General features: G+C 34.7%; 1 protein-coding gene across 4 annotated transcripts; it reads left to right on the forward strand.

Moving 5' to 3' along the window:
• The first annotated feature begins 6,013 nt into the window (after window positions 1-6,013).
• Window positions 6,014-242,960, forward strand: NPAS2 (neuronal PAS domain protein 2). 4 transcript variants are annotated; one of them, XM_051984736.1, is made up of 22 exons: window positions 79,973-80,694; window positions 121,553-121,620; window positions 136,180-136,233; window positions 157,193-157,341; window positions 162,763-162,854; window positions 169,321-169,410; window positions 187,824-187,944; window positions 189,369-189,482; window positions 201,347-201,465; window positions 202,894-202,976; window positions 203,885-203,991; window positions 207,204-207,351; window positions 212,816-212,915; window positions 219,999-220,140; window positions 221,070-221,179; window positions 222,770-222,862; window positions 228,219-228,365; window positions 236,315-236,518; window positions 237,432-237,619; window positions 238,302-238,394; window positions 240,462-240,633; window positions 241,528-242,960. In XM_051984736.1, the coding sequence occupies exons 2-22, from the start codon at window positions 121,607-121,609 to the stop codon at window positions 241,735-241,737; spliced, it is 2,550 nt and encodes an 849-aa protein (XP_051840696.1). In that variant the 5' UTR covers window positions 79,973-80,694; window positions 121,553-121,606; the 3' UTR covers window positions 241,738-242,960. The 4 variants fall into 4 exon arrangements, with proteins under 4 accessions (XP_051840699.1, XP_051840696.1, XP_051840697.1 ...); XM_051984737.1 differs by having other exon boundaries at window positions 79,974-80,694; window positions 212,816-212,900; XM_051984739.1 differs by lacking the exons at window positions 79,973-80,694; window positions 121,553-121,620 and adding an exon at window positions 6,014-6,106.
• The last annotated feature ends 7,113 nt before the right edge of the window (window positions 242,961-250,073 follow it).

Below are 250,073 nucleotides of genomic sequence, written 5' to 3' on the forward strand. Positions count from 1 at the left end.
AAAAAATTGAAATTCATCATTAGAATAAAAATTATGTAGGAACTTCCTAAACCAGTGTAACTATAAACCCAAGGTAAGGTTAATCCCATATTTAACTACTGTCATCTTCAATTCAACTTGACAAGTAACTATTAAGTTTTTACTGTGGAACAGGCATTGTGTTAAGTTGTCGATATACAAAGACAGTAATAGTATTTATATAGCAGAGATAGTATAGCAGATATATAGATACATATATGTAATATGTGTGTAATATATATTATATATAATATGGAAAGGAAGGAGAAAGGGAGAAAAGAAGAAAAGGAAAAAGAAAAGGGTGAGAGAGAAGAGAAGAGGGGAGAGGGAAGGAAAGGGAGAAGGGAGAGAGAGAAGAAGAAAAGTAAGGGGAAGAGGAGAGGGAAGGGAGGGGGAGAGAAAAAGGGGGAGAAGGAGAGAAAAAGAAAAGGGTGGAGGAGGGGTAGGGAGTGAGAGGGACAGGGAAAGAGAAAGAGACAGACAGACAGACAGACAGACACCCATTGTCAGATGAGAAAATTGAGGTTATATAGAAAAAATGATTTGCCTGGATCAGAAAACTAGTTCCAAGTCTAGATTTGAACTCAGACCTTTCTTATTTCAAGTCCATCATTTTCTACAAGGTGCCTCCTCAAGGAACTTACATAGTACTAGAGGAAAACATATCTAGGTAAATAAACATGAAATGAATACAAAATAATGTTTTTAGAGAGGACATGCATACAACTTTATTTGCTGAGAATTTTGTGTATGAGAGAGACAGAAAGACAGAGATATCCTTGTAAAAGCACTTGCTAAGCACTGGAATCAGAAATCTAAGATTAACTAAGATTTTGTCACAGATCAACTTCTTCGCTATAACCTCTAATTTAACATAGTCTTTCTTTCAGGTCAGGTTTCAGTCTCTTAGTTATCCATACTTAGTTTATAAGGAAATCTGACTTCATTCTTCTGCTTGCCAATCACATGATCTACTCTGCACAAAGGAAAAATCATGTCTTGACTTTCCCAGGCAGGCTGCAAAAGGCCTTTACCACAATTATATCCTCATTGTTGCAAGGGCGTTAAAGAATCATTTTACTCTATTTTCATGTGCTCAGAAGTTTCCACAATATGGAAATTTTAAAATTCTACTTACCTTGATCTTTCAGAGGCAAGTTTTCAATTCTCAAATCTTTTTCTCACAGAAGCTCTGGTTTATGAGTCATTTAATTATCTATTACTTGGTCCTGAGACCTCTGCTTTACCTTCATGTTAACTGGGCTTTCACTCTACAGTTGTGGCATTTTGCTCTACTGGTATTGTGTTAAACTATTCAATAATGAATGACATGGTGGTGGTGGTGGTAGTGGTGGTGGTGGTGGTGTGTGTGTGTTTGTTTTAAATTTTCTCAATATAATCAGAAGCTTAGTCTATAAAGAAATTAATATGAAAAGGGGAGAAGCATTCACCATATAACTAGTCATCATATAATCATAGAATTTTTGAACTAGAAAAAAAATCTAGTCATAGGGTTTTTAACGTGTGTGTGTGTGTGTGTGTGTGTGTGTGTGTGTGTGTGTTTTATGGACCTTTCTTCAGAATGATGTTTTTCAATAATTGAAGGAAATGAGAAGTTAGTAAAAATAGATATAACTTTCCCCATCCAGTCTTGGACACCAACCCCTCCTCTAATCTATCAAATTTCCATCCCAGTTTTACAAATGAAGAAACTGAGACTCATAGGAATTAAGTGGTTTGCTCATCCAGTTAGATAGTTGCAATGTTGATACTAGGACTCAGGTTTCCTGCCTGACTCCTAGTATAAAGCCTTTTCCAAAAAAACAATAAGCCTTGAAAAAAAGACAATACTTCCATATAGCACAAATCTCCCAGGATTCTCTCTTCATTCAATATCATCACTGTTTATGCTTAAACTTTGATATGTCAGGTACTGTGATATACACAGGAAATTTTGGACTAGCCAAAAAGTAAATAACTATTCTGTATGTCAATGTCTGTCTGCATATTCTATAATTAATAGCATATTTATTTATTTCATTTAGTTCTCCAGTAGAGGTTCTAAACCTCTTTCCATATTTTTTTTAAAAACCAGACTGGTGATTTTATTGGTATAGAAAGCTCCTAGGGAGAAAACCCTCTATATCAATTCAAAACAATACCTGAACTGTAATTTATAGTCGTCTATAGTTGATTGGAGGCACTGAGAGGTTAAATGATTTGCCTAGAGTTCCTCAGCTAGTAGGTTTTGGAGGTAGAACTGGAACATATGTGCTCCTGATAATGAATTCTGCTGCATTCAAATCATTTCTGTCTATAACAGACTAGTGGTTTTTAGAGGACAAGCACTATATCCCTACTATTTCTTCCTTCCCATCTATACAATAGGCCCTGAATAAGTTTGTTTGATAAATATCAGTTTACAATCTGCTTCTATGGGAAAATAATATATCAAATGATATCTGAAAAAGCACTGAATTCCTTCATTAATAGCTATAAAATAATTTAAATAGTTGGCTATATTTTAATTTTTTTCTAAGCTACCCCCATACAATGCTCTGAGAGTAAGAAAAATTCTCATTCATGAAAAACTACAGTAAAACTTACTTTTACTATTTAGCTGACTTACATAGAAGATTCTCCCCTCCCCCACTAGTTATGAGTTCTGTAATAATTTACAGAACTGAAAATAGTATGGCTGCTATAATTATGGTTTATCTTTGTATATCATATATGCTATATGATTTGTGTTATATAGTGCTAAACTGACTCTGTGTGCCCACATTAGAATAGGAATAAACCAATATCTTAAACATTCACTTCTTTTGTTCGAGGAGAAAATATTCTACTGAGGGCCCTGTTCTAGTCTAGCATGAGTCTCTTCTTGCATTCTCTAGACCAAGGTGTGAGCTCTCTGCAAACAGGAGGCAAATCAGATGGATTCAGAAGTAAGTACCATCCCCCCCCCAAAAAAAAAAAAAAAAACAACCCAAAGTATGTTTATGTATTTGCCCTGATCAAAGTATTGTCTCTTGTGGCCTTGAAAGAAGAAATAAGACCACTGAAAAGTTCTATCAGAAAAAAAAAAAAAAGCCTTTCATTGCATTAATACTGTATCTGATGTTTTATTTTACCTCAGGACATTGTATTTTTCCAAGGGATCATTTAAGTATTGTCTAGTAATTTCCAAAAAAAGGGGATGGGATGGGGGAGAGGTGGTTTGGGATCGATTCCAAAGGAAGGGAGGAGCTTTTAAAATTCTGAATTAAATCCGGTTAAAAGTACACAACTTTATCCTTTGGACATTAGTCATGGCTGCAGTTTAAAGTAGGGTGAAATATAGTTATCTAAAGAAGGGAAGAGAAGGGGGAAGAGGGAAAACTTCCTTCTTTTTGGAATCCCAAAGAGTTCAAAACAGTTACATTTTCTAAGTTTCACCAATCTCCTTGAAAAGCACCTATAAGTTAGAAGCAATCCTAAGAATAACAGTTTCTTTTAGAATGATCAAGTCTCCTTACATCTGGTTATTTTTCAGAAGAAGAATTAGACAAAAATAATACAAGTGGGAAATAAAGAGAGTGACCTACTTTACACGGGGGGTGGAGGGGGTGTGTGTAGAGAGCTCTCGTTGAACGTTTTGATCTAATTGACGGTGTGGAGTTGCATGACCAAATAAGGCGGTGCTAGTTATGTCGGGGCTGCTGAGACACAAGCCTTGAACTTGGAGTGGGGGTGGGTGGAGAGGAAAGAAAGAGATTGGAAAACAGAGTAGGCAACCCCCAAACCCCTCAGCCTAGTGGAACACCTAGGGGAAGCCCCTTTCTAACAGTTAGCTGAACTCAAGGAAAGGGTTTGACAAAAGAACAGGTGGGGGCGCATTTTTTCTCCGACAGCCTTTACATACATCTCTTCCTCTCCACTTTATCCTGGTTTAATAGAACTATACTAAGAAATTTAGGTTTGTTGATCTCCACGTTAGAAACTCTAGAGCTTGACTTGAGGGAGGGGGAAGAGAAGTGGTGTGGAGCTGAGGGAGGGGAAGGAGGAATGGGAGGATTTGGGTTTGGCTATTCTTTGAAGCTGTAATTTTCTCACTCCCTGCCTGTTATTCAGGGTGATGGGTCTTTCTATGAGAAGAAAAATCTTCCCCTCTCCTCCTATTTTGTACGGAAGGTGTTTGTCTCCAAGTAGGGGGTGATGGGAAGCAGTGGCATTTGGCTAGTTTAAAGCTGAGCCTGTCACAGTGGCATCTAAATGCTGTGGGGAGGAGTCCGCCTGGGAAGGTCCTGAAAAAAATCCAGCCGTTTTTCAAGGTACCGCCTGAGTTGTTAGAGCCACCCTTCTCTGCTCGACTTAAGTTTTGGAGCCATGCGGAATTATCAAACAGCAGCTACTGGTTTATTTTAAGACTATTTATATACATCTGTCTCCTGACTGATATTTGCTGTAGGCTTTGTGAAACCCTCCCTGTTTTTGCTCTACTTATTTTTCCTCTCTCTCCCTCTCCAGCTTCTCCTTTTCTTGGATCCTCGCCTGTCTCCTCCCACAAAGCGAAAAAAAAAAAAAAAAAGGTCACGTATGTTTGGAAAAATATGTAGGTCAGTGGAACATTTCCTGCACTTGTGCAAAAGGAGAGGAGGGTGGCGGGGGGAAGGGAAGTCAGGAGGAAGAATGGGGGGGGGGAGTTAGTATGTGCTTCTCTGGACAATCTCCTTTCCCCCCTCAAAATCTACCTCAGACTTTAGATGGGGTGGGGTGGGGAAGGGGCAATTAGCATGTTCCTTTTCATTCCTGACCCATTTTCCAGACCAGTTACATTCTCCTTGAGATACCGATTATTTTGAACAAGCAGCGGCAGCTAACGCCGCCACCACCATCCCCAACACACCTCAGCCCTACTCCACACCAACCACTACCCTCCCCATCCTTCCCCACTCTCTTCCTCTACCCCACCCCTCCACTAATTAGGAAACCACATTTGTGATCTATTATTCCCTAAAGAGAATTGTCTCCAATTTACAAGGACACCAAAGCCCAGACCTATGCCCCCAAGGCAGTGGTGGGGGGAACTGAAAGGGCGGACCTACACTCAACATCCACGCACGCACACACACGCAGGTGAGAGTGGGAGGGGGTTGCCAAACGCAGGCTTTTCAAAAAACGGGGGGAGGGTGAAATCTTTCTGCCCCCCGGGTGCCAACTTTGATAGGAACTCTTGCACTATCCCTCTTTGGCCCATTCACCTCAAAACCACAGCTTACCTCCACTCCCGCCAGCCCTAATACCCTAGCCACCGCTTTCCTACCCCCCACCTCCCAGTTATTAGCCAGCAGCGAGGCTGCCAGGCTGCAGCGGGACCCCTGACGCCGTCAGGGAGTCGGTCCCCTCCAGCAGCAGTCGCAGCCAGTGTCCGCTGGCTGCAAGGGTCGGAGACCGCAGATCGAGAGAAGACTGTGAGTCAGTCTGTGGGTCCCGGAACCCCAGTGTCCTGCTTGTGTGGTGTGTATGCGTGTGAGTCCGCAAGGCGCAGACGAAGCCGGAGCCCCCGGGATGCGGTGGCTGCTCTCACCATGAAATACCGCGGCGGCGGCAGTAGGAGCAGCGGGAAGGAGGAGGAGAAGGAGGAGGAGGAGGAGGAAGAGGAGGAGGAGGAGGAGGACGAGGAGGAGGAGGAAGAAGAAGAGGAGGAGGAAGAGGAGAAGGAGGCGGCGGCAGTGGCGACTGCTAACGAGGGAAATCTCCCTGGCTGGCTCTGTGTGCGGAAGAGTTTGCCTCCGGAGCAGCCCGGCCTCCTGCAGGACTGGAGCAGCGGCAGGAGCGGGAGACACCAGGAAAGCGGTAACATCCACCCCAAGAGTCGGAGCAGCGGCGCTGGCGGGGACAGTGGGAGCAGGAGCAGGAGCAGGAGCAGGAGCAGCCGCCGCCAGCAGCCGGGTCCGAGCAGTCCTAGCTCTCGGGTCGCCTCGGCCGATAGCAGCAGCAGCAGCTGGAAGAGTGCAGTCCCCGCCAGGCTCGAGGGCTTCCCCCAGCAGCGGCAGCGGCAGCTGGAGCCCCCAGAGCCCCGCAGCCGCCGCCGCCAACAGTCCAGGTAGTGCCCCCCCGGGGGTGGAGTGGGGGCAGGGAGGTGGGGACCCGGAGGATTGGAGGGGAGACAAGAAAGGTTTCTCGGGCTTCTGCTGGGTGACACGCGACTACATGCCTCGTTCTGCGTGTTTGTGTGTGTTGTGTGAGCATGGGAGCGCGTGGGTGTGGGTATATGTGGTGTGTGTGTGTGTGTGTGTGTGTGTGTGTGTGTGTTCATTCACCTGCTCCCCTAGGCGGTGGGAGATGCTGTCCTCCAGCCAAGTGCAGGGACCCCACGCGCGAAGTGGGCAATGCGGAGGGGAACCGGGAGAAAGCTCTGTATCTTGTAAAGGCTGCTCACTGCATGAGGTGGGAGATTATTTGTACATGCATATTCACACGCCCATGGCCCTGGGTTACCCATTTCTGCAGGAAAGCAGGAGGAGGAGAAAGAGGTGCCGATTGCAACTCTGGCCATTTCAGTGTTTGCCTGAGAGTCGGGAGGGAGTAAATAGGGCACCTCAGAGACTTTGGGATGTTTTAGACACTTTGGGGCAGCGTCTAAGGGAGCAATCCAGACAACTTCGTTTGGGAATTTATAAGCTATCCCCACCCAAGCCCACGATCGCAGATCCTGCGGATCCCACGGTACGTTTTGAACTCCGGACTGATTGCTTGTAAGCGCTTGCACTTTGGTGGAGCCGCCACGAGTGGGGACGAAAGGGTCGAGAGCCTTCTGACATTTGGAAAGAAGGAGAGGGTGGCATGGGTGCCACTGAACACATCTCTTTGGTTACTAGATTGTAATTTGGCCCAGACGGGTACTAAGCCTGCTGTCAGTTACTTGGGAAACTATGAAGAGTTCAGCTTCTTAAATAGCCTGGTCAGTTGTCCTGTAGTTCCATGCTTTGTTTATCCACGAAAGACCAGGGGCATTCGAGGTTTTATTGGAAAATGGGTTTTTCAGCTCCCTGAGTTGAAGTAGGCTTTCGCTTTCATAAACTAAGCTCTTGCTAGGTAATCAGAAAAGGATTAACAGGTAATAAGGTACCCCACGCAAACAAACACACAAAAATCTCATTACATTGTTGTCCACTTCTTAAATGCTCAGGATAGGAAACTTTATTTTCAGTTTTGTGATTCTAAATAATTTGTAGCGAAATATGTTGATTAAAGCAATGGAAAAATCTACATCTCCACATCTCCAAAAAAACGATAAAATTCTCTGGATTTATAACAGGTATGCATTATTACACTAAGCTTTAAGCTCTCAAATCCAACAGGTGTTCTCATTCTGAATAGGGGTCTCTGAAGTGGAAAATTACACTTTCCTTTACATTATTAAACTCTGCTTTCAGTATCCAGTATATGACAGGAAAGATGCTTTTTTTTTTTTTCTAATTCATTATTTAAATTGTATGTCTTTACAGGCAAAATGAAGTAGAGTTGACATGATTATTGTAGGCAGTATAAACTAGCTTATCTGGATAATTTAGGGCCCAAACTTTCTCTTCTTCCTTAGTAGGAGTTCACTTTTACTTTTGACTCTCTAGATTGGCTCAGAAGTATACTTCACATGGCTTGCATAGACTTAGGCAGGCAGATTACCTCTGATATGTTTTTATAGCAGTTAGCTGTTACAAAGCCTAATGGTTGACTAACGACTTATTTTTGACATTCAAAATATGGCTACCCTTCTTAATCTAGAAGATGTTTCAAAATCCAAGGACAAATGCTTCCTTCATCTTTTGCAACCTGATTTCCCAAAAGGAAAACCAGTTTCCACAATTTTGCTAATAATAGCTAAAAACAAATATAAACAGAAGGGTTTGAGAGATTCATTCTGAAATAGGCCTTTATTTCACAAAAATGCAGTGTTTCATTATAAAACCAAACTAGGTGTAATAGAAGTATTGGCATGTCTCAGCAGTTCTCATTAAGGCTTTAGTTAAAAATAAAGTAAGTGAACATAAACTCAATCAACTACGTTTCCATCTTAAAGAGAAATCTTGGTCTAAGGCTTAAGAAGAATTATTAGTGAAAGCTTTTAGCCATTTTCTTTTGTGAAGAAGATTTCTTTATTTATTCTACTATCTGCCCCCACTGAGTAAACATAAAATAGGTTTTGTTCTCACCTCTCCCCTTGGTGACATTTATAATGAAAAAGGAAAATAAATTCTAGAGGAAAGATAATTAATAAGAGTTGAAAATAAAAAGAAAGGCGCCTCATCTTTAAAAATCAAAATGAGCTTTAGAAATGAGTATAATGAAAAATCATAATAAATAAATGGCATATCACTACTATTCAAACTAAAAAAAGTATTAATACATTTGTTAAAATGTTTAAAAGTTTATTTTGTTTTAAGGAGGGGGTTTATCTGATTAATAAAATTTGAACTATACATACATACATATAGTATAGATATTTGCTTGCTCTCACTTATTTGAATCAGTCCTATTTTTTTCATGAATAGTTTTCCCCTTTTCCTACCCCTTGTAATACCTGGTTACTAATATTTGTCACTGTTGAAAAAAGGTTTGAGAGTTGAAGCAGGTTTGTGGGGATTTTTCCAGTACTGAAATAATAGTTTTTTCTTTGTGTATATGTTTATCCATATGTATATGCACAGTCATATTTATACATTGCAGTTCTGTAGAGTAACATTTTCAAGGACACGTTACTTGAACACTGGATGGAAAGGACTAAGTTTTTTTGATCTCTTTAATATTTTTATTTTTTTTCGTATTTAGTATTTTTAAATGATTTGTCAGATCTTCCTTGGGGACCATGACATCACTAACTGTTATACACTGATTATACTGCACAGGATGACTTCTCTTTTCCCAAGAGAGGTCAAATTGTTGAGTCATTTGAAATGTCTGTGTGATTAAATATTCTTGGCTACATTGTATCGAGTGTTTAATTGGTCACTTTATAGCAAGTATTTAATTTAGTTGAATTTTCAAATATAAATTATATCTGATCTGTTATCTGCTTACAAAAATATAGTGTTGGTACAACCATCAACTTTCTTTTTATTTGTCATAATGGTTCAAAAGAAAGATTTTAGCTAGAAAGTAACATTAACTCAAAAGTTACATTGAAAAAATCATATTTCTTTATAGTTTATGTTCTAGTAGATTACTTAACTGTCAATAATTCTATTTTGAATGGTATTTCTGATGATGTACTTCTTTTTACATCCCCCACTTTTAGCATAGTAGGTAATTAATAAATGTGTATTGACTGAGGAGTAATGATGGGGTGGTGTGCTAAATAACTATTCACTAAATAAGAACATATTCTAAGGAAGGAAATAGTTTTTAAGAAAACATTTAGGTAAATTTATCCAATTTTCCTACTTTAATTCACTAAATGGAGGTGAAATTTATCTGAGAAGCTGGGGGCTGACTTGTATACTCCAAATTATCCCACTAGCAAAGTCTCCCCAGACTTCTGGGAGAGGGCATTGATGTTGAAGTTACTATGCAACTATATTATATGTCACTGTGTTAGTCTCATGATTTCTTGACTTGAAGTGCAAAAAAGGTTATTTTATCTTATTTATATTTGAAAATGTGGGAATTCAAAGCAGTCCTAGTCCACATACATTGGTATACCTTTAAATTCCATCAATATGGGAACACCCTCAACCTTCATCTATCACAAGCAATCGCTGACTTCCAGGCTTAGTGAATGGGCTGAGGCTTAGAAAATTGTAACATGCTCAGTGTCACATAGCTAGTAAGTTTTGGAGACCATATTTGAATTTGAATTCTTAACTGATTCTACCTTAATATCCTTGTACAATGAATTACAGGACTAAATTTGGAGTTAGGAAGGCTGGAATTCAAATAGTTCTTTTGACACTTTACTAGTCATGTCATATTGGATAAGTCACATTACTTATCTGACCCTCAATTTCCTTATTTGAAAAAATGAAAGAATTGGGATTCCAAGAATTCTAGGGTCACCCCTCCCCCACAGCTCTAAATCTATTATATTTAAAAGCCTATATGTTGCCATATGTAGGAAAATAAATCAAACAGTTAAAAATGTTCTGGTACACATTTGATCAATGAGAAAAAAATTCTTCCTCAAATTATAATTTGTCCAAGGTCATAGAGTTAATTAATGGAAGAGTTGGGATTTGAACCCAGATCAATTTACACTGGGCAATAAGGTGGTATAGTGGAATACTTGGCCTGGATTCTTGGACATGGGTTCAAATTCAACTTCAGACATTCCCTGGGTGAGTCACTTAATCCTGTTTGCCTCAGTTTCCTCATCTGTAAAATGAGCTGTAGAAGAAAATGGTACACCACTTTGCCAAGTTAAACCCCCAAATGGGGTCATGAAAAGTTTGAGGTGATTGAAAAGACTGAAAAACAAACCCCTTACATTAACTCTGATTGTCCTTCCAGTATACCAAGATGGAGAAAGTTGTCTCCTTCCTCACAATTCTGTAAACTAGTAATTATCTACCTTTTAAGAAATTGTGTGCCGAGTTGTTTACCTCATCCATGCAATTATAAACATAACTCAGATCAAGTGCAACAAGCAGAGGAAGGGTAAATATAGTAGGAGGGCAAATATATTAGGAGGGCATATCCAGGGACATTATTATTACTTAAAAAAAACCCACAAAACCTATTACTCAAGACATGTACATGTTTTATTATATCAGAAGTTTTGTATATGAACCTCTTGTTAGAATAATGGTTTTATTTAAATGAATAAAATAAAATAATAGAATTACAAAGAAAACCATTTATATGAAATACTGTTAATTACTAGAAAACATCCAAGAACCCTTGCTAAAAGTCAGGGTTCCTATGAAAGTGGACAGAAACATATGGTACATTTTTCAGATTTTACACTTATGGATACCTTTCCCAGATCTGCTTTAGTGGCTATGTTCTTAGTGTCTTTTTAGGATAGAAGAAAGTGGATCAAACTGAACAAACAGATGCTTGTAATATTAAATCTTAATAATAGGAATGCCTCCGTGCATTTTTACTTGTTCAACTTCTAAAAGATACTTTGTAATTTCATTTTTTTAAAAAGTATGATAGTTTTAAGATGCTCCAGTCTAGAACCTTGATTGCTTTTCTCTTTCTATCAGATTACCATTTTTTTGTATCTTTACCACAGAAACAATATTCTTTTTTCATTGGCTGTATAGCATAGGGAGAGCAAGGGGTACTGAACTTCTTCTTATCCTCTTTGTTATCAAGGTTAGATTTTGTTGCTCTAGTATACATCATAAGATTGCAGAAGTTTGGCTTTAAGAGATTACAAAAACCATTTGATCCAACCCCCTCTCTTTTCAGATGATAAAATGAGATCCAGAAAGCTTAGATGATTCTTTCCCCAAGATCATGCAAGTAGGAAGTAGCAGAACTAAGATTTGAATACAGGCTTCTTGACTCCAGTTCTTGGTATCTTTCCTACATCTCTTTGAATGTGACCGGGGGGTGGATGAGATTACAGATACTAGCCGTAGCATATGATGGTTGTGTTTTACTGCTTCTCACTCAAATTGGCCAAATTTGGTCTCTTTATTCCATAGTCCATTACCAAATAGAGCAAGAACAACAGCACTTCTTTTTTTTTTTTTTAGATAAGTTTAAGTCCCAAATCATCTATGAATCTTTCCCTTATCACCTTAACCCACAATGACCTTTTACTCTTCTTAACTTCTGAAACACTTAGGTTCTACCCAAGCTCATTGAACTCATTTCATAGAAGAAAAAATTAAGAACGAGGTAGGTCTTCCCCATCTAGATTATAAAATTCCTTAGGCATCAAGTCTATAATTACTATAGCTTCTTCCTTGCAATGCCTTATATTTAGTAGGTGCTTGGTAATATTTCTTAGATTAATTAATTTTGCTATCACATGGAGAAGAAAATTTGGATATCATTAACATGCTGTGATCCATGAGGTCATAAAAAGTCAAATACAAGTGAATTATAACAATGCCTGTTATACTAGTATAGACTCCCAAGCTGGATCTTTCTAGCCTGAATGGTAGGAGGAGAGAAGAGAAAAGAGGGAGGAGGAATGACCTGAATTAACTAATTTGATGGTCTATGTTGCTCAAAAAAGAAGGCACCTTCTGGTATACCCTCCATTACTCTATGGGCATATGTTATCCTTAATTATCCAAGAAGAATTTCATCTTCCTCATAGCCTCTCCTGTTCTTTCCCCGTCTGTTGCAGTTGTCAGTAAGTAGTACATTCACTGCCGTTTCATGTGGCAACTTTGCAGTGGCTAGTTTGTTTCATACAGACTTGAAACAAGGAAAACAAGTGATATTTCTTACAGCATGTATCCCTTGAGTAATCCAATTTTCTTGGGTATATATGGAATTCCAGGACCCTTTAATTTGCGATTAGAGCAACAGTGGTAGGATGAAAAGAATACTGGTTTTGAAGTCAGAAGATGTTGTTTCTTCTACTTAATGTGTGTGACTTAAAAAAGACACAATTCAAAAATGTCACTTAACTTTTCTAATTTTTCATCTTTAAAATTAGAGGGAGAGAATCTTCATTACCCACCTCATATGGTTGCTATGAGGATCAAGTCAGATAGTCTATTCAAGATGCTTTATAAACTATAAAAAAAAAATAATCATCATCTGTCATTATTGTGGTGGTTTGGCTCAGAGTTGTTGATTTCATGTTCTCTCTGTCAATGCAGGTCAGTAGCTAGTCTATAACTTAAAGTCTTATCTTCTTGGAGGTAGAAGAGGCTGTGTTGACTAACCCAATGGCCATACAACCAATTGGAAGTAGAATATGCACCCAAGTTTTCTTGTCTTCAAGATCCATTCACATCATCTCCCTCTATCCACCATGCAGCATTACTTCTCTGGCTGACATCATTACCTATTTCTGAAATGGCCTCTGCCCAGCTTTCTCTAGTACTTTTCACGGCCACTCTTTCTATCCCTTCATTATGTCTATTCTTCATTGTCCCCTTTCATCTTCTTATCACTATAGACAGATACTGGTAATAGTGGAATTAGCCTAGAGTAATGCTTAGAATCTTGCCCGATATCTTTGTTATTATTATTATTGTTGCTGTTATTTAGTGGTTTTCCAGCCCAGTCCAACTCTTTGTGACCTCATCTGGGATTTTCTTGGCTGAGATACCAGAGTAGTTTGCCATTTCCTTCTCCAGTTCATTTTACAGACAAAGACTGAGGCAGACAGGGGCAAGTGACTTGCCCAGGATCACACAGTTAGTGTCTGAAGCTATATGTGAACTAAGAATGTTGAATCTTCCTTACTCCAAACCTGGTACTCTATCCCCTGAACTCCCCAGTGGCCCAGTGTCCATTAGGCATATCTAAAAGGCAGTTGCTATTCTTTTGCTCCATTGACATCAACACTTAACACACAAAAATTGGATATTTCCCATCCACCCTCAAATATGTATCTATCAATAATACTTCCTGCACTCCAGAATTCCCAATATGTACCCATGATTGTGGAAATATCAAATCCTGTGTTTGCCATTTGCTATGTTTCCAAGTAATCTGCAACTTCTTCCTCATCTAAAATATATTAATAATAATACTCATATTAAGAAAATATTTTATAAATGTAAAGCATTCTAAAAATGTGATTATTCTTTACCATTCTCCTGTTCTCAATGTCACTACTAACTCAATACAATATGTCAAGGTTGCAGATGTTTTACATACTTTTAACTTCTTTCAATTTACTCCTTGACTCCAGCAAAGGAGTTATAAATCAGATTATTCCTTCACAATTATTTTTTGATCTATCCCTCTTCTTCCTTCTTACACAAATTGCTGCAATAGCCCTGTAACTGGCTCCCATCTTCCAAGTTTTTTTCATTTACTTGACCTAGCTGCCAGAATAATTTTCCTCAGTTTTTATTGTATCACTACCATTGATTTCTAGAAGGGTATAGTGGTTGCTGTAGCTTAAGTCAGATCCAATATTCTTATTTTGGTACTTAAAATTCTTCAAAACAACTCATTAACATAATTTCTCATTAATTTTGTACAATGATGCACAAATTTCCACAATTAAATGATTTCAGTTTCTCTGGTAGTAGCTTCCAGGCCTCCCAAATTGTTTGGATTTGTGAAGGAAGCAAGAGGGCACCAATTTAAAAAAAGGAAGGTAGCAAAGAATTATAGTCTCCTGGGCATCAGGAATTTATATTCAACAGTTCCTGATTTTTAATTCTCTACATTTGGATAACCCAAGATATTGCTCTGCCTTAGCATATGAGAAAGTAGACCAGTTATATCTTAAGTATTCTGAATTGGGAAACTAAAGGATACTTGGCCTTATGGAGAAAAGGATGGGAGTTCCAGATTTTTACTTTTCTTCTTCTCTTCTATCTTTGGTTCATTTATAAGTTGAATATGCTAGGGACTAGTTATGTAATTTTTTTAAAAAAAGTTGGCTTTTAGTCTATACTTTCTACTAGGGTTAAACATTGCAACTCTTATACTACTTCAAAGCATATAAAAATTAAGCAATGACTGATCAATATCTTTATAGTATGAAAATCTTATACTTTCACCTCTGACTCATTCACAAAATGGACTCCTAAGACTAATTTTAACTTTTTAAATATCTTAAAATAGAGATGAAAATTAGTAGGAGTAAATACAAAGGCCCACATTTAGGATATTTTAGGATACATTAAGTATAAGGCTGAGTGAACTGTGCCTAGATAAGTGTGCCTGAAGATAGAAGGGTTTTAGTTGACTGCATGTTTAATATTAAGACTTCAGTAAGGTAAACAAGCAAGTTAAAAAATGTAATCTTGGGTTTCTATTGAGAGTGACACATTGTTCAGAATAAAGAATCTGACAGTCTAATGTATGTTTTGGTATGAACAGAGAATCCTCTCTGGTCAAGCTAGGTCAAGTACTATCTCTGGAGTATTGTGTTGGTTTCTGAGCATCAAATTTTAGAAAGTCATGCAATAATTAGAAGGCTGAGAGGCTTCAAAATTATGACATATGAGGACCACTTGAACTGGGGGTATTTATCATGAAGCAGAACAGATTTGGTTCAGAGGAATAGCACAAGATAGCACTCTTCAAATATTTGAAAGATTCTCCTTGTGTAGAAGAGGGATGAAACTTGGTCTGTTTGTGACTAGAGGGCAAAACTAAGAATAGTATCAGAAGTTGCAGAGAGGCAGATTTCATACTCATCGTAAGAAGATGCTTAATTTAAAAAAAAATAGAGCAGTCTCAAAGTGGAAAGGACATTAAGGATCATATAGTTTTACACCCCTCATGCCAAAAAAGTTTTAACTAATTTTTAACTGATTACATGTGTGAGGATATGTCAGTCTATTGGGAAAACCCTCCTTAGATATGCTTAGGACTAGAAGAATTAGTCTTTTCTTCTTGCTATAGGAGGGAGAGAAATAAAGGTTTTTTCCTAGATAGTTCTGGGCAGCAGCTCATTTCATACCAATAAAACATACTGTGTGTTCAATAATCATGCATGATTTAACAATAGCTAGTATTTATATTTCTTTCAGGATTTATAAAATGATTTACATATGTTATTTCATTTCATCCTTAAAGTAACCCCATGATGTAGGTCCTGTTATTATCAACTATTTTTTTCAGTTATGTCCAACTCATTATGATCCCATTTGGAGTTTTCTTGGCAAAGATATTGGAGTGGTTTCCATTTTCCTTTCCAGCTCATCTTACAGATGGAGAAACTGAGGCAAACAAGGTTAAGTGTAGATATTTGAAGTTGGATTTGAACTCAGAATGATGAGTCTTCCTGGCTTCAATTCCAGTACTCTATCCACTGTGCCACCTGGCCCCTCTTTTACAGATGAGGAATTTAATGCTGAAAAAACTTAAATGATTTCCTTGAGATCATATAGCTAGAAAGTGTCTGAGGAGGGATTTCAGCTTAGCTTCTTGATTCCAAGTCTAATATTATATCCATTATGTCATCTAGTTGCCTAATTTAATGATAGAACAAGAAATTTTGATGTTACCAGTAGAAAAGAGCTGGGCTCCCAAATAGGGGCATCACACTCAGAGATTTAATCCTTTTTGGGACATGATTGATTTTTAAAAAAATATTTTCCTTATTATTAAGCATTTATTTTGTCTTCTATCCTTCCATTAGAAAGAAAGAAAATTAAAAAGAAAGCAAAAGCCTTATAATAAAAATGTAGTCAAGCAATTATCACAGTGGTTGTGCAAATATGTTTGCTTTATTTTTCATCTCCAGTCTATTACCTCTCTGTCAGGAGGTGGGTGGCATTCTTTAGCATCATTCCTCTGAAGTTGTGGAGGGTCATTGCATTGATTAGAGTTCTTAAGGTTTTCAAAGTTGTTTGTCAACAAAAATCATCTAGTTTGAAAGGGATTTTCAAGGGTATGCAGCTGCATGAGATCCTAGCTGATATATCAGCTGTCTTTCTGCAGGATTTGTTGAATTAAAGGCCAATAAAGCCTTCTCTCAAGTCTTTTTCTTGATCTGCAGAAAAATAATCTTCACTCTTGTGATCATTCTCGCTTGACATGTCAGTGCTGTACAAGCATCATCCATTATTTCTGTATCACTAGTACAGTTAACCACAGGTACCTTCTTTCTAGGTTGTAGCAACTCTTCTTTTCTTAAAAAATCACTTTTACAAAGCTTCCATTGTGGTGTAGCAGGAAGAGTATTAGAATGGAAACCAAAAGCATTGATATTAAGTTTGGAGTTTGTCACAAATTGGTTGTTACTTTGAGAAAGCTTTTTGATCTCTCTGCTCCTCCATAGCATAGTCTAAAATAATAGTTGATCAGAGAGAGCTCTGCATTTCTAAAAAATTTCATGTATATCTTCTTTCATGGCCTTTTGCATGACTATTGCTTCTTTTATCAGATCCTCTATACTTGATTCCCACAAAATCATTCTTCTCTCCTATTGTTTTGTGCTGGTTAAGTCATTTCAGTCATGTCCTACTCTTTGTGACCCCATCTGGAATTTTCTTGGCAAAGATACTGGAGTAGTTTTCCATTTCTTTCTTCAGCTCATTTTACATATGAGAAAACTGAGGCAAACAGGGTGAATCGATTTGCCCAGAGTCATACAGCTAGTAAGTATCTGAGGCTGGGTTTTTCCAGACTTCATGTCTGTTACACCATCCATTGTGCCACATAGCTACTCTTACCAATTTTTCAGTTTGTACTACATTAATATGTAATTATGGTGTTCAGTAAATATGTTTCTATCAGAAAATAAGCATGGTTTTCTAGCTGGAATGTTGAAGTAGAAATCAGAAACTGTGTTCAAACACTTCCTCTGATAATTACTAGCTGCATAATCATAGACAAGTGACATAGCTGCTTCAGCCTCAGTTTCCTTATCTTTAAAATGAAAATACTACTAATAATTATAGTACCTTTTAGGGTTATTGTAAAACCAAAAGAAGACAATGTATACAGAGCATTATAAATATTAATTTTAGCATAATAAACTATATTTATTAGAATGCTTTCTGTCTCTTCAATTATCAAGTATTTATTAAGTGCCTATTCTATGCTAGACATGGTACTAGGTGCTGAAGTTACAAAAAAAACCCTGAAATAATCTCTGATATCTGGGACTATAAATTTTATCAAGAATACAATGTGTGTGTGTGTGTGTGTGTGTGTGTGTGTATGTATATATGTATGCATGTATATAGGTATATATATACATATATGCAAAATAACAAGTAAATAAAAGGTAATTAAATACAAAGTACAGCTAAGTCTCAATTAGTGAGAATAATGAATTCTGTGAAATGGTCATGCTATTTGAATTTGCATAGCATATTTTCTTTGGTTTAGAACCAATTACCATATTTTACATAATTTTGACTTCAAATATTACTAATTCAAATAGATATTCAGGGCATTAATCATTTGCAGTAATCAAGACCTACTTGTAGTTAGGGAGGTGAGTATCAGGAAAAAAGACTTCATAAGGAAGATGATGCTTTGATACGACTAGAAAAAGTAAAGGTTTCTGTGGAGAAAGCAGGGGATTCTATCTGGAGGAACAAAGAAGGAAGTGCATTCCAGACATAGAGGTTAACCTCTTCGAAAGTATAGAAATGGGAGCTAGAGTATGTGATTGAGGAACAGAAAAAAGGTTAGTTAGTATGGGAATTTTCTAAATGCAAATAAATTGGAAATGTTAGCTGGGGCCAGGTTGTGAAGGACTTTAAAAGGCAAAGAGAAGCTTATATTTTTTATTAGGAGCATTTGGGAGTCTCTATTGTTCATCGAAAAAGATAGCAACATCAGATCAGACTTATATAACATCACTTTGGTAGTTGTGTGGAAGAAGAGAAGGGAGAATTAAGGTAGGAAGACCATTGTACTGGAGAAGACTATTGCAATAGTCCAGGTAAGAGATAATAATTGTATTCCTTGAAATTGTTCTTTGTCTCCTTTTATTCAAGTATTCACTAATATGTACACTTAACAAACATTTCTTGAACATTTGAAATATATGTATATGTGTGTTTATATGTGTATATGTGTCTGTGAGTTGTGTGTGTCTGTGTGTGTATAATATTCTGGGAGATACAAAGATGACTGAGATAATCTCTGCAATCATATAGAATATGACATAACCTAGAAGGTATCACATTGTCTCTCTTATTCCATATCATAGCAAACTAGAGCATCACATATAGAATGATCAGTGCATAAGAGAGGATCAGAATTCTATGGGAGTTCAGAGGAAGAAGTGAAGGAATCAGATAAGTTGGAAAAGATGGCATTTAAACAGGACCTTGAAGGACAGGATGAATTTCTCTCTGAGCAAAAGGATGTTTAGTGAAATGATAAATGATCTACTTTGCCTGAGGGGAGGTTATATGAAAAGAATGAAAGGTGAATTAAGACTGACAAGGTAGAATGGAGCCAGAACCTTGAATGCCAGGCTAAGAATTTCGGCAATGTCACTTACTAATTGTGTGATCTCAAGCAAGCCAATTAACTTTTTACTTCATTTTCCTCACTGGTAAAATGTATGGTTATACTAGATTAGGAGTTCTTTTTATTTTCAAAACATATGCATAGATAATTTTCAACATTCACCCTTGTAAAACTTGGTGTTCCAAATTTTTCCCCTCCCTTCCCCCTTCTTCTCCCCACATACTTCCACAATTATCAGATCAAAGAAAAATCAAATCAAAAAGAAAAAAAAAATGAGAAAGAAAACACAATGCAAACAAACAACAACAAAAAGAGTGAAAATACTTTGTTGTGATCCACACTCAGTCCCCAGGAGTCCTCTCTCTGGGTACAGATGACTCACTTTATCATAAGGCCATTGGAACTCGTCTGAATCATCTCATTGTTGAAAAGAACCACTTCCATCAGAATTGATCATTGTATAATCTTGCTGTTGCTATGTACAATGTTCTCTCAGTTGTACTCACTTCACTTAGCATCAGTTTATGTAAATCTCTCCAAGCCTTTCCAAAATAATCCTGCTGATCATTTCTTATAGAACAATAATATTCATATTCATATCATTTCATCAATTCATATACTATAACTTATTCAGCCATTCCCCAACTGATGGGAATCCATTCAGTTTCCAGTTTTGTGCTACTACAAAAAGAGCTGCCAGAAACAATTTTGCAAATGTGGGTCCCTTTTCTTCTTTTATGATCTCTTGGGATACAAGTACAATAGAGGCACTGTTGTATCAAAGGATATACACAATTTGATAGCCCTTTGGGCTGGATCCATTCACAATTCCACCAACAATGTAGCAGTGTCACAGTTTTCCCATATCTTCTCCAAAATTCATCATTTTCTTTTCCTGTCATCTTAGCCAATCTGAGAAGTATATAGTGGTACTTCAGAATTGTCTTAATTTGCATTTTTCTGATTAATAATGATTTAGAACACTTTTAGATTAGGAGTTCTTAACCTGAACTTTTTTTGGTAATAACTTTTTTTTGTTAATAACTTACTTCAATATATTTGGTTTCCTTTTTAATTGAATGAGGAAGGTGTGAGAGCTCTCTCAAACTTTCAAAAGTTTCTCAAACTTAACACAAAAGAAGACAAAGAATCCCTGAACTAACTGATTCTTCTGTTTCCTTCCATATCTAACCGGCTTTGATTTGAAGAAGTCATTTTAATGATTGATGCAGGGATTTTTATTTTCAAAACATATGCATAGATAATTTTCAACATTCATCCAAATTTTGGAACTATGTTCCAAATTGTTTCCAAATTCCCAAATTTGGAAATACTATGTATAAGAAAAATTCATATAGAAATAGGATAGATAGAAGAAATGAGGGAATAGAATTGGAAAGACCTATCAGGTAGCTATTGCAATAAACTAGATGAGAGTCAGTCAGAACTAGAACCAGGGTGATAGGAAAGGGGATGAATATGAGAAAGATTTCAGAGGCTGAATAGATGGGACAGAGTGATTAGATATGGATGCAAAGGAGAATGCAAGAGGAATCAATATGACATAACTGGTTTGATCCTCGGTGATTAGGTTATTAGGTTCTTAGGAGAGTGAATAAATCATAGTGCATTGCCACCTCTCAAAAAAAAGTATTGAATGTATAATAGGAAACTCAGAAAATTTTGTTGACCCAGAGAAAAAAGATTTTATAATCACCCTATTCCCTTTCCAAATTTCCTTCTCTAGCTCTTGGCCTGTGGTGCTCAGAATTTGTCAAACATCTTATTTTTATTTCACTTATATTATTTCCTCAAAATTTTAGTTACTCCGGGTGTCTTCACACAGATGTGAAGATGAAAATAGGTTTGTTTTCTATAGTTCTTTTGAATGGTGTAATTGTTGTACACATTAGTAACCCAAATCTTAGTTGCAACACAACAAAGGCTGGTAATTCTTAGTTTTCAGTTCACCTTACTAAATACACATTGAGTGCCTGCTCTATGCAAAATACAATGCTTTCTTCGTCTTCTTCACCCACTTCCTCACTAGAACATAAGCTCAATTTGAAGGCAGAGTATTTTTTATTTTATTTTATTTTTGTAGTTGTTAGGTATAAAGTGTATGGCATCCTCTGTATGGCCACTTAAAATAAGTGTTTATTGATTTGAATTTAATTGGGAATATACAAATTTTAGGTAGGATAAATATCTCTATTGTTCTGAACTCCTGTATGGTTTTAGTTTGTTTAGAATTAGGGTAATCACAAACTATACCTTTTTTATGAATTCACTTGAATTCACTGCCAGAGTTGGTTTTTCATGTGGATGATTGAGTCATGAATTTTTAAAATGATTACTGTTGTAGGCCCATTATTTAAGCTAGGCAAAGGACGCAACTACATTGCAATAACCTAACTAGAGTTCCTCAGTCTGCTGCATAAGGGATTCCTGAAAAATTTCAAAATTCTTGAGTCACCTAATCAGAGAAGGCCCAGCATTAGTAGATTAAAGCCCCTTTCCTACATGTAGGAAGTCCGAATATCAACTAACCTCCTATTCCTCAGGTGTTTTCCCTCCCAGGTAGCATGAATCGGCATCATGGCCTAAGTCTACTTGTCTCATTCCTTTCTCCCTAAAACCTACTAAACCCTAAAAACTACTATATTTGACTGATTTGAGGCTGCCCTATTTTCTCCAAATCCAGCAAAGCTGACTTGTTTCTGTCATCCTTCCCAAATGCAGTTTATATTTATCATAAATATGGTTCTCATTAATGCTGCTTTGCTTTACTGTCTTATGTGCGCACCACCTAAAAATGATAGATTCGAAGACAGGAAACTTGGATTCAAATCCTGACGTGAACAAATGCTATTTATGTGACCTTAAGCAAACTATTTAATCTCTTAGGCCCTATGGACTCACTTAGACTAGATAACCTCTAAGGTTTCTTCCAAATCAAAATTTATGATCTTAGCATGTATATTTGACAACATCCTTCATTGAGAGTCTGTATTTTTCCTAATGGACCCAGAAATGTCTTCCTAAAATGGACAAAGTTATTTGTAAACTACTGATAAATTAGTTCACATGTTCTTCTGGAAATCAGCTTTATTTATACTTACTAATGATGACAGATGACCATAATCAAGGGAGAATGTCAAATTTTAAGTAGTTTCAGAAGAGAAATGGGAAGAGACACAAAGTTAATTATTTAACTGATTTATACGTCTCATCAGAAAACATAAGGACATTGATAATATAAATAAAAGGGATTTTCTGAAGCCTCAGTAGTAAATTCACAAATACAGATAAACCCACAAAATTCACTTTAAAATTTTTTGAAATTTTAAAATTATTAATTGAAATGTCAACTTTGCATGAAACATGCAATCCTGCATTTTTTTCCCATTTCTTTTTACAAATTTCTTCAGCAGTTTATTCTTCTCCCAGGAATACATGTTATAAAAAGAGAGAGAGAGAGAGAATAATTGAGAACCTAGCATCAGAAACTATAAACACAATGGTGGCTATAATTGAGCCACTTCATGCTTTTATTTTTACAAAAATAATTCATCACTTTGAGTTTTCTGGATTTATTTTTCTGTAGATTAACTGAGATTGTATCATTTATATTTGTCAATATCTTTATGTTTGTTGTAGGGAAGCATAATTAATAAACTGATTAATGGTGCTTCTGTTCAAATTTCTATTCTCAAAATTCATTTATGTTTGTGGTTTGTAAGGAAATATTGATTTATTTTAAATAGGCCTTCTAATTCCTAAGGAAGACTTTAGTAGCAATCAGATTCATCAGCTCCAAACTAATTTTTATTTCTATCACTTGAACATTCTTGAACACTTTGTATCATCATTCCTATAGAAGTGTGCATGGTAATAAGGACAAAGAATGAACACTGTCATCTTAACCCTGCACACAAAATAGCACATAATTTGGGTTAAATATTGTCACTAATCACCAAAAATGTACTAATCTATACTTGTTGGATAGTTTTTTGGTTTGAGTTAGTTTGTAGGTTTTTATTTATTTTTTCTTTAATTCATTTAGTGCTACTTGTCTTCTAAAGAGACAAACAGATTGCAGTGGAAAATAAAGCATGAATAGGTGCCCTTTACTATTCCCCTGGATTATTATCTTGCCTTGGGTGAGTGACTCTGGGCAAGATTGCTTAAATTTGCATGCTGTGTACAAAATCACTTTACTCCTATTTTGAATTTACTTTAAAATTATTTTTTAGGCGAGAAGTTGGGCCCAAGTAAGCACAAAAAAAGAAAGCTGGCAGCAGTAACTTTATAGGGCACAACTGTTATTCTGTTCCTTTGATGAGATGCTTCCTTTTAGTAGTGAGCCTGCTTTTCAAATCATCCATTTGCCCTAGTAAGAACTGTTAAGTCAGCATGCTGGTGGGTCGCCTACTTCCTCATTATCCTTAAGTCTGAGTTGGTCTCTTTCTCCTGCTGATTAAAGCAATGAATGACAAGCTAGGAAATCAGCATGAAGAGAGGAGCCACTACATAGTTACTATATGTTACAATATGTATAAGTGTGTATGTGTATATATATATATATATAATGTATACTATATGTATAATTTTCCATTATTGCAAAATGCTTTGGTTCCTGTGATCCAGAAAATGAAGTATATTATTTGAGAAAATTGAAAATCATTCCTATTTTCAACTGCTTTATGTCATATGCTTTTAACATTTTAATTTTAAAGTTGAAAATATAAAAATAGACTAATAGAATAATATTCCTTCACTTATTCCTTCATTTTGATAGATGAAGAAAGTGAGATGCAGAAAGTACAAATGCCTTCCAATGCCATACAGTTAATAAATGGCAGATCAGAGCCAGGGCTTAAAAGACAGGACTTTCTAAGAATATTCCCATTTTAAGATTTACAAAGTATCTCTGGATACTCAGAGGGGAGCTATGTATAGGACAGCTGTGATTTCTTCGACACAAGGAGCTCCCAAAGAGGAAATTCCCTCTGACAATGCAGCTCTGTACTTGTTGCAAAATTTACAGTTTTGGGGAGTTGCCTAGAACACTGAGAAGTTAAGTGATATGTTATGGTTTACACAGTCTGTATGTATCAAAGGTGGACTTGTCAGAAGCCAGACCTACCTGATTCTGAGGCCAGTTTTATCCATTTTGTCATACTGGCTTTCTGAAAGCAGGTGAGATAAGGAGGTAAATGTCCCCTGAATTCCCATTTCTTCATGATTAGGGAGGGGAAATGAGAGAATTCTTCTACATATTTCTGGCACTGACTTTTTTTTTCCCTAAGCAAAGTGTCTATGTCGGGGCATATTTCTACCTATACCTTTCATAGGAGAAGGAAGGAAGGAAGGAAGGAAGGAAGGAAGGAAGGAAGGAAGGAAGGAAGGAAGGAAGGAAGGAAGGAAGGAAGGAAGGAAGGAAAAGAGGGAGGGAGAGAGAGAGGGAGGGAGAGAGAGAGGGAGGGAGAGAGAGAGAGAAGAAGAAGAAGGAAGGAAGGAAGGAAGGAAGGAAGGAAGGAAGGAAGGAAGGAAGGAAGGAAGGAAGGAAGGAAGGGGGGAGAGAAAAAGAGGGAGAGAGGAAGGGAGGGGGAGAGAGAAAGAGAGAGAGAGAAAGGAAGGAAGGAAAGAAGGAAGGAAGAAAGAAAGGAAAAGAGGGAGGGAGGGAGAGAGAGAAAGAGGGAGGAAGGAATGAAGGAAAGAAGGAAGGAAGGAAGGGGAGGAGAGAGAGAGAGAAGAAGAAGAAGAAGAAGAAGAAGAAGAAGAAGAAGAAGAAGAAGAAGAAGAAGAAGAAGAAGAAGAAGAAGAAGAAGAAGAAGAAGAAGAAGAAGAAGGAAGGAAGGAAAAGAGGGAGGGAGGAATGAAGGAAGGAAGGAAGGAAGGAAAGAAGGGAGAGAGGAAGGGAGGGAGGAAGAGAGAGAGGGAGGGAGGGAGGGCCAAGACCTGATTTCAGATACTACCAGGCAGTTGGAGGAACCTCAGACAAGATTTAGTTTCCTTCTCTATAAAATGGGAGAAATGATGCCTACAATATTAACCTAACAAGCTTCTTATGAGAAAACAGTTTTATAAAACTTTTTAAAGTACTAGGGAAATGTGGGGTATGATTATTCTCATTATTTGGTTTTTACCTGTGGTTGACACCTAAATCAAATTGGTTCTAATAACCATCTTGGTCAAATTTGCACTACATCCACATCAAAGAGCCATGGTTAGCTTTTAGGATACTTTCTGAATATGACTAGAAATGTTACTTGCATCTCTGAAGTTACAGCTCAGCAATCTTGTCTTTTGACAGTAACTAAGGAAAATGCCTTCTCCTATTCCTCTGCTATCAAAATTAATCTGGTATCTATATTTTTGTGAAAAGATCTTACAAATAAACTATCAGTGCTTCTTCTGGTTTGCCCAATTGATGATCTAGTAAAAATAGGCAAGAGATTTGATGTCAGAGGGCTTTGGTTTAAAATCCTGCTCCGTTTTTATTGTTTGCAAAGGGATTTCCACTTTCGAGGAAAGATAGAACAAGTTGTTTTGTTGTTGTTATTGTTACTGCTGCTGCTATTATTTTATGCTCATTTTACTTAATAGGAAACTGAGATTCAGGGGTTAAGTAACTAATCTATTGTCACACAGCTACCTCAATGCTAGCTATCCTTTGTTATCAGTCTATAAGAACTGTGCTATTCTGCAATGCTTCTGGTCAATTTAAGGTCAGACTACCAGCCAACTGCGAAACTACAGTTTACAGTTTGGTCTACAGAGTCTAATTAGTTGCAAATTTCTATTTTCTTTCTTTTCTTCTTTCTTTAACGATGAAGCTATGAATGGAAATAGGTGTGGAAGAAGAAAAAATTGTATATAGATCTGATTCTGATGAATAATTCATTTCTCTTAACATATTCGAAATGCCTACCATCTGTAAGCCACTATGCTAGGCTCTGGGGATATGAAGACAAAATCTAAGCAATCCCTGTTTTCTAAGAGCTTACATTCTACTAGGGAAAGATAGCATATGTATTGTTGTTGTTCAGTAGTTTTGTTTATGCTCAATTCTTCCTTACCCCATTTGGGGTTTTCAGGAGTGGTTTGCCATTTCCTTTTCCAGTTCATTTTATAGATAAGGAAATTGAGGTAAATCGGGCAAACAGAATTGCCCGGGATCACACAGCTAGCAAGTGTCTAAAGCCAGATTTGAACTCAGGAAAATGAGTCTTCAGGCCTAATAATTCATCCACTGTGCCACTTTGCTGCCCTAGAGCAAGTAATACAAGTAGTAATGAGAGGGAGAGCACTAAGACATGATCAGGGAAAGCTTCATGGAGGAAGTGGCATTTGAATTGAGTGCTGAAGGAAAACAAGGTTTCTAAGAGATAAAGTTAGAAAGAGACTACATTCCAGAAATAGGAAGGTGACCTGTGACAAGGCAGACAAGCAGAAGAAGGAAATGGCTAGGGATCCCGTTTGGCCAGAATGTAGAATCCTTACAGGGTAATAGTATGAAATGAGGCTGGAAAGATAGTTGGGAGCCAGAGAATAGAGCTTTAAATGCTAGCCCAACGAGTTTATCTTTTATCCTCTAGTACATGGGGATCCACTTAAGATTTTCTTAATAGCTCTCTACTACTAGCCCGTTCCTTTGACTGCCAGAGAGTGGGGGGGGGGGGGGAGGTGAGGGGGTAAGAATAAAGAAAACTATTTCAATCATTTGTCAGTGAAGTTGTTTTTAATCCGAACTTAGTGGTTACTCTATCATTTATATTGTTTATAGTCCTGGTTCAGGATTTATGAAATTCAACATATCTGTATAAAAATGCTATTACATAAGGGGAAAATTTTTATTGGGTATATTTTACATAGCACTGTGCTAGATTTATTCAAGCTATATTGGAAATGATATCTAATATATCTGTGAATCTGGAGCTAGCAATACTGTCTTCCTCCTCTGCCTCACTTCCCATTAGAGTCTTTAAAAACAATCAGTTTTCCAGATCATTATCTGTCTCCCTAATTTGGAGTCAGAAAAAATTTAACTGGAGACAATGATAGAGAGTTCTCTCATTGTAAAATGGGGATCAATAATTATATCTGCCAAAAAAAGTTTGTCATAAGGAAAGTACTTTATAAACTGTAAAACCACCTTACAAATAAATGTCCATTACACAAAATTAATTATTATTTTATGGACACAAGCATTTACTAAGCATTTTACTGAATATTTGAGTTACCTCAAGGAGTTCACAGTCTAATTGGAAAGACTTATATAAAAATAACTATATACATATAGAACGATTGAACATCATTATTATTGAAGTAATAAGTTAGGATGTTACCAGGTGATAAACATTCCAAGAAGGGAGATATTCAGGGAAAAGGCATCTAGTTGGGAGATTGAGTGTGGTGTGTTGCTGGATCATGCAGGATGTGGAGGGAAGTAAAGTGTATGAAGATAGGAAAGGTAGGAAGGCCCCAAGTTGTGAAGATTTTTAAATACCAGATAATGTTGTATTTGAGCCATGGGGTTTATTGAGTCAGACATAGTAATGAAGGGGAACAATCAAGATAAAAAACCAATACAGTATCCAAAACCTATGTATGGTATATTTGATTTCGGGCATATGTAATTGCATGATAGCTTTTGTGGAGTTTGTTTTCTTTTGTAGCAGATGTAGTTTTCTAATTATGTGTTTTTCTTAGATGATTATTAAAATCAATTTATATTCCCTGAGGCAGGAGTAGGAGTAAGAGAATGAGAGGTTTTCACCAGCTTGGGATAAAAAAAATTCAGCTGATAATTGACAATGTGAATGAGAGCCCACATTTAGATGATCATATAATATTGCATCAGCTTGTCTTAGTGTTGGTTCTCTTTCTAGATTAGAATAAACTTTAGTGTAGACTTTTATTATACAGTGTTCCAGAAAGTTTTAGTGAAATTTTAAACCTTAATGGCACTAAAGTCTTTTGGGGCATCCTATATTTCACCTTTGTGTTACAGTGCTGTGTTGGGGGGGTTTAGTTTTGCTACTAATCATAGCTACCATTTAAAAAGCACTTTAAGGTTTACAATGTGCTTCATGTATGTTTGCTTATTTGAGTTTTACAGCATTCCCATGAAGTGGAGCCTGTGATTATATCCATTTTTTACATGAGAACTTGAAGCCAAGTGACTTATCCAGAATCATATTGCCTTTACATAGCTGGTGCAGGATGTGGGATCTCTGATCTTCCTGACTATAGGTCCAACATTCTATCTGCTTCGCTACCTGGCTGCCTTGTTCATTTTCCTTGCTTATTATTATCATTTATTCTTGATCATCCTGAGGCAGCATCCGTGAAATACTGATTTTCCTTGCCACTCCTTAATCCTTCTTTCAAATCCCCAGACCAGAGACAAGAATTGCCAGATTATCACCATTGCAGAGGGATGCTGAACAACATTAGTTAAAAGATATGGAAGTCAGCAAATCTTGGATTCTAGCCTATGTTCCATTCCTCAATATCCATATGACCACAAGAAAGTGACTTGATTTTCTTGGGATTCTGCTTCTTCAATTGTAAGATACAGGAAGTTGGATTTGGTTATCTAAGGTCCCTTCCCACTCTCACATTCTAAATATATTCACTTTGCACTATATTTTTGAAAATATAGTTAGAAAATTAAACTTTATAAAACTTTATAGTTAGAAGATTAAACATTAAAACTATAGTTAGAAGGTACAAAATAAGGGATTTTTCCCCCATATATTCTCAGCATATTTAAATACTGACATTTAACACAAGGAAAAATTCTTTGTGGCAGTTTTTTTTTTTTTTTTATGATGGAATTACTTAGCCTAGAGAAAAATAACCTAAAGTCAACTTAGAATTTATCTGTAACCTAACTAAAAGAAAATATTGTATCATCTACCACTATCTGAGGGCTTTTTAGTTGATTACTTCTTCTTGGTCAAAGAATATAAGTCTGGTGGACTTCTCCCTTCAAGCAGCTCAAGGATAATTTCCTAGGGGAAATTGAATAGTTCATATTTGAAGAGAGATCCCTCTATTTCTTCTGATTGTCTTGACCACTTTTTCTTAGATATTCTCAATTATTTAACATTTACAATTTATTGTAAACTCAGTGACCTTAGAACATATTAAAATATGAATGATAGACATTCATCATCTATTTGATGTTTTTCTTTTTTCTTTTTTCTTTTTTTTTTTTTGATGATCTTTCTGGCATGAATGGCCAAGCCAGTAAAAGGAAGGAAGGAAAGAAGGAAAAAAGGAAAGAAGAAAGGCAGGAAGGAAGATAGGAAGGAAGGAAGACAAGTAGGAAGAAAGGAAGGAGGGAAGGAAGGAAGGAACGAAAGCAGGTAGGAAGGAAGGGAGGCAGATAGGAAGGAAGGAAGGCAGGTAGGAAGAAGGCTATGATTGCAGAATTTCCTCTCCATCCTCACTACTTCCAATACAAAGAATTAAGCAAAGGTTTCCTTCTTCTCCCTAACCTCTTTTGGCTCCTTTCTCTTAATGTTGCTGGATCTTTTGGGTAATGAGAACAGGAAAGTTTCCCCAAAAGAAGATGCCCACCTGACTTCTCTGTGGATTCTCTCTCAAATCTGCCTCTGGCTTATTCTGTTCAAATAGCCTGAGTGGCCATATTAACATGTGTAATTGCTTTTTTGAACAAATTAGGAGAACCTATAGAGATGAACATTATAATAACTACCCACAAAAATTATGTTTCAGTATAAAAGCCAGCATCATTTCTTTTGGTAATGAAGTCAAAATATTCTTGCAAACAGATTCTAATTCTGACAACTTGTAATTGTTATGTTTTGAGTTTTTTCCCCTCAGAAAAATATAATTCTATTAAAAGTATTTATGTCCTAAAAACCCTTCTGAATGGAATTATATTGTTGGAATCTCCTGATGTCTCCACTTTGATAAGCCTCACTTGGGAATTGTGTATCTTTCCTGATCAAAGTGCAAAGTCTCTAGTTTGATCAAAGCTTCAGTCACCCTGCACAAACTCCAACTTTCTTTTCTATTTCATACACATTTAAAATAGAGTTAAGACCAAACACTTTTATTGGTTGTCAAATATTTCAATAAATGGATAAACACAGTCTTCTTTAAAGAAAGTTTTTTCTTGACTCTTAAATAACCCTTTCTTAAACTTTCTACATGACTTTTTTTTAAAATTATGTTTGAGATATTTTATAATCTGTAATAATACTTGACAATTCACTTGTTTATGACCTCTTTAACTATTATGTTTTCCAATATTTTATTCAAGTTAAAAAATGTGTGTGTGTGTGTGTGTGTGTGTGTGTGTGTGTGTATCAAGATCTACTCTCTGATCTCTTATGTTAATTTTATTTGGAATGGAATTTTCTTTACTTTTTACATCTTCCCTTAGTGAAGTGGGTGGGATTTTTAAAGGATTCCTATTTCATATCTTTCTCAACGTTTCCTTCCATTATTTTATCAAGTAACTAATTGTCCAGATATGTTCAAAGATAAGAAGATCTGTAAGGATACCATATGGCAGAGGGAAGGAATTCTGGCCCCAGTGACCCATAAACATACAAATGGATCAATTGTAGCTATAGAAAGAAACCCGAGAAAAGGGCTGAGGAAGTTTCTATTAGTAAGCCAGAAGGGGAAAAAAAATGGAAAAAAAAATTTGCCATTGAATTGTTTATTGGGTCTCTTTTAGCAGCCTGAATTAAACAAGTGAATTGAGAACAGTTTTCTTCATTTTAAGTACAAAAAGAAACCTTGATCTTTCTGAATACAAATGCAAATCAGAACTAATATGTGTTCAGTATATTGAGTGCCACATTATAGTATATTGAGTGCCTGTTCATCCAAAATGTTTAGGAAATGAGGTATTCAGAATGGCAGCTAGATGGTGCAAAAAATTGAGTGTTGGATTTAGAATAAAAAAAGACCTGAGTTCAAATTCTGAACTTACTAGCTTTGTGATTCTACATAAGTCATTTAACCTCTCTCAGATCAATTTCCTTCTTTGTGAAGAGGGCATAATCTGACAATTCTGAAAATTACTGTACATACCATATAAGTATTAGGCAGTGTCCTGGCTGATCCTATCTTGACAGTTCATGAATTACTCTCCTCTGTAGCCACTCTTTCCCCTGCTTGCCCAATATCATCCATTGGGTTTTTCCCATTACCAGTTCCCTTAACATTCATATCCCCAAGAATATTTCCTCTGTGCCCACTTCAGTCACGAATCTGAGTTCAAATCTCTTCTCCAAAATTTACTAAACATAAGTCACTTATGAATTCAGATCCTATTTTTCTCATTGAAATAATAATTTCATATAAATTAAATATATATAATATTTATATATTATAAATATAAATTTCATATAAAATAAATAATAATTTATTTTGTAAGTTATTGTAAAGAAAGTGTTTTATAATCCTTAAAAAGTATACATAAATTTAAATATTATTGTTATTCATTGTTCATAGGCTTATGGAACCATAGACCTAGAACTGGGAGGGACCACAGAGGCCATCTCATCAGATGAGGAAATTGTGGCCCAGGGAAGCCAGTAACTTAGCCAAAGTGACACAAGTTAAGTATCAGAAGAAAAAATTGAGCGCATGTCCTCTGCCTACAGAACCACTGTTCTTTATTCTATGCCATGCTAGTCTTCTCCTAAAGAGCACACAGTCCTTTTTGGTATTTTCTTTTTTTTATTATATATTTTAATGCTATACTTTATTTTTATTATATGTATATATATATGTGTGTATATATATATGCATATATATATATATATATTTTTTTTTTTTTTTGCTGAGGCAATTGGGTATAAGTGACTTGCCCAGGGTCACACAACTAGAAAGTGTTAAGTGTCTGAGAGCAGATTTGAACTCAGGTCCTCCTGACTTCAGGGTTGGGTGCTCTATCCACTGCACCACCTAGCTGCCCCAATTTGTCTATATTTCCTCCTATGTTTTTGCCACACTGCCCAGAGAGCAGTCTTTACTTTTAAGAAATATGAAGAAAAGAAAAAAGAAAACAAAATATTTCAAAAGAAACAAATATTAAAAAATCTTAAATTATTACAGAATCTCAAACCAATTTTTCCTAACTTCTTCAAAAGAGTAGGGTAGAGGTGGCATTTTTTTTTCTTTAGAGTTAAGCATGGTCATTATAGTTTTTACTACATTTAGTTTTGATAGTTTTGTTGCTATTTGTCTTTTCATTTACATTATTGTAGTCTTGTGTAGCTTTCCTGTCTCTTGCCCTTACTTCTCTAAGTGTTTCCATGCTTCTTGTATATTTATCAAAGATATCATTTCTTGCAAAACAATAATATTTCATTACATTAATGAATCATGATATATTTAGCATTTCCCAATAAATAGATGTCTAAATTTGTTTCCAGTTATTTGTGCTCTCCCCTCTTTTGTATTTTTTTTTCCTTTTCTTTTCCCAATCCTCTCTGTTTTTGACATGGATGAGATGAGGACTGGATTTGTGATTCCCTGATATAGGGAATCCCCAGGTGAGGAAACTTCCTTTTTTTCTGGTATAGTTCATCATCTTCTCTGCAACTTATATTCTTAGAATTGAGGACACACAGCTGGTGTGTATCCGAGGTGAAATCTTGAACCTATGTCTTTCTAGTTTCAAGACCAGCTCTCTATCTAGCATACAATGGTCTTTAATTAAAACCAACCTTTGAGAGGGAGAAGATCCAAAGCCTAAAGTAAAGAAATGGTTAGATCCCTAAAAAGGTAACTAACAGCTATGAGAATTACTTCTATTATCTCATCAAGTAATTAATTGTTCAGATATGTTAGAAAATAGGATATTCCTTTCCTTTGCTATGAATTTGTTGGCTGCAGAATATTCCTATTAACGTTGTTGGTCAATGAGTGGAATAATAGAGCAGGACCACAAAAAGTACAGGGTTAGAAAGCTAGAATAAGAAAGGCTATATTTTATGAAGAGTAAGTAGGGTGGACTTTCTCTTCTTCTGGTTTTCAAAGGACATTTCCTGCAAGTGTCTAATGGGAAAGGAATAGGGGAACAACACATATATAATTTAGAATGGCAGCTAGATGGTGCAATGGATAATGTTGGATTTAGAATCACAAAAGACCTGAGTTCAAATTCTGCATCCTACACTTACTAGCATTGTGATCCTACACAAATCACTTGACCTCCCTCAGCTCAATTTCCTCCTCTGTTAAATGGGCATAATAATAGTACAGGGTTCTTTTGAGGATCAAATGAAATTACATGAAAAAAGTTTTGCAGGTCTTGAAGAACTCCATAAATGCTAGCCATTATTATAAGAAATAAAAAGGAATTAAAGTTTTTTTTTTGTTTTGTTTTGTTTTTTTTTTAGTAAAGGTTCTTAGAGTTTAACCATGTTCCAAACCACCAACTACAAAATATTTGGCTTCCTCTTTTTAGTTCCATTTTTCTTAACTTTGATGTTACTTTCATTCAGCTTCTGTCTTAAATTTGATAGCCAAGCAACCTATCTCAGCCTTCTGGAATCTGCTTTTCCAGCCTTTAATTATAGGTATATGAATGCAGAGCTTGGGAAGTTACTTACTACATCACTCCAGCTCTGTAAATCTCAGGGTATTGTACCTTCATCCACTGACTGGTTTGGTCTCTTCTACCAATCTGGAGGTTCCTAGCCAAAAATGAATTGGTTCTCTCATTCCTCTCCAGGCTTGAGGTTCTGCCACCTTATCCTTCTATATGGTTAGTGGGTTAAGGTTAAGTTGGTTAGGTTTTCCATATCCTAATTCTTGAAAGCTATTCTTGGTTTCTCACTTCAGCCTATCCTATTCTGAATGCTTTATTTGAAACAAATTTTACTAGCCAGGCTTTGATGTTCCTTTTCCATCTAAGGCAGCCTCAGGCTCTAGTCCTGATTCTGACCTTTATGATTCCACTCCACCCTACTTACTCTTCATAAAATATAGCTTTCTTATTCTATCTTTCTAACCCTGTACTTTTTGTGGTCCTGCTCTATTATCCTATTCATTGACCAACAATGCTAATAGAAATATTCTGCAGCCAACAGATTCATAGAAAAGGAAAGGAATATCCTATTTTCTAACATATCTGAACAATTAATTACTTGATGAGATAATAGAAGTAATTCTCATAGCTGTTAGTCACCTTTTTAGGGATCCAACCATTTCTTTATTTTAGACTTTGGATCCTCTCCCTCTCAGAAGTTGATTTTAATTAAAGACCATATATTATGTGTGTGTGTGTGTGTGTGTGTGTGTGTATGTATATCTGTATATGTATAGTAAGATAAACTAACACTAATTGGGTAAGGTCAATCTTTCAAACATGTTACCCATTTTAAAAGAATTAGAAAAACAAGATACACTTGAAACTAAAACTATCCTGAATACAATTTAATCTTTAAATCCAACAATTATATAATAAGTACTTCCTTCTTGGAACTCAAGGACAGAAACAAAAACATAGCAGTCTCTATCCTCAAGAAATTTACCTTCAGTTGCAGGCTACAACATCTTATTTCACAAAGGAAAGACTTGGGGATCTGAGCGAGGAAGTGGTACCTGAACAGTATCTTGAAGAAAAGTAGAATCTACTAGTCACTTCGCCTCAAGGTCATTATCATTCATCACTGACTGCACAGCATCTTAAATATAGAAGATAAAAGATTTAAGGCTGGAATCCAAACTGACATCCTAACAAAAGCTGGAAGTTATGTTTTTAAAATAAATTCTTGATATGCTCTATTTAATTATTTATCACTTTCTTATGAAAATAGAGAGCAGGGGGGAAAATCTGCCTATTTGAGCTTTCTGACTATTTGAATGCCAGATAAATTAGAGCACATGACAGTAATGATAATACATTAGATTGATCAATCCTTAACTCCAAAGTAATGAGTTCATCAATCTTTTAACTCTGAAGTAATGTAATGTTCCTACTGACAATTTTGCTAGATCTTTGTTTGGCCATAAAGACTGTGGAACTGTCTTTCACTTTTGCTGCCTGATATTTTTTTTCTCTTGATCTTGGGAAGTTAGATTAAAAGTTGCTTAAAGGATCACTGATCTAGAATTGGAAAGAACCTCAGAGGCCATTTAGTCCATTCCCCTCATTTTATAATTAAGTTAAACTGCATCCCAGGAGGTTAAGTCCCAAATCTCAAGCCCAAGGTCACAAAGCAGTCAAAATAAAAGGCAAACTTGAATCCTCTGATTCTAGATGCAGTACTCTTTTTGCTGTTTCTCACTGGTATTTTGGATTATCCTGTTTTATTGGACTGTGAAAGCATATACAGTTTTTTTTAATTGTATAATATGAAGGGAGCTGCTATTAGATTCATCAGAAAAATCTCCTGATGATGTAGAATCTCTAAGGAGAGCCTTCATTTCTTTCCCCTTAGTGAGATCATTGTTGGATAAGCTATTGGGTGGATTACCTTGGCAAGAGTCTCATAGAATTGCTAGATATAGATGCATTGTGATCTGCTTCTAAAAAGAGAATATCCAGATTAAAGAAATCATAGCTCCATCTGAATGTTTGAATACTTGAGTTAGAATAGCTGATTTTCTGAAATGGGTTTATCAAATGTTCTAGTCAAGGTTAGAATGTTCAGAAAATGGCCACTGAGAGTTTATAATCATTTTCCCTAGAATTCCTGGTCACCTGACACCTGTGATTTAATTTCCATGTCCTGGCCTCATTGGAAGGTATTGAGCTTCTTTAGCCTGTATTACAGATTATTTTACTTTGATTGCAAATGTACAACATAGTAGAAATATACTGTATCTATCAGCTTTGCAATGTCCCTTTCAGCAAAAAAGTATCCAGGACATGTTTGCCTTTTTTAGAGAGCTTGGGGTCAAATTGGGTCTCAGTCCTCAGAAGCTGAGAAAAGAAAATTAAGATGTCTTATAGTCTAATTTCCTTATTTTTCAGATGAGAGTCTGAGGTCCAGGGACATTGAATGGTACATCACAAGGTTAGAGAGACAGTAATGTTAAAATCAAAACTTTTGGATTTAGGGATTCTAATACCACTTCCCTATTCAACAGAGATATAGGAACTGGATATCTACCAATACCCATATTTGTGTGCATATGTGTATGTATATTTATATATATACATATACATATATGTATATATATATATACATACACATATTTGGTTTTCTGTTTTTTCAATTTTAAGACAGAAGAAGAGAGAGAAATGATTTGGCTCAATTCCTACAGACACTAAGCATAAGACATGAACTTTGATCCCAGATCTTCTGACTCTGGAAGCAGTATCTCTTTTTTCTGTATCAAGCTACTGTGATGTTTTATTTTAATAGAATTCAAGAAAAGCAATTATCATAAGTTAAAGAATGTCAGTGAAAGTTTAATTTTTGAAATATGTACTATGAATATTATGCAAGTCTTCAGAATGTGCAGCTTTAAAAAAAAAAGGACCTCTTTAAAAAGACATTTGTTCTCTTGTCTTTGTGTGTGTTTGTAATTTTCAGTTGAATGACATCCAGGTAAGTGTGGGAGTAAAGTCAAAACTGTCAAAAAATTTTCTTTCCAATAACAAAAGTCTTGTGCCATTGACTACCATGAGCAATGTTAAATTTAAAAAGAATATTTCCATCTGAAACAACAATAAGCTGTCCTCTCAAGCTATTTAAAATTTAAAATGCATTTTTAGTATAAGTTTCATGGGATGCAGTGGACAGAGGAAAGGACCATGGTAGGTGTGAGAAGATTACAGTACATTACAAAAAATTGTAAAGAAGTATAAATTAGGAGGCAATATAAGAAATTTATGGATCAAGAAAATGGGTGACAAAGAGATCTTAAAGAAGGGAAAGGGACCCATATACAAAAATGTTTGTGGCAGCCCTTTTTGTAGTGGCTAGAAACTGGAAGCTGAATGGATACCCATCAATTGGAGAATAGCTGAATAAATTGTAGTATATGAATGTTATGGAATAGTATTGTTCTATAAGAAATGACCAGTGGGATGATTTCAGAGAGGCTTGGAGAGACTTACATGAATTGATGCTAAGTGAAATGAGCAGAACTAGGAGATCATTATACACAGCAACAAGAAGATTATACAATGATCAACTCTAATGGATGTGTCTGTCTTCCACAATGAGATGATTCAAACCAGTTCCAACTGTTCAGTAATGAAGAGAATCAGCTATACCCAGAGAGAGAACTATGGAAATAAGTATGGACTACAACATAGCATTTCTACTCTTTCTGTTATTCTTTGCTTGCATTTTTGTTTCCCTTCTCAGGTTTTTTTTCTTTCTTTCTAGATCTGATTTTTCTTGTGCAGCAAGATAACTGTAAAAATATGTGTATATATATGTATGTGTGTGTGTACATATATATATATATTATATATATATATGTATATATATATATACATACACATATTTGGTTTTCTGTTTTTTTCAATTTTAAGACAGAAGAAGAGAGAGAAATGATTTGGCTCAATTCCTACAGACACTAAGCATAAGACATGAACTTTGATCCCAGATCTTCTGACTCTGGAAGCAGTATCTCTTTTTTCTGTATCAAGCTACTGTGATGTTTTATTTTAATAGAATTCAAGAAAAGCAATTATCATAAGTTAAAGAATGTCAGTGAAAGTTTAATTTTTGAAATATGTACTATGAATATTATGCAAGTCTTCAGAATGTGCAGCTTTAAAAAAAAAAGGACCTCTTTAAAAAGACATTTGTTCTCTTGTCTTTGTGTGTGTTTGTAATTTTCAGTTGAATGACATCCAGGTAAGTGTGGGAGTAAAGTCAAAACTGTCAAAAAATTTTCTTTCCAATAACAAAAGTCTTGTGCCATTGACTACCATGAGCAATGTTAAATTTAAAAAGAATATTTCCATCTGAAACAACAATAAGCTGTCCTCTCAAGCTATTTAAAATTTAAAATGCATTTTTAGTATAAGTTTCATGGGATGCAGTGGACAGAGGAAAGGACCATGGTAGGTGTGAGAAGATTACAGTACATTACAAAAAATTGTAAAGAAGTATAAATTAGGAGGCAATATAAGAAATTTATGGATCAAGAAAATGGGTGACAAAGAGATCTTAAAGAAGGGAAAGGGACCCATATACAAAAATGTTTGTGGCAGCCCTTTTTGTAGTGGCTAGAAACTGGAAGCTGAATGGATACCCATCAATTGGAGAATAGCTGAATAAATTGTAGTATATGAATGTTATGGAATAGTATTGTTCTATAAGAAATGACCAGTGGGATGATTTCAGAGAGGCTTGGAGAGACTTACATGAATTGATGCTAAGTGAAATGAGCAGAACTAGGAGATCATTATACACAGCAACAAGAAGATTATACAATGATCAACTCTAATGGATGTGTCTGTCTTCCACAATGAGATGATTCAAACCAGTTCCAACTGTTCAGTAATGAAGAGAATCAGCTATACCCAGAGAGAGAACTATGGAAATAAGTATGGACTACAACATAGCATTTCTACTCTTTCTGTTATTCTTTGCTTGCATTTTTGTTTCCCTTCTCAGGTTTTTTTTCTTTCTTTCTAGATCTGATTTTTCTTGTGCAGCAAGATAACTGTAAAAATATGTGTATATATATGTATGTGTGTGTGTACATATATATATATGATTTAACATATATTTTAACATATTTAACATGTATTGGACTACCTGCCATCTAGGTGAGGGGAAGGGAAAAGTTGGAACACAAGGTTTTGCAAGGGTCAGTGTTGAAAAATTACCCATGTATATGTTTTATAAATAAAAAGCTATAATAAAAAAGATTATATATAAACATAAAAAAGAAAATGGGTGAGAATAAGGGATAATTGATGTACAGCCCAAGTATTCCATTAGTATCTTGAAGATGTAAAGATCAGTAGAGAAAATCTTCTACCACATTAAGTGACTCCCCTATGGTAAACTTTTAGTATCCACAGAGTGGGCAGGAATGGATAGGTTATAAGAGGTATCATTGGAGGAAATAGTCCCATCAATAAGACTGCAGATTCTTTGGGTATCTGAGAGTTTGTAAAAGCTATTTTGAGGTTTAACTATTAAAATAAATCTGCTTAGGGAGAAGGGTTGTTGACTGAAAACTTTAAATTAGTGTTTTTCAAATTGCTTTAAAGCATACCAAGGAAGATATAGCTAATGATTATCTCCTTATTTTGTTTCTCCTTGAAACACTGGGAGGATAAGTATGCTACACTATATAAGTTAGTGTTATGTATAGCTCACCACACACCACATGTTTGGAATAGATGAAATAATGTTGATAATCATTTTATCACTGTGAGAATCTTTTACTGGAATTTGTTACATAATTTTCTTTGTCTATACATTTTAATTTCAAGCATAGAAAAGACAAGCAAAGGACAAAGAGGGAAGAATTATTAGTTATTTTCTCATCTTTTGACATCTAAAGTTTTTTTTTAAAAGAAACTATTATTATTTTGCATGCTAATAGAAATAGTTTGTATATTTGGAGCTCTATCAGAGCAAGGCATTTTCCTTTTCTGTGTACAATTTGATTAGATACATCTTGTCAGGTTTGAGGCAGCAAAGAATCTTCAAATTTGAAATATAGAAAGAGCTTTAGTGGCTATAGAGGCTAATCCGGAATCAAAAAGAAATCTCCATTGTAATATAACCTCAAAGTGGTCATCTTCCAGGCCATTTCCAAACAACATTTGTTTGGAAACAAGGTGCTTGTCCTTCCACCAACACTCAAACTCTGTCCTTGGGTTCTGATATGTGGACATTCATCTTGTTCAGTATTAGATTTTGATATTACCTTCTGACCAGTTCCAAAACTCCTAGGTTTTCTTCACCTTTTTCCAATTTTATGTGTGGATTGTAAATGCATACTTCTTGAGGGCAAGGATTGGCTTGCATGTATTTATATTTTCTATTTTTAGCACAGTACATATTAAGCATTGAATAATTTTATAGTATCTGGTACATATTAAGCATTTAATAACTTTCTTCATTTTATTTATTCCCAGTTAAGTGTTATTCCTTGCCCCAAAATATCTCTTCTATTTGAAATTCAAGATACCTGAAATGTAGAGTCATTCCTTGAGATTAAGGTATTATTTCTGGAAGCTTTTGTTTAATATCAAATATTGGCAAGGGGAGAGGTTTCATATACCAAGGAGGGAAGGACAGTATTAAAGAAATAATTCTTCTTTGCTATACTAAGATTTCTCATTAATGGAAATGAGGGATGGAGAATTTAAAAGGAGAACTTAAAAGCAGAAAATGTGGGGAGGATATTGTGAAAAATTTGGAGGGCTTCAAAGTCTGTTTTCACAATTTTTGTCTAAAGCCAACCTTGACCACTAAATGAGAATTACATTCTTCCAAATTTGGAAATATTTTATACAATTTCTTAAAACCAGACTGAAACACTCTAGATATTATCACCTTTTCCTTTACTAATAATAGCTAAGAACTAATATTTATATAGCACTTTAAGGCTTACAAAACACTTTACATATTTTAAATCATTTGATCATCATTAGTATGATTGCTATTTAATAGCTAAGGAAATTGAAGCTAAAAAAGGTTAAGTAATTTGCCCGAGTTACACAGCTAGTAATTATCTGAATTAGGATTTGAACTCATGTCTTCCTAACTCAAGTATACATACACACTAGTAGTCATATTCATGTTCATCTTCCATCAGGATTTAGGAAAACAATCAATAGGTAAGCCAAATGAAGTAGGTAACTAGCTAATGATAAAATCTGGGAATTGCAGATTTGCCTTCATTTATAAATTACTTTATTGGGAAAAGTAGGAAAGTGGAATCATAGGAGGTGATGGTTATGACTGCTTTCTTTTTTTATGGCTCACTTCTGTACATAATAAAAGTTCTCATTAAAGAAAAAAAAAGCTATCTCATAGAAAGTCATACAAAATCCTTCCTCAAGAAAGTTACTTTTGTGTATATAGACCATTCTCAAAAAATCACAGAAAGATGGAAAACATGAGTCAGAGAATTACACATTTGTTTCCAGGCGGATAAAAAACTCAAGACTCAAATTGATAACCTGTCTTAGTGTTTATTTATAGTTAAAGTCAACTTTTCTTCCATGTAATAGACTACTTGTTGATTTTTTTTCTTTTTTTTTTTTATCATGGTGACCTTGAAATAGATAAAAAATGTAAAATGACTCTCAGAACTATGCAAACATCTTCTACTTTAGCTCTAATGGTAGCAGAGTAGTGGAAAACCGGACAGAAGTTGTCAAAAGTAATGGATTTTAGTCCATTTGTAAATGTTGATTTAATCATTGGTACTCTTACTTGTGGCTTTCATCCATTGACTAGTGAGTGAACTGACATATTTAGTAGAAGAACTGAGTATACAATATCCACATTGATCTTTTGCCCATGTCTGATCTCTATTTTGTCCCTGGACCCAAATGGTTCTGAAGGCAAAAATGAGGCTGGTGACTTTGTATAGCCCTCCCTTACTTAAATTCAATTCACTTGCATTTCATGGCATTATTTTCCTGATGTTATGGTTTTCTTTAAAAATGAAGAACAACCAAAAACAAAAACCTCTGTGAGTCTTTGATACGTATTGATTATGTAGCCATGGGAAAGCCATGTTACCTCTTAGCTCCCTAGGCAAATCTTTAAAACTCTGAGTTGCTGAGAAGGATTTGACTTGTTATTAATAGAATTCCTCACTTAAGACTTCCTGATGCCAAGTAAATCACAGTTCCAATCCCTGTTCCCATTCCTATCCCATGAAAACAAAACATATAAAGATATTATAGTTAATGAAAGCACAAGTAGCTTCTCCTTGGAGAAAACAGGTTGGTAGAGTTTGCATTATTGTCTGCCCAAAGGCAACAGATACTTGGTTGTATAGATCACAAAGAGCAAAACAAACTACTTTGACAGCTACAGTAAGTCATATGCCAGAACCCTTTGTAAAGGATAACTAAGGAAATTCTATTTGAAAACGTTGATAATCTTCCAAATTGGTAAAAAAAAATTTTGATACTGAACAACTTAAATGTGAAAGTGGGCTTGGGGAAAGTATGGTTAAAAAAACTGCGTTGAAAATTTTGATTCAGAAACAGAAGGAAAGATTCCTTCTTTATTTTGTTTAGTGATCTCGTTTAATTATTGTTTCTGTTCAGATAGTTTTTAGAACCATTTGTTCAGCCCTAAATCTGCATGGATTCCCACTCTCAGAACTCCAACTTTATTGGAGGAACAAAAAGTTCAAGAATCTCAAAAGTAATAATTAAAAAAAGTAAAAAAAGAAAGAAGATATCAAATTGTGTACACTCTTTGATCCAGCTATAGCACTAATAGTCTCATGTCTCTCCTACCCAAAGTGGCAGCGGGGTGGCACATTGACCTGGAAAAAAAACCTGAGTTGAAATCTGGGCTTAGACACTTACTAGCTTTCTGACCTCTGCTGCCTGAGTTTCTTCCACTGTAAAATGGGGATAGATAATAACACTTACCTCCCAGATTTAATTTTAGAGGAAGGCTGCTATGAACTTGTGTAAATTGAAGTGAGCAGAGCTAGAACAATTTATCTAATTAAGTAATAAGTCAATGGTAACCACATTATGGAGGGAAAAAAAAACTTTGAAAGATTTTTAGAATTCTCATTGGTGCAAAGATAAAACCACGAGTAAAGAAGATTAAAAATGAAATATGCTACTCACCTTCTAGAGAAGAAGTGATGAACTTGAAATGCCAAGAGAGAAAAATATTTTGGGGTATGGTGAATGTGGAAATTTGTTTGGCTATATTTAGAATATTTATAATGAAGGTTTTATGTTTTGGGTTATTTTGATTTTTTTCTTGTTCAATTGGGAAGGTAAGAAAAATAGGGTAGATTATCAATGAATATAAAATAAATTAACATATTTAGTTTTTAAAAATAATTAATATTATGGACCAAAACATTGGAAGACTACAAGTAATATCACCTCATAGAATAGTTTTTTTTTTTTTTTTTAAAAGCTGAGGACAAAAGCCGGAAGAGAATTAGAAATAGACCAGAAAAATCACTGGTACACTGGTAGCTCATTCTGATAGGAAGACAACAAATACATGAGAAATGAAACAGAGCTTCTGCTGTTTTGATAATTATCTCTTTTCATGGGGGAAAACAGAACTACAATATTTGCTTGATTTTTCTTCAGTGTCTCAAATTTATTTTATTTTTAATTTATGGAATAAGATAAGCATCTCTTTAAGTAACTGGAGAAATATTAATTATTCATGGGTAGGCAGAATCACTATATTTGTACTCTAACTACCCCAGTATATAATGTAGTGTGTGAGCAAGTAGCAATAGATCTTAAAAAATTATACCTAACCAGTATATTAGAAAGAAATTTGTTCTAGAGGTCATTGAAAGCATTCAATGATCAATTTTCAAGCTCCTTCAATTATTCCTGCTAATGATCAATCATGGTACACTTTTGACCTCTTAAATACAGTAGATAGTTATAGGCTATTATCTCCATTATGAAGATAAGCTGCAGGGGTTGTTAGCTGTCACTATTAGTGATATTTTTCAGGCTTTAAAAGCAAAGCAACATAGCACAATTGAGTCAGTTGGACTGAAAGCCAGGAAGTTTTGGTTCAAATCTGACTTCAAACATCTCTGGTCTATTTTTGTCCTTGACCAGATCACTTAATAAATAATATTGGACTCAACAGTCACTAAGGTCCATTTCAACTTTAAAAAGATAAATCAACAATGTTTATGTTGTCTTTGACAAATCATTTGTTCTCTTTGGTTTCTTAGCAGAAAAATAAGGCACTTGTGCACCTTCCCTGCAAAGGTATAAGCTAGATCTGCCCTTGCAGGGATTATTGCCCACATTCAAATAATTGAACTAAAGAGTTTGGTAGAGCAACTGTTTTAATCTCAAAGGCCTTAGAGTAGCTAAGTCTAACCCCAATTTCTTCATATGAGTTGGTCTTTCTTTCCTTACTTTCTTCATCTTTCTTTCCTTACTTGCTAGGTTCCTAGAGTTCTAGTTATGATCCGTATATCTCATTAGCTGTGTTTACCATAACCAGTGCCAGAGCCCTTGACTTTCAAAGACATCTAAAGGCCTAGTATCTCCTTGCCTACTTTAGTAAATATTGGCTGCCTTCCCAATAATTGCAATAATTGCTGGTGTTTTCATACCTTAACCAGTTATGTGAATAATTCATAAAAGTAAGAGTAATTGTAGAACCTATATATATTGGGGTTGTGTGGCTCAGCATTATTCCTTTACAGAAAAAAAAGACACCTCTAGTTTACATGCTTTGGATTATCCTTTCTTCCATGACTAGGACCAGGTGATCTCTTGAGTTACGAATGGCTCTTTAGATTCAAGTCTAGTACTCTCTGACTAACTCCACTCTTCCTGCCAGACTCTTTATTTAATGTGCCTTAAATTATGCCAATAGCTTACTACTATTAAAAAAACTTCTAGCTGTGAATAAAGGTGTTTTTAAAAGATAAAAATATTAAAAATTAACAAAAAATGAAAACGATCACAGTGCTTTTATCAAAAATAACAAAAATAATGGAAACTTAAAAAACACAAAAACTAATGACCTATATGTTGTTTTTTTCACAGTTTTTATAATAACGATCCATACAGAGATAACTTTGATAAGAGAAAATTTCATATATGATATGATATTTATAGCAAATTATATCTTTTATTAAAATGTGAAACATTTATTTGCTTTAGAAATGAATAGCAAAGCAAGAGAAAGCAATCATAACCCACATCTCTTGTGAGTACAGTTCCTTCCCTTTCCCAAAAAAGTTACTAGACCTTATGCAATATATTTTATCTTTAAGGTCACATAACTTAAAAGGACATTGAAATCATATAATTTCACTTTCATTTCATTTGTTTAGTGATTTAAAAAAATCTTTCTGTTACTACAACAAAATGCATCCTTGAAGTTCTCCACAAAGAAGGTATCTTTTGAACTTGCATTAAAATTGATATCATTAAAATTTATAGTAGATTAATCTAGGAAGAAAACATTGTTCAGTGTAAATTATTGATATCAATTAGGAAAATTCCTGAGAGTACAAATAAGAAAAGAATTCTGTGTGGTTAGCAAAGTTCTCCAGACACTCCTTTTTCTAGACTGCATTCTGCTAACTATATTTAGGTGCAAAATACTACAAAGCCTCCTTATCAATTAGAGGCTCATCAGGGATGTTGTAGTGGGGATCCAGTTTGTATATGTACTGGACTAAATGGTCCATGGCATCCTTTCCAACTTTAAATCTATGATGCTATAATCTTATGATCTTGAAAGAATTAAAATTACAAATCACTTGTAGGACTGTGGAGAGATGAATTGTGGGTATAATTAGGTTTCTTATTAGGATACCAGTGATGATGTATATGAGAAAATACTATAAATGATAATATGGAAGATATATTGTTGGAAAAAGAAGTGGATCAGTGTGATAAAAGGCGGCAGATGAGAAGCCTGACTGGTACACTGATAAAGAACAAATACATTAAATACATAATATATGTTAATAGTCAATAGACATCAAATGCCTACTATATGCTAGACACTGTGCTAAGCTAAGCTAAGAGAGTGACCACATTAATGAAATTAAGACTCTACCAAAGTACCTAAATTAGACTGAATTTCAATCTCTAACTAATTTTTCATGAAAATACAATGTAAAAGTCATATGTAATATATAACTTCAAATATATTGGAATAATCTCAAACTTACATACAAACAGATCCCACATTTCCTGATTATAGTTTAATTTGGTTCTGGTGCATTTGGAAGTTTTGTTAGTTGTTTGCAATCAATTGAGTATGACACCTTGGATGTTTCTCTTATTGGTACTGAGGCAACTGAGTGTTTAGGATGCTGGATCTTGAATAGGAAGACTAGAGTTCAAATGAACCTCCAGCACTTAACAACTGGTTGACTCCCAGCAAATTACTTAAGTTCTATCTGTCTCAGTTCATCTGTCCTTCAGGTACTTGAAGACCATTTTTCATGTTCTCCTAAATCTTCTCTTTTCTGAATAAATATTCCCAGTCTTGTTGATTGAATTCCTTATATGGTATGGTCAACTCATCATCTTGACTGCTTTTTTCTGGACCTGTTCTAGTTTATCAACATGTAACAACAATGGGATTCTCATTTTCCTTATTCTTGATGCCATCCCTCATGTCATACTCATGACAGCATTATCTTTCTCACTGCTAAAAGGTTAGCAGAAGCTGCCCCTGGTTGACAATCTCCTTGGACAAGAGACACATACATCTTTTATGTGCTGAGCAGTTCAAACTCTGTAGAATAGCACAGAAAACATTGACATGGAGATAGAGAATTTTGAACTGGGAAGAATCCTTGAGGCTTCTTTATGTCTTAGAGGAACCTGACACCACTTGAATCTGTACTATTTTACTCCAGAATGACTTAAGAGAATCATGATGAGGGGTAGTAATTGGACTGACAAGAAAAGACTAATTTTTCACACCATTGGATAGTAATAGCATCCATTGGCCAGATCTTTCTTTTTCTACAAGTACATTTGTGACTCCTTAGGCTTCCATACCATTTATGCTTCCTTGACCCATTAGCTCACATAATATTGCTGACATAATACAATGAAAAAGACAAGAAAAAGACCTTGGTTCAGATCTCATTTCTACTTATTACCTGTGTGACCTTGAGAAGTTATTTACGCTTTCTGAGGATCCATTTCTTCATTTCTAAAATGAAGAGGTGGGACTGATCTAATAAAATCACAAGTGGAACTGTTTGTTCATCTGGAGGTGGTTAGATAAAAATATCTTTAAGGTCTCTGTGGCTCTAAGTCCTATGATTCAGACACACACACACACACACACACACACACACACACACATCACCTTTCCTGGTACAACTTGTTACTCCTATGATAGCACATTTCTTTGGTTAAAAAAATAATTTACTAAATTTTTAATCAGTTCATTTGTCATTGGAAAAGAAACTCTAGTGAATATAGAAGGGATTTTCAGCAAGCTTGAGATGAGTGATATGAATGACCCCTGAGAAATGTATTTATTGCTCTGGATTTTCCTCTGTATGGTTCTACTTGCCAGGATGTTTCTACCCCTTGAGAGTGTTTTTATAGATGTTTTCATAATCCAGAGTTAGATAGCATTTAGTGACTTTTCCAGAGCCATAAATATGTCTTTTTCAGACTAAATAATGTATGAAAATTTTACAGGGAGACATCAGTGATTGAATAATGTTAACAGGTAATGTAGATAAACCAGAGCCAATTGCAATTAGTCAGGCACTGAAATGAGAAATGTGTATGGACAGAACCCTGTATCTTTCTGTTGATGTCATTGTTCAAGGCTTGGGAGTGCTAAAAGAGAATAATGAGGAAAACATAAAGAGTAAAAGCTTTGTTGTGTGCATTCTTCAAAGGCTGTCAGACTGTTGGGTAGAAAAAAATCTCCAAATTGTTCAATACGACTTTCACTCATTATTTTTCCATGTCATTTAAAAACACATTGAAAAATTAATTAAAGCCATGAACTTTGTTAGAACAGCAGGGATATTTTGAAAGGTGAATTTAAATTACCTCCTCTAAACAATCATTCAATGAAATTCTTTCCTGTGAAGTACAATGTGGACACTAAGCTCTCCCATGGACATTTAGGAAGACTATTTAACATTTTCACAAGGCTAAGTGTTATAGTTATAACACTATAATAAATAATTGTTGTCATGGGAATATATGGATTAAGAGTATAAAGAAAAAATAACCCTGAGACTTCTTTCTTGAATCATGCTGGGGAAAAGAAGAAATCTTAAAAGGAAGTAGATTTCATAACTACTTAGTGGAAGTGGTTTAATTTTATCCAAAAATGTGCTATTAAAGCTCAATTTAAAAATTGAAAATTTAATAACAACTATATTATTTCAAAATTATATTTGTTGAAATTTTCATGGAAAAATAACCTTTTTTTTCTGGGGGATAAACACCTTCCTATTAGAAATTCTACATTGACTTTATTAGTTTTTCCAGAGTAAAAACTCTTAGTAACTCTTGTTTGGGGAGGGGGTGGAATGACAAGTGCTTGAGGAATGACAATTGACTATGTTGAAGTTCTTATGTATTCACTTTAATGCCACAAATATTAGTGGAACTCCAGTGTGTGGATATGGAGGATACAATTGTTATCTTTGTGTTTATAAACTTGGGGCTAGAACAGTCTCCTTTTATTTTCAGGGGATTCTAAAAGGTCAGAGTTTCAGAATGGGCCTTTCATACAGTTCACAAGGAAGCTAGTCAGAGCCTATAGTGGAAAGACAAACTACCCCCACCGCTATGTTTCTAAAGGCAGGATGCTAGAAAGGGAAAGTAGAATAGGACGTTAGGTTTGTGAATGGAGAACAAAGGAGCGTTCCATAACCTCAAGATCAAGGTTGAATAGCTCAGTTTTCTGACCAAATCCACAATCAGACAGATGTAAGGATAAGGATATGAAAAACTATGTGGCTTGTATGTATATGAGAGTGAAGAGGGAGGATGATATGGGAAAAGAAGATTATACAAAGGAACAGTAAGCAAAAAAAAAAAAAACCCATAAACAAACAGGTAGAACCAAATAGCAGATGAAAACTAAAAAATAGATATGCAGATTCAAGCTGTAGAATGAGACATTTTAAAACATGGCCAATGTGGAAACTTTTTTTTTACTTGACCACATATTTGTCACAAGGATTGTTTTTCTTTCTTTTTTTTTTTCTATTGGTGGTAATGGAAGAGAAGATAAATGTTTGACAATTGAAAAAAAAAATGTTTTAGAGAATAGACCTCAAAAGTCAGACCAGTATTCATTCTAATCGAGTGTTCTGTCTCTGACAGTGACATTGAAACACAGTGGAGACCAACACAATGGCTAACTATGATATTAACTTAAATTTTAGGAATATATCTTTCTTTTAGTGACATACTGTGAGCTCATCATTGATAAATTTATGCAGACCTCTCCTGGTCTAACATTCAGTGGATTTATGGCTTTAAGATTTCAATAGTGAAATAGCATAAGTTTATGGGGCTTCTCTGTATTCTCCATGTACAGCTAATGACCTAGTTTCTTTCTCCCTTCTATCATCCTGTCTTTAGGAACACATTCCCAGTTAACACTTGCTTTTATTTTTCTTAAAATGAATTCCAGGCTTCAAGAAATATTTACCAGTAGGGGGATTCCAAGATTTTAAGGCACAAATCAGCATTCTAGATCCAAACTGTCAAATGTTCTGAGTTTGAGAAGTTAGCACAAACTGTTTATGTGACTTGGGCACATCTCTCCTTTTACCTCAGTGCTCTCATCTATAAAAATGAGGTGGTTGGACTAAATCAGAGGTATCAAGCACATAGCTCACTCACTGGCCACAAAACTGCCAAGAAAAAACAGAACCAGATTAAAATGTAATTGGGAAATATTAACACAATAAATAATAATACAGTAAAATATAAATAACATTACATTTTTAAATTGTCAATTTGAAGCCCACAGGGATGCTTATATATCATTTACTGCCCCCATTTCTATATGAGTTTGACATAACTGGACTAGGTGGTCACAAAATCTTTTGCATTCTAAATTTATCGTCCTATCCAGATCCTTCATGTTTTCCAGACTTTCCATATGTCAGACCTTGGTAAGACAAAAATAAAGCAAACCTTTCCTTCTCTGTTCCTTAGGAAAAAACTCAGGGAATCTAGCACAAAAAGATAGAAAGTCTGGTAAGCCCTACCACTGGAAAGGCTTTGAATATGGGTCTGGTGATATAGCAATATTATGTCTCTCCCCCAAGTGACTTCTAAGAGAGATAGAGCAACTGGTCCCAGCTGGTTAGTGGCCCCTTTCCCTCAAGCTCAGTGAAACACCACACAAGCTAGCTTTGTGCCTCAGTTTCTTTTGTTCCTCTCTTCTCTTGCTAAGCTCAGTTGTTGCAAAGTGCTACATAATACAGGCAAACATAATACAGGGAGGTAGAACAGTGAAGAGAGGAAGGAGAAGAGTTGAATTCTCTTACAAGCTCTGCTGTCAATTTGTGTCCATATGTGTTATCTGGTGGAGGAGGCAGTATTGCTTGAGTTTGTTATGGCTTAGGAGTTAGGCTTTTCTATTATCAGTTCACTGGTTGTTATTTCAGAAGGGTTCTTGATTTCTTAGCCTGTGATGATAGCTGAAATTGTTATAGCTTTGTGATTTAATTTCTGTTTTGGAGAAGTTAAAAGGAGGTGAGCACCAGAGACATTATCTAGTCCACCATCTTGTTGGCAAAGTTGATATTTCTTTTCTCAAGCATAAATGAGAATCTACTCATCTCTCTACCCTAAATATATTGAAGGAAACATAACCTTGAAAAAGATAACAAAGAGTGATGTCAATTTATCTTGCCTCTTAGACATGTTTTCTCATGTGTCATGTGTTTTGCAATTTTCCCTATAACGAGTAGTTGCTTAGTTTAAAAAATAAGCAAAATAATCAGACAAAATTAATTTTAGTAAGTTTTGCATATTTTCTTTGCTGTCTACTTATTGATGAGTGTTCTACTTCTAGTAGAGGACAATTAACAATACAGTTAGTTTAATTGAAGTTTTTAGAATCATTCTTAAACTTTTGCCCAGTTTCAATAGCAAATGGATTTGCTTGTAAGATGAATTTTTAAAGAGTCCAATAAATAGATATGATTCTATTTACTGAGCCTTAATTTTGCCCATCAGTGAAATTTGGCATTGAAATTTTTTAATAAGGGTTTAACTCATTCCACTTATATCTTAATATAACTCATTATGACCAAGCAAAATTAGGGAAGATTATGGATATGGAGAATATGAAATAATTTTTTATGGTGAGTTGCCTGAAATAGCTTTTTAAAAAAAGACATTCAAAATAATCCTACACAAACAGTATTCCTAGAATTAAAGAACCCTTAACTGTGTTCTATTTGAATACAAAAGTTTATGTTTATTTTTAACAACAAGGAAAATAAGAAGCAACATTTAAAGAATTCAATTAAGTAAACTTATTAAGCATTGACATTATTCAAGGACTTGTGGATACAAAGATGAAAAAATACAGCTCCTGCTATCAACAGTTTTAGAGTCTGATTGTGGGAAAGGGGAACAGGAAGTCAAATACAAAACTAAGTAGGATTTAAGGTACAATTTGATAAGGGTGATGTAGAGTGCCAGACATCATAAGTACATATAAAGGGAAATGTAACTTTCAGAGAATGGGCTCATGCAAGACTTCAAGGAGGAGATAGGACCTGAGCTGAGCCATGATGAAAGAAAAGGAATTTTTGTCAAATAGATATCATGAGAGAATTCCTAATATAAAAAGTGCTTGGATTGATGTTTGGAGGCAAAAGAAGCCAGGAAAAAATTAGTGGTTATTAAATAGTCTAGTTTATCTAGATTATAAAGTATGTATGAAGGAAATAGTGTGACATAAAGTTGGAAGGTAATTTGAAATGAAATTTTGGACAGCCTCAAATATCAGGCTAAGACATTATATTTGATTTATTATCATTATTATTATTATTATTATATTATTATTATTATTATTATTACGGGGCAATTGGGTTTAAGTGACTTGCCCAAGGTCCCACAGCTAGTAAGTATTAAGTGTTAGAGTACAGATTTGAACTCAGGATCTTCTTGACTTCAGGGGTAGTCCTCTTTACATTGTGCCATCTAGCTGCTCCATTATATTTGCTCTTGTAAACAAGTGGGAATCACTCAGAATATTTGAGCAAAGGACAATGAATCAGGGGAATCATTTTGGCAATTGTGTAAAACTTACATGGACCAGAAGAATGATGATTAATGTTATGGATAATAAAAAGTATTATTATGGCCAGGAGCAATGGAAGATAAGAAGCAGACTTTATTGTGTATTTATTGTGTTTGATTGTTCAGTTCCAGTGATCTTCAGTTTGTTTTTTTTTTCCTTTTTGGCAGTGAGTCACTAAAATTTCCAAGTGGGTGATGAGAACACATAAAGATTTGGTACTGGTAGTAGGGGCACTTGAAAAAAAAAGAAGTGACACAGTTTTGCAGGAATTAATTAGAAGTAAGTTTAGTGGGCCATATGTCAGCATTTTGCAGCATCTATGATTTTTCTTATCATGGGTATTTCTTCCAACACTACAGATAGCAACCCCTATATAATTTTAAGAATTTATAGACTTAAACAAAATGCAACACTGGTGATGAGCCTTTTAAAACATAGGTTGGCTGGTCCATGAATAACAGACACACTCATTCCATCACCAAACTCATAAATAAAGCTTTTCCAATTGTAGAGCCTGTCAGATCTTTAAGTCTGTCATGGAAACAGCCGTTGAGAACCCAGGATCACTCTTTAACTATTTTGAAGCATCAGTAATAATTCTAAAGATGGGCTAGATCCTTAAGAAACAGAAAGGGAAAGGTTTTTATTTTTTACTTTAAATGCCTAGAACTTAGCATAGTGCCTGTCACAAAGTAGGCACTTAATGACAACAGCAAGCAAATATTTATTAAGTATCTACTATGCACCAGGCACCAATTGTATTGGGTGCTAGAGGTAAAAAAAAAAAAAAAATGAAAGAGTCTCAGCCCTTAAGGAGTTTACATTCTGTTTGGGGATGTAATAGGTGTATATGTAACATGATGCAAAATACAGACAAGGTAATTTTTTTTTTTTTTTGGTAGAGTGGACCCTACTAGCCTTTGGGGAGATCAAGAAAGATTTCATGTAGAGTCAGTGGGCAATGAATAGACAGGACCTAGAGAAAGAAAGAAATGTATCTGCCTCAAACATTAACTTTATGATCCTGGGAAAGTCACATATTTTCTGCCTGCCAATTTTTATCTCCATTTAACAACATTATCAACAACAATTACTACTACGATTAATATATTACTACAAATATGGAAAAATGGGGAGAGGCTTAAGGATTTTTCTAGCTATTAAATGCCTGACATAGAATTCAAACTCTAGATTTTCGGTCTATATTCTATGCACTATGTCACTTAGTAGCTTTCCCTCCCCACTCTCCACTCCCTCCCCCTCCCACCAGAGAAAAACAAAAGGTACAAATGGTCTGATAAGACATCAGCATGACTTCCTCCTTCCAACTGGAGGAGTCATCTCTTTTTATGAAATAGTACACTATTACTGCCAGTTGTGAGACCACTGTTCATGCCTTTTTCCTCAGATCTACCTGTGCTGGTATATTTTAGTGCTGGCTCCTGGCAGAACAGCTTTTATTTTTAAATTCTGCTTTCTCTTTCATGCTTAACCAGATAAATCTGAGTGCTCTTTCTGAAATATCTCTGTGTATATGTATATATACATATATATGTATTTATATATTGCTGTCTTTATACTTCTCTTCCTTATGTTTCTTCTGGGAATGTACAATGTTGCAGAACTGAGGGGAATGTGTATTGCTTATGTCTCATTACCTTCCAGAGAAGGGCATGGCTGGCTGAAACATTTTTCTCTTCAGGGATCTGGGTAAATGGTGCCGTTTGGGTTTGTGTGACTTAAGCTTTTGATCACCTTGACAGTTTTATCTCTTGGTCATTGATAGATTTGGTAGGCCAGAAGACTAGTTCAGATTAATAAAGCAACTTGAGATATCTACATGAGGTGGTGGGAAAAATCGAGAAAACTTGAATTCAAATCTGAGATCAAATACTTAGTAGCAATATGACATTGGCAAGTCCCTTAACCTCTTTGTCTTAGTTTCCTCAACTGTAAAGGATAATAATAGCACCAACCTCTTTCTAAGGATCAAGTAAACAAATATCTGTAAAGCATTTAGCATAGCGCCTGATACATAGTAGACACTATATAAACGTCAGCTATTATTATTAACAAGGTATAAAAGTCTGGTTATCTTTTTTCTCTTAACATTAGAAACATCTGAATTTAAGAATACTGTAAAAAGACCAAGCAGCATTTTTAAAAAATTTGTAAGGCAAAGAAAATAGAAAGAGGAGAATGAATATTTTTAAAAGTAAAATTGTAGTATTTTTGTGTCATTTGACACGCCTGACCCTTCCAGTGTCTCAAAGTCTTTCCAACTTGGTAGGACCAGGCGCAGCTTAACTTCTGTTGACATAATCTTGAAAACTCCAGGACACTTCCACACTGCAGTTTGACATGACAGTAGTAAGTTAGTATATGTCATCATATGTAGAGAATGAAGTGATGAGACGTAACTTTAAATGCAATATGATACAATTTAATAGTTTACAATATAATAAACATTGAAATATATGTGCCAGCCATGCTATTAAGTGCTAGAACTAAAAATAAGAAAAAATAGTGCCCTCGGGGATCTTACAATCTAATGGGGGCATATTCAAAAAAATTGCTGACAAGGAAAAGTTGGTAGTGGAGGAACCTGGTACATAATGAAAGCGGAGTCAAAACCAAGCAGAGCAGATAGAAAGGAATGAGGAGTTGGCTGAAGTTTCCTTTTCTCTTTAAAGGGAGGGGTTTTTTTTCCTTTACTTTTTCTTTGCCCTTCAGCCCTCCAATCAGAGGGGACAGGGCAACTGAGAATACTGTATGATAATGTGTGAGTACCAAAGCTGTGGAAATCTCAATGATGAGTTTCTTAGAAATGGGGAACATGGTGGAGTCATACCAAGAAAATCAGCTGGAGGGAAATAAAATGAGCTGAGTTTCTAAGCTCTCTTAAAGGGACTCTTTAGGAGGAAGGTTTTTTTTTTAAATATTCTTTCCATTTTGTGACTCAGCGTGTGCTCTAATTTGCTGAAATCTGCTGTCATTGTTTTTTTAAAGGAATGGAAAGGTTTTTTTTTAAGTGTTTACAAGATGCTAGCCTCTGTCAAAAGCAGTGGGGAAATGAAAAAAGCAAGATGCTGCCCTCAAAGAGCTTGCATTCTTTTTTAAATTAAACTTTATTTTTTGTAACATAAATATGGTTTTTTCTCTTTTCTCCTCTCCTTCTTGAGAAAAAGAGGGGAAAAGCCTTATAACAAATATTTATAGATAAACAAAACACATTTTTTGCATAGGCTACATCTGTTGGCAAGCAAATTAGTGAGTTTGACTATCCAAAAGCTAATTCTGCCCCACACAAGAAACAGTTTCTTAGTTATCTGCTTTCTTCCCTGAAAAAAGAGCATTTTCAGTATGAATTTCTGCTGCTTAGACATTTGTTGCCAGCCCTTTAAGCTTTTTGTCTTTTTATACTATTGGAAGTTGCGTTAGCATTGAAATGGCCAGATGTTGGGATAGCTTAGCATCTGAGGTGGAGTTGCTTGCAATGAGGGTATATTAGTAAAATAGCAGTTCAAAGATAGTAGTGAACAGTCTCTGAGGAACTGAACATGAAAATTAATTAAGGGAAAGAAATATATCATTAACATTAGCTCTCCCAGTAGGTCCCAGTGTGATTATGATGTGAAATTAATTACTCCCTATTTAACTTTTTAAAAAATCACTTCCTCTCGAAAAGTACTTACAATACTGATATCTTCAAATACTGTTTCAGTCATTAAGTAGGAAATTGTTTTGAAATAACAATGTAGTCAAATTACTCCTTCAGTTATATTTACTTTTTTAAAAATATTCCTTTAAAAATAGTTCATCATTATAAAATACAGATAGATATTGTATCTGAAGTCACATCATGGTGTGATGGAAAGAACAACGAATTTGAAATCCAGAAACCTGGATTCAAATTCCATTTACTATGTGACCTTGAAGAAATCATCTAAACAGAACCACAATCTCTTCAATTGTAAAATGGGGGTGATGACTCCAGTCTCCTTTTTTCACCTTAATGAATAGTGCCCACTTCAGGTGACTGAGGCATCTTCCTGTTTTGAGTGTGGTCCATAGGAAGAGTATTAACTTTGAAGTGGGACAACCTGGGTCCAAATCCTTATTTTAATGCAAATTTGATTAAGTCACTTAAACTCTATAGAATGAGAAGGTAGAGCTAGATGATCTCTGAAGTTGCTTTCAACTTTAAATGTTAAGATCTTACCTTAAGAATTTGTTAATAGAGTCAAATTGAATGAGATAAGGTCTATGAAAGTATTCTGCAAATAGATTAAAAAGTGCTATACAGATAAAAATGATATTATTAAAATTAATATTCTTTAAAACCTTGGAGGAAAAGGAAGTGGTTTAGGAAAAGTGGGGGGAAAAGAAACAAGTATTTGTTAAATATCTATGCCCTTTGCATTATGCTTCATTGTTTATAAATATCAAATTTGGTTCTCACAACAACTATTAATGTCCTTATTTTACAGGTGAGGAAACTGTAGAGAATAGGTAATTTATCTAGAGACTCACAGCTAACATTACACACACACACACACACACACACACACACACACACACAGCCAGATTTAAACTGAAAGTGTTTCTCTGGGTCCAGTGTTCTTCTACCCACTTTGCCATGTAGCTGCCCTTCAGCCAGCTGCCTTACCAGTATCAACAAAGACCCTATCTATAGCTAGAATATTGGGGTCCCTTGTTACTAAAGAAAAACCCACAAAGTGTTTACATCATAAACACAAGTTGTTTTATTGCAGAGCATTTTATTTATTAGACCCAGCCAAATTGAGTCTTGCTGGAATAAAGCCATATCAATGGTCTCAGCTGATGAGGACACCTTATTTTGTCATTTGAGGTAACATTTACTGGCTTATTTCTGAAGCCAGAAACAACTGGTTTTGCTGATGCTTGAGAGACTTTTTAACTTTAACTTTTATATTTTCTTCTCTTTAAAAAGGCTACTTTGAGCTTATTCTTTGCCTTTTATTTTAATTTTTATTTAAAATTTAAGAAAGTTGGAAGTAGCCTGGCAACAAGGAAAGTTATTTTGAAAACGACTGCCATTCTCTAACAACTAGCTCTGCTTCTACACTTGTACTCTTCAGAGGTAACACACTGATGATGTTCCAAAGCATTTGGTTTTAAAAATCCTAAAAAATCTTTCAGTATCATAGCATTCTTAAACATTTTATTTGCTGGGGAGGAAGGGAGAGAAAGCATTTATTAAGTGCCTATCATTTGCCAGGCACCATACTCAACATTTTTAAAGTATCTCATTTGATCTTCCCAATTTCCCTGTGATTATCTCCATTTTATAGCTGAGGAAACTGAGGCAAACAGTGCTTAAAAGCTAGTCACACCCAGAGTCATGCAGCTAGTAAGTATCTGAGTTTGGATTTGAACTCAGATCCTCCTGAACTCCAGGTCTAGCACTCTATTCACTATATCACTTAGCTACTTTGATAGTATAGAAAAAGATTTTTTCAGGCCATCCTTTCACATGTAGTTTTTAGTTCCTCTTCCTATATGCACAAATAGATTTAGAGGAAAGACTGTGCACAGCATAGCCTCATAAAATTTTAAGAATGATGCCAAATTTACCTATTCTTTTCACAACAGCAAAAGTATGTATTTCATCCATTTCTTTCTTACTGTGGCAGAAGGCCTGCAGAGAAGGTGCACACCAGTGTCCTACTTAACTATACTTAAGTAAGACTGGGTTTGAAATGGGTCACAGAGGAGGGAATAGACAGTTTTCCTATTTGTGTCCTTTCACTATTTGAAAATGGACAGCAATTTTAAATTGATGTACCTTTGTCTTCAGATTTCCTCCTGAACAATGGCATGAATAATCAGTGATTTTATAGTTAATGATGCCAATGATAGCAATAACTGAGATTTATGAGCACTTTAAAGTTTAGAAAGCACTTTGCATACATTATCTAATTTATTTGTCAGGACAGCCCTACAAGGATGGCACTACAGCTATCATCATCTCCATTTTACAAATGGGGAAGCTAAGGGCTCCGAAAGGTTAATGGCTCACCATAACTTGTAAGTATTGGAGGCAGGATTTGAACCTGAGTTTTTTGGACTATGTTGCACTATGGCACATTGCAGTTACTATATAAATGCCAGCTATTGTTCTTATTATTCTCACTCATAGGTGTTGGGAACCAGTTGTAAGAAGTTCAGGAGAACTCATTTTGTGTATACTAGGTACTTGACTACAGAAAAAAATCTTTTTGCTAAGAACTGGGGAAGTGTACCAAAATGACATTTTTGGTCATTTCTGGCATTTATTCATTGTTTTATCTTGGGCAAGTTAGCTAACATCTCACTGCCTCAGTGAGATGTACGAAGTAGCAGCAAATGAAATATTCTGTATTACTTTCCATTTCTAACATTGAAATCCATGTCTTGTGCACTTTGAAAATTTATCTGTTATGGACCACATTTAGATAGGTGATCATAGGGTGCTAGATAGAGAACTGGAACAGTTAGTTTTCTTCCTTATTTCTTCTTCTTCTTTCATAAAACTTTTGCAACAAGCACTTTGTATGTGTCTTCCCCCTCCCCCGCCAAGAGGTGGAGAGTATAAAAGGAAGTGAAAAGGATATGCTTGATAATTGAAAAAAAATTTAAAAGGTCAATGAAGATAGAACTTTGAGTTTTCTAATAACTAATTTGAATATATAGAGAAGAAGTGAGAGATATAGTAGGAGAGAGTTGAGGGAGAAGGGTCAAAGATCCAGAGCTGATTAAAACCTTATAGGTTATCAACTTTTAACTCCTTCAATTTATAGATGAAGAAGAATTTGAGGCCCTTCAGGGGTTAAATGACTTACCTAATGTTAGACTTAGAAGAAATTGCAGGGGCAGCATTTGATCTTTTCATTGTATAATGTACTGCTGAAAGCAAGAGTTTTAAGGTAGAGAGAACACCCATAAATAAATGATTTTTTTGCATTTATTTGAAGTATAGCACACCACTTTCTTTTAGATGAATTTGAAAGTTTCCTTAATTTTTTTCTATCTTTCACCAATCCAAGCACTGGAATATGAAATAATATAAATCAAAAGGCCAAAAAAACTAATATCATCTTTAAATGGCAATAAAGAAAAAAAAACCTATTTCCTTATGATTTTGACCAGTCTGGTTTTAAAATTTTGTTTGGACTGAACTCCCACAATACCTACAGATTATACCATTTAACCCTTATCATATTGTTCCTTGTATTCCATTAGATATGTGTTTTATCCTCATAAATAAATTGTAAGCTATTGGAAAGCAAACTCTATGCATTTTGTTTTTATTTTGTTTTGTTTTTTTAATTTTTTATTAAAGTTTTTTTCAAAACAAATGTATAGATAATTTTCAACATTCAACCTTGTAAAACCTTGTGTTTCAAATTTTTCTCCTTCCCTTCGCCCTATCTTCTTCCCAGATGGCAAGTAAACCAGTATGTTAAACATGGACAGTTCTTCTGTACATATTTCCACAATTATATGCTGCATAGGAACAATAAGATCAAAAAGAAAAAAAATGAGAAAGAAAACAAAATGCAAGCAAAAAACAACAAAAAAGTGAAAATCCTATGTTGTGGTTCCACCCTCAGTCCCCACAGTCCTCTCTGTGGGTGCAGATGGCTCTCTCCATACCAAGACTTTTGGAACTGACCTGAATCATCTCATTTTTGAAAAGAGCCACATCCATCAGAGTTGATCACTGTATAATCTTGTTGCTGTGTATAATTTCTCTTAGTTCTTCCCATTTCACTCAGCATCAGTTCATGTAAGTCTCTTCAAGCTTTTCTGAAATCATCCTGCTGATCGTTTCTTACAGAACAATAATATTCCATAATATTCATATGCTGTGTTATTCAGTCATTCCCCATCTGAAGGACATCCACTCAGTTTCCAGTTCCTTGCCACTAGAAAAAGGGCTGCCACAAACATTCTTGCATACATAGGTTCTTTTTCCTTTTTTGTGATTTTTTTGGGGATACAGGCCCAATAGAGACACTATTGGATCAAAGGGTATGCACAGTTTGATAGCTCTTTGGGCATAGTTCAGAATTCCAGAATTGTTGGATCAGTTCACAACTTCACAGACAATGTATTAGTGTCCCAGTTTTCCCACATCTCCAGCGTTCTTCAGTATCTTTTCCTGTCAAAAACCATTTTGTGAACCCTATCTTGGCATATCATTGTGTTTCAATTAGTGTTAAATACATAGTTTAAACACATAAAAACCACATTAAAATGAAATGGGGAAAGGCAATGGAAATCAATTCTACCATCTCTAGGCTTTTCTAGTATAACAGGACTGCATTCTCATGAAAATACCCTACAGAGGGTTTATTATGGTTTGTATGCATACAATGTTTGAAATATTGCTATCTGGAGATTCAGTAGGAGATTGGTTTAAATAGATAATTATGATTTAACATCAGATTTCTATGGCAGTTATAAATAATTCATAGCATTTATGGAATACCTTTTATCTTTTTTTGAAGGGGGAGGGGGATGTTGTTGATTTATGTCCAGCAATTGTGCTGAGTAAAATGTTAAGAGAAAAGAGAGCTCATCCACACACCACCATAACATGTCATGATTACTGATTCAGTTACTTTAAGATCTTTTAAATTTTATATTGGGTCATCCATCCAAATAAAATGCTAGGACAAGTAGAAGTCTCTCCAGATTCTTCATAAATTTCCTTTATATTTAAAAATAAATTATAATATAATGTTATTTTATGCTTTGCAAGGGATAAAGAGATAGTCTATAACCCATGTTATGGTTGTGTTCACCATTGTTACTCTTCGGTCATCCAGTCTTCCTCAATAAACATATTACTCCATTTTAACCCTACTTCAGAGTTCCACTCTGGTGTTCCATGATGTTTTAGTGGGTATTAAAATATAATAACAACCACATTGATAGATGGCAAATGAGCTTTTAAAAAATTGCATCTTTACCACAAACAAGAAAAAAGGGATGTAGGAGAAAATACAGGACTTTTTAAAAAATTAAGATATTTCATGTAAAAATGTGGAATTGGTAGCTTAAGATTTTGTATGATTTGATTAGAATATTCATGCACAGTAATGCAAAGACCTGTGAGCACACTGAACAAAATTCACAATCTGTTCTCAGTACCATGATATTAGACACCTTACATATGCCTTTAAAATCTCTATCAGCAACAGACTGCTCTTTCCCTCCTACTCCCAGCATTAGTCCATCTGACTCTAGGACAGCCTTCTTCAGATCACTCACAGATTCTTGTCAATTGAGGAGAGGAATGCATAGTCCTTCTTTAGCTCTGACCCTTTAATTTCTGGATGGCCTCTCTGGTCTCTTGTCCCCTGAAAGACAGCCTTGGCTTCCTTTCTATCTGCCAATCAACTACTTGCCCTCCTATCCATTTGGGCATATCCTTTGTCTCCTCTTCAGTTTATAGAAACCATCATATGTTTCTCCACCTTAATACAATACATATCACGTAATATAATCTTATTAAAAAACACTTGTTAACTGGTTGATTTGGGACAGAATCCTACCCTGCCTTTTTATTTAATAGGAGACCCAGCTCATTGACAGATTGATATTTTTTTCATCAGTTCATGTGATCTATTTGATTCCTCTTTTAACAATTTCTCTTCTGATAATCAATACATATGTACACATGACATCTGGACCCAAATACCTTTTTAACTAATAAATCAAAAACATTAGCATAGCAACATTAACAGAAGTAAAAAGGAGAGGTGATACATAGAGTTAGAGTGTGTATGTAGAAGCTTAGTGCCTAGTGAGTGAGAGGCAAAAGGGAAAAAAAGCCTGCATTCCTGTTCATCCCTTCCTTTTATCCCCCTGTGGAATGTTTTCAAATATGATAGTCAATAGAGGCAGTATTCCACTGGTTTCTTGTTCACTATATGACTGCCTAAAGTATTCAGATTTGATGTTCTTTCCTTCTTCCTATTAGAACAGTTCTTCCTTATCTATTTCTGTACTAATAACTTCATTAAACTTCACCCCCAACCAACAGTTCCAAATCCTCCCTTCTAGGTTTTTCTCTCTGTGTCCAACAGAGCCCCCACGTATCCTCTCCATAAATACACACAGTGGAAATGATTTTCTGCACTGTAGCTGCTTCTATGTGGAATGCCATTCTTGTGCATTAATGAAGGTAATTACATTAGTTACTAAATAGAATTTGCTTTGTGTAGAGTATTTTATATTATCTCAAGACTGCAGGAGAGGCCAAGAAAATCCCTAACAGAAGTATGCCACTCAAGAAAAGAATGCCATCACATTTTACAAAGATGATACCTAGTTATGTGCTGTATAACTTCTCTGGATCCTCTGCTGTTGCTGTAGTACCAAATTCCAGCTTCTACGCTATTTCAGACAAAGAAGCCAGTTTCTATGGAAGGAGCTGTCCAGGGATCTGAGTATGCATGTAGAATATAGTTCTATTTTTTCTTGAATGGTGAGAAAGTAGGTCATTACCAAGGTCAACTATTTTCAGAACCAATTTAGAAGTGTGTGTGTGTTGTGTATGAATAGAATACTTAGAATATTCAACAAATAGAATACTTACTCAACAGAACACCCACAAATCTGCAGAAATTAAAGACAAGAGTATGTTGATAAATATTTAACAATCAGATCTTCAGGATAGAAAAATGTACACATGACACATTTTTAAGCTTAATCTGTATTTTAACATTTTCTCATCAATTTATTAAGTCTACACAACCACTAAAACAAGAAATTAAGTCCAACTGATTTCAAAAGTATAAATGCTAGCTGACAATTTAACAATCAAGTCTCACAAAATGGTCCAAGTTGACTCCAGCCTGATTATAATTCAGTAATCCAATATTTTTAGGATAGTTAAAATTGTTCTAATTTAATCAAAGTCTAATACAATTACATTCTGGATAATAAGGTCCATTGTAGCCAACCAAAGGGGATAAATATCTCTAGTAAAAACAAAACAAAACAAAAACTTCATTGCTTCCTCCTTCCATGCTATATTTCTTCTGCCTGGGAAGGCCTTCTCCATCCATAGCACAGAGGAGCATCTTTGTTATTTGTCCTTTGTTCTCAAAGAGGATCATGACATCAGGAAGGTGATGCTATGATATGCAAGTGAATTGGATTTAAGGGAGGTTTCCTTAAAGGCAGAAAGGAAGGAAGGAAGGAAGGAAGGAAGGAAGGAAGGAAGGAAGGAAGGAAGGAAGGAAGGAAGGAAGGAAGGAAGGAAAAAAGGAAAGAAGGAAGGAAGGAAGGAAGGAAGGAAAGAAGGAAGGAAGGAAGGAGGAAGGAAGGAAGGAAGGAGGAAGGAAGGAAGGAAGGAAGGAAGGAAGGAAAGAAGGAAGGAAGGAAGGAAAGAAGGAAGGAAGGAAGGAAGATAGGCAAGGAGGGAGGGAGGGAGAGAAGGAGGAAGGAAGGAAGGAAGGAAGGAAGGAAGGAAGGAAGGAAGGAAGGAAGGAAGGAAGGAAGGAAGATAGGCAAGGGAGTTTTCCAAATGACCAATTTCAGTTTGCAGACCAGCTTTACTCACAGAAGTTGTTTGCTAGAGAAAAAGCAAAGGGACATCATTAGAGATGTTCTGTCCATTAAAAACAAAAAGGGTTGATTCTTCTTTTCTTCTAGATATTGTTCGCAATTCTCCTTCTTTATAAATTTGACCTGCCTCCCATGACTACTATCACAGTAATGTGGAATTTAGAGTAAGATCTAAGAGTTCATCTAATAAAACCCACTTTCTTTTTATTTTACAGATAAAGAAATTAAAGCCTAGAATGAAGTTTTGGCTAAGGTCAAAAGGTTGTATATTGCAAAAGCATGATACAACTTAAGTCCCTTGATTCCTAATTGAGGGTTCTTACTAATATTCCATATTATCTTATCATTGTCATCCCCCCCACCAACCCCAAATTTATATTTCTGTGAAATTAGTTTATATGCCATGCCAAATACAGCTTAATTTTATAATTCCCATCCTGTTGTACCTTGCAATCATTTTTTGTTATCATATTGAAGAGAATGAGGGGTAAGTGTTCACTAACAAAGATTCTATGCCACCAAGATTCAATCTTTACTCTTAGACTTTGGGAGAACCACTTTCTCCCACCATGTCCATCATAGTCAAGCAAACACAGTTCATTTAAATGTGTAAAAAGAAATTATGGGATGTTGATTACAGTTTTGTTTTGTTCAATCCTATGATTTCATCGGTGTGTGGAATTACTTGTTTGGATACTTCTTCCATTAATATTGATTAGCAACTCTACTGTAACTTATCTGTGTATGTGTACATGTATGTTTAAATTTTATTTATTGATTTATTTTTAGGCTTCATCGTTTAATTTATCATTTTGTAAAATTTTGATTTCCAATTTTTCTCCCTTCCTCCTTCCCTCCTCCCTCCACAAGATGGCAAGCAACCCAATATAGGTATATATATATATAAAACATATGTGTGTGTGTGTATATATACATATATATATATTAAGCATATTTCTACTTTAGTCATGTTGTGAAAGAAGAATCAGAACAAAAGAGAAAAGAGAAAGAAAAAACAAAGATAAAGTGAAAACAGTATGTGTCACTCTGCAGTTAGCCTCCAGCATCTTTTTCTGGATGTGGATAGCATTTTCCATCATGAGTCTTTTGGAGTTGTCTTAGATTATTGTATTGCTAAGAAGAGCTAGGTAGCTTGTAGTCTTTAAAGAGATGCTTGAGGTAATAAGAAATTAAGTGAATTGTCTGAAGTCACATAACTAGTATATATTAGAGACAGAAATGGACTAACTCTAAGACCAGTTTTCTCTTCACTAAACCACATTGTCTCTTCCAAACAACATTTAGCAGAAGTACATAATAACAGTCTCACATTACTCCAGCTAGTTTTATTAAAGTATGATGCATTCACTTACAGGTGCCCTGTCTACATCTTTTTCTTAGTCCATGAATCCTTTGTCCTTTAGATTCTATTCCTTGAAGTTGTATTTCTCTCCATCCTATCCATTTCTAAGGTTGAATACTCTTAATTACTCTTTGGTTTATGAAGAAGTCAGTTTAATTCCTATTTGGGCCTAAAGACAACCCTTCTAGTAGGCATCTAGTTTGATTGCTTTTTTAACAGTCCCCTTTCTCACCTTCTCTATGATGTTTCTTTGTTTTCTCTCTAGTTCTTTTGTACACTTTGGCATTGCCCCCAGGTCTACATATCCATCCTTACACTTCATAGTAAGATACCTTGCATCTCAGTTTCTTTTCTTCTTGCCTACCTAGTTTTCATTAAAACTGTCCTTTAGAGATTTCTACAACTATAACCTTCCTCTTTCCCCCCATCTAAATCTACTCAAGGATTTCATTACCTCAGCTTGGGATATAGCTGCTGGGAACTCTGAAAGGGTGTACTCGAATCTAAGACAGCAGGGTGCTTGTAGTTAAGTAATGTTCACTTCTCCAGCCTAAGACCAAAGACTTTGCCTGATCCCGAGGTCCTCTAGAAAACTAGCCCAGATATTACATTGGTCTATTATTTCCTATGTTTATTTTAGAAGCATTCACATGTTCTCTTAATTGCTTAAAATAAACCTCATATTTATATTTTAATCTCAGAAACTTCCATTTTGATCTAAAGTATTTTCGGTAACTTTAGGGAAGACATATTTTGCTAGATGACCACAGCCCTGAAAACTTAGAGTTCAATCCAAATCATATATGTATGTGTGTGTGTGTGTATATATATATATATACGTATACGTATATGAGTGTATATTTCTAGTATATATGGTTTCTATATTTTCCTTTAATACTGTACAATATAGTCTGTTTTAGTACAATAATGTCTGAATTTCTTCTTTCATTCTTAAGCTATAAAAACACCTTCTTTTTAATCTGCCTTCAAGTACATAGTATGTTCTAGCACAGAGTAAGTCTTCAACAAATTCTATTAACTGATAATCATGATGATTTTGCTATAATAGTATAGTGAGAAGATGGGAATGGGAGCAGTGCTTGGGAATCTATACATTGCTACTATGGAACATTTGCTTTGACAATATTTGATAGGTAGATCTATCAATTTAAAAACACACACACATATGTGGGTGTGTGCATATATACATATAGACAAAGAGGTTATTGTTTCTTTGCTTGAGACAGAATTTTGCTACATGATCCATTTTCCCAAGTTTGAAAATATTGAATGTTGCAAAATTGTTATATAAAGCCACGAATATCCCTGCCAGCCTTTAAATAGCACAATTAACAGAAATATTCATGCAAAACAGTGCACATAAAATATACTAACTCAGCAGGACTACACTTGAAAATACCATTTCCAATTACACATTCCAATTTCACCTATTTTTTTTCACAAAACTGTAAAAGTAGTTCATCATTATAATTGATGACCAAAAATGTCCAGTGACCAAAATGCTTCATAAATTAAACTGTTTTTAAATCTGGAGAATTTGAATTGTGCCTGATGAGGTAACTGGCTTTACAAAATAAGCCATATTATTGGAGCTATTTAATAGTTGGGAGACTCAAGTTTAGTACCCTAACTGCATTGATTAGCATAATTAATATGCCATCAATACACATCTGAAGTATAGGGGAAAAATGAATTCTTTTTTCTTTTTAAAAAATATCTTATTGAGCCTTAATTGATCAAAGATGGACAGAAGCAGCTACACCCAGAGAAAGAACACTGGAAATGAATATAAACTGCTTCCATTTATGTTTTTCCTCCCGGGTTATTTATACCTTCTGAATTCAATTCTCCCTGTGCAACAAGAAAACTGTTCAGTTCTGCACACATATATTGTATCTAGGATATACTGCAACCCATTCAACATGTAAAGGACTCTTGCCATCTGGGGGAAGGGGTGGAGGGAGGGAGGGGAAAAATCGGAACAGAAATGAATGCAAGGGATAATGCTGTAAAAAAATTACCCTGGCATGCGTTCTATCAATAAAAAATTATTTAAAAAATCTTATTGAATAACTGGAGGTATCATAGCATAGTAGAAAGAATTATGATTTAAGTTCTGGCTCTGCTAGTTATAATCTATGTGACTTCAAAGAAGTCAGTTTCCGTCTCAGTTTTCCTCTCTGTAAAATGAGTGCATTCCATTTATGAATTCCATTAGAAATTCCATTTATAAAATTCATTGCATTTATAAATCTATGAGGCCAGGAAAAACTCTCTCTATTATAGCTCTTAAGAAAAGCCCAGGGCAAGGAATAATTTTTTTAAAAAATTTCTTTGAATCTAACAAAGGGGAATATAATATGGAAAACAAAGAGATGGCCATAAAGTGATGAAGATCTGGGTTCAAAGCTTAATTTTCTATGACCTACTTCTCAGTGCTTTAGGCCAGAGATGTCAAAGAAGCTGCTGTGGGAGCCATGCCATTTACAACACTCCCAAGTCTAGCAGAACCAGATTAATACAACAAAACATGTTGTTAACATGTGGTTTTCTAAGATGATTTGTACCTGCATGGATCCTTATGTAGCATTTAATGGCTCTGAATTACTTTCTGAGTTTGACACCATTGCTCCAAGCAGCGCCTTGACTATAAGTTGCAGAGAAGGTGCTAGATTGCTTTAATGGAATGAATTCTCTCATCCAAAACTGGTGATAATAATGAAGTCACAATTCCAGTCCCTTGTGGGATGAAAGCCCTGGAAAGTTTCCCCTTTATGAACTTTAAGTTGGACCTCAGTATAGAATCAATTTTTAACTGTAACATAATAGAAGATATTTATATATAGTTTTCTAAATCATTATTCACTTGCAGAGATCCTTAATATCTGGGTTAGTGATTCCCAGTTTCTATTTGAGTCTGACTGGTGAAAAAAAACCAGTTGAATGTATTATATAACAATAAAATTCTTTATAGTTGGATTTTGCAAAAATCATGGGTCTTTTCATTACGCATAGAGTCTAGTACAATGGTATGACTGCATCTCAGTGGCACAGTAGATAGATTTCTTGTCTGAAATCAGGAAGATCTGAGTTCAAAATACCTACTTGTTTGATTTCCACTTTTTTTTTTTGTTTCTATTGAGGATTGAATTTTGGAGTATACATGAGGATCTTTATTTCTGTCTCTTTTTGTCTTTTTTGGTCCATCACCACTAGTTCCTTAGTCCAACACTAAAGATTGTAAACGAGTAGTTAGCATACACTTGCTGCCTCTATCATCTCATGCTGCCCACAAACTTCTCCACTCATTTGCAAGTACCTACACTATCAAAACTGCTCTCCAAAATCACTAGTAATTCCTTACACTGAATATAATGGTCTTTTTCAATTCTCATAACTCCTCGGTAGCATTTAATGCTAAGCATTTATTGTCTTGTAGGGCCTCTGCTAAGAGAAGGGATGTAAGACAAACTTCCTTTCCCCCAATTAGAGGGGTATACAGCATGTAAACAATTGTACACAATAATTTGAGAAAGGAAAGAACTTTCACAGGTTGGAGATTCAGCCAAAGTTTCTCTTAGGAGATGGGACATTGATTGAGACTTGAAGGCTGGGATTCTGAGAGGTAGGGCTAAGGAGGTGACATATCCCAAGTGTGAGAGATGGTATATACTAAGACACTGAGACAGGAGATAGAATGACAAATTTAGGGAACGAGTGAAATAGGCTAGAGTATCGAGTGACTAAAGGGAATTAAGTTCAGAAAGATAGGTGGAACTCAGGAAGGCACTTTAAATGCAAATCTGAGTGGTTTGTATTTTAGGAAGCCACCAAATATTTCCGAACAGAAAAGTAATATGGTCAGACTTGGGCTTTCAGAAAAATTATTTTTCTAGCTATGCAGAATATAGATTAGAGAGAGAAAGACTGGAAGTTAAGAATTCAATTATGAACTCATTGAAATAGTCTAGGAAATAGGTGTCTCAACTATAAAGATGCCTGTGTGAATATAATAAAGGGATGGGAATGAGATATTGTAGAAGTCAAATTGAAAAGACCTGGCAACTAATTGGATATGGAGAGAGAACCAAAGTGTTGATGGTATATCCCTTTTCAAAAACTCAAGCAAGGCCCTTACCTCTAGGAACAAATGTAAATTATTGTATTTGATATTAACCTCATTCATAATTTGGCCTCATCCTACATTTCCAGTTCTACTGCACGGTTCTCCTTTCATAAATATTATGGTCCAACCAAAATGGTCTTCTTCATATATAATTCTCCACCCCCATCTCTATGTCTTTGCATTGGAGGGGCCACCATGTCTGAAAAGTACTCCTCCTTCACCTGTACCTCCTAGAATCTTTAGCTCCCTTCAAGACTCTTCTTGGTTGCCATTTTCTATGTAAGCTCTTTCTTGATTTCCACTACCTCCATGTCTTCTCCCCTTCCCCTTACCATACATCTATATATCTATATATCTATATCTACATCTCCATATTGGCTCTCCCAATTTGAGTGTAAGTTTTTCGAAGACTTTTACTTTGTCTTTGTAACCCATTTGTAGCATATTACCAGTTAGTAAAAATTTATTAAGCACCTATTATGTGCCAAGCACTGTGCTGAGTAAGCACTAGGTATACCAAAAGAGATAAAAGGAGTCCCTCCCCAAGGAGTTCAAATTTTAATGGGCTAAAGAGGAGACTACAAATAAACAAATATATATGTTACACAGACTACACTATCCCTCATTGCCTGAGAGCCAGAGATTAGATTTCACCATTTTACCGCTCCCCTAGAGTTCTCTAGTACCCTAACTCCAGTTAGTGGAGATTGTGTTTAAATTCTCTACAAATGTCCCCAATCCTCATTAATGGTGTGCTCTTAAATGTTGAAAACAGCCCCTTGCATCCCAATTCCATTTAGTCACATCAGCTTTTTTCACAAAAAATATTTACTTCAAAAAATCTAATCACTACACATGTATTACCTATTATCAAATTACTTTTCATCTCAGGGAGGGAGGGAGAAAATTTGAAATTCAATTTAAAAGAAAAAAAAAGAACATTTAAAATTGTCCTTACCTGAATTGGGGAAAAAATAGAATATTATTTTTAAAAAAAAGGCATAATTGCAAACAAGTTTACTTCCTTATCATAATCCATCCTTTTGTACTATCTATCATAGACTCTAAGAGAGGGGAAATGGATTAGGTTCATAGTTTAGCTCTGTTCTTATAGAGCACAGTCCCAGTTCCAAGAGCAAAATTTGTCTCAGGCTTGAGTCCTCGGCACCCTGTCTTCTTAGGGCTTCCATGCCAGACTGTCAGTCTGTACCATCCTGCCTGCAGTCTTAGTTCCAAAAGCTTACTAGCTCAAATTCCGAGGTCTTGTGGAGATCACGGACAGCACATATTGAATGAGATTTATTTGAGACTTTTCTGAGGTAGCGTCAACATAATATACTTCTAGCTTTCATAAGGGTAGGGGATTTTTAAGATCATACCTTTATGATTCTCTCAAGTTTAACTCAGCAAATTCAATCTAGCAAACAAGTAATAAGAGACTACTGTGCGAAAAGAATCATGCTGTACAGTGAGATAAAAGATTTAGATAAGTCACAGTCTTGACTCCTATGGAACATACAGTTCCATATCAGGGGTTTTATTGCTTATTCTTGTTGTCATTAATTGACTTTAGCAGTGCTGTGAATGGACAAGATTTAAATTATTTTTTACAATATTTATTTTATTGGACATTGCAATTGTACAGTTTTCTCAGCCAACTGAGAATTTAGCCCAAGAAAAAAATTTCCTTTAAAAAAAAAAAGGAACTAGACTTGAGGGCATTTTCTATTCTGACCAGATTATGTCCCTAGGCAGGGTGAACCCATAATGTGGTCGTGCTTGCAAGACTGAATGCTAATTTTAGCATAAATGAGAGGACTGGGATTCTGAGTTGTATAACTTGAGGAATCCTGATTTCATGGCATTTAGGAGAGTTCTACACCATCTGTGACCTCAAGGAAATGATTGGTGATAACTGATAATGTTTCACATAAAATAATAGATAGGAACCCTATCTATTATTATCTATATTGGTGCACCAAGTTTGGTACCCACATTAATTTTCTTTCAATGTATATTTATGAAGCATGAACCCAGAACTTTGTTTAATACTGTGGAGAAATAAATAAGAAATAAATGATAGCATCATAGGCCTTAAGTAGTTTATAATCCTGAGGTTGTAAAAAAGAGGAAAACATGTGGAACTGAGGTGGTTGGTGTATCTTCTAGGGAGGATATAGCAATAACCCTAAAATAAAACCAGGTAGCCTTAGGGTTATTGCCATAATCTCCCTAGGAGCTACACCATATCAGAACTATTTACTTTTTAAAGTAAAATTTAAATTAAAAAATTAAATTTAAAATTCATTTTTAAATAAAATTTAATTCTTTCAGATAAATAAAGTTTAAATAAAAAAATAAAGTAAATCAAATGGAATTTCTCCTACTTTTGGCATTTAGAAGTTGCAGAAAATATATTGATCTGCCTTTCTATAGGAAGTTCCTCACAAGAACATAGTCTACTATAAACATATACATATTGATGGGCAGTTAGGTGGCACCGGGGATAGAGTCCTGGTCCTGGACTCTGGAAAATCAAGCCTTAGATCTAGACTCAGACACTTGATGCTTACTAGCTGTGTGGCCCTAGGTAAATTACTTAACCCCAATTGCTCCCCCCAAAAATAAATAAAAAACCAAAAATCATATAATTACCTCCCCCCAAAACAACTCCAAACATTTACTTTTGGAACAGGCTGAAAGAGGAAAGAGAGAGAGAGAGAGAGATCTTTGAGAACCTCTTTTCATTGTTTCAGTTTCTTTTTGAATACTCAGTGCCTAGCATTGTGCTTGACTCTTAGCAGATAAATATATATTCCTTAATTGACTTTATCAGAGAGAAATCATTATGGACCTAAGATAGTCAGAGAAAACTGTGGAGAAGGCAAGACTTGAATTGAACTTTGAAGAAGAAAGTCTAGGATTTGGATTGGGTGTGGTAGAGGAAACGAGGAGATTATTTCAGGTGCGGCACAACCAGAGCAAAGGTTGGGTTTGATCTTGTGATGAAATTGCTGATTGTCCCTGACCTCAAGGTAATACAGGCTTCAGGGGAGAAATATTTCATTCTAGTACAGTTCTTTTAAAAAAAAATTTAGATATCTTTGATATAAAAATATTTTTCAAAATCACCATTAAACTATCTAGAAACACTGGCTTACCTTTAATAGGCCATAGCCTTTTCATAGCCATAGCAAGTTTAAAAAAAAAAAAAAATTCGTGGTCAAGTTGGAATTAGGCTGCCACAGTTTCCTAAAAGTTGTTGTGGGCTCTAAGTCACCTTAGAGTTTATAGTGAGCTTACTTTGGTCCAGAAACCAAAACTTTCAGCATCTAAGAAGCATGAATGGGCTATTTATGACCCTGTGGTGTGTTGTTTGAGCTTATAAAATGGTAATAATCTCTGGCTCAAAAGTACTGGTCCAGCCAGATGTTTGCAATGCAGTTTTCTGTTGATGGAGTAGGAATACAGAATCACAGGATTTGGCATTTTTTTTAAAAATCATTTTTTATTGATAGAACGCATGCCAGGGTAATTTTTTACAGCATTATCCCTTGCATTCACTTCTGTTCCGATTTTTCCCCTCCCTCCCTCCACCCCTTCCCCCAGATGGCAAGAGTCCTTTACATGTTGAATGGGTTGCAGTATATCCTAGATACAATATATCTGTGCAGAACCAAACAGTTTTCTTGTTGCACAGGGAGAATTGAATTCAGAAAGTATAAATAACCCGGGAAGAAAAACATAAATGCAAGCAGTTTATATTCATTTCCAGTGTTCTTTCTCTGGGTGTAGCTGCTTCTGTCCATCTTTGATCAATTAAGTCTCTCTTTATCAAAGAGGTCCACTTCCATCAGAATACATCCTCAAACAGTATCGTTGTTGAGGTATATAATGATCTCCTGGTTCTGCTCATTTCACTCAGCATCAGTTCATGTAAGTCTCGCCAGTCCTCTCTGTATTCATCCTGCTGGTCATTCCTTACAGAACAATAATATTCCATAACATTCATATACCACAATTTACTCAACCATTCTCCAATTGATGGACATCCTTTCATTTTCCAGCTTCTAGCCACTACAAACAGGGCTGCCACAAACATTTTGGCACATACAGGTCCCTTTCCTTTCTTTAGTATCTCTTTGGAGCATAAGCCCAGTAGAAACACTGCTGGATCAAAGGGTATGCACAGCTTGATAACTTTTTGAGCATAATTCCAAATTGCTCTCCAGAATGGCTGGATGTGTTCACAATTCCACCAACAATGTATCAGTGTCCCTGTTTTCCCACATCCCCTCCAACATTCCCCATTATCTTTCCCTGTCATTCTAGCCAATCTGACAGGTGTGTAGTGGTATCTCAGAGTTGTCTTAATTTGCATTTCTCTATGGCTGGGTAAATTGTGGTATATGAATGTTATGGAATATTATTGTTCTGTAAGAAATGACCAGCAGGATGAATACAGAGAGGACTGGCGAGACTTACATGAACTGATGCTGAGTGAAATGAGCAGAACCAGGAGATTATTATACACTTCGACAACGATATTGCATGAGGACATATTTTGATGGAAGTGGATTTCTTTGACAAAGAGACCTAACTGAGTTTCAATTGATAAATGACAGACAAAAGCAGCTACACCCAAAGAAAAAACACTGGGAAACGAATGTGAACTATCTGCATTTTTGTTTTTCTTCCTGGGTTATTTATACCTTCTGAATCCAATTCTCCCTATGCAACAAGAAAACTGTTCAGTTCTGCAAACATATATTGTATCTCTAGGATATACTGCAACATATCCAACACATAAAGGACTGCTTGCCATCTAGGGGAGGGGGTGGAGGGAGGGAGGGAGGGGAAAAAATCGGAAAAGAAACGAGTGCAAGGGATAATGTTGTCAATATAAAGTAATTTAAATAAAAATTTAAAAAAATTGCATTTCTCTGATTAATAATGATTTGGAGCATATTTTCATATGTCTATAAATAGTTTCAGGATTTGGCATTTTAAGAGAGAGTAATCATGGTCATACCAACCTTCAGATACTAGAAACATGTTAAAAAAAAAAACAGCCTACAACTTAAGGGAACATGTAGAAATTACTATGTTTCATTACTTGGCATCTCAGAGTGTTGAGAATGGGATTACTTGATACTCCACTTCTTGAGATTTCATAGACAATTTAGCCTTTGTACATACCGGAGGTATAGCTTGTTCAGACTCATAAAGGGAGGGCCTGACTTCTTTCTGTCAATTTTCTAGACCTCAGGTACTTCATTTTGTTGTTGAACCTTTTATTTTTTTTAGGTCCTAGAGTATGTAAGTTCACAGGATCTTAGTATTCAGGTTAAACAGCATGTACATTTCCCCTTAAGTACAGAACAATAGCAGATAACATAAAAGCTTTCCCAGAGAATTTTTTTCCCTTTGAAGTAACTAAAAGGAAGAAGATAAGGAAAAAACATCCACATGGAATCAAATATTGGAAAAAAAAAAACAAACCCCCCAACATTTTATACCACATGATGTTTGAGCAGAAGGAGAAACTAGCATGAGGGGGAATATGTTAAAAAACGTTTCAAAGGAGGAGTTCCAAGGTTAGTGTTTTTAGGCTATTTTTACTATCTAAAATGCTATAAATCTCACTATTTCATTATACCCAGATGGACCAAATTGTTTTTCTCTCAGTGTGTTTATCCCTAATAATTTTATTCTAATTAATTGCGAGAGATAAGCTTCTATAATACAACTAATGTTTAACATTATTAGCAGATACTTTGTTCTTTAGACATGTTCTAGCTAGTTCTGTTTACACCTTTGAAATACCTGGCATGTATAATGGCAAATTGGATTGACATAGTCACTTCTCAGCATTTCTTCATGAAGAGAGATAAATGTCATATCTTGAACCAAAGTATAGGGCCTTTTTATGATATAAATGTCTATAACACCAGAGGAGAAGGAAAAGATAGCTTTAGGGATAGATGAAAACATAGTTTCATTATTTCATTATCATATTCAGATGCAATTCTCTCTTCATAATTTTTAAAATTTCCACTTCCACAGAGTTCTGAAAAGACAAGAAAATGTGGGAAATGGGGATCTAACTAAACTTTTCTGTAGCCTTCCAAAGGATAAGTAAGTATGGAAGAACTTAATTGACTTTGGAATAATCCAAACCTTGCAATATACAAATGAGTATAAGGGATAGGAAGCTGGAAGAATGAGGGGATTATTAAAACTCAATTGTTATTTCATTGGCATTGATTCTTACCATAAACAGCAAGTTAGAAGTTTGAGTTTAATGGCAATAATAATCACCTTTTCTATTCAGAAGATAGTTGTCTGGCAGAAGAGCCAGGAAGGAAGCAAAAATGATCCCTGAATAATCAAAATAAATGCCATAAAATGCACATATGTTTCTCATACAGTATTTCAATCCATCAGTTCCTGACTTGAAAGGTTCTAACAATCACTTGTTCTAACTTGAAAGAGTTCTAACAATGTAATTAAGGATTAGAAATGGAGAAAGGGGCTAAGGGGATGCTGAAAATAGGCAGGCTAGTTTATACAACAATGACAATAAGGGAAGAGACAGAAAAATTATAAAAGTCAAACACAAGAGTTGAAAAAAAAGTTTTCTAGGACTATTTAGTATAAAGGAAAATAATACAAATAGGTTCTGAAGGTATCTCTGTATTATAGTATAATACAATAATTGATGCTCATAATTATGACCCTGTGAATAGATTAAAGTATATACTGTATATTTTTTATGAAGGATAAGAAACATATAATACTTTATGGAAATATTTTTATGCAAAATAGCTAAAAGTAAGTTTTGTCTTTTGTTTCTAGATACACTTTTTGCTATAAAATTTAACACCAAAAAGGTTGGTAAACTGGCTATCTATAGTGATAAAAATAATTTTTAAAAAAATCACTCTTCTTCCAAAGAGGTGATGAGCCTGTTTAAAATTAGATTGCTGTTTGTCCTTCATTTTCAAAAAGGACCAAAACAGTGATGTTTTGATTTGTGTGCAAGTTGGATTTAAGTGAAATAGAGTTGCACAAAATCATCAGTCTTACTCTCTCTTCCTGAGTTACCAAAGTCCGATGGCAGGGCAGAAGTCTTAAGATGGGGATGCAGTGGATGATCTGGATGTCTTTGATATCCTAGAACTAGAACTATCCTAAGCACTCCATAGCCCTTGTTTCAGTTGCCTTCATTGTTGGTTTAGCCTGGGTTAGCCCTGAGTTAGTGTGGCTGCTATACATGGTACAGCTTCTTTTATTTATTTTTATTTTTTAATTTAAAACAAATAAAAAATAGAAAAACAAAGTAGAAAAAGAAGAAAACAAGAAAAAATGTATTCACAACTGTCCATCTTTTCTTTGGTTCCTTGAGGTTTTCTTTTGTTCTTTGTTGTTTACTTTTGATCCTTATTCTTTTTCCCCCTTTGCGGGAATTTTATATCCTTCTAGGCATATACATATATGTGTGTGTGTATTATTCCTTCTTTAATCCATTCACCATATGAGTAGGATTTCAGAACTACCAAGCCTCCTTCCTTATCTAATTCCTCTGTTTTGATTTTTGCTCTCATACTTCATTTGTATAGCATAATTTCTGGGTTTTTTTTTGCCTTTTCCTACATGGTTTTGCTTTTTTAGAATCCAATCATAGTCAGCTTTTCTCCAATCTTTCTTTTGGACTACTCAATTACTAATGACAACCTTAGACATATGATTTACATTTCCATATATAAAACATAAACAATTTATCCTTATTGAGTGCCTTGAAATTAGTCTTTGATATTGGCTCTTATATGTCAGATTTTCTATTGAGTTCAGATTTGTTTGCAACAAAATACTAAAAATCTGGAAGTTCACTGAATTTCTATTTTTTTCATTCAATTTTATACTTAATTTTATTGGACATAATATTTTTGGCCACAACCCTAATTCTTTTGATTATTAATATTCCAGGAACTGTTGTCTTTTATTGGAGTGCTGATAGGTCTTGTGTGACTCTAATTGTAGTTTTAGCATATTTTTAATATTTTTTCAATTTCAAATATTTCAAAATATTTTAATATTTCAGCATATTTTATTTTGTCATCATTGCTTATAAAATTTTCTCTTTGATTCAAAGGTTTCTAAATTTAGCAGAGATGTTTCTGTATTTTTTCCTTATATGATTTCTTTCAGATAGTGATCAGTGAATTTTTTTTTCTACTTTCCTGCTCTTGTGCTATCACTTCAGGACAACTTTCTTTGATTATTTCTTGTATTATTGTTCCAAGGTTCTTTTTTTTTTTATCATAGCTTTCAGATAGTCTAATTATTCTTATGTTTTTTCTTCTTGATCTATTCTCAAGATATGTTATTTTTCTTATCAAATGCCTCACATTCTCTTCTATTTTTCCATTTTTTATATTTTGTTTTGTTATTTCCTGGTCTCCTAATTTCTCTGGCTTCCCCTTGCCTAATTCTAATTTTTAAAGAATAATTTTCTTTTGTGAGATGCTGGCTCTCTTTGACTTTCTTTTAGTAATCTTTTTGAAGTTTTTTTGGATTGCTGTTTGTTTTTTAGTTTTGTCTCAATCTCTCTCATTTGATTCCTTTCTTTCTTTTTTTTCGTTTAGACAATTGGGGTTAAGTGACTTGCCCAGGGTCACACAGCTAGGAAGTGTTAAGTGTCTGAGACCAGATTTGAACTCAGGTTCTGGTGTTCTATTCATGGTATCACCTAGATGCCCCTCTCATTTGATTTCTAAAGTATTTTTTGAGCTCTTGTATAAATTGTTTTGGGGCAGGTAACCATTTAACATCATTCTTTGGAGTAGGAGAGGCTTTTTTTTAATTTCAGTATCCTCCTCTGAAGATGAATCCTGAGCTTCCCCATTCCCATTGTAGCAATATAGTTGGATTCTTTCTTGTTTGCTTGCTCTTTTTTTAAAAAATAAGTTTGTCAAATGTAATCACCTCTCATCCTGGGGTGTGGGGAATGGTGCCTCTGGCTTCACTTCAGTTCTCCTCTCTATCCTGAACCCCAAACCAAGAATTCCACCCTCCAGCAGCCAGCAACATCCCTGCTCCACTCTTCTGCACTCATCCGGTGTGCTGGTTCTTTCTCAGCACAGCTGAGCCTGGTTTCTAATCAGTCCCTCAATCTTCCAGGACTCAAACTCCTCACTCCCTACTCTGTCTGGGAGGTGAAAATAGTTGTGATTGGGCTTAGACTAATAAATCCAGTTAGCTCTGAGGCTCCCTGCTTGCTTTTTCAGAGGAGCAAGACTGGAGAAATTTACATTATTCACCAGCCAACTCTCCATTCTGGGATCTTTCTGGGGTCTTTCCTTATTTTCTTTGCTTCTCCAGTTGTCCCAGGAGCATCATTGTTCTGCCCAAAGTTTTATGTTTCTCACTGGTCTAGTTCCCCATGAGGAGCGATTTTGTTTTGTTTGTGGGGGAAAATCTGGAGAGCTTGGAATTTTCTGACCTACTCCACCATCTTCCCAGAATCTTCTCTCCCCCAAGTTACAGCTTCTTGGAACCACAAGTGACAGTTGGGTGAATCAGGTAGACACCAAAGGTAGATGAGCAGCCCTGAAAAGAGCTGGATAACCCCTTCACCAGTAGTACTACTCTTCTTGAATACCTTGAATTTACATCTCTAAAATAAGATAGCTTGGTCATAAAATTATGAGTTTAGGATAGAAAGTATGTTCAAGTTCAACTAATCACTTTATCTTACAGATGAGGGCCCAATGAAGTCAAAGAGTTTACTTTTTAGATCCAGAATTTGAACCCTGATCCTCTAATCCCCAATCCATGGATCTTTCTATGTCACTTCATACCTCACAGAATTATTTTTGCTAAAGCTATGAAACTTTTATGTCCTGTGTCATTTAATATTAAAGGCATTTAGGCGGTATAGTAGACAGGGTGATAGATGTAACCTCAGACACATATTAGTTATCACTTAATCTCCCTCTATTCCAGTTTCTTCAACTGTAACATAGTGATAATAATAGTATTTACCTCCTAGGATTGTTATCAGGATGAAATGAGATGATATTTGTAAAATGTTTTATAAGCCTTGAAGTACATAAGTTTTTTCCATCTATGTTCTCAGGATGATATAAAATTCACTATTAAATCTCAGTAACTGAAGACTTTTCAGCTTGGCAGAATCAATGACCATAATAGCAATAAAAAATTTTTTATTAAGAACTTACTATATATTAGGAATATAAAGAAAGAAATAACCTAGATGCTCTCAAGAAGCTTACATTCTAATGAATCAATCTTTCATGAAGCATTTATTAAACACCTATTATATACCAGAGGCTGACTCATCCAGGTCTTGTATTCTTTTGACATAGCTTTAGAGTACCCATAGTTACTGCTATATAATGACAATAATAGTAATAATAATAACTATTATATCTTGCATTTATGTAGTTCTACAACTTTTAAAGATATTTTGCATGCAATATAATATTTGATCTTAATAACAACTTTGGATGGTAGGGTAAGTTTATCTTTTCTTTTACTCAGATGTACTGACTGGCTTGCTGAATTTTACCTTTGTAAATATTTTCAAAATTTCATCAGCAAAACAAATATAGAATGAATATAAATTCACATATTTTTATTTGGGTTATATTATTGCAGTTTTGCTAAAATGCAGTACCATGTTCATTTAGAATCCAGATAGTTTTGGAAATTTTTTTTTGTTTTTTTTAAAAGAAGCTATTGTGTCTTATAAGAGTCACACGGAAATTGGACTAAGGATTTAAAACCTTTCATTCTAAGGTCATAGAAATGGAAATGAAAACAATAAATATTTTGATAAAAATGATAAATCTGAACTTTGAGCTTCACAGAATTGCTTTTGCCTAGTGCCAAGCCCAGAATGTTGTGCATTTATGGACCTTTAGGCCCATGTTATCTCATGGGAAAGGCATTTGACTTTTAGTGATAGATTGTAAAAGGGATGTTGACATCAGTGAAGAGATCATCTGGTCACTGCAGAGACAGCATGGGTTCGGCAGAGGGCAGGCTTCAGGATGTAGGCTAATGAATGAATAATGACTAAGGAAAGATTAGCTGCCTGACTTGGCCTCTAGACAGCCAGAAGTTAGGGAGAGGTTAAACAGCAGGAGAGAGAATCTGGGTGAGTTTCACAGGAGCCTAAGGGGAAAGAACAGATTGATATAGGAACAATTTGTTATGGTTGTTTATTCATATGAAAATGAGAAGCCTATGTATCACATAGACAACAGTATTTATAAGCAGCTAAAATATAGAATGAGCTATAGAACCGGCAATCAAGGCTTGTTAATGTCATTCAGTCTAATAGGGAAGTGAAAGACGTTTGAAGAAAAAAAACTGGAAGTGAGTTTTCCTTTCGGTAAAGTTGGGGGAGGGGAGTGTAGAAAAAAAAGAAAAGAAAAGGAAATCTTTAGATTTATTTGTTTTTCTTTTAAACCTATCACCTGGCTTTTAGTTATCATCTGAAATGTTTCTTTGTGGCATGTTAAAATCAATAAGAAGATACGGGATTTTAGCACCCTTAATCCCCTGCTACAGGAACCAAGGTAACTTGTTTGTTTTCATTTGTTTGGGAAAGGGAGGGAATATATATATATAAAATTATAATATATTAGTTTGTCTTATGTGTCTTCAAATATTTCCATTGCTATCCAGCTGTAACCAGATATTTACTTATTTGAAATTTATCTTAGTTCAAAGTACATTACTGAGGGTTTTTTCCTCCCTATTCAGCATACTGAATATATTTCAGCACTTAAAATTTCTGGGAACTTTGTTTATATGTGTGTGGTGATTTCTTCAGGAGTTAATACCTTCCAAATCCTTGTCATTAAATTTAGGAGAAAAATATTTCGAAGGGCATTTCCTGGTGGGATTGTATAATTGTGTTTATTCATAACAGATTTAAATGTTTGTGATTTGTCATTTCTTTCTTCTTTTGAAAAATATCCATGGTCAGAATCTTAGTTTGGGGAAAATAAATTGCATCTTAACTACTTTAGGTAGCATAAATTAAACATAATGAATTAAATATGAATTAATTGAATGCAGTTTGTATGTTGAGGTGGTGCTAAGTACAAGACAAAATATACACAGTTATATATTACTCATTTCCCCCCTAAAACTTTGGGGTTACAATCCAGTGGAAATCCTTTTCTATCCAAGTAAAAACTCAGTGCTATAATTATGGATTAAAATCAGCATCTGATTCTCATCATGTCTTTCCTGTGACTCTATCCACATCCATAATATGCTAGAGTGTTTTCATCTTAGTAGACAAATAATAAATGTGTCTTGAATGTTGAGTGTATAAACCTTCTTGCAACTTTTCTCTCACCATGATTTCTGTCATTCTTTCTTTAGCCTTCTCAAGAACTTCCTGCCATTCAATTGGCAAATGCCTGAGCAAATCATCATTTATTCATTCATTAAAAACATATTTATTGAGTACCAGAATATGCAAAGCACTAAAATAGGTGCTGTATGGAATTTAAAGATTAATAAGATATAGTCCCTAACTCACTGAATTTATAGACAAAACAGAATAACCACAAATATGTCTTCTTATTATATTTGATTTTTTTTTCTAGAGAGTTTTCACATATAGTGTTTTGTTCAGTTTTCACAGGAACACAAATAGGAAGAGAAAGCAAATGTTCCATTTGATATCCGATGAAAATGAAGCACAATTAGAGAAATTAAATGATATGCCTAAAAGCAAGTTGGCGGCTGAGCTAGGAATGGCTCCCAGATCAAGATTCCGTCTACCACAAGGAGGCAGATTAGAGTTCTTTCTGACACTTGCAATTTTCTGCCAAACAAAATACTCCAGAAGTCTAGTAGAACTAATTTGTTCTTTCAGGTTATCAGATATCCAGTTATCTGGTAACTAGGCTATCTCATGACAGAAGGTGGCTTATTTGTGTCTATAAACTTTGGATATAGCATTCCATGTCTAAAGGTTTCAATGAGCACAAAAATGAAGATCAAGTTCTTAAGAGACCATAGGAAGCTAGAATCCCACCTCAGAGTTGAAAGAGATCTCAGAAACTGTCCAACCTGCCCTTGAACAACAGTCCCCTCGAAATCCTACCTCACAAATGATTATTGAACTTTAAAAACTTTTGATGAAGAGGAACTAGTGCTTTCCAGGGCAACATGTGCATTTTAGATTCATTCTGAGCGTCAGTAAAAAGATATCTTTACCCAGTACACTGATTTTTAAACTATTGTCCCAATTGCTCTTCTTAGACTTTACCTTAATATTAACAGTCCCTAAAGAGGAGGAAGGGGAAGAAAGCAACCTTTTGGTAATTATCCTTTTATGGTGGCAGTCTTGCTACTCCAATCACTGAAAAAGATGGAGGATAAATTCAATATGGCCAAAACAAAACTCTTTATCTTCCTCTCCAATTTTATCTCTCTCCTAAATTTACCTGTTTCTACTGAAAGTACAACCATCCTTCCACTCACTGAGGATTACAGTTTCAGAAGCATCCTTGACTTTCACCTCTCCCTCAATTTCTAGTTAGTTGCCAGTTCTTATCCATTTTAACTCAGCATATCTCCCATCCATCCTCTTCTCCTTACTCACATAGACATATTCTTCTAATTGGTCTCTCTGCTTCCAGATACTCTCTTTTCTAATCTTTCCCCCACACAGCTGAATCAGGAGCTGAACATAGCACTGTACTACTTAAAAATCTTCATTGGCTCCTAGAATAAAACCAAAGTCTTCAGCCTAGCATTTAAGACCTTTTTAAATCTTGACTCTATCCTAACTTTTAGAATTCCATATTATTCTCCTTCATGAATTCTGTGTTCCAGCCAAACAGGCCTTCCAACTGTCCCCAAATTCTACATCTTCCATCTCTGCCCAGGCTATTCTCAGTATCTAGAATATATTAACTTCTTATTCCCACATGTATTTCTCTGACTCCCAATGATTAAAGCTCTCTCCTTACTTATACTAACTTTTCTTCTCTATACCTGTTATCTCTCTCATGCACCTACTCTGTAGAAAATAAACTAAGGCAGGGGATGTTGTATTTCCCCAGTATTTCCCCTACCGCACCTTAATGTGCATTTTTTTCAGATTTAATTAATGGATAAACACCATTCAGGGAATTGAACCAGTAGCTCTTATTGGTCACTAGGCTATTGAAGAGTAATTAGTAAGTTGTTGTGTGTGTGTTTTTTTTTCCGGAAAGGATTTGTAAAAACAAGAATTGGGTCCATTTTCTAAACAATCCTTTTTAAGATGATCTGGATTTAAATTTTGGCACTAGTATTTATTATCTATGTGACATGGACAAAAAGTTTCTGGCTTCAGTTTTTTGGAGGTTTTTGTTTTATTTTGTTTTGTTTTTTAATCTGCAAAACCAATGGGTTGGATTGGTTGATATTTTAGGCCTTTTCTTGATCCCTGTGATCTTTGATCTTAATAAATGTGAGTTTGCTGCCTTCTTTTAAAAGTGAAAGTAATGTCTCCTTAAAGATTATTGTTTGTCCCCTCTGCATGGTGAGCAGTAAGAAGCTTGGATTTTTTGTTTTGTTTTGTTGTTGTTGTTTTCCAGGCAGAGGATATTCCTGTTCAGACATGTAAACATCCTTATGCAATGGTAGGGAGAATGCACTTAATATTGTGTTGCTGAGACAGAATAGAAATGATTGATCATTCTGTCATTCCAGCAGGGATTATAATGATGCTTACCTCAGATTGGCAATATCTGTTCTTTTGTCACAGCTGCCAGCTTATTTCTCCTCTGGCCAAGCTTAGGAAGGCAAAGGCCTGGGTATATTATATTGGGGAGGGGGAAAAGAAGACAGAAGTAGGAGGTGTTGAGGAAAAGGGATGTGTGGAGAAATGAAAGGGAGTGGTGAAGGGAGACTCATCATTTCTCCACACCCAGAAGGGCCTAACTAGCACCCTCCTGAGCCTGAAGGGAAGGATCAGGCTGAACATGCCATTTTCTTGGCATTGGGAAGTAGGTGGGATGGGAAAAATTATGATCCAATATACCATACTATTGTAGTTCTATAATATTCAAGTGCTGGGGTTTTTTCATCCCGTAAGGCTGGCTAATAATTGTGGCAACTGCACTGACTAAACTTATGAAATATAAGCCAGCTGAACTTTGTGGACAAAAAGGGGTTTTCTCCTTGTTTGAGAGGAAGATTAAGATTTCTTAATTTGAGGCCTTAGATTGATGGGTAGATGATATTTATGTGGAAGGACTATGAGTATTTTGATTTATCTTCAGTAATAGCTATGCCCTTCTGGGCACAGAGAGAAAATGAACCTCTACCTTTTATCTTAAGTCTTTTTTTTCCCTTTGGAGAGAGAAAGATTGGAACATATTACTGGAAACAATTCTGATGCTATTTCTATGTGATATAGTTCTGGGATATATGAAAGAATTTTAAGTACTGAAGATGGTCATTATGAGAAATTGAAGGAGAAACGTATTTCCTCAGTGAAGGGAGAGGACAGAATGAGCATTTTTTAATCATCTACTTTGTGCTAGGAACTCAACTCAGTGTTTTACAAATAGTATCCCATTTTATCCTCACAACCATCCTGGAAGGTAGGTTTACAGTTGAAGAAAATGAGAAAGATAGAGGTTAGGGATTTTGCCAAAAAAGTGTCTAAGGCCATATTTAAATTTAAGTCTTCTTTTCTCCAGACCCAGCAATCCTCTTCAGAGAGAAATAAGGGCTGATTTAAATTATAGCCAATTATCCAGAATTACTAAGTTTGCTACAGTGCTTGAAAATATGATACTCACTATCAGTTCCTGGCATAGCAGAAGCCAAATCCAAGGTGCAGTTGGGTGATATGGGCATGACGTCTGTATTCCAGATAGCATGGTAAAGAGATGCTTTATTGATCTACTGATCTTGCTCCTCCATGTCTTTACATAAAGAAAAGTAGGAAGCTTTCTGTTCTAACCTCTGAGTCTTGGAATCCCTAGCTTTCTTCAGGACTCAAGTCAAATACAACAGCCTTCAAGGAATCTTTCCTGATGTCCTTAAAACTCACAAAAGCTTACATTGCATTTATTTTAAATCTACCTAATATTTGTATCCATGTTTTATCTTTCCAGTAGAATGCAAGTTCCTTCATTTCAGGACTGTCCCTTTTTTGAAGGGCAAGGAGAAGGTATCACTAGTATCCAGTACAATGCCAAGTACATTTTTAGGCATTAAATAAATACTTGTTTGTTTGGGCAAAAGATAAAACTAGTTTGGAGCCAATTGATAGAGAAGGAAGGCTTAAATCAGGTATTTCAGCAAGCACTTATCAAGTACCAACTTTAACAAGGCATTATGGTAGGTGTTAGAAATATACAAAGACAAAAACAAAACATCTTCTGCCTTCATCCCATTTTTCATTCCATTGTGCTAGTCACAGTTAAAGTTTGTAAAAGTACTAGTACCAAGAGGTCCAGGTGCCCTACAAAAATTCTGGCTGCTTACTGAATCTATTTAAATTGGAAGCTTCAGAAAGAGTATAGGTTTAATCACTACAACAACAAATAGGTTGAGCTCATTCTAGAGAGCAATTTGGAACTATGTCCAAAGGGATCAGTATCCCAAAGAGATCATAAAAGAGGGAAAAGTTTCTACATGTGCAAAAGTGTTTGTAATAGTCCTTTTTGTAGTGACAAGAACTGGAAACTGAATGGATGACCATCAGTTAGAAAATGACTGAATAAGTTATGGTCTATGAATATTATGGAATATTGTTGTTTTATAAGAAATGATGAGCTGATTTCAGAAAAGCCTAGAAAGACTTATATAAACCGATGCTGAGTGAAGTGAACAAAACCAAGAAAACATTGTACACAATAACAGCTAGATTATGTGATGATCAACTATGATGATCGTGGCTCTACTTGACAATGCAATAATTCAAGGCAATTCCAATAAACTTGGGATGAAAAATACCATCTGCGTCCAGAGAAAGCAATCAAGATTGAATGTAGATCGAAGTATAGTTTCACCTTTTCAGTTTGTTTTTTTCTTTCTCATGGTTTTTTACTTTTTGATTTGATTTTTTTGCAAAATATGGCAAACATGGAAATATGTTTAAAATTATTTCATATATTTAACCTATATCAGATTGTTTGCTGTCTTGGGCAGTGAGAGGGTAAGGGAAATCTTAGAAATCTTAGAAAAATAAATGTTAAAAATTATCTTTACATGTGTTTGGAAAAATAAAATTCTATTGAAAATTTAAAAAAAACAAATCTATATCTGAATTTATACAAAGATCCATAAGGAAAGTCAAACCTAGAAACTTCCCAAAATGTTCCTGGAGCAAAATTGGGTTCTTTCCCAGGCTATTACTGCCAGTCAAAAATATCAGCAATAGGACAGAGTTTTATCCATGTCCTTAGCTTACATCTGACTCATTTTTACATAGATTTGCCAGAGACACATTGTTAGTAGTAAAAACTTGAACATCAGGTAGTCACACACCCCAGTATACTAAGATTTTACATATACATTGTCTGCGTGAGAGCAGTCTGACGTACCTGCCACTGAGATTTGTCATCATGGATTGAAGACCCAGAGGGAGAATATTATGTTGCAATCAGGCCTCTTAGCCTAAATTGAGCTTTGGCATTCTTATTCATATTCCCTCACCAGCCACATACAGCAGTCTATATAAATACTGCCTTAATTAGGGCAACATGGGCTGAGTGACCATCAGCAAATGCATACACATACACATACAGAGAGAGTACACATACTCTGTATGTGTACTACTGTATGTATTGTATTGTATGACTACTACAAGTATTCTAGTATCTCTACTACCAGGCACCTGGGATATGCCCTCACATTGATTCACTAAAACTATCTCCTATGGGTAAGTTTCATAGGTCTTGAGCATGAGTAGAGGCAAATATTACATGGTTTCCTAGGTTTTTGTTTTTTTAGAAATCACTTTTTTTTTCATATTCACTAAGGATTCTTTTCCTTTTTTTTTCATTCAAAAATCACATTCATCTTGATTCCATGAGTGGTGCCTTTGTTCTCAAGTCCATTTAAGAATTACAGTTTCTAGTACAAGATAACTCCATTTCATGAAACTACATTTTTACTAGTTGTATCCCATGTCTGGAGTATATTCTCTCTTTGTCTCCTTCTTTTGGTGTTCCTGGATTCCTTCAAGGCTTAAATTAAATCCCACCTTCCACAAAAAACCTTTCCTGGTATCTTCCACTATTGATGCTTTCTCTTAGATATTACCTTCTATTTATCCTGTATTATATAATTGTTTGAATGTTGTTTCCTGCAATGGATTATAAGCTCCTTGAAAACAGAGATAGTGTTTTTACCTATTCTTTTCTCTAGGCAGGACTTAGTATAGAGCCTGGCACATAGTATACACTTAATAAATGCTTGTTGACTGAATGAAGACATTTAATTTACTACTGTTGTACTAGTCCGCCTTTACTATTCCCACTCCTTCCACATTTAACTTGGGAAGTAAATGTAAGTGAGAGACATATTAATTAGTTTATGTCTAGTTTCCCTTTCTATCTGAAAGGAAAGTGGCTGGAAAGATAGATTATAGTACTCTCCTGAAAAATTCAAGGAACCTGAAGGGGTTTTCCAGAATTTTAGAAAGACATTTATTTTCCTTTCTCACTCATGTTGGTACTTGTTAAAGCTAAACACAAAGAGGAAACTGTAACCTCATGGTAGATTTTTTAAAGGTTCTTAACAGGTAAAATTATTTTTTAAAGTGAAGACAGGGTCCTTGCAGAATAGTATAAGAGCTAGCTAGCATATTAAACTTGGATTTAGAAAACCTGCATTAAAATCCCTGCTTCCAGTACTTACTAAGTGTGTGATGAGGGGCATGCCAGTTAACTTTGTAAAACTTCAGTTTTACTGAAAACTGGAAAACTTCAGATAAGTCAGGCGCCTGAGACTTCCTAAGAGCTTATCATGGTTTCTCTTTCCAATCACGCTTTTTGGCTGGAAATGTAAAGAATATATGTAGAGTTTCTCAGTGTAAATATGAGTTATGAAACCAGGATGTATACACCACAAAAATGGGATTGTTAAAAATTCTAAATCCTGATTATTAAAAAAAAATTTTTAAAGGGTTTTGGTCTGAAACTGACTTCATTAGGAAGAGAATTTCCAGTGTAAAAATTCCCTCTTTCAATACAAGTTCAATACAATAATATTTACATTAATATTTACCTTAATTATATCACTATTTCCTTTGAGGATTATGTAAAGAAAGTGTTTTTTTAAACTTTGACACACTATACAAACATGAGACATTGTTTTTGTTATTATTATTAATCAATATTTTCTCCAAAAGCAAAAGGAAGAGAAATACTTGTTTCACTATTTATTTACAAATATGTAGTGTGATAATAAAATAATGGGAACAGTTTTCAGAAAAGTCTCATTGCTTTGCTATGGAACACTTTGTGTATAAACCAGAGTTGAATGAATATTAGCAGGAAGAGGAAAACAGGAAGACACAACTGATTATATTGAGTGTTTAGTGAGACAGGAATATTAATAGCTTAGATTTAAAGAGTGCTTGATTAAAATTTAGAAATTATCTAGGGAAATAAATAGCTAACTAAAGGTATGGTCTTTGAGAATAAGATTTAGTTTTATGGATCACCACACCTTAAATATAGAAATAATAGACCCTTGGCCAGGAATAAAGTTCACCTAACAAGGACCTAGCATAAAGTTTTTCCTGTCTGATCAAAGATCACTGATTTAGAACTTAGAGATTGTAGAATCATTTTGGATGGGGTTTGGGGGTAGAAGTAGCACAGCATATTAAGAAAATGTACTGGTTAGAGAATCCAGGAATCAATAACATCAAACTCAAATAGAAGTGGATCCCTGAAGGCCATTTTTGACTGATGGTAAACACAATCTATCTTTTATTGCATTTTTATTTATTTTGTTAAACATTACCTAGTTACATTTTAATCTGGTGTGTGCTGCCCTTGAATTTGACATGTTGGGTGTAAGGAGCTAGAGTGAAAAGCAAAAACCAAAAGTGATATTTTTAACAAAGTATACTACAGGCCACCAATGCAATTCAGGGAATGGACCACAAAACTAGTACAGCAGCCTGCATGCAATGGTAATGAAATAGTTAGATGACCTGGTAGATAGAATTCAGAATTTGAAGTCAAGAAGTCCTCAATCCAACTTCAGGCTCAGACACTAACTCAGTTACCCTGGGCAATTCATGTAAATTCTGTGACTCAATTTCCTCATTTGTAAAATGAAGATAATAATGTCTTCCATCTTCCAGGTTGTTGTAAGGATAAAAATGAGGTAATGTATGTAAATCACTTGGCAAATATTCAGGCACTATAGAAGTGCTATCACTATCAATCATTATTATTGTTTTAATACATTTTATTACTCCAGTGAATTTGAAATCTCATTGATGTAATGACTACATCCCTCTATAAGGATCACACTCTCCATGACTTCTTAACTTCACTAATCTTATCTATTCTTTCATAAATTCTCTAGAGACTATCCAGCCAATATGTTGGAAGTCTTCCTCTAGTTCTTTCCATATTTCAAAAATGGAATATGTATAATATATGTGTAGTATTATGATTGTCTTCTCTTTTATCTCTGCTTTTCACCATATAACCAATTCACTTTCTCTTCTGATTATATGTTTGTTAATGTTATGATTGGAATATTAACTATTTGAAGATCTAAACTATTAGAATATAAGAACTATTAAATGGGAGAAAATAATTTTACCTATGTGATCCCATGATTGAGATCCTAATATTTATTTTTAAATTACCTACCTCTCTAATCTTTTTTGTTTGCATGGTCATAAAGTTTTCAGCCATAGTTAGGGTAGATTGATTTATTAAAATGTTTATTTGTTAAAATAAGTTTATTTAAATTTTAAAATATATTTATTTATTAATATAAAAATGAACAATGATTTTATATATATATATATATATATATATTTGGTGGGGCAGTTGACATTAAGTGATTTGCCCAGAGTCACACAGCTAGGAAGTATTAAATGTCTGAGGTCACATTTGAAGGAGCTCCTTCCTCCTGTTTCCAAGGCTGGTTCTCTATCCATTGGACCATCTAGCTACCCCTAATGATGATTATATTAAACAGGTTAAATGTAACTTGGGTCTATGTTAAGGATAAATATTAAATTAATTGGGGAAAAAATTAGAGGGAATTGATTTCAGTATTTTCCTTATCCTAAGATAAACTATTTTGGAAGTGAAAGATAAATAACTTCTGAGTCCTCTAATATGAGATTTTTCTGTTATATGTTTGACCAGTAAAGCTGATCATTTTAGAATTTTTTTATGATAATACCTGTATCAGTTTTTTTAATGGATTAGAGATATACATATATAAATGAAAATAGTCATATGTGGTCAGAAAACTCTTATATGGTCTTTAGCTCCTAAGATAAAATAATGGTTTAGTTGAGAAAGTCGTGGTATTAAGTAGTTTCAATATGTGTATATATACATAGGCTTATTTTCTTTTATCTGCTTTTAAAGCCCTTAATATAGACTATGTTTAAACTCAGGGAATCCTGGGTTCATATCCTACCTCTAAAACTTAGCAGCTGTGTAACCATAAATAGGATATGACATAGTGAAAGACATAGTGTGTAGCCAATTTTATTTATGCATGAAGGTACCTGAAAGTTATTTTATATACTTAAACCATGATTGTTGTGAAAAGCTGAGAGATTGACAGAGAGAAACTTGTTAAGAAATGAAAAAATATCAGAATCATATAATTTCAGCACTGGAAGGAATCTTAGAAAATTATCTAGTTCTTTTTCAAGCTGGAATTTATAACATCTGTGATTTATGGCTCTTTAGCCTCTGCCTGGACTTTTCTAGTGATGGAAAATTCACCAGAAGATAAGGGGAAAATCATTTATAGGCTGTCTATCCTGTGCCAGGCATTGTTAATAAGTACTTTGAAAAATATTATCTCATTTGATCCTCACAACAACCTTGTGAAGTAGAAACTATTATGATTCCTATTTACAGTTAAGAAAACTGAGGCAAAGAAAGAATAAGTGAATTGACCAGAGTCACACAGCTGGCTCAGAGCTCTTTCCAATGCATGTTCAGCCATTCCATTTCTAGGTAATTCTAATTGCTAAAAGTTTCTTCCTTATGATGATCTGAAATCTTCTCTCAACCTCTACTTATTAATCCTGTCCTATGAAATTATATTAAATAAATATTGATATTTTACTAAATGATACATTGTTTAGACTCATGGATTTTAGAATTGGAAAGTAACTAGAGGGCATCCAATACAACATCTGCCTGAAGAATGTATCAGTTGGATCACATTCCCTACAAGTAGTCCTCTACCCTATTAAAGACTTTCAGCTCCTGAGGAGCTTATTTTATTTTAATTCATCAATTTTAAGTGTTACAAAGTTTTTCTTTACACTAGATCCAAGTCTGTTCGAAGACATTTATTGTATCCTCCCTTCCTAACATTTTCTCTTCTGCAGGATTAGATGTTTTCAGTTCCTTTAAATGGTCCCTTAGGTCCTGAAGTAGGACTTTTCTGAATTTGTTCCTGTTTATCAATGTCTCTCATACAATATGGTACCCAGACTTGAACAGAATACTCCAGATATGATCTGATCAACACAACATATAATGGGATTATTAACTCTGGCCCTAGATAGCATACTTCTATGTGTGTATGCATGTATATGTATAGGTCTGTCTGTCTATCTATCTGTATATATGTGTGTATGTATGCATATGTGTGTATGTGTGTGTATGTATGTGTGTGCAAGATAATTGGAGTCAAGTGACTTGTCCAGGATCACACAGCTAATAAATGTTAAGTGTCTGAAGCTATAATTGAACTCAGGTCCTTCTTACTCTAGGGTTAGTGCTCTAGCCACTGTATCACCTAGCAGCCCCATTGTACTTCTATGTAAATATCTAAGGGAGTCAATTTGATATAAAAGATAGGGAATTTACCTCTAAGGTGGGAAAATTTCTCTTGCCTCTGATATTAGCTAAATTATCAAGGGGAAGCTTTAAATTCTTAATGCTCTAGCCAACACTATAAGATTCTAAGTTATAGTGAATAGCTGCATTAATGTTTATAAAATGGTTTGTAAACTTTAAAGTCTTATATCAGGAAGACACATCTTTGTGAGTTCAAATCCAGTCTCAGACACATCATAGCTACGTGACCATGGGTAAGTTTCTTAACTTAACTTGCCTCAGTTTCCTTATCTGTAAAATGAGCTAGAGAAAGAAATGGCAAACCAAGCCAGTATCTTTCAAGAAAACTCCAATGGGTCATGAAGACTAGGACACAATAAAAATGACTCAATAGCAAATATCAATGAAATCTCCGTTTCAGTCCCTTATTAAACCAGGTGTAAATTCACTTATCTGTAATGTTATCTAGATAGTATTTCTTCATCTTGTCATTGAAGACAACATGAGATAGACTTCCACTTGCCATTCTGAAATCTAGATGTATTATATCTGTGACATTTCCATAATCTACCAATCTTGTAGCCTTATAAAAAATAAAGTTCATTAGATATCATATGTTCAAGCATGCCAACTCTTCATCATCTCCTTTACCCTTGCTAAGGCCTCACAAGCCATTTATTTAATAACATAGTCAAACATTTTTCAAGGAGTTATGATCCAGTAGGCAAGTCTAGCTTCTAATCCTAGCTCTGCTATTTATTCTCTGTATGATTTTAAACACTTAGCCAATTAATTTATCTGGGTAGGCCTCAGTTTCCCCATCTGTAAAATAGGGGGTTTGATTAATTTCAATATTCTTTTCAGCTCTAAATATACGAACCTCTAAACAAATTATATTTTCCAGAATCTGACTTATTTCCATTTTGAAAAGTGGAATATTTGGCTTCTCCCATTCTTTGCTACTTTTCATTTGCAAAAAATTTTCATGGACTAGAATACAGAAATTGTTAACCTTTGATAATATGATGAAGCTTAGTACCCCCTCTTGGAATAATTTTTAAATGTGTAAAATAAAAGAATAGTTTTCCATCTGCTGCTTTGTTTGGTCTGAACTAAATGGAATAAGATAATCCCTTGAATTCTTCCCTCCTCCCCTTTCCAGCTTTCTTTTGTATATTTTCTTCCTTTATTAGATTCAGGGGTCCTCAAACTTTTTAAATAGGGGGCCAGTTCACTGTCCCTCAGACTGTTAGAGGGCTGGACTATAGTAAAAACAAAAACTTTGTTTTGTGGGCCTTTAAATAAAGAAACTTCATAGCCTTGGGTGAGGGGGATAAACTTCCTCAGCTGCTGCATCTGGCCATGGGCAGTAGTTTGAGGACCCCTGGAAGATTGTAAGCTCTTTGAGGTCAGAGACTACCTTTCTTTTTCTTATTTTATACACAGAGCTTAGAGTAATGCCTTGCACACAGTAGTTACTTAATAAATCTTTATTGAATTTTAAACAATTACAAAGGAAACCAATTATAATGAAAGATGTATATATTTTTCCTATCCAAGTTCACAGATCTCCTGAAACTTTTATTTGTCTCTTTGGAGGTCTGTGGATCCTAAGTTATGAATCTTTATTATAAGATCTTAGATTTAGAGTTACAAATCCTTTCACATTACATTACAGATAAGGAAATTGAGGCACAGATCTTAGGTGACTTGCCCAGTGTCACCCACCTAGTAAATGTCTGAGGTAGGATTTGAATCCAAGTCTTCCTCACTGTAAGTCTAGTATACTCTCCATTATAGTGTGCTATTGCTGTCTGATAAATGTGATCAATGCATATAGTTAGTCTAAAAGATTAAAGCTGAGCGTTTTCTTATCCCCATGTTCTTAACACCTAACAACATTTTTTAATAGTAGCAGGTAACTGAGGGGAGGAGAATGTAGGGAAAAGAAATAAATGAATTTGTCCAGTTTTTCCAAGAAAATTATTCCCTCTAATTTTCCTCAGAGTGATTTTAAGTTTAAAAAATAAATGAATCATAATATGATTTTTTCAAGAGTCTCTTCCAGGGTACAGCAATATGTTTTTTAGTCACATGACATTTATGCTTTTAAAAAAGATTCAATTTTAAGAGTTTTTTTTTAAAAAAACAGGATGCACTTTTTAAAATGGATGCCAGCCTAAACCTGTGATGGCATGCTTATGCTGTCCTCTGTGAGAACAGCTCTTTACTAATCCCAAAAGTTAAAAATAAAGTAATTGCATGAATAAATAAATGGGAACTGCCAAGCATTTTGCAAATATCATTTACTCTTCCAACTGGAACATAAACAGAATTAAAATTGTGTTTTGTTTTGTTTTGTTTTTAAAGCCGACGCAGGTAATGCCCTACTACAGTACCTGAGAAAATTTTTAAAAAATAAAAATAAAAAGACAAGAAGGTTTCCTGCAAATCAAAGATTAATGACACTGATGGACCTGTACTTCTTAGTCTTGAAAATAGCCTTAATGAAGCAAGGTATAGGGATTTTATAGCTTGGTACAAATAGGTGACTTCACTACTGCTCTTGTCAATGGTACAAGTAACCATTTTTAGAGTGGGGACATAAGTGTCTAATACCCATTCACTGGAAGTATAAGAGGCAGACAACCATGTAAAGTCACTCAATCTTTTACATTCAGTGAATATCAACTATTTGACCAACAGCAATAATTTATTAAATGTCTGTGATGCTGTTAGGGATGCAGAGATAGCAGTCCTAAGCCATCATGTGTTTATGGACAATAGATGATAGAAACCTTCTGTTCGATCTCCAAAAAAAAAAAAATGAGAAAGCAAGGTGGTACAGATGCTATAACACTGGTCCTGGAGTCAGGAAGAGCTAAGTTCCAATCTAGCTTCAGTTATTTGCCAGCTATGTAATCCTGGGCAAGTCACTTAATCTCTTCCCATCTCAATTTCCTCATCTTTAAAATGTATACAATGTATAAAATGTGTAAAAATAGCACCTAGCAAGGATGTTGTTGGGATCCAGTGACATAAACATTTGTAATGTATATATAAATTCTAACTATTATTAAAACCTCTACCTTGACTTTGTCAGACCTTATGATTACCAATGGAACTTAGCTAACAGGGCAAGATCATAACAGCCACAATCCTCACTGCTCAGTCCCACCACCTCTGATATGAATCACTGATTAATTTTTATTGATTTGGAAAAATAGACAGAGACTTGAATGGAAATGGGATGTCATCAGGGCAGACGTTCCTTCCAAGGATAAAGATTCACTGATCTATACCTGTTTATCATATGCAGATCTGTTCATATCTTTTCACAAATCTACCACTGGTACTTCACCAAATACACTGAGGCACTCCTTTATTTTCTCCTAACTTTGTATTATAGTGGAAAAGATAGACTATACACTGATTATGCTTTTATTTTATCACATGGCCAATGCAATAATTCATATCTTTCTCTGATGACACTCTTTTCACTGACATTTGTGGTAGTTCCTTATTTGTCATCTCTTATTGCCTGCTCCCATCCAACATGAGATTCTCCATTGCTGGCTGAGTAATACTCATTTTAAATTCTTCAGAAATTATAGCATTCCATAACTTTTAGCCTTTTAAAAACACCAGAACACTATTTGTATCAAAAAAAAAAACAGGTCTTTCTTTCTGGAAAATAATTGGGGTGAATTTTAAACCTTTGAAGTTTTAAAAAATATACATTTATATTTTTATATTTATTCCTGCACTTGACAGATGCCAAATAAAATGAGCAGTTCCATATGTAAAGCAGAATACAAAAAAATATTATATATGAAACTCTGAATGTCTATTATTTACAACTTCCTTGTCCTCTTAAAGAACATGCAACTTTCAAAGCTTTTCCTGCTTGTCTGTGTTTTCTTTTAGCTTTTGCTTAATTCAAAAAAATGTCAGTTTCCCAGAGAAAATCATCTGCCTCTTCTTTTTCGGTTATGTGATCAAATAATTTTCCATTGGTATCACCTGCTTTTTCCACGTTGGAGTATAGAGGTGGAAAGGCAGCTAGGTGATACAATCAATGGAATGTTGGGTCTGGAATCAGAAAAACTCATTTTCCTGAATTCAAATCTGGCCTTAGACACTAGCTGTGTGACCCTGAGCAAGTAACTTAACCATATTTGCCTCCTTGTCCTCATCTTTAAAATGACTTGAAGAAGGAAATAGCAAACCACTCCAGTATCTTTGCGGAGAAAACCCCAAAAGACATGACTGAAACATGACTGAACAACATCAATAAATAAATTTATCTCTATTGTTATCTCTTTCAAGAAATCATGAATAATTTTAGATGAGTGGGACATCCTTATTGAAAGAGAGCTTTAAGACAATGTTTTCCTCTACCAAAACAAATATTTTTTTAAAAAAATAAACAAAACCCTAAACATAATAAAATCTTTTATTTTCTATATCTTTTAGCCAACTGTGTAATGATAAAGATACTAAGAAAACCTGTCCTCAATCTGATATAGGTTATACATATAGGTATATAGATATACATACATGTTACATATATATGTACATATACAATAAATTTAAACACATTTCCATATTAGTCAGGTTATGAAAGGAAAATGAGAATAAAAGGGAAAACCATGAGAAAGAAAAATCAAACAAAAAATAAGGTAAAAATAGTATGTTTGATCCACATTCAGTCTCCATAGTTCTCTTTCTGGATGTAGATGGCATTTTCTATCCAAAGTCTATTGGAATTGTCATATAATCTTGCTGTTTCTGTATACAATGTTCTCTTTGTTCTCTCATTTCACTCAGCATCAGTTCACATAAGTCTTTTCAGCTTTTTCTGATATCAATCTGTTCATCTTTTCTAATAGAACAATAGTATTATATTACATTCATATACCATAATTTATTCAATTATTCCCCAATTTATTGGCATACATTAAATTTCTAATTCCTTGTCATCACAACAAGAACTGCTACAAACATTTTTTGTCCATGTGGTTCTTACCCTTCGTTTATAATCTCTTTGGGATATAGAGCCAGTAGTGACACTGCTGGATCAAAGGATATAAAATTTGGTAGTTCTTTAGTCACAGTTCCATATTGCTCTCCAGAATGACTGGATCACTTCACAATGTCATCAGCAATGCATTAGTGTTCCAGTTTTCCCACATCCCTGGATATAATATTGTTCTTATAAAAATCATTCTTGGATAGGAAAGTAATCAGGTGCAGAAATAAATGATTGTTGATGTTCTATTGATCATCTTTTTATAGTATTAATAACATTGGAGATTTTTTCCATGCCTTCAGTATCTTTGTCTTCCTCTATTACTTTAGAATCAGTCTTTCAGCATCTTTAGGATCCTAGGGTCATAAATGTCTAGTTGAAAGGTTATCTTATAGGTTGTTTAGTGCAGTCCCTCATTTTATAGATATTATAAAAGGTTATGTAAGTATCACCTCATGAAATAGAAGTCATAAACTATTTGAAGCAAACTTTGCAGGATATTCAATTAAGCAAAGTCATCCCAAGGTCATTTTAAAAAGAAAATGGAAGGAGGAAAATGAACAATTTTAAAAATGAAAAGATATGCAAAGATTTTTATGCAAACTTTTTTTAGGAGTACCACTACACTTAGATTCTAACTTCATTGTCTTAGATGTATTAATAGAAGAAGCAGAAATAGCATCAAAATGAACAAAGAGTGAAATCCACTAGATTTGCTCAAGCACACATAGAAATCTTTAATGAAAGAAAAGAAGATCAGAAAGGAAAAGCAAAAAAGAATGAGAAATGAAGGGCAGGAAAAGTTGAGAGAGGTTGTAGGATTAATTTATACTTGCTCACAAGTGATGAAGTAGAAATTGTAAAGGGAACTTGTTCTCTTACCAGAATCATTGCACATAATCATTTTATCATATTAAAGATACTATCAAAGTAATATATCTGTAGCCATAAAGTTACATGTTCATATACATGGTTCCATGGAAGGAGCCAACAGATTGGAGATAAGTGAATAAATCAATTGAAAAAAAAAACTTCATAGAGGAACTAGATTTTTAAACAGTTAAAAATAATGTATTCCCTCTATTTTAGAGGGAATTGATTCAGTGATCTCTAAGGTTCCTATCAGGTCTTAACTATAGGTTGATCATCTTGGCAAATGTAAAATCATGAAGGTAGAAGTCAATAAGATGCCTTGAGAGAGAGTATAATAGATTAATATTTGGTCACTAATGTAGAATAGTTTAATCTTTAGAATGTTTCTAGTATAATAAGATTTTACATTCTTTCCTTAGAATTCATTCCCCTGAGATATAACTGTGTCCTTAAAGTGAGCTAGAACCTAGTGTGAGCAGTAGGATTTGAGGTTTCTGTTGTGGATATAAGGAAATAAAAATAAGTAGATGGTTACAGCAAACCTTTCTCCCCTAGAGCTGTTTTATAAATCAATGAAACTAAAAAAAAAAAAAAAAAATCTCATACTAGCTCTTGAACCAATAACTGCCTTTGGCTTTCAGAGCCAGTGCTTTTCCACTGTGCAGGGGGAGGGGTTTGTTTTAGCTTGGGGTAGATTGGCTTCTTAAATTTTCCACATGGTAGAAAGGAATGTTTTTAAGGCAAGGGATGAGGCCCTTAGGAGGTAGAAAGACTACTAAGGCACTTGTTAATAATGACAAAGTCATTACTTGGGAGAAGTTAAAGTCAAACAAGCACTTTTAACTACAGGCTGTAGAGATTTATAACTAACTATTCAAGTGGTGATCACATTTTCTTCAACTAAAAGAAAGAGAAAACAAAATGAAAAATGTTCCCAATGTGTTTTGCTTTCTTCTTCTTAATAGAAAAAATAAAAAAAAAAAAAGAAATGAATCATTGTGCTATTTTTTATTCAGAAGACTAACATATTTTTACAATTAAAAAATTTTAAACTATAACCTTTTCATTTCATTTGTTAATCAAACATGTTTACAGAAATGTAAAACTCTATTACAGTAGAGTTGATACCAGCCAGGATGTGTGTTTACCTTTCTCAGATTATTAAATATTCAGATCTTTTATTAAACGTGGTATTGACATTTTAGCATATCTTGTGATAAAGTGGCAATTTTCCTGAAGCAAAATTAAGAATATATTATCAGAATAAATATGCTTTTGAGTTTATTTAAGAAAATTAGACATTTTGATAGTATAGTTTAATAAATGTCTATAATAGTAAAGTATGTTGATGCATAGTAACACAGATGGATCTTTAATTTCACAAAGATGGTTATTTCCTTCCATTTCCTCTAATGATATAGATTGCAACCCATTGACCATACTAAGAAGCCATTGTTCAGGTCCCCTCACTAGGATCTATACAATGTATTATATTTGAGACTTCCCTTACTTTCTTTTGACATTAAAAGGATACCAGTGTCTTTCCACTGATTATTTCTCATTTTTTCCTCTCCTTTTGGGGAGCTTATACATTTCTTTGATGACAGCGTTACCATAATTGTCCTTTGCAAATTTTTATAGATAATGTGTTGCAACCTATTCATGTTAATCATGCATCTGTCAATTATCCTTTGGGAACATCCTTAATTTTAATTCTTTGTGGTCATATATCGTAACAACGTCATTTAGTCATTTTAATTGTTTTTTACTCTTTGTGATCTCATTTGGGATTTTCTTGACAAAAATAATGGAGTATTTTCTTATTTTCTTCTCCAGTTCATTTTACAGATGAGGAAACAAGGCAAAGAAGGTTAAGTAACTTGCCCAGAATTACACAAATAGTTAAGTGTCTGAGGCTGGATTTGAACTTAGGTCTTCCTGACTCCATGCTCAGTGCTCAATTCACTACATCACCTAATTGCCTTCAGTAACAATATCAGAACAACATTGAGTGTTTAAGTATGTGAGTAAAGTGTGCCAAACCATACACAGTTTCACTTAGTGTTTAAGTAGTTTAAGTATGAGAATGGTTTGCCAATCCATACATAGTTAATAAAATGATATCCAAATTTAAATGCTGGTAATTAATCTTGTGGAGATAAAATATTTTTTAAAACATACATAATTTTATCATCTAAACTTTCAAAATAGTACAACTATGAAAACTCCCATTTTATTAAAGTATTTGAGTGTGATATGTTGGAAAGAATATTGAATTTGAAATTAGTACAAGTCTTGTGTTCTGACTTTTCCACTGGTTAATCATTGTGACTTTGGACAAGTCCATTATTGTTATTCTTTATGATTTAATTTCCTTTGTAAAATAGAGATCATAATAACATTTACTATACCTACTTCCCAGGGTTATGCTAAGAAAAGTGATTTGCAAACTGTATTATGTTCTTTTGATTGAGTTGTTTGGTTCAGTCATGCCTTACTCTTTGTGACCCCATTAGGGTTTTCTCTGCAAAGGTACTGGAAGCAGTTTGCCATATTCTTCTCTAGCTCTTGATGAGGAAACTGAGGCAAACAGGGTTAAATGATTTGCCCAGGGTCACATAGCTATTAAGTATCTGAAGCCACATTTGAACTCATGAAGATGATTCTTCTTCATTCCAAGCCTAGTGTTCTATCCATTACTCCACTTAGCTACCCAAATGTGAGATTTGTAATTGTTATTATTACCATAATTGTGTCATATTTTATTTTGTTTCTGGTCCATGAGTTCCAGTTTAAGCAACCCTGGTCTATCACAATCTAATTTACAAAACAGACAATTTAAAAGTTAATTATTTTTGCCTTTTAAAAAAAGCTTTCTCATTTATCCTGATTCATTGCTCAACTACTCATGCATTTAAAGTAAGCTTCCTCACTTCTTCCTGTCCCTTTGCAGAAGCAAGAGTATGAATGTGGGCCTCTCCATAGTAATAATTTGTTGTTTAGTTTTGTGTGACTTAGTTCTATTTCATATTTTATTTTAAAGAATGGCTTCCTGGAAGAGAAATGGGAGGAAACAGTGAAAAATATAGTTTATATTAAACAAAAGGCATCGACAAAAACAAAACAAAAAAATAAAATGTTTCACTTTTCCCAAAAAATCTCTTTATGCCTAACTTTTCAAATATATATATCTATAAAGTATATATTTTTTGACCTGTAAAGAGCTGCTGTATAGGATCCCTAATACCATATACATTTCTTAGAAAATTAAAAATATTATATTTGTTGTTCATAGTTTTGTTAGTTTAATCTTACTGAGTAGGAAACAAGTAACCAAAAACTGGTCAGGCAACTCATGAATGTCACACCAAAAGCCCATACTCTCTCGATTTCAACTGAATTATTTGTGGAATATATAAAATTGTATCTTCCTTACAGAATTTTTTAAATCAAATATGCATCTTAAAGCTAAATTTTAAGATTTTATGATTTTATTTATTTAATTTATGATTTTATGATCCATGATGTCATATAAGACTGTGACCTTCTTGAAGACAGGGACTTTTGCCTCTTTTTGTATCTCCAGCACTTAGTACAGTGCCTGACACATAATAAGCACTTTATAATGACTGACCAACTGTTAGCTGGGAATGGAAGGGAAGTATGTGATTTTGAAGAAAATGATTTCATATCTTTTGGCAAATTAGCATATATTTTGAAGTTATAATCTACCTGCCCCCCTTTTTAGGCAGAGGGACTGAAAGAAAATCCTGAATGATAAAGTAAGCAATAACAGTGTAGGAATAGTTTTATGGTTGGGGTATATAGAAACATAGGAATGATTGAGATAACCTCTCTGAAATTTTTTTTTATTTTGTTAATACTGAAACTAAGATTTTTGAGAATGAAGTTAACTCATATTTAGAGTGCTTTAAAGTGTCAAGATAATTGTTTGAAATAACAGCAGGTTAGTTGGCAGATTTTGTTTTTAGTTAAAGAATTTGACAATATTCTTTGACTTATCCAAGGGTGATAGATTTTGGAGAAAGATTATTGGCTAATTAGTTCATAAAGGAAAACATTCTTCACATTCATCTGTGAAAATGACATAAACAGCCTTGGGAGGAAAGTATATTAAAGTTGTGACAGGTAGGCCCTGTAGTTATAACACTGGAATTAAAGTCAGGAAGCTCTGAATTAAAATCTAGTTTTAGACACTATTAGTTGTGGGACTCTTGGTCACTTAGTTATGTTTGCCTACTTTGTAAAATGTGAATAATAATAATAACTGCATACTTGTTATGAAATCAAATGAGATAAAATGTGTAAAGCATTTTGCAAGCTTTCAAACTGGTTTGTGTTTATATATTTGTATCTACACATATAGATACATATATTTTATATAGTATAAATGCTAGCCAGTATTGTTAAAAAAAAAAAAAAAACTGAAAAATCTGTTTAAATTTATTGATGGCAGAGCCTAGACTAACCTGGGTATTTCTTATTCTTTTCTCTAGTAGTACACTTAAAATTTTTTTTTAAATTGTATTACAGAGATATGCAACACAGGCTATACAGACTTCACATTGATCACTTAACTTTAAAGAACTTCTTTAAATTAGAGGTCAGATTCTGGGCAAAGTTAGAATTTCCTCACAGCAAGCTGGGAAATCCCAATTATTTTGGGTTTTCAGGGGTTAGTGACATTCTTTTAATGACCAACCACATAAACTATACTATTACCTTTGATTGCTGACCTCCAGACAATTGCAGGTCTGTAGAAGCACTGAGAAAATACTTGAACAATCTCTGAGTAGTTCTTTTGAAAGATAAGGAGCAGATAAGGGAGGAAAATGAGATATTGACTTCCCTATGAGAAAATAAGGTTAAAAGTGTCCATTTAAAAGTGAAGTAATTTAAATGTTTTAGTATTCCCTTAGGATTTAGTTCTGGAAAGGACCTTTGAAATCACTTGGTCCTGGGCTTTTAAATGTTTTTAGTGTCATGGACCCTTTGGCAACCTCTTAAAAACTATGGACCTCTTATCAGATAATATTTTTAAGTGCATGAAATACATGGGATGCAGTAGATGGAGCACTGGCCCTGAAATCAGGAGAACCAGAGTTCAAATTTGGCCTCAGACTCAACACTTTTTAATTGTATGAATCTGAGCAGGTCACTTAACCCCAATTGCCTTGCAATATGTGTGTGTGTGTGTGTGTGTGTGTGTGTGTATTTATATAAAATTTAAAAATGAATTCATGGAGCCCATATTAAAAACCCCTAATTTATTCAACCTCTCTCCATTTGCCAGATAAGAAAACTGAGAAGTGAGGAGATGAACTTAATTGATCAAATTTTCAGAAGCATGATAACAAGACCAGTATATGAAATGTGATTCTTCTGAATTAAAATTATAGAACTTTCACTGTAATAAGCTAACTCAGCTGGTCTGCTTCTTCATTTGTAAGATTAAAAGGTTTTCTAAATGATTCTAAGTGATGTAGTTGTCAAGGATTTTAATGTCCAAAGTAAATTTTTATTATTTTGATTATAAAAATGAGAGGAAGAGTTGTAGTGTAAAGTAGTAGTTGCAATAGTAATTAATAATAGAAATAATATTAGTAACAATATCTAGCATTTATATAGTACATCAGGATTTACAAAGCACTTTACATATGATAACTCATTTGAGTTTTACAACAACCTTGTGAGACAAGTGCTATTATTACTCCCACTTTACAGATGAGAAAACTGAGCAGATAGCAATTAAGTACCTTGACCATGATTTCAGAGCTAATAAATGTCTGAGACAGAAGTCATACCTCAATTCTTCTGACACAAAATCCTACACTCTACCCATTATAACACCTAGCTGCCTTTTGGTAAATAAAAAATTCCTAATGAGTTGTGTTGGTAACAAAACTAATGCAACAAGATTAGAAGGGAAGCAAAAACTGGAAAAACATTTTTGCATTCAAAGGTTCTGATAAAGGCCTCATTTCCAAAATATATAGAGATTGACTCAAATTTATAAGAATCCAAGCCTTTCTCCAATTGATAAATGATCAAAGGATATTAACAGACAATTTTCAGATGAAGAAATTGAAACTATTTCTAGTCATATGATCAGGTGCTCTAAATCACTATTGATCAGAGAAATGCAAATTAAGACAACTCTGAAGTACCACTACACACCTCTCAGATTGACAGGAAAAGAGAATAGCAAGTGTTGGAGGGAAAACTAGGATACTAATACATTGTTGGTGAAATTGTGAAGTAATCCAACCATCCTGGAGAGCAAATTTGGAACTATGCCCAAAGAGCTATCAAACTGTGCATATCCTTTGATCCAGCAGTGTCTCTACTAGTCTTATATCCCAAAGAGATCCTAAAGGAGGAAAGAGATCCATGTGCAAAAATGTTTATGGCAGTTCTTTTTGTAGTGGCAAGAAACTGGAAACTGAGTCAATGCCCATCATTTGGAGAATGGCTGAAAAAATTATGGTATATGAATGTTATAGGATGTTATTGTTCTTTAAGAAACGATCAGCAGGATGATTTCAGAAAGCCCTGGAGAGACTTACATGACCTGATGCTAAGTGAACTAAGCAGAACCAGGAGATCATTGTACGTGGCAACAAGAAGATTGAATGATGTTCAATTCTGATGGATGTGGCACTTTTCAACAATGAGATGATTCAAACTGGTTCCAATGATTTTGTGATGAAGAGAGCCATCTGCACCCAGAGAGAGGATTGTGAGAACTAAATATGGATCACAACATAACATTTTCACTCTTTTTGTTGTTGTTTGCTTGCATTTTATTTTCTTTCTCAGTTTTTTTTTCCTTTTTGATTTGATTTTTCTTGTGCAGCAAGATAATTGTAGAAATATGTATGCATGTGTTAGATTTAGTATGTATTTTTACCATGTTTAACATATATTGGATTACTTGCTATCTAGGGGAGAGGGAGTAGGGAAGAACGGGGGGGGGGGAATTGGAAGACAAGGTTTGTAAGAATTAATGTTGAAAAATCATCCATGCATATCTTTTGAAAATTAAAAAGCTTTAATAAAAAATAAGTATTGGGATAAAGATTGTCTAGCTACCACTAGAAACCAAGAAAGGATTCTAGTCTAACCTTGATGGGACAACAAGAAAGATCCTTATTTGTTTGTTTATTTCATTTGTCTAATTATTGGGGGGGAAAGAAGAAGATTTGAGTTAAACTATATTTAGAAGAGTAGTCTCCAAGATGGGACCAGTTTGTTCCATAGGAAGGCTAGATATGACAATTGAAAGAAAGCAAAATTACCCACTTCTTAATTTACATTTTTTTTTACTTAAGAGAATGAACTTCCGACTGAAAGACTTGAATAAAAATGGATAATAAAAAATAGAAATCAAAGATAAGTGAAGAGATAATGACAGAGAACTAAACTAAACTCAAAGTGTCCAGGTCACCAGGACTATATGACTTAGTTGGCAGATGAGCTAATGACAATAATCTCTGAACAATTGTGGAGACTAGGAAAGGGGCCTCAGGAATCAATAAGCATTTATTAAAAATTATAATAGCTAGCATTGATATAGCATTTTTAAATTTGCATATCATTTTACAGATATTATTTTACTTGATTCTTACAACAAACCCAGAAAGTTAGTGTTATTATTAGCCCCATTTTACAGATGAGTAAACTCAGCCACACAGAGATTATGTATCTTGCCCAGGGTTACACAACTAGCAACTGTCTAAGCCATATTTGAGTTCAGATCTTCCAGTGCTTTATTTACTATATCACCTAACTGCTTTAAGTGTTAGCATGTGCTATAATATGCCAGGTACTGTGTTAAGTATTCAGTTTACAGAGAAAACGAAAATAGTGACCCTATTCCTAAGGAAGGGGCATGTAGTTGGCACAGTGTATAGAGGCTGAGCCTGGACTCAGAAAGACCTGAGTTTATCTTGTTGAGTTTAAATCTGGTCTCAGCCACTTACTAGCTGTATGACCCTGGGCAAGTCACTTAATTCTATTTGCCTCAGTTTTCTCATCTGTAAAATGAATCAGAAAAGAAAAAAAACAAATCATTCTAAGGACCTTTGCCAAGAAAATCACAAATGGGGTCACAAAGAGTTGGACATAACTGAAATAGCTCCAGCAACAATAACAATCACAAAAATCCTTACAGAATTCACATTTTGATAGGGCACACAACATCCAAATAACAATGTATAATTGTGCATGAACAAAATTCGTAAAGACTAGACAAAAGATTATTTCAGAGAGAAGGCATTAGGGCAGAAGGCAATGAGGAAATGTTCTTTTTCTTTAAACTCAGATGTTCTTTGTTTAGAGTATATAATACATCATTTTTAAATTTTAAAATTATAAAATCATTAAATGACAAATAATATAAAGTTTCTTTTCATAAACAATGTTGCAACAAAAAGTCTTAAATTGTAAAAAGTTATAAAATATGTAGGTACATTTGAACTTAACATTTCACTTTGTTTTACAACATTGTTTAAAGATATTGTTTAAAGAAAAATAATTGTGTCACCTATGTTGCAATTTCTATGATTTTTTTATTCTGTACATAAAACATTTTGCTCAAAATATGAAGTCCACATTTTTATTACATATCACCATAACCACAGTACAATGTATGTATAAAGTACAATGAAAAATGAAGCCATCCTAAAATCACATTAAAAAAAAACACTTGTAATATTCTTGATATTCCTAATACATAGGTATGTTGGAAAATGTAAAGATATTAAACATAGAACTTTATGAAGAAAAACAATCACCAAAATTCTAACTTACTTTTGATGCAGCAATTTTAAAATCAGCCCAGTTTATTTTTATTTACTTTCTTAAATATCTTCCAATTACATTTTAATCAGATTCAGCCTACACTTAAGAGTTTTGTGGGGGCTGCATATGATCAGTGTGTATGACACCTGTGGTCTAGTCAAAGCTTCTTAAACTGTGGATTGTGACCCCATGAAGAGTTGCATAATGTGTGGGTTGGGAAAAATTTGGCAAGTATAAAAACTATCAAATATTCAAGATTTAATTGTTTATGTAAGAATAAACAAGTACATCCATCTCATTAATATGCAAATTTGCTTTAATAAATAATGAAATTATATGTATACCAAAGAATTGTTTAAAAATAGATTTCTTTATGATTTATTATCAGTAAATATTTGATTGTATACACAATTTATATACCTATATCAGGGATGCATAAAAATTTGGGGGGAAAAGGTCGTGAGTGGGAAAAGTTTAAGAAACCTTAATCTAGATGAAAAATAATGAAGACTCTTCATTTGGGTGATGGCTCTGTGAGTAAGGGAAAGGGACATATATGAGAGATATTGTGAAGGTAGAAGGAAATTTGAATCATATTATATCTGCAGTGGTGCTGTGTATAGAGTCAGGAAGACCTAAATTCAAATGTGGACTCAGATAGTTACTAGCTGCACGATCCTAGACAAATCATATAAGCTCTAATTTGCTCCAGTTTTCTCAACTGTAAAATGGGGATAACAATAGCACCTATTTCCCAGGATTGGAAGGAACAAATGAAATAATATTTGTAAAGTGCTTACATAGTGCTTTACATATAGCAAGCACTCTATAAATGTTAATCCTTTTTTCTACTTTTATTTTTCTACTCCTGGGTGTCACATTGTAAAAAACATATTGGTTAGCTATATGAAGTGTCCAGGGGAAGGTAACCAAGTACAATAAAGGCCTTTATCATTTATATTAAATATCAGTTGAAGGACTTGAGAATATTTATCCTGAAGAAGAGAAGACTGTGGGCATAGGGAAGGAAGGGGAGCAGGGAATAAGAAAATCTTCAAATACATGCAGGTCTATCATCTGGAAAGAGGGTTCGTTTTTTTTACATGGTCCTAGAGGACAAAATTAAAATCAGTATTGCAAAGAGAAAACTTCAGCTCCAATATAAGGAGAAACCATCTAAAAATTAAAGCTATTAAAAAAGCACAAGGAGATATCTTGAAAAGTAGGTTCCTCCCCCTTGGACATTGTTTAACAAATTGACTACTTGTTGGAAACATTATAATAGGGTTCTCAGGCAGATAAAAATCTAGATGAGATGATCACAATTATTGTTGTTTCAGTTGTCTCTGGCTCTTCCTGACTTGATCTATGTTTTCTTGGCAAAGATATTTTAAAGAGTTTTGCCATTTCCTCTTCCAGCTCATTTTACAGATGAGGAAACTGAAACAAACAGGGTTAAGTGACTTATCCAAGGTCATACAGCTGGTGCATATCCAAGGCCAGATTTGAACTCACAGTCTTCTTGATTCTAGACATGACACTCTATCTATTCCTCAGAGTTCCTTCTAATTCTGAGATTCAGAGATTCCATGAGATCCTTACTAAGCCAGGTCCAGAAGGTCTACTCTGTTCTAAAGCAGGGTAAGAACATAGGTTAATTTTTTTTAATAGCTGAAAGGAACCTAAGAGATTCCCTAATATAGTGGTTCTTAACTTATGGTCCATGGTTTCTCAAAGGAAGCCATGAATAAATTCCATCATCCTGAATGGAGGGAAAATTGCATCTTTCTCATTAAATTCTAAAATTTGGCATTTCATTCAATTTTTAAAAGCATTATTTTGAAAAGAGGTTCATAGGCTTCACTAGACTGCTAAAGGGTCATCATAAAAGAATTCCTGAACTAATACAACTCCATCATTAACTGTTGAGGCACCTGAGATCCACAGAAATAGATTTGCCTGAAGTCATACAAATAGCTATTGACAGAACTCATCTCAGAGTTCAGAAAACTTTGGAAAAGTTATTGACTACTTTGGGGATATCAACTAAGGGTTCTCTTACTCTTAAGATTAGACCTAGGAAATGACTTCCTATTAAGGCTATAAGATTGGTGTGTGGTATAGACCCTTTCCCTTTTCCCATAGACCCTGAGATCTCTCTCAGGATTTTCTCCAGAATTCTCAGGACCATCTTGGTTCAGTCAAGCACTTCTCCAAGTGAGGTCAAATCAGACCAGCCTGTGGATTTGAGAAGCTAAAATACCCTTGGTCCCAAGGGAATTTTCCTCAAAGTATGTGCTGGTTTGTCAAATAGCAAAGCCAAGGAATCTCTAAGGGCAGTCGTTTTAATCTGACTAACAGCAGCCTAGGACAAATACATAAATGGTGCAGGGGCCCTCTCCTATTTCCTTGCATCAGGATACATGCCAACTGGACTATATTACTGTTAGGACAAGGTAGTTAAAAAATTATTAGATGCAAGTCAGTGCCTTGTATCACTGTAGGCATACTGTTATTACTCAAGATCTATTTACTCTACTGGAGTTGGGGTGGGAGTAGAGGGGCATTCCAGACAATTAGTAGAAGTCTGAAACCCAAAAAGAAGCAACAAACTTTGTGTTGAAATGGAAAAAGAAAGAAAAAAAAAGAGAAGGAAGGAAAGAAGGAAGGAAGGGAGGGAGGGAGGGAGGAAAGGAGAGAGAGAGAGAAAGAGAAAGAGAGAGAGAGAGAAACAGAGGGGGGGAGAGAGAGAGAGAGAGAGAAAGATGACATCAATACACCTGAGTGAGCATAATCTGATTATCTCAGCAGTATAGGACAGTTTTTTTTTTTTAAATTAATTACAAGGAAGTTGCTTTGTGTTTTTTCTTCAAAGTTTTTTTTTTTTTTTGACTTCTCCCTCTCCCCCGCCACGTTGCTTCTAAAAGTCTCCTTTTTGCTCTTCTCAAGCATCCTCTCCCTCCATGCTATAGAGCAGGATCCCAGGCGTCCTTCCACTTGCTATGACAAGCCCAAATGCCTCAGCATTGCAAGCATTCCCACCCCCTCTCCCATGTGAGGTGACTCCAAGCAGACCATTGCGATCACATCATTAGTTCATCACTACAGAGCAGTGTAGCTGAACTGACCTACTTTTCATATTTGCCTACAGCAGGCTAATCCTGTTTAGCATTGCCGAAAGGGGATGGGGCAGAGCCAGGAGCTTTCTGACTGGTACAGATGGCAGTCTTCTGCAGTGATCGTTGGTTTAATCTGTTTGTTCTTCTGTTTTCTATTAGTCTGGAGGGTTGGGAGAAGAGCAGCAGAGGTGAGGTAAGGATAGAGGGTTTAAGCTCAGGGATATTTTGTGTCTCCTCTTCAGCCTTTTTCAACGGAAATGAAGCATTATGATTAATTATTTTGTGATTCAGATGCCCCAAGTATTGTACAAACTTTATAAGAAAACAGAATAGAAACTCAGATACATACAAACATACACATTTTTAGAATTTTTATTCTTTCCTGAAATGCAGGTACTTGTAAGAGGTATCACCTGTTAATCTTTTTTTTTTTCTGAAATAGTTATTTATGATTTCACACAGGCACACTTACCCTGTGGTTAGAAAAGTGCCTTAGTGGTGATCCATTGAATAAAAATATTAAGCTATGAATCATCAGGACTGAGAAGTTTTTTGTGTACCCCTTATTTTCTGAAATCATAAAATCTTAAATCATCTAACCTTCTTAGGCATCAGTTTCCCCATCTGTAAAACAATATAATAATACCTTCATCTCTCTCACAGCAGTATTCTGAGGAAAGTATTATATAAATGCAAGCTTTATTTATTATGATTTAAAGATCATTTCTGGGTAATAATGCTGGTGGTTTAGCTTCCAATCCACTATTGAGTTTTGCATTTTTAAAGATAACTTTTTTAGATTTTTGAAGCATAAAAACTCCTGCAAAAATCGATCTCTCCTCTAATGGAGAGGTCACTCTCTAGTTATAAAAGAATCTTCTAGGTATTAGATCCAACTTTCTCATTTTATAGATGAGGAAACTGAGAAAAACGATGGAATAAAAAAAATCAAACCCAGGCTTTCTGCTCTATATATGGTGGTCTCACCCCAATATCTAGTCTCCCATTTTAGGGGAACAAACCTGAAAGCTACAGCATATCAGTCTTTTGTATCACATTCACATATCCAGGAATAATAACCGTTGATGACATCATCTTTTAAATATAAAAGGTCATGATGATCATGAACTTCTCTGGCACTTACCTCTCATTTGGCACACTGATAATATCTGGTCTTGTATCATTATTTATCTTTTATTCTAGTACATATCTCCTCAACTAGATCATAAGATCATAGAAGACACCTTAGAGCTCCTCTAGTCTTATTCCTTTTATTTTATAGGGGAAGAAAGAGGATCAGAGGAGTTAAATGACCCCACAAAAGTAGTCATTGGCAGAGCTGGGATTTGAATGACAAGAAACCCAACATTTTTTGACCTGTATCATGCTGTTTTGAGAATAGAGCAGAGCTGAGACAAGGCCTTTGTGTAACTCAGGCAATATTCAAATATTACTCCTTTTCCATCCTGCCTGCCTCTGACTATTGGAAGTTTTGAACCTATGCTATGATACATTCAACTTGATTTTAATCCATTTTCATTCAATTCAACAAACATTTATTAACCACAGATTCTGGGCAATGGCATCAGAAAATAAATACCTCTTGCTATGAAGAACTGAATTTTGTTACATGAAAAAAATTTACCCACCTACATTAATAAAGGACAAATTTACATATATATATATGTATATGTACATCCTGAGGGTGATATGGAAAGAGATACATGCCATGCTGCTTTTAGACAGCTTTTAGACTTTACTTACCTTTGATCTTAATTCTAGGACCTGGCCTCTGTTTTATATCTCTCTACTTGTCCTCTTTGTTTTGTCTTCTGTCACTTGAATATAAGCTCCTTGAGGGCAAGACCTGTCTTTCTTGCTTGTATTTGCATCGCTAACATTCAGTGTAGTGTCTGGTATAGAAAACACTTGTATAAATGATCTATCTATATTTTCATTCCACACAATGCCTTGTGTGTGTGTAAAACTTATTTATTTATTTTAAATATATTTTCACATCAATCATGTTGTGAAAAAAGAATCAGAACAAAAAGGAAAAACTATGAGAAAGAAAAAAACAACAACAACAAGTAAAAAATAGTATGCTTCAATCTGTATTCAGAATTCAGTTCTTTTTCTGGATATGGATCACATTTTTTATCATGAGTCTTTTGGAACTGTCTTGAGTCACAATGCAATTTATATTATAGAGATTCAGTTAATGTTTGTTGATAATGGTATATGATATTTGACATAAAATTGTTTATGGTACATGAGTGTTAACAGTTTTTTTTTTTTTAAATCTTGACTGTTTTATTTGGAATTCTTGTGAATAAATTATTCTGACTAGCTAATCCTATTAACACCCAAACTTGTTTCATTTTAATTATTTTAAATGTTTTTCTAAAATCTATTACTTGACTTGCCTGAATATACAGAATGTAATTTAACCTCTTTTTGAAATCTTCCATCTCATTTTAAATATCAGTCATTGTACTATGATGGTAATTCAGGGTCAATTGGGGTTTGCAGTGTTTATATACTAAATGTTCCCAAGTTACTGTGCTTTTTTTTTTTTTTTTTGTTTCGTTATCTTTAGAAAAATTGTTTTATGTCCTTCTTTGCTTTCAGCCTGTTGCTTCTTGCTGTTGTCAGTGTGCCTGGCTCTGGCAAACATTTTCTCCTTTTCTTTTTGCTATTTGTAATCTGCTATGAGCTTGGAAGTTAGATAATCAGAGAAACCAAAGCTTCTTTATGAAGAAGCTTTCATTGTGGGGAAAAATACAATTTTCTAGTCAAGTATGAAAAGGAATATGTCTATACTTCAAAGCTGACAATTTATTAGTTGTTTTTTAAGTCATCTTACTCTTCATAGCTCCATTTGTGTTTTTCTTAATAAAAATATTGAAGTGTTTTGTTACTTCCTTCTCCTGTTCATTTTACAGATGAGGAAACTGAGGTAAACAGATTAAAGTGACTTGCCCAGGATCACATAGCCATTAAATATCTGAGGTGGAATTTAAACTCAGGATGATAAAAATCCTTGACTCCAGACTGGGTGCTCTATTCATTTCAGCATCTAGATGCTCATTTGTTAGTAATCCCTTTAGTAGGTTCCTTTGCCACTAATCTATATGTAACTTGGAGACAAATTTCATTTATGAATCATTTTTTAAATCAATAATTACTTATGGAGTGCCTATTTTGTACCTCAGTTTTCTATCATTAAATCAGTTTGATGAAACCAATTAGCTCCCTCTTATTTGGAGGAGTACAAGCCAGATGATTGTAACGAGGTATCATTTTGGTGCTAAAATCAGAGCAACCATTGCTGCTTTTCATAACAGTTCCTATTTCTATTGCTTCAAGTCTTACAAAATGCTTACCTCATGACAACTTGTGAGGCAGGTTGTGCAAATATTATCATCCCCATTTTACAGCTGAGGAAATATAATCTAAAAAATTAAATGACTTGCCCAGGGTCATGAAACTATTATGTTTTTGGAGCTAGCATTAGAACCCTGGTCTTTTAACTCTAGGCCAATATATTTTTTTTCTGTTGCCTTGTAAAAAAGTTGCACTTGAATATGTTCAGCCTTAGCTTAGACTTAGTGACTATTAATACAAATACAGCTTGTGTCTCTATGATGTCAGACAAGTGCTTGAGGCATACATTTCCATTAAAAAGTCTTTCACTTGTGATGAGGAAAAAAATCAAACAAAATTAGGTGGCTTTTTGCTTCAATGATTTACTAAAAACCTGTAGGGAAAAAGATGCAGTGAATTTCACTTTTCTTGTTATCCTCTCTCTAGCTTCTCCAACCAGTCTACCCACCCACCAAAACCCCAACCTTCTCTTTTGAAGGCAGAACTTTATTGACAATTGCAAGCTGCTGGATACTTGTTTCATGGGTAACATGTTTTAAGGAGATCAGTGTCTTGTAGTTTCGGCAGAAGAATTTTTTTAAAGGAGAATACATGTTCTCATTTCTGGGTGTCAACTGTTATACTTGTTATAAACCACAAATATTGAGGCTGAGTTGCTGCCCTTTTTTTAGGACCTGTGCCAGGGAAGAAAGATGGACTGGGAGAGTTTCACCCTGGGTGTGCTGCTACTGTGCCACCAAATAAAATCAATTTTTTAAATTTTTCCCCCTTATAAGGAATTTGGGGCATTCAGCATTGGACTTTTGGTGGTTGGTCTGGAATGAATTCAGGATAATAAGGTGTTATATGATTCTAGACAGTTCTGGTGGGTTGAGTTGGTAGCATTTGCCAAATGCAAAAGTTGTAGCTTGGATGACCTCAAGCAAGTTCACAGAGACTTGATTTGAAATGGTAAGAAAAGTCCAATATTCCTTTCCTGGAAACCTTTAAAAATAGGAACTACAGCCACTGCTTTTGGAGTTTTTCCCAGATACGTTTTGGACATCTTTAACCATATGCCTCCCCCTTTCCATCTCTCATTTATGTTTCTGTCATTTGAATAAAAGCTCCTTGAGGGCAAGACCTGTCTTTCTTGCTTGTATTTGCATCTCTAACATTCAGCATAGTGTCTGGCATAGATAAATGATCCATCTATCTATCATCTGTGGCTTGCAGGATGAGGTTTCTAAATAATCTTGAAGTCTGTTATAACTCTTGTTCTTTGGCTTAACAGAGGAGCAAAATGAGAATACAATTAGTAAAATACGGACATGTTAGTCTCTTCCCTTCTCCTCTTTCTCTTTTTCTCCAACTATTCTACCATTTTTACTTGAAAGATGGGCTCTGCCAGAGGAGTGTGATAAGCCCAGCCCTTATTGAGTACTAATGCCCTTTTGGAGGGTATTATGTTATGACTCCTGTACAATCAACCCCAGCATTCCATTCACTCTTGTGACTGCCTCTGGCTTTGCCTTTGTCATTTCTGACCTGTACTTTTTAATGCTGGTACAAATTGCAAATTCCATGAAATTTTTGCTGTTGATTTTGGCCTGCTAAAGAGGGAGGAAAAAAAAGATAGTAAAATTGTGCCATCTCTTCAGAGACCAGAAGTTTCTTTTGCCCCATGCTTCTTAAAGAGACTTAAATTTTTTTCCAGGTTTATGTGCATTCCTTCACCTCCACCCCACCCCATCCCAGAAGAAGGCTATCATGCATAAAGCAGGATGCTGCCATCACTTCTTCCTCCCTCCTCACTTCTCCAGGTTTGATGGTGGCTTTAGTACTCATTTACATAATGCACCCATTTACTCTTCCCATTTCCCCTAAAGGGGTAATGTTCCAGGGGCTACACATTGAACATATACAGAGACCATATAACAGCAGGTTAACCAAACTAGTCAATCAGAGCATAGTGGAGATGGCAGGAGAAGCCAATGAATAATGCTGTTCCCCAGGCACAACTTTGAACAGAATGATAAAGAAGAAGCCAGTAATTTTGGGGAACAACCAAAAGAACACTTTGGCTCTTTTAGAATAACCAGTGAAACTAAGTAGCAGAATCAGAAAGAGCAACATATTTTTAAGCTGTGGCAACAGCCTCATATCAAAAGAGACCGATGTATTTGTGTAGTGTGTGTGTGTGCTCATTATGTTTCATGGATCAGTCTTTACAATCACCATAAATAGACACAGATAAATCTTCCAGTGGTGTAATAAACCCTGTTTGTGAGAACTATTTCATCAACATTGGTTGATTGGTGAATAAATGAATGAGTAAGTGAGTGAATGAATGAAAAAGCATTTAATAAGCACTTACTGTGTGTTAAGAGCACCGTGTTAAGTGCTCAATAGTACAAAAATTGGAGCAAAACAGAATGTTCTCAAGGAGCTTATATTCTAATAAGGGAGACACCTCAGAGCTCTTTTAATCTAATTGGAGGAATGGTGGCTAAGGAAGGGGGATTTTGTTCTGGAAAGTAGGGAGCTGGTCAACTGGTATGTCCTTTCCAAAAACTATGGTAGTGTCTGCTTGATTTGATTAAAATTAAGAGCAAAAGGTGGAAATAGATGGGGAGAGAAAGAAAAGATGAGTAGTTCAGCTACTGACTGAAGTAGCTGGTTCTAGGGAGGTCTGCACTGAGTGGCTTAGCTTCTTAGGGCCTGTTCTCTGAAGGTCCAATTTGGAATGTAGAAAAGTAACAGTGATACAGTGGAAACCATGATAGAACTTTAATTGGAGTATGCTTTTTAAAAAATAACCAGAAAAGAAGACACTAAAAAATACAGTTCAGTGAATAAAAATCCAAGGAAAATAAAAACATTTTGTGGAGTATAGACAAAATCTATGATTCCTTTAGAAGAACATTCCAGGACAAGTAGGTGTCACAGTGGCGAAAGCAGCAAGCCTGGACTCAGGAAGACTCATCATCACACGTTCAAATCCTACCTTAGACACTTAATAATTGTGTGACCTTAGGTAAGTCACTTAATTCTGTTTGCCTCCATTCCTCATTTGTAAAATGAACTAGAGAAGGAAATCACTCCAGTATTTTTGCCAAGAAAATCCCAAATGGGGTCATAAAGAAGTGAATACAATTGAAATGACTAAAGAACAATAAGAGAATTCCAAATATGGAATAAATATGTATTGATTCCATATATAAAATATAATATAAAACTCCATATAAAATATAAACAACATATAAATCTATAAACATATACATATAAATTTATATGTATATAAATATATATGATATAAAATAAAATATAAAAATTATAACATTTATTGAGGCTCCAAATTCCGCTCTATAGACGAAGACTGGGAATTTGTTGTAACTTAGGCTATAATTGTATATCAAAGGCAGCACTTGAACTCACACCTTTATGATTCTATGGCCAGTAGTCAATCCAATACTAAAGAATTCTTGAAAATAAAATTATCAAAGAAACCCACTACTTCCTAGAGACCATTAGAATAATAATCTAATTAGTAAAATAACTATTAAAATAATAGTATGAACTGAGGGATAAATTAAGTTAACCACATAGAGGGTTACTAGGTGGCAAACAAAAGGAGTCAGAAAGACCTGCTTTTGAATCCAGTCTCTTGTTCTTATTGGCTGTGTGACTCTGAACAATCACTTCACTTCTGAATGCCTCTATTTTCATATTTGCAAAGTGAATATCATGGTGAGGATCAAATGAGAGGATATTTGTAAAATACTTTGTCAGTCTTAAAGAAAATCATAATTGAAAATTCATATTCATATTATTTAATTCTGTTCTTAAAGTAAAGCATACAATATGTTCTCTTTTGTACTGACGTTATATGTGCCAGTACAGCATGCCTCTATTAGATTAGAAGCTATAGGAGGACAGGATCTTTTATCATTATATCTCAAGTGCCTAGAATATTGCTTTGTATGCAGAGATTGGGGAAGGGCTTGGACCTATACTTTCCTGGGTGCAAGGAGCTCCGACTGAGGAGTTTCCTTTACTCATATAAGACTTTTCTTTGGGTCACTTAGAGATTAAGAGACTTGTATAGATTAACATAACCAATATGTGTCAGTCTGTTCTTGAAACCAGTTCTTCCTGGCTCCAAAGCCATTTTTCTCACTCCTATTTTCTCACTTTACTTCCTTCTCTGCTCTAAATAGTTACAGGATTAAATTGAGTTGAAGTGGAATAACACATGCTGAAGTCAGCTTCCATGTCCTTGGTTAGTATAAGAAATATGATCAATGTTGGAGTTGTAGGTTTTGAGCTTTATTTTTTTTTTATTTTTAAAATTTATTTATTTAATTTTTAATTAAAGCTTTTTATTTTTCAAAACATGTGTGTGGACAATTCTTTAGCATTAGCCCTTGCAAAACCCTATGTTCCAATTTTCCTCCCTTTTCCCCACACCCTCCCCTAGATGGCAAGTAGTCCAATATATGTTAAACATGGTAGAAATATATGATAAATCCAATATATGCATATATATTTATACAATTATTGTGCGGGCATAAGAGAAAAAGCGAAGCAAAATAAAATGCAAACAAACAACAACAAAAAGAGTGAAAATGCTATGTTGTAAATCACACTCAGTTCCCACAGCCCTCTCTTTGGATGTAGAGACTCTCTTCATCACTGAACAAATGAATCTGGTTTGAATCATCTCATTGTTGAAGAGAGCCATGTCCATCAGAATTGATCGCCATATAATCTTGTTGTTGCTATGTATAATAATGTCCTGGTTCTGTTGAGCTTTATTCTTAAGCTATGAAGCACAGAGAGAGGATGGAAGGGAAAAAATATGGTTTCAGTTGCTGCAAATAAAAAAGCAAAAATGTTATCTACCAGAAGGGTGTGTAAAGTTAGACATGTTTAGACCTCAACATACACACCAGTCTCAAGTTTTTAGCTTGCTCTTCCTTAACTAGAGCAATTACCAGCAGAAGGGCATGCTGTGACTTCCACAGGAAAAAAAAAATAAAGCCAAAAACCCTAATGTTTCTTGAAACTCTTGATAGAGTCCCCAAAGTTCCATTGCCTAAACATTTAAAATCTAATTTGTCACTTTGGTACCAGGCCATGTTTTCTTCACTTTGCTCCCTGTGACTGAAAGCTTCAGCATTGTTTTGATGAGAGTTCCCAGAGCTGCACGTTGCATTTGGATGAGTGGTTAAATGGAGTAGAGATGCTGGAATGGCACTGCATTTTATAGGTTCATTTCTGTTTTTCTATGGCAGCAAAACAGCTCTTATGAACAAAGGACTCTCCGTGACTCAGCTCTGAGCATGATTCATAAATCTACTTTTCCCCTCTTGCTGATTTTTATAGGCATCTATTGTCCACACCCTGACCCACACACTGTTACCCATTTGATTCTCCAGTTGACTCAAGTTTGTACCATGCAGTCTGATGCCTTTAGGAAAACTACCTTTTAAAGATTTCTTAAATTAAAACAGTCTTAAAAATCGGGAAGGGGGGAAAGGTAACGACAGGATTATGCTCAAATCCAGATGTCTCTCTATTTTCTATTTTGGAAATTTCTTGTTAACAAAGCTATGTGATTGTGAATTTATTTTAATAATGAATTTTCCATCTTCTCCCTTCATTCTATTATTTTAGTGTGTCACAGTTCCCCTGAATAATGAATCATCAAAAGGGAAAAGGGAGAGAGTGGTGTGGGAGGCATTATCCTATTTCATGCTTAATGGATAAAGCAGTTAACTTTTCCCTTTTACAAATCTGTTTCATATTCCTTTTTACAGTCATAGAGCTAGATGAGTTCGATAGTCTCAGTTTAGTTTCTTTTGGCAATCAAATAAACATAATCAATAAACTAATGAGTTCTCCTTTGGAGACTTTGGAGATGGAGGATAGAGAGAGGGAGTATTATGGTTAATTTCTCTCTCCCAAAATCAAAGGCTATATAAAGAATTTTTGAATTAAAGTTATATATCAAAGGGGAGGAGCTCAGCCAGCAAGTCTCTGCCTGATAACTGGCTTCTGAATGTAGAAATGCTAGTCTTAGCTCTTCTTCCAAGCTATGCTCCAACACCACTTATCCCCTTCACTAAGTAATTGAACAATATTATCCCCCCAGAAGTGGTTAGGGTCATTATTTAATGTATATATGATCTCATCAATTATCTCTATTCATGCATGCCTTCTCATCCTGCTCCATTATTTCTATGACTTTCTATAACTCCTCCATAGAAGATCTCTCTAGTATACCAGATGTTTTTCTTTAGAGCCAAGAGTCTTCCTTTTTTATATTATGGAACCTTTTGACACTGAAGAATCCTATGAACCCTTTCTCAGAATAAATTTTACATGCATAAAATTTATATTGAAAGATAATGTTCAAATACCATAGTTCATAGACTTCAAATTAAGAATCTCTGCTCCAGATCACTTAATATTTCATGGGTACCAGCACAATACTCAGGCAGCCCATCTGTTGGCATTATTTGACCCACATACCTTCTTTCCCATTTATGCATCTTTTTGATGATGCTTCTTCTGCTACTTCTTGCATAACGCTTATTAACTGAGTGATTCTACTGTACTATGTTACAATGGAAAGTAAAAGATATGGTATCAGAGATCTTGGGCTTGAATCCCAGCTCTTCTGTCTACTACATGTGTGATGCTTAACTTCTCTGGATCTTAATTTCTCATCTATAAAATGGAGTTGGATGAGACAGCCTTTTGAGATCCTATCCATATTTTAATCTATGATCACATGATCTTTCAACTATAGCCTAATAACTCTACCATTTGTCTTTCCATAGCCCTTTGTGTCATTTTCAAATGTCAGTCTCTAAAATCAAGGTTTTCTATGATTTGCAGGATTTCTATGATTTCTATAATTCTATAACATCACTATTGAAAAAAACTGGTTTTTGTAACAGATACAAGTTTTACTTTTCATTGTATCTTTTAAGATATATTGTATGGAAGATATTTTTTGGAGGAGAAGGTTTAAGGCTGAATTTCACTCTCTCTAATATAATGTTATGTGAGGAAGTTATTTTCCTATATTCTATTATTGGCTTATATTTTCACAGAATGATAACTCTCAGAGCAAAGCCTTAATTAGGAATTTTAAGTACCTGAGGCAAATCAGTTGAGCTAGAATGGGGTGTAAGACCAAATAAAGGTATAAAATATGACCTCTCATATATATATGAGAGGTTTTATATATATATATATATATATATATTATATATATATATATATATATATATATATATATATATAATTGAAATAGAGACAGAGTTCATGAGCAATGAAGAGGTTGAAGAATTAGGAAAGTAATCATGAAAATGAGGGTGAAACTGGAAACTGAGAGAAATTGGACAACAGTAATTGAACTCACTTGGCTTGTAAGTCCACAGATCATGGAATCATAAAATCATAGATTTTAATAGACCAATAGTCTTCTAATATAACTCCCTTAATTTTATAAACCAGAAGGCAGAGGCTAAAAAATGGCAAATGATTTACCTTCCTTAGTATACCATATAGATGGTATGATAATAGAGCCAAGATTAGACCCCAATTCCTCTAAATCCAATGTTTTTTGTTTGTTATACCATCATAATAATAATAATAATCTCTACCAACTGAAGTGCATTTCAGAGTAGTAGAGTTAGTTGCTGAGTGATAAGTGTCAGAGAAGCATCTGAAAGTGGCAATGGGAAGCAAAGACTTCAACAAGTCTTCCTTCTGACCTCCTGCCAGGGTTGTGAGAAAAGATGTCCAAAAAATAAGGTATCTTCAGGAGAAAGCAAAGGCTTCAAACTGAGCACCAGAAGATGGTAGGACTATGAGAGCTGTCATAGCTCCAGAACTAGAATGGATCTCAAAGGGCCCCTAGTACAATCCCTTCATTTTGCAGATAAGAAAACTGAGGGCCCAAAAAATTAAATACTTTGCCCACAGTCATATTGGTAGTATTAGAATCTAGATCTGAACCCAGGTCCTATAAATTCAGACATATTTTCACTCAATCAGAATAGAGGAATATTTTTCATAAAAGTGGAGGACCATAATTGGAGGAGGGCTTGGACTAAATTTACAATTGGGAGATGGTTTGCATTGATACCAATATTGTGTCTTCCAGATGACTCCACATTGTTTTCCTAACATTCCTAAAGTGAAGTGAGTCCCCAGGCTCATGGAGGAAAGGAGGTAGGGAAACATAGTTCTCCTTATCTGACTAGGCAAGTGCTATTTGCAAGCCATGGCAGTCACTGAGTTCCAGGCCTTTGGTAGTTATGGTTTTTAGAAGGGATTGTTTTGATCTGGGGCTGGTGCTTGGAAGAAGAGGATGAGGGTCAGAAATTTCTGGTGGGTGGGTGGGTAGTGAAAAAGGTGATTTGGAAGGGGTGTTAGTGGCCATCTAATTCTCCACAGAAACAAGAAATAAGGACCTATGTCACATGTGAGAAGGAATCATACAGCCTTTGCTTAAGAATGTCCAGTGAGGGAAAAACTCATTAAGTTTAAATTTTCCTTCTGGCAACTTTCACCCATTTCTCCAAGTGAAAAAAAGTAATATTTCTTTCATATAAAAACCCTCTAATATACTTCTGCCCTCATATACTCGAAGATAGATTGTTCCCTCCCCCAATTCTTCTTCAGGTTAAATATCCCTATTTCTTTTAGCCATTCTTATGTAGCATGAAGACAAGGCTTTTCACTATCTTGGCCATTATTCTCTGGACATTTTATCAGTGTCCTTCCAAAAATGTGGTGCCCATTTGATCAGGGTAGGGTACAGTGGGAATATTACCTCCTTAGTCCTGGACATCATGTTTCTCTTAATGCAGTAAGATTGCATTAACATTCTTAATTGCCATGTCATACTTTTGACTCATATTGAGTTTGCAACACACTAAAACCCCAGACTATTTGTAAACTTCTGTCTAGCCATACTTTACCAATTTTTTAGTTTTAAAGATTTTTTTTGCACCTAAATATACATCTTTGTATTTATTCTTAATAAATTTAATCTTATTTCAGCCAAATATTGTAATTTGCTCAAAATCTTTTTGGTTCTTGATTTTCTCATCCATTGTATTAACAACTAACTTTCTCTACTTTGTACTATCTGAAATTTTGATGAAGACATTCTCTATGTTTTTATACAAGTCACTGAAAAAATGGTGACTAGCACAGAGCTATGCACAGATCCCTGAAGCACACTAATTTCTACCCTCTTTCAAATTGGCTTCAAACTATTAATGACTCTCTTTAGAACCAGTATATTCCACATGGTTCCAACTCTTCTATGAGGATAGTATGATAGATTTTTATAAAATACTTTGATAATTTAGGTTAGCTGTATACCAGTTTCCTTAGGCTAGCTATCTCTTCATTTCCTCCCTGGCATTTCCTACATACCCTAAAATACTCTTACTTCTTCACTACTAGGTACCTTTGGGACCTTCTGATTGGAGACCCTCCTCCCAGAGCCTCCATTCAAATAAGGGCAAACATCTCTTTATTTTCTACCTGACTAAGCTCCTTTGGACTCTTCCTTATGCTCCTTAATCTGATACCTCCCCTCTTCCTCAACTCCTTTTAATTTCCTCTTGTAAATTGCCTGCCTCATTAGATTATAAGCTTCTTGAGGGCAGGAATTGTCTTTTGTCTTTCTTTATATCTTCAGAATTTAGTGAGGTGACTGCACATAGTAGGCACAATAAAGGTTTATTGATTGATAATAACTGAAAAGGCAATGAGGTATGGCATGAGCTCTTTGTGATTGCTGTTCACTTTTCTAGACGTTCATTAGCCCCCACTCCTAGAATTTTCCCTGTAATCAAAGTCAAACTCACTGGCTTTTAGTTAGAAGTCTTCATTCTTACTTCTTTTGGAAACTGGACAGCATTTGGTTTTTTCCAGTTTGTGATATCACAGTGCTTTCTCAAGGGCTGAGAGTGTCTGTTCCTTATATTTATCTGGTCTGATTTGGTGCTGATTTTGACTCCTGGTCTAACTCAGGGATTCTTTACCTTTTTGTGTTATGGACTCTTTTGGCAGTCTGGCAAAGACGGTGGACTCCTCAAAATGTTTTTAATGCATAAAAATAAATAGCATCAGAAAAGAAACCAATTGCATTGAAATATAGTTACCAATTTTTTTTTTTAAAAAAAGTACATGGACTCTGAGTTAAGAATCCTTGATCTAACAAGGCGATGATACGACTTCAACTGTTTCCAGGCAACGAAGAAATAAAATAATAGAGTTACCTTTAGGTACACCTAATAATAAAGAGAGAAAGAGGTGATTTTAGTTCACATTAGTGAACAGTTTTCAAAGCATATTTCATTTTAAAAATATAATCAGTGAAATAACATTTACAGGCTCCCACACATGCAATATAAAATTAATCTGAAGTGACACATTGCCTACTCACTGTAGCTGATGCTAAGGACATAAGGCAAAAGTTCCATTGACAATAAATAAACCACTAAGCCAACCAATGGCAGACTAAGAAAATGTGTCTTCATTTTCTTTTATGATGATTTCAACTAGTTCTTGATATAGTGAAATAGATTAAAAAGTTTTGTGTTTATTTGATTGAGAGAAATTTATCAGCTAAGTTAGACCTTGTAATTTGAGCAATTTGTCAGTCTTCTTTATTGAGATTTTCACATTTTTATTTTCCAAAACATTAATAATAATCCTAGCATGACAATCAAGTAACAAAAGAAATTTTAATCATTTCTGAAAGCTTTGTGGTAATGCAATAGGAATTAGCAGACCTACCAAAAGAATTAACTCAAGATCGTGATATGCTGAATTAAGGGTTATGGAGCTAGTTTTTTAATAGTAGAGATACCTGCTCAGGTGAATTTTCATTTTAGATGATCTAGATGACTGGGTCAGCTTCATGCTTCTATGTTCTACTTATACTGTTAGACATTTGGTGAATAACAGCGGCATCATTTAATAAAGTTCACATTATGATGACATTATAACATTAGGCAAATGAAAGTAATTGCTACACCCCCAGCTACTTCCAAGGTCTAGTGAGAATTTTGAATGCAATTAGATACTACTAGTGTCAGGGAGGTAAAGTGTTTTTGCTTCTTTACAGGCTTCACCTGATAAACTGAAAATAGACTTCCCTTTTTCTTCCCTTCAGATTCAGTGACCTTGATCTGTTATTGTCACTGTTTCAACTACTCATCCTTTTTATATATTTTTGGGACCATACTAGATTCCACAAGTTTTAGAGATCCTCCCATAGGGAAGTAAAATCCTGTAGAGTTTTAGAAAATATTTCTATATGGAACCCATTAGTCTGCTGCCTCTCCACTCCTTTCAAACACATACAACTTCACAGATTGGATGATACTCTGAGGTATTTTATTTCCCATTAGTCCTTTCCAAGCAATCTGTGTTTGTCTAAAAAGAGTTCAGATGTCACATCCTCTAGAAATTCTTCCTGGATCTAATCCAGTTAGTAATGACTTTTCTGGGAAGATTTCAAGTAACAATAATAATAATAGCTAGCATTTATATAGCACCTATTATTTGCCATGTACCATGCTAAGCACTTAACAAATATCATATAATCTTGACAATAACCCTAGAAAATAGATGCTGTTATTACCTCCATATTATAACTGAGAAAACTCAGGCAAAAATTGCCCAAGATTACATAGCTAGTAAGTATCTGAGGCTGAATTTGAACTCAAATAATCCTGGCTCTAGGCTAGCACTCTTTCCACTGTACCAAGTACCTGCCCCATAATCCTTTTTTGTCACCTCTCTGCATATGCACTTCCCTTATCTCCCACAGCCACTGCCCCTCCTACACCCTCATCCCCATACCCTTCTCCTCCCATCAGAACATAAGCCCTTTGAGAGCGAGGGTTTTGTATTAACTAATTTTTGTATATCCTTCCACCATCCTCCACCTTCCCCTTCCTCCCCAGGGCTTAGCATAGTACTCTATACTCCAGAATCCTTCCCTGACTAAGCCAAAGAGATTTTGTAAATAACTCTAAAATGTCACTGTCTAAAAATGCTATGAGTAGTTGTACTTTATGCCAGAATGTACCATTATAAAGGTGAAGAGAAATGTGGAATGTGGTTTTGAAGACTGAATGAATTGTGAAGAAAACTGGTTGAGTCCACTGACTCATTATAACAGATTTGAAAGTATTCAAAGTTTCCACTCTATTGTGTCCTTGTGGGTCTAACAGCAGTAATCACAGACTCCCTTTGTCTTTCTCTCTTCTCAGATATGTCTTCTTGTCCCACTGTCCAGGAATCTTAGGGATCAGCTCTGATGGTAGGAAAGAAAGAGCTTTCATTTTAGTATCAATCACTAACCAGGATATCATGAAGCCCTTATTATGTATCAGGTACCAAGTTAGTAGTTGAAAATTTAGATTAAAAAAATGAAACAGTCCCTATGCTTTAGAAATTTAGCCCAGAACTATTGAGATCAGGAGACCTAAGTTCCTAGGGTTGCCATTGTAATGAGAATGCTCTGCAATTTGATTGTGTTTCTTAACCTCTCCATGCCACAGTTTTCTTTGTTGTAAAATGAAGATAATAGTGTCTTACCAATTCAGCTCCAAATATACTTTCATGAACATCAAATGAAAGGATGAGCATTAAGAAATTTTGAAAAGTTGAAGCACTATATAAAATTATTATTAATGAAATATACTGCTCTACTTAACAGGATGTTTGCTTCCCCTCCCCCCCAACGAATTCATTCATTGTCATTAATAAATAAACTTTGCTTTTTCCTTTAGTCAGCTAGTCTCTACACAAACTAAATTGTTTATTTTCTTCTAATCATCAAAGATAGAATTTTGTTTGTTAAATATACACTAATAGGCTTGCTTGATTAGTTGGCTTAACAAAAATACTTTATAGAGATTTGTGTGAATGAATACTGTACAGTCTATAATTAGAAGTTTGGGGTTATTTAATTAATTTCTTCAACAGATATTTATAAAGTATCCCCAACTACAGATAAGCTCAGATAACAAATGTAAAGTGCTTTGCACACTTTAAAGAGCCACATAAATGCTATTTTTAGAAGATGAGTTGAGGAGAAGATGGTTATTTTGGTTGAGTTTGAAAAAAATGCGAAATCTACGGGGAAATGGCCCTGCAGGCAATTTGAAATGAAGGTTTAAAGTTTTTTTAGAGATAAAAAATCTACATCTAGCAATATGCATAAGTATGATTGTTTGGGCATGAAAACGGATAAGATTGTAGAAGAGAAAACAGCAAAACAAGAGGGCCAAGAACAGTATTTTGGAAACATCTGAAAAAGAAGGATGTGGCAGGAAAGGGGAAATAAATAGGGTGAAGTACAGAGGAGGAATGATCAGAGAGGTAGAAGAAGAACTAAAACAAAAAAGGAAATCAATCAGAATATTGCAGAGAAGTCAGAGAGAATGAAGACTAAGAAAAGACAATGGAATTTAAAAGTTAAGATGGCACAAGTGACTTGTGAGAGACAAGGAATGAGACAAGGATGAGGAAGTGAACAAAAAGAAATTGGGTGATGTTTAAGACAATTAAAGAATTGAAGAAGGATTTTCCCCCCCTTTGGATGGAGAGAGATTAGCATGTTTACAGGTTGTGGGAAAAGGAGACAACAAAGAATGAGAAAATGAAGAAGAAAGAGGAGATAATTGTTAATTATCCTACAAAAGGAGTTAGCTTTGCAAAGGAGGAATACTTCTTCCTCTTCTTCTGAGGGGGAGAAAATAATAAGGGAAGATACATGGGGAATTTCTTTTGGATAACTTCTGTTTTCTTAATAAAATAGGAAAAAAACACTGCTGAGAATAAATTGAGGAAGAAGAATGGTTGAGGACCTAGAATCATAGATTTAAAGCTAGAAGGGGGTCTTAGAAGTCATCTCTTCCACTCTACCAATACCACTCCCTTTTTTCCAGATAAAATGAGGTTCAGAGAGAATAACTGACTTGCCACAGGTCACACAAACATTAAATGGAAGTAGATTTTAAATCCTGATAGTCTTACTCCAAATTCACTCTATTCCTATTATATCAGCCTGCCTGTCTGAATCGTGGGAAAGTTTTTGAAAAGCTACTTTAGTAAATGCAGGATTAACAAGAAATGGAAAAACAAAAAGCCCAACATAAATGGGACCCAGCTGATGTGAAAAATATGAATACACGGTGGACCAAATCAACATTGTTTCATGATTCTTTCAGGTAATATTTAACACCAAGTGAGTAGGACCAGATTATGAGTTACCCTGGGTTAGGAATTAGAATATTGAAAGGGTTGTAAGAGGTAAGATTTGGGAGTTTGGAGAGGAGGAGGAAATCCAGGTTAATCATTAAAATAGGATACAGGCTTGGGCAGAGAGGCACATGAGGTTCAAATTATCTCTTGAACTAAGAAAGATGGAAGAACTATATGTTATAGTGTGAATAATCTATAGGTTTCCATATAGAGATCAAGATAGACAAAGGTCACATCAGCTAACCAAGTTAGTTGTACAAAACAAAATATTGAGTCAATAAACTGATAAAAAATCCCCCCAAAACAAGAAGTAGGTGAAAGGTAACTGCAAGCATTAGGTGTGCATGCTTAATGAGCTAAATATAATTAATATTAACTTCTATCCAAAGGAGGAGTTTTCTGCAATTTTTGAACTTGGGTTGTATGAGGGAGGGGGAACATGACAAGGAGGAACATGCAATAGGAGGACCAAGAAGTCTGTTAATTTCATCATCCCCAGATAATTGGGGGGACAAGGAAAGCACCTTGCACTTCAGGATAAGAAAAAAAGACTCATTTCTGCATCTATAATCTTCTCTCGTGTCTTGCAAGAATTATAAATAAACCAATTTACTTCACTTCTGAGTCCTTTTTATCTTTATAGAATATTTCTAACATATAGTAAGAGTAAAGAATAGATTCTTAGGTTTAACATATAGTAAAAGTAAAGAGTAGATTCTTAGGAACTTGTGGGAAAGAAGTGATTGGTAAAAAGATTGTGGTCAGCAGAAGTTCAAAGTTAAAGTTTTTAGAGGCAGAAAAGTCTGGAATGATGACAAGGTCAAAGACACCATCATACTTTGTTGTATGTATAATTTCAGTTATATTTGACTGACTCTGTTTGGATTTATTGATTTTTTGTTTTTTTGGTAAAGATATTAAAGTTATTTGCCATTTCCTTTTCCAGCTTATTTTACAGATGAGGAAACTGAGGCAAACAGGATTGGGGTGATTAAAGCTATACAGAGAAATATTTTGTAGCAAATAATATGTTCGGGGTACAGCACCAAAGTTGGGGTTTGGTCATGTGAAGAATAGTAAATATAGAATAGATTTGGGAGAGCAATAGGGTTGCCAAAGAAAGGATTTGGGAAGAATCCATTAGAGGAATATGACATGAGGTAGGAGTACCCAATTGACTGTCAGGCTAAATCCATAGAGGGATTAGCACTCTAAAAGAATTAGCTATAAGAAGGAGAAAGACACCATGGGGCATGAGTAACCTTGGGGGTTTGTCATAACTTGGATTTCTGACTGGACACAGCAAGATGGGATGCCCCCAAGCTCTATAGAGTGTGGGACAATCTCATCCAGGCAAGGGTAGATTCAAAACCAGATTTGTTTTATTTCAAATTCAGACTTCTTTGACTATACCATGCCTCTTCCACATCAAAGTATAGAGAATATATATAAACACATTTAAGATTTCCATTTCATTGATTATTGAATTTTAATGAATATGTAATTGCAAGTATTTAGAATGCATCCCTACACTTTTCCAGACAAACTGTAAATTCTGAAACCTTCATTATGTAGTTATATCTCATTTGTTCCTAATTGCATTAAGCTACAAATGCTAAATTTATAGGAAGTGGAAAGAGATGGCTCATTTTGCTTTTTTATTTAAGAGCTTCCTCTTATTCTGCCTTTGAAGTAGTGTTGCTGACATCACACATCCCACCAAACCATTAACTATATAATTCCTGTCTCTGGGAGCCTCTTCACCTTCATCCTTTGTCCTTATTATTGTTTGTATTTCTTGAGTGATTATTGGGTACAGTCATTACATTTAATATGAAAAGATAATAAAGGTTTTTCAAGCTACCAACTGGTTTACACACCAAACAAACAACAGAAATGTAGAACTGAAAGAGCATCCTAGAATGTTAGAATTGGAAGGGACTTTAAAGATCATCTAGTCCCCTAAACCCTCTATTTACAGATGAGGAAACTGAGCACCAGTGAAGTGACTTGTCCAAAGTCACCTAGGTGGTAAGTAGAAAAACAAGAACCCAAACACATGCTCTTTGATCCCAAATCTAGTGCTCTTTCCACTCATTATTATTAATAATGATATGTAATCATTAATTATGATAGTTAATATTTTAGTAGTGGTTTAAGGTTTATAAAATGCTTTACATAATTTCATATTATATTCATAACAATCCTATATATAACTTATACCTGTGATGTAGGTGATATTGTCCCCATTTTACAGATGAGGAAACAGAAGCTCAAAGAGATCAAGATACTTATTAGAATTAGTAAGTTATATGATTCAGGATTTGATTTCAAGTCTTCCTAACTTCAGGTCCAGCACTCTATCCACTATTAGACCATCCACCTAAGACATTGAACAGTCATTTTAAATAGGTAAACAAGGTATTTCAGATAAATGATTGGTTCACTAGTCTCTTTTAAAGATCTCCAAATATGAAAACTCAATACTCTATGCCAGAGGTTAGTGGTTCTGCCAATAAAGACCTTCCTTATGTCTACCAGAATCTCTCCTGTTTTCATTTAAGCCCATTTCCTCTTGTGGAGTACTCAACAGACATCAAACACAATTGCTCTAAGTCTTCCTCATTAAAAAAATAAAAATATTTTCACATAATTAAAAACAGTAATTTTCACCCTTTGACATGCAAACAAATCCTTTTCCTTTAACCTTTTGGTCTAAGACCTATTTTCCATCCCTTTGATCACAAGAATTGCTCTTCTCTAGAACTTTGTCTATTTCTTCACTTATTTTTTAAAAGCAATGATTGAATTTAGACACTCATTTCTGAACTGGCACACAAAATAAAATTTACATTTCTATATGTATGGTAGAACAGAAAGAGGATTTATCATATGTAAAATGTTACAAACACTCATAAAAACCAGTAATAGATATGACAATATATTGAAGAATTACTAAGCATAAAATATTTATCTAATTGGTGACTAGGGGTTCACAGAACTCCAGAGTTGAGAAAGATATAGTACATGAGCTGTTTCTTCAAATATATGTGTGCCCCAAGAGTCCAGCAAAACCCAAATTATTTAGTAGGTAACTCTGGTGCTGCTGTACATTTTTTTATGAGTTGGAACCTGTAGACTTGTCTTATACTTCATCTCTGAGCTTCAGTAGGGTTACAGAGAATCTTAAATCATCACATTTTCTTGAATAGTAAAGAAGATAATTCAAAGTGACTTAGACATTAGAGAATAGGTCTATCAAAAGCAGGTTGAAGTTTAATAAAGACAAATGTAAGGAAATATGTCTAGCACCCAAAAATAAACTACAGAGATAGAGTCGGGAGTAGTACATAAGTGATTTGATCAAAGTCCCTAAAGTCAACATGATAGAATTGGTCTTCAAAGATCTCAAAACCTCAAGCTATTAATTTGAAAAAAGAATTTAAACATTGTTTTGCTTTGCTCTAAATTGTCCAGTGTCAGAGGTGCATTATACCTTATGCACCTGATACTTTTTGATTTGGGGATAGTCTATTCACCAAGTGCGTTGAAATCCCAGGCCTGTGTACTGCTGCATCATTAAATGAACATAACACCACATTTTTCATTTTATAAAGTTCTGAACAATCTCCATCTGGAAGGCATTAAACATATGCCTATTTGCAGATGTGTTAACCCCCATTTTAATTACTGTACAACACTCAATTGCTGAGCAAGATCTTCTCGTGAATCTATCCCAGAGTAGGCTTAGCCATTTCCTGAATGAAGAATTTACTTAATTGGGGGTTATATCTGCATAACTCTTTTCCCTCCTACTCTGAATCAAAATCAAAGATCTGTGTCTCTCTATTATGTGATACTAGAAATAAAAATGAAGTGCAAAGGAGAAAGATTTGTTTTTTTGAAGTAAAGTTTCCATTTTAGACTTTTTCAAAACAAATATTTTTAGAGCAATTACAAATAGGATCATAGATTTTAGTGATGGAATATATCTTAATGATTCCAACTTCCAACATTTTACAGGTGAGGAAATCAAGGCCCACAGACAGTAAATAGATGTTGAATGGAGTTTTTATCTGTAAATCCTTTTTCCTTCTATTTGAATCAAAGTTGCATCTATATCATGTGGTGTTTGAAGAATAAAAATAAAATAGTTGGAAGATTTGTTTTTCTTTTAATTTTTCATTCAAGGATCTCTACATACATCTCAAAAATGAACTTATTCACTGAACCCCACATTCCAATATAAAATGATATTTGAAAAGAGTCCTATACAAAACCATAGCTATAGCTTTTTTGCACTTTAAACACAATCTTTTTCAACAAATAAAATCTATTTTGTCTTCATCCCACTTTTCCCCACTGTTTCAAAAAAAAGAAAAACAGAATCCTTATAACAAATATGCATCGTCAAGCAAAACAATTTCTTGGATTGGCCATGTCCAAAAACATGTCTCAATTTGCATTCTGAATTTTTCTGCTTCTCTGTCAGAAGATAAATAGCATGTTTGTCATCAGTCCTGTGAAATCATAGATAGTAATTGTGTAGTCTAGAGTTCTTACATCTTTCAAAGTTTTTTTTTTTTAATTTTCACAAGGTTGCTATATAAATTATTTTCCTGCTTCTTCCTTCATTCTATTTCAATTTGAACAAATCTTCCCAGATTTCTTTGAAGCTGAAATATAAAATTACATCAATACCATAATTTATTCAGCCATTTTCCATTTAATAGATACTACCCTATTTCTCAGTTCTTTACCATCACAATAAGAGATGCTATAATATTTTTGATTATATAGGTCATTTTCCTCTTTCTTTGATGTTTCTGAGGGTATAAACTTAGCAGTTGCAGAAATTTGTTTTCTTTTGACTTTTAATTTTCAAAGTAAATGTTTTCAGGGCTTTGGTCATTGGATTATAGGATCATTGAGATGGAGTGGGTCTTTATCATCAGTTTCAACTCTGATTTTACAAATGAGAAAATTGAGGCCCAAATTTGTTGTTGAATTTCTCACAGATAGTAAGTGGCAGAACAGAGATTTAAACACATGTTCTGATCTAAAACATCCAAAACCAGTATTCTTTCCATTTTGCAATGCTTCCATCTCCTCTTCTAATCCTACCCCCATCCCATGTTATTTTTCTGTAGTAGAAACAATAAGAAAAATAGTGATTTATTCTTGCTATTAATTATATTTCAACTATTGTCTTCCCTCCAAGCATTGGAGGAGGATTTGCAATCCTACTAAATCCTGCCTAGTGCTATACTGGGCCCTTGGTAGACAATTAATAAATGCTGTTGACTAAGTGACTGACTTCCTAACTAGGGAAGACTCCCTAGAGAATGAAACTTTAGGAGCTGCTCATAAGAAAAGACAGGAAAGAGAATTGTAGAATAACTGAAGCTGATAAATGGGAGAATAGGAGGAGTCCAAAAAAAAAAAATAAACTTGGTCCAGGTAATTGTATTTTTATTGTGACAAAGGACATCATTCCAGTAATACTTGTACAGTAAGGGGAGGATCAAAATCTCTGCTGCTTAGTGCATCAGCCACTGAAAGCATTGCAGATATTAATCTCAGGCAGTATTCTTTAGTCCATCTTCCTGGAAGTAGAAAGTCACAGATGAAATAGTATGTCCTCCCCTTTCCTCAACTATTAGCATATACTCAGCATAGCATGCCTATAGGCCATATGCCACTCTTCTGACAACATACCTTCCAGACCCCCATAATACATTTCCTTCTTCCATTGTCACTGTCTCCCCTCATGGTCCTCTAGAATCTACTCTCATGAGTAGAATTGTTATACATACCATGATGTCTTAGGTACAATAAAAGAGTCTCCTTTTTACCAATTCTCAGAATTATAGGAATAATATAAATAATATAATAATAAGTAAAATTTCTGTAGCTTTTTAAGTTTTTTCTTTCTTTGTAAAAATAACAGCTTTTTATTTTTTCCAAATACATGCAAAGATATTTTTCAACATTCACCCTTGCAAAACCTTGTGTTCCAATTTTTTTTTCCTTCCCTCCCCTAGACAGTAAGTAATCCAAATAGAGGTTAAACATATGCAATTCTTCTAAACATTTCCACATTTGTGAAATTCCACGTTTCACACATTTATGCAAGAAAAAATTGGAAAGGGAAAAAAAAGGCAAGCAAGCAAACAGCAAAAAAGGTGAAAATTCTATGCTTTGATTCACATTCAGTGTCCATAGTTCTCTCTGAATGCGAGGCTCTTTCTATCACAAATCTTTTGGAATTGTTTTGAATCACCTCATTGTGGAAAAGAACCAAGTCCATCACAATTGATCATCACATAATCTTGTTGCTGTGTGCAATGTTCTCTTAGTTCTACTCACTTCACTTAGCATCAGTTCATGTAAGTTTCTCCAGGCCTCTCTGAAATCATCCTGCTGATTGTTTCTTATAGAACAATAAGATCCCATAACATTCATTTACCATAACTTACTCAGTCATTCCCCAACTGATGAACATCCCCTCAGTTTCCAGTTCCTTGCCACTATAAAAAGGACTGCCACAAACATTTTTGCACATGTGGGTCCTTTTCCCTTTTTTATGATCTTTTTGGGATACAGACTCAGTTGAAACATTGCTGGATCAAAGGATATGCAGTTTTATAGCCCTTTTCAGCAAGTTCTATAAAGTGCTTTACAAACATTATCCCATTTCAGCCCTACTAAAGATGGTAGGGAGGAGGATGCTATTACTATCTTCATTTTACAAATTTGTAAAGTGAGACAAATATTAAGTAACTTGTGCAGAGCCATATGGCTAGTATTTTGAGTTCTAATATGAATCCAGATATTCCTGACTCCCAGTCCAGTGCTCTTATCTCCTATCCCACCTAGCTATAAATGTGGTCAGAAAATTTTTCTTCTCTACCTCTTCTTCAGAGTTCACTATTTTTATTGAAGCTACCACTATCCTTACAATACACCAAGTTCATGACTTTAAATCACCTTGAACATTCCCTTTTTCCCCTAGCCAATCACTTGCCAAGTTGAGTCCTCCTTCATCATATCTTAAATCTGTCCCCACTTACACAATCACACTCTAGTGCTGGTTTACATGAATTCTCATCTGGACTATTGCCACAGCCTCCTAATTGGAATTTCTACTTGTAGTTCCTATTATCTTTAGTCTTCCCACTATAGTTGCTCAAAGAATATTCCTAGTGTACAAGGTTGGCTCTGTTAATCAAGGATCTTCAGCTATTCTCCATTACATCTAAGATAAAATATAAACTCCTCAACCTGGCATAGAAAAAAAAAACCTTTGCAAGAGGATTTCCAACTTACTTTTCCAGACTAATTTTATCTTAGCCTGCCTTGATGTACTTTACATTCCAGCCAAATGGAACCACTTGCTATTCTCTGAATATACAGTTCCATTTTTTTATTCCCATGCCCCAAAACTTCACATTTGGAATGAACCACTTCTCTCCCTCCTTCTTCATCCGCTCTGCACATTAAACTCTCTATCTCCTTTCAGGGGTCAACTTATATGTCACCTCCTATATGAGATATTTCCTACTTTTCTCTTCCCATTTGTCAATGTTAGGGTTATTTTTCCACCACAAATTATCTTTTATTCACTTGTACTTGTTGTATCCTCCTGATAGAATGTGAAGTCCCTTAGGAAGAGAGACTGTTTTTCATTTTTTTTAATCCATAGGCAGCTAGGTGGCTCAGTGAATAGAGCACTGGACCTGGAGTCAGAAAAACCTAAATTCAGATCCAACCTCAGATACTTATTACCTGTGTGATCCTGAGCAACACATTTAACCTTTCTTTATCTTAATTCATGGGAAAAGAAAATGAAAAAATTACTTCAATATTGTTGTCAAGAAAATCCATGGAAATTATGGTCTGAGATATAAAAACAAATGTCAGTACTTAAAATTGGATTTTGTAACAGTACAATTGATTGAATAATGCTTATTGAATTGCTTTACATTTTCTAATTAGATGGAAAGCATCATGAAAGATACTTCTTTGTATTTTCCAAAATGCCTTGCTAAGTGCTGTGTATGGTATAAGGGTCTTAGTACGTACACAGTGGGTGAATTCTAGAAAATTTTGGAGTTTCATGTGAAAAACAAAAACACTCTTGTGATAGGTAAATTCTGATTTTAAAAATGTTATGAACAGAAAGAATGAAGCATTGAGTTATCCTTTAAAGCAAGGTTTATTAGCCTGTGGTCTATGAGTTTGTTTTTGATGACTATATTTCAATATAATTGATTTCCTTGGTAATCCTTTGTATTTAGTTTTATTCATTTTAAAACACTAATGAAAAAGGGGTCCACTACATCACCAGATTGTTGAAGGTATCAAGGTTAAAACCATTGTTCTAAAAGTATGGGATTAGATAGCGTTAAAGCAACTTAAACTAAGACCAGAAGTATATATTTAAAAAATTTTTAAAGCAGTTTGTTAACTTTGTATTCTTTTCTTTAGGAAAAACTGTGTAGGAAATCTAATGGATGAAGATGAGAAGGACAGAGCAAAGAGGTAAGAATTGTTCTTATGTATATATCATGTAAATTTATATTCTTATTCCCAGAATTTTGCTTTTCTTTACTATTATTTTTTCTCTTAAGATTCTCTAGGATATTGGTTCATCATCTGATACTCTAACTCTTATTTTCTTCTTTGAAAAATATTTTATTTTTTCCCAGTTAAATTTAAAATGCCCTGAGAAGAGAGCTGCTATAAATATTTTTTGTATATATAGGTCCTTTTCATTTTGTAAAATATTTTGGGGATTCATGCCAAATAGTGGTATTGTTAAGTCAAAGGATATGCATGAATGTAAAGTCCTTTGGGTGTAGTTCATGAATTTTGATCATTTATCAATTGGGGCATGGTTCTTGTTTTTTATAAATTTTACTATATGTTTGAAAAATGAGGCCTTATAAGAGGAACTTGCTTCAAAAATCTTTTTGCAATTATTATTACTAACTATATTTCCCTCCATTTATTCTATTCTCTCTTTCCTTTCACTCTATGCCTCCTCAAAAGTGTTTTGCTAAAGACCACTCTCTCCCCCATCTATGCCCTCTTTTTTAATCACTCTCTCTGCTTCCAATATCCATTTCCCCTTCTACTTTCCTGCAGGGTAAGATAGATTTCTATACCCATAGTGAGTGTTATGTTATTTCCTCTTTGAGACAATTCTGATGAGAATAAAGTTCACTCATTAATTCCTTCCTCCCTATCTTTCCCTCCACTGTAAAACTTTTTCTTGCCTATTTTATAACAGATAATTTATACCATTCCACTTTTCTTTTTCTGTTTCTCCACAAGTGTATTCCTCTACCACCTACTAATTTTATTTCTTTAAATATTATCCCTTCATATTCAACTCACACCTGTGCCCTCTGTCTATATATACTCCATCTAATTGCTATAATGAGAAAGTTCTAATGAATTACAAGTATCATCCTCCCATGTAGGAATGTAAACAGATAAACCTTATTAAGTCCCTTATGATATCACTTTCTTGATTACCTCCTTATGCTCTCCTGAGTCCTAAATTTGAAAAATCTAATTTTCTATTCAGTTATAGTCTTTAAATCATTATACTTGAAAATTCTACATTTCATTGAATTTCTACCCTTTCCCCTGGAGGATTATACTCTTGGTATATATGCGTGTGTGTGTGTGTGTGTGTGTGTGTGTGTGTGTGTGTGTATGTATATATATATTCTTGGTTGTAATCTTAGCTCCATTGCTCTTCAGAATATCATATTTGAAGTCCTCTGAACTTTGATGTAGAAGCTGCTAAATCTTGTGTTATCCTGACTGTGGCTCTACTTTCTGGATGCTTGCAATATTTTCTCCTTGACTTGAGAATTCTGGAATTTGAATATTATATTCCTGTGAGTTTTCATTTTGGCATTTCTTTCAGGAGGTGATCCAGAAATTCTTTTGATTTCTATTTTATCTTTGGATGCAAGCTCTTTTTTTGATCATGACTTTCAGAGACCAATAATTTTGAAATCATCTCTCCTGGATCTTTTCTGGGTCAGCTGTTTTTTCAAAAAAATATTTCACATTTTTTTTATTCTTTAAATCTTGATTTCTCATAAAGTCATTAAGTTCCATTTGCTCAGTTCTAATTTTTAAGGAATCATTTTCCTCCATGAGCTTTTATATATCCTTTCCTATTTGGCCAACTTTGCTTTTTGAGACATTCTTTTCATTAGCTTTTTGTATTTGCTTTTGTACCACTTACAATTCTCTTCCTAATTTTTCCTCTCTTTCTCTTAATTTTCAAAATTCCTTTTGAGCTTTTTCATAGCCTGAGCTCAATTCTTATTTTTCTTGGAGGCTTTAGATGTAGGAGCTTTGATTTTGTTATCTTCTTTTGAGTGTGTGTTTTGATCTTCTTTGTCATCATAGTAACTGTCTATGGTCAGAATCTTTTTCTGCTGTTTGTTCATTTTCCTATTACTCAGCCTATTTCCTATTACTCAGGCCTATTAGCCTATTACTCAGCTTTTAACTTTTTATTAAAGTAGGACTCTATTTCTAGGATGGAGGATGCACTGTCCCAAACTTCAAGGGTTTTGTTCAGGTGTTTTCAGAGATCTTTCTAGGGACCTGACCACGAGCACTCTTTTCTGCCCTGGAATTGTTAGGAATATCCCCTGTCCCTCTGTAACTGTAGGTTCTAATCTAATCTAATCAGAGTCTTTCCTCAAAGCAAATAAAGAGAGCTTCTGTGAACTGAAGCCTTTGGAAGCTGCCACATAATCATTGTACATACTCAGTCCTGGTATGCTAGTTTCTCAAGGGTCTGTCACCCTACTGACAAATCATCCTAAACTAAATATTATCTTTGATTGATTTGATTTGAGGCCTTTAAAATGGTTATAATAAATAGGTTTTAATGATGTGGACACTTACTCCCAAATGACATTAAGCAAGCTTCTTAATCTATTTAGGACTCAGTGAAGGAGAGAGTGAATAGTGAGGAAGCAGAAATACCAAGTACAGACAACAGCTTTTGGAAGAAATTTAGCAATAAGTGAAAGAAAAGAGATAAGAAATTAGCTGAATAGTGTAGAAAGGTCAAAAAAAGGCAAATTTAAGATTTGGAGAAGCCTGAGCATGTTTGAGAAGGAGCCAGTGGAAAAGGAAATGATTGATGATGATGATGATGATGATGATGATGATGAATAGCTATTATTTCTATAGCACTTACTGTGGGCCAGGATTTTGCTAAGCACTTTACAATTATTATCTCATCTGATTCTTATGACAAGGAAGACTGGAATGGAATACAATCTCAGCATCAGCCTTAGTGAAGAATAGGAGTAGCTCTTCTGGGGTCAGAAAAAGGAAGAGTGAGGCTGAAAAGATCTGAAAAATGGAGAAGGCAAGGAGTAGAGAGTGGTAGGCAAAGCTTTGTAACAGCCACAATAGGGAATATGATTAGGAGTCAACTAAAAGAATTGGTGAGGATCATTGAGCGCTCTAGCTGAACCTTATGCAAGAGAGTAAAATATGCTTGGTTTTGTGATTTGTTTCCATTTATGCTCTGCAGCCTGAATTTTTTTTTTGAAAAACCATGTGAGGACAAATTAGAATGAACATTACCAAATAAAGAATAATGGAAGGTCAGGGGAGCAAAAAATTCCAGAGTACTGATTTGTGAAACATAAAAAGTGGCAGATTATGGGCTAAGCAAATGAAGATGAAGAGATAGGATGGGATGGATAGGGCTAGATCAAAGTCCTAGAGGTCATGTTGAAAGTTAAAACGTGATTGAGGGACTGAGGATTGAAGGTTATGATTGGAGAATGGAATATCAGTGTTTGGGATCCTAGAAATAGTGCTCCAGAAGAGAGTGAGGTCTCTGGTACAATCCTTCTGGTGTGTGGGTGAAGTGGAAAGGAGATCATTGCAGAGTATATTTTGTATTTATTGAGGCAGTAGGGTGGGAGGATCGGGAGATTACAAAAGAAATATGAGATATGATCACTCTCAAGGAGCTGCCAGTTTAGATAGGGAAATAATTAATGCATATATGAAGTACTTAGATTAGATATCCTTATGAGAAAGTTTAAGATTTAAAGATAAAATGAATGACATACAAGTCAATGCTTTCAGGAATTCTTTCTGACCAAAAAAATCAAACTTATCTGTGAAAACACATCAGATTGTAAAACAAATTGATCACTTATCTCCAACTGATGAAAAAAAAATTTATCTTCACTCACTAGCAGAGATGATTGGCATTAGTTAAAAATTAGTTGATATTCTTTTTTCATATCAATTGAGGAAATGTAATTCTACAAACCCCTCAGGTGATAATCTATAGCAAGCTTTGTAACTTCATAATTTGTGCTTCATTTCTCTAGAAAGCATCCTTGAGAGCCCCGGATGATTCCTGTACTCCCTAATTGAGTGGATGCCAGTTCTTACACATAATGTAGTTGTTAGCTTTCACTGTCTATAAAAAGACTCAGGTGGGAAGAAGGAATGGAAACAATTCAGACAAGAAATCCTTCAAGGCAACTGGCAGATGAACATACCCAACAAGAGTAGAAATAGGAATTTAGGAGAGAAAACTCTCAGTTATCAGCAGTCTTAGGCATTGACTTTGTTTCTGAATTTTGCCTTTTTTATAAGTGACACAAACTGTGATTGTTTGCAGAGGTACCATAGTAAACTAGTGATACATCATAGTATCATGGATTTATAATTGGAGGGTACCCAGGAGCCCAAATTTCTTATTTCTGGAAGCCAATTTCCTCATTTTATAGATAAAGAAATTGAGGCCCAAAGAGGCTTAGAGATTTTTTAAATGTTTCTCAGGTATTAAGCATTGGCAATGGGATTTGAATCAAAATCTTCAACCAACATTGCTCTTTTTCACACTATTTATTGCAACACAAAGGATTCTGAATGGATAGAGTGATTGACTTGGAGTCAGAAAGACCAGAGATAATTTGATTTTTAGATATTTACTAGCTCTGTGACCTTGGCAATTCATTTAAATTCAACTTCATTTCCTCATCTGTAAAATAAAAATAAAAAGCATCCACCCTCCCAACGTTGTTTTGATGATAAAATGAAATAATACATGCAAAATACTTTGCAAAATTAAAAATTTACCTAAACATTAGCTGTTTTTATTAGATGTTTAGAACATCTACCAAATGGTCTGCACTATGGACAATGTAGAAGAAATATGACTAGGAAATGAACCCTGCCTTCAAATGGCATCCCCAGAACCAAAACTTAAATCAATTAGAGAATTACAGAAGCACCAATATAATTAAGTATAAAAATATTAAGACCTAAATGAATTTGATAACTACATAAGCACCAATACAATTTAAGTGTAAAATTTTTTACCAAAAGCTCAGTGTGGGGAAGTGATATTAGTATTTACAACTTGGGCATGGCTAGCCCCAGAAAGTCATATGACTCCTATGTAGACAGATTTCTCTCACTTCATTGTTTCATTTCTTTTTCTGTGAGCTCAATAGCTTAGAAATGAAAAGTTATTACAGTCATTCATGAAAATCATAGTCCAATTTATCAGTTTGTGTTTTACTTTATAATACTGTATATTTTCTGGTTTGATGGTGATTTATCTTCCATGACTGAATATTGTTTTTCACATATGCTTTGAAATCATGAAAAGTCTCACAAAGGAAAAATATAACAAATGAAAATCTTTGTGCTGAGCTGAGTTTTGAGGTGGATATTTGTTGTTTACTGTGGTTTTGATGGGCTAAATTGAGTATATTAGCAGGCATCCAATGAACATGAGGTAATGTTAACAACGTTTTATTTATCTTCTACTATGATTTCCTGATGTGCAGTTTGGTACCTAAACCAAGTGAAATTCTATATACATCAGACAGAATGCTAATTTTTTCTTCAGCCCAATAAAGAGTTTAATAGAAAGAACTTGTCTGTTTAATGCATTGTTTTTTTTTTTCCCTTGACTAGTAAAAAAAATTAGTTTAATAGAGAAATAAATGATCAGTAGACTGGGAAAGTTGAAAATCATTAAGCCTTTCCCAACACCTCTTAATTCTAGTACCTTTTCCCTATTATTTGCTATTAATCCTGTTTTTGACTTGCTTTGTACATATTTGTGTTGTCTATCCCATTAGTTTATAAGCCCTTTCAGGACAGAAACTCTTATAAATGTTTATTGGTCAATTGTTTTGTTAATACCAGAGCAGAAAGGGCAACTTGGTAGCACATTTCTAAACAATTTTCGAGTAGAAGAATTCAGTCTGAGGTTATAGATTTATTATTGCTGTTATTTGTCCTTCATTCTTGAATGACATCAAGAGGGTGATGTCTTGCAAATAAATTGGATTTAAATGAAGCAGAGTTGAACAAAATCATCAGCCTCAGTCCCTTCTCTAGTCATCTGAGTCCAATGTGCAAGACATGTCAGGATAACAGGGGATGGCCCCAGATGCAGGGGGAAACCTTGGCCTTCTCAAGCTAAGATCTTTCTCAGGTCTCAATTTGTTCTAAGGTATCACCCATTCAAAGAATAAAAATTGGGTAAGAAATGAGGCAAAGAATGGCCTCCTTTATTTAGTCAAAAAAAATTCATCTGGAAGGGGAAGACCCTCAGAGTTTCTGACTAGAATGGAAACAATTGCTATTTACTCTGAACCATCAAAACCCAAAGAATGAGCAAGTGAGGCTTGGGCTGAGACCTAATATTGACCAATCCATTTTTGCATTGGCCCATGGTGCTAGAAGTGAAAGGAATCTCAAGGTTCATCTTGTTTAGTACCTTCATTTTATAGATGAGAAAAATAAAACCCAGTAAAAGGTAAAACTGCTTGAACCCTTGGAGAACTCTGGAAATAAAATACTGACTTTCTTCAAAAAAAACAAAACATGTCTGTTAGGACTTTGGTTTAAAAAAAAAGTTCTTAAGCAATGTTTTAAATTCCTCTTTTGTATAATTTCAGTAAAATCCTTATCAGTCCAAACTAGATTTAGGTTGGTCCCAAACATTCTCTGATAGCTGTGTAGTTAAGATTCAGATATTATTCTTAGATATTGGAAAGGAAGCATTGACTTAACTGATACTTAGTTCCCAAGCTATTATGCCAACTTTCAACTAATTTACAGTTATGGAATTGAAAGTTGAAAATGGTAGTATCAGCATCTAGTAAGAACAAGACAGCCCTATGATGTGACAAACCACCCCCAATTAAGTAGAAATCTACGAACAGTATTAAAAAAGAAAAACAAACTACTCAAATGATGTCTCTTTAGAAACCCAAGTGGAAGAAATGAGTATAAAAGAGAAAAGAGAATTTTAGAACAGGTACATCAGGGTTGCTGGTTCCTAGAACAGGTTATTGTGGGAGGTTATGAAATTTTCATCCTATGAGATCTCTTAAAATAGGATAAAAATCCATCTACCTGCTGTGATTCAGATGTATATAAATTGGTGGTTGAATTATATGACCTCTTAACTTCTCTGAAGTATATCTCTTAGGACTTAATGTTCCCTAAATTCTTCTTCCCACCCCCAGTCAAAGCAGGGCCTGGAGACTTGCCTTATGTCTGGCAGAAACAGCCTGATATTCTCAACCATGAATACCAGAGCTGTTGGCTTTAAGAATAGTTTTATTTTCCTTTATTAGAGATTATGTAATAGCTCTGTTCTGGATGCATCCTAGACAATGGCTTTTTCTCATTCAACAAAGCTCATGGAACCCCTGGGCATAGCATGACCATGGAGCTCAGTTGTATTTGGGCAGGAAGGTCTGAACTTCATTATTCATCATATCCCCTTGTGCAAGGAATTGTGAGACTTGAACCTGACTACAGATGTGTCTTCCCCCAAAATCTTGCATAAATTGAATTTTTGTTTATTAAAATTGTTTAATGTTTCCAAAGAGCTCCTTCTCTAAAGGTTCAATGCAGTAAATTCTGTTTTGTAGTTCAAGGAAAGCACCCTGTAATTTATCGATTTTGAAAATTCAGATTGTCAAATGTAGTGTTTTCTTAGGGTAGAGAACATCTATAATCCATTGATTCTGTAATAACAACTTTTGTACCTTGTGAGACTTTTTTGAGGTTGCCTGTAGGGGGTGCCAAGTAAAAGGAGACTACAAACTACAAGTTTGACTAGGAATACCACTTCAGTTGAATTGCTACTATTATTCATGATAATTATTAGCCCACATTTATATAGTATTTTAAAGCATTTTCCTAGCAATCACCCTATGAAATAGGCAATATAAATAGTATTATCATCATTTCACAGACGTCCATGGTCATAGAGCAAGTAAGTGGCAAAACCAAGATTTAAATGCAAATTTTCAGACTTTAAATTCAGTTAATTCATTTTCTACTGAGCCATAGTACTTCCCTAGGCTATGTACCTCATTCATAGTAGGCACTCTGGGTGATACAAGAGAGGCATATAGTATCAGTTACAATTTTGTTAGAGGCTTAGTTTGTGAATAGAGAAGGAATCCTGCCAAGTTTGGTCCCCAAAACATGAGAAAGCACCTCCTTTCATTCTTTGTAGAGGTAAGGGACAAGACTTAAGGAATATTTCATCATCATCATAATAGAGTTTATGTTATGCTTTAAGTTTTGAAAATCATTTCATAAAAATTATCTCATTTGAATCTCACAACCACTTTTAAAGTAGATGCTATTATTATTATCCTTCTTTTACACATGGGTAAACTGAGGCTGAAAAGGTCTAAATAACTTGCCCAGAGTGGAAGATTTGACCTCAGATCTTATTGACTGCTAATCTGGCACTCTTGTTTATTGGGGCTACCTGCTTGCCTATGATGTTGACCTTTATTGATGTATAGTTTTGTAGAGTTGTATTTTCCTCCTCATTTTTCCTCTTTCTTAGAATGGATGGGTCTGAGGAGAGAAATGAATTCTTTTGTGAAATGAAGATCATGTAAAAATAAATATTAATAAAATTCTTTTTAAAAGGAGTCCTGCATCTTACCCTGACCTTTTCTATGAGCTTGGTAAAGTCAACTAGAAATTAAATGTACTCCTGCTGACCTTGACTACTCATCAATTTCCTATAATTATTAATATATTAAGCCTCACCCTAAAGGAGACCCTGCTTGATTTGACACTCTAGTTCAAGTGTCTAAACCCTTATATTCAACCTTTACCCCAAAGTTATTGATATGGTTTAATGACCTCCCTTACTTTTATTGTTAACAGCATGCCAAAGGTTTTTCACATTATCAGTGAATACATACATGGCACAAATACTAAAATAACTATCCATGAAAGTACTAACTAACCAGTCATAAAATTGGATTCACCTTGGCTGCCAGTGAATTGTGAAAGGGACTCAATCCAGCTAAGCACATCACTAACTCTGATAATAGCTTTCAATTTTATCAGAAGGCTTTCATTTTCATAAGCTTTTTCTTACCCCAGATGATAATCAGTGCTTTATGTAGACAGTATCTTGCATTTTCCCCATCAGGATTCCCTATTTTATTTAGTAAATTGAGGTAGAAGAGATGTTATGAAATAAATCAGAAAGAAAATTTGACTTCAAATAAGAGGGACCTCATAATTTAGGAGATTAGTTGAATATTAAAGATTATTTTATTAATAAAAATAGTAGAAATGCAATTTTAAGATATTGACAGTTGGAAGAAAGAACAGGAAAACATTTAGAGAAAGCTCTCCATTATTGGTGAATTGTACATTTTTCCTCTATAAGTTAATTTTAATGTGAACTCTAATTATGTTTTATTGACAGAAATACTTTTAATATATTGGGTTTTTGCCTTCTTCCCATCCCCCAGAAATAGGAACTAGGTTCATAAAATGAATTTTAAAAACCCAATGACAATAACAAAAATTTTAGTAATATTTAATGAGCCCAAAATAAAACCCTTATTTTATTTATGTGTATATGACAAAAGGGAAGAATATATTCACAAATAAGCACATGCAAAATGGTACAGTAGATAGCATTAGATCTAATGTCAAAAAGTTTATTGTTGTTCAGCTGTGTCACTCTTCATGATCCTGTGTACCATACTATAAGTGATGTTTCCTTGGCAAAGATAGTAGATTTAGGACACCAAAAGATCCAAGGGACTCAAATTTTACATTTGACCCTTATCCCAAATTATTACTCCTTATCTATATTGTTACAGAATGAATGAAGGTTTTCATTCTAGATAGCTACTGCAGAGAAAGGGTCATTTTGATCAGAACATAACTTTTGCCTCTTGTACCAACTTCTGAATCTAAATCCTGAACAAGATACAATTCCACTTTATACGTGGGGAGGGAGGGAAAGAATCGGTTTGCCCCAGCAAGTTCCTCATTGTAGGAAATTCCATCCATCAAAGTTCCTCTATCATTTGTCAGTAGCAAGTTTGAGAGTTGTTAGAAAGAAGTTAAGTGATTTTTCCATTGTCATACAATTAATGTAAATCAGCCAGGTAATGAATATTCATCAATTATCTTTTATGGTCCAGAAACTGTACTAACAACTGAGAGATACAAAAAGGCAAAAAAAATAACCCCTGCCCTCATGATGCTCACAATCTAATGGGAGATTTAATATACAAACAACAATATACTAGACAAGCTATACATAGGATAAATTGAGAATAATTAACAGAAAAACAGTACTAAAATTTAGAGGTATTGGGGAAAGCTTCCTGTAGAAGATGGAATTTTAGTTAGGGCTTGAAGAAAACCAGGGAAGATGAGATGAGAAGAGGCTTGGGGGACAGCCAGAGAAAATCCTAGAGGAGAAATATGAAATGTCTTGTTTGTGAAACAAGGAAGTCACTATCACTGAATTGATAACTACATGGTAGGAGTAAAGTCTAAGAAAACAAAAAGATGAAGAACCTATGATACTAAGAGCTTTAGTTGCCTCAGTATTTGTATTTGATTCTGGAGGTGATAGGGAGTCACTGGAGTTTATTGATAAGAAGGAGTAGATATCTCTATGGTAGACTCTTTGGCAAGTCCATTATCTACTACACTCCTGTGCTTCTCTGTATAAATACATACATTAGTACTCAGGCATGTGCCTGATTTATGAGCAAATGGGCATATAGCTCATCAGTTGATCTTTTTTATTTATTTTGCATGAATTTTTTCCCATCTTATGTATGGTGGTCTTAGGGTATTGTCCCAAGAGACCACCTTACTGGTAATGCAGTCATTCTAGGATTATCTACCTTATCTTTTTTCTTCAGAATTATAAAAGCAACTAATATTGACTCATTTCCTGAGGATTTCACAGTATGTTTCCAGGTTGAGTACCATAGAAAAAACTGTGTTTCCATCCCTGATGAAAGTGGGTTTCATCATAATCTTTGTATGGGCAATGTTATTAGTCATTATAACATTACAGAGTAATAATGAGCTATCTGTGTTTTAATTCAAATAATATATTATAGACAAACTAGGAACCGTACTTTTCTTTTTTGCTTTTTTTTGGCTAAGGAGATTGCATGTTACTTTTAAAATCTAGGCCAAAAGAAACTGGAAACTGAGTGGATGCCCATCAATCAGGGAATAGCTGAATAAGTTATGGTATATGAATGTTATCAAATATTATATTGTTCTAATCAGCAGGATGATTTCAGAGAGACCTAGAGAGACTTATATGAACTGACGCTAAATGAAGTGAGTAGAACCAAGAGAACATTGTACACGGCAACAATAAGAATATATGATGACCTATTCTGATGAATGTGGCTCTTTTCAACAATGAGATAATTCAGGCCAGTTCCAATAAACTTGTGATGGAGAGAGCCATCTGCATCCTGAAAGAGGATTGGTAGGATTGAATATGGATCACAACAAAATAATTTCACCTTTTTTGCTGTTACTTGCTTGCTTTTTTTCTCTTTTCATTTTTTTCACTTTTGATCTGATTTTTCTTGTGCAGTATGATAAATATGGAAATATGTATAGAAGAATTGCACATATTTAACATATATTGGATTACTTGCTATCTAGGAGAAGGGAGAAGAAGCAAGAGAAAGAAAAAAATTGAAATACAAGATTTTGCAGGGATGAATGTTGAAAATTATCTTTACATATATTTTGAAAATAAAGAGGTATTATAAAAAAAAAACTAAGCCAAAAATTAATTATAATGCATATACTTAAAAGTTGTTTTCTTTCATCTACTCCAAGATTATATATTATATTATTTTCTTTTTTTTTTGCTAAATAGTATTTTATTTTTCCAAATTTATGTAAAGATAGTTTTCAACATTCATTTTTATGACTTTCTGTTCCAAATTTTCCTCCCTCCCTTCCTTACCTCCCCCTTCCCCAAGACAGCAAATAAGCTGATATAGTTTAAATGTTACATGTTTTCTATCAGATGAACAAAAGGCAATTCAGCCTCTACTTTCATAAATGTAGTTTTAGAAGATGCTCTGCTATTAATGTACCTTCTGTAGAGGAGGTGAACAATGATTAAAGACCATAAAGGTGTAACCTATGATCTAGGACAAAGAATGACAAGCAAAAGGTGAAACATGAAACGCCCAGTTTAAAAAAAAAAAAAAAGAGGTGGCCTGCCATTTTTAATTAAAGATGGAAAAAAAAATCTACTTAGAGGATTTAAGGTGTCTTCCTAGATATTATCTGGAATCAGCCAACCTAAATGCCATAAGCAGAGAATAATATGCAAAGTTAGAAATGACAACATATTATGAAGCTATGTTGAAATGAAAAATAGATGATGCTGTACATTTTTTTTTAAGTCTTGCTCCTTGCTTCTTACTGCTATGTGCTGGCCTTCCCTGTACTACCATCACTCAGTAACCTCTCCTTCAATGTTTACTCCCTACATCTTTATTATTATGTTCAAATCTTCACTTCAAGTGAGTATTTGCCTTCTGAACGTTCTCCCTCTTTTCTCTTTTTTCTTTCTTTTTTTATTAAAGCTTTTTATTTTGAAAATACATGCATAGAGAGTTTTCAGCATTCCCTCTTGCAAAACCTTGTGTTCCAATTTTTTTCCCTCCTTTCCTCTTACTCCCTCCCCTAGATATCAAATAGTCCAATATATGTTAAACATGTGCAATTCTTCTATACATATTTATTGTGCTGCACAAGAAAAATCAGATCAAAAAGGAAAAAATGAGAAAGAAAACAAAGAGCAAGCAAACAACAATAAAAAAGTGAAAATACAATGTTATGATCCACACTCAGTCCCCACAGCCTTCTCTCTGGGTGCAGATGGCTGTCTTCATCACAAGTCTATTGGAACTGGCCTGAATCACCTCGCCTTGGAAAAGAGTCAAGTCCATCAGAATTGAATATTGTATAATCTTGTTGTTGCCGTGTATAATGATCTCCTGGTTCTGCTCATTTCATTTACCATCAGTTCATATAAGTTTTTCTAGGTCTTTCTGAAATCTCCTACTGATTGTTTCTTACAGAACAATAATATCCCATTCATTCATATATCATAACTTATTCAGCCATTCTCCAACTGATCGGCATTCACTCTATTTCCAGTTTCTTGATACTTCAAAAAGGGCTGCCACAAACATTTTTGCATGTGTGGGTCCCTTTCCCTCCTTTAAAATCTCTTTGGGATACAAGCCCAATAGAAACACTGCTGAATCAAAGGGTATTTTTTTTTTTTAGTTTGGTAGCACTTTGGGCATAGTTACAAATTGCTCTTCAGAATGGGTGGATCAGTTCAAAATTCCCCCAACAATGTATTAGTGTCCCCTTTCTCCCATATCTCCTCCAACAGTCATCATTATCTTTTCCTGATATCTTAGCCAATCTGCTTCTTCTTCTTCCCAGGGTTTTCATTACCTGGCATGATGTCATCCACTCACTCTCAGATTTTTCTCTCAAACTTGGAGACTTCAAGATCGAATCAATCTATAATGACTTAGCCACTTTCTTTTATCTTAAATTTCTTCTCTCTGTCTCTCTCTATCTCTCTGAGTCTCTCTCTCCCTTTCTCTGTCTGTCTCTCTTTTTCTCTCTCCCCACCCAAGTATTCACTATCAATCCCTAGAATATCTTCCGTCCTTTCTCAATAAATTTATTGCTGACTCACACTTTTTCTCTCTGTCTCAGTTCCTGCCCTCATACTAAGGAATTTCATCATTGCTATTAATATTCCCTCAAATATTCCAACTTCCCAGTTAGAATATTTCCTATAACCTGTTCCTCCAATCTATCTCAGCTACACATAGGGATGGTCATATCCTTGATCTTGCCATCACTTAAAGATGTTCCATATCCATGTTCATAAAGCTTGAAATTCCTTTATCTTTTATCACTCCATCTTTTCCCATGTTTTATGAACCTCTATATTCTTTGTCTTCATTACCTCCAACCCTCAGTCTTTTCTTTCTTTAATTACATTTTATTCTTTTTCAGTTAATGAAAATTTATTTTCTTCCTCCTCCCAACTGTAGGGAGGGAAAACCCTGGTAAAAATATATGCAAAATCAAGTAAAATAATTTCCCTCCTTGACCATATGTAAAAAAAAATGTCTCATTTTGCACCCTGAGTCTGTTACCCCTCTGGCAGAAGGTGAGTAGCATTCTAGCACTGGAATCACTGTTGCTCATTGTACTGATCAGAATTCTTAAATCTTTCAAAGTTTTTTTTAAGGTGTTTATTGTATAAATTGTTCTTCTGATTCTCATCATTTCACTCCACATCATATCTTACAAGTATTCCTAGGTTTCAGTGAAACCATCCTTTTCATTATTTTATGGCACAATGATATCCCATTACTTTCATATATGACAATTTGTTCAGCCATTTATCAATTAATGAGAATCACTGGAGATTCTTTGCTCATATAAAAATATGTTATAAAGTATTTTCTAATTGTTTTTGTTGCACGTTTATTGTATTATCAGTTGTGTCTTCATGACCCCATTTGGCTTATTTTTATTTTTTGGAAGAGATACTGGAGTGATTTGCCATTTGCTGCAGTTCATTTTATAAATGAAGAAACTGAGCCAAATGGATTTAAGTGACACTGTGCCACCTAGCTGCCCCATCCAGCTAGATGCCCTATAAACGTTTTTGTTTATGTGTTTTTCTCTTGCTTTAATCTCTTTGAATCCTTAAATATTTTGCTGAAGCTTTGAGGATATTCTTTTCCAAATCAAAACCTCTTGGTGAACCAATTCAACTAGATACTATCCTTTATCCTCAAATTCTTTGCTTTTTTGGTCCTCTTTCTGAGCCTACCATATAAAACCCCTTCCCTGTATTAGTTCCACCAATTCCCTCCTTTGACGCTACTTAATACTAAATAGATTTTAAGGAAATTGCAAAACTTGATAACTGGATCCATTTTTAAATTATTTTATCTAATCTAAACTGAGCTTTCACTGAAGCAAAGTAGTTCTGCTCTTGCTTACCTCTGTCCCACTTAACACAGCAGCTATTTCAAATCTTTTTTTCCCTTCAAGTTTTCCACCATACTCCACCTTCTCAGCTCAGGTCCTTCCCTCACAATTCATCCAAGAAAAATTATAGTCATTTCCAAGAGCTTTGTCTTTGCCCCTTCTGTCCCATTTACCTATAATATGATCTTTCACTATTGTTTCACTGCAGTCTCTGATGAAAAAATTGTCCTTCTAGTCAAAACCAATTCTATTATCTTACATCCTTGATTCTATCTCTTCCCAAATTTCTCCCACTATTATGCCCTACTTTTTCTCTAATCTTATTAAGTATCTTATTCTATACTAGATTCTTCTCTACTTCCTGCAAATATGCTGGTTTCTCAAAACGCCAAGAGTTGTCTATTACTTTTAGGTTCAAATGCAAATATCTTTTTTTTAGTTTTCAAAGTTTTTCACAACCTGGCCAATTCCTATATTTGCAGTCTTCTTATATATTGTTCTTTTTTTTGTACTAGCTATCTCCCATCCCTAGAATGCTCTCCTTTCTTTCTTAGGAGCCCTGCCCTTCCTTCAGGATCTAGTTCAAATGCTACTTTCTGCAGGCTTCTCTTGCTCTCTCTCTTCCTTCTCTCTTTCTTGTAACTAGCCACTTTTCTGATGTACATAAATAAATAATACAGGAATGATTCCTACATTAGGAATAGTCATTCTCTGAAAATAAAAATTGATACTCAATTTTATTTTGTATTACTTATAATTTGTTGATCAAGAATTGCATCTAATCAATGTATCAATATTTATAGATTGGATTTGGAATTAATTGTATAAGTCTCAGTGGTAGAATTTGTAAGAGTTTAACTTTCCTAGTCCTGTAGGGTACAACCTGACCACAAAGACTCAAAATTTGTAAGTTTTTAGAAGGGAAGAGAGGAAAAGGGAGGATTGAGTCAATCTAGTCAGAAAATGTTTCTCCACCACAAGACTTTTCCAGGGGATGTCAACTGTTGTTTTCCCTATTGCCCTGGGTTTTAAAAAAAAAAACTCCCCTCTGAGTCAAGACAAGAAAAGCCCAATTTTCATCTCTGTGTGAACAATCACAATTTTAGTTTAGTTTGTAGCATTGTACCACTTCTGGTACCTTACATAATAAAATGTGTAAAAAAAACAGCTCTGTCAGATGGATCCTCAATTACTAAGGAGTCTTAGATTCTTTTTATTAGCAATTGTTAGCCTTGCTAATAAATTAAGTATGTTCAGACATTTGTGTCTCAGTTTTTCTTTATCACAAATTTTTATTACAACCATTCCCTATTTGTTAAAATACAATCCGTTTCATATTTTGTTTGGCATTTGCTATGTTCAGGACCTGGGGATTCTTTTATTATTGCAAAAGCAGAAAAGCCCACACAAGACTGAGGAATATTTTTAACTTTTATTTGTGAGTTACCAAAGGCATCAAGTGGCCAGTCTACTAATAAAGGGCCTTTTCATATTTTGTTAGGCTGGTCTTTTTAAAGAATATTCAGTCTATTGCTGAGACTGTACATGAGATCTTTTGTTTACCATGGGAAGAAGAAGGAGAAGAAGCATTTTATAGTACTTTAAGTTTTGCAAAAAGCTTTACAAATAATTTATCCTCACACCAACCCAGGAAAGTAGGTGGTATTATGATCCGCATTTTACAGATAGTTAAACTGAAGTATGTGGAGGTTAAATCACTTATCCAGGTTCACACAACTAATAAATATCTGAGTCTGGATTCAAACTCAGGTATTCCTGAGGTTCAGCACTTTATTCATTGGGCCACTAGCTACATGGCAGAACCTGTTGGAGCTTGTATCACATTGGCGCAGCCTTCAAGAATTTAAGTTTGTCTTCATGCCATGATGAATCATGAGAATAGAATTTTGTGGCAGTCTGGTATATAATTGGTTTTTAATAAATAAACATTGGACTGATTTGAGCTGAATGGCAATATGGTCCAGAAAAAAATATTTATAATTGTTAATGTTCTTTAACAGTCTCTAAGGAAGAAGTATCCTAATGTCCTTAAAGGAACATTCCATCCAATACAGAAAACATATTCTTTGGCTGGAGATCTTTAGAGCATCTAGATGCTACAGTAAATAAAACATTAGCTATAGAATCAGAAAGATCTGAATTCAAATTCAGACTCAAAGGTCAGCCATTTAAATGTGGACAAGTCACTTAACTTATGTCTGCATTAGTTTCCTCAAGTATAAAATGGAGATACTAATAGTATTTACTTTCCAGAATTATTGTGAGGACAAAGTGAGATAATATATGTGAAGTCCTTGGTACAGTACTGTAAGACAGTAGGCATTTAATAATTGCTTGGTCACTTTCTTCTATTTGGTTACTTCTTTTCTCAGATACCTTGATTAATTCATGGTAAATCATATGTTGACAGACATTCCCTCCACCAGCCCAGCTCAAAACTCAGATATCATTTTATCCTAGGCAATTCTTGTCTGTCTTTCTGTAGAAATTTTTGGGAGACTGATTTCTCTGCATTCAGAGAAAAGATTCTCAAAGCAGTCATTTGGGAGAGTCATCTCAAACACAAAAGTATTACTGAAAGGCTCTCCTGAGAGTCTGTAAGTACATGGTCACACAGATTTGGGAGGAGAGAAGCCGAGAAGGAGATCTGATGGGAATTAGTTAAGGAAGAAGTGAGGAAGAAAAGAAATAGGACCTAAAGAAATAGTCTAGCTGGTTATGGCTAGTGCTGAGAGCAATTACAATTCTTTATGGCAACTGCTGCCTACATCTACCACCAAGGCCAGCAGGAACAGCTGAGGTTCAAGCTTATTTGATCAGTTCTAAACTTCTCTTACCACAGATTAATGCCAGTAGTGAAGTACTTTTTATCCTTACCCTCTTCCTTTTTGAAAGAATGATTAATTAATCCAAAGTGTTTCTGTCATTTAAATTTATTCATAATTTCTGACTTAATATTCTAACCCTGTATTATTCTAAAGTATGATTAATCTTTTTATTTATAGTCACAAAATAGAGAATTATAACTGGTTTTTGTATATGGGCAAAAGTTAAATTTGTTATATTTAAATTTTTTAAAATTTAAATGAAATCTTGAGACTGATAGTGACAATGATATTAATTTATTCATTTCAATATATACCCCCCCACCAAGTTGGCAAAACTGAGTATGGAGTTTTTAGCTTTTAACAAAAGCAAGCCAATCATTATTGCCTTCTGAGAGGAGAATGAGTTGGTGAATTATACCTCATTTCCCTCCCTCCCTACACATAAATGCAGAAAAATATCTCTGTTGGGGCAGAGTTCAGGGCAGTGCCTGGAGATTATGTCAGGCCCTGGGGGAGGAGAAAGGGAGTGTCAAAACCAGGCTGGTAAAACCCACATTCCAAGGGTGAGTTTTAGAGGAGGAAGTGAGCTCCACCCCCTTTCACATTCAGCCAAACAAACTTCTAAACCCAGATAATACATAGGTTATATTTTCATAAATTCTCCAGAGATGAGCTATCCAATGTACTTTTAACTTTTTATAGGCCTATTAATATTTTATGTATATCTGCACAATACCTCAGCTCCTCATCTATTAAATCTGTTATATGTTAATAGATGACTGGTCCACCTCCCATTCTAGACATGTGTATCTTAGATGAAATCTTTTTAAAAAATAAAATAGATTTGAATTGATAATTTTTGCTTTTACCTCACTTGCATTTCCTTCTGTATCCATTTCCCCAGTCTTTTACAAAGAGCTATCCCTTATTTAAAACGAAAATTAATAGAAAAAGAGGAACAAGAGAAAGACAATTCAGTAAAACTGATTCTCACTAGATGAAATCTTTTATGATATTTCTTATATAACAATTGTCATTGGTAAAAGGATTCCTTGACTTGATGAGAATGCCTTTTGATACCATATAAATACATTTATTTTGATACTACAAAAATCAAGCACTTATTTTTTTATTATTAGGATTTTCAAGTATTTTGATGCAAAAAAAAGGCACTATTATTAATGAACTGATGCATTGATTTGATTATATTGGAAGAGCTCCCCTTTTGTTAATAAATTAAATATTTGGGTATTTTTTAAAAAGGATATCTAGGCGTTATAGTGAATAGGGTCTAGGACCTAGGGTCAAGAAAACTCGAGTTCAGTTCCAACTTGAGACACAATTTCAATTCGAGGAAGTCATAACTTCTGTCCTCAAATATATAATGGGATAATAATAGAACCTATCTCTCAAAGTTATTTTTATGGACCAAATAAGGTCCATAAGAAATGTAAAACACTTAGTTCAGGTCTAGCACATAGTGAGTACTATGTAAATGTTACCTATTATTATTAGCTATTAAAATGGTATCTTGTCTTTCCTTTAATCATTATTTATGATATCCAGTTTTCCCCTTAATTATATCTTTACATAAGACAAACATTGAAGTATCAGACCTATTAGATCTAAGAGATCTGATCTTGGACCCATTAGATCAATTAATAAATCAATAAAAATTTATTAACCACTTACTATGTGCCAGGTACTTTTCTGATATGGTGATTATGCCATAATACAGCATATTGTGAGCCTGGTTTTAATCTAACAGCATGGTAAAGTCAAGCAAAAACCATACTTAGAATTAGGAGATATGATTTTGAAGTCTAGCTCCAGCTGTTTGCCCTTGTACAAGCCATTTAACTGGTCTAAAACTCAGGTAATGTAGTAGAAAGCACCCTGGACTTGAAATCTAGGTCAGGGTTCTGATTCAACGGTGACACTTCTATATGAACACTGCAAATCATTTACCTTCTTGAACTTCAGTTTTCTGTAAAAGTGTACTCAATAATGTTGGTTTACTGTGAGTATCAAACAAAAGACTATAAGCCAAATCCTTTTTCTTTTGTTCTAGAGAAGTATGATGAACTATTTATCCTAAATATAGAGGCAGAACTTTCTGGAAAATAGGCACAAATTCTGGGAGTTTTCCATCTTTTTTGTTTTCATTTAGGAAACAAAATTGATTAGCTTCTGAAACCTCTGTAGTTGCTACCAGAGACTGTTTAAGGGTTCCTGGAAGTTTTACTGTTGATAATATTTAACTTATCCTTCTTCTATTCCTAGTGATTTTTATTGTCCCCATGAATATTTTAGTCCTAGATTATATATTGTCAGTTGTTTCTTGGGTGTGTGTGTTGACTTTCTGATGTGGCTAGAAATTCTTTGAATGGAGGAACCATTTCAGTGAAGTGTGATAAACGTGAAATCCAGAGAATTGCCATTTAAATCAAATTAACCAAGTCTTATTTCTTCATTGGTAAAATGAAAATTGTAAGGATCGATTTATATATATATACATACATATATGAATCATATGTGTGAAACATATATCAAAGCATATTTGTGGAACATTTCTGTGAAATATTTGTGATCATATGTGTGAAAATAATTTTAAAACTGAAAATTATAAACCATTAGTCAAAAGTAACTTATTAATATACCACATGCTCCTTTTGTATCTACCATAGCCTCTAACTTAGAGCCTTATATGTAGTAGATACTCAAGAAATATGTATTGACTTGAGTCTCATATGTTAGGAGATTGGGAGACAGAATTTACTCATGACCCTGTGTGGCTCAATATCAAATCTGGAAAAACTGAGATTTGAAAAAGATTGTGAGAAATTAACTGGAACATATTCCTCACTGCTAAAGGAAGTGACTGCCAACTGGGTAGCTTATACTCATGGTTAAAATAAACACTAGCATCACCTTTTCCTAGGGGCTTAGAACTTTGGGTAATCAGAAAGTATGGCATCAAGGGTATTGCCAGAAGCTGCATAGAATTCCAGTCATAATACAAACAAATATCCCCTCTACTCTGGGCAAATCATTAGTTTAAAAGAAAATTGTCCTCTATGGGTTCATCCATGAAATAAGGCTAAACAACTCTGTGGTATTAAGAGCAAGATAATTCCAGAATGTGATTGGAAATAATGCCTTGATTTCAGTCATGACAAATGTTATTGTAACTAGAATCTTTTGGTTACCACTGTTTTTTATATTTTTAGAGCTTCACGAAACAAGTCTGAGAAAAAACGTCGTGACCAGTTCAATGTTCTCATCAAAGAACTTAGCTCCATGCTTCCAGGGAACACTCGAAAACTGGATAAAACTACAGTGCTTGAAAAAGTCATTGGATTTTTGCAGAAACACAATGGTAAAAAAAAAAAAAAAAAAAAAAGAAGAAGAAAAGAAAAGAAAAAGTGTAACTGTATTCTCTATTCCTATAATTCCTGCCCTTTCTACAGTCTTCCTTGGATTTCTTCACCCTTTGGGTTTATCCTTTTGAGAAGCTGCTTGTACATAAAATAGGAATCGGCTTTTCTTCATTCCAAGTTACTCCTCCCTCATTAATAGCCCCTTATTAAGCTAGGTCAGAAGGTGGCACTGCCCTTTATTATTCCAATCATTCTCAGCAAAAGCCTGTTAAATAAGGAGTGTAAGGATCTCTGAATGGCAATAACCATCCAGATCAGTCAGAATATAAATACTGTGAGGGGGTTACCCTTATCAAAAGTACACTTGCAGCACACATTTTTTTTTTAATCTTTGAAATTTGAGAGGCAGTTGCATTGATTTTCTATCAGGTAAGACAGTGCCAGCTTCTCTTTGCCTCTCTGTCCCTCTTCTCCATATTGATGTGTGCATAACCTTGTATTGTTCTCACCCTCTTGGACCTCTGAACAACATCTCGTCCTGGTTTGAAAAGATATTGTACTTTTCCTTAGCTCTTGAAACTGCTGTCAAATGAAGCTCTTAAGAGGTTATTAAAACCCTGTGTTAACCTATTCTCTTGTGCCCTTTACCAATCTATTTTTCTTCTAGCACTAACTATACCTTTTCTCCCTCCCACCTGCAGATTAAGAAGGAAAAAAATAGGAGAAAGTAAAAAATGTAGGAAGGATGTTAATAAGAATGAGAAGCATAACCTCTTAAAAAAAAAACCATGACTTCAAACATAATGAAAAGTCACAAATGTCAGAAGTATTGAGGAAATAATTATAGTTATTCTATCATTACGGCAATGCTTCTCTTTCACTGAAATTTTGCCACAGACAAGATGATTTCATGAAAGAGGGCATGATTGGGACATCTGAAAGTTTCATTGTGCTTATTATTCTTTTGCAATTTCTTTGATAATTATATATACCTATTAAAAATGTGACAGTAATAACATACCCTCTTTTTCAAAGCTGCCCAAGGGAGAGGAAAGAAGAATGCTAATATCTTCAGTTAAAAATGTCAATGAAGAACAACTCAAGTGAGACTGGAATAAAAGTAGAGCAATACTAGTTAAAAACACCAAGTTGTTGGAACCAGAATATTTCCTAAATAAGCAATTTTCTAAAAACTGAGATTTCCAAATAAAAGTGAACATGTGGTAGTAGGTAATTTGGTTTAAAAAAAAACTTTTTGCTCAAATTACTCAAACTAGGTCAGTATCATTGAAAAACAGAGCCTGAACTCAGGCAGTTTGACATATTGTTAGAACTACTGTTCTCTTGGGGAATCATAGAATCACAGAACGAAGCCAGAAGGAATTTATATTAATAAACCAATCCATAAGAATCCTAACAAACAATATTAGCTATGACATCCTCATTTCTCTTCAAGAGGGAAATTCTACTTATCAATTCCTTTGCATCTATTCAGGGGTTAGCCAACATTTATTAACCACTTGCTTTGTACCAGGCACTGCATTAAATTCTAGGGATACCTAGAAAAACAAAACAAAAGCTTGTACTCTCACTTAAGCTCACACTCTAATTGGGAAATATTAATATATAGAAAATCCAAATTCCCATTCCTTGTTACATTATTTCTCAAAATGAATCAGAAAATCTGATCTCAACTAGCAGCAAGTTTGTGTACAATAAATAAAAAATGAGAATTGTTCCTGACTCTCAAAACAGTATACAATAATCTCCTCTCCCAATCTCCAACACTTGCTTCAAGATTCCTTCATTTAGGCCAATGATTCCAGGCAAAAGCTAGATTTTTCCCAAGCCATTACCCAGAGAAAATCATCTGTTTAGATGTAGCCAGTGAAATGAGTATTCATTGGTGTATTCTCTCATTTATCTTCTTCTTCTACCTTTTGGCTATTAGAAAGTTAGATAGTAAGAATAAGTAACTGGGGTTCAGGCCATTATAATGACCCTTTTCAGTACTTTGGTCAGTTCTTTGTTTCCTCTTCCAAAGCCACCCTGTACACTGGTTATTCCCTGTTTATGGATGGTTGGGCTGGAAGTGTGGGGCAGATCAAAACAAGAATCTGGCCCCTTTCATTTGCAGAGAAATTAAAACTGTTTTGAGTCAACACCACTGATTGTATGAGCCTAAAGCCCTGAATTAAATGCAAATAAGGGAAGCACAATTGAGTGTCCTTATCTCATTCAATGGAAATGTTACATTCCACTGGGCCGTATTTCCCAGTTGTTTATCTCCCTTCTGTGTGTTCAGTACTGACTGATTTAATTTAATTTAATTTCCCCAAACACTGAAATCCCAATCCACACATCCCTGGAGTATTTCTGCTTTAGTCAATAGAAATAGAAATAAAGAACTGTGAAAAAAAAAAAGGGACTTATTTCAGTTTAGGGTAACATTTACATCTCCTGGTACATGTTCTTAGGTTTCTGCCCTATTTTTTGATTGCACTGAAATATGTGGACATTGTGATCTAAACTAATCAAACTTCTTATGTTGATTTGATGAGGTCAGGGTAGCAATTCCTAGTTTGAAATAACATGTGACAAATTCACAATGGCCATTCTCTTCAACAAAAATTAGGTTTATTTAGAAGAGGTTACAGATAAAATGAAAGGACAAAATAGGTACCCGAAGTGTCAAATATGAAATAGAATTGGGACAGCAGTAGGGTTACCAAGGAAAAGAGTTTGGAAGAATCCATTAAAGACTGACTGGCAGCCTAAATCCATAGAGAAATTTGGCAGACTAACTCATTATCTATAGTAAGGAGAAAGATGCCATTAAAGGGAAGACATTATGAGGGAGAGAGAGAGAAAAAAAAAAAAAAACCCTCATAATAAGCTTAATCCTGAAAAGAATTTAGCAAAGATCTTTATCACAAGCAGATTTTTTATAAGGGAAATACAACCTTGGGGGTTTCTCAGGGAAGGAAGGAATAGTACCAGGAAGAATTTGGTAGGTCAGAGGGAGAGATCGAGAAGGAGCCAGATGGAATGCACCTGTCATACCAAGTCCCAGACCTATCTAAAAATATATTAATCAATATCTCAAAGATTGCTTAAAGATGCCCAATGGTTTGAGGGATAGACAATGTAAGTTGATAGAGAGTTCCATCTTTATAAAGCATTATTTATAAACACTATAGTCTGGTATTTGGTCAGGCTTCATAATAATAATTCTTCTTGACAAGAAAAGAAACTAAGCTCAAAGTCCATATCAGATTGTTGATTTACATGCCTTTAAATGGAAATTTCTCATAGGTTTTTTATTTGAAAGTTCTAAACTTCTTCCCCTTCTTTTTACACTTGTAATCCCAAAGCCCATTGATATGTGACTCTTTTTTTATTGGTGGAGATTTCTGCTTCACTCTACCTTAAGCCAGAGTTTACAAGAGGGGTGAAACTCCTCAAAATGGGGGAACAAGAGAGAGAAGGTCAAAGGCCACTTTTAAAGACCCCGTTTTTCTAGGCTATCCCTACTGACATGGGAAGGGAAACAGTGGGCTCCATCTAAGCTCAACTGGACATTCTCAAAAGGCCATTTCAGGTTACTTGTGGAAACAGCATTTTTCAGGCAATCAGATGAAAAAATTAGTATGTTGGTGGAGTTATGATCATAATATTGCTCAGTATAATATACCGTTATCTTTTTTTTACTCCCCTAGAGATAGCTTATTTAACCTTTAAAAAAAAAGTTATGTATTAATTGGACCCCAGGCTCCAAAGAATCTAATTATTAAAGGATGTTGAAATACCTACTGAGTGAAATGGTAGCTATCAGTATTACTATACTACATTAGAAACTAACAAATGATTTAAATGTTATTAATTCATGGAGGAAATCTATATTTCCTTTTTCTCCTCCACTGAGAAATATGACTTGTCTTCTAAAAGAAATTTGGGTCATATGAGTTCAATCTTCCAACTAGAGAATATCTTCTGCCATGATAAATGCAATATACAAATTTATCAGAAAAGGCACATGTAGATTGTTGGGAAATTTTTTTTATGTGGGGTTTTGGAGGGAGGGGTTGGCCACAAACTGAGAGCTTCTTCATTAAAAAAAAAAGATATTTCAACAAAAATCAGTAATTTATCTTGGATAATAAGCTATCTTAAATATAAATTTTCCAAAAGTTGGAAAAATTGTAAGATATGGATACAGGTCAAAGAAATGGAAAGTTTTTCCCTATTTCTAATCATCTTACTGACAGTACTAGAATTATTTCCCTGTAAAAGTCACAAATACAAAGGGTTGTTTTTTTGTTTTGTTTTGTTTTTTTATTGTTCATCTGCCTTGTTCATCCCAAGGACAAATTAATTCTAACTGTTGTACAAATATAGTACACAATGGACATTCAATATAGGTTTTTCATTGATTATTTTTGCACAATTTACTTCTCTGATTTCTTTTCTTTGCTATAATCATTAAAGACTGTCACTCTTTTGTATTGCTTTAAAAATGAGGAAGGAAACTCTTTTTGTTTTATGTTAATTGTAATTTATTCAGCTCTCAAAGAAGAGACCAGAAAATCTGAGGAGCACATTGCTTGATAGGATATTTAAAGTGGAAGTTTACAAATCCATATGTATATGCAAAACATTTGAGTCTTTTTTTTTTCCCATCAAGTATTAACTGCTTAGCTATTGGTTGCTTTGTCTACTTTGAATAAAAAGTTTTTTTTTCTCTTTTCCATTATAAGAATATTTAGTGCACCTTAGTTAAGTTTTTACTTCCTATTGATTCTTCAGGAAATAATACAACTTGAACTTCTAAGGGACATAACAACTACATAAAAATGGATGGACATAATAATATTACATCCTATGTGTAGGAAAAGAGTAGTTTCCAACCTTTTGGCTAGTGCCTACCAAATTGTAAGCACTTAATAAATGCTTATTGAATAGAAGGCATTCAGATTACTCAGAATGTCCTTAGGCACCTCAAAACCAACTTTCAAGTTCTAGATCAGAGGCTATTATCTTTTTATGTGTCTTGTACCTTGGCAGTTTGATAAACCTTAAGAACCTCTTCTCAGAATGATGTTTTAAAAGAAATAAGATACATAGGATTACATAGAAACTCATTCCTATTAAGATACAATTATAATAATTTTTAAATGGACAACTTCTGGAATCCCCGTCTTATGAACATTCTAAACAAGACAATCGGATTATTTCTATTATCAGTCCTAATATAGACATATACCATCTCCTAGGACATATGTAATCTTCTCAAATAACTTACTCAAATAACAAATATGATAACTCATATCAAATCACATGGCAATAGTTTGTGACCTATTTGTTGACTGAATTTTTTACATACACTAATGAAAAATAACAGCACATTTGTATTTCTTTAGAAGTTTCAGCACAAACTGAACTCTGTGACATTCAGCAAGACTGGAAGCCTTCATTTCTCAGTAATGAAGAATTCACCCAGCTGATGTTAGAGGTAAAAAATGCATTTCAAAATGAGTTTTAAGGGTTTCAAAAGAAAACTTGTCTTACTGACTCTGGATATCACTTGTTGGCCCAAATAATAATTTTGTCCATAATCCTTCAAGAGAAGGCTTTGTGAGAAAAATCCTGTTGAGTGATTATTTGCTCCCTTTCGTGCTGTGGCTACAGTACTTGGTGGTGTAATGAAGCAAATCTATATGGTAAGATCCAAAGCTATGTTTAGTAGTAAATCAGAATATGCTATTGCTGGAGGGAAATGCCTGGCTTTCTCACTCTACACTAGAGATGTGATGATTTGCTAGCCAAAGGGTAAATATACAAGAAGAAAAAAATTACATATATGCTTTGCTTTCATTTGACATAGATTTTCCTTTTCCCTGAATGCAAGGATAATTCTAGCCTCATTTTATAAAATTATATACTTAAGAGGAACACATTTTGAAAAGAAAGATGGACTTTCAAATTCTGTTTTTGTGAAAATTTCCATGAATTAAAACTACTTTTAAAGAAGCAGTGAGATGGAATAGAGAAAGGTCTGGGTTTTGAATTAAGGGGAATGAATTCAAATGGCCACAGAATTCTTAAATGCTTTTGTAAGCCAAGGCAAATCATTTTCCCTTTATGGACCTGAGTGTCTTCATCAGGAAAATGAAGGATTCAGACTAGATATTCTCTCTGGTCCTTTCCATCTCTGAGTTTTTGATTCTAAGTGTTTTTTGGAAAAATCATATGGCATTGAGGTCTGAGAATTGGCCTGAACAAGTTCTTTAACCTTGAAGTTTCAGTTTACTGATTTGTAAAATAGAGACAAGGATACCTGATAATCCCTATCTCAGAAAACTATTGTAGGGCTCACAGGAGATAATGGATGTAAAGCATTAAGAAAAATTTAAAGAGCTATATAAATATCAATTATTATTTACAATTTTATTGAATTTGAATTGTGAAAAATATTTACAATTTTTTGTTTTAAAATTGTAATCCAAATAATCATGAAGATTGTAGAGCTATTTTAAGGAAATCATGTATACATCTAATACTGTTTGTGGATGTGCACATGTACATACATGTATGTGCATATGTGTATATGTATATACACACACATATCACAATCACATATACATACACTTATCTTCTTCATGATAAATGGTGGGTTCCCAATGGCTAGTCCCAATGGACTTTCTTCCACCCAAGTCAATGATTCAAACTGATATGGGAGTAGAGAATTATTTTTCTGAAAATATTTATAGTCTAGTGAAAATAATTCACATTCATAAGTACTTCAAATCTGACAAAGCACTTATCCAGAAAAGACCTTCTGAGACATATAAAACACTTTGTTATTAACATTCCCATTTTACAGATGAGGAAACCCAGTCTCAGGGATTAAGTGTTTTTTACAGGATCAGAGTTAAGTACCATGAAACTTGAAGTTAGGTCTTCTATGTGTAGAAGCAATGTTCTAACCACTAAACCACATTGCTTTGGTGATTTAGAGTTTCTGAAAAGAGCATCCAGATTTTTCTGATTGCTGATTGGAAATAGCTAGGGTTGAAGTTAAGACATTGGGCAAAGTTTTTTCCCCATTTACTCAGAAATGGGAAAGTCAGTCTCTTTGCCCATAGTAGAGGTGGCAAGAGAAGCATCCTTCTGTGTATTTTTTATGCTATGCAAAATGAGAAGAATTAGGTTGGATAAGTTTAACATAAAAAAGATAAAATAGGAACTTTATCTCAAGGATAACTAGCAAACTATTTGGAGAATTTCTTCTTTGGGCATATCTGTTCATCTCTTTTCACACACATAGATATATACATAGTACTGATATAACTCTCACTTTGCATACATTAGAGATACAGAAAAATGAAAGTATTTGAATAATTAAATGCCATAATGACTATGTCCAAATATTATGGAATATACAAGTATTAATGAGCATTTGCATAAAAAATACTTAAATCTACATATAAAATGTGTGTAAAGAACCTACAAAACTTACTTCTCCATAATGCATTTTAAACAAGTTAAATATAGAGCTGTTTGTAAAATATAATGCTTGGGTAGATATATCATTATACTGCTTTACATAAATAACTTTCTATTTTCATTCTTATATAAATATAGCTAAAACAGAACTATAGCTATGGGCCTTATTTACGAACTGAAAGCATAGTCTCATTTATTCAATAAATTTCAGAGGCATTTAAAACCATCTAAAGAAACATGAGTTTGCATAGTCAAAATTAGATAGCATTAACTTGGAAATGGTTTCAGCTGGAGGCTAGGACTGAAATTTAAAGGTAGAATGGATAATTAGAGTAAGGTGATCGCAGATAGGTGTCGATGTCATGTATTAGTCATGTATTGAGAAAAATTTTTGCACAATTTCCTGCTCACCCTATAATATGAACAATCCACCCATTGTATCAAGGAAGGATACCCTTAGACTGTGTCTGCGTGGGATGACTGAATTAGAAATGAAAAACAGTCCACTCTGTTTATTCAGACCAATTTGCTCCGAATTTAATTTGTTGTGACTTGAGAATGCCACAAACCAATATTTCTGGCTCAGGGTTTCTAGCTTTATTGAGTCTCCCATCCATGAAAGCCCTCAATGTGCCTCATTTGAGGTGTCTGTCACTTAGCTGTAAACAAGTATTTTTCGCCTTTGCGTGTTGCTTTATGTTTTGCCAATGCACTCTAGAGAGTATGAGGTACTAGAGGTGATAAGATAGGAACATTAAAGGCAGTGTGTCTTAGAAGGGGAAAGGGGGAGAGACTGGCCCTTAGAGGCAAGAGGCAACTTTGGTTCAAACCCTCTGACCGAAAATATAACCCTTTTGTTGTCAGCGTATTTGACGTTTCTTGAGAAAGATACTGGAATAGCTTGCCATTTCCATCTCAGCTCATTTTACTGATGAGAAAGCTGAAGCCAAAATGGTGAAATGACTTCTTCAAACTGTCACAACGGGTATGTGTCAGAAGTTAAATTTGAACTCAGGTCTTCCTCACTCCAGTCTGTATCCACTGCACTATCTAGCTGCCCCAAGCTGTAACTGTTGGTAAACTATTTAACTTTTCAAAAACCCCCAGACAACTTCAAGAAAGAAAAGAAAAAAATTATAGATCTACATTGGTAGAGAGTTTTCCCATCCAGAGTTCCCTATGCCAAAGAAGTCACTCCTAGCAAAAATTAGAGGGGGGGGGGGGAAGGGCAGAAGGGGAATAAAAACACAGTGCAGCAAGTAGTTCTTTATGTAAAAGCATGAACCCTAACTTTAGAAACCCACTGACCATCTACCCAAAAAAATTTGCAATATACCTCTTAAAGTAGATATCTTTCCTCTTTCCCTTCACTAAGGTCCATAAATGGAGTTTTAGATAAATCATCAGAAGGTCTTTAACCCAAGGCTTAAAAAAATGCAAACAACTTCATTCTGAGAACAAGCAAGAGGGAAAGCTTCTTCTTCCAGTAAGGTGAACCTAGAGAATAAGAATCCCAAAACATTTTAGAGGAATCGAAGACAGAACAAAGTAGGTCAGGCTTCCTGTTTACTGTAAATGAAAGAGTGCATGAGGCTCTGAATTTTAATCAGAAGAGGTATAAATTCTGGCTTTTTTAGGCCAGAATTTGTTTGGGGAATACATAAGGAATGTTCATCCTCTCTGACTTTGGGATGGAAAAAGAAAGAGGTAGTAGTTTCCCTTTATCTGTATTATATGGTAGAAGTAAGATTTCAAACCATTAGTATTTCTACTGTAACCAATTTTAGAGTGCTGATCAAAGTCATCTTTACAATAATAGGGGTACAATCACTTAACAATTACGTTCTATTAAATTACTTTTAAATTATGCTGATGGGGCTTTTAAAACTAAATCAGGCATTCTGAGGAAAATAACTCAGGGCTGTTGGTGAAAGTTTGCTAGAAATTGCTATTGAACTGCTAGAAGTTTCTTTCCATTTTATAAATACCTCCAGCCTATTAACACCCACTTGCTCTAAAATAAAGAATTCAAGGGGAATGTGGACACACTGTCCTAGCAGATGAAAAAGCATCCCCTTTTCTCCTCTCTTCCCGAGACTGACCTGAGCAAGGTTTCCATTGACATCAGTAGGAGTATACTTGCTACTAAAGGGGCTGAAAAATGCCCTTTAAAGCCAATATCAGAATGTGAGCTGAAAAATGAGCAGGGTCATAGCCTTGTTACCAGGACATACCTCTTTAGTAACAATAGATATCTATATGAAAGGATGGAATATTATAAGAAATGTGATTTCATCAATACACAGACAATCGACTTATCTCTCAGAAATCTCACCCTTTTGTCAAATAATGTGAGAATTTGAAGAAAATAAGTCATATAAGCCTAGTATTAATTTTCTGTTGAGCTGAGAAAGAACTCTATTTTCAGAGAAAGAACTGATGGATTCTGACTACATATTGCAGCATTTTTTCACTTTAGATTTTTTTTTTGCCATTTTTATTTTTGCAAACATGGCTGATAAGGAAATATGAATTCACATTGGGAATGGGAGGAGCTTACAAGAAAGAGAATTTGGAACTAAATTTTTAAAAAATGAATGTTAAAAAGGTTTTTTGAAAATTTTCTGATGAGCCAGAATCTCCTTAGATGAAAATATGCACCTGCCAATTAAGTACATATTTTTGATTTGGGTGTTAACTCTTTCTCATTACTTACTGGAATGCTATTGACTGCTTCAGGGCGCCCCTGTGGCTTGAAGGAGTTAGGGCTATTCCTGAAGAACATAATTTACTTTTAAAGAGTAACACTGGGATATGTTAATTGAAATTCTACACATATTTTTTTCAATAACTTGCCTTCCTGGGATTCTAAAAACAAATTTGATTTCCCTCCCCCGCAAAAGCACAGATAAACAGGCTCCAACTTTGGAGCAGATATTTCAGAATAGTTGTTTTTTAATGATAAATTTATTCCAAAAATAATCTTAGTTTGAACAATTGTTCTCTCAGATTTATTTCCTAGTGAGTTGTTTTCATTTTTTAAAAAAATCTCTCTCACACTTGAATCTAGAAGTAATCCACAAATAAGATGGAGCAATGGATGTAGTGTCAGGTGTGAAGCCAGGAAGACCTGAATCCAAATAGAGGTTCAAATATTCCCTAGCTATGTGATACTGAGCCATGTTTGCCTCATTTTCCTTACCTGTAAAATGGGCAAATAATTATACATATCTCCCAAGGTTGCTGTGAGGATTAAATGAGATAATAATTTTAAAGCTTTTAGCAGAGTGCTTGGCACAGAGTAAGTGCTATATAAGTGTTAGTTGTTATTATTATTAGGTACTTAGTTAATGCCAGGTACTGGAATACAAAGACAAAAATAAAACAATGTTTCCCTTCAAACAGCTCACTAGTTGCCAATATAAATATACTATCTATCCAAAGTTGTTTTGGTCCTATTTAAAGAACTCAACTTCTGAAATGTCTTTTTAAAAAATGTAATAAACATGTGGGATTTTTAATTTCATAAAGGCAAAATGAAATTTAAACATTCATGTCTTAATGAAAAATATTGTTTGGGGGACAATACTGCTTTTATAACTTAGACATTCTGAAACATTGGTATGTACAAAGGAACTCAATTTATTGGACAATTAGAAGTTGAAGGTATAGCCAGATGTCTTTGAAAAAGTCATTTTCTCTGGATTAACATTAAATACTTATATTTGGCTATCATTGATTTTTCAATAATTTGACTGTTCCTTAGTGCCAAATTCTTTCATGACTTTTTTCTCCAATAAGAAAAGGAGGTTTAACTATACTTTGCAAACTGAGTCCTTTGAAGATTTTAGCTTAAAAAGGCCTAGGTCTCCCATTTCATCTAGGGCCATTTCCAGTCATCTTGATCTATTATCTGGCCACTGGATGCAAATGGCTCTGGAGGGGAAAGTGAGGCAGGTGTCCTTCCTTGCAGATCCAATTCATTTGCATGTTATGGCATCTCTTCTGTGATATCATGGTCCTCTGCAAGAATGAAGGACAAGCAACAATGAAACTATTAGACCTGATGTGAATACATAGCACAAAGTAGGTCTTCATAAAAGGATATTAAATTTTACTTTACTCAGTCAAGTTATACTATTGAATTATATGCACTCATGGAACAGAATCAAGACATTTACATTTTTGTGTTTTTTAAGTGGTTTAATATTATACTTTTTTAAAATTTTAATTGCTTAATTTCTGTAATCTAGGAATTTCTTTCATTAAACTCCATTTTGCTTTTGAAAGCTATTCCTCCCATTTAAAAAAGTCACTCCGATGTCAGAAAAAGGGGCTGTGATCTTATTTATGGAAGTGTTCTAGGGAAGTTTAAAACAAAAACTTTAACAATTAAGTCGACTAGAGTTCTCTGTCCTTGTCATCCTTAACCGCATATGCTAAAGCATTTTCCTTTCTTCTGTTTTCTGCAGGCATTAGATGGCTTCATTATTGCAGTGACAACAGATGGAAACATTATCTACGTATCTGACAGTATTACCCCACTCCTTGGGCATTTACCGGTGAGCTATTCACTTGCCTATACTGACTAACCTTGCTTTCTTGGATATAACCCAAACTTTATGTCCCATTTTTAAGTACCTAAAAACCAGACTGAACAGAATAGAAGACAATCTTCTTGGCCTCTTGTGCAGATTTTTCCTAGCACCACTTTTTGCTTCTCAATAGGCTGGATTTTGGCTGACTGTGTTAAATAGATGCTAAAAGAACTGATTGTTATCTCTGATAGCAGCCAAAAATTCCACAGGCTTATTCCTTATTCTACATGATCTTGTTTTCCTTCTGACTGGTTTAATGGATCTGTCCATCTATATGGGAAAAGAAAAGGAAAGAAATAAACATTTATCTAGGGCTTTCTTTGTGTCAGACATTGTGCCAAGTTCATAATTATAAATCATATAGTGCTTACTATTTGCCTGGTCCTGTGTTAAGTGCTTCATAATTATTATCTCATGTGATCCTCACAACAATCCAATGAGGTAAATGTTATTATTCCCTTTTTACAGCTGAGGAAATTGGAATTAAACAGAGTGATTTGCCTAGTGTCCCACAGCAATTTAAATCTCTGAAATTGAATCCGAATTCAGATCTTCAGGGCTCCAGGTCCAGCTCTCTATTCACTTAGGTGCCCAAATGGCTAAAGTTCTCTCCAGTAATTCCTCATCCTGGAACTATTTCAATAGCCACTGAGCTGATGAAAGAGGTATCTGTGCACAATGGTACAACTGAACCAAGCTAAGATTTGATGGAATTGAATTGATTTATACAATATATCCACAGAACAAGGGACTTAGATATACTGGTTTCTGCTGTTCCCATATGACTTCTTTGAGTCATAGAATAGCTTGGTCTAGAAAAGGAGTTCTTTGTATGGACATGTATACATATATTGAATTTAACATACACTTTAACATATTTAACATGTATCGGTCTAACTGTCATCTGGAGGAGGGGGTGGGGAGAAGGAGGGGAAAAATTGGAACAAAAGGTTTTGCAAGTGTCAGTGCTGAAAAATTATCCATTTATATATCTTGTAAATAAAAAGCTATAATAAAAAAAGAGAAAAGTTCTTAACCTAGAGCTCATGAACTTGGTTTTAAAAGCTATTTTTGATAGCTGCATTATTCTAAAATATAATTTCCTTTGTAACCTTATCTGCTTTATTTTATGCATTAAAATCATTATTTTAAGAAGGAATCCATAAGCTTCATCAGATTGGCAAAATGATCCACGACATGGAAAAGATTAAAGCCCCCTAGATTAGAACCTAAGGTTCCTGGCTCCTACCACAGTGCTCTTTAGAGTGAACCATACCCTTAGGAGTGCTGGAACCAGCTCTAAACAGCTTTTGATAGCTGAATGTAGTTGGCACATGGCAGACCTTGATTTATCTTTTTCCCCCCATCATATAAATTTAAGAAAATGTTAATAATATAGATTACTTAAAACTGTATGTGAATAGATGTTGGGATGTTTTGTTTTTTTTTTTTTTTCTGGAGCACAATTGTTAAACATTTACCAGCACACACACCTCCCTCTTTTTCTTCCCCATCCAACTTATTACTTTGTAAACATTGCAGTGCATTAGGAGATGAGCTGGAGACGGAAATGGCAGATCACTCCAGTGTCTCTGCCAAGGAAACCCCAAATGAGGTCATAAAAAATCTCACATGGCTGAACAACAATAATAACTTTATAACTTGGTGCTTTTTATAACAGAGTGATTTCCCAATGATCCCCATCACTATCCATAATTTAATCCATAACCATTTTATTAAACACTGCTATATACCTGGCACTGTACTCAGAGGTAGGGTCTATGGATTGGACTTATAATTTCATTCATATAGGGAGGTACTGGATAAAGAGTCATTCTTTACTGATGTAGGTCCTCAAGTTGTGGTCTTAGAATTCCCAGAAGACTTACACATCTAAATGACTTAACCATGATCCATCTCATAGTCAGTATGTGCCAGAGGCAAAACTTACCCCAAATTTTCCTCTCTGAAGTCAGTTCTCTATCCATGATGCTACATGCTTTGGAGCCCTACGATATAGAAATTGTTAAGAATGAGAATGTCTCTGCCTTCAGAACTTACATTCTATTAGGGAAAAGGCCTTCACACATGAATGTACGTAAATATGTTGGATATATACACACATATATGATAGTTGTTCTTCATTCTCAAAGAACATGTGTCAAACTCATTATCAGTTTGTAATCCCCACAAAAATTATTTCGAAGGTAAATGAACTTATCCACATCATTCAAAACTTCTTCATTTTCTATAACCGATGATTCTACATATAGTATGGCGCTGGCTGATGTAGCATCTGTGTTTTCTTGATATTAATTGTTGTGTCACAATGTGCACAAACAGCAGAAAATCAATCCATATCATGGTGTATCTTGGCTTCAGAGGCTGCATCGAGTGCATAATTATCTGCAAACAAAAAAAAATCATGCACCAACACTCCCTCAACTTTAATTTTGGCTTGTAGCCTTTTCAAGTAGAAAAATTTACCATTGGCGTGGGAGCTGACTTTGATGCTGTGTTCATCCTTATTGGAGGCATTTGACAACACAGCTCAAAACATAATGTTAAAAAAGCATGGGAACAAGTACACAGCCTTGTTTCACTCCCCTGGTGACTGGGAAAACTTTAAAGCATTGTCTATTATTATCTATAACCTTCAAGCAGTGTCATACGGTACCAATGAACTTTTCCAGGCAAATTTTGACATAATTTAGCCCTCAAAGCTGTCAGCATCAAAGGCCTTGGTCAAAACAACATTGTTTATAGACTTCTGTTTTACTCCCAGTATTTCTTCTGGAGTTGTTGGGCAGCAAACACTATATCGACCACTCCTCGGCCCTTTTTGAAGCTATGTTGGATCTCAGGTAGATGACCATTTTCCAAGAGAAGGATCAGCCTATTAAATCAGACTCTTGTGAGCAATGATTTGGAGAGACACTCCTTTGTAACTGTTACCTCTTTATCTTTAGAGAGATAGAGAGTGGAAGCATCCTAGAATTCCTGGGAGATAACTTTGTCTTGCCATATAACTTGGAAAATTTAAATCAGCTTTTGTATGAGCAATGGCCCCTCCACCTTGTAAATCTCAGCTGGAATAGAATTAGCACCAGGTGTTTTGCCACATGAAAGGAGCCACTTGATATTCGAAATCTCTTCTTCAGTTGGAACTTCAGTTAGGGGACTTCAAATTGAGGTAAATGGTCAATGACTTCTGCATTGATTGTTGATGGTCTGTTAAGAACACTATGGAAGTGTTCAGCCTATCTTTCTAGTTTCATGTCTTTATCACTAATCAATGTGGCTCCATCAGCATTGAGTAGCTGAGATGCACCATAACTCTTTGGTCCATAAATAGCCTTCTGGGCATCATAAAATTGCTTTGGATTGTTATCATCAATATAAAACTGAATTTCATTTGCTTTCTTATTGAGCCAAGAATTCTGCATCTCTCTAAGCTTCATTTGAAATTTATTCTTGAATTGAAGTCATTTCTAGTCATATGAAAAGGTTCTCTAAATCACTATTGATCGTACAAATTAAGACAATGCTGAGGTATCACTACACACTTCTCAGATTGGCTAAGATGACAGGAAAAGATAATGAAAAATGTTGGAGGGGATGCAGGAAAACTGAGACACTGATACATTGTTGGTAGAGCTGTAAACTGATTCAACCATTCTGAAAAGCAATTTGGAACTATGCCCAAAGGGCTATCAAACTTTGATCCAGCTGTATTTCTTATATCCCAAAGAGATCATAAAAGAGAGAAAGGAAACCACATGGGCAAAAAATGTTTGTGGCAGCCCTTTTTATAGTGGTAAGAAATTGGAAAATGAGTGGATGCCCACCAGTTGGAGAATGGCTGAATAAGTTATGGTATATGAATGTTATGGAATATTATTGTTCTGTAAGAAATGATCAGCAGGATGATTTCAGAGAGGCCTAGAGAGACTTACATGAACTGATGCTGAGTGAAGTGAATAGAACCAGGAGATCATTATACATGAAAACAGCAAGATTATACAATGAACAATTCTGATGGACATGACTCTTTTCAGTAATGAGATGATTCAGGCCAGTTCCAATGGTCTTGTGATGAAGAGAGCCATCTGCACCCAGAGAGAGGACTATGGGAACTGTACATATAATTTTCACTCTTTTTGTTGTTATTTACTTGCATTCTGTTTTCTTTCTCCTTTTTTTCCTTTTTGATCTGATTTTTCCTTCTGCCAGTTCCCATAAACAGAGTTGGATTTGTCTGTGGATCCAGGAAGCATCTATCTTGTTCACTGCCTTTGTGGTTTTCTGCTATTGACTTCTACTCATTCTCCAATGTTATCTGCCTTTCTTGGAGCGTGTCCCCCATCAGAAATGATCCTTTCCTCTACATGTAAATACTACTTTATAACACTTTCTTCCTCTCCCCCACCCCCTTTCTCTCTCTCTCTCTTCTCTATCGCAATAAGATATATATATACACACACACACACACATATATATATAACTATGTCTATATAGTTCCTCTGAAAATATGTATGTGTATATACATATACATATACATATATCTATATATCCCTCTAACAATATATATATATATGTATATGTATGTATATGTGTATGTAATTTTTTAAGAAGAAATGTGACAAAAAATTGACAGCCCTGGTAACATGAAGATGAAAATTCAGATCTTTTTTCTAATGCATACTAGCTGTGTGGTCATATCAATTCACTTAACTTCTCACTGCTCCTGGGAAATTTCAAATCATTTGAGAATCTAAGTTATAGATGAGTTGTTATTCCATACGAGTGGAAGAAATTTCCACAGCAAGAATTCCCTACATTTCTATACCAATAAAAATGAAATCACAGGAATAGATCTTTCTCCTCACCTCTCTCTCAACAAAGAAAAATGTGTGTGTGTGCATCCATATGCATACATGCATATGATGTAAAGCACCTACTATGTGCCAGCCATTGTGCTAATTGCTGGGTATACTAAGTACTGAGAAAGAAGAGATAGTCCCTTCTCTCATGTACTTCACAATGCAACCCCAATTCTGACTTAAGAGTCCTCCTATTCCCTGACCTCTCCACACATGTTCTAGTTTCCTACCATCACATCTTTGCTTATGCTGTTGCCTCTGTCTGGAATGCTTCTTCCTCTACTTCATCTATACAAATCCTATTCATCCTTCAAGTCTTACTTCAAATTCACCATACAAGCTAAAAAGTTATCTTTTTTTCTACTGAAGGATATACTTCTAAGGTCTCCTAATTGTCTGTCATTCTCCGTTAGCTATTTATAACAGCACTTTTTGGTATTGTATTTTATTGAACATATGCTATTATATCTTGCACAAAGTAGATGACAAATTATTTTTGTATGAATGAATCACTAGACCAAGGATTCTTAATATAGGGTTCTTAACCTTAGCTCTTAAAAATATTTTGAGAACTATGTCTCAATAGCATTGGTTTCCTTTTTAACCTACACAATTTATTTGGCACATTTAAAAATGTCATTGTGAGAAGAGGTCTGTAGGAAGACTTCACCAGAGATTTAAAGGGGGTATTTCATGACCCCCCAAAAATAAAAACCCCTGAACTACATGGAGTGTTTTATATCCCTGTTGGGTTGTAAATTGCCTTAGGGCAGGTACCTTGCACATTATAAATATCCAATAAATGTTTATAGGTAGACAACAAAATGTATATATCTTTTTGTAGCATGCTACTCACTTACAGCAGCATCCATCCAAGGATGTTTTGTCCTTTCTGTTTCAATCTTTTGTTGCATTCCTTCATACGCCTCTAGCCAAATCTTGCCTATTTTCCTATTCTTTACTCTCTTATCCTCCCCTCCTCTATGCTTCTCTCCCTAACTTTACCTCACTACTTCTTCCTGGTCTATTTCATTATCTATGGAATCCTGAAAATTTTATTGAAATATGAATTATTAAAGTATAAAAAAAGCGGCATTGCTATCCCCCTTGTAGCAGTCATAATTAGCCTGTTGCCCCAAAAGAATATGCATTACAGTTATTTGTGAGGTCAGTAGGTCTTTGAAAATGTGAGATTATCCTAGTTTAAAAAAAATTAACATGCTAGCTTGTGAACATGCTAAGTATGCTGCCTTTATGAAAATCTATGAAAGACTTGCACTTATATTTCAAATTCTGAGGTGTTGCTGTTGCTGCTACTACTATAAGCTCTCTCACACATCTGCTGCTGGGGGTAACAGTATTACTTTAGCAAATTGAAGCTCTGTGGTGCCTCCTAATGAGTTCAAACCTCACAGACCCTTGTGCAAGTAAGTGTCTGGCAAGCCAGGCTTAAGTGTAACTAATACCTTAAAAAACTCTGTAGTGAGTTATCAACAATTTATAAAATGCCTGTTGGGTGCTGGGCATAGAACTACACACTACATGGGAATACAAAATATGTATATATTGTCCATGCTTGGGGGACTGGAAAAAATAGGTTTCTAAGATACAACAATTTGAAAATTAACAACACAAAAGAGTTTTCTGCAAAAGTAAAATGACAAGAGCAAAATGGCCATATAAGTAAGATCTGAAGGGCAGAGAGTAGGACAGGGATAAGAATGGGATGGATGAGTAGAGAGATAGCTAAGTTTTAGTTATGATAAGACTATATGTTAGAAAAAAGTGGTAGATAAGGCAACTAGATGGTGGAGTAGATAGAGCACTAGTCCCAGAGTCAAGAAAACATGTGTTCAAATATAGTTTCACTTACTAGCTATGTGACATTTCTTTCTTTCTTTTTTTTTTTTTTTTTTGTTGTTGTTGTTGTTGTTGTTTTTGGGTTTTTGTGCAAGGACCCCAATTCAGCCCCAATTGTGTTGCAAAAAATATATACAAAAAAAGAAAAAAAAGAATGGCAGATATATGAACTGGCAGTAATAATAACTGCTAAAACCTCAATACCTATCAGAGCCTCCAAAACTTTGAAAGAAATCACATGATATTTGTTTTGATTGGTTCTAATAAATCTTATAGGGTTAAGTGCTCCTGTTATTGCAACATCCTTCCTTATCCTTTCATATGCTTTTGTCTTAATCCTATACTTGTTCTGAAAAAGGTCAGAAGAAAGCATGAATGTGCAAGTATACATCAGTACTCAAAATAAAGATCCATTTTTAGTAAGTGAGCTTCTCCCCCCCCCCCACTCCCCAGTAGCTGTTATGAATTTGTACTGAAACATTGTTTTTCTTTAACTACTTTTACTTTGGTTCTTTAAATTATGTACAGAAGATCACAGAACTAAAGCAGATGGGAACTCAGTGGTCCTTTAGTACAAATACCTCATTTTGCAGATGAGGAAAATAAGATCCAAGGGGATCACATAATAGCATATGTTTAGGAGACAACCACCTGGAATTAAAGGCTTCGAGATGGTGCAGTGGACAGAATACTGGATGTGGAATCAGGAATTCAAATTTAGCCTCAGACAATTAGTAACTGTGTGATCCTGGGCAAGTCACTTAACCCTATCCCTCAGTTTCTTCATCTTCAAAGTGAGCTGGAGAAGGAAACAGAAAACCACTCCAGTATTTCTGCCAAGAAAACTCCCAGTGGAGTCACAGAGAGGCAACCATAACTGAAAAAAGACTTAACAACAAGCCTGAGATTATGAATGGTGGGATCTTTAACTGTGACCTCATTTATTCCTCATTGATAAAAAATTGAGTTACTATCATTATTATTAATGTCATTATTATTATTACAGGTGACATTTAAGTTTGCAAAATGCTTTACAAATATCTCATTAGATCCCTGTGAGGTAGATGCTACTATTATCCTCACTTTACAGATGAGGAAAGCGATGCAGACAGAAGTAAAGTGAGTTGCTAGGGTCACAGAAATAGGGAATATCTGAAGCAGGATTTAAACTTGTCTTCCTGATTCTAGATCCAGTGCTTTTATCCATAGTCTTCTAATGCTTCACTACCTACTAAGAAGATACAGTAGCAGACAAACCCCATTTTACTTAAGCCCAATGTTGTCCTAGAAAATGCAGAATCATGCCTTGCCATGCTTAAAATTCGCAAAGGGAAAGACTCTTTGTCACCATGATTGATATGAAACCAAATTAACTTTTTTGCAGACCAAAACCAACAGATGATACTGATAAACAGGAAGGTTTTCCCCCACCTGGGGGAGAAGGAAGACTCAAAGTAACAGTAACAGCAACACCTGCCCTCTTCACTTTCTTCTCACCATTAGATGTGTAAACATCCTCCCCTCACTCCATTCCACAATCTCTGTGACCTTTGTATTTCAGCTGATTGCTTGAAGTCAACATTAGGCAAAGAGGATTTTTTTTCTCTTTGATTTCCAGCAAAAGAGATTCATTTTTACTCCTCCCTAAGAAATCTAAAAAACAGCTTTATCTTGTTTAGGTATCAGTTTAGGAAAATAATGATGAAATATTTCTAATAGATAAATTTCTCCCTCAAAATTAACCCATCTTCTCTTTGTTCATTCTTTGAAGATTTAGGGGTAGAAGCAGAAATTTATCTAATTTTAAACTTAAAAGGCTTGTGAATATACCCTGTGACATTAACTTGATGCTTGTTAAACATTTTCTTGGCTCCATGACCTACTAATCAGGTGCTTAAACTTGGAGCTAAACAAGTTCATGTACTATTCTGCTCTATGCACTTCAGTTACCTCGTAGACCTGATTATTGGGCATCATACATGGAATTAAACATGATTTTTATTTTTTTATTTTTTTTAATTTTTAATAGCTTTTTATTTACAAGTTATATGCATGAGTAATTTTACAGCATTGACAATTGCCAAACCTTTTGTTTCAATTTTTCCCCTCCTTCCTCCCACCCCTTCCCCTAGATGGCAGTTTGGCCAATACATGTTAAATATGCTAAAGTATAAATTAAATACAAATAGGCATACATGTCCAAACCGTTATTTTGCTGTTCAAAAAGAATCAGACTCTGAAATATTTAAACATGATTTTTAGAAAAGTATGCCTATTCTGGTTTAAAATTTGAAAACCATTTGTTACCACTTTTATAATTTGTTTCTTACTTCAAAAAAGAACAAATAATTAATTAAATTAAGCTGATAGGATTTAGGGCTGTCAAAGACCTTAAAAGTCATCTAATCTGACTTACTGATGCCTAGAAAGATCAAACAGGTAGTTGAACCTTTTGGGTTGAAACCCAACTCCTTTGATTCCAGACCTAGTCCTCTCTTCACTTTGCCATATTGAATTTACCCCGACTATGATTTCTAGGTTTATTATATGTGTTTCACAAAAGTGGGCCATATACACAGACCATCAACACTGAGCATCAGCATTAATAGAAATGAACAGTGACATATATATAAAACAGAGATAACCCAAAAACAATCTGTTTGCATCAAGAATGATTCAATAATTATTTACATCAGTAACTTTATTGCAAACTTGACAACCCTTCAAAAAATACAAAATGCACATACCAAAACAAAAATTTAAAAGCTTCCACATAAAATCTCTTAAGTTCAGCCAACTCTTGATTACAAGTCTGTCTTCTCTGGCCCACCCAAAAGTTTGTATTCTCAGGCTAGAACCAATCCGCTTTCCCTCCCCCCATAAAATCTAAAAAAGATGTGCCTATCATGTAGTAAATTTTTTAATGCACATACACATATATATGTATATGTATATGTATTTTTTCACATAAGAAGACACCTTGAAATTTTTATAATTTTTATCATACCTGAAAAAAAATCGGGCAGTCAGCGTGATAGAGCACGAAGCCTAAATTCAAGAAGATGAGTTATCTTCTTGAGTTTAAATTCAGCCTCAGATACTCACTTGCTGTGAAAACCTTAGCAAGTAACTTAACAGTGTCTGCCTCCCATTTCCTCATCTGAAAATGAGGTGAAGGAATTTACAACCCAATCTCCTATTTTTGCCAAAAAAAATCTCAAATGGGGTCACTAAGAGTCAGACCCACTAAGACAACAACAACTAGTATATTATATCAGTAGCAGTAACATAATTTTGATCTGAAAGAGTGAAAAATCTGGCCCCCTAAACCATAGTGCTTTTACTAGACATTTTTCTCTGCTATAACTTCACTGTGTAGCATGAGATTCAGAGAGGAGTGATGGAAAGTAATGGAAAGAAACAAAAAGAGAATGCTCCAACCTTTCCTAAGTAACCATCTTCTCCCTTCAACTATTTTAAAATCATTTTCCTCAAACAACTGTAAACTTAGGGAGAGACAAGCTATAGGCTAATGGCTATATTTTTATACAGCACCCTCTATGTCAGAGTTTCTTAAACTTTTTACACTCCTAACTTCTTTTCATCTGAGAAATTTCTTAAGTAACTCTGGATATGTAAGTATATAAAATAAGTGTAGAAATCAAACATTTACTGATAATAAATCATCATTTCATGATCCCTAGATTCAGTTACACACTCTACCTGGGGTTGCAACCCACAGTTTAAGGAGTTTTTTTTTGTTTTTTTTTTTTTGTCTCCAGCTTGACACAGAAAAGGGGCAAAGAAGGAGAAAGTGACTGTAAAAGGAAGAACATGATTTTAAATGATGAAATGAGATTAATTTGGAAACTTGAAAGTGATAACTATGTCAATAAGTTTTATCCTTCTAAGGCAACTACCATTAAAACACTCAGTAAAGGCAGAGAAGAAAGGATGACTGGATAGGGATGTTAATCGACAGGAAGCAATAACAGAGACATTTGGAATTGAGATTTCTAGAGAGAGAAAAAAAATTTTTAAGGATGTGAACTAAGGAAGAAATGTAGACATAGATGAGATAGAGCCAAATGCAATAGCAACCCCAGAAAGTAAGTGCAGCCCCTGCTTCATGTTTGGATTTTGGTGACACATTTGACAATCCTTCAGGAAATTTAACTTTCCAAATTACTCTTCAAGCTGCTTTTAAAATATATATATGACATTTACTTCCTGGTTAGAAGAGGGAATGTTAAATTGAGTGCTTTTGCAAATCAAAGCAATACTAGAGAAATAGAAAAGGATCCCATAAAAATGAGAATAGTGACATTTTTTAAAATACCAGAAAGATGATTCCTTGTTCTCCATCACCATTTTGAAGGTTATCTTCTATCACCATTATTCGCTTTTTAGAGTATAGAAAACTGATCCTGATGTTAGGAAGAACTGAGTTCAAATATGGCCTCAGACACTTATTATGTAATTCTGGCAAGTCATTAAACCTACCTTTTTCTCAGTTTCTTCAATTGTAAAGTGGGGATATTAACAGCATCTATCACCCATGGTTAAGCTAAAGATCAAATGAGTACATATTAGGCACATTTTTATTGTTGTTTTGTCCTTCCTTCTTGAAGAGGATCGTGACATCATGGAGATGATGCCGTGACATGTAAGTGAATTGTATTTAAGTGAGGGACAGATGTAAAGTTACTTGACTCACTTTCCCCCTCCAGAGCCATTGAGTCCAGTTGCAAGAAATAGATTAAGACAACTGGAGATGGCTCTGGATGAAACTATTTCTTAACTAAATGAAGTGTCTGCTCTAATTCTATGCATATCTTCGAACACAGTAGGTACTTGATTAATGGATTAACATTAAGCTCTTTTCTCCTTGATTTTAATTATTACTTTACTTTCCTAATCCTGTCTTTTATCTTGAACTCTGGGTCTGTCAGCCCTGGGAATTTTGATCCAATTATTGCCTGCGTTCCTCTTATAAAGGATGGTGGTAATGATGATGATGATGGGCACTTAATAAATGCTTATTCTTTTCCCTTTAGTCAGTAACCTCTCATCTGAGTTTCATTCAAACATTATCTACCATCCAATCAAAATTCTGGCATTTTTATCCACCAACCTATAGTACACTCCCCTTTTTTCCTCAGTAAACTGAGGACCTGACTCATAGTTTTATTTGCTCCCCAGTTCTGTGTCATTATGCTAAGGGACTTCAACATGCCTGTTCTCAAACACCCTCCTCTCCCAATTCCTCAACTACTTTTTTCCCATGAACTACTAGCTGCATCCTATCTTAGCTACACATAGAGATAGTCTTATTCTTAATCTTTCTGTCATCCACAAATGCACAACTTTCATGTTCATCAATTCTGAAATTCTCTGATCCCATCACAGTGTTTATCATTCCAATTTTCCTTTTGCCTTGCAGTCTGTAAACTTGTACTTCATCTCCTTGACTAACCTCTCGTCTCTCAGTTTTTTTTTTTATTTTCCTCAGATTTTACCCTGTACATCATTTGTGCTTTTGCTAAACTCTCCTTCCTTTCCCATCAAAATCTCTTGGTAAATCAATCCAATTCTATATTGTCCTCTTCTCTCAAGTCCCTTGTTCCATTTTCCTGTTGCCAATCTTGTCCTGTGAAATGTTAAGCCTTGTATTACTCCTACCATCTGCTGCCTTCACTCTTGCTCATGGCAAGTGTCACATCAGAGAAAAGAGTTTTTACAAATGGAAAGCAATAGAGTCACTCTATTTAAGCTCAGAAACTATGAGATAGTAGCAAGACAGATATCATGAATGTCATATCCCCCTATTTTATCTCCTTGAAAAATGTTCTAGACCAGAACCTAAATTATTTTTATTTTTTTATTTTTATAATGCTTTTTTTATTTTTAAAACATATACATAGATAGCATTCCTCCTGCAAAACCTTATGTTCCAGTTTTTTTTTCTCCCTCCTTTCTCCCCACCAGTCCCCTAAATGGCAAGTAATCCAATGTATGTTAAACATATGCAGTTCTTCTATACATATTTCTACAATTATCATGCTGCACAAGAAAAATCAGATCAAAAAGGAAAAAATGAGAAAGAAAACAAAATGCAAGCAAACAACAAAAAAGTGAATATTATGTTGTGATCCACACTCCATCCCCACTATCCTCTCTCTGGGTTCAGAGGACTCTCCTCATCACAAAACCATTGGAACTGGCCTAAATATGGCATTCTTTTGTTTTTGATCCATATTCAGTCCTCAAAGTCCTGTTTTTTTTAAATATTGTTATTTTTATTACAGTTTTTTATTTTCAAAACATATGCGTGGATAATTTTTCAACATTGATCCTTGCAAAACCTTGTGTTCCAAATTCTAAACATGATATTCTTTAAAAAGAATTGATAACTATTTAAGTAAAATTGATTTCTTTGAAATCTTAAGTATTTTATTTTGTGTATTTTAAGAAGATTATTCTGATAAAGAGTCTATGACACACAAAAAAGTGAGGATTCTTGGTTGAAATCAACCAATTAACCAGTCAACAAGTTGATCGTGTCTACTATGTATTGGACACTGTGCTAAGGCACTGAGAATATAAAGACAGAAATTAAACAGCTCCTGTCCTCAAGGAACTTACATTCCATTATAGAGACATATGTACATGAAATAAATTTATATGTACATATATAACATTTAACAGAGATTAAATTGATCTGAAGGGGTCATTCAAGGGCATCTACTCTGAGAGTTACCTTGGAAACTTCTACAGACTCAAGGGATGTGTGTGACTCAGCATTTGGTCACATCAGAATTGATAAATTCTCTGCCTAATTCTGGCCATCTGGTGATGCAGAGTTGAAAGAACATAGCATTTTAGTTTGATGTGTCATAGTAAGTGATCCTGAGATCCGCTTTGGTTCTCCCCTTCCCCTGGTCCACAATTGAAAGGGAATAGGATGCTGTGTCCATCTGAAAGCCTGAACAAGTTGTGGTATACAATCATGATAGAATACTGTTGTGCTATAAGAAATGATGAGCTCAGTGATTGTAGAAGAACATGGAAAGACTTGCATGAAATAATGAAAAGTTAAATGAGCAGAACCAAGAAAACACTGTGTACAGTAATAGCAATGTTGTTTTAAGAATGATTTTAACAAATAAGTTATTTTGAATATTTTAAATACCTTTATAGAAGGTAGAACTATATAGTTCTTTATTGAACATATGAAGAAAACTACATCCAGAGAAAGAACTGATAAATGAAAGTATGTATAGAATAATTTTACATCTATATACACACATATATATTTGTATACATACATATACATACACACTATACATATATATAAACATACACATACATACATGTGTATGTCTAATGGTAGCCATCTCTAGGATGGAGGGAGGGAAGAAAAAATTTTCATGATAATTTTATTACATATTTGAAAGTAATAGCAACTTATGCATAGTAGATTTGTAGTTTCATTGAAATCATCTTTTTTATTTGTACTGTTATGGAGATGTTATTCCATAAATTAAAAATAAAACTTTTTATTTTATTCCATAAATTAAAAATAAGACTTAATCATAAAAAAGGAAGAGACAGCTTTTGCTTGGCTCTCTCTTCCTTTGCTCGGAATTTTATTAAGGGTAGAAAAATAAGACTAGACTTTGTCATACAGGTACTACCAGATATTGAAGCACATTGTCCCTAGGATCCATGGAAGTTTTCAGGGAAATTCAGTGCATGTGCTTCCTGGAATGGCCTTAGAGGCTAAGACAGTTTCCAATACATGCTACTAAAACAGAACATAAAATACCTACAAAATATATGCAGAAAGTAAAGGGCAATTTCTTTTTTTTGAGGGGAGGTAGTGGGAAGAAGATGGGGAAAAACTATCTAAGGTTCCTTCTAGGCCTATATTTATATTTTTTGAACCTCTCTGAGTTTACTCATCTGTAAAATTAGTACTATTACAGAATTACAAGAAATATCTTTGTTAAGCTAGATAGCATCATACCAATTTTGATTGTTGTGGTTATTATGGATAACCACTTGGGTTTTGCATCTAAGCTCTCATATTTATCTCTACTTTTCCTTAGCCTACAAGAGAGTGGGATATTTATCACATAGGAAGAACCAAATGTTGGGCTTTTCCTTGAATAATAACATTAATAATATATAACATGTCTATAAATTATTTATAGCAATATATAATATATGATAACAGATACAGTAATAGTGTATAAATATTTATATATAGCACTTACTTTGTGCCAGACACTGTGCTGAGCACATTACAATTATTATTATCTACATTGTGATCCTTGCAATGAATCTGAGAAGTAGATGCTATTATTATCCTTGTTTTACAGATGAGGAAACTGAGAGAAAGAGTTGAAATGACTTATCCAGGATCATCCAGCTAGTAAGAGTCTGAGATTGGATTTGAACTCAGTTCTTGCTGACTTCATACCCAGTTCTTTATTTATTGTACAGATAGCTGTCTAAATATAGCATATCACCCTAATTCTAGACCTATTTATAAATAGGAGAGGTTTCATGGTATAGTAGATAAAGAATTATCCTAGAAGCCAGGAAGTTCTGGGTTCAAGTCCAATTTCTGACACATACTGACTATTTGACTTTAACTTCTCAGTGTTATGGTCTGGGGACCTTTAAGGGTCTCTTCAGGGAATCCTTGAGATCAAAAATATTTTTATAATAATTCTAAGATGTTTTAATTTTTGCACAATAAATATCAATAAATATAACCCATATAAATAAAAAAAAATCTGGAGTCTTCGATAATTGTTAAAAGTATGAGGGGTCCCAAGACCAAATATTATGAGAACCATTTGAGAACCTAGCTTCTTAAACAGTGGAGCTTGACTCCATATGGGGTCTTGTAACTGACTTTAGGAGTCACAAAATTATGATTTATTATCAGTTAATGTATGATTTGTTTACCTATTTTGTATTCCTATACTTAGGTCATATAAAAATTTTTCAAGGGAAAAGGGATCACAAGTGGAAAAAGTTTAAGAATCCCTGATCTAGGCAATTTACCAAGACCACTAAGCTGCAGAAAAGGTGCTTACCCAAATTGTTAGAAGGGGTTTCCTCACCTGGTAATTCCCTAGATCAAAATCCAAATTCCAGTTATCTCTATCCTCATCTGCACCCTAGAGAAAGAGGGCTTTCCCCTGAGGTGGAGAAGCAGGCTTCAGAGAACTGTGAACTTTGCCTGCTTTCTCCAAGTACCTCTGACCCTGGCCTCATACAACCATAGCAACCAAGCCACAAAGCCCTTTTTTTTTTTTAAATAAAATGGCAGCTTTTAGCCAAGGAGAAACTAGATAATGGTGAGAGTACAAAAGTAAGAGACTTATGTTATGTTAGAAACACAGTCTAACACCTTCATTCCAGTATGTAAAAGTCAAGTCTTTTCCTGACTATGCTCAAATATCACCAAGTTAAAAAAAAAAATGGGAAAGGTTTGATTTGGAATTTCAGCTTCAGATGCATCTTTCAGATTCAGATAAAGCAGCCAAGTATATTCAGCTTATCACCGAACTGGGGAAAGAGCCTTTTACCTTAGATTGATAAGTGATAATAGTGAAAACCTAACACTTTGGTAAAAGCAATCCCTGCTGGCACATTTACTTTCCCTCTTGAATGAAGACTGGAAGAGTTCCAGCCACAGTTTAGTGGAAGAAGAATATTTATTTTTATCTAATTGCTTTAATGAACAAAAGATCAGCAGGTTCCACCTGGGTGTTAAGTTGCTACTTGAGACTTTTGTAAGAAAAATGAACTCAAACTCTTTTTGAATAAAAACAGCTATATGTTTGAATTTCCTAACTACCAAAAACTAGACTTTTTTTTCCACATTTATATTTTGTGCCATTGGAAAAGACAAACCATTCCAGTAAAGTTGCCTAGAAAATTTCAAATGAGGTCACTAAAACTGAACATGATTGAAAATGACTCAACAAGTCTTCTTCTTGGACATATCAGTCAGAGCCATACAAGACAGTCAAGAGGCTACTTATTTACTATGTTTACATATGTGAAATATTTTTAGGAGTTGAATATTTATCTCCATTATACAGAGAATACTAAGTACGTGGGATTTAATCAGAATGGAGAAATCCCAGTGGAAAACACCTTGTGGATCACTGTCCACCAATCTATAATTTAAAAGAGATATTCCAGGCAATCACCAGAGGCAGGTAGAGGTTAACTGAATTCTCTGGATCATCATTAGATCATAGATTAGAACTGAAAGCCACTTTTATTTCATAGAAGAAGTTGCTGCAGCCCAGTCTCACAACTAATAAGTTTCAGCAGTACATTTCCATACAGTTTCTAAGAGTTAGAAGCAGAATTTGAATCCAGATTTACTTGGTACCAAAGTCTGACACTCTTTCTACCATGTTAGATTGCCTCTTATATTGGAGAAAATGGATTTAAAATTATATTGGAGAAATTTCAGCTAGGTATGAGAAGGAACTCTTTAGGAGGAATTAATTTTTTTCTGTGCTGAGGACTTCTTTGGCAATTTCGTAAAGCCGATACACCTCTTCTCAGAATATCTTTAAATAATTGAAGGAAATGATAAATTTCAGTTAGAAGTTAGTGAAAATTAACATTTCCTCCAAATTCATAAACCCCTACAATATGTTTGCAGTCCTCACATTAAAAATGCCTGGTTTAGACATTCAGTGACCTAAAGACAAAGAACTAGGTAATTTCAGATTCCTTCTAGAACTAGTAGGTTATTGATTTTTTTATGATTTCTTGAGATTCCTTGCTTTTCTTCAGTGATGCAGTGAGAGGAATGTTTGACTTGAAAACCTAGATTTAAATCTTAATTCTTTCTACATATAGCTAATCTTTGGGCCTCAGATTCTCTGTAAAATAAAAGATTAAATGAACTGTTGGCCCTTTTTCCACTCTCAGACTATATAATTTTATGGTTTTATAAGGTTTAGTGCCTTAACTTCTGACTATCTATACTGCTACCCACCAGAATTTATGAAATTAACATTTTCCTTTGTTTAGAAATTAAAGACTATTTCCAAGTGGATATCATTGACTTACTAAAGCATTTTCCCCCCTACATTAACAAATATACCAGCTTAAAAAGTACAGCTAGCTAGTACAATGAAAAGAGTATAGTACTTGGAAGCAGGGAGATATGAGTTCAAAATCTTCTTCAAATACTGTATGACCCTGAGCAGGTAAATTAATGTGTCTCAGTTTTCTTAACTATAAAATTGGAATAACATAAACTGTAAAACTATAAAATTGAGTTTCTATAAGGATCAAATATGTTAATATATAGAGAGTATTTTATAAAAGTTAAAGTGCTATGTACAGTAATTTATATAATCACTAAGTAAAACCTTTTAGACATTCCATACATTCAAGATTATGTAATGTTGCATTGAGATTTTCTTAGGAATGAAAACTAGATCCTTAATTTGTTACCCCAAGAATAGGTTCTATATTTGTCATTCAGTCATTATATAGAAATATGCCTTTTTATTCCTTAGTTTTTATGATTTTCATAAGCCTTTTCTCCCATTTCTTTTCCTTTTCTTCTTTTTTCTTTTTCAGTCAGATGTCATGGATCAGAATTTGTTAAATTTCCTTCCAGAACAGGAACATTCAGAAGTTTATAAGATGCTCTCTTCTCATATGCTTGTGACTGAATCTTCCTCTCCAGAATACTTAAAATGTAAGTTTGGCTTTACTATTAGAATAGGACTTTTATTTTTTTAAATTATATCTCAAGAGTAGTTTCAAAAAGAGAAATTGATTGCTACATATCCAATTTCTGTAGCCCTTAGAGATACAGCTTAAGTTTAAGGTAAAGGCTACCATTTGATGAATTATGAAGACCAAAAAAAAAAAAAGTAAGAAATATGCTTTTTAGCAGGGTCTAATGGTACAATCTTAGAGTCCTGATGAGCCAAAAGATAGTAGTTCTAAGACTCAATTGGGCTAAAACTAATAGATGTCTACACAAAATCTGACACAGATTAGGCCTGTGGGTTTTTGAAGGACCCCCAAATGGCCTAAAGAGAGACAAAATGGCCCAGGTTGGGAAGAAAAAAAAAAAAGAAAAGAGTATGTTAGAGCTTCTCTGCTATCAGTTTTAGGATGAAGCTCATGAATACCTCTGCTTAGAGAGACCACAGAAGGCAGGAAGGAATAATTAAGTAAATATATAAATTTTCTTTTTTACATTGGAAATGTGAGAGAATTTGATTTTGAAAAATTACAACTCATTTTTCATGTTCAACTAAAGAATCTGTTATGTGAAGCAGAGATTCTTCTAGTGATAATGACTTTAATGAATTCTAGAATCTTTGAACTCTCTATTTAGTCTTGCAAGGCCAAACAATTTCTGTGTCTACACAATGTGAAACATCTGGATGAAAAACCGAAAAATTCTATCAAAAATCCAGATGCTTTGTCTACATGATGCCAAACATTTGAATATTGAAATACATCCGAATTTTTAACTGATTTTTTGTTTGTTTGTTATCCAGATGTCTGGCAGCCTGTAGAAAGGAGATGATAGTCTGATTTTTTTTTCAGGCTAGACTTCCCATTTACAAGGATTTTTGTCCCCATAAAGACAGAGGGCAAGACCTTAATCCTTAGTGAAATGTCTATCATTTAATGAAGCATATAAAATTACATTTATAAGGGTAGCAATAATTCTTTGCCCGTGTTTTCAAGTTTTAACCCATTTTCCATGACAATTTATTCTGTCATTCCTCTGTACTTCAAAGCAGAAAAAAATAAAAGAGAAAAAAGAGGCTTATATGAGGAGTTTACTTTTAATATACCATACAAAAGCAGCCACAACTAATCTATGCTGACATAATCAACCACAGACATTTGTGAGCAAATCAAGACTAATTGTGTCCAAATGTGGGCTATGAAATGTCTAAGAAGTTTAAAAAGAAAAACCTATACAGCAGAGGTTATAAACAGGGTCTACTAGTCAGTCATAATGAGGGAAATATCCTGGCAGTGTCTGAACAGACTAAATTCACGTAGGAGTTTTCACAAAGACACCACTTGTTTAGTCTAGTTTCTGTGTAATGCTTATATCTCCTCTCTCCCTTCCTTTTCTTTTTAATGATCCAGCTGACAACGATTTAGAGTTTTATTGTCATCTTCTCAGAGGCAGTTTGAACCCAAAGGAATTTCCAACATATGAATACATAAAATTTGTAGGAAATTTTCGGTCCTACAACAATGGTAAGCTTTGATTGTATCATATCCATGTTTTTGGTGCCTTTTATCATGCAAACATGCATATTGGGGCAAAAAAATAGCAAAGTACAGAGGAGGAAGAATGTGTTTTTCATATTTTGATTTTCATTTTAGAACTCTTGAAATACATTTTTATATTTATAAAAAGTACCAGCAGCTTGACAGATCATCGCCCACCACATCAGTTTGTGCCTGTTCCAGGGTCCCAGTGAAATTCGGGTTATTCATTTATTTATTTTCTGGTTGATGAAATAATCATTCACTTTAATAGAAACAACTTATGCATAATTAAGAACAGACTTTTAGCCTACATGACACTTGGGCTTCAGCAAGTCCTTTTTTCCCCACTCAAACATCCACAAACATGTATTCTCCCTCTTCTCTCCTTATTACAACTAGATTACTGGTAAAATATTTCAATCCTAATGGCTTTGTAACATAGATTGAGTTAAGTTTTTTTTTCCTAATAAGATAAAAGGAGATACAATATTTTAACAGTTATGTCTAATGCATATAGTATAGATAACTTTACTACTAGCCCCCAAAAAACTTTAATTTCTGAAAAGCAAGCTATTTGCCTGAATTACCTAATTAATTGCTTCAGCTATCAGTGTACCTTGATAAAGCCAGTCTTTAAAATCAATTTATAATCTCCCCCCAATTTATTTTCATTTTTGACTCACGTAAAATTTGAATCTAGGATTCTTGCAAGCAATCTAAAATCCGATTGGATCATATATCTAGAGCTGAAAAAGGCCTGAAGCCTACTAGTTCATCCCCTTCATTTAACAAATTAAGAAATTAAAGCCCCAAAGTTTAAGAGCCTTCCCCAAAGTCACACATGTAATAAGCATGAGATTCAGGATTTGAACTCAGTTCCTCTGACTTCAGAAATAATATTCTTCCCACTATGCCATTCTTCTTTCTCAGCTAAGTTTACATTTACCTACTTAGAAAGATTTGTTCTCTGAATTAGTTGAGAAGTAGAGGAATTATTGATTATTGATCAGTCAACAAGTATATGTGTCTTTTGTATGCTGGGTACTGTACTAAGTTCTTAGGATAGTCCTAAAAATGAAAGACATTCTATCAAGGTATTCACTCTTCCATAAATCTTACCACCAAACAAGAAATTTGCAATTTCTTTTTCTAAGACACCAGAAGGAAAGGAAAAAATAGCAAGAAAAGAGATAGAGAAGAGAGGAGGAGATAAGAAGAAAGCAGAGAGAGATGGACACAAAATGGAAATAATTTGGCATATAAATGATGACCGATCATGATTTTACTGCTTTTGCCTTGGTTAACTCTGAACTTGTCATATCTAGTATAAGTTAACTAAATTAACCCACTGTGATTCTGTTGGACCAAAGTCACATCAGTGTCAATGGATCCTAAAGTTCAGACTGTCCAATTTCAACAATGGATATCAGTATCTTCTATTTTACATATTATTTTGTATGTACTTACTTAAAAGGCCCTAACTAAAAACATATATATATATATATATATATATATATATATATGTAAATAATATAAACTTGTTGCACTATTTTCAAATGCAATATTCAGGACATTTGAATAATGAAACTGTAGTTTAACTATAATACTGGGAAGGAAAATTGCTATGAGTTTTACTCCTGAGTTTTACTGGTTACCTTTGCACCTCTCCCAAAATGGGGCCAGAGGCAGTACCAGTCCAGAGAAGAGCCCTCTAACCCATATTATCAGGTGTTGTTTTAAAAAAAAGAAGAAGAAGAAGAAGAAGAAGAAGAAGAAGAAGAAGAAGAAGAAGAAGAAGCACTCTATCAACCAAAACCAGAACTATGAGCCAAAATTGATTGATCAACCAATAAAATCCAGGAAGCACTTATTAAATACGTGTTGTATGCAAAGCAGTGTACTAAGTGCTGGACATACAAAGCCAAATGAAAGACAATACTACTTTCAGAGAACTTCTATCCATTATACTGTACAATTTGTATAGGCAGAAGGTTCTGTTGCTATCTCAGTGTTCTGTTATTTGAGTCCCATCATTACAACAGAGTTTTCAGCCATATGATTTACTGGTATAGGGAACTTCCAAAGAAGAAATCTGCTCTCAACAAAGCAACTCAGCAGCTTGTCCATACCTTGTTATCTTAGAAAATTAATTGAGACAGTTAAAAGTAGTGATTTATCCAAGATCAGCTAGCCATATATGTCAGAGGCAGGACTTGAACCCTTGAATTTTCTGACTTCAAAATGAAAATTATCAAATGCACTATGCTTTTGCACCATGCAAATCCCCACCAGTTGTGACAACATGAAAATGTTCACCAACAAATAGAGCCCTTGGAAAAATAGTCCCCATTGAAACATACCTTGTCTTAACACTAACATATATTCCTTCTCTTTGGGTTAACTAACATCTTTGTTGATCTGTCTCTCATTAATTGTTGGTAAGAACTTCTAAGAGGATGATTTGAATATCAAAGAATTTAGAAAAGACCTTGAAAAAATTTATAAAAATCTGAATATTTTCACAACACTAACTTTCTTTGATTGATGCTGTAAAAAACAAATTTAAAGTAAAAGATATTATATCCTATCATTCAATTTTCTTGATAAAAGTATGCCAATAAAACTAAGACTTGATTCAATTTTTTGTTCAATCTAAGAAGTAGCACCACATAGTTTCACTTAAAAATAAATTTTATTAAATATATAATAAACTTAATTTTAGTTTCTCTTTCAAGTTGAAGTCCAATTTAACTTCCTCCCACTGTTTCCCATGAAATGTTTATCCAGGTTTTATGTATTTGACTTAAAGTGGCCTTCCCCCCCCCCCAGTACCATTTATTCTCTAATAAAAATATACTTAACTTTTTATATGATTATTTGAGTAGAGAGATAATACCATCAACTAGGGAAAATTAGGAAAACAGCACCTGAGCCAAGTTTTGAAGAGAGTTAGATATTCTGAAAGGTAGAGATGAGGAATGATGCATTTCAGGTTTGCAGGAAGATATGCAAAAACATGAACATAACAGTTTTATTATTGTTTAGTCATTTCAATTGTGTTCTACTTTTCTTGACCCCTTTTTGGGATTGTTTTGAACATAAGAGATAGAATAAAAAATTTAAAGAATAGCAAATAAGTCAATTCAACTGAGACATGGAATGTGTGAGATGAATTCAGGTTAAATAAGTCTAGAAAGGTAAACTGAAATCAGATTGTTAAGGGTTTTGAACTCCAAACTAAGAAGTTTAATATATTCTAAAGATTTTTAGGAAGTCACCAAAAGCATTTTGTCAGGATAGTAATACAATCACCCTTTACTTTTAGCCAGACGAACCAACATTTTCTAGAAGCAAAAAAGGAAAGGATTTCTATATTAGGCTAGCATGTAATTAAGTCGACCTTTGTGTGGTACTAAATAATTCTCTGAGTAGGAGTTGGACGAAACCAATGCTGAAGTACAAAGCAATAAGTTAGAATGAGGGATGAAAATGGGAACAAATGATAAAGTAAACTAAGTTCAAATAGGTAGACCCTAAGCTTTAACTCAATTCCTGGCCCAATTCTCCTATTGATAAATAAAGCAATTAGTTGAGACAACCATGAACAGTTCAGAGAATTTGAAGGGAAACTCCACCCTGCTTCTCCTTCCTCCTAGTATTTGTCAGAATGATAAGAAATCAGCATCCCTTTGCTACTTCTTAAATTAAACATAGTAGGGAGACCTTAGAGCCTGACCATCCTTAGTAAAAAGAGACTAAGAATCTTGGTCATTGTACATTCAATGAATATTTTACTGAACCATGAAAGGAATCAAATAGTTATTATTTAAACCCTTTATCCATAAAACTCCTTCTGTAGAATTTCTGATTTCCTGTGCCTCTGAGGAAGCCCCAGGTGACAGCAAAGGAAATCCTGTGATAATCACATGGTACTGATTTACATTATAACACATACACACAGTTTTTAGTGACCCTTTCACATTTCCCTTATATCTGGATTAATGTACAAACAATTTTTTAAAGTTTTTAAATAAGGCATTTAAATAATAAATAATGGTGACATTTGAGGGGTAGAATGTCCAGGCCCGTAATTTCATTCAAATAGAAAACTCCCATGGAGAAAATTCCCTTCAAGTAGCTTCTGTGATCCTACAACTCAATAGCTTAGGGGGTTGCCTGGGGATACTTAGAAGTTAAAAGAGTTACTTGGGAGTCACTAGGCTAGCATTGTCTGAGGCAGCAAATGAACCCAGGTTTCCTTGCCCATCTGCCTTGCTTTCTCTTCATTATACCACTCTGCCTTTTATTATAATCATACCTCAAAATCATACCTCAATCATACCTCAAAACTGGATGGTATGCCCTAGATGCAACCATGAATTAGAAAGGCCTAATGGACCCTGAGATAGATAGATAGATAGATAGATATAGATATATATACATATATACATATATATATGTATATATATATACACACACACACATATGCGTGTGTGTATGTATGTATGTATCTGCATGATTAAAGAAAATCTATCTTCTTTATAATTGGCTGATAAACTGCAAAGATTGAGTCTTTTGTGAAATTACATTTCCAAAATCTCATTAAGATGATGCTGAATTTCACTTTGGAGTTTGCTGCCATTTATCATGTTTTAGACGTTTTTCAGGAAATACATAGGCTTAATTTTGGTTAACTGAAACTTATTTCATTGGCTGCGTTTCATTTACTCTTTTCTCAAGTTGGGACTGTGTTTGCTTGAAAAATGTGCTGAATTATGTGTGATTTTTTTTTTTTGGAAAGGGGTGTGGGAAGACTGTTACTGTTGTGAACATTGGAAGTGGGAAGCTTAAAAATGAAAGAATTAAGTTTGTAGAACCCATTTTACAAACCAAAAACAGGATTGCTTTCTTTGGACTAGGAAAAGCATATTCTTCATTCTCTACTGACAGAGATTAGTGGGTACTATCCCAGGGTGATCCTGAAATATATATTGGAGAAAGAACAATACCAAGGATTCTCATCCTGGAGTCCATGAACTTTTTAAAAATTGATAATTATATTTCAGTACAATTTATTTCCTTGCTAATACAAAATGTTTTATTTTATGCATTTAAATACATGAACGTGAGAAGTCTATGGACTTCACTAGTCTGACAAATGGATTCATGATATAGAAAAGGTCATGATAATATTCCTGTAGTCTTTTTTTTTTAGGTCTTCTCCTTTCCTTCCTTCCATCTTCATGTCCTCTTCTTAGGAACCTAGTATTTTTGTGTTTAGTGCCCTTAGTGCCCTGCTTAAGCCTCCTTTCCTTGGAAGTACCTCATGTTCTTTTCATACTCATCTCCCCAATTTATATTATCTCTCTGGGAGTAATGTGGTCCAAAGGAAAGAGCTCTGGATTTATAAGCAAAATATCTTGGCTCTAGTTTTACCTCTGCTACTTATTACCAGTGCAACACTGGGCAAATCACATCACTTTTCTAAGTCTCAGTTTCTTCATTTGTGAAATAAGAAATTTGGACGAGGTGATCTCCAAGGGTACTTACAGTTCTAAATCTATTACTCTGCTGTAATCTCTTTAAGACCCTTTCAGCTGATCTGGAAAAAAAATCTTTTAAATCAGTGTGAGCTAAAATATTAATGGGTGATTATGACTACTATGTTACTTCTCCTAGATGACATTCTAAGCTTAAAAAAGATCTTAACTCAAAGTAACTTCCAACACTTTATCACCATCAGTGAGAGAAGTTTGGGATAAGGAAGGCCTTTGTATGACTCAGAAATCATTATGAAGACAATTTTCTGTCTGCTTGTAAGGGCTTTCCTGACAATTTAGAGATTCCTCTGATTTAGTATTCTGAATATCCCGTATAATACTAGATACCCAGAAGAGTCCACTTAATATGAATTGAGGCCAGGAGTCAGGAGGGGGAAGCACCTTTGCTTGAGTTACCCAGATTGATTTATCTATTTGGACAGTTCCAAATTCAGCAGGTAATTGTGCAACTCTTCCTCCCACCCACCCAGTTCTTCTGTTTTACTTCTAGCTATATCAACATAGCAGCCATTGCTCAAACACTTTAGCAAAATAGAGCTTTCTCTTACCCCAATAGTTGCACATATTGTTCACTCCTTAGGAAAAGTACTTCATCATCTGCCACAGAAAATTTCTATTTTTTTAACCAAGATTTTTAATAAATATGAGAAGTGGTTTTGTTGTTTATCTTGAAATGGAAATAGAAATTAATCTTTAATTAAAGATTTTCCATTTTTATAAAATTTTAAGCCAAGTTAGTCAATATAAAGCTTCCTTGAAAAAATCTGAGCTGGGTTTATAGTTACATATCCCTACATCTTCATTTAAAAAAAAAAAAACAAAAACTTTATTCTTCATGACATTTGTGTTATAGAGGTGAACATTAACCACTTCCCTAGACAAGTGCTTTTTTTGTTCTGTTTTCCTGAAATAGATTTGAAATAAAATTATCTTGGCCTGGACCACATAGTTACATTGCCCGATACTGCATTTATTGAAGAAACTTATTCTTTTTTACTCCCCAAAATGTCTTCTAATCATAATTGGGTGAAGTTTTTCATTCTATACCACAGCTCTTTTTCCTATCTTGCCCCTCCAGTCAATCTAGTTCCACTTTATTTGGATGGAAATGATTGGATTTTTTTAAGTAGTGATAAATTTTGATTTAACATGCCCTAATAAGTTGACAAAAGTTGTCAAATGACAACTGTATACCAAAAAGGCATTCCTTCATTATTTCTCTAATACTTCTCCCTCAGAATTGGAATCAAATATTTGTCTGTCTGAGATCCAGAAAGCAGTATTTCAAAAGTTGTTGGTTTGGTTCCAAATAGGTCACTCTCAGTAAACATTCCCTTCCAGGCTTTCCAGAAACCACACACCACAGTATAAAACTTTCCTTGCCCTTGTTTTACCTACCAGTCTCTAACCACATATCCAGAGTTGAAATTCAAATCTGGCAAAATTTAGGTCTTTCAACTTATATAGCACTCAAGTTTTGTGTATTTCATGGGATTTAATAATAGAAATAAATAACCCGACTGATGTTGCTTCATTTTTTGGTTTTGGATAATCTTTCTTTCTTTTTTTCTCCTTTTAACTGAGTTGTATTTATTGAGATGTCTAAAGTAAAAGAACAAGTTAGTCATTGTGCCCGATCTTTCTGTGGTTGCAGATTTAAATTTGGCAACCAGTGGAATCATCTTCATTGGAGTTTCCAACCCATTTATTAGTGTTCCTAGAAATGAGAAGCAAAGAGCGCCCTCTAACCTTATGGAGAAATTTCTTTTCTTTATCTGTAAATTGCATACTCTGCAAGATTTGTTATTTGAAGAGTTAATATCATCCAGAATAAACTATAATTAAAAATTACTATCTTGCTGTACAAAATCCTAAAATATCCTAAATTCTTTATATAAAAAGATGCTATGAAAATTGAGCAAATTAAAATTAGAAGGACATTTATATTGCTAATCCTAGTATCTTCCTGCTTTCTCTCCCTAGATAATGGATCCATTCTATATGTAGCTTCTCTTTGGTTTCTAGGATAAATTACATACTCCTCTGTTTGGAATTTAAAACCCTTCACAAATTACCTACATTCTTTCTTTTCATCCTGAATGACAGATTAATGCTCCTCACAATCTGTATTTCAACTAAACTGACCTATTTGGCCGCATCGTAGCAAAATCCCAGAAAGTATAAGAGGGCAACAGGTTTTTAAAATGTGCCTAAAATCTTTTATGAAAAATAATTAAGAACAATAACATTAGCCAAAATTGATGCCATTTAAGTTCTGTAGGCAAGTTTCAGTCTCTCACCCCTCACCCATCATCCCCTTGTTAATGTGCTCTATGCTAAAGAAGTGTGGGAAAAAAGAGAACAAAAGTTACCTTGGCAGTCAGCAGCCACATTGGCCAGAAATGGACCGTGTTGTTTTTCTTATGTCCTCCAAAAAGCCCAATAACCTAGCTATTCATAATGCATTCAACTAGGCATATTGTGAAGAAATAAAAGACAAGACAGAAAATTGTGTTTAATTAGTGGGAGATGATTCCTCATGAATGCACAGAAGATTACTTTTCCGTGAAAATTTCATAACAGTGGCCTGAACTGTTTGAATATTTGTCACAAATGGGAATTTGAGGATTTTATTCTTCCTTTAGCAAAAAAAAAAAAAAAAAGTATACTATTGTTTATTGTCATTTTATCCAAACTAAGTCTTTCACAGAAGTACACCTGCTTTGTTTTTTGTTTGTTTGTTTATTTGTTTATTCTGGAAAGTGCTGATAAAGTTATTTGTCTTTATCCTTATAGGCTATTAACTGTTACTCTACAGCTGTTATAGCCAATTTGTCACATGCAAGCTATCTCTGATCAGAATACATAATTGTTTAGTCTTAATGCCAGATACAATAAAAATGGAAGGAAGCCAGAAAAATCCCCATTTCTCTTCACAGGCTGTTAATTAGTTTTAAAATACCCCTATTCCCATTTTTGCTTTCAGATTCCACCTTTTATTCCATTTGCAATAAATCCCCAGATAACCTAAAACCTCTCCTACCTAATCTCTGTACCCCCTAACCTTTCCACCTTGTATCACTGCCAATTTGGGGATTCTCCAATTGGGGATTTTGATTTATGCAAAGGATGAATCTGGTCTTTTCTGTTCTTTAAAAATCCTTCTTGACCTTTTGTGTTTCTGATGATGGAACTAGTTAATTCCTTCCTTTAATTAAGGTGTCCAGGGAACCCCCAGGCTCAAAGAAAGAGGATTGTATTCAGGTGCAGGAACAGTGATAGAAGGCATACTAGGAAAAATTGAGCTTTATAGATTATTCAGAAGGTTTGATTATCAGGTTGAAATAGAGTGCCTGACTTTATATACAACAGAGCTTCTTAAAATATAGGTCATGTAACTGAATGAAGCAGGCAGGCTATAAAATAATGATTTATTATCAGTAAATCTGATAACAGTCTATCTGTTTTATATACCTATGTACTTGGGGTCATCTGAATATTTACCGGGTGAAAAAAGGATGTGAGTGGAAAAAATTTAAGACCTGATATACAGGAGGTATCAAAACTTTTGTGCTCAAAGGCTGTACCAGAAATTGACAATCTCTGCTAGTAACTGAGAAAACTAAGATAGTTCTCAAATACAGCCCTGATCACAGACTTTGTCTTCTGACGGCCATATATAACAAGTATAATCATGGAGTAATTTTTTTGTTGTTACAATTGTTATTGAAAAGACCTACATTTAAAGTAAGCCGGAATTGGAGTGACTATATATTTTATTTAGAGGAGGAAAAAAAATATATTAACTACCCAGCTAATAATAATAGGCAGTTGCTGAATTATCCAGAGAATTGCCTAAATTATTCATCCAACTTTTACAGTTAGTCAAAGATCTGATCAAACCAAGCACCTTTTCCATTTGTTGGCTAATTCTATCAAAGGCTCAGAAAAACCAGATATCTTTTTTCCCTCAAATCAAAGAAACCAGATTTTTTTCTTTACTTCAAGTTAGACAATTAATTAATTAAATCTCTAATGCTCCTAAGGTAATTTAGGGATAAAGAGTGCTAGAAAAGTTTTTTTAAATGATAAATATGATTGAGTCTCAGTGTGCAAATTATTCCTGTGTTTATCTATAGGATATAAAAGGAGACTACAACTGTGAGTAAAAACATTTCAAAGGCAATTTGCAAAATGTTTGAAGTAATTCCCTTTAGCCTCAGTTAAGATTCATTGCTGATTTACTATGTCCCTGATCAAGCTTAAATTGTCAGGGCAGAATCTTATTTAAAGGAGTTGTGTTTTGTCATTTCCATTAATAAAATAACTATCAGAACTTTAGTTATGCATAAATCATGAAGTTTCCATATACAGGTTTGGAATTTCACCTGAAAAGCCCTAGAATTTTAAAATCCTCATTGGATGAGAGGACTAGTAAGAATGGAGTAGGGAGAGGGACAGCCAGGCCAGAATAAAATCATGCCTCCATTTACTTAATTTCCAGTGCCCAAATTCACATCCTCATATGAAGTAGCATTTATAATAAGAGGAAATGACTGACTGGGACAGGTGTTTCCTATTTCCTTTTTCTTTCCTTCTTTCCTCACACACACATACCATATTACAGAAGAAAGCCCTTGCTGACTGAGCAGGTAAATCCGGCATCCCAAGTCCTGTGTAACCAGGGCAGGTAGTTTAAGAAGCCTTTACTTGAAATCTTTGGATTAGCACTCAATCTTTGCACCCCAAAAAGTGGAGGGCTGCAGCAAAGGTACAGGATTTTAGTAACTATGCCATTATTTGACAAATCCTGTCTCTTTAGAAGGAGAATGTTTCACATCTGGGAATTAAAAAAAATTATACCAAAAAAATGCAGATGTTCACATCTGCTGTATGTTTCCTAATGTGAACCTTCCTCCTACCTCCCATAGGCTTTTTGGCTCAGTCTATCAAAGGGATCTGCAGTGGTCTAAACAGATTAATGACAGATGTGAATTCTCTACAGGCCACTTATTTTTTATCTCTCACACATTTTGTTATTCTTGTTTTGAAACATTTATTGGTGCTGGTTTGAATGAATCCTGAAAGCATCTGTAATAAATTGACTTTACTCATGTTAGTGAACAGAAGCCCATATTACAAAGCCATTTAGAAAACATTAACTAATGGCAGCAGCAAATGCATAAAATAAAAATTCCTGGAAAGCGTAAAATAAGAAGAGGGGCTTTGAGACAATCTCAAAAATGTGCCTCACTCTTTCATAATACACAATACATCTTAATTAATATTATATAGGATCTTAGATTTAAGGATAGAAATAGGGGACAAAAACAAACATGTTGAGGATAGGACTAGGAACTATATCTGTATTTTCATTGGTAAAGTGAATGCCCAGAAGAAAAAAAATCTTTATTAATCCAGGTCTCTACTCACTTGGCAATTTAGAATCTTAAAAAGTTATCTAGAACACTTAAAGGTTAAGTGACTTAACCTCATCCCACAAAAGTATGTATCAGAATCTAGTCTGGAACCCATATCCTCCTTATTTATGAGACTAGATCTCTATTCACTATAGCACAATGCCATCATAACCATGTTTAGAATTTGTAAATTAGAAATATATTCTATCCATCATCAAAAAAATTTTAAACGCGATTCCAATGGCTTATTTTAGTTAAAGGTGACCCTGGATTCTTAGATATTGTTACTGTATTATAAACTCTCGTTGACTATATCATGCTGGAAAGACTAATTATGCAATAGTTTGCATCTATTTTTCAAGGACCAACCTAGATAAGGTTCATCAAAAATAAGCCTGGCCATTGAATAGTAAAAGTTTCTGGCCCTGGTAATCCATAAAAGAAGATAACATATTGTTTCTATAAGGGCATATAAAGAAGACAGAATGGTTAGCCCTGCTATTCTAGAAGAATAGAAGTTTTTTGAGGGCAGCATTCACTATAACTTTTCTGTTTGTATATCTGACAGACATCTAATAGTACTTATCACAAGGTAGGTGCTTAATTTAAAAATAAATTTGTAAATGATTATTTTGTAAATAATTAATTTGTAAATAAATGCCAGTTGAGTTTTGATAAGGAGTTCATTGTCATTTCTCATACTAAAAAAATAAGTTGAGATGCCTCCTCCAAATACAAGATGTTGAGAATTTTAACTGCAGTAATCTTATGCATACGTCTACCATTTCAATGCTTTATGTGGTCAAGAAATCTTTAGTCAAGAAAGGTGTGCTAAACCTTTGGCTTCTTTCTCTCTTTCTCTCCCCAGTGCCTAGCCCCTCTTGTAACGGCTTTGACAATACAGTGACAAGGGCTTACCGTTCACCACTAGGAAAGCAAATCTGCTTCATTGCAACTGTTCGTCTGGCCACACCTCAATTTCTAAAGGCAGGTATCCTTCGTGAGACATTAGTCATGGGAGATGCTCAGAAACACTGCCTATCCTCAAATCTTCCACATCAAGGTTGTACACTGTCCTGTTGGTTATTACTTTGGTTAAACTCTAGATATTCCAAGCAAAAGGTGGACAATTTAGAGATGTCTGAGTAAGGATGTCACTGTGGGACTCCCCAGCCAGATCGGAGGATATTGTGTATCTTCTTGTAGCTATTGTAACTATTGTAGTATTGTAAATATTGTAGTATTGTAGTTATTGTAGATATTGTAACAAAATATGCCCTATCACCTGGCAACTGTTGTTGTTGTTGTTGTTTTTAGTTTAGTTTTGTTTCCCTTTCTTTGTATTCTCTAATATTTAGCACACTGCCTGGAATATATTTAGTATTCAATGTATACTTGTTTATTGACCGCTAACTTGATGAATTCCCATTTAAAAAAAGATGTATTTCATTTTGCTTCTTCTATTTGATTTCCACTCTCCCAGAGAAGATGGTATAAGTTTGGGGTGGGAGAAGACAGGGAAGATAGGAGAAGGAATGATGGATGGGGAAGAATATTTAGGAAAATGTCCAATTTTATATCAGATTTTTGCTTTCAAGTCTCCCTTTCACTTATCACTTAGGGCAGTCATATTCACCTTTATCTTCACCTATTCATAGTTGAAATCATATTTTAAGACAGACTGAAAATCAAAGTATACAAATGTACTTTTATCAATCTTGTGGTTCGTACTCCCCAACCATGCCAATATTAATGGTCAATAAAAGCATTTGTGTCATGTTTTAAATTTTGCAAAGCTCTTTATAAATATTATTTCACATTTTACTCCCAATAACTCTGGGAGCTATATGTTGTCATATTATCCTCATTTTACAGATGAAGAAACTGAGGTTGACAGGGGTTTAAGTGACTTACCCAAAATCACATAGCTAATCAGTGTCTGAGGCTGGAACTCATTTGCCTGATACCAAGTCAAAATTTAATATTAATGTCTTTTAAGAGCAGAAATGAGAATTGAGTGTGTTAAGTAGAGAAAACTCAAATCTTTAGCTCTGATGGTATTGTTTTGTCATATTAATATTAATATTGTATGAGGTTAGTGTGGGGGGTCCAGACTAAAGACCATTACCCCAAACTATAATATACTATACTATACAGATAGTACATGAGAAGGGAATGGAATGACATTTTGACTCCTGAGTATTTTTCCTCATCCTGTGAAATAAACTTAGTGTCAAGGCATACTAAAATTAGGTGCAGATGATGTATTTCATTGCAATCCAACTTGGAGTTTTAGCAAGTTTCTACTTTCTTTATTCCTATCACCTGCTCCATATCCTTCTGAAGCAGAAGCTGACAAAGCAGGATTGAGCATCTGGCACACTTCAGTAATGAACATTTCTCCTCCTGCTACAGGAAATGTGCATAGTTGAAGAACCTTTAGAGGAATTCACTTCAAGACATAGCCTGGAATGGAAATTTTTATTTCTGGATCACAGGTTTGTGAAAAATCAAAATATGTTTTGATTAGGCCACTTTTCATTGCTGTTTGTATGAACCATTCTCTTCCTGGGAAAGGAAAGTAGGGTAGGATCTTTTGAAGGAGAATGAAATTCTGGCTGTAAGAACAAACATTCTCACCCAAGTATGATGCTAAGTTTCACTTTGACTTAATTCTCCTGCACTTGGTTGCCTTTGTTATATTCAAGGTCAGGAGATCCATGGGGAAATGAGGCATTCGCCTACTGATGCAAAAGCAAGAGACTTTTAAATCAAGTGGTCCTTCCTTTTTGGAGTCTCCATAAAAGTTAAAGGGCTGCAAGGAGACCTCTGATCACATTTCTTTCACGTGCATTTTAAGTCTTATCTTGATTTTTTTTATTAATTTACATTTCATTAATTAATTTAATTGATTTGATGCAAAGTACTAGATTTTTTTTTTTCCCTTCGACTTTATTTTGTGATTGAATTAGTATGTTTTTTAGGTTGTTTTTTTTGTTTGTTTGTTTGTTTGCTTGCTTGATTGTTTTGAGATTTTAGTTGCTGTTGATCTACTCTAATTTTTTTAATGTTATCTAGAAATGTTATTCCTTTTAAATAATAAGTCCAGAATATACCCAAATATAAATAGTCCAAGAATATACCAAAATAGTCCAGAATATATCCAAGAAAAGTTTTATTTATTTACAGAATATTTCCATGGATCTTTGGAAAATGTGGCCTTACTCTGTTATAGGTTTTTGTAAAATTGGAAATTTTCTTTTCTTTTTGCCCCTAAAGATCATAAGATTTCAGCATTTCTTCTGAAAATAAAATATCCTAATACCTTGAGTTAACCACAGGAACTAACGACAATCGGCTTCCCAATTAGACCATATGTGTTTGTTTTCTTATTGTCCTTCTGCAGAGCTCCACCAATCATAGGATATTTGCCTTTTGAAGTGCTTGGTACTTCTGGCTATGATTATTATCACATAGATGACCTAGAACTCCTAGCCCGGTGCCATGAACACTGTAAGTATGACACCATTTAAACTTAGGGGCAGCCTTCTTTGGCAGGTATGGGTTCCATATGCTCCAGCAGAATTGGAATTCTGCATCTTTGCAAATCAATTTACCTTCTGGTTTGATTTAAAGTATGGAGAGAGTAGTCCTTGGAAAGATGGTTATACTGCAGTATGAAAGCAACTCTCAACTATAATAAGTTACACAGGAATAATTTAAGTTGAATTTCCAACTCTGAAGTGACTTCTTCCTGACTCCAAGTCCCTTTCCCATTGGGCATCTTGACTGTAATTAGAGAACACAAATTGATGCTAAATTAATCAAGAAGGTGACATTTGGAGAGGTGGGCTATGGGAGAGGTCAGGGGAGAAGAACATCATACTGTTTCCATGCTAGAGTGATTCACATTATTCACTACTTTTGTTGTGCCACAGTTCCCTTTTAATGTCCTGACCCAGTTTCCCTAATTGTCCTATTTAGTTACTCTGCCTCAGATTATAACCTTTCCCTCTTAATGTTTGATGAGATAAAGGTTTTATATCTTTAGGTTATAATCAGATAGAAATTGTTAAACTTGTGTAACTGTTGCTGTTATGTTTGAGGGATTTTTTACTCTGTTATATATATGTATATGATTTATATGTGGGATGGTTATTTGATCATCCCTTTCGGTGAGAGAAAAAAAAAAGGGAGGAAGAAATAGGAAATTGGGGAAACTGGTACATTTTCTTAGATACTTCTGCCCTACCCCTATCTTACTAGTTCAGATTTAATTGGAAGTCCTTTAAACAGTCCTTTTTATTTTTTACTTCTTGCTTAAATTTGCTAGACTATGATTTGCTGGTTATGCTTTAACTTTGAAATCCCTTATCCTGTTGGAATTGCCCTGACAGACTCAGTTTTGGGAATTATTTTTTTTAGAAACAACCAGAAATCAGACATCTGTCTTGGGACTGGCACTCTCTGATCTGTTTCTCCACTCCTGTTACCCCAGGTCCTTAATTAGTATTTTAGCATACTTAAAAGGAGCTTGTATTTTGATATCGGACCTCTAAAAGTTTGGGGTTTGCCTGCCTTGGTCTAACTGTGCATAATCTGCTTGGAAATCTGATCCTTTCTGCAGCCCTGTCTGTTCCTCTGGGCAGGAACAGGTGGAGCTACTCCAAGCCTCACCCTTCTCACCTGGAGCAGGTTGCCCCTCTGAATGGACAGCACAACTGTCTTGAGCCCTGCTGCTCTGTAAGCAGAGGCTGAGTCATGCACAAATGACAGACCTAACTCACAGTGATGCTCCCCAACCATAGAGGACCTGACATGATTGAAATAAGGAACTTTGTGTATTGTTAATTAACTCTGGGGTTATCAGGGAGATACTTGACCTTACCATAAGTCCTTGCATTGTTCTAGCTTTATTTTGATTTTTATTTGGTCTATTTACTTCACAGAGAGTTCCAAAATTATGGTGCTAAGACCTTCTAGAGGAAGGTAATTCAAAGATTTGAATAGTTAAAAGAGAGAGAAAGTGTGGAATGTTGTGCCACAGTTCCCTTTTAATATCCTGACTCAGTTTCCCTAATTGTCCTATTTAGTTACTCTACCTCGGGTTATAACCTTTCCCTCTTTATGTTTGATGAGATAAAGGTTTTATATCTTTAGGCTATAATCATTCCTTCTTAATGTTTGACAGGATGAATGTCTATCCATTTTAGACATCATTAGAATATCAGTAATCTCTCTAATACTTCCCTCCATTATGTCATCCTAGGTGCCTCCCTCCCATTAGGTTATTCCCATTCAGGTATTTCCCCCATTATGTCATTGTTCTTGTTATCCTATAAGAGTCTTGCTGTCTGATATTCAGGGCTGGATTCTTTGAGACGATAATCTCATTCAACCCTGGGACCAAACATGGATCATTTGGTCCCACTAAATCTCTCCATTTAATAAACTATTAAATTGTTCTCTAATCTCTGTCTTGCTCAGTTTCTCCGGCATTACACTTTTGAGTGTCAATATCATGGCTCTTTTTTTGTTGCTAACAAATGTGTTTTCATTATTTCACTTATTTGTGAGCTTTGAAAAAGTAACAGTCTAAAGATTAATGCTAAATAAAGCAATATGACAATCAATTTATTTATCCAAATATAGTACTGGTTTATAGTAATAACCACTATACCCTCTCAGATCTAATGCTTGCTTATGGAAGAATAACCTTGGGTATTCATCAAGATTAACTATTATAGTATTATGCTAACTAATCTTTAAAGCTGTAAGCCATTTAGTTGCCTTTGACTTTGCTGACCTCACAGTCCCTTGCTCCTTGAAGAATTCTTTTTGATTTCTAAAGGATTTGAGATCCTTTTGTTTTACTTGTTTGAGTTGCCATTATTGTTATTTTTGAGAAGTCTCTAGATAAGCATAGAGTAGACATTCTCATTCTCAACCTACTTTTCTTTATTTTATGCTTCTCACCTAAACAAATATCACATTCTCCAAAAGACTATCTAGGATTTAAGTGGTTTTAAGTTTCTAGTTTTGATTTATCCTTATCTGCTCATGTAAGAAATGTTAAATCTTTGTTACCTGCCCCTAGGATCAAATATTCTTCCCTGTCCAACCCAGTAAATTGTCAGCTTCTCCATTCAGAGGTTACCCATAGATACCTAGGAGAATTCTCATTAGCAAATGGGATGACACAATGGACAGATCAAAACTGTAATGCAGGGCTGGGAAGAGGGGAGAAGAATTCTACATCAAACTTTATGTAAGAGCAGCATTGACTGAGTGACAGTCACAAAATTAGTCCAAAGGTTGATAGCTGTCACTTCTATTTTTGGGTCCAGTTCTTCCAGGGCTGCATAGAATCTTTTACCAGGCCCTCAGTGTTTTCAAAGACAACTCTATAGAGATTGTGAGATTATTCCCAGAAAATCTGGGCTTTTTAAAAATTAAAACTTTTTTTAAAATTTAGTAGTATTTGCCTATAGTTACGGAGCTGCTTAAGTTAAGCTGTAGAAAAATTTCAATTGTAGTACTTCTGCTTCTTAAGTCTGTGATTATATTGCTTTCCACCTAAAAATTTGAGGAAAGGAGATCAGAGGAATAAGCCATATTTGATATTTTCATTAAAAATCATTAATTTTATTTTATAATAAATTTTAAAAGATCATTTTCACATTTTTTAAAATTTGTTATATGCAGTGTACATTTTCTACTAACAGTGATGCAGTTTGGCAAAGGAAAGTCTTGTTGTTATCGGTTTCTGACCAAAGGACAGCAGTGGATATGGCTCCAGACCCATTACTACATCACCTACCATCAATGGAATTCCAAGCCAGAGTTCATTGTCTGTACACACACTGTAGTCAGGTACAGTAAATGCCTTTCTCCCTTTGATTACAGTTGATCAATCATTGTTTCTCTGTCACAATTAATCAATTAATCAGTCAGCTTTTATTAAATGTGTATGTGCCAGGCACCATATTCTGTGTATAGAAAAAGGAGCAAAAGGTAATTTCTGCCCTTAAGGAATTTTCAGTCTAATATATCACGAAAACAAACATATACCAAACAAGCATTATACAGGATAAATAGGAATAATTAGCAAAGGGAAGACACTAGAATTAGGAGGGGTTAAAAAGACTTTACAGAGAAAAATGGAGCTATGACAAATATAAAGCTAATTCAATAAGCCTAAATGGCCAAAACCAGCTTTTCCATTCCATTTTAAGAGTTAGTTGCCCATAAACACACACACACACACACACACACACACATACACACACACTCTCACCTAAAAATCAACTTCATAAATAAAAGATGGATCTGGGGACAGAAAAGACAACAGCTTTTTAGGAATAAGATGAGGGAAGGGGGAAGAAAGAAAAACATACAAGGGTTTTAGTAGACTTAATATGAGTCACCAATGTGACATAACAGCCCAAATAGAAATAGGTAAAGCTGTCCTGGAATACATTAAGAGAGGCATGGTATTCAGAAGGAGGAATTAAATTTCATCTTTTAAGTTACATCCTGAGTCATGTTGAGTTCTAAGAACCATGTTTTAGGAAAAATGCACAAAACTGAAACATTCCTTGAAAAGGATAACCCAGCTGTAGAACTGACTGGAAAACACACCAGAAAGGATAGGATGAAAGATTGGAGTGAGGAGGGTAGTCTACTCTAAGAAGACTTAGAGGAGACATAAAACTTGCCTAAAAATATCTGAAGTGTTCTCATGTGAAGAAGGATTAAAAAACTCTTCTAGTTGACCCCAGAAGTAGGAGCAATGCATGGCAGTTGCAGAGTGATAGGTATAAGAGTAAGATGAGATTATGCTGATTGTTAAGACTTGAGACACTACATTCTTTACATCTCCATCCCCTATTTGAAAGTATATAATCACTCAAAGGTGTTTGGCCCACCCATTCATGCAAGAATGATCCAATAGATGAAGAATGTCTATAGAGTATCTCTTGCTTTCTTGTTGGGAGCGGGGAGAAGAGGGAAGAATGGAGTGAAGGAGAGAAAAATTGAGAAATCAATCCAGGATGAATGATAGAAATAAATAATTACAACTAATTCCAGATTTGAAAAAGAAAAAGAGGTCTGGCTAGAGTGCTTTCAGGAAATTTTAAAGTACTTTTACTGATTCCAAGGTTCCTATAACAGCAAAGATCCATCTTTTCAGAACAAATATTTTACCAGTATTGTTATATAACAGCAAGATCTGAACACAAATATCCCCGAAGAACTAAAAAATGAGTATCACACTCAGGCCAGTGGAAAGGATAATGGTGTGTGTGAGCAGATTGCAACATATAACCAATCAAGAACTCTAAAGAACAGAAATAAAAAATGCTGTCATAGAATTTTATAAGAGAAAGAAAAGATGGGCTGGTTGAGGGGTAAAAAAGGTCTATGGTAAATAGATAGCTTGCTCTACTAATAGCCTCACAATGTCAGGAGGAAGCAAGGTAAGTTTCCAGCACATTTTGGGGGGATAATTTATAGCAAAATTCTCAGAGGATATGGATGAAAGTTACATAGGTATAGATGGATTGTGACCAGAATTATTGAAATTCCAAAATCAGTGAGATCACAGATTTATTTAAAAAAGAAAATTTTTCTTATGTTTAGTTCTATACAAAATTGGATTGAATTGCCTCTGAAAGTGAAGGTTCCTCTAGCACATTACCTAGAAAATAGTAGACAATTGGGCAGGTAGGTGGTGAAGTGAATTCAGGAGGATCTGAGTTCAAATCTGATCTCAGACACCTAATACTTCCTAGGTGTGTGATCCTGGGCAAGTCACTTAACCCCAATTGCCTCAGCAAAAAAATAGAAAATAGTCGATAACTGATAATTCATTAGAAATCTTCCAGCAAAGGCTTAATTGGGACTCACTGAGGATATTGTAAAGGGCTTTTTTTTTTTAAATCAAATATGGGTTAGTTTATATGACTTCCATATAACTCTAGGTTATATGTATACACACACATACACACATATACACATGATCCATATAATATAATTCCCAAAGTCACCCTGACCTTATACATTAAATCCTTTACTCCAATGAAATTCTCCCTGATTTTTCTTTTTTAAAAACAAAATTATTATTTATCTTTAATACTTTTTTCTTCAAAGTTGGAGCTCTAAATTCTCTCCCTTCCCCTCTAACCCATACATTGAGAGTAAAACATGTGATACCAATTATATATGTGAGCTAATACAAAACATATTTGTCTTGTTGGAAAAAAAAAAAAACAAAAAAAAAGTTTTTAAAATGCTTTTATCTGTATTCAAAGTTCATCAATTCTTTCTCTGGATATGGATAGCACTTTATATCATAAGTCTTTTGAATAGTCTTCCTTTTCTTTGATTTCTTTAGTTCATAGACCTAATAGTGATATTGCTGAATCAAGGGGTATCCCTAGTTTTATAGCCTTTTGAGCATAGTTGCAAATTGTTCAACAGAATGGCTGGATCAGTTCACAATTCCACCAATAATGCATTAGCCTCCCCAATTTTTGGCATCCCCTCTGTATTTATCATTTTTCTTTTCTGTCATGTTAAGCAATGCTTGGTGTGAGCTGGTACTTCAGAGTTATTTTAATTTGCATTTCTTTAATCAGTAGATAACTAATCAATAGCATTGTTCCATATGACTGAAGATAACTTTGATTTCTTCTTCTGAAAACTGCCTTTATATACTTTGAACTGGGAGTATTTAGCATTTAGCAACTGGGAAATGACACAATCTTTTGAATTTTACTCAGCTCCCTATACATGTAAGAAAAGAGGCCTTTATCAGAGAAACTTGCTGTTAAAAAAAAAAATCCCATTTCCTGTCTTCTTTCTATTCTTGGCTGCATTGGTTTTGTTTGTGCAAAAGCTTTTTAATTTAATGTAACTAAAATTATCCATTTTACTTTTCCATGATTTTCTCTATCTCTTGTTTCTCCCTGATTTTTCAATAGAATTCTTTGAAAACTGTGTTTAGGCTTTTGGACCACCTCAGGGTATTATGTAGTAAATCATTGCTTCACAGATGTATTGTGTGCTTGTGTATATTTTCTTTTCTTGCTATATACTTCTGTTATCCATCCACTGCCCACTCTAATCCACATTTAGAGAAGAAAACTGAACATTGTCTTCCATAAATAATGCACACACACACCTACATTATGCTTTAAGACTCATGCTGACAACTGAGTGACACAGCCCTTGAAAGCTTCCACAGAAGAGGTTCCCATAGTAGTCCTTAGGCCTAGATTGTCAGAATGCATTCTTTTCTTCCTGGAGTATAGAGGTAGTCTTATGTATTCAGAGCTATTTTAAACCATCATGCATTGGAACACAGTTATAATGGGTAAAGGTAAAGTACCATTCACTTTTTTTCCTGCTCAATCTACAGAAATCCTTTAAGAACTTAAATCAGTTTTATAAATCAGAAAAGACTGCTTAACTGAGAAAAGAAAAAAAAAATGAAGGATTAGGGAAAGCTTACAATTAACTTTGTCACTGATTGTTGTGAGGCTTTGGACAAGTTCCTATTCTTTAGTAAATAGGGTAAGAATATTTTTTTAAATGTCAAATTTTATAAAAGGCTGACAGTCTTTAGTCCTTGTCAGTGACTAGGTGCTTATATATCCTGTCCTTTCTCCTATCCTTTTCTCTTCCATAGTTTTAGAGTGAAAATTTCATCAAGGAAAAATAGAGTGGATTGTATAAATCAACATGGAAAATGGTACCTTAGTGGCCTAACTTAGGATGTATATGTGCATACTAGGTAAAAAGCTTACAGCTTATTCAATCTATTCATTTCAGCCCTTTGCTAAATCGTTACATATTATCACAGTTGAATTGATCTACACCAACCATTAAAAGAGTGAAAACAAATGAATTGCTCTTTCTGGTGATTCTTAAATAGTGGTTTATTTGGAGAACAGGTCAATAAATGAAGGAAAGAATTGTACCTGTACCTTGATAATTCTAATACTATCTTGAGATGGACTTTTCTAAGGAATTTAATTACAAAACACATATACACATATAATCCATCTTGTGAAGCTACACTTCAGTAAACAGTACATTAGAAAACCATCTCACTTGCATAATCCAGACTAAAGGAAGTATGTGAAGCTCAGAGATTGACAACTATGAGACTTTATAAACAAGATATTACCTTCATTTTATTTTTTAAGTTTATAGTAGAAAGGGGTTCAAGGCAAGATGGAGGGGAGAAGGAAAAAAGGAATTTACATGATAACTTTATTATGTGTTCAAAGGAAATAGCAAGTTATATATAATAGATTTGCAGTTCACATGCAATCATCTTTTCTATTATACTATGTTATGAAATTGCTTGTTTTATTCCGTAGGTTAAAAATAAAGATACACTAGATGGCACAGTGAATAGACCACTGGCCCTAGAATCAGTAGGACCTGAGTTCAAATATAGTCTCAAATACTTGACACAAGATGTGTGACTTTGGACAGGTCCCTTAACTTTAATAGCCTTATCAAAAAAAAAATTTTAAATAACTTTTTTATAAAAAAAAAGCCAGTATATCATCATACTAAAAAATTATTGGTTTTAATTTTAAAATACATTTATAAATCATTTTTCTTAAAAGAAAGTTAGTTTAGAGGCTTTGTGATATAATCTTTAACTCTGATGGTTTTATTAATAAATGGAAGAGGGGGAAAAGGAAATAGGAAGAGACTATATTAAATTTATCACTAGAAAGCACTCTGTTAAAATATTTATAATAGAATTTAGAAGGTAGGATAATATGCAGTCCTTCAGACAAATAACATTTCTTGAATTCATTTTTATTGATTACTCTGGGGATAATTATGTGGCAACCCTTTTATCTCCTTCTATAGGTTTTTTTACAAAAACATTCACTCAGTTGCTGTTTCTTCCTTTTATTTTTTTTCTCCTGGTCCATTGATCTGTGGAAATGTTCCCTCTCCAGACACTAAACTTGTAGTTTCAGAAAGTTACCTAAAATACCAATTTGACTCAGGAGGATCTGAATTCAAATCAGATCTCAGACGTTTAACATTTAGCAGCTGTGTGACTCTGGGTAAATCACTTAACCCTGAATGTCTTACACGCCCACGTACACACAAATAAAAATATAAAGAAATATGATAGATTAAATTACTTGTCCCTAATGACAAAGATGAAATATGTTGTAGAAAGATTTAAACTCAGAGCTTCTTAGCTTCAAGACCAGATCTCTATCCATTACTTTGTGCTATTTCCCACTACTCCTTTAACATTTTGTTTCTCTCCCCCTTCTCCTTTAATTCTCATTAGTTATGCAGATGTTCGAGTGGAAAGGAGGCAAGAACTAGCCCTGGAAGATTCAGCATCTGAGGTTGTCGACTCTTCAACACTAAAGGTACCATGCCTCTTGGTATGTTTTTCATAAGCAAATATTTGTTGACTGATTGAATGTGGTTTATATTTAATTAAATATCTTTAAATAAGTTGCCTATGGAGTTGGAGGTTATTGGACTCTATTATATAGTTGGACTATATCATGTATATGTAATATATATGGATATTGTCCAAGATGGATTCTAATGCTTTTGGTATTTTTCAACCATTTAAATAGTGTCCAATTCTTTGTGATCCCAATGACAAAATACTAGAATGGTTTGCTATTTCCTTCTCCAGCTCATTTTACAGATTAGGAAATTGAGTCAAATAGGGTTAAGTAACTTGCCCAGGATCACACAGCTAGAAAGTATCTGCACCTGGATTTGTACTCAGTAAGTCTTCCTGCCTTTAGACCTGGTGCTCTATGCACTGCATCACCTAGCGACCACTTTGTTGCATAGCATGATGTAAAGAAAATACATGGGATCCTCATTCTTCTATTTATTAAATATGTGACCTTGTAATCGTCACTATGTGACCATAGCTGAGTTATCTCTGAAGCTTAGTTTCCTCATCTACAAAATAAGGATGCTTGAATTCAATATTTTCTAAAGACTTTACTTTAAAGGCACTTTAAAACACCATAGAGCCATTAATTACTCTATCCTCTCACTACGTCAGAGAAAAAGGAGTTCTTTTTTAAACTTTCACTTAAAAGATAACCAAGGCACAGTAATTTTAGTAATCAATTTCAGTTTGTCACTGTCCTGCATTAAACACTGCTAAGCTAAATGGGGCAGACACTTTTCCATGATAAGTTTGTCACTGGGATAATATCTATTTTATACTCATTCCATATGATGTTGTAAGAGGGACACAACATATGTTACTATCAATAAAATGAAAATTATTTGAATCATAGATTAGAAACTTCCAGTGGTTCACTTTGCTGAGAAAATCCAATATAAACTCCTTAAGTTGAGTTAAGATCCTCCACAGTCTACATTTTGACCACTTTTTGCAGCCTTATCTTAGAATACTTGCCATCACTTATTCTCTTTACCAACAAAACAAATTTCCTTTTTTTACTCCAGGTTAGCTAATGGGGGAAACATAGAGGGTCTTATCAATGTGATATGGGGCCAGCTGGACTCAGGTCAACATTTTATCAATTGTTATTATTAAGAAAAGGCGAGACCCCCATTGGTGTTCCCTGTTCTCTTAATGCCTTCTCCTTCCTTTGTCTTTGCTAATGTCATTCCTCTTTTAAATTATGTTACAATATAGGCTGTTGATGGAACTGTGAATTGGTATGGTCATTCTGGAAAACAAATTGGAATGATGTAAATAAAGTGACTAAAGTGCACATGCTCTTTGACTTAGAGATTCCACCGCTAGTATATCTCTAGGGAGGTCACTGACAAAAAAGAAAGATTCTATATACATCAACATTTTTAAAGCAGCTCTGTTTTGTGATAGCAAAGAAGTAGAAACAAAGTAGATGGCATCAATTGGAGAATGGCATCAACTGGAGAATAGCTAAACAAATTCTGGCTCTTAAAAGTAATGGAATTCTACTGTTCTAAGAAATGTCTTGATGTATACAAAGAAATATAGAAAGACTTACGTGAACTGCTACAAAGTGAAGTAAGCAGAGCCAGGGAAAACAATACATACAATGATTACAACAAGATAAATTAGGCAGAAAAAAAATCAATAATCAAATTATTTATTGAAATTGATTTTTTAATTTATAAAAAATAAACTATAACCAATAAAAAGAGCTATGAGATAATGCTTCTCTCTTCCTACTTCTTCTCAGAAGTTGGGGGTACATGGGTGTGGAACATTACATATAACAAAGTGTATATGTATGTATGTATGTATATTCAGCTTTGCTGAGTTTTGTTTTCTCTTTTTCTTTTTTTTCTCCTCTGGGAAGAAAATAGGGAAGTGGGGTAAGGGGGAATATAGGCAATGTAAAGATAAAAGATATCAATAAAAATCTATTTTTAAAATTTATACAAAAAAATTAAGTCAACTCACTGTGACAATTGGCATGACTATACTCTGAGTTCAAAAAATTTCATAACAAGAAGGAAAATTGATCAGTTTCTTTTATCCACTTCCATACCTTCATTTCTTAGAAAATGCTTTTCCAAATGAATGATGTGCTAACTCAGGTATCCACACTTGAGAAGGAAAAGAGACACAATGCATAAAACACCTCCAGGCCAAATGCCTGGATAATATATGTCCAAAAAAAAACTTATTGAAAGGCAGTCTTTACAACAGTCTGAAGACAGGAGTGGGCTGCTGTGGGCTTCTAAATCTGCATCCAGATTCTGCTAAGACTGGAGAGTTCCTCTCACTGGAGAGATGTGGTCATTTTTAAAAGGGCTCCCCAGATTAATCTTTTTGCTTAGAAAAAGATTTGTCTATGATATGTGTTAAGGATACTCCTTTTTGAGGTCTCCAAAATAGTGGCTTCTGGAGAGCAAGAGCTTAATTTGTGATTTCTTTAGGATTGAGATTGATGAGCACAGATATTGATTGAGGAGATAAGAATATGGCAGCTATTTTCCTTGTTATCTTATTTAGACACATAGTAAGTCTTATCTATGATGACAGGTGATATGGAGCCATAAGGATTCTGGTGGACATTTATTGAGAAACACCTTATTGGTTTATTTTCGAGGTGAAGGAAAGAAAAAAATGAACACTCTCAGCATATTTGTTTGTTATCTGGCAAGTTCCAGGAAAATGATTTTGTGTTATTCTCTTCAGTGACATATCAAAGGCCTTATAAGGGTGCTTATGTTTCCCCCTTCCTCATCACTGAACATATGAAATGCCAATTCAGATTCCACAGGAGAGGAGGGATAAGCTTTTAATACACAAAGATCCTATTCTTATTAACATAGCTATATATATATGTGTGTGTGTGTGTGTGTGTGTGTGTGTGTGTGTGTGTGTACATATAAATATAAATATATATATACATATATATATATATTTATATGTATAAAATATATATATGCATGATTTTATTCTGGAGTAAGCACTAACAGTTCATTTCCAGTCTTCAGAATAAGAAAATATAGCACTTGCAGTTACAAAATTTAAAGCAGTAATACCATATCCTTATCAATATAATAAGGAAAGGTAATTGTATCATAAAGACCAGACATTATGAAAAGCATTGCAACAGTTAAATTTTCACTGGCCTTGACACCCACAGACCTTTTTCTTTCCTTTCAGGCCTAAGTCAGGTCCTACATACTCTATGAAACAGTCTTTGATTTTCCCAGTAATCTTCTCCCCTTCAGATTCTATAAGGCATCCCTCTTTGAATTTATTGTCTAATTTAACTATTCATGTTTATTTGTCTCAATATTCAAATACAGGTTACTTGAACATTGGAACTGTTTCTGATTTTAGCTTTCTATCTCCATTAATTACTCTCTGTGTGATCTTGGAAAAGTCATTTAATTTCCCTAGGCCTAAATTTCCTTATCTATAAAATGAGAGGATTGCATTGGATGGTCCCTCCTAGAGGTGATTTATATTCTTATGAATCTAAATGTTGTCTATTCAACCTTCAATTAAAAACTTTCTCCATAAAAATTATTATTAAAGAGACATCTCTTGTGTACCAGCCCTCTAAAAGGTCCTTGATTCCAGGCCAACTAAAATACAAACAGAAAGTGTACCATATTTCCATATTAAATTTGAAAATGAACTCATATATATATTCTGATTTCCTCATGTTATACCAAAATAATTAAAGCAAAGTGCCTTGCCTTAAATTTCTTAATTATTGTCAGGACTAGGACTAAAATCCAATTCACATTACTCTCATTCTGTTTTCCCTCTGTAATGGTGTCTTTTGTCTATTTAGAAGCAGCTCGCAGGTATAGTGGATTGAGCTTGGGTGAGAAAAAATAAAGTTCACATCTAGCCTCAAGCTAGTAAATGTGTCATCCTGGGCAAGTCACTAAAATGTTTGTCTGCCTCAGTTTCCTCATCTATAAAATGGAGATAATAGCACTTACCTCCCAGGATTATCGTGAGGATTAAATGAGATAACACATGTAAAGTGTTTTGTAAAACTTGAAATGATATGTAAATGCTATTAGTGTCCTCTGCTAGAGAAATAATATCTGAACCTATCATTGACTGAGATGGATAAAAGAAAATAAAAATCATCTTTAAAAATGAAAGAGTAGTTCAATCTCCTTTCAGAGTATCCTCTGCTGACATGATTTATGCTAATGCACAATACAGTTATTAATCTTCAGCATAGTGATATGGTACATCTTGTCTTTGTTTATTGAAGTGTTTAATATCCAAGCTTGCCACATAATACATCATGAATCATGTCAGAGTATAATATTAAGCTGTTAATAGGCAGGTGTTGGAGGCAATACATCATGGCTGAAAGATAGCATAATGTTTAGGACGTGAATTTTCAATAGGTATCTTTTCTTGAGCAAAGACTTCCTGCCAGCTTCAAGTTCCAGAAGAAAAAAAAAAAAACTCAAAACATTACCTATGAGAATAGCAACTATTAGCTTAAATCAAAAACTGGTTCTGAAATGGCCTTCCTAAGAAAAACTGTAGATGATGGTTTTTATAATCAAGCTTCTATTATATGGCAGGTAGTACAATGGATAGAGTATCAGCTCTAGGCTAGGGAGGATCTGAGTTCAAATGTAGCCTCAGCTACTAGTTGTGTAATTTAAGTCACTTAACCCTGTTTGCTTCAGTTGTCATATCTGCAAAATGAGCTGGAGAAGAAAGTGTCAAACCATTCTAATATCTTTGCCAAGAAAATCCCAAATGAGGTTATGAAGAGTTAGACACAACTGAACAACAACAACAAAATATGCCAGATATTGCTCCGGGCATTAGAGTTACAAGCCTAAAGAATAGGGTTGTGATAGACTCAGCTCCAGCTGGTCTCAGGAATATGTTATATCCAGGAAATTGGCAAATGCTAAAAATCAGGGCTTGATTAATTGTTTTGTTGATTGTCTAGGCTGAACAAGGTGTGATGTAGAAAATGTTAATTATGTAGATTAAATTTGAAAGTGTGTCCTATACACAATTTTTTTCTTGGAAACCTGGTTATTTAACATTTGCCAGCATACTCCTGCCTACACTTAGTGTGTAACATTCTAATGAGGAGAGAGCAAGCACATACTGAAGCAGAAAGAGTGCAAGACAATTTGAGCAAGAGAGTACTAGCAGTGGAAAGATTAGGAAAGACTTAAGGTAGAAGGTGATACATCTTGGAGAAATAGAGGAATTCTGTTAGGAAGACAGGGAAAGTGCTTTCCAAGCTCAGAGTAAAATGAAAGGAAGAATAGGAAAAGGGAATAAGGCATGTGATCTACACAAAGGAGGGACAGAAAGTCAATTTACCTGAATCACAAAGTACAAGGCGGATTAATATTCATTGTAGCTGGAAAGTTTAGTTGGGGCCAGATAGAGGCTTTAAAAGATAAAATATATTAATCTATTATAAAATTATACTTTATCCTGAAAGAGATAACAGCAGAATCAAGAAACCAAATAATTACATCCACACAATGATTTATTTGGCAATTCATGTGCTTATAAAACAAACTGTGCCCAAGGTTCTTGGTAGCCAAGGACCCAGAAGCTCATAGTTAATATACAATTTGTAGGGAGTTAAAAAAAAAAAAAAAAAAAAAGGAAACATGGGATTATAGAGTTTGAGACATCTGGTTTCTCATTGGGTGTGGGGGAATGGTGGTAGTGGGATACACTGAGGTGAGAGGAAAAAGAAAATCTTGTGACATTCTTTAAGTCAGCTGATAGTGAGAGGAGTACTGTTGTGAAACTTCATAAATCAGGTAACTTACATGGAGTTGAAACTTAACTCTACAAAATGATGGATAAAAGCAAAAAGGAACCATTAATGCTATTTTTTTTAATATAACAGAAGAAATAGAAAGTGATTGGAGTTCATAGAATAGGTGAGTGTCATGGTCACATCTTCACTTGAGAAAAATCACTTTGATTGCAAGAAATTTGAAGAAGGGAGACCAATTAAAAAGTTGCAGATAGAGATGATCCTTAGATATACCAATTCCTAATAGAAAGAATAGCAAAATGTACAACACACACACACACACACACACACACACACACACACACACCCCTTTCACTGTGCCAAATTGCATAATTGTAACCCCATGGCTCAGTAATTTCCATATAGTTATATCTAACATATACATAATGGGTTTTTTTTCTCTTTTTAGCTTGAAAAAATATTATATCTCAGACTTGATCCACATGTACAAAATTAAGCCATAGGAAATGTGAAGTTAGCTTATATAAGTAAGAAACACATAATACTTTGTTCATCATACCACCTGTGCAGTCCTTTAGATCCAGGTAACCTGGACAATGAATAGATAGGAATCTGAAGAAAATAGGCTGATACTATTTCCATGTTTCTTCTATTCAGAGACTTACTTGGGTTTTAGTAGTCATGTCAAGAAAGTAGAAATTATAGATGGGTTGGAATGAAATGAAAATCTGAGGATTCAATATATTGACTTTTGTTTTTTTAATCCCTGAGTTCATTTTACTGTGGTGGAAATTGATGATGCTGTGGAAATCGCATGGACAAAATTGCATAGGTTATGACCAAATCATTATAAAGTTTTGGGCAAATCTCAAGTTTCCTAATCTGTGAAGGGGTTAAAGTAGATTGACTGCCTAGATCTCCTCTATCTCTAACATCCTATAATTCTTTGGGTCTGTTCTTAATTCTTCTGAAGCCTAGACCATGAAAAACTGGATGAGCAGTTTTCCATAGATGAAATAATTTCTCTTTAGGAATGGATTTCCAGTTCAAAAGAGATATAAAATTAAAAAGTCAAATGACGAAAATACAATATGTGACAGAAAAATCCAATATCCCAAAATGCAATTTCATTGGTAGCATCAATATGTTTGGAACAATCATCTCAAAATTACTGTTATTATCAAAACTACAAATTTAAGGTTATCAAACAACTGAATTCATTTACATTATTCTCACAGTGAAAATTAAATTGTCTTTATTCATTTGTATTTCAAGGACAAGGGGGCAAGCTTGGATCCTCAACAACACTTTGGTGCTCTTGAAGTGGGTGCCTCTGTCCTTAACACTAGCCAATCACCATCAGCATCTTCAAGAAGTTCTCACAAATCTTCCCATACACCCATGTCTGAGACTGCCTGTGAGTATGACACCTCAAGACTTAACTAGTGACCAGATTCTTTTGCAGTCTACAATTCAATGGATTGTGGCAGGAGAAAGCAATTATTCATCTGAATAGGGAGATATGTCCATTGGTATTCCTCAAATTGAATACAAGTCAATGCTTGTTACAAAGGAGATTGGTACCCAGGACTTATATTGTTATGCCATAGTGGTCACTTGATCACTTATTCATATCTCTACCAAAGGATGCTAATATGTTACTCAACTCAAGCTTTAAGTGCCTAACACAAAACTCTGCTAAGCACCAAGAATATAAATAAAATTGAAAGACAGTCCCTGCTCCCAGAGAACTCATAATCTTTTAATAGAGGAGACCACATGCAAACAACTAGGTACAAACAAGGTATATGTGGGATAAATTGTAGATGATCAATAGAAAAAAGTCACTGACAGTAGGGGGATCCAAAACAGAAGTATTAAAAGAGATGAAACAGAAGTTGATGTTTTTGCTACTTCCCAGTAATTCTGTTCGATTTAATTCAATAAACATTTATTATCTACTTCTTATATACAAATTACTGTGCCAAGCTTTTGAAAATACAAAGATAAAACAATAAAAGTGTCTCCGCAAGGAGCTTAGGTGCTATTGAGAGGACATTGAAGTTAATAGGTAAAACGAAGCTTGAGGATATGTTTTATCCTGCTGCTATATCCAATATGCTATTCTTGTCCCTATTAAAATGAAAAAATGGAAAGGTTTATAGGTGTTTAATCAATCACATTCATCGAGGCTGAGATGTCCTTCCTTCCACAGTGATTCCTATTATAGTTCTTCTGGGAATTCTTGATTTATTTTATTTTAAATTTAAATTTTTAAATATTTTTAAAGAGCCTGCTTCAAAAGGATATGTGAGTCATTAAAAATACTTGTTGCTTTCTTAACAGCCACTCCAACCAAACTGATCACAGAATCCAGTACCCCTTCCTTGTCAAGGACCTCCAGCCTACCACAGGAGTTACCCATGCAAGGGCTCAGTCAATCTGCTGCAATGCCTGTGAGTGTTGCTATTGTTCAATTGAGTCCAATTCTTCATGGCCTCAGGGATTATTGTATGTCAACCATGGGTTGTTTTTTTATTTTGTTTTGTTATGTTTGGCAAAGATACTGGAGGGGCTTGCCATTTTCTTCTCCAGTTCATTTTACAGATGAGGAAACTGAAGCAAATAGTTAAGTGACTTGCCCAAGATTCGTAAGTGTCTGAAGTCACATTTGAATTCAGGTATTCCTGATTCTGGAGCTAGTGCTCTATCCACTGAGCCACCTAGTTGCCTACATTGCCTGTGAGTACACACATAAAATAAGATGAACTTCTACCATGGACAGAGTACTGGAATATATTTCTGGTTTCCTCTAAAATGCCTCGAAAAGCCTTTTTTAGAAATTACATTTGACTGTATTAGGAAACATTAATGTTTTAATGCTTTCCAGGAGTCAACTTATATACTAAACAATACACACACACACACACACACACACACACACACACACACACACACTCCACAACTTGAAATTTTGGAGACTATAAAGCAATGCACTATTCCTTTCATTAATCATATAGGGCATAGATCCAGCAAACCATTATTTTCAAATATAATGAAAATTGTTGATCAGTTCTGATGACTCATTTTCCAACACATTGTCCTCTAATTATTCCTTATATTTTTGGAAATTAGGTTTTTTTTAACCTTTTAAAAAAGTCCAAATTTTAATTTAGTTAAAATTTCACCTAAAATTTTACTTGAATTAGAATCTCATTTTAAATTTAAATTTAATTAGAATTTCACCTGAAATTTAACTTAATTTTTATTTTAAAAATTAAAATTTTAATTGAATTGAATTTTGATTTAAAATTTTTCAAACTACACATTAGGTTTTGAGTTCCCTGTTCCACAGTTTGTCTCAGCTTGCTGAATGGAGTCAGGGACAAAAGATCAATATTAATCTTTCAGAAGACTTCCTCCAAAGATTCCAAAGCAGAATTTCACAGAATTCCTATTTCATCTCACTAAAGCTGAAGATAAACAATAGTAAATTACAAGCTTATTGCCTAGTACTAGGGCACTTATAGCAGCTAGCACAGTTCTGTTTTCACTAGTTGATGGTGAGCATTTGTCTTGAAGCCACATACATTAAAGATTAAGACTTGCAAATGCGGAGTAGAACTAAGTTGCCAAGGCCAGCTATTTCTGCTGAATGGGCAGGATGAAATAATATTCCTTTGAATAATTCTTAGAACTTGGTGTAATAGGGAAAAAAACATTGAATTTAGATTTAAAAGACCTGGGTTCAAATTTCATTTGACAAATTGTGTGACCAGCTAATCCTTAATTTAATTCCCTTAATTTGTCTCAGTTTACCTCAGCCTATAAAACAGGAATAGCACTATCTGTAGCATGGATTTGATCTGTCCCATTCTTGGGGCAGATATTGTGCATCCTTCTGCACATTCTATCCAGTTTACTTTTGGGGATGAGGGAGGGTGTCATAAGCTATACAACTGTGAAGTTTTAGAATTCTCTGGAAACTGTATCTGTTAACAAACCAGGATTCTTTTTTCTCAATCCCCCTCCTTCCCCACCCCCAGGCTTCTCTGCCTTCTCAGTCATCCTGTGATCTGCTTACACAGCATCTGTTGCCTCAGGCTGTTTTGCAAAGCCCACCTACACCCATGACACAGGTAAGTCTAGTTCTTGGGGAGTAGGGAAGGGGGCAAAAATTCTTCTTAAAATGGAGACCTTTCCCTCCTACATTTGAAAAGGCATCTCTTTTCTCCCTCAGTGTGCACATAAATGGGTGTGCACACAGACTGATCTGCATATTAAGACACAAAATCAAAATTCCAATCAGGGGATACTTCCCCCAATGACATAGTAGATTCAGAGCAGATCCTGAAGCCAATAAGATCTGGATTCAAGTCCATCCTCTGTGACATTTACTGATGGTTGAACCCCTGGGCAAATAAGTCATATAACCTGCATACTCTATTAAAGAGTAAGCAGGAATGATTGCATACAAAGAGGGATACAAAGAAAGGCAAAAGAGTCCCTATCCTCGAAGGGTTCACAATCTAAAGCTAATCTAATCTAAGTCCAATCCTTATCCCTGTTTCTCCTGTGGTCATTTTGACCATTTTCCATGTTACAGGGAAGGTAGTATTCACATTCTTCTAAATAATATCATCTTTTTCAGTTCTGCCAAAATAAATTATACAATCGAGTCCTTCATCCTAGTCTTGTTTTCTAATTCTTTCATAATTTTCCTGGGTCTCTGCATGTTCTGCCAAGTTTTCTATGCCTCTTTTCTTATTTTCCACATTACCTTAAATTGGATATAATAGCCTTGAAAAGGTTTCTCACCAGAAGATTACCTTAGGTATCCAATATATTTTATAAGAAGTATCATGTTGGTTGTGTTTTTTTTGTTTGTTTGTTTGTTTTTATCCTTAAATAACTGAATTGTTCAGTTTCTGGATAGTTAAATCCTTGAATGCACTATTTGCACACAGCAGCTCAATGGGTTAATGCACCATGCTAATGGAAGCCAAGCCTTTGGGTTTTATTCCCTTGTGGACCAGTCAGTTAGCTTTGCTCAACCCATGACCACAAACTTCACCCTATAACCACAGCAAGTCATCTCACAGATGTGTTTGACAAGAGGAACTCAGCCAGAATGTGTACATATGGGTGGGTTAATGCAAATCTACCCCACTACTGGAAAATTATTTAAAACCATTCCTCTATTGGCATAAGTATCCAGCAGCATTATCTTTGAAACAGGATAGCATAGCACACATAACACATTTGACAAGCCATGCTGACAACCCTTCCTGTTAACAGTAAAACTTCATTCGTTTAGAGCCTACTTATGCAGAACCAGTAGTAACTGAGATATGTTATATGTGATCCTTATTGGGGAAATCAAACAGAATAGTTTCCTTCACTGCAGATTTTTAGTGTTTTATCCATACTAGAACCAGTCTCCATGTAAAATCCATACCTTTTTTCCAACAAAATGTTCAGGAAATTAAAAGCTCCTTTAGCTTCCAGATCTAGAAATCAATTTTTGCAGGATAAACAATTTTTGTGTTTTATAGTATATAATTGTGTGGGGGTAGATCTTTTTAAACTGTATTTAATTTTATCTATTAGTATCCACTTATAGTCTAATTTATAATATGCATCATCCTTAGAAAGAATGGAACTCTATTCCTCTAAAAATGTTCTATCATAAAGACTTCATTCTTTTCTTCCTCCACTGAATTGATGACATTTTACTACTAATGCTAAATCAGATATCAAATGAAAATAGAAACAAGTACCTATTTCTCTTTTTCAATAGGAATTTGTCAAGAATAATGCTTCTTTATGAAGTTTATACAACATTTTATAAATGATGCTGAGTATTTGAAAGTACTTATATTAAATACTTTAAAAACTTCAAATATTAAATTAACTTTGCAGTCAAACAAGTCTATATTTTCTAGCCATGCTTCCTTCTGATTGCATCCTGTGTCACTGGATTAACAGAATATAGCATGTTGTTCTGAATATAGGCCATAGTTTCCTTTTAGATCTGGCCTACATAAAGCCTAAGTATGTCCTATAATCAGTATTATTTTTAGTATAACTACATAAGGTTTTTTTTTTCTATTTCAAAGATATTTTTTCTTTTAAGGGCCAATTTGGAGCTGGTTTGCAAAGGATAGGCACTAATAGGTTCACATTACCTTGGAAGGAAGTGTTTAGTGAAATGATTCAAGAATCTATGCTTGGGTCCTCTGCCTTTTAAGAATTTTATCAATGATTTAGATGAAGATGTAGATAAAATGTTTGTCCAGTTTGAAAACAGCATCAAGCTAAGAACTAGTAATAAATGATAGAATTGAAATTTAAAAATATCTCAGGATATATTCAGAATGGTGGACTAACTATATTAAGGTGAAATTTAATGATGATTAACTGAAAACTTGCCTTTGGGATAAAAAACTAACTGTGTTAAGTTCAAGGTAGGAAAAGTAAATAGTCTGACAATATGTGGAAAAGATAAGGTGGTGTTCATAAATGACAACTTGATTTAGAATGTATTGGGAAATGAGGGAGTTGGTAGTTTTTTCCATGGTCTGACTCAATGATACTACTCTTGGAGTATTGTGTTCATTGTTGGATGCCATATTTTAGGAAGAACATTGACAAACCAGAACATAGTAAAGGAATAAATGCTGGATAGTGAGATTGTCATAGATTATTTCATATGACGTTTAGTTGAAGGAGTTGATTGGGAATCTTTAGATAGGAGAAAAGAAGACTTAAGAAGGACATGACTTGAAAACTCCATTGTGTCTTGTGGCAAAGATTTCTGGATGGCCCCATTGGGTAGAACCAGGAACAATAGGTGGCTTTAATAGAGAAGTACTACGAAGTTTCATGGAAGAAAAATCTTAATACCAATTTCTGTCCAAAAAGTAGAATGAGATTTTCTCACAGACATTGTATAATCATCTGTAGGGTAGGATTTTATTCAAACAAGTATTGGATTAGTTAACCTCTGAGGTTCCTTCAATTCTCAAAATCCACGGTTCCTCAGGGGTAACATAACATTTCACTTTTATAATTACCTACATCTATGGAATATTGGAAATAATGTGTACAGAAGAAGTCCCAAACTCACAGCCTTGACTCCACCAGATTAAACTTTTATTAGAAAATGTTTTTACCAAATTAAATCAAAATGCAATACAACATAGATGATTTAATTTATGGTTTTCTAAGTCAGTATGCAGCCTCCAGGGACCCATTTCAATTTGAGGTTGACATTACTGATATAAATGAAGTTGGATTTTATTTTTAACAAAATATGTTATATGTTTGTTTTCTTTTGCTCACTCCTAAAATTTGTTTGTATCTCTCAAAATTCTAATTAATCCAGAGTTTTCATCATTTGTATTCTGGTAATTGAGGTTTTAGTGCATATCATCCAACATTGGTTAGTTATTCCAATAAGGAATCATTAATAATTCCATTATTTTGATTTTCTTTCCCCAGCTCCTCACTATCACACACACAAAAAATCATTATTTCCTACACAGGAGAAAAATAAACTAAATGAAATGACTAGAGGATACATTTGTAAAAGAGAAGAACATGAATACTGCAGAGTTTTCAAACAGGGATAAAGGGAATGTTGATGTAATAACCTTAAAGAAAATTTAGCCACAGTCCACAACTCTCATCTATGTCTGCTATCATGCGTATTTTCCCTCAAGAAATTATTTAGCATTTTGCTATCTCAAAGCACTTTAGCAGAAATCCATTAACTCACATATAGCATTGTTCTAAAGGAAGCAAATAGTATACATCATCTCCATTTTGTGAAGAAGCAAGCAAGAGAAATCACAATGATAATACACATTTGGGTAGCAAAATTATCATTATCAGAGACCATTAGCATAGCCTCCTGATCTTGGACAGAGGTCACCAAGAGTCGCGTACCTATCATCTGCCTCTAATCTTTGTGTCTTCACCAAAATCTCCAGGGCTGCTTATATAGTGTCTATCTGGTGCTTGGTACTACACTGCTTCCTCATTAAATGAGCAGTTGACATTTTGGAGTCCCCTTGAGGGTTTTCCACAGGGCCACCTTAAGGTATATAGCATGAATGGCTAAGAAATCCAAACATGCTTATAACCTTTTCTATAGGCCTAAAGCAAACCTTTAGTTTGTTCCCAGGAGAACTTAAAGTTAAAATCTTGTCACTGGGAAAAAAACAAAACAAAACAAGAATGTTATTTATTAACGTATTTGACTTTTCTGGGGGTAATTTTGCTTGCTTGTTTGCTACCACTGACCCAGATTCTCTTGAGAAGGGAAACATCAAGAATCTAGGGAATGATGAGGAAAGATGTCATGAGCTACCCCCAAATCTTTGCCAGTTAGCTAAAGGCCCTCAAGGCCAGTTTAGAGAGCATGCTTCAGTGTAATGTACCATCAAATTAAAGCTCATTCGTGATCCATTACATAACAGGCCGGTGCTGTCCAGGATCACATTCAGGATAATTATAGAACCTAAAAATGTCTGTGAATCTGTCACATGCAAGCTGCCATGCCCTCACTGGGAGTAAATGGAGGTGGAGAGAGACTTCTTTTGGTGTCCTGCTTTTGACATTCTTTTCAAAATCTCTCTCTCTCTCTCTGTCTCTGTCTCTCTCCCCACAACTGAATTTAGAAAATGAATATGCAATCAGCACTTACAAAATCAAGCAATAACTTGGTATTACCAGACTGTAGTGAGATAAATTTATCATAACAAATTTAGAATGAGCTCCACTGACCTAGAAAGAAATAATATCAGAGGATTATAGATTAAGAGCTGGAAAGAACCTTAGTGATCATCTAGTCAAACACCCCCATTTTACAGATGAGGGAACTGAGGTCGAAAAAGATTAAGTGGTCACATTAACTGCTTTTGACACTTGGTAACAAAATGGCTTAAGTCCCACTTTACCCTTTAAAACTTTAGTTATCTCATCCATAAAATGTATGTAATAATCTCTTTAGTACCTACCTCACAGAGCTGCTGTGAAACTAAAGTACAATCATATATATAAAGCAATTTGAAAACTTTAAGGTACTCATGTTTTTAACATGTAAAGTGTTTTGCAAGCCTTAAAGGACTTTATAAATAGTAGCTAGTATAAGTAAGAGAGTTAGGACTTTATTTCAGTTACTTCTTTCACTCCAAGTCCAATGCTTATTCCACTATACTATGTGGCACCTAAAAGAAAATAGGCTATAAGCAAATAATCATTGTCATTAGATTCAAATATATATATATATGTATATATATATATATTAAAACCTTCATGGACATTGCTGCCTCTCCCTTCTCGGCTGAATTGGGGTCACTGGACTGACACTGGTGGGGGGGGCAAGGGCATGCAAAAAATAAATATGGAGGACTCATCATTGAAACCTATCTGAATGATGAAAATCAACATTAAATGTGAGTGTGTTTTTTTTTTCTCTTTGCTTTCTAGTTCTCAGCACAATTCAGCATGTTTCAAACCATCAAAGACCAGCTAGAGCAGAGGACTCGGATCCTGCAGGCCAACATTCGGTGGCAACAAGAAGAACTACATAAAATCCAGGAGCAGCTCTGTATGGTCCAGGACTCCAACCTCCAGGTAAGGCCCTGAAACTTAGATTGCTAAGGCTGTTGCTAAGACAACTATGGCTGTCTATGGCTACCAACTCCCCCCTCAATTCAGAGGAGATATAGATCTGTTTTATGAGAGATCCCAGAAATAGGACAACTTTCTCAACAACATCCTCACTTCAACTCCAGGCAATCTTTTTTAGTCCTATTCATCAAATATTCTAAGCACACTGGGTAAAGTACAAGTCAATACTTCCTGGTCTTCACTCTGGCTTAGCATGAAATTTCCATTGCTAATACACTGATACAGTGTTAGACTTCAACATATACATGATACTACATGATTTATTTCCTTTTTTAATGTTCCTTTCAGAGTTCATTCCACCCTTCTTTGTCCTGTCTTTCTGTGTACATTAGTATCATCGCTCTCTGACTATAAATTCCTAGTGTCTATCTGAATTTCTTCAGTATGATAGATATCACGGTGCCATTCATGAACCTTGTGACTATGAGGAAAACAAATAAATATGATCTTGGTTGATTTTCATTTTTGGAAAAAACACATGTGGATCAAGAGCTAACAATTCCTCTTTTCCTTTTTCAAAATGGCACAGACTGGTAAGGGCAAAGGCTAATTATAGGGGGACAAGATAAATATATGGGGCAGGAGTTCTTAACCTTTCTGCTATCATGGACTCCTTTGGGTATATGTACAACATTCACACATACACACACCTATAAGTATACCTGACAAACATTTTTGTATCTATAGCATGTACAACTATTATACATATACAATCATTAGGCATTTTTTGTATAAATAATATATATTTGTATATATCAACACTTGTCTATCCACACATATATGTACATAAACTTTTTCCATATATGTACATATAATTTTTATGAGCACACAGTCAACAGACATTTTGCATATATATATATATATGTAGGTATACACATATGAATATGTACTCATGTGTATTTATTTTATTACATTAATACTCTTCTCTCATTTCATGCACTAGAAGAATTTTCTCTCTTCTGTCCAAGAGTACACAAAGTACCCTCAAAGTGTTATAGAAAGTGGGTCCAGTGTGTGAAAAACTTAATTGCTGAGATATATCCATGCAGTATTCAAGAAGATTATTAAAAATTGGAGGGACACTTCAAAAAAAAAAAAAGGTTTTATTTTTTAAACTCCATTTCTCTGACTTCTACTCTATCCAGGAAATTAAAAAGGGGATAGGCAGAGAACTAGTGATGCACCACTGAGGTTGTAGATTTTTAATTTCAAAGGAAACAAGTAAAAATTAAAATGCCAGTGTCCAGTTTTTACTCCTTTATTTTTTCTATACGATGGCATAGTAAACTATAGTATATCCTCATCCATCTAGTACCTGATTAATGGTTCATATCACTCTTCCCAGAACCTACTCAACTCAAATTACTTCAGTAGGATTTTCACATACACAGGAAGAAGAAAATTGGGCCAGAAGTTGTTAAAAGCAAAGCAGAGATATTAACATATTTCTAAAAACACTGACTTCTGAATTTTCTGGCTTTAAAAATACATTTCAATAATAAAGCAGGATTTTAAAATATCAAATGGCCATAAGCTTGCCCTTTTGCCCCTCATTACTGGTACTCATTACTTTTTCTCTTTATAGCCAAGGCTGATTATAGTTGATTCACCTCATGAAACCCAGACATTTGACTTCTGTAGCATTGATTACAGCTAATGCCAAAAAGAGAAAGTATTTAAACTGTATTGTCTCATGTCTTCTTTCGATTAACTTTATGCTGGAATTTCCCAAAAAATAGAACCAAAGTAGGAAATATTTTCTTATATGTTATGCTGCTTTATTTTTCAGATTGCAAGTTTTAAAAGTTTTAATATAGATTGCAAAAATATTTGACCAGAAAAAAAGGAAATTAATTTTTCACCTTATTTTATGTAACTCTAAAATTTAAAAAGTAGATAAAATGTAATAGGTATGCTTTGGTGAAGTTGCTTTGAACATTTTTTTCCCCATCCCCTTGGAAAATCAGAAGTAAAATTATATATATATAGTGATTTTTTTTTTTAATACTGTTCATTCTGGTAGATTTTGTTTCCCTTTAGATGGTATATAAAAAAGTACTTGGTACTTACAGAATACTTTTCAAATAAGACACAATGTGTTTTTATGAAGATTACCTTAAATGTCATTGGAGGTGATTTGGGAAGGGGGAAGTGCTGGTGCAGAGAAAGTAAATCATGGTTTAAACAGATAATCTAGAAATGCCTAAGAGCAAAAAGAAAAAGAAATAAAACTTTAAAAAATCAAAAGCTTCCCAATCTCAGATCTAGTGACCTAGTTCTGGTTCTTATTCTCCTCTAATATGCTGTCATAATTTTTTTTTTTTTTTTTTTTTTTTGGTCATCAAGGACATTTACTAAAAACCCATTTGTTTTTATTTTCAGGTTTGTTATCGTTGTTGTTGTTGTTGTTGTTGTTGTTGTTGTTGTTAGAGACAGGCTTGCACATGTCCTTACCAAGTGGCAGCTGGAGTTTAAAATATTAGATGCTATACAGAAGAGAGTCATTCTGTTCAAAAATTCTGGTCACCTGCAGACCCAAATTATAATCTTTTTTTATTGGGGTATTTCTGACTGCAAACCTCTGCTCCCCCTGCTGGCTATGTATAGTAAATTTCCCTGACTTAAAGACAAGAACAAGAATCAATAATAAACATTTATGCAATTATTATGTATCAGGCACTGTGCTCCATGCAAATACAAAAATGAAACAATTCTTGCACCTAAAGAGCCTACATTATACTTAAAGCATACAAAGTGATTAAAACAAAAATGTAGATTCCCTACAAAGTAATAGTGATCAAATGGTGTAGGAAGATTAATAACTCTGGACACAATTCCAGATTGAACACCAAAATGGTTGGATCTGTTCACAATTCCACCAATAATGAATTAGTATTCTAATTTTTTCACATTCCCTCCAGGATCTTTTTTTTCCCTTTCAATTATATCATAAATTACAATTGAAATAAATAAAAACTAAAACAAAGTAAAAGTGATCTGTGGGGCAGCATACTAATAATTGGAGGCATTACAAAAGGCCATCTAATAGGCACAGTGGATAGAGTGCCAGATCTGGAGTCAGGAAGACTTGAGTTCAAATCTGACCTCAGACACTTCTTAGCTGTGTAACTCTGGGCAAGTCACTTAACCCTATTTGCTTCAGTTTCCTCATTTGTAAAATTAGTAGGAAGAGGAAATGGCCAATCATTTCAGGATCTGGCAAGAAAACCCCAAATAGCGTCCTGAAGGAGGTTGGACACAAATTTAAAAAAAAAAAATGAACAACAATAAAATTATAAAAGGTCTTTTGAAGGAAGTGGTGCCTGAGGTGAGCAAAGAGACCTAAGAGTTCTAAGGCATTCATTCAGTGATTCAACATTTACTACACACTGACTTTTCCCTTAAAGTTACTCCTCATTCTGCTTTCTTTATTTCTGTTTGTTGTACTTTCACTGTCCTTCATGTCTGTAGGTCTTGTGTTAATTTGCACAGATCCTTAAGCTCATATTTAATCATTTCTCAACTCCTGTTCTTTTTTGTCTACACAGCATTGATCATTTTCTCATCTCTCTATTACCATTATCTTCCTTGCCACCTACAAGTAATCTTGCCTTTTTACATGGTCTTCTTTCTCCACTCCATTGACTTGCTTCAATGTATATTTCATAATGTTGCCTGAATTTAATGTATCTTGGACATAAATGTGGGCATATTATCCAGTCTTCCAAATTCTTTGGAGAATTGATTAATAAATTTTAGATTTCTTGAAATATAAGCTTTTAAAAAGCCTACTATGTTTTAAATAGAGCTATTTGACTCTACTTTAAAATCTAAATTATTGACTGTCATTGAATGGTCAATTATAGACTTAACCCAAACATTCACAGCCTATTATTTAAGTTCTTATGGCTTAGAATGTGTGTAAATATAAATTGTTTTCTGTTTTGGATAAAATCTCAATAGTTTTTGCCTTCCCTTCTACATCTATGTGATTAATTGCTTTTTTTGTGAATTAGGCAATTTGGGTTAAGTGATTTGTCCAAGGTCACACAGCTAGTGACTATCAAGTGTCTGAGGCTGGATTTGAATTCAGGTCCTCTTGATTTCAGGGTCAGTGCTCTATCCACTGGGCCATCTAGCTGCTTCTAGCTTATATCTGGGTGATGGTAAATTGAGCCTTCTTATGGCTTAACTCTTACCTAGTCCTCAGTCATTGATTGGTGTGGACTCAGATAACCTAAACCTGGCAAAGACAGGCCAAGGGCACCTATTAGGTCCTAGGCCATAACTAATCATATTGACTTTTGTCTTGCCACTGGATTTTAATGACTCTGGAAGAGAGATTAAGACTGATCACTTTGTGCAGCTCTGTGCCTCTCATAGCCGGTTCACACATAAGTCAAAACATTGCCCTTGTAATGTCATTGGTCCTCTTTGAGAATGAAAGACAATAATTAAAAGTTTACTATGTGCCATGTGCTGTTATAAGCACTGAGAGAAATAGAATCACACAGTCATGTCACATACACTTCCTTGCCCTCAAAAAAAAAAAAAGTCTCTTCAAAAGCAGGGAGTGTTTTTTATTTATCTTTTTTTTATTTCTTATCTCCCACTCCAGCACAGTGCTTTGCATATAGTTGGTACTTAAATGTTGTTTGAACATTCCTGTCCTTAAGGAGTTAACAGTGTATTTTTTAAAGTACTTTTATATTTATTGAGTGTATTGTTGTTATTGTTGCTGTTCTTGTTGTGGTTGAGGGTATTCGAGGGGATACAAAGATAGAAAAGAAATAGCTAGCATTAATTAAGTGCCTATTCAATGCCAGATACTATGTTAAGTAAGCCCTTTACAAATATTATCTCATTTGATCCTCACAGCAATGGTGAGAAGTAGGTGCTACTATTATCCACATTTTATAGAGGAGGAAACTGAGGCAGACAGAAATTAAGTGACTTATCCAGGGTTACAGAGCTAATGAAAGAACAATAGTTCCTGTGAATTAGTAACATACAATAGGAGTAGACTTCCCTATTCCATCACAATTTGCCTTGGGAAAACTACTATGACTATAAAGAACTTGGATTTTTCCCTCCCTCTTTCCCCTGACAAAATTAAGACTCAAAATGTTTCTGTGCCAACTTTATATGCAATCTGGCACATTCTTGAAAGGTCATGTTGTACACACAGGTGATATAATGGATGCAACCTTGTAATTGGAATCAGGAACACCTGATTGCAAACAGTTCCAGACACTTACAAGCAAGTCACTTGAATTCTCTCTGTTTTGAAGCTGCAAAATGGAGATAATAATCCCAGTGTTGTTGTGAGGATAAAATGAGATAATACTCATTAAGTGCTTTACAAACTTTAAACTGCTACATAATTGCAAGCTGTTGTAACAGTTATGATACAGAGGACACTAGTTTTGGAGTCAACACTTGATCTCAAGTCTGTAACCTTGAACAAGACACTTATTTTCTTTGACCTTTGTCTATAAAATGGATATGACAAAACTTGTATACCTCACCAATTTATGGTAAGGAAAATGCTTTGCAAACCTAAAAGAACTATATAAATATGTGTTATCATAGTAATTAGGTTATTATTTTTTTGACCAAGAGCAGGGAGAAGGAAGAAGGAAGGAGAAAGGAAAGGAGGGAGGGGAAAAGGGAGGAAAGAAGGAAGGAAGGAAAGGGAGGAGGGAGGGAAGGAAGGAGAAAGGGAGAGAAGAAAGAAAAGAGGAAGGAAGGGAGGGAAGAAGAAAGAGTTTGAACAGGTGGATGATTTTTGAGACTTAACTTAATGCCTTGTTAATGGAATGACAGGAATGACAGTTAAGCTGTCTCATCAGAACTTTTTCTTATATATTATATAATTTCTTTTGGGGGAGGGTTGAGAGAAACAGTATGCAAAGGAAGGAGAGATAGAATTTTAGACATAGAATATTTAATCCAATCCCTTTTAGTTCCCCAAATGTTTAATTTTATGTAATGTAACTGTGACTTCTGTTAAAATTATAAATATCACCAACCTCAAATATGTAAGTTCATGTCTGTGGAGACTCCAAGCATTTTCTAAAGTAGTATTTTTTCCTTCATTCAAAAAACAAGGGAATATGAAATGCCAGGAAGAATGCACCAGTCTAAGAATCAGGCTGCTGTCTAAACCAGGCTGTCCTGCTAGCCAGTTATGTCTGTGATCTATGGCAATACACTTAACTTTCCTCATAAAAGGGATTGATGCTTTAGCTATGTGGCCCTGGACCAGACATTTAAAATCTTTCTCAGCTTCATTTTCCTTATCTGTAAAACATAGTGCCTAATTCACAGTGTTTTTATAAAGTTCAAATTAAAGAAATATGTTTAAAGTGCTTTGTAAACTCTAAATACTAGCTATTGTTGTTTTTGTTGCTGCTGCTGCGAGTGTTGTGGCAGGGATTGGATTAGTTGGCCTTTGAGATTTCTCCCAGTTCTAAAATCCTTTAATACTTTCAGCCATATACACAAACAATACTCCCCATTAATAGGGTTGCTTTCATTTATAAAAGAAAGTATATGGAAAACACTTCAGAACATCCCCAGGTTCTTTCTGGCCATTTCATAAGGTCATGAAGGGGCTTCACTTATTTTTTTTACAACTGGTAGATTTTTTCCCCCAGGTAGGATCATGATAATAATATTATTTGATTTAACAAGAAACTGAGAAGCTAGTACATACTTCCTACATAAATATAAAAACAACTTGAACGGAAATTTTAGCTTTTAACAGACATTTTATTAATGGACAGTTTATTAATCAATAACTAATATTTATATAATGCTTTAAGGTTAGCAGAGTGCTTTTTAACTATGTTATTTTATTTGATTCTTAGAATAACCCAGTAAACTAAATGCTTTTATCATCCTCATTTAATAGATGAGGAAACTGAAGCTGACACATTAAATGTTAATTATCATATAGCTACCAAGCAGGATTCAAACCCAGATCTTCCTCACCCATAATATGATACTAGATACCCCATACCACTTTTTGGTTTCAAAACACAGACTGATCCTGGAATGTTTTTGGTGAAGTGGGACATTGGTAGCTTAACATGGATTAGGATTGTAAAGCAGAGAGGATTCAATTTTCCTCTATTTAAAATTTTATTTTAATAATATATTGTTTTTCCAATTACATGTAAACATGATTTTTTTGTAAGCTTTTGAATTCAAATTTTTTTTTCTTACTCACTCCATTACCTCCCCTGTCCCCAAGGCATCAAGCAATCTGATATAGGCTATACATTACAATCATTTTTAATATATTTCCATGAATCATGTAAAAAAAATCAGAACAAAAGGGAAAACCACAAGAAAGATAACAAAATAAAATAAAAGGTGAAAGTATATACTTTGATCCTCATTCAGTCTCCATCCAAAGTTTAGTGGAATTGCCACTGTATTGTGGAGAAGAGCTAAAGCTATCATAGTTAATCATCACACAGTCTTACGTTACTTTATACAATATTCTCCTGGTTCTGCTCACTTCACTCAACATCAATTCATATAAGTCTTTTCTAGACTTTTCTGAAATCAGCTTGTTTGTTTCTTATGGAACAATTATATTCCATGACATTCATATACTATAACTTATTCTGTCATTGAAGGACATCCATTCAATTTCCAATTCTTTACCACCACAAAAAGAGCTGCTATAAACATTTTTGCACATGTGGGTGAGGATTCAATTTTGAATTCAACTTTTAAAATCTTTTATGTGCTAGGTATTGGAGGAGATTCAAAGATTAAGGTATGGTCCGTACTCTCAAAGGGCTTACCATTTGGCAAGTCTGGTTACGATATGTTTTTGTTTTCTTGATTTGCAGATTTTCTTGATCTTCTCTTTGCAGATGTTTTTACAGCAGTCAGCAGTATCTCTAAGTTTTAGCAGCATACAACGGCCAGAGCCTCAGCAGCAACAGCAGCTACAGCAGAGATCAGGAGTCGTTTCCCAGCCACAGCTTGTTCCTAGTCCTCAACTCCCAGGCCAAATTGCAACTTCTCAAATAGCAAACCAGCAGCTGCTACGGGAATCTAGTGTGATAGCAAGCCAGGTAACTATGCTTTTCTTCCAGATTCCATTATCCCAACAGTTGTAGGCAGACACCAAAGAGGAAAGACATGAATTGTTATTGATAAGGAAAGGAAGAAAACTGGAGAGTGGAAAATAATTTAAAACTGAGTCAAAAGAAATGACATTTTTTTCAGCAGATTTTCTCTTTCTTTTTTTAAAGTAAATCTCAAGGTTCATTTGGATCTAAATCTTAATAACTTATTCTCTCCTCCTTTTATTTGTTTTCTGATTTGCTTCAAAAGGTATCTTAAAACTAGCCTTTTCAGCTTTGTTCCTAACTTGAGATGGCTAAAAAGGAGAGAGAAGAGCATCCTTCTAAATTTGCAGAATCAAAGCTTGGCTTGATGTAAAAAAAAAATTTCTAACAATTAGAGTATCTAAAAGTAGAAGTAGAATATAAGACCTCAGATAGTATGAATTCCTTTTCATTGGAGGCCTTCAAAGAAAGACTGGATATCCACTTGTTGCATATATTTTAAAGAAAGATTCTTATTCAAGTACAGGTTGAAACCAGATAGACTCTAATCTCCCCTGAGATTCTAGATACTAGACATTTAGGCCACTTTATGTAAGCAGCTGAATCTAAGTGCTATCCATACTCCTGATTTTACAGGCACAGGTTGGTGCAGGTCAGCCCTACTTATTGCCCTTTTCCTGACACTGCCTGTGCTCTGAGAATTATCTGCCAAACTTGTTCTTCTTATATGCCTGCCCATCTTACAAAGGCATCAGCCAAACCACAAAGCTTCTCTTCTAAAGAGGCTTTAGTCTTTTCCTATTCCTGAATGATGGCAAAATAGGCAGATGAGATTTGGCAGAAACTGGCAAGATGAAAAGTACCTTTCAGACCTTTTTTATTAAGACATGTCTTCCTTCTTAAAATCATGCTCCAGGGTCAAAAGCCAATGAGAAGTACCCAAGTCATGCAGGGAAATGGCCACTCCGTGAGCAGCTTAACCTCACAGTTCAGCAGCACAGCCTTACTCCCACAAGCGCTAAGCCTGACCACACCTGGTTCTGTCACCCAGGATACTGGACAATGTCACCCCAGTCCAGACTTCAGCCATGATAGGCAACTCAGGTATAAACAATATCTTTTTTGTGTGTTTTTATTTTTTGCTTATTTTTAAAAATTAAATTACTTTTCAATTAAGAGTGTTTATTTTTTCTTTCTCCCATCTCCCCACATATGGTTGAAGATGGGAGGACAAAAATAAAGCTCTTCTAACAAATATATATGTATATATTCAAGCAAAACAAATCTCTACATTGACTATATCCAAAAATGTATATTTCTTTCTACATATTCTCCATCACCTCTCTGACAGGGAGTGAGTAGTATGCTTCATTTTAGCTATCTAAAATTAATGCCTTTCTTTAAAAAGTAACTGATAGAAGTTTTTACAAGGGTCAATGTTGAAAAATTACCCATGCATATGGTTTGTTTATAAAAAACTATAATAAAAAAAAAAGTAACTGATAATCTGTCTTAAAGTGGTTCCTTAGATTTCCTTTTCATTCTTGAAGATGAAGGTAAGGGAAATTCAGATATTCTTATGAAGCAAAAAGCTGCATGACACAGTGCAAAAGCCCAGTGGACAGACCAACTCAGCTAGGTATCAACTAGGAGGGCAAGAAAAGTAAATTTAAGTTGAAATGGAAGGTATTTGAATTAAAGGCAAACATACCCAGGATCAATAGACACTATAGGATCGGGCATTACAAAAAGGGTAAAGAAAATTATTTTCTCTTTCTTCCCAAAGACTGCTGCTTAGCCAACCAATCCAGCCAATGATGCCTGGGTCATGTGATGCAAGGAGGTCCTCAGACCCTGGTGGCACTGGTCGGCAAGTAAAGTAAGTGGTTGAGGGAAGGGGGTTGGGGGGAGACGTGGATAGAAAGAGAATGGAAAACTTGATTGTCATCATAATATGATTTTCCTCCTACTAGAATCAGAAGTAATTGTTTTGATTATGTATTTAGATGTTCTTGAGTCTTTTTAAAAAGGCCCCTCTTCTGCACTCTCCTTCCATAACAATTAATTAAATTAATAAATCCTGCACTCTCAGACCATAAACTTAGGTGGGCCCAGGTTAGCTACACTAACTCCACAGTACCTTTTTTTATGATTTCTAAACATTGATATTGAGAAGTAGCTGGAGAGTAGTCTCTTGAATCTCCTTCTCATATATACTAGAGACTGACCTATCAATACCTTAAGAAAATCCTTTAAGATTTAAAGAAGAGTTGCTGTTCTGATAAGTTTTTGTTTGTTTATTTGTTTGTTTTTTCATTGGGAGCTCCTTATAAGACAATGAAATCGTAGGTCTTGTTTCTACCACCTCTCTCTAGCCCCTCTACCTTACCCAACCCCATTCCCAACCCCTCCCCCCCACAAAAAAAAAAAAAAAAAACAGTCCAACACACAAAAAGCCCCACTAATAGTAACTTTGATTCTGCCAGCTTGTGGCATTGGTGATGTATCAGTAGGATATTAAGAAATTTGTAAAATTTATTTCCACCTCCATCCACAAAAATATTCTTCCCCTACCCGCTTTGCTTATATCATTTAGGCCTGAGGATCAGAATAGAACTGTGTTCAACAGCACTATTGACTATTCCCTTATTAATAGGGTCAGTATTACTAGAAACATGAAGTTGAATATTTGAAAAGCTATTGGAAAAATAAAATGTTTCCATGTACTGGAAGTGAGACTGAAATAGAAATATCTGTCAGATAATGCCCAGATAAAATTCTGGCTTAATTTTTGTAAGAAAGCTATCATTCAACAAAGAACCATACAGAGGTTCTAGAAGAGATTCCCACCTGCTTTTGAGAGAGCTTTCATTGAACCTTCCAGAGGTGTCCTTCCCAGGCTTCCATTTTCTCCAACTCTAAACTTACCTTGGGCCAATTTCATTATCACTTTCCTTTCACTCCACAATTCAACAGAGAAATCATCCTTAATTCCTTTCCAGGGTATGTAAAGAATGACCCATTTCACAGTAGTCTTGAATAACCTCAAACCCTTGTTGTCCAATCAAGTCTCCTCTTAGACACACAGTAGCATTCTTTTTAAACATCCTAAACCCAAAGATTCAGCCAACGTTTCTAAATGAGTTTTTAGCCTGTCTTATCCATATGGTCCAAATAATTGGAGACAAACTTTCTCTGATTATAATAGTAACATTACTCCTATTAATATAGCTCTTTAAGCAAAGCACATATGTTATCTCCTTTGATCTTCACAACAAACCTCTGAGGTAGATGCTAATTTCATTCCGACTTTGCAGATTAGGAAACTGAGGCTGAGTTGCCCAGGATCAGAGTTAAATAACTGTCTGAACCAGTATTTGAATTTAGGTGAGCTTAGGTGTTCCAAGTCCTTTACTCTATCCACTAGTTCACTTAGCTAGTAGTTATGTTTGTTTCTAGTGATGCTTTAAGTCAAGTCATTGGATATCGAAATTCTTTATTTTGTGAATTCTGACTTTTTTAAAGTGCTAACTAGGTAACACATTGGAATTAGTGTTGAGTCAGGAAAAACTGTTGCTCCTTACAAACTCATGAGATAGATATAACAGGTACTATTCTCCTCATTTTACAGATAAGGAAATTGAGTAAGTGTCTTGCTCATGATCACATGGCTAATAAGTATCAGAAATGGAACTACATCTGGATCTGGCCTGACTTCAGATCCATCATTCTCTCCATTATGCCCTTTTCCAACTTGGTTTTTTTAGGTTAAGTTATTTGTAGCCAATAAAATTCTGATGTTTTGATTCCATTTTTCTTTCTTTTCTCTCCTGAATTTCTATAGGACAATAAGTTGACTTCTTCATGCCAGAGTCTTTTCTTGCAGTTGACTTTGAATATCTCATTCTTAAAACTATTTTTTTCCCTCCCTCTGGAAATCCAATAGATATCCTCAGAGTCCATCTGGATTTCCAAGTCTGGAAGTGCAAACCTCTAGCAGCAGTACCTCCACCCCTATTCTGCTGATGGGACAAGCTGTGTTGCACCCTGGCTTCTCTACCACTCAGCCATCCCCCTTGCAGCCTCTACAGCCCCAGCAGCCACCACACTATTTGCAGGTAGGAGATGGGCAGAGAATTTAGAAACAGGAGACTTCTATGATGGACTATACCAAGAAGAGATAAGAGTTGACAAAGCCTGTTTCAACTCTTGATTTAGACCAAGAGTTTTTAACCTATAATCATGAACTTGGCATTTTAAAAAATATTTTGATAACTACAATTCAGTGTTCTTTTGTAATGTACTTTGTTTTTGCATTTAAAAACATTATTCTGAGAAGGGATCCCTAGACTTCACTAGGATGACAAAGGAGTCCACGATATACACAAAAATGGTTAAGAACTATTTGTTTAATGATCACTCAAAGGTCTTACAGAAATGTCCATGACAAAGATGGTCCCTGAACAGATTCAAAATTTGGTAAGATTTCTTGAATGCTTTATTGGAGTACATAAAGCCACAATAATACAGGAATTTACCTTATTAAAAAAGACCTATGGAAAAATAACAATGAACAAACACAATTCGATTCAACTCAAAATTATCAAGTAGCTATTTTGTGCAATTCACTGTGGATACAAAAATGAAATAAGCCACAGACTCTATCTACAAGTAGCTCACAATCTAATAAGAAAAATAATATATACCTTGTTTTGATGCCCTTTATTCCTCTCTTGTGGCACAATTTTCTCTCACCTAGAATTCCTTCCATTCACTAAATCAGGAGGGAAGCAGTAAGAAGTAGCATTATTGAAAAAGAGAGGCAACATCGTATGCCATGTATCCCCAGATACTTTCAGAGTATCATCCCCCTGGCTTCCACTCATGTTTAGTGAGATAGTGGATTAACCATTTGGGGATGTTATCTGCATGCCTTACCTCTGAAGGTAGCACTGAATCTAGCTGGGCAAGCGACAATTATCGTAAATCAAGTCTGTTTGGTTTTTTGTTAGGTACAGACACCAACCTCTTTGCACAATGAACAGCAAGACTCTCTGCTTCTACCAGCCTATTCACAACAAGGGACCATGGGATATCATCCCACACCTCCCCAGCCACCACCGCCACCACCACCGCCACCGCCACCGCCACCACCTCCACATTCATCCCGAAGGCCTAGCAGTCTATCAGAGTCCTCAAGCCTCCAGCAGCCTCCACGATAGAATGCCAACAGAATGTCAATACACAATCAGCTTTAACCAATGGACAAAGAGGGACAGGGCAGGGGAGGAAAGGATTTTGGATCTAAACTTTTGGCTTTTGCACACTGCAGAATACATTTCAGAACTCCTAGATCTCAAAGTGCAGGTTGCAATAGATAGAAAATTATCAAGATCTGGTTGTCCTTGGTTCCCCCTGGCTCAGTGGATCTCGATGTACTCTACAGCCATACATGACCACTCAGACTGGAAATGAACAGTATTCTGTGTGAATCCCATCCTTATTGGGTAAACACTTGGAGAAAGCACTTTTTGCTACATCCTTGTGAGCACATCCATTTTACTCCAGCTGACTGTGGACTGTCTATATGAAATATTTGGCCTTTATTCTTTCAATCTTCTTTCCTTTGCATTTGAGAAGCACTGGGTCAAAGATCTGTTGAAGAGAGAAAGAACAAGAGATTATTTTTATTATTGTTAATATTTTTTTTGCACAACTGCACAGAAGAAATAACTTAGGCACTTTCTGTATAAAATTAAAAAAAAAAATAAAAGTCTATTTACTTCATGTCGTGACCACAACTACAATAACAACAGGCAGAGCTGGTCATACTCTTCAACCTAAAACTACAGAACAGATCTTTTAACCCTTCCTGTTCTGGTAGTTGTTTTGGGTTTGGTTTCTTTCTTAAGAAAATAACACTGGACTATACCTGTTTACTTTATTAATTACAACTACAAAGGAGGACTCAAATGGTAAGCACAATCATGCAGCTGATATTCTGGAATTCTGTTGAGACACTTAAGAACACAAAGAGGATATATTTCTGCCTCCCAAACAGTTGATCACCTCTGTTTGGGGCTACAGGTCACTGAGGAAAATGCACTGTGTTTTGGCCCATTGAATGGGGATGCTGCATCTTATTACATATCTTTCATGATAAATACCTAGGATTGAATTTTCCTTTAAAAATGCACTTTTTGCTTTTTTTGTATGTTTTGTTATGTTGAGATGTTTCTAAAGAAAAGATTTTATGTAATTATAAAACATAGTGTATTGTACAGCTGTTGTAATAATGACCTATTTCTATAAAAAATAAAATTGTATGGAATTATGTGTAAATTATTTTGTATCTGAAACACCAGTTCATTTCACAAGTATAAAAGTTTTCTTGTGCTTTTCTGTGAGTGGACATTTTGTAATAAATTAACAAATTTGTACAATTTCCTATGGAGGCAATTCCTGTCTCTTGCTATGTTTATATATACATAAACGTATATGGATATATACGTATATGTATTTATGAGTAAACATGTAATTGTCTTTATTTATGAATGCATTCGTATTCAATAAAATGAAAGTGAGAGGTGGGTGTGACATAATGGATAGAGAGCTGGTCTTAAAGGTGGGAAGACCAAAATTCATGTAAAAACATGAACATATTAATTGTAGGAGCTTGGGTAAGTGATTTACCTCTCAGGATTATCAATTATTCTAATTAAGTTTTAGAAAAGGTTCCCTTCTATATACCTTATAAGTGAAATCACAAGTCTAATCCATATTAATCTATATAACTAAGAGAAGGAAAAAAGCATCCTCTCTAAAGAGAGCTTTGGAAAACTTAAAAGCCAGCAGACTGGGATTCAAATCCTAGCTGTCTCATTAACTTCCTGTAGAACCTTAAATAAATCACCTTATTACTCTGGGCCTAGTTTCCCTATTAGTGATTTAAAGATGTTGGGTTAAATGACATCTAAGGTATGTTCCAGTTCTGACATTGAGATGAAGTGTGGTTTGGTGAGTAGGCCACTGGACTTGGAATGAGAAAAGATAGGTTTAAGGATTGCACTTGTGATTCCACTGGTATAGAGAACTCGCAGCTGAGGACATTTCTGCCAGTACAGGTTGGTACCTTTTCTGAAACTCATAACACTTTCTAGAGCATGGGGAGATTTTGAAGGATTTGCCCAATGTCACGTAGTAAATATGTCCCAGAAGGCCCAGAAGTAGTCTTCCTGACCAACCCTTTTCTTCATTGCACTATGGAAGTCCTGAGTCCAAATGCCAGCTCAAACACTCCCTGTGTTGCCCAGAACCACTTGCTTTGCTTACACTCCAGTGTCCTCATTTGCAAAATATAAAGGTTGGATTTGATGGCCCCTTCTAGTTTTAAACCTATTGCTCTGATTCTGTGGCATTAAGTGATGACAAAATTGAAAGTATCCTGTGGCTGACTGTAAGTTTGAACCAGACGCAATGGAGAGTTTGTTCCACCTGCCCTGAAAAAAACCTGAGGCTGGGTTAACAGTAAATATCTTCATATTTTAACTCTGGAGCAAAGCTATACGTGTAAATGCTAGTTTGAATGAGATGCTAAGAATATGTTAGCCTGCCCTAATTAGATTTCTTATCTGAGATGACATTCTAATTCAAATTAAAAAGAAATCAAGTGAAGATAATTCAACTTAGAGGTAGCAACAAAATCCATGACTATTTCTCTAGGAAAAAAAACACTAATTTATCACATATAAATACCCCACAAAAACACCCAGTTATTCAGAATTCTCCCCAAAATATAAATGAATTGAATCTATCTGATTTAGCAACCTGGAAATAAGAGAATCAAATAATATTCTATAATATTATTTCCTGGCATAATGTGTAGCTAAGTGACATAATGGATAGAGAGCTGGGGCTTTCGATCAGGAAAGCCTGTATTCAAATCCAGCTTCAGACATGTTATGATTTTGTTTGAATTACCACTTGTATATCTCAGTTTCCTCATCTGCAAAATGGAGCTTTCTTCCCTTTCAGGATTGTCAGAAGAATCAAATGAGATTAATATTTGTAAAGCATGGTGTCTCACTATACACTAAATGCTTAACTAAATGCTTGTTTCCTTTCTTCCATCAGGAAAACTCGGTTCCAGCTCTGGTTCTTTCACAAAGTAGCCATGTAACTGTTGGGAAGTCACATAATCTCTCTCCACCTTAGCTTCAACATTGTCAAAAGGTTGTCCTTACAGAGTTATGAGCCTACAGTGAAATCTGTGAGAACATGGGGGGGGGGGGGGAGGAAGGAAAATATTGCATAAAATGCAGGTGTGTTACTGAAAAGTGTCTTTTTTGTCAATCAAAACATTTAAAATACAGTAGATACATTAGAATGTTCATCATTAAAAAAAAAACTTTAAAGAGAGTTCTATTTTAAAATAAAGAATGGAATAATCACCACCTAAAACATTATTCTTCAGTAAGTTCAAAATGTCATCTATTAGGGTCTCTTTAAGAAATCTGCTTTATTTAATCAGCAAATTCTCAGAATTTCCTCTTCTTAGAAGAAAAAGCTAATTAATGGATATATAACCGAACTCTTCCAATTCTTTATACCTAGAAGACAGGGAAGGGCATATTATGCCATCGATTTATCTTTTCCCAGAATGCTGCCTTTCAAATATTCAGAATTTGGAGAAATTTGGAAAAAAGTATTAGTAATTCTTTTGTTCATTCTTTAAACCCATACACTTAGCAAGAGCTTTTTTAGCTCTACAGCTTATGATTAATTGACATTGTGTTTGTTAAAATACTGTTTCACTGCATTATCTTTTTTTCAGGGAAAAACTATGATCTGTCCATTTGTTTTGGCTCAGCAGGCATGAATAGGGTATAAACTCTGGAACACACTGGATTTCCGAGGGTTTAGAAACAAAATCTACTCTCCTCTATCAGTAACGGCAACTGCAGTTCATTAAGTGAAAGATAATTTAAAGGCCTGTTTAAACATGTAAAATGAAGGACTACTGCAGTCATCTAGACAATATCAATTTTTTAAACCTTTTTGTCATGATTATCTGGCAAAAGAGAAGTTGGTCTGAATTATTAAAAACTGCCTCCATTGTCCTTTTGCTTTGTTTTTTCTGGGTAGGCTTAGCCTGAAGGCTTTAGATTCAGACAATAGTACAATAAAGAAAGAGAGCCTTAGACCAAATCTTGGGTGTAGACAGAGCAGGTGACTTTTTTTGGACAGACGTGCATGATGTTTATTCCTTCCTCTACATATGGGCATGATGATGAAAGTAGGCTTTCATCAGCCTAACATGGTTCATTAAACGTGGAGCTGAAATATATAGCCTTCTGGTTCATGCAAAACAGATTTTTTTTTCCCCTGAATAAACCTCAAGAAAAGTTTATTATCTCCCTTTAGTATTTGTGCCTAGCTGGTTGATATTCACAGTTATATTTCCACTTTAAAAATGCTTTTAAAAAATGCTTCAGTATATACTACATGTCTTATTATGATAAGTCTTACCAGATTACTTCAAACTCATTATATTCCAATCCAAATTCATCATCTCCCCTCATCCATTTCCCTTTACCAAAATCAGCTCTCTTGCTCAATTTTCCTTTCAGTATAATTTTCAAATATACAGGCTGGAAATTTTAGACATTTTAGATTCACTATTCTCTCTTATTCCCACATGTTCAGGCCTTTGTCAAATTTAGCTGTTCATTCCTTCAATATGTCTACCCTTCTGCTCCATATTTAGCCCAACCTAGCCCTACAACCTCTCCTTGAAGAAGTATTTCTGTAAAAGTCTTTCTGATTACTCCAGTCTATTCTGCCCATGACAACAAAATTAACAACAAACATAAGAGGCAGGTTGGCACAGTGGCTGGGAAAAAGCTGGCTTCACAGAGGCAGTAAGTCTTGGTTCAATTCCTGATTTCTGATGTATTAGGTATAAAAGTACCCTTGGGCACTTAATGGTACTCAATTTAGTACCCTACCTCAGTGCCCCAATTCAGACATTAAGTTGTAAAAGGTGCCTACCTATGGTAGAAAAAATTCCTCACTAAGAATTTCCACTATCAATTAAATAAGAGATCTGGTTTCCCACTTCTAACTTCATCTCTCCCCCCTCCCAATTTATTAATAATCTATGAATCCTGTGGTAGGCTTTGAGAGAGAAGTTAAGGTGAGATTTCTGCTGTCATAATAATAGCTGACATTTATTGTGTTTTGAAGTTTATTGAGTGTTTTATAATACATATCTTTGGATAATATAGATTTTATAGGCTAGAATTTATATGGGCATCTAGGTGGTCCAGTGGAGTTAGGAGTGGTACAGTACCTGGAATTAGGAAGATCTGAGTTCAAATCCAGCCTTAGACACTTACTAGCTGTGTGACCTTCAACAAGTCACTTAACTTTTATTTACCTCAGCTCCTCATTTGTAAAATGGGGATATGCTGGAGAAGCAAATGGCAAACAACTGCAGTATCTTTGCCAAGAAATCCATCATGAATTGTCCATTGAGGTCTCATAGAGTCAGAAATGACTGACCCACAAGCATTTATATAGTGCCTACTATGTATATAGCATTCTGCTAAGTGCTTTACAAATACTATCTCATTTGATCCTCACAATGACTGTAAAGAAGGGGCCATTATTATTCTCATTTTCCAGATAAGGAAATTGAGGCAAACTGAGTATCTGAGGCAAATTTGAATTTAAGTTGTCTTTATTCTAGGCCCAGAGCTCTATATACCACAGTGCCACCTTAAACAATATGTTTAAGGTTGAAATGTTGTGATCGTAAATAAGAATAAACAGAATACAAAGTAGTTTCCAAGGAGAGGGCTCTGGGTCTAATTAGAAAGGCACTTAAAACAAACAAACAACCAAAAAAAAAAAAAAATGGAATCACATTTTAGAAGCTAAAGTGCAAGGTGAGGGAAGGATGACATAGGGACATCAAAAAGGATTAGTCTGTTAGAATGGGTATGAGAAAGCTGGGAGTGGTGGTCTGGGAAGGGAACTTAAGCCCTGGAGCAGTAGATTATCCCCCTCTTACTTCGTAATATCAAAGGTAATGTTGATTTGATGATTAAATCTGATAAAGGTGTGGCAGGCTAGGTAGTAGTGTAGATAGAGTGCAACGCTTGGAGTCCAGAGGACTCATCTTTATAAATACAAATCTGGCTTCAGAAACAGAAGGAAGGAAAGATGGGACAAATCATTTAATCCTGTCTCAATGTCCTCATCTGTAAAATGAAAAGTTGGCCATGATCAACAATAATCTGGTCTCAGACACTTAACACTTACTAGCTGTATGACTCTGGGCAAGTCACTTAATCCCAATTGCCTCCGCAAAAAAAAAAAAAAAAAAAAGTTTTAAAGATCATTCACAGGTCAAGGTATGATATCCTATGTGGACTAAGGGAAGGGGAAGAGGAAACAGAAAGAGACAAGGAGGAGGGAGGGAGGGAGAAAAGGAGGAAGGGAGAAGGAGAAAAGGAAGGAAGGAATAAAAGACAGAAGGAAGAGAAGGAGGGAAGGAAGGAAGGAAGGAAGGAAGGAAGGAAGATGAGAGGAAGAAAGGAAGGAAGGAGGGAAAATGGGAAGAAGAAAGGAAGGAGAGGGAAGGAAGAAAGGAAATTCATTTGTGAATAAGGGAACATATTTCTTCCTCATTTCAGGCTGTCTGAACCATTATCTTTTATTTTCTGGTACCACTTTCCAAAGGAAGTCTTCCTGGAACTCCACCTGGTGGAGGAAGATGTTGTGTGGAATAAACAGGACCTAGCTACTGATTATGTTGAATTTGGGAAGGGGACCCCAAAAGTTTGGGATCACAGACTGATATTGTGAGGTGTCTCAAAAGAATTTGCAGGCTTGAACCCATTTCCTTGTCAAGGGGCAAAGTTTATTGTAATTGTAATGCCAATTACAAGCGGACTAACTTCCAAGAGAATTCAACAAAGAAACAAACAAAGAGACATTTATCCAGCTTTCTGTTATTGACATGCTAATTTTCTGGCTCATGGGTAGGATGGAGGAGTGGTCTCTGGAATTTGGTCCTCCTTGACCAGATTATCAGTCAACAATGAATTGAGTGAGGAGTGGTTTCTAGAATTTGGTTATTACTGACTAACAGATTATCTATCTGACAGTCAGCAATGAATGAGGAGTGGTCTATTCACTATTGTTTTAGGAGTTTGATCTGTGGGACTACCCTGAGGCTCAGTGGACATGAGAGTGCTACAGAAATGTGAAAATTAGAATCATATTCAGTTCAACATGTAAGTGCCTAATCTCCTCTATTAGATTATAAAATCTTTAAAGTAAAGTTTTAAATGTCCAAGGTTAGACTTGAATTCAGGTTCTCCTGAATTCAGGGCTATCTATCCACTGCAGGAATGTAGAATCTTAGTATTTATATTTGAATAATAAATCCACTGCCTGGCTCTTTTGAGACAATTCTTTTTCAGTTTTATCTTTAGCTAAATTCACAAAGATATATATTTAAAACTGTTTAATTGAAAACAAGAGGAACACTTTCCACCTAACTCTGTGAAGGTATTGCAAATACTATCATTGACCATTTTACAGAAAAGGGGTACAGAAGCACCATAATAACCCTGTGGAAAAGATAGTGAAAGTATTAGTTAGAAAGGGAGGTGCAGGGAGGGAATTCCATATATTATTCCTGTGTAAATACTAGAGTTTTTCATTCATTCAATAAACATAGCTTAAGCATCTCAAATCATTTTGCTTGGCATTGGGAACCTTACAAATTGTAGATAAAACACAGTACATGAGTCCATGTCTTCACGGGGGTCCTCAAACTAGGGCCCCCGGGCCAGATGTGGCAGCTGAGGACGATTATCCCCCTCACCCAGGGCTATGAAGTTTCTTTATTTAAAGGCGCACACAAAACACAAAACAAAGTTTTTGTTTTTACTATAGTCCTGCCCTGCAACAGTCTGAGGGACAGTGAACTGGCCCCCTATTTAAAAAGTTTGAGGATCCCTGGGTAGAAGGCTGAGGCAGAGGTTAGTCATTTAGTCAGTAAACTTTTATTAAGTGCCTATTGGGGTCAGGCACTAGGCTAAGTGAGTAAGTTTACAAAAAAAGAAAAAGATAGTTCCTTCTCCCCAGAAGATCCAAGTCTAATGGGAAAGACAACATGTAAATAATTATATAAACAAGCTACATATAGAAAAAATTTAAAATAATCAATAAAGGGAAAACACTAGAACTAAAAAGCTTCAGGAAAGGCTTCCTGTAGAAGGCTGGATTTTAGCTGGGTTATGAAGGAAGCCAAGAAGAGCAGAAATTGGAGATAAGGAGGAAGTACATCCCAGGTATGGGGGGCAGCCAGTGAAAATGCCCAGATTTGAAGATGGATTGTTCTGTTTTAAGAACAGCAAAGGGGCAGTGTCACTGGGTCATAGAATATCTGTTAAGATATGTTAGATGAAGTAGAAAATTAGTTTAAGGTGTTTTGAATGCCAGAATATTTTTATTTGATCCTGAACCTGATAGACACCAGAGT

The sequence above is a fragment of the Antechinus flavipes genome, chromosome 3, assembly GCF_016432865.1.
Source record: "Antechinus flavipes isolate AdamAnt ecotype Samford, QLD, Australia chromosome 3, AdamAnt_v2, whole genome shotgun sequence".
In the NCBI taxonomy this organism is placed as follows: Eukaryota; Metazoa; Chordata; class Mammalia; order Dasyuromorphia; family Dasyuridae; genus Antechinus; species Antechinus flavipes.

Coding starts and splice junctions, on each gene's coding strand:
- NPAS2 (XM_051984736.1), top strand. Junction 136,234..157,192: donor GAGAAGGACAGAGCAAAGAG/GTAAGAATTGTT, acceptor TTATATTTTTAG/AGCTTCACGAAACAAGTCTG. Junction 162,855..169,320: donor TCACCCAGCTGATGTTAGAG/GTAAAAAATGCA, acceptor TGTTTTCTGCAG/GCATTAGATGGCTTCATTAT.